Source organism: Caloenas nicobarica, chromosome 4 (genome assembly GCF_036013445.1).
Source record: "Caloenas nicobarica isolate bCalNic1 chromosome 4, bCalNic1.hap1, whole genome shotgun sequence".
Taxonomy (NCBI): Eukaryota; Metazoa; Chordata; class Aves; order Columbiformes; family Columbidae; genus Caloenas; species Caloenas nicobarica.
The window spans coordinates 30,008,258-30,296,615 of record NC_088248.1 but is presented as its reverse complement, the minus strand read 5'-3'; the positions used below and the strand labels follow the sequence as shown (position 1 = coordinate 30,296,615).

At 42.2% G+C, this 288,358-nt stretch overlaps 1 protein-coding gene across 2 annotated transcripts; it reads left to right on the top strand.

Annotated features, from left to right (window-relative positions):
- The first annotated feature begins 51,126 nt into the window (after positions 1-51,126).
- Positions 51,127-271,695, top strand: ADGRL3 (adhesion G protein-coupled receptor L3). 2 transcript variants are annotated; one of them, XM_065634785.1, is made up of 21 exons: positions 51,127-51,290; positions 87,559-87,772; positions 128,953-129,062; positions 157,133-157,933; positions 175,808-175,888; positions 197,717-198,022; positions 200,643-200,746; positions 207,199-207,384; positions 210,896-210,934; positions 219,847-220,030; positions 220,793-220,915; positions 222,258-222,466; positions 223,154-223,330; positions 230,034-230,243; positions 230,748-230,968; positions 236,313-236,379; positions 237,700-237,791; positions 248,846-249,014; positions 250,643-250,768; positions 252,499-252,595; positions 269,594-271,695. In XM_065634785.1, the coding sequence occupies exons 1-21, from the start codon at positions 51,236-51,238 to the stop codon at positions 270,403-270,405; spliced, it is 4,383 nt and encodes a 1,460-aa protein (XP_065490857.1). In that variant the 5' UTR covers positions 51,127-51,235; the 3' UTR covers positions 270,406-271,695. The 2 variants fall into 2 exon arrangements, with proteins under 2 accessions (XP_065490857.1, XP_065490858.1); XM_065634786.1 differs by lacking the exon at positions 210,896-210,934.
- The last annotated feature ends 16,663 nt before the right edge of the window (positions 271,696-288,358 follow it).

Genomic DNA, 288,358 nt, shown 5'->3' with positions numbered 1-288,358 from the left:
TCACCACCAAAAAACCCCATAGATTTTGCTGGGCCAACTCAGCAAGAGAATCAAATACAGAAGAAGGTGTCTGTTGAACATCAGATTTTCAAACCAATAGTGAAAGGGGGTATTCTAATTTATTTTAATATTAAGTAAATCTGAGAAGTGGGAACTTCAGGTGATATTTTCGCTCCACTTAAAGCTGTATGTACATTATCAGTTTATGCCCCTAGGACATACATTGCACTCTGTATGTTGAGTTTTTTGGGTTTCACTGGGCACTTGGTCTTGTCTCAGAGCTGGATGTTTAATGACTGGCACTAGTAAAAGCTATTGACCAGTCAGGATGTCAGAGAAGAAGGCTTGGAAGGAGAAAAGGAGGCAGGAAAATCTCAAAAGAATGAAGACAACCAGGTTGGACTGGGCAGGCCATTAGCAACAAAGGGACAAAGGTGGAGAAATCCAGATATGATGCTACTACACTAGCTGCTTTGTTATGTAATAAAAAATGCCCCACCCAGCAGTTGTGGATGGGACCTTCAGCAGAAAAAAACCCAATCTGGGGGAAAGCTGCGATACCTGAGAAGGCTCTTACAGCTGACACCCAGGTATGGTGCTAAAGGGGATCTGCTGTTCCAGCTCCGTCAGCAGTGATGGTCACTGCTCCTGGGAGCCATGAGTGCTCCCAGACACAATGTGGCCTTTGTTCGAAAAGTCAAACTCCTGGTTTTATTGCTTCCTCCTGCACATTCTTATACAATGAGACAGTGTGATTCCTCCACATTTTATAATATGGGCTTCCTTTGCCTGAGTTGGTTTTGTTTTTTGTTTTAATTAAGGAGCTCTTCTGTGTGGCTGCTAAGCAGAATGGTAGGAAAGGATAGGTGAATGCCTTTTTGTATTGCCCAGGCATCAAATACGAATGCTTTGTAATAACAGAAAGGAACAGATGGGGAGCCCTTGTAAATACATTTAGAAGAGGCTGTGGAGGTGATACAGAAGCAGGTTTATTTTTGTGGCTTTGGGAGGGAAGGACAACTATGTGTTTCCCATGCATGCCCCAGGCTGCTGCTCCCATCCCTACCTCCAGGGAGCCTCACCAGCTCTCTGTGCACCTCTAAAACCCAGGCAGCCACAGTCCGCTGATAAGGAAAGGCAAGGCCAGGGGCCAAAAGTTGTTTTACTTCAGAGATGCAGGACAGGAGGGGCTGCCCAGGTGTGGTGAGTTTGGGCCCCCAGCCTGGCCTCCTTACGTGGCAGGAGCCCTTATGGGGCCTAGCTGAGCTTGGGGAGAAGGCATTTAGCTCTTCTACTAGGAGGCTGGGTGCTGGAGGGACATGTTCTGCTTAGCAGTAGCTTTTTGGAGTGCTCCTGCCAGAGGTTGGTGAGAAGCGAGATGTGATGGTGGCACGCAAGGCTATGGTTTTGTGATTGCTACGTTAATCAGCAAAAAGAGAAATGTGCTTTTTCAGGGCTGCTTTTGTGAGGTTTTTCAGGCTTTGTCCCTCAAAAGGGGTTTGAGTGAAACAAACCTGCTGTTTGCACTGTGGCCTGGGTCTGTGTCCATTGGCTGCATTTCTCTTGCAGAGGTGCTCTCTGCTACTCTGCTGTTGCTGCCTCTCCTTTTTGTCTAAAACACAGCTAATGTTTGGGTATACAACCCAAATCTAGGCTGCGCCCAAACTCAAAATGCTCTTAAATGAGAATTAAAATCCCTTAAAATAAGTGTGCCTGTGTGATGGTTGTACTGTTGCTCAGCCAGAGGTGGGAAGGAGAAATGGGGAGCTGAAGACTCTATTGTTTACTGCCTCATATTATTGCTGTTAGAAAGGGTTTATTGTGTTTTGGTTACTCAGGGAAAAGCAGAGGCAGGACTCAAATGGGCTGCAGGTAGTTTTGCAGCTCCAAAGCCCTGCCTTCATTATTATGCAGTGCAAGTGGCTGTTGGCACAAGGACAAATTCAACTGTAAATTATGCGTGATTTACATGAGAAGCTCATTAATTCTGTAACACCGGATTTAGATGGTTTCGTTTGTAAAGGGTGTCATTTTAAATACTACTCCAACGTATTTTCCTTTATCTGCTGACTCAGTATGTGTGCCCAAAGATGATAAACAATGAAGTGTGTATGTGTTTATAAATACAGGCATGCAGACACATGTTAAAAAGTGGTATCAATTAGAAGATACACTTTGTGTTTAGCAACAGTGCCTGCAATACACAAATTGGCTGCTTATTTAATAATCTTGACTGCTTCAATGTTTGCACATCCTAGACCTTGCAGGTTTTGTAATGTGCTGACCAATGCAGAGGTATCGCTGCCTTTTCGTTTTGTTTTTTTGGTATTGAACCTGGATCCTAATGCTTATTTTCAGTCACTTGGGTGCTTGTTTTAAGGGTTTCCCCTTCGCAGGCAAACCTTTGCTCTGGCTTCAGGAGTAGCAAGACTCTGTCCTGCACTAGCAGTCCAGTTTGCTTGCTAGCAAAGCAGTAAGCAGGCAGTGTTTTTGGTGTGTGTTTTTTTTTCTTTTTCCTTATATATTCTTTGTTTTTCCTGATTCTAAGAGAATACCTAGGGGAAAAAATAATCCCTCTGTGGAATTATTTTTTTTTTTAGTTGGAGACTCTGTCCCTTGCTCCAGGGTAGATGCAGCTGGTAGGCACAGAAGAAGTAGCAGCTGTTGTAGCTCATACGTTGAGATAATGTAGCCCATACTTTCATTTAATGGTGCTTTTGCATTAAGCAGCATGACCCTTCTGCATTAGCCGAATGAATTATATGCTTATTTTCAGCTTGTACTTATTGTTTTAATCCAGCATCTGGAGCTGCGTGTTCTCTGATATAGGGCTGATACTGAAATTTGGGTGATGTTGTGTTTTATCATACGTTCATGTGCTGTTCGGGTTTAAGTTGCAGCTTATAATTATTTTAAATGGGCAGTTGCTCTTTAGAAAAATCTTAAGGTTGATGCAACCAATAAATGTGGGACAAGCTGCCAGACTCACCTTTGAAGTCTCTGGCCTAAGGAAACTGTTCCTAGACATCTCATTACTTTCCTTCTCTTATTAGAAACAAATGTGGGCTTCCTACATGTAGATTAAATATGGCTTGAATTAAGAAAGCTGAGGTAGACGGCAGCAAAAGAGGAGAAATTATGCTGTGCTGTGCTGCGGTTTTGTTTATCAGGACATAAGTCTGAATTTATTATTTTTTATGACTTATAAGTTAGCACAAGGAAAGAAAAAGGAATGTGTGGTGGGTTTTTTTGTTTGTTTTTTTGAGTTTTTTTTACAACTATCAATCTACCATCTTTTGCAGCGTTCCATGCGCTTTAAAACAATTTTGCCCCAGGGAAAAGAAAATGTTGTACATCTTAAGTAACCCGACCATCAATGGTCGTTGTTCTTCTGCATGTAGCAGGGTTTTCCTTGCTTTGGGTGAATTTTTTTTTCCATTGCCTGGAGAAAGTGGTTTGGACTTGCAAGGCATGGAGAAATGGAGGAGGAGGGAAATCCTGTAGCTCTCTGCTTGTGAGCAACACACACCAGACCTTCCCTGACCTGTTTTCTTTGGCCCTTAGGCCGAAGTCTTATGCCTTGACCTCTCTGCACAATCTACAAGGAGTGGATAAACATGTTTTTGAAAATAAGAATACTGACAACGTTGGGGGTTTTTTTGTTTGCTTGTTTGTTTGTTTGTTTGTGGGTTTTTGTTTGTTTGTTTTTATTTTTTGTTTGTTTTTGTTTTTCAGCAAAACTTCTTGCATAGAAGCTCCTTATCCAATTTATTAGAGGGAAATTTCTGGGGAGGAAAAAAAAAACCAAGAAAATCATGTCGTTTTTATTTTGTCTTCATAACTTTCTTCTCACAAAAGAACGTTTTGTCGAATGTAACAAGAATTGCCAAGGTGGTGATTGTGCCTTTTTTCCCTGCTCCATCTTGACCTGGGGTTGTATTTGGAAGGAGGTGGGATGAGATGCACGTGGTTATGGAGACAACCACTCTAACTACCATTACAACAGCTGAGCTTGGCAGGAGGGGACACTCTTTAGGTGGTGCCACCCTACACACCCTATGTATTAATATAAGCCACTGACTAAACCTTGTACTGACTCCATCATTATCCTGTAGCATCGAAGGAAGTTTTTCTATAGCACTTGGTTTTTGAAGACACAGCACTCCTGCAGGCATAGTTTGGGTCCTTCTTATACTGTTGGTTTAGCTTGGCTAAACTTTAGGTCTGGAATTGCATTTTGAAATTATTTCATTTTTTTTCTTGGGGAATATACGTGGGTTGGTTTTGTTTGAACTGTCCCAAAGTGTTGTACCCTTAGAGGGCAATTGCAGTGTCAACCAGCTGGTCCCTTGTATGCTGAAGGGCAGGTCTGTGTCTGGTGCAAATCTGTGCACCTATCTTGGAACAAAATTATAGGAGCAGTGCCATCTAAAAATCTCATCCCAGGTGTTTCTGTCACTTTTCAAGCATCATATTTTAACACAATTTTGTTTTCCAGTGTAGAGAAGCCCTCCAGGTGTATTCCCCTTTCCTTTCCTCAAACCCATTGTGCAATATACTGTTTTTGATGGAATATTTTAATTATTTCTACATGTTTATGAAAGCTGTATCTATAGTTAAAAATGAAAACAGACTAGCTAGTGTTCATTTCTTTGTGAGGGTGAAGGTGAGAGCCCCTTTGGTTTTGGTTTTAAACACTGTTCCCATCCTGAAGAATGTACAGCTCTGGGTAGAGGAGATGGTAAAAAGGTGGGAGAAAAGAATAATTGTCCTTATTTGACAAGGACTCTGAGGCAGAAGGGGAAACCAAAGATCTGTAGTTTTGTAAACTTACAAGTCTGCAAACGAATCCCATTTGGAGAAACATAGTGAAACATAGCAGAGTGAAATTTCTTCTTGCTTATCGAAGGGAAAGCTCCAAGGAGGTTTTTTAGATTGTGTTCCTGGTATATAAGAGGCCAGGCCAAGTATTTGCCAAAAATAAAATATGATGCTCTGCCAGCAAACTACTCTCTGTCTGTGTATATATGTACATATATATCTCTTTCTCTCTCTCTGAAAATAAAGTCTTAGCACATTTCTGCACACTTTTCCACATAAGGAAGTTTGGCTTTGGTGTTTGCACGGTGCTATATGTTCAGTAAACATGTATGTAGGTCATTTTGGTCCCAACCAAGGCACTGAAGAAAATCAGCAGTTAATGTTATGCAAAGTGGAATGAGGCGAGCGTGTCACCTGTAATATGACAAGGTATTAACTTCTTAAGTCAGACAAATGAGCTGGACAGGCTGGAGTTTTAATCTGACAATTGACTGTTGTGCCAAATAGATTTCAGCTAAGTGAGGCGAATGTTTATAATTTTGGAGCAGCTTAAATTTTAGATGTTAAGCAAATTGGCATCTCGGTGTAGGCTCTGAAACAGGGAAGCGACTCAGTGTGAGTTTGTGTGTGATTTATTTAAAAAGAGAACGGCTTAGAGACTCCAAATTCCTGCTTGGGGTTGAGCTGATGCTCGGTGTTGGTGTGATGTAGGTTGTGTTGCTCCATCGGCGACTTCATGGGGAAGCAAAAGCTGAAACTCCGAGATGCTCAGATGAAACTAAAGGCGATGAGCCTGTCTCTCTTTGTGGTGCTTTGCTGCTGGCATTGCTGTAATGACATCAGTCGCTTAATGAGTGACACTGCTGTAATAAAGATCTGGAGACTAATGATGTTTGTCCTTGCAATACCAGTTCTTGTACAGTCTTTGGCTGCTGCTAAAACCTCCCTGTTAGGCTCTGCCTGCCCTTTCCATGGTTGAACAAGCGTCAGCTGACTTTGCTGCTTGGGGTTACAATTTATTTTGCTGTCCAAGCGGAAGCCAAACCCAGGTCCACTAGTTTTTCAAGGTTGGAAGAAATCTAGTTTATAACTGTAGGCAGGAGCTCTAAGGTATGATATTAATGCACAAAACCAGTGATTTAAGCAAACAGATAATTGCTCTTAAAAGGTCAGGGAAGAGTTAATGCAGCATGTGATAGATGTCCCACCAGTGATGCTACCTATGGTTCTCTGTGGCTTACTGTGTTCCTCGCCCCATCTTTGAACAGTAGCTGCTGTTGTACCACCTTTTTACTGGGCCCTCTCCTGCATTTCGTGTCTGCTGGTCTGCCCACGCAGGGTGGATTAATGCTTAATTACCGAGTTAATGGGTATCTCGAAGATCATTTCTCTTTGGGGATTTCCCAGTGAATTATGAGCAACTTGTGTTATGACTTCAATGGCACCGGATTTCAAAGAAAGAGAGAACCGAAAACGATTGTGGAGGAAACATACTAGTTCTTAAACCCCTACAAATGGTGTTTCATTCCTTTCTTGCCCCCCATGCTTTTAATTCTTTTAAGGATCCCTAAATAGGAGCTTTTTAAATCAAAGCAGTAAGGTGCAGAAGCGTGGTGCAGAGTTATGAGCCAGATGTTGCTGTTGGGAGCTCAGGTGTGTCGTTCCCTAACACCCGCTTGTCTTTCCTCATGGTGGTTCCCCAAAGACGAGCTGGGGGCTGGACAGAAGCCGAGATCAATCCCCAGCCTCTGGCATCTGTTTGCTGAGGGCTGGAGCCACGTGTTGAGTTGAAGTTGTGCAAATTGAGAAACTGAGACAGAGTGATGCTGGGAGCACACCTGGATCTTGGGAACTTATTGCTCAAGTGACCAGAAACTGGGCTGCTGTCCTTGTGCCAAACCAAAGTCAAAAGCCATGTGGGTTTTGGATTTTTTTTTTTTTTTTTAAGAAAGTGTTAAAGAGTTAGCTGGGTTGGGTGATTGATAACTTGTTGCTCTTGCCTCACTCTTTGTGGTCTCACCTTTGACTTGTTCCCGTTTTAATTGGGATCTGCGCGTTGGTGCCATTCCATGTCCATAGCTTGGTACAGAGAGAAATTAAGAAGCGAAGGAAAAATTATGTTGAACTTTCTTGATTTCTGATCTGGTTTAGAGCATAGAAAGAAAAGCTTTCCGTGTAGAGTGGAGGAGGAGGAGACTAGATGTGGAAGGTAGCCATGCTTTTATATGCATGAGAAACAAGATTTTAACTTTCTTTGCAAAGAAAGAGAGAGGATGGTGGACCAGGCTTGATCCTGGTACATCTGGCCCCAGTGAAGCACTTGCTGGTGATTAGGTCCATCTTGAAATTGGCCTTTTAAGCAAACACATAATTACTAGGGTTTCATACCTACTTTGAATGGCTACCATATGATGTCCTTATACATTGTTTTTCTTGCAGCTCATTTTTCCTTGTTTTATGACTGAGCAGGATTTACACACTCAGTTTTTGTTGATGGTGTCTTACCTGATAGTTTTTGGTATAGAAATGTTAAGGCTGCTTATGGGGCTTGTGAAGATAGAAGAATTATGCTTAAGCCCAGCATTAGTCATGCTAAGCTGTTTGCAGACTAATCTGGTACTAAATCTTGACTTCTTTTGTGAACTAGAGGCCGCCAATTTGGGCTCTTCTGCTTGTGCACTTTGCAATCCAGCTGATGAACCAGTCAAAAATTACGATGTTGCAGGGCTTCCCTCCTCCAGGTCTCCTGCTTTCTTCTCTAAACATGGGCAGGGAGACTAGAAAAACATAGCTGAGCAATAGGAAAATGCAGATCAGCTTCATCCTGGTGCTGGAGCAAGTATCTTTCTACAGGGGAAAACTGAAAAATGTAGAATATGCTACTAAAGTTTGCCTTGGAGATCCTGCATGTCTTTGCAGGAGGTGATAGTGCTCTCCTAGTATACCTGACAGAGGTAGTTGTGAAGAGTTATGTTGCACTTGGATTTCTTTTGATACTGAAACTGCATTAAAAAGGTAATAAATTTTACCAGGCCTGTTTTCTTCTTTAAAGGAGGTTTTATCCGTCTCTTGAGCTTAAGTCTTCTTCAGAGGGAGGGTTGTTTGTACGGAGGGTCATTGGCTTCCTCATCTGCGGAGTCCAGGTGCTGTCACAGTCCTAAAGGGAATTGCTAAATTGTTTTTTCATAGTTATATTATTTTCTCATGAATGTGGTTCTCAGTCTCAATTACCTGGAGCTGAAAACCACTGATGGGGCAAATGATGAGCAAACATTCAGAGCATCTCCTGGTTGATAATGTGGTGAAAGAAGTGGATAGGAGTATTCACTGCTTTTTACCCCTTAGCTATTTTCATGAACCTAACAAAAGGTTGCTTTGATTTTTTTTTTTTCTTTTACCTTTGCTGCTTGTTACTCTTAAGGAGCCATATCAACTACTGAGAATTTGAGTCACAGACCTCAGTTGTGAATTTGCTGCCTTCCCCCTCTCACCCCCTTTTGCTATCTGCAGTCAGCTTACAGATATCCAGCAGAACATGGTACTTCTGGTTATTAAGATCAGGTATTTTTTTAGGTTTTGGCTATTCAGATCAGTTAAAGACATCTCTGCAGCAAGTAAACCAGTCTGATTTATGACCATCTTGGGATATACTTCCCCCCCCCTCCCCCTTTAGTTTTTCTGCAGTGACACGAGATGGAAGAAAAGATCTCTCCAATTTTAAGAGTTAATTATGACAAACATGTGTTTGCATTGGCCATGCACAAGGACAGATGCGACATGGAACTTGGTGGGAAGTGCTTCTGATTACTGGAAGGTGGATGATGCTCGCTCAGCTTCAGAAGAGAGCTCCCCCGATAGATAATGAGCTAGAGGAGAGTATTAGGACTGCCAGCCTATCTGCCTACAAGCCCTCTGGGTAGAGCGGTAAATCACTGGGAAGCACTAGAAAAGGTTATCAAACCAGGTGGTTTTTGTGGTGTATATGGTGTTTGTATATGTGTATATCACACTTTTTTTCTATTTATTTTTATACAAAGCAACATGAGTGACTACCCCCATCAGCAGCCTTGAGTAACTCTTGTCTAGCCAACAGCCAAAAAAAACCCAATTCCCAATTTCCTTGCTGGTTTGAGCCACTGAAAATATGTCAGTCTCCTTTATTTTTCTACCCTGAGGATACATATGTGGAGGAACGGGTATTGCTGTGTGCATGCATGAGGTTGTATGTATGTAGTTGTTGTACAGGTTGATAAAAGTCCCGGAGGGCCTGGAAGGGGATACCTGTGAGTATGCTACTTTAAAATAAAAATAAACAGAAAACCTTTGGTAGCAGAACTTAATGGAGTCAAGGAAAATATTGGATTCTGGGTGCTATTTCTAAGTCTTTTTTATCAGAACGCAAGTGGCATAATCAATATGTAACTCTTTGGCTGTTAACTCTTCAGATTTAGCTGAAATCACATTAAATTGAATAGATTTTATTCCTGGCTCAGGCAGAGAGGGTTATATTTAACTGAACTCTCTGGAAGTCAACTATTTGGGAGCTGCCAGCACTTTGCAAAATGATGATGCCTGTAGCTGTTACCAGACAAATCATGATATCATTTCTTTGTCATTACTGATGCGGGTCCTGCTTCATGATGAACTAAGCACCAGAAGTTCTGGTGATGTGTGTCTTCTTTGCTTTTCCCAGTTCTCCCATGGATTTATGTGCCTGTCTGGCCTCAGGCAAGCCTTGTTATGCCCTTGCTATCCCAGGGTATCTTTACAAGAAAGGATCTCCCAAGCCTTGATTTGAAAATTGCAAAATTTGGGAAGGTCAGGGTCTGGACTGAATTTGCAGCTGTAGGAAGCACCTGTAGTCATGAGTGATAGCTGCAGGAGTGGTTGTATTTGCCACCCCTGCAATATTTTTTTTTTTTTCTTCCCCAAAACCCACCATGCAAACAAGTTCCAAACCAAAACCCCTCTTGTGTTCTGGAGATGCTGTCATGCCAGGCCTCCTAGGTAGCATCTGTTCACACTTCCCACGTATTGTGAAAATTATCCACCTCAAGTATTTAGTCTTCCCAGAAGTCATGCTTTCCTCTCTTCTCCAAGCAAGAAAGCTGGAATCCTCCTTACAAAGCCCACCTGTAGCTTGGCAGACTACCAGCTTAAGGTTGTTTGGGTTGGGTTTGGGTGTTAAGTTTTTTGTGGTGGTTGTTTTGTGGTGTGGTGTGTGGTGTTTTTTTTTTTTTTTTTTTTTTTGATAATGCTCCAATTTTAAATTTTGCATAAAAGTTGTAAATGTTTCTGGAGTTACGAATGATCTCATTTCCCTCTTTCCCCCGTTCCCCAGGAACATTCCTAATACGTTACTCAGTCTATTTCTCTTCCGAATGGGGAGAATTTTAGCCATAAATAAAGCAACACTTGAAACCATAAATAATGTTTAGATAGCTTGTGCTGAGGGTTTCCCAAAGGGAAGAATCTATTTTGTCGTGGCAGTGTATCGTGGGGACGTCTGATGTCGCGTGGAAGCCAATGATGTCACTTCAGAACATGCTGTTACATGCACAGAGTGTCCAAGTCCCTGCAAGCCAGGTTGTGTTTTGGTGTTGTTTTGTTTTTGATGTTTTTGTTGTGTTTGTTTTTTGGGGTTGTTTGTTTGTTTTTTGTTTTGGTTTTTTTTCCCCCAAGGACTCCTGAAAAATTGACTGTTGGGCCAGCGAAGTAAATCACATTGATTAGAGAAGGGGGAGGGGCGGGATGAAAGCCAGCAAATACTCACTGGTGCTAAGAAATTCCACGCTAAAGGCTGAAACTGCAGCTTTGTCTCAGGTCGTGGTGGAACAAAAATGGCAGGAACATATATCAATGACAGATTGCCAACCTTAGCGTTTAATTCCTGGCATTTTGTGGGTTTATAGGATTTACTGACAAAAAGATGAGGGGAAAGGGTTGGGTGGGATATAATTTCCTGCAGTGGCATTCTTGAAGGGAAAAATCCTCAGCCTATCTTTTATTTGAATGTATTGGAAACAGCAGTAACAATTGTAGTTTTTCGTTAGATTAAATACATTTGAGATACAACAATTTTTCTTCTTTAAAAAGTGTCCAAACATTGGAGAGATATACATAATTGAATGCTTTCCTTATTTGAACTTCATTAGGAGACAGTCTGTTTTTAATTCATTTGACATCTCTGAGCTGTGTAGACTCGGGGTCTCTTAAAATGTGCATGTCTACAGAGATGTGAACAACCCCAGTCTGCCTGTTCTGCAAAGATGTATAATAAATGTAATATTTTGAAAGCTTCTGAGAAGCGTGACAGTGAGGATATTAAAAATGAAGCCCTATATTTCACCCAGGTGATTTTTTTTTTTTTAAGATGCTAACTAGCCACTGTATATAAAAATGCTGTGTCCTTCCTCACTTTGCCTTTTTCTTATCTCTATTCCAACACCTGTTGAAATATCCTTCATCCGAAAGTTTTGTTGTGGACCCTCAACAGGGAATGGTTTTAAGTGGTGCAATTAGAAATCCTGCTGAATTTAATCGGGATAATTCTTAATACAACCTGGAGGAAACTATTAAAGCCTTTGTGGGAAAACCCTGAAACAATATTAAAAAAAAAAAAAATTAAAAAGCTTTTTTCCCCCTCTAATTCCTGGAGGAAGGAAGGGATGAAGAGAGGGCTCTTGTTCCCTTTGGGATTATGACCTTTTTGTCTCTTAACTGAGGAAGTAGCTTGGGAAAAGGAGAGCCTTGCTCTGGTGGAGGGTTTGAAGCATTTGCAAGGAAGGTTCTTTGGTATGTAAAAGGTCTCTTGATATTCACAAAGGCGTCAGGTCTGCTTAAGCGTTCATCAGTCCACTGCTGTTTTAATCACTGAGCACGAGTAGGTGGAAGCTGCTTTTAGAAGTTGAGTACCAGAGTATGCAAAGTGCTGGGTTGCAGATTTTTTTTTTTTCCCCTTTTTGCAGCAGCATCTAAGGAAAAGGCAAAAGCCTTGTCTCTTGGCTGTGTATCATCTTAATATGTACTTTGGTGAGTTTGTGAGGTCCCTTGGCATTAGCGAAGGAATATATGAACTTAATAGCTTTTCTTCCTTTTTTTTTTTCCTCTGCTGATGTTGCAATTTTTGCAGACTGTAAACCCTGTGCTAGTAATGGTGGGCTCCTCCTAACCCGTGCAAGTCTGAGACTACAGAATGCCTCTGGGTCCGAGTTTGTCGATACACCTTGTAAACTCCACAGGCGACGCCTCCGGTGGAAATTAAAATAGTCTGCAAGTCCTTTGTTTCGGGTTTTATTGAGCCAACAAACTGCTGTAGCAAAATGATATGTTCTATAATCTCCATGAGTTAGTTGTTCATTTCAGGGCTCATGAAATTTAAAAGCTAGGCTGGCCAGTCGGCAGTGCTTGTAAAGCCTGAGTCTGTCTTCTCAGGTCAAGCAACTTGAAAATCTCTGACAGAGTGTGGATGTCCATTATAATCTTCATGGATCTGCTACGAGAGGGTTTGGGGAGTTTGCAAAATCCTCTGAAAACCCAGAAGCTCATGTAGCCACACATGGCATGCCTCTTTTTTTTTTTTTTTTTTTTTTAAATTCTCTTAGGGTCTTAATGTGCTGAAATCCGTCCTTGTCAGGCTCAGGAGGGCTACAAAGCCCATGGCGAAGGCAAGTGGTGTTTGTCATCCTGCTCTGAGGCTTGATGGCTTTATGTCCATGTGCGACTTCCATCTTCTCTGCTCCGTCTCATTTGGTTTCCTCAGCAAAGACTGATTTATTCTCATCAGACTTCCCTCCTGCAGATTTGAGGGGCTTCAGTCTGGCAAAATGGATCTCCATCCTTGAAGATGTCCCTGCTCATGGTAGGGGGTTGGACTAGATGAGCTTTAAAGGTCCCTTCCAACCCAAACTATTCTATGATTCTATGACAAGAAGTTGAAAGGTCTGTCCTTTTTTTGAATGTGGAGGTAGTAGAGTTTGAGGTATGATTACATCCCTGAATGGCATAAATATCCCAAAATAAATTCTTGTGATACTTTCCAAATAGCGCTTGTATTAAAGTCCGTAAATGTCCTGAAATCCCTTGCTGAGCACTTGTGCTTTCCCCGAAGTGGGTGCTACCCAGGGCAGGGAAATTGAAGCATTTCCAAACTTGATTCTTGTTTGGGATATAATGGTTGCTGTGTTCATTCCGAATAAACATCTGCCTGGGTGAAATCTCTTGCCTGAGGCTTTCATTAGAATTAGCCAGTGAATGCCCTGTTTTGGCCATCGAGGACTGAGTCCAGACCCTCGTGGTGGGATTCTTTTCCTAAAAGAGACTCGCTGACTTCTCTGGCTTGTGTGTGTGCATGGACATGTATGTGCATGCGCACCTCTTAAATTGTAAATGATTGTAAATTGTTACCAGCTTTTAAACTTAAAGGAGAGGGCCAAGAAAACTGAAAGAGGAGAGGAAAAACCCCCTCCTTTTTCAAGTATCGCAGGATCTCTTAAGAAAACAAACAAAAAAAACCAAAAAAACCCCCCACATGCTTGCAGGGCTCATTTGGCATTAACGAAGCATTGACAAATATTTTTGCAGCTGAGTTAGCACTGATGGAGCCGTTAGTTTTGGAAGGACCTGCATGCAGAGCCAAGTGTTGTTTAATTTTGGGTTCCTGGATTGCTGGAGCCTGGGAGAGCATGCAGAGGGCTCTGGCTAAATGGTTGTCTGGTCCTAACACTCTGGGCCAGGCAACGTTTGAAGATAATAGCATGCCTAGACCTCTGGTCTAGCCTAGGATGGCTGTTTGAATGAATCAATAATGAATGGTTGAAAGTAGCTTTTTGTTTCCCTTGATGCTATTGTGGCTGAAGTGTGTGGTGCTCTCCATTAAATGAAAGGCTGAGAACATGCCCAAGAGTGAGAGAGAAGTCCAGGAAAGCAGGTAATTTTTATTTTCCACTGTTGAGAACTGAAGGATAAACCCTGCCCATCCTGCTGTCACCAGCAAGGATTTTGCAGCGGCAGAACTGGTGTGTTAAAGGTCCTGGTCAGCTTGTCATGATCCAGGTCACAGCTTGGTGGCCTTGAAGCCCAGTGCACTCAGGTGTGTGTTATGGGGATGGAGGTGGAAGATTGAAGTTAAGGGTGTAATAATTCCTTCTGAACACTCTTCAGCTGCTTAGTGTGCAACCAGTAATTCGTCCGTGATGGAAGTGTCCATATTGGGCTCAAGTTGCACCAGGGGAGGTTTAGTTTGGATCTTGGGAACAATTTCTTTCTGAAAATGGTTGTTGGGCATTGGAACAGGCTGCCCAAGGCAGTGGCAGAGTCACCATCCCTGGAGGGGTTAAATAGACATGGAGATGAGGGTCTTAGGGACATGGGTTAGAGCCAGGGTTGGGTTAATGGTTGGACTCTGATCCTCTTACTGCCTGCCTTTATTTTAGGTTTTGTTCCCTTTAAACTCTTTTTGAAGAGGACTGCACAGATAGTGTTTCATGGAGTAGATGTTTGGAATTTTTTTCAACAGACATTTATTTTGAGGGAATAATGTAAATGTATGCAAGTAGGATGCTATTGTGCGAGAGACATGATATATTTATATAAAGTATTAGAATGTGGAGGGCTTGATTTATGACATTGCATAATTAATGGCAATAACTCATAAATTACAATATTAAGCTTTCCGGGTGTTTGAGATCCCTGCTTCTCTGTGTCAGCCGGTAGATAGGAGGATGGCAGCTTTTTTTTTTTTTTTTTTAAATATATATATATCTGCTCCTTGTAGACTTTCATACATAATGACGCAGAATCAACGTCAATTCAATGAGGCAAAAGGAAACATTTTTAATTTGCAGGTTTGGAAAACGTGAGGAATAGGGGAATTTCTTTCCCTATCAGTCTGTTCCTACCTCCTTCCTCTTTAGGACACGCATGAGGTGAGGAGGTAGCTGGAATGGCCAGTACAATGTTGATAATGTGTAAATTATTGCCACTGGAAGTAGAAAAGTAGTAGTATAGCAGGGATAGTTGAAGACCACTGGTGATTGGTAAGCCTTTGAACATTACAGTAATGTGTGCTATCTAAATAGATGGTTTGCCTTTGCGAATTATTCCAAGGATGAATCGGTGACATACAATCAGGCAGTGTCAGAAAAGAAAGCATCCACCCTTGAATGGCAAAGCATAATTGTTATAGACACAATTGATAGTGGCAAGTATTGGACTCACACTAATGGTTGCTCAAACTGATTGTCTTTTTTTGTCAGATCTCAGATTTGGTCCAACAGCAGCAAACAACTTCTATCAAAGTGTTAGTTTCTTTATTTCTTTCTCTTCCTTTTTTTTTTTTCTCTCGTCCCCTTCCTGTTCTTTTTTTAGCCATTTGACAATAATTTACTACCTTGCTCAGCTTTTTAGTCAGTTGTCTTCCACTCCGGAAAGCCAGGTTTCTTAAGTGCTCCTATGATGCCAAGTTAATTGCCCGAAAATAAGTGCTTGAGGATGGATCAAGTATTGTCTCATCAGAGTTCAGTGTCCCTGCCAGAGCATGGGAAGGGGGAAGGGAGGCAACACCAAGAAGGTTTGAGGAAAAGAGACGGGGCACAACTGTCCTGCAAATGGCCCTGGCTATGGCGAGGGATGTGACCAAATCCCTGCTGCACCCGTAGGTCACGCTGTGAAAGTGTTATCTGCACATGGGTGGGATTAATGTCCCCTCCCCAAAATGAGGGAGAAGACTGTGTTTTCTGTGGCCCTGGCCGTGTTTCTTTACTAAGGCAAAAGTTAAAGCATCTGCTTACCTTTGCAGGTAAAACTTCTGTTACTGGTGCTCTGTTTTCTCTACCTCTCTAGAGAGCAAGGTGAGGGGAGTCAGTGCTCTTGTCTTTGTGGTGAGGATGATTTCTAGATAAATGAGCAGTCTCGGAGGTATTCCTAAAATGCAAAAACACACACAAGAGTGATCGTACAAGTTAGAAGTGGGGAGCAACAGAGGAAAAGTCACAGCTGGTGCCTGTGAGTCCACCTCACTGCTGGTGTGTAATGCAGTCAGACCCAGCACAAGAGTGGATATACCACAGCGAATCTTGCACTTTTTCCTTCTTTTATTGCCATGGCTAATACACAAAATAAAATGACCAAGATGCATAGCCAAGTGCTGTGATGACACCACGCTTGTTTGAGGTGGTGTGTGTTGTTTGTTGTTTTTTTTAAGATAAAGCACCCAGCCTTTTCCTTTAGGCTTGCAGGGGACTTAGAAGGAGCTGTGGGGTGAGGAGTGAAGCCGAATACCTGACCAACATCAATAACAGCCTCTTCGTGCAGTGCCTAAAAGGCAAGTGGGGTCTTTCTGATTCCCTCACGCCCACTGCCCCGTGCCTCTATGTTGGGCAGGTGCCTGCAGCATCTTGCAAGAGCACAAAGATGTTTGTGGTACCCATCTGTCCAGCCCTGCTTTTCAGCTTGAGTTGTGCTTCCCAGATATGGAAAGAAGAAGGGGGCTCCCATCCCCTCCAAACTTGCCAGCACCACTAGGGGCTTGGTTTATCCTCCTTTATCAAACAGAGCTGGGGCTGCTCCCTGGGATTTAACAAATCCTTTACTATTTCAGATCCCCAGGGTATTGGTAGTGCTCTTGATCCCTCCTGCTCCATTCTCCCTCTGATTGCTTATGCTCGGCTGCCTTGGACTCTGTCCCGGGGGATTTCTAGCCTTTTCTTCTCTTTCTGGGAGCCATCAGGCAGATTTGCCCTAATGGTGCATGTATTTGTGCCAGCCCCCTTGCTTGACCTTGGTGAGTTTTAACACCTTTTCAGCTCATCTTTAATCTGGGAGTGCCTCCCTGCTCCAGAGAAGGAACAGGCTTTTATCCCAGGTTGTGCGTCGTCAGCAGGTTTGTTAACTAAGCTTTATATGTAAAACCTTTAATAAATGTGATGTCAGCGCTTTAGAGAACCGGCCTGACTTTCACATCCCATTGGCAGGGCCTGCAGTCAGAAATACTGTTCTTGCGCTAGCAAATTTGATACAGGTGTTTGAATATATGCATTAGTCACTTTGGAGAGCATGCATATTATTTTAAAACCTTTTCTACCTTTCAGCCCTCATCTCAAGATCAGAAACACTGCAGCCCTTTACTTGATTAGCCAGCACTGAAAGTAAATAATGATAGTTGAAAAGCACTCTGTAAATATTAAATATTGCTTTAATAAGTGCTCTCATCTACATTTGTGCCTTTTGTCAGATGTGCAACCCTCGATTAACGCATCAGCCTTTCTTTACCATTCATCTGTGAATGTTACCCTACTTGTCGCTTGTGTTTTTGATGGACCTGTCACCGCTGGGTCTGCGCAGCTCTTCCATATCTCATTCCAAACAGGTTGGGGCTGGCAATAACCAGGAAGGAGTGTAATGAGCCAGAGAGAGCCCAGCATGCCTGGTGCATGTATGCGGCAGCATCCTAGGTTATAAATCCACATGTATACCTTTGTTGGTGTTCCCGCAATAGTGTCAGTTCAATAACATCCCTTCAGGACAGCAAGATGGATTTTTACATTCATAATGAATGAGATAATTTGATTATTGTTGCTAGCAGCAAAGAGGTCTAGAGGCACTCTGGTTCTCAGCCCCACGAGAAGCAGAAATGATGAAAGAAATGCTGCATTCCTCAGCGTGTATTTGATCCATCAATCACCCCGACAAAGTGTGTGCTCCCGAACCATTAAAGTGTGACATCTTCTCTTCAGACTTTTGAGATTACTGACTTTAAAGCAGCAAGTCAATTAGGAAGCCAAACGTAGGCTGGGAGGAGAGGGAGAGAAGAAAAAACACTGTTAAATACTAACCTGACGTGCTTCAGTTTGTTTGATAGGCTAACAGACTGCTAATATTTAATTTAAAAAACCTGGATGCTGTCCAAAGCAAACTTATGAATAGCATAAGTCATATTAAAGCAAACTTTCATTAAGCACCAGCTTTCTCATAATTAGTTTCAGCAGAAGGATACAGTTTCAGAGAAGCTATGGCATTTCTTTATTTCAGTAACAGAGCTTTCTGCTAAAGGTTATTTCCAGAGGGTTACTCATCGTGTGGTACGATGAAATAAATGGGGGACTGATAAATCTGCAAGAAAACCTAGACCAGGAGTCTAGCTCCTGTTCTCTTCCCAACAGTCTCTTGGGACATGAGCATCGCAGTAATATTTAACCTCTATGGGGACTTGGGAAGTGAAGGGTGTTGGTCTCAGATCTCTGTTGGAGGTCCAGGGCCAGCCGCACTGAAAGGCATGAAGCTTTGTTATTATAGATCTTGACCTGGTGCGGTATTTATACTTCTGCTCTTCCTTTCATAAGCTGCAGTAAGTTAATTGCTGATGAGGGGAGGAACATATACAGAAATATCCAAAGGGAGTTAGAAGCCTAAATTCTCTTGCTCAACTTGACTTCTATTCCTTAAATAGAAACACATATCCAAAAACACAAATTGTATCTAAAATAAGAGAGAGACACAATGATATATAATTAGTGACTTTTTAAATAACGTTATTATTTTAAAGTTTGCACACTTTCCCAGTACTTCCAGCATTTGACATCAGCAATGATGAGGAGCAAGGGAGGTTTTATTACTCTTTGTGTATTTATTTTCAGTGTCTGTGCCTTAGAAGCCATAGCGTGCATGTGTGACAAGTGTTTGTATTTCCTGGGTGAGAGGAATGAGTTGTGGGAGATAAAGGTCATTGGGTGGCATCAAGAAGTGTTGGAGGTGGCCCGAGTCCTGCAGCTGCTCCTCCAGGGTACAGGAGTTCATGTTCTTGACAGCTTCTCCTCCATGGTCTTGAGATTGGCTCTTAATTGGCAAGCTCATTAGCAGACTTGCTAACGGGAGGGAGACTGAGCCAAATTTGTATTCTGTCAGCACTTGCTGTGAGGAGTCAGTAATCAAATAGCTTTTTTTATGGTGTCTCCTTTGGTGCCTACTTCTGGTGGCTTGAGTTTGTAGGCCTGCTATAAACCCCAATAAATCTAACAGCCATTAATAACTGATTGACCAAAGGGATTTATGTAATCATGGGATTACAGATGCTAATTCCTTTCTCCAGGCATGTTTCTGCGTTTTTATCGATCAGAGAACTGGCTGTAAAAACTGATTTAAACTAATGGCAGGGTGGGTTTAGTGCCATTTGGATGCCAAAAGGCTGCTTAGGTTGAGCAGTGCTTGGGCTGGTTTCATAAATACTTGTAGCGGGAGGTGGGAAATGGTTGTGTGTCCTGAGGACAGCTTCTCTGAGAGTTGTAGCCAGTTCACCTAGTAGTTGCCTCGGAGAAGGAGGCTGTACCAGGCTGGAGTAAGTCTATCTCCTTGCAGTCTTTGCATCTGAGAGAGATGTGCTCTGCTGTGTAGATTCTTATTTTTTATTTGAATGTCGATGTTCAGTATGCTGTTCTATCTCATAAGGCATTACGAGTCTGGAGAAAAGGAGGCTGAGGGGAGACCTCACCCTCTACAACTATGTGAAAGGAGGTTGGAGCATGGAGGGTGTTGCTACCTGCTGACTTGGAACTCCAGGTAAAGTGATGAGGCCCAGGCTGATGAAAATGTACACTGGCTCATCAATGCTTTAAGCTGTGGGAAAGCACCTCTAATGAACCATCTTTTTTCCATCTTAAAGTAAACTAAATAAAGCTAAAAAAAAGTTGAATAGAAGGTGTCAGATGGCAGTGGTCGATGGTTGGGGTTTGTCACGTGAAATGTGTTCCCGATTCCCATGGCGGAGGACACCGGTGGTGCCACATGTGTGATGCCTTTGACCGTGCCAAGCTACATCTGAAAAGGTGTCAAACCCCAGTTCTGCACAGCGCTGAGCTCCTATCAGCTCTGTCAGGCAAAATCCTCTGTGAAAGTAGCTGCCGGTAGAAAGACGGACAATACATAGACATCAGACATGAAATGCTTTTTATCTGTGTTTCTGAACTGGATGTTTTTCCCCAAGTTTGTGGGGTTTTTTTGGTTGTTTTTTATTTTTTTTTTTGAAAAGCAGCCGTGACAGCCATATAGTTACTGTGGATATGAAGAAAACCCAAATAAAAAGCAGAAGGGAGCTTGCTGGGTTGCTACCCTCGCTCTCTTGTGTTGCGGTGCACAAGCAGAGCTTTTTGCAGAAGCTTTGGATGCCATTTTCTGCTGCACCCTTCCATCTGACAGCAGGAATGATTTCCCAGGGCAGCAGAAGGCTTTGCCATCTGGCTGCAGGAATGATAGTCCTGTCTTGCTATTTTGGTAGGCTCCAAGAAGTCAGGCCTTCTGAAGAGCTGAGGGTTTCTGGACAAACTATTAATATTTCCATTTCTCTTCCCACCTTGCTCCTAGTCATGTCCTGTTGGCACAGCCGAGGAGGAGCTGCCCTTCCCCAAAAGGAATCTCATTTTGTTTCCTCAACAGCTCCATGTCTTACAGTGCTGCTGGGGCTTAGCTGGGATAAAAAAGAACATCCCAACTTTGTATGTCTCTTAATTATCGTCTTCTTTTTTAATTTAGCAGCAGCTCAGAATTGAGCATTATGACTTAAATGTTGTATCTGGGCTCTCTTTCAGGGGATAGCATGAATGAGCAGCAGACGCTGGATTAATGCCTTGGCCTAATCTCCTTTTATTTGCAAATATCCAGTTCCTTGCAGATGGCTCTGAACAACAAGAAGCATACACTGCCTGCCTCTGGGGAAAATTAGGTTGTTTGTAGCCACTGCTGTCTGCATTATAATCCCCAGTGACAATTTCTTCTTTTGTCACCAGAGCGAGGGTTCGGTGGCACTTTGAAGGCACAGCACGGCAAGGTGGCATTGGAAGGAGCACTGTTTCAGGCTCTAAAGTAGGGCAGTGGAAGGAGAAAGAAAAGGACCTTGTCTCTTTAGAGAACAAGAGGCTGTGGTTTTTCTTCTTGTCATCCTTTCACTAGCCAGGAGAAGCAGCTTGTGTGATAAATAATACCATGTGAGTGTCTCTCCTTGTAGCACGAGATGCCCTCCTGTGGCAGTGGGCTCAAGCCAGGTTGTTGCTTCTCTGTCTCGATGGCTGTCTCCAAGCTTCACTGTGCTCATTTGTGACTTTATCCTGAACTTGTCAGTGCCTGACATGAGAGATCAAATTTGATGTGATGAATTAAGGGCAGTGCTGGGCAATAACTACTCCTGCAAAAGGTGGGGGGTGAAAGCTGCTTATTGGGAGATAATTAATCGTGAAAATCAAATGATCAGATTAATCTTTGTGGCCTGGCTGTGTCTCAAAGACTGCCAACAGAAAAATACAAAGTAAAGAATAGGTGTTGCAGCAGAAGAGATGTGCCTGAAATACCACATGTGAGCAGAGGTACTGGGTGCTAGCATTAAAATTTGTCACTGCTGGCTATGCAGCAAGATTTTCCTGTAGATGTCAACGCCATGTAGTTAGCCCCAAGCAAAATGCTTTTTTGACTTACTATGTAAGAAGGCAGGAAATTGCAGAAGATAATTAGTTACCAAAGATATATCGCCAGGGTACCTGAGCCAGCTTTCTAGATGCTGCCTGGGTAATCTAGGAGCCAGCCTGTTTTTGGTTTTGGGGTGTGTGTGGTTTGTGGTGGTTTTGTGTGGTGTGTGGATTGTTTTTTGTTTGTTGTTTCAGTTCTGTGGGAGCCGGTCCCAGGATCAGCACAGCTCTGGGACCAGCCCAGCTCTGGGACCAGCCCATGGAGTTGAACCCAGAGCAGAAAACTGCAGTGGCTGCAGATGATTTGGGAGGAGATCTGATGTCTTCAGAGTTAGTTAAGTCCCTCAGACCTTCAGTTTGTGACTGCATGCCTGTTGGGGCTGGTAGCTCAATGACAAACGATTGAAGATTACACTTCTCCATCACTTGAGCACCTTTAGAGTTAAGAAAACTGTTCCTGTAGCAGCTTAAATCATATTGGAAGTCTGTGAAGCACAGACGTGCTAGTACTGCAAATTGTAATTATAATTGTAGCATGAGACCTACTTCTGATCAAGTCTGTCATGGCAGCAAGAGCAGTGAAGCTGGGGCAGGACAAGGCTCTCTTGTCACTCTGGCACTTGAATCAGGTCGATTAAACATACTGCAGGTATGTCGACGTGCTGGTTGCACCTTTGACAGAAATATGAATGTGCCTTGAGGCTCCCACATTTTTGCAAGTATGTGGTTTATCTTATTTAAAGCCTAGAAATCTAAACAAGTTGTGTACATCTTTTTTCCCCTTTACAAGCTGACAAAATCAGCCCAAAATATGGGCCCTGTATTAAATCCTCTACCATCAGTGGATGCTCCATCAGCTATGGGTAGCGGCAGCGTGACTCAGGAGAGAAAATGGCTTTCTCCTAATAGTGTTTTCAATTTAGCCTTTGCTCCATTTTCCTCTTTTTTCCTTTGTTGTTAGAAACTTTTGTTCTGTAATTGTATCAAAATTTGAAAATGTTTTTTTGGGTGCAATCTGTAGGAGGGAAGCTGGGCTGCCCTCATATACATGTACCCCTCCAGCTAGATGGGCTGAATCATCTGATTGGTCTGTGCTGGGCCCTCTGGCTTTTATAGGGCAGGAAGGCTGCTTTGTTAAATAACAAATTAAATTAAATTTGCTGTTTGCAGATGGCCATTAAGAGATGTCCAGGGTTCATGCCATGACATTTTGGTCTATCGTAACTGCTTCGTCATGCCACTGTTTTCCAATCTTCTCATCTTTTCATGGCAGCCCACTTGGTGGTGGCTCTGCCCAGGTGTAGCATCTCTGGCCGACTTGAGGATTCTTCTGAAAGAAGTGTGGGTTTTGCTATGTTGAACTCAGCTCAGCTTCATTTAACCCACTTTTAAAAGTATTGTGAACCTGTCCCTTTCCTCACACATCTCCAGCACTTACTCTGTCTCACTGAATTCAGGATGTTAGAGGAAGTTTTGCAGGTGAAGGTCTTTTGGAAGGAGGTTTGATTTTTTTTCGGTTGGCTATGGGGCATTTTGTAGATTTTATGCAGTGAAGGTTGAATCTCCAGGAAGAAGGTTCAGTGTAGCATGAAGAGGCATCAAGAGGAGCAAACTACCAGTGTCTAATAATACCAAGGCTGATAAATCTGTAGTCTGGTACAACAGATCAAGGCAGTGCTGCCTGCTCTAAGAATAATGCCATCTCCAAAGCATGTGGAGGAAGATTAACTGTTTTTCCAGCAACCTGCTGCCATCTGTACAAACCATTTCCTAAAATACACTGGTAAATGCCTGTGGGACTAGCCGCGAGCCTGGTTGTGTTTGCAAACTGGTACCTGAGTCGTTGGTCCTGTCTGCAGGGTTGGGAATGGGCAGCCTGGGTGGAGGGACAGCAATGGGAGCAGGGCAGGTCCGAGTGCATGTGTGGGTGATGCTGACTCTTTGGAAGCAGTGGGAAAGGAGAGATGGCAAGCGCCAGAAAATTGTGAGGTTTTTGAATCCTGGCTCAGCAGAGATGCCTCCCAGAGCATCAGTGTTATTAAGCAGAGATTGGCCACCTTCGAGCAGTGCGGTGGTGGTGTTATTAAATGATCTCTGTAGAGATGAGAAGCTGTTATTTCTGCAAATTCACTTTGAGCCAGATCCCGCGGTCTTTGCTTGCATTCAGCAACTTGGTTTTCTCAGTCCTGTGGGTTTCCCTGAGAGCGATTGTGTGCTAAACCCTGCTCAGCTTGAATATTGGTGGAATAGTCTGGTCTTATAACTCCAAGTGTTATATTAAAATTCTGTAATTAAAAGGGGGAGAGGGATCTTCAAAGCATTCTCCTTTTCATAGCACTGTCTTGCTAAAAAAAATGTAACTTTCTGAGAGAAGCCTTTGTGCTGAAGTGTGCATCTCCACAGAAGGAAAAACAAATACTGAGTCTGACACAAGCTCCATTCTTCCTTGAGGCCTGTGAGATAGCAGCATAAAACGTGACATTTAACATCAGCCTTTTCTAAAGGCTTCCCGATAATTGTGAAAAGATCCTGTTGTTCAGACCAGTCATTTTTCACAGCTCTTCTGCAAAACCTCTGGAGAGGGAAGATCGGGAGCAAGAAACCCGCCCTCTGGTCTGGGAAACACTGCATGAAGAGGTCAGTTTAGCATTTTTGTTACTTCAAAATTGATAAGGTTTCAGCTGCTTTGCTTGTATTTCTTTCTTTTTTTTTTCTTTTTTTCTAGAAACTGGTGAGTTCATGACCATGAATTCAAAGCTTGCCATACTTTAAATGAGTCAGGCATGTAAAGAGCCCATTCCTGCAAAGTGATCCATTATTCTGATGACCTCTCCTCATGGGAAGGCAGGGTTAGTCACTTGAGTTTATTTGGTGTCCTGCTGTCAGCTGTCACTTGTTTTATACGGAAATTGTGAGCTCTGTGAGGTAGAAAGTGTCATTCTGGCTGCTTGAAGTTATACCACCCAGGGCAGCGGGGCTCTGAGCCAGGGCTGAGGTCTTCATTGGTCTGAAATTATTCCAGGGAAAACATTTTGCTTTGCAACTGGAAGGCCCAAACAATAAAAAAACCTTTTGAATCATGATAAGCCAGTTCTCATTTGATGGTCCCAAATTCTTTTCTGAAAGATCAGGGAGTCTATTTGAGGTCTATAACTAAACTTTTGAATATGCTCTCTGTTAGAAAAGTAAACTTGAATGAAACATACAAGTTGTAGTGGCTTAAGTGGTGAAAAGCGTGAGTATGTCAGGACAAGGCCTTATCAAAAATGAGTTGCAGAGGTGCAAGCAGAACATGGGTTCCCAAATCCCTGCTGCTTGCTCTGTCCCACTGTCTGTGACATTTCTTGTCATGAAGCAGGGTAAGTTTTACCTCCATCAGGATGTGACAAGAAGCTTGATTTGGGCTAAAGTTTTCTTGGAGAGTACGAGGCTTGTGTGTGCTCACAGGGTTGGGATCGAGTGCCCTCTCTCTTCCCGTGAGCACACTGGATTGCTGCTCGGAATGCTTTGCCTGAATGTCAGCTTTCGGGTTCAAACTGTGCAAAATCATCCATTTCCATCTGGCTTTGAGTTAAAGTCATAAATAGTTCTTTGGCACCGTGAGAGAAAAGTGAGGGGATTATCTCAATTCACAGCCTGCTTTGGGATGGTGCTGACACCTCCCTGAACTTTTCTTGGGGGGCTTGAGCTGAATTTCAGATTTGTGGTGAAACCTGAATGTGGGTCAGCACAGTGCTGCCTCAGAGACAGCAACAAAAACCTTTGCTCGGTGCTATTTATAATCTTTTAATTTGTATTCTGGCCTGCTGAGCTCTCCGGGGGGCTGAAATAATGGTGACCGTAACTCGGCCCCTGAGAATGAACCCGTTCCAGCAGGGCCGCTCTCTTCTCTGGCTATTGAGTCCAAATTAAACAATCCCATTGACCTGTCTTTCCCCCTCTCAGAGCGGCCTTATAACATGGCACAAACACAGGCAGTGCTTTTTACAACCCATGCGGCACAAGTCGGGAGAAATTGCTTTTAGTTGTGCTTCCCCCGGAAGGTTCCCAAAGCCCAGGGTCCGGCAAGTGCTGACCTTGCTCCACAGGTCTCACTCCAGTTTCATTGAAATCCCTCAGATCTTGGCAACCTACATGTTGTGAGGGGCGTAAAAATGGAGCTGAAATTCTGGCAGGTAATCTGAATGAGGAATAAAATAAAAGGAAGGTGCCTGTGGAGTAAGGAGAGCTGTAGTCAAGTGTGTTACTTAGTGCCGGTGATTTCTGCTGTTGCTTGTCACAAGTCCTTTAACTTTTGTCATGTTTCCATCTTCAAAACCATCGTGTGCCTTGCTGGCTTGTTTTATAATATGTAATTGATAGACAGTTATTTGCCTTGCATTTCGTATTTAGCTGTTACAGGATTTTAAAAGCTAGGAAAGACTGTCGGATCATCCATTTTAACCTCCAGCATGTCACTTTTTTTTTTTCCCCACAAGGTGCTTCTCTCTGGATCCTGATAGCCTGAGTCTTAGGTAGTCTTAAGTATTGCTGTTATCCCTGCTCTTGCTTGTACTCAATATGTTGTTGTAACTCTTAAATATCTCTAGATAAAACCATGTCAGGCCTCTTTTCCTTCTTCTCCCCTTAGCACAGCCTCCAGCAGTGCAGCAGCAGTGCTGGGGTCTTGCTTCTCTGACCATCATCCCTGAACTTCTTACAAATGATCTCCACACAGATGTTTTGCGATTTTTTTGTTTGGTTGGTTTGGTTTGGTTTTTTTTGTTGGTTGGTTGTTTTTTTTATTCTCCTGTCATCTTTGGTGTTGATCCTTCAGTGCTGTAATTGAGGTGCTTTGTCCACAACTTGCTCAGGGCTGCTTTTGGCCCTGTCGCAGCAAACTGGACTTGCAGCAAAATGTCAACTTTTTAGATGAATAGGACGTTGGGCAGCATTGTGTGCCTGCTCTGGGTATGCATTTTTTTTATCTCACAAGTGACTTTGAAATAAGATAGTATATTGATTTTTTTTTTTCAATTTTTTTTTTATTTCTCTTAAGGTGCATGGTTGTTATTTAGAACTTTTTTTTTATATAGTGAATCTATGACATTTTTATAAAGCACTTTTATTAGTAGCAATACACACAGGCTGCAGCTGACTGGCCAGATAGGTAAGAGCTTTCTGCTTCTCATCCAAGGAACCAAAGTACATTCAAGCTGGGGTAGGAAGCAGAGTTGTAGAGCAGGGAAAGGGACTGATTTAGGATTTTGCACCACTCTGAGTGCAGTTCTTGATTCAGAAATTTAAGGTGTGCTTTCTCGTGAAGCTTGTACCTGCAGCTAGATACTTGATTCATGGGCAAATTACTGTGAGGTGCTCTGTGCTGATACATCATGGTCTGCAGGCACATATTTGCTGTTGTCCTGCAGTGAATGTGAAATAATTTGAGAACTTATTTCACTGGAATAACTATGTCCTGCTTGCCATGAAATTAAACATGTGCACAGATTTTCTAGGGAATGTGATTCAAGATAACATGTTTCAGAATATGGAAGAGACCGTGACTGGGGGAAAGGGGTTTTGCCTTTGTACACAGAAGCAGTGTCTGCTCACCAGTGAAAACAAATATTCAGAATTGCCTCATCCAGCGATTTCCTTGGCAAATTCTCAGTATTTGGTATCTTTCTTGAAATCTCAGATCCATCTGTTTCATTACAGTGTGAGAATGGCAGATTCAGGCTTGGTCTCTGAACCAAGAAAAAGATCAGTCAGCTCTCTGGTAAGGGGGAACATCTCCTTTTCTCCTCTACCCCTGAAAAAAACTGAAAGGTAAAGAACAATCCAATGTGTGTGTGTGTATATACATATTTATTTTACCCTTTAAAAACTAATTCCCAGTTTTTGAGGCAAAGAACAGTTAATATTTAAGAGAAATAGTCTGAAAAATAGAAGCAACTCAGGTGCATTAGAGAATAGCACTGTGGAGAAAGATTGGAGAGTGAAGGTAGCATAGGCTGCATTTGTCCCTGTATTTCTTTTTTTTATTTTGGCCCAGGATCAGGCATGGAGATGCCAGTTCCTGGAACTTTAGTATTGCAAATGCTTTTTGTTCCTGTCCCGTGTTGGTGCTTCTCTGTGCTGCTATACGTTACAAGCAGGTGAGTGGAGGTCTTGCAGCAGGTGAAAAAAGATAAGGAATTAAATTGGTCTTGTATTTGTTACTCAGTTGTTACTGCTTAGGTGCAATATATGTTGAGTTCCTTTAATCCTGTGTTAAAGTAATAGAAGCTTAAAAAAAAAAAAGTAATGTGTGAGTACACGCACACTCTTTACTGTTGGTCAGTAAGCCCCGGGGAGAGGAGTTTCATCATCTGCTGGCTGAGAGTTTAAAACCACCAAATCCCTCCCCTGTGGAGATAAAGCCTTTGTGAATAGTTCATTATCAAAGTCTCTGTTTTGCTCTGAAGTTCTTCTTTCCTTCAGAGGAGCACCTATTTCACAAGCCTTTTGTGTTGATGACCTTGGGAGGATCCCGGTGTGTTTGTGGCTGTGCTGGCTGGCAGTTGGGAAGGGAGAGAAGGGTCTCTGTGCGTGCTGGTGCTCTGTGTGTCACTAACTATCCCCTCCGCCTGTCCAAGGGAGGTGACATGTTATTTCCTACCTCTGTGCTAAGCAAGAGCATCACTGTGCTGGGCAAGGGCATGGTAGCTTTCACTTGGCTGCCGTATTTGCCTCCTTGCTGGCAGCTAGGATTTGTGTCCTGGGGGGGATAAACATGGCCTTTTGCACAGTTTTTTTTAAAAAAAAAAAAGATATTCATGTGGTGCCTGGCAGTTCACTTTCAGCCAGTGCTTTGATGTGTATTTTCAGAGCGGCTGTGACACTGTGGATGAGGGATGGCAACTAACCTGAATTTTGGTGGAAAAATCAGGCAGGCAGTTTCACTGTGTGTTAGAAGAAATAGATGATATACTGGAAAATGATGCTGTGAGGTTCTCAAGACAAAACTATTCTTTCCCTGAGTGTTAGCATGGTTTCTAGTTGTTTTCCCCCTCTGCTGTAAATGATGTAAATGTAATGGATAATTCTCCTTTCTCCCATGTTTCTGACTGGATGTCTGAGATTTCACCATTACAGTCAAGCCAGTGCTGAGGTGATGGTGGAGTGGGCCTCCCCTCAGCTTTGCAGCGGTTGTAGTTGGATGAAGCTGACTTCATTTTGTATCTCTGCTCCTCCAAACACTGTGACAAGTTTTGGGCTTCGTGCCTGTTTGTGAGCTGAATTCTCAATTGAACCTCCATCTTCAGCTCATGAGACTGCAGATTAATATGGCCGATGGCTGCTCCCCTCTGGAAAGTGTTGCTTACAGGATGCAAACTCCAAAAGCAAGTTTACTGTTTGAAAAAAATTGCAAAATGATCAAGTATTCCAATTTTAGTTTTGATTTCTAAAAACCACATGGGCATTTAATGCTCTCCCTGATCCAAAGGAAACAAACTCCAGGTTGAAGCAAAGGACATCTTATGAGAGCTCTGTGTGAAACACTATTGGAAAGTGAATAGCTTCTGTAGTGGGTTTTGTTTTCTTATTATAGCGTGCACATCCATGGTCCCTCTTTTTGGAAGAGGGAGCATTTTTGTTTTGCTTATTCAAGTGTTCCAAACTTCCCCTTTCTCTGAATGCAGAGAAAAAAAGCTTCTCTCTGCTCTAGCAGAGCTTTTTGCTGTGCATCTCTGTGACATCCAGCCTGGTCCAGTGTTGTACACGGGTGTGCAAACCTGTACAGAGCCTGCCTTGCTATGCAGAGGGTTTCCATTAATCTCCTGCTGCTGTCACCTTTTGGTTGTGCTCTGCCTTTGTAGGTTTTGCTTAATGTTTGGTATTTCAGGCCGAGAACAGTGCCTTTTAATCAGGCTGCAAATCACTTGATACTTTTTGAGAACTGTGTAATAGCGATTTGCTGTCAGCGTCTCAAAGCTGCAAAGAAAGTTAAAATAAATTCTTAACAGAACAAAGGGTGATCACCTTTTGATGAATCAACTCCAGGCAGTTAACATAGTAACTATAATGTCTGCAGACATCTGTCCTCTCCCTTTTGCCAGCTCTCCATATGGCACAGAGTTTGTAGGCTGAGAGCAAGAAGGAAATGTGAAATGTGTTGCTTTCTTTCCCGGGGCCATTCCCCACCCAGCCGCCACCATGAACAAAACCTGGAATTGTCACCTGTGTGCCCAGAATAAAGTGGTGCTTCTTCATAACCCCTTCAGAGCCCAGAAGGTACCTGTTGTCACAGCAGCATCCAGTGCTCTGCGAAAGATAAAACCACTTGTGAGCACAACTTCGTCACAAGTAAGATTTTTATTAGCCGTGGAGGGGAATGTGTGCATTTTGGAGGACAGTTAGGGTCTTTGGGGTATGGAGATCGTCAGAGAAGGCACTAGGCATATTTATTGATGTATTTTCCCTGTAATTCAAAGCTCAGGCAGCCAGATAGCCTAAAGACTGATACAAGATACACTGTGCCTCAAACCCACTGCATCTTAGGGGAAAAACAAACAAAAAACCCAAACAAACAAAGCCAAACCAAAAACAAACAAAAAAGCCCCCTGCAAAAAAACCACAACCAGCCAAAAAACCCACAAAAACAAACAAATCCAAAATCCCACCAGTTTTGAAAGTAGCTTTTATTTTAAATTCCTTTGTTCTTGGTACACAGCGGGAAGAAAGTTTAAAAACAATCTAAAACCAGCCAGAAAATAATATAGGTAGTTGATAGGTAGGAGAGAGAAGGAGAAGAGAATGCATAAGTAAATAAATAAAATCTTGCCTTTTTTTTTTTTTTTAAATTTTTAACCACTACCATAAAAGAGAAGTTGTCTGTTGTTCTTCTGTTGCTTGGATGGCTGATGAAAAAAGTTTCTTGGGGTGATGGCAAAAACTAGTCAGAACATGTTTCCATTCGTGTTACTCACTTGCTGTTGCAACAAATATGAGAGCTTTTCTGACTGTGACTTTCCTCTCTCATTTCATTAGATGCTGGGCAGCAAACAGATTGCCAGATCCTTTGATAAATGGTTCCTGCATAACGTGGTCATAAGGATTTTGTGAGCTCTTGAGGACTGGGGGCTGGGATACAAACATCTGCTGCTTTGTGAATTGGCTTCATCACCCTCTTGTGGCAGCCAGTTACTTGGCTTGAGTGGGACAGGGGGAATTTTTTCAAGATGTTTTGATTCATTGCTTTTTAGTATTGCTACATCACTTCTGATCTCATCTGGGTGAACATCAGTGCCCAGGTGACCTGAATATCCTTGTTTGTTGTGACTGAGCCCATTCTCCATTGATTTGGAGGTGACATACGTGGGATGTGCGGACACGAGGTATCTGTAGTTGGTCCTGCATTGGCAAGCCTGAATTATTGGTTTCCTTTGCACCGCTGGGATAAGAAGATTGGACTTGTGCTGAGTTCTGTAGAAGCGAAGAGGCTTCTCGCTAGCATGCAATGTGTTCCCCCTTTTGAGGTCGTAAAATTGCTTGTTAAATTAGTGCCAACTAGTAGCTAAACGGGTGGTGGAGGTTTAGTAGGCAACCCTGCGTTTGTGGCCCTAAACAATGTGTTGATTTTATATTGACTTTTACAGTATCAGCAGGTGAATACTTTCTTTTCGTAAGGAAGTTAAAGCACTGAGGGGGAAGAAGCAGGGGAGCACAGGAGTAGAAGTAAGGACAAGGAAAGGGAAATAAATGATTTCCAGCTGTGTCGTAACTGTACTTTCTGACCAAACTTTCTGTATGTCCAAATGTCTGGAGTCCTTCCAATATGTCATTGAATAGATCAGCAGTGTTATAGGTCAAAATCCAGAAGATTGCTTTATTCAGCTAGGAGGGGGGAGTATTTGAATCATGAGACTTGGAGTACAGCTCAGTGCAGAGAGGGGATAAAATAAATTGGGGGAGCCATTAACAACAACGATTAAAAATTATCATAGTGGTACAATAATTGGTACCACATCAGAGTGAGAAGTCCTCCAAGCCAGTTGTATTAAGTGTTCGTTTCTGAGAGGCTGACGAAGATTTATGGCTTCTTTTCTATAAGTCCCATTTAGTCTCTGTAGCGCTACATCTTTTACTGATGCACATAAGAAACGGTTACTGTTAATGGCTGAGGCATTTCTGTGGAGGTTATGTTTAAAATCTGATTATTTTGGGGGAGAGGGATAAATGTTGTAGACCTTGGGCTACTTTTTGCAAAGGATATGTTGTTGTTAGAGTATTTCTGTAGGTATTGATTGACTTAGATGCAGCCTGACTTCTCCTGGTGAACGATGGCAGCCGTTTTCTCAGTGTGCTTTGTGTCACAGTGGGGCACTTGTGGGCTCCTCGATGGCTTTGAGGCACTTGTTAGATAACGAGTCTTCAGCACCTCAAATCCTGGGGTCAGTTTTGGGCCCCTCATGACAAGAAAGACCTTGAGGTGCTGGAGCGAGTTCAGAGAAAGAAACAGAGCTGGTGAAGGGGCAGAACACAAGTGTGATGGGGAGCGGCTGAGGGACCTGGGGGGCTCAGCCTGGAGAAAAGGAGGCTGAGGGGAGACCTCGCTCTCTGCAACTGCCTGAAAGGAGGTTGGAGTGAAGGGGACTCAGTCTCTTCTTCCAAGTAACAGGTGATGGGATGAGAGGAAGTGGCCTCCAGTTGCACCAGGGGAGGTTTAGATTGGATTTTAGGGAGAATTTCTTCCCAGAAAGGGTCGTTGAGTCTGAGCCAGGAGCAGGAGGAATGTCTGCTGGGGGGGCCATGGAAGTGAGGCCTTGGGGTTGGCAGCTGCAGTGGCTGGGCAGGGCCTCCCTGAGAGGCACCTCGGCAGGGCCTTTGCAGCTCCTTCCCGCCCTTATTGCTTCTGGAAAAAGCCCCAAATTTCGACTTGTCAAGGAAATTCCTTTGGAGGCTGCTGAGGTGATGTTGGAAGTGTCCTCCTGGCAGCAGCCCCCAGTGAGGATGTGTTCTGCTGTAGCAAACCATGAGTAAGTAACGTAGCCCTTCATGTCCCAGACCTTTTTTTAAAAAAAAAAATTACAAATAAAAATGATACAATTTTGTATGCAAAATTGTGTATATGTACAATATATATGTTTGCAACTTGCATATATTTTTCAGAAGGAGAAGTACGCTTTATCTGTCAGTACTTGCTGCCACTGTGGTCTTTGAACTTGTAATCTCCCTAAACATCTCTTGACCTTCATAGCTGTCTGGCTGGTATTTATTGTTTTAGCGATGTGTTTATCCCCCAGCTCTTTTCTGATCCTGCCCTGATTTTCACCCTGAGACTAGGGGAGCAGAGGAGAGGGAGGGGAAGTTAAGTGCATCCCCAGAAGCCTTTCACCTGGCTGGGAAGGAAGAGGGGGACGTGGGAGTCTCCAGCGGTTGACAGGCTTTTTTATCTCTAGATGCAAGTTAAAATAAGCCCGTGAATTAATGTTACTTGTACTTTGTCCCTGCAGAGTGATGTGGTTTGTCTGCACTCCCCTGCTCTCAGCAGAAGCAGTTGTCCAAGTCAGGTAGAGCCTGTCACTAACCCATCCAGGTATCCTCCCTGCCTTGCCTGAGGTTGTCATAACTGAGTGTTCAGCCTGATAAATCTGCAGCAAAATAATTTAAAACAAACAAACAACAACATAGTATTTTGACAAATGTGTAATGCAGAACATGCCACTAAGAACTTTTCTAACTATTTAAATGTGGCTTTGGGTTTTTAGGAAGTATTAATTAGGAGTTTCAGTCTCCGCTTTTCTGTTTTGCAAGATGACAGAAGTGTTTCAGGACGTGAATAAAACAGTGTGGAAGTATGGCTGTACAGAATCAATAGGTTCACACTGCTGCTCCTTTGGTTAGTGGCTTACCAATATTAGCCCTGAACAGTATTGATCTTGTTTTTGCACTTCTGCTACAGGATAGCTTTGCTTTGCACCACAGAGATAAAAGTTGCTTGTTTTCTGTTTGCAGTGATTTTCATGCAGGCTGCCTTTGGAATTGCCAGTGTTACGAAGACGAGCTCTGACTTTGCTGGTTATCTCTGCAATCATTTCTGTTCTGCCTCCAATAACCACACTGTGGTGTTCCTGATTATTCTTCTTGCCCTTTCATTTAAGGTGTGAAAACCTTCCCAAGTGCTGTTTGGTTAAGAAGACAGAGGAACATGTTTTAGCGTCTGGGTCTTGATGTATTTCCCAGGAACTTTACCAATTTAAATAACAGCAGTGAGCTATAGAGATGAAGTATAGTCCTGTAAGCGTGGACTGCAGGTGTACTCCATGAAACTCTGTGTGACAGTGGCTTCATTAGATAGGGTGAGCCAGTCTGACTGATAGTTTCACCTAAACTGGATAAAATCCTGCTGCTGGCTGGGAGATCAGCATTCAGAACAGAATCAAAGGTGCTGGCTGTTTCTGCAAGGAAAAATAGTGTAATGCTGCCAAGAGGAAGGCACAAGGAAGTCCTGTGAATCAAAAGTACTATGTCAACTAATTCAGGATTCACCCTTCTTTTTTTTTTTTTTTTAAAAAAAAAAGCCCATCCCAAAGTAGAAGCTATAATTCTAATTATTCCTGACATGAGCTTTTTAGGTCTATAGTGTTTGCTCTGACAATGCTGCCATGCATGGTAGGGAAGGCTCTGATGCTGCCTCTCTGCTACCAGTCATTTGTAAATGAGAATATCAAGACTCAGATCAGGACAGAAAAATGTATGTAGATTTTGCAATGAAGGAGGATGGTGTAGAAGGGACTTGAGCTTTTGCTGAAGGAAGTGTAACAGAAATATGATGGGGATCCAGGTCATGGAGAGCCTGCCAGCACCAGCCTTCATCTGCAGAAGGATAGTGTTTCCTCCTGGTTCTCCTCTTGGCTCACAGGAGGCTGCCCAGTGGTCTGACAGTTTTATGCAACAATAATCTGATTTGTCACATTGCACACACCTTCTCCATTGAGTAAATAGAAAATTACTTTAAATTATTGTCAGCTGGGGGGGGGGAGAATCTGGGGAGTCCTATTTTATCCAGCAAATTGACTTTATTTTCTCAAAATCATGTATCAGCCAGAATGTTTCAATGCAACTGAAATATTTTCTGTTAAGAGCACCTTAGTTTCTGAGGATGAAATGCTGTGAAATGAAACATTAAACTGAATAATAGGAAAAGCTAAGTTCAAAAATATTCAAGTAGGTGTTTTGATTATTTTCAGGAAAACATAAAATTCAGGAAAAAAAGTCCTTTGCTCTGATCTGAGCCCCACATCAGTGGTTTTAATTCCTAATGCTTGATGCTAAACTGTTCCTGGTGATCGCATCCAGTTTGACAAATGCTATTTCTGTTTTATTCTATAGTGAGACAGCCCTGGCTAGGATCTTGCTCTGTGGGCTTATGTATGATACACCTCTGAATTATACTGGCTGCATTTACACTGAAACTACTACCCACTACTGATCTTCCAGACAGTTGGGGAGGAAGCTGCATCCTGTAGTCTGAAGGGAATGAAGAAAGATTTCAAGGCCTTGGGATGGTTGGTGAAAGAGTCTGGGGAGCAAGTTACTTTCTCTTCCCTCCTTCTATTTTTGAATGATGACTTGGGATGGAATAGAAGGATCCAGTCCATAAATGCTTGGCTACAAGACTGGTGCTACCGACAGGGCTTTGGGTTCTTTGATAATGGCTGGTTTTATAAGACACCAGTCCAGACAGTGATAAGTGGGAAAGGTTTATCTCACAGAGGCAAAAGGATGCTTGGGCAGGAATTAGCAGGGCTCATTTGGAGAGCTTTAAACTAGATTTGAAGGGGAACAGGGTTGTAGCTGGGCTTGCACGAGTGGGGCAGTGCTCTAGTATTGATGAAGACCGGGAGGCCCCCCATCTCCCTAGGGTGAAATCGGTGTGCTCAGCTCGCTCCCTGAAATGCCTGTACACCAATGCGCGCAGTATGGGGAATAAGCAGGAGTTAGAAACCTGTGTTCAGTCAGGAGATTATGATCTGGTGGCAATTACAGAGACATGGTGGGACAGCTCACAGGACTGGAATGTGGTCATGGATGGCTGTGTCCTTCTCAGGAAAGACAGGCCAGCCAGGTGAGGTGGTGGAGTTGCTCTTTACATGAGAGAGCAACTACAATGTATTGAGCACTATCCAGGGGTAGATGAAGAGTGAGTTGAGAGTCTGTGGGTGAGAATTAAGGGACAGGCTGGCAGGGGTGATACTGTTGTGGGTGTCTATTACAGGCCACCAGATCAGAGTGAGGATGTTGATGAGGCCTTCTACAGGCAGCTGAGCGTGGCCTCACAGTCACAGGCTCTGGTTGTTGTGGTGGATTTTAACTACCCTGATGTTTGCTGGAAGGACTGCTCAGCCAGCCAGCCACAGTCCAGGAGGTTCCTCCAGTGCATTGATGACAACTTCCTGATGCAAATGGTGGTGGAGCAGACTAGGAGAGGAGCACTACTGGATCTCATTCTCACTAACAAGGAGGGTCTGGTTGAAGCAGTAAAGGTGGGGGGCTGCCTTGGTTGCAGCGACCATGAGATGGTGGAGTTCAGGATCTCAAGTAGCAGGAACAGAATACCGAGCAGAATCACAACCCTGGACTTCAGTAGGGCCACCTTTTGGCCTTTTCAAGCAATTGCTAGGGGAAATCCCATGGGACAGGGTACTTGAAGGCAAAGGCGCCCAAGATAGTTGGTTAGCATTCAGGGACTGCTTCTACCAAGCTCAAGATCAGTGCATCCCAACAGGTAGGAAGTCAAGGAAGGGAGCCACTAGGCCTGCTTAGTTATACAAGGAACTGCTGGATAAGCTCAAGTGGAAGAGGAGAGTCTACAGATCATGGAAGGAGGGGCTGGCCACTTGGGAAGAATATAAGGCTGTTGTCAGAGGATGTAGGGAGGCAACTAGGAAAGCTAAGGCCTCCTTAGAATTAAACCTGGCGAGAGGGGTCAAGGACAACAGAAAGAGCTTCTTCAAATACATGGCAGATAAAACTAACACTAGAGGCAATGTAGGCCCACTGATGAACGGGGTGGGTGCCCTGGTGACAAAAGATACAGAGAAGGCAGAGTTACTGAATGCCTTCTTTGTCTCTGTCTACACTGCCGGAGGCTGTCCTGAGGAGCCCTGTGCCCCTGAGGCCTCAGAGGAAGTCAGGACAATAAAGGAGTCTGCCTTTGATGAGGACTGGGTTAGGGACCAGTTAAGCAATCTGGACATCCATAAATCCATGGGTCCAGATGGGATGCACCTGCGGGTGCTGAGGGAGCTGGCTGAAGTCATTGCTAGGCCACTCTCTATCATCTTTGCCAAGTCTTGGGAAACGGGAGAGGTGCCTGAGGACTGGAGGAAAGCAAATGTCACTCCGGTCTTCAAAAAGGGCAAGAAGGAGGACCCGGGCAACTATAGACCGGTCAGCCTCATCTCCATCCCTGGAAAAGTGATGGAACAACTTATCCTTGGTGCCATCTCAAGGGCATTTCAAGGATAAGAGGGCCATTAAGGGCAGTCAACATGGCTTCACCAAGGGGAAGTCGTGCTTGACCAACCTCATAGCCTTTTATGAGGACATAACCAGGTGGATAGATGATGGTAAAGCAGTGGATGTGGTCTATCTTGATTTCAGTAAAGCATTTGGCACAGTCCCCCAAGCATCCTTGCTGCTAAACTGAGGAAGTGTGGACTGGATGATCGGGTAGTGAGGTGGTCTGGGAACTGGCTGAAGGAGAGAAGCCAGAGAGTCGTGGTCAATGGGGCGGAGTCTGGTTGGAGGCCTGTATGTATAGTGGAGTGCCTCAAGGGTCGGTACTGGCACCAGTACTATTCAATGTATTCATCAGTGACTTGGATGAGGGACTAGAGTGCACTGTCAGCAAGTTCACTGATGACATCAAGCTGGGAGGGGTGGCTGACAGGCCAGAAGGCTGTGCTGCCATCCAGCGAGATCTGGACAGGCTAGAGAGTTGGGCGGGGAAAAATTTAATGAAATATAACAAGGGAAAATGTAGAGTCTTGCATCTGGGCAGGAACAACCCCAGGTTCCAGTATAGGTTTGGGAATGACTTATTAGAGAGCAGTGTAGGGGAAAGGGACCTGGGGGTCCTGGTGGACAGCAGGATGACCATAAGCCAGCACTGTGCCCTTGTGGCCAAGAAGGCCAATGGCATCATGGGGTGTATTAGAAGGGGGGTGGTTAGTAGGTCAAGAGAGGTTCTCCTCCCCCCGTACTCTGCCCTGGTGAGGCCGCATCTGGAATATTGTGTCCAGTTCTGGGCCCTTCAGTTCAAGAAGGACAGGGAACTGCTGGAGAGAGTCCAGCACAGAGCCACAAAGATGATTAAGCATCTCCCTTATGAGGAAAGGCTGAGGGAGCTGGGTCTCTTTAGCTTGGAGAAGAGGAGGCTGAGGGGTGACCTCATCAATGTTTATAAATATATAAAGGGTGGGTGTCACGAGGATGAAGCCAGGCTCTTCTAAGTGACAACCAATGATAGGACAAGGGGTAATGGGTACAAACTGTAATACAGGAGGTTCCACTTAAATATGAGCAGAAACTTCTCAGTGAGTGTGACAGACACTGGAACAGGCTGCCCAGGGGAGTTGTGGATTCTCCTTCTCTGGAGACATTCAAAACCTGCCTGGACACCTTCCTGTGTAACCTCATCTGGGTGTTCCTGCTCTGGTGGGGGGATTGGACTAGATGGTCTTTTGAGGTCCCTTCCAATCCCTAACATTCTGTGATATGTTTTGGGTAAGGACTATGTTAAATTGCCTTTTTTTAAAATTGCTTTATTTAATTGATGGCCATTTTGGATCAACAGAGGTGGGGGTCTTGGCCTGTCTTTTAGCTGAAAGAGTTTTCTTTCCATTTAGACCTGGCCTTTTTGGGGTCTTTTTACTTTGGAAGTGAAAGTTATTTAAATGTAAGCAGTGGATGAAAGGATCTTAATGTTACATTTTTAGCCATCGGTTGGCTCTGTTTATGTCTGATAGATTTCCCGTCGCAGACGATCTATGTTCTCGCTTGCTCGGATCCACACTGATGCCAAGTGCTAAACAATGGCACTATATGTCTTTCTGTACAATTTGCCAATTTTGGTTACTTTTGAAGCCTGGTCTTCCTGCTTTGCCCTTGTGAATCTCCCTTACAGGGAGAACAAAATGAACAAAGGAGTGATTAGCAAAATGTTTAGGGCTGATTTCTCTTTGTCATTTATCCCCTTGTTTTATGAACTAGAGTGCTTACTCGTCTTACGGTAAAATAAGTCAAAGTAAAGATGTAGTAAAAAGTCATCGTTTGTTGTTTACTGTGAATGGCTTTTCAGATAATGGAATGAAATACTAGACTGCAAATCGACTTCCAGCTATGACCTTAAATAACAAAGGTTTTCCTTGCTGCTTGCTAGGCTTAGGAGGATGTTTTTAACAATTTGGTTGTGCTCCATCCTACAGAAATTCGTGGAATTTTGCCAGTAACCTCTAACTAGAGCAGTGCTTTCGAAACCCTGTCCTGCAGAGGATGGGAACCATGAGCTTCCTTTCGCAGGGAACATTTCAGGAGATACCAAAATCCTTCCCCTACATTCATCTTGCACATCAAACGTAGTTATATTTTGGTATTTATAGAGTCCCTTGCAAAATATCACAAGAGGCAGGCCCCTACATCAAATTAATTATCTTGCCTTCTAGTTGCCAGAGGTGCTTAATTTCTTCTTCAGAATTGAATGTGATTTCTGCAAGTAAGTGTTTCTCCTCGACTGTTAAGACATCTTTTTCTAGGTGGAAGCACTGCATGAGAGGTAAAATCGAAAGTAGACTTCCATAGTTCTCTCTATATATATCTATATAAATCACCACAAATAAAGGTGTTACTGCAAATTTTGCAGCTATTATACTTAAGGTATATGGAGACTGTTTACTGTTTCCTTAGAAGTAATAAAAGCTGAGTAATTAGGTTAGTTGCAGAGTCTCAGTGGTACAGCCATCCCATTTCAGTCTGACGGTATCTGATTTTGCCAGATGCCTGTGACCGAGTTACACATTTACATTGTTCTCTTGCTTGTACTTGCGTGTACTTTAAAATATTACAGAAGTTCATTGCCTCAGTTTGGCAAACTACAAATGAGAGCATTGTTGCTGATTACAGTTGCTCTAGTCCTGCAGTAATTTGTCTAAAAATTAATTTCAATCCCATAATGTCAGAAGGAGTCAAGTCGGAGTAGGTTTACTTGAGGAAACTCTGAGAAAGTTTCAGTGTGGGTTTATGTGTGTGGTTTTTTTTTTTATTTATTATCTTTTTAATTTATTTTTTCCCCTCTCTTCCTTACATGACATTTTCTGAGACTGTAGATAACCTGTGGAAAGAACTGCCTTCATTTTTCCTGTGGCACTTTCAGTGGCTGATGCTGCGTCCTAGGCTATTAAGAAATGTGTTTAATTTGAGGCTTACTGAGCCAGGCATATCTTGTAAATTGACATATTTCAAGCCAGGTGTATTTTTCTCTTTTGGCTGTTTGCTACTGATTCTCAGCTATGAGGCATGAAAATAGGGTAAGTGACTTGCATTCCTTACTCAGCTGCTCAAGACAATTCCCCTCTTCAAAAGCATGTTTGTCCTGATTGTCCTTGCACTTAATTTCTGCAAGAAAGCAGTCAAGGAATTAATTAATTTTAGCCTTTCACCCACCCAAATGTTTTATTGTTTGGCGGAAACTTTATAGTACACTTTAAAAAGCAGACATGCTTACTGGAGTTAGTAGCTTTTCTTTTGCAAAAAGCAAATATGTTGCTTCAAAAAGTACATATTCCACGAACACTTGGATTCAGAGCTGTAAGAAGATGATTTATTTTCATTCTTGGTGTGAATGCTTAAGGTTGACCACCTGTGTTGACAAATAAGACAAGTTTCTTAATTACTAATACTCATTTTTGCGAGTACTCACAAAATACAAATTATAGCTAAGATTTCTCCAAAGCAGCGAGGTCAGGAATTTTTAATAAATTTTACTTCTGTCCAGGCTGTTTCTTAATTTGCATCATTTGGTTGAATAATGTAACCCTCCTAATACTTTCCAAGCCACTTAGACTCAGCTAATCACTTACACTTACCTTCAGCATAAACCTCATTGATTTTTATTTCTCATTGAAAACATCAGTAGTAGCAAATATCCTATTGGCTCTTAGTCTATTAGAAATAAAATTATATTAAATGTCTTGTGGGGTGTGAAGAGGTTAATTCAAGGAGAGTTGTCCGAGAAAGTCATCCTGATGTATAACATGAATCTATTTTACATTTCAACAACGTCACCCACCAGCCAAAAATAGCAATGATCATTAAAACCCAATTTGCTGCTAAACATTCATAAACATTTAATACATCATAACAGATCTGAAAGACAATTAAACTTAACCTTTTCCTGGATAACTTTCTTCTAAAAATGTGTTATTCACCTGGCTCTTGCCATTAATCTTATTTGCCAGTGATTTTTGTTTTATTTGACAGTGTGCATGTGCTTACAAAGTTGTATGTATAGGTGATCTGTCATTGTTCCTCCACATCTTTCAAGAGCAGTACATTTTAAGTGGGAAAAGCAATTAACCTTGGTCATACTGCCTGTTAATTTCCTAATCAGCACAAAAAGTGAAGGAAATTACATTTTCTTAGTGCAAAACAAATAATATCTGTTGCTATCCCCTTGAGAAGGGAACAGTAAGCAAAAGCTAAAGAGGCCTTTTCCTGCCTGGAAGAGGAAAGGAAGAAAATTAGAGGTGGGCTGAAGGAGACAGAGAAGTGGAAGAGAGAGAGAGAGTGGATAAATGAATACTGAAAGTATTTTAAAGGCTCATTCAGAGGTGTTTAGGAGTATTCCTACTTTTGAACACTCCTTGAATTTTCTGTAATTCCCTTTGGCTAATTTTCTCCTCTGAGGCTGTCCCTTCCTCAGGTTAAAGCAAGACGCGATGCAGAATGCATGCCATCACTATTAGAGTATTGGTAAGACACTTGAATAAATGGGGCTGGTATGTGTGAAAGAGGGGATGCCTCAAAATACGAGCTCTGCCAATGCAGCAAAGGGAAGTTAAAATTTTGCTGACCCTGGAGACAAGCTTATCTCCATTTGCAGTGCACACACTGCACATGTATTATTTGTCACAGAAGAATTGCTAAAGGCTCTGTGACATGCAAATAAGCGTTACGAGAGTATTGTCAAACCCGGGCTTTCAGCATCATGAATCATTCACAGAAAAAATTATGAGATTTGATTAAAAGTCATGCAAATTTTAAATCAAGTAAATATGTTGCGTTATGTTTATTTACCACCAGTTTACTGAACCTCTGAGCTGCTTTTGGGTCCTATATTTCAGCTTTTCTCTGTGAACAGAAATTTACTTGAAAGCTGAAATCCTCATTATTGCAAGAAGCTGCCACATACTGAGAGTTTTGCAATGAAATCACGACTGTTGGCAATACTGTGAGGAGTGCTTGCCTGGGTATTGTTTCCCCTCTGTAAAGCAGATGTACTACAAACTAAGATATTTGAGAAGGATGACATTATGTACGTATAAGATCCTTCTTGAAAATTTATTAACACCTCTACCAAAGTGTGCAGAACATGCTTGTAATAATTGCTTTATACAACCCTGATACTGGGTTTTTTTCAGGTGGTCAGAAGTTTATGATGCTGTGCAGCTTGTGCAAAGAGCTGCCTAGCTTTTTCCCAAGATGTACAGAGGGTGTTGGGGTGGTGGAAGGGCTGACTTGCTTCTTGTGAGCTGCTTGGGCAGGCAGCATTTCACTAGCGAGAGTCCCAAGTTTTTGCTAATCAGTTTTTGGAAAGCCTGATCCTGGGGCAGGAGTGCAATACAAATATTTGCATATTTTACCACATCCTCAGATGATACCCTGCACCTTTGGAAAGTTTTTGCATGTGTTGTCATATATTTGCATACATGCAGGGACCTTGTGAATGATGTACCTTCCTCTTTTAAATCTGTAATGAAGTACGTTGCTGAGGAGAGCTGGCAGGTGCTTAAAGAAAGGCTGGGCCATTCCATAGCTGTGATATTCATGTGTACAATTCAGTATAATCTTTATAAGCCTCTGGACTATGTTTCCAAGACTTTCTTTTCCTCTTTGTTGTTCCTCATCCTGCCATGTGAAGTCACAAGATGTGTGAATAGCTTCAGTTTTAGTTTGGTTATGATTGCTGAAATTCTTTGATCCTGGATTGAATGGGAAAACCAAGAGGTAGCCAATAGCTTCCACCTACCAAATTCAACCGGTCTGTGCTTGGGTGTGTTCTTATCAAAGGCTTGATTAATCTGAGATGAATTAACTCAGTTAACACTTGTGAGTTATTTTGCAGTGAATCCTGTAGTGTATCTAAAGAGTTCTTTTGTCACTTCGAGTTATAGCCAAAACAGGTGGTGCTTGAGGCTTGGTTTGAGTCGACTGCAGTTCCTCGCTGCGTAAGTCACACTGCAGTGATATTTGAGAATCTAGACAGTGTTGCTGTTGTTGCTTGCTTTTCAGGTTTTTAAAATGACTTCTCAGAGTGCTACGTAAGAGAGAAAGGAGGTGTAAAGGGCAGAATGGTCTTAAGTTTTCAAACAATATGGGTAAAATGAATTTTAGTACAGGATTGTGCAACTAGGGGCAAAGGTGCAAGTGCTCGTTTTAAATTTAGCTTGAAAATATCTTGGAGTTTTTTGCGCTTGGGACTGAGAAGCTTCCTTCAAGTTGACAGCCCCAGCAGAGACGTGAGAGAAGGGGAGACACAGGCAGGAGCAGGTAGAAGCACAAGTTGGTGAGTCTACTCACCCTAGGAAGGCTCCGCTTGGTCTCTGACAGTGCATCACATTGAGCAAAGTTAAAACCTGAAATGAAGAGCCAAAAGCCATGGCTGCCATTTGGTATTTTGAGAAACAAAAGCCTGTTTTCCTGAACTCTGTGAGAACTCTGACTTTATGAACATTTTGCAGTACAGGATGAACCTTTTCTTGGGCTACATGCAGACACAGATAAAAGTTTACACACAATTCAAAGCGTATGGGTTTCGGAAACTTTTTCCTGACTTTTTAAAAAGTGTTTATGGAAAAATCTAATAAACAACCACAGCCCTGTCGTGGTAACTTCAGTGAGTGTCTAGGAGTGAAAGTACATGTGGTTCTGTTGAAATGCCAGGAGTGCAGCCTCCTGCTGCCCTGTTCCCTGGTCTTTATGCCCTCAGTAAGGTCTGTGTGACCTTTTGCATGGCAGGTTGTCTTTGTGCCACTGCAAAGTGACCATGGAGCCGTATCCTGAGTACCTGACAGGGAAAAGGGTTTGAAATAGGGTAAAGGTGGAAAGGGCTGGGAGGGACAAAACTTTACTTTTGTAGCAGCGGAGAAAATAAGTAAATAAATGTGTTGTGTGGGCAACTTTTGACCAGAAGGGTTGCAGCAATACTGTTGTTTAGCTCTTCATAATGGGAGTGGAAATACAGGTAATTCTTTTACTTATTTTCTAACTTTAGCTTGCAGTTAATTAATTTATTTTTGCAGAGACTACATTTTTTTCCCCTTTCTTGCTGGGTTTATTTCTCATCACTCTCTTAGTGAAATTCTGAATATTGTCTGGAATAAATTGTCTCAAGTAGCAGATGCTGAGAATGGGTAATTGTATTTGTGGTTCCAGCTACGCCTATCAGCTTCAAGGAGTTCATTACTTCCAAACTTTTTTTTTTAGTTGCCTTTGGCTTTCTCCTGTTACGTCTGTACCACTTTGAGTTGGATTTTTGGGAACTGCCAGCATGCAAATCAGGTTTGGGTGATGCTTGGCAGCAGATAAGAGCATGAGGGTGTCATGGGCAGCCCTATGGGCAAAGAAAGATCGGTGAGCAGAAGAATGTTCTTGTAAATCAGTGCAGGCTGCATCATCTTCATGGTTCAAGTCCAAACCCCTTAAGGTCAAGTGTAGCCCTTAAATTTTTCACAGTGATGGTGTATTACCTTCTTGCGTAAATAAATGTTAATGCTCGGCACTGAACAGTTCACAGATGCATGCTCTAGTTTCTCTCTTTTCGGCTCTGTTTTACCTGGCGATAATCCAAAGGTGAAGTGAATTTTGTTTTGCAGGCCTCTTTTTTTGCATCTCATAATGCTGCTTGAAAGCGTTGTGTGACCACTAAGACAAAGGGTCGTTCCACGCCTTTCCTATCTGGCTGTTCCCTTGCAGATATCCAGTGCACAAACATGCTGTGATTACTTGATTACATGACATAGAAAACCACCTGGGTTAGAATGTGTTTGGTTAATATAGTGGTGCCCCGTGTTGTTAAACAACTTCCGCATTTCTCCAGACACATCGTGGATTTGTTAGCATTTTTGACTAGATGATGCTCTTCCAGTAGGATAAAATGTTTGTTTGTGGTTATGGAAGTTACAAGACATGAGTTCCTAAAATTGGTGTTTGGACTTGGCAAAGAACAGGTGAATCCTTTTGCTCCTTCAGCCCCAGTCCAAGAGATGACAGAAAAATCCTTGAATACCATTGTGCAGGAAATATATAGATGGATTAAAAAAATTGTAAAGGCCACTGTGTAAATACTTTATCAACAATTAACCCTGCCCACAATTAACGCTGCCCGCCAGGCGCTGGGAGAGGCAACCAGCTGTGACGCGGGTGAGTATCACCTACACTGTGCTGCAGCGGCAGGTGTGGTAGCTCGTGCAGCAGGGCGCAGAGACTATCACTCCTCGCTTGTTAGACCCTCTCACCTACTGCCAGTGTCCCTGACTGTTGCCGACCATGGTCTCCTCCAGGAAGAGGGCTTGCCTAAAGAAGACTCTGTCGACTCAGACAGAGCTACTGCCTCAAACCGTGGCTGTCCAGGTGTCCGGCTGCAGGGAGTGCCAGAGCCTGCTGCTGCCGGGGGAGGGAGGCAGCATTCAGCCTGCGTGAGGTGCGAGCAGGTGCAAGATCTGCTCGTCATGGTTGCAAAACTTAAGGAGGAGATTGAGACACTGAGGTCCATCAGGGAGTGTGAAAGGGAGATCGACTGGTGGAGTAACTCCCTGGCGTGCCAGGCAGAAAGGCCCCAAGGGGGAACCCCCCAAAAGGTGATGGACCCCCCGCCCTGTCGGGCAGAGAGGGAAGATCTGAGAGAGCCCCTGCCCTGTCGCTGTGAGGCAGAAGTAGGGGGCCAAACAGCTGAGGAGGGTTGGAAGCAAGTTCCAGTTAGGCGTCGCGGGCAGCCCCCCTCCCTACCTGCTTTGCTTCCCCGGGTGCCCCTCCGTAATAGGTTTGAGGCCCTGGATATTGAAGAAGATGTAGGTGGGGACGTGGTGCAAGGGCCACCTACGAGGTCACATAGGAAGAGGCGATCGACTCCACGCCTCAAGACTGCCTCCGATAAAAAAGAAAGAAGCGTAATTGTGGTAGGCAATTCCCTTCTGAGAGGGACGGAGGGCCCGATATGCAGAGCTGACCCTCAGCATCGGGAAGTTTGTAGCCTACCTGGAGCTCGGATCAGGGACATCGCCAGGGCGCTCCCCAAACTGGTGTGCCCAACGGACTACTACCCACTGCTGATCTTCCAGACAGGTGGGGAGGAAGCGGCATCCCGTAGTCTGAGGGAAATGAAGAAGACTTCAAGGCCTTGGGACGAATGGTGAAAGAGTCTGGGGCTCAAGTTATCTTCTCTTCCCTCCTTCCATTTTCGGGTGATGATGTGGGATGGAATAGAAAAATTAAGTACGTAAATGATTGGCTTCGGGACTGGTGTACAGGCAGGGCTTTGGGTTCTTTGATAACAGCTGGTTTTATAAGACACCAGTCTGGTCAGTGATACGTGGGAAAGGTTTATCCCACAGGGGTAAAAGGATGCTGGGACAGGAATTAAGCAGGGCCATTTGGAGGGCTTTAAACTAGATTTGAAGGGGGATGGGGTTGTAGCTGGGCTTGCATCAGTGGGGCAGCACGCTGGAATCCATAAAGACCAGGAGGCCCCTCAGGCCCCTAGGGTGAAATCGGTGTACTCGGCTCGCTCCCTGAAATGCCTGTACACCAATGCGCGCAGCATGGGGAATAAGCAGGAGGAGTTAGAAACCTGCGTTCGGTCAGGAGATTATGATCTGGTGGCAATTACAGAGACATGGTGGGACAGCTCACATGACTGGAATGTGGTCATGGGTGGCTGTGTCCTTTTCAGGAAAGACAGGCCAGCCAAGCGTGGTGGTGGAGTTGCTCTTTATGTGAGAGAGCAACTACACTATATAGAGTACTGTCCAGGTGCGGTTGAGGAGCGAGTTGAGAGTCTGTGGGTGAGAATTAAGGGGCAGGCTGGCAGGGGTGACACTGTTGTGGGTGTCTATTACAGGCCACCAGATCAGAGTGAGGAAGTTGATGAGGCCTTCTACGGGCAGCTGAGCGTGGCCTCACAGTCACAGGCTCTGGTTGTTATGGGGGATTTTAACTACCCTGATGTTTGCTGGAAGGACTATTCAGCCAGCCAGCCACAATCTAGGAGGTTCCTCCAGTGCACTGATGACAACTTCCTGATGCAAATGGTGGAGGAGCCGACTAGGAGAGGTGCGCTGCTGGATCTCGTCCTCGCTAACAAGGAGGGTCTGGTTGAAGCAGTAAAGGTGGGGGGCTGCCTTGGTTGCAGTGACCATGAGATGGTGGAGTTCAGAATCTCCTGTGGTGGGAGCAGAATACCGAGCAGAATTGCAACCCTGGACTTCAGCAGGGCCGACTTTGGCCTGTTCAAACAATTGCTGGAGGAAATGCCGTGGGCAAGGCTGCTTGAAGGTAAAGGGGCCCAAGATAGTTGGTTAACATTCAGGGACTGCTTCTACCAAGCTCAAGATCAGAGCATCCCCACACGTAGGAAGTCAAGGAAGGGAGCCAGGAGACCTGCGTGGTTAAACAGGGAACTGCTGGGCAAACTCAAGTGGAAGAGGAGGGTTTACAAGTCATGGAAGGAGGGGCTGGCCACTTGGGAAGAATATAAGGCTGTTGTCAGAGGATGTAGGGAGGCAACTAGGAAAGCTAAGGCCTCCTTAGAATTAAACCTGGCGAGAGGGGTCAAGGACAACAGAAAGAGCTTCTTCAAATACATGGCAGATAAAACTAACACCAGAGGCAATGTAGGCCCACTGATGAACGGGGTGGGTGCCCTGGTGACAGAAGATACAGAGAAGGCAGAATTACTGAATGCCTTCTTTGTCTCTGTCTACTCTGCCGGAGGCTGTCCTGAGGAGCCCCGTACCCCTGAGGCCCCAGAGGAAGGCAGGGCAATGGAGGAGTTTGCCTCAGTTGATGAGGACTGGGTTAGGGACCAGTTAAGCAATCTGGACATCCATAAATCCATGGGTCCAGATGGGATGCACCCGCGGGTGCTGAGGGAGCTGGCTGAAGTCATTGCTAGGCCACTCTCTATCATCTTTGCCAAGTCTTGGGAAACGGGAGAGGTGCCTGAGGACTGGAGGAAAGCAAATGTCACTCCGGTCTTCAAAAAGGGCAAGAAGGAAGACCCGGGTAACTATAGACCGGTCAGCCTCACCTCCATCCCTGGGAAAGTGATGGAACACCTTATCCTTGGTGCCATCTCAAGGCATATCAAGGATAAGAGGGTCATCAGGGACAGTCAACACGGCTTCACCAAGGGGAAGTCGTGTTTGACCAACCTCATAGCCTTTTATGAAGACGTAACAAGGTGGATTGACGATGGCAGAGCAGTGGATGTGGTCTACCTTGACTTCAGCAAAGCATTTGACACTGTCTCCCACAGCAGCCTCACGGCAAAACTGAGGAAGTGTGGAATGGATGATCGAGTAGTGAGGTGGACTGCAAACTGGCTGAAGGAGAGAAGCCAGAGAGTCGTGGTCAATGGGGCGGAGTCTGGTTGGAGGCCTGTATCTAGTGGAGTGCCTCAGGGGTCAGTTCTGGGACCAATACTATTCAATATATTAATCAATGACTTGGATGAGTGAATTGAGTGTATTGTCAGCAAGCTTGCTGATGACACCAAGCTGGGAGGAGTGGCTGACATGCCAGAAGGCTGTGCTGCCATCCAGCGAGATCTGGACAGGCTGGAGAGTTGGGCGGGGAAAAATTTAATGAAATATAACAAGGGAAAATGTAGAGTCTTGCATCTGGGCAGGAACAACCCCAGGTTCCAGTATAGGTTTGGGAATGACTTATTAGAGAGCAGTGTAGGGGAAAGGGACCTGGGGGTCCTGGTGGACAGCAGGATGACCATGAGCCAGCACTGTGCCCTTGTGGCCAGGAAGGCCAATGGCATCGTGGGGTGTATTAGAAGGGGGGTGGTTAGTAGGTCAAGAGAGGTTCTCCTTCCCCTCTACTCTGCCCTGGTGAGACCTCATCTGGAATATTGTGTCCAGTTCTGGGCCCTTCAGTTCAAGAAGGACAGGGAACTGCTGGAGAGAGTCCAGCACAGAGCCACAAAGATGATTAAGGGAGTGGAGCATCTCCCTTATGAGGAAAGGCTGAGGGAGCTGGGTCTCTTTAGCTTGGAGAAGAGAAGGCTGAGGGGTGACCTCATCAATGTTTATAAATATATAAAGGGTGGGTGTCACGAGGATGGAGCCAGGCTCTTCTCGGTGACAACCAACAGTAAGACAAGGGGTAATGGGTTCAAGCCTGAACACAAGAGGTTCCACTTAAATTTGAGAAGAAACTTCTTCTCAGTGAGGGTGACGGAACACTGGAACAGGCTGCCCAGGGGCGTTGTGGATTCTCCTTCTCTGGAGATATTCAAAACCCGCCTGGACACCTTCCTGTGTAACCTCACCTAGGTGTTCCTGCCCTGGCAGGGGGATTGGACTAGATGATCTTTCGAGGTCCCTTCCAGTCCCTAACATTCTGTGATTCTGTAACCCTTCTCTGGGATAGGTAGCATAATTATGTGTGACTTTGTGAGTTTACACTCAAAAACCTTTTATTCCACCATAATGTTATCTCTTCCGAACAGATTTAGATTGTCCAGAACCTGATTCAGCTTAAATAAAAAAAAAATCAGAAAACCTCCAGTCTTTGCTGCCTGGCTGAGCTTTTGCTTTAGGGAAGTTTACCTGAGCTTGGATAACTTTCCCAGTCTCTCTGTACCCTTTTCAAATTTTGTGGTATAAAAAGCCTCTCACTTTTAAAACTTTATAGAAGAGAAAGCTGTAGAAAAAAGTATGCATAAATAACAGCCAGAGGTGTAGCCTGATGCAGCCTCCTAAAATATAAATGGCAAACTTGATTGCTATTTAGAATGTATGATTTAAAATATTCATGAGTCTTGTCCCTATTTGGAAACCAAGCTTTAAATTTTATCAGTGACCATTCTGTTTAGTCCCAGCTCGAGCAAAGTTTTAATTTCTGGGATGTCTATAAAGAAAACCACTTGACTGAATATTGACCTTGGGCTTTTTAGTCACCCCAGCTACGGAACTGAGAAAAAGCTTTGGAAAGTAAATGCTGTATTTGAATGAACAAATCACAGGGATAGACTGGGGAGGAGAGAAGAGTGGGAAAATAATATCTTGGCAGTGCAAGCAGATATATTTATCAGAAAAAAATGCAGCTTGCTTATAGACTTTGGTTCTGAACAATGCGGGGTTTGATTTTGTTGATCAGCAAAGATAGCAGGCAAAACAAAGGCCACTTTGTTGTGCGGGAGTTTCAGCAATATACCCGCATCGCAATGGCATGCGGTGGAGTTTTTCGTATAGCTCTTTGGCTCCAACTGGGTTTTGAGTAAAAACAAAAGTTGGCAAAAACAGCTGCTTTGCTCAGAGAAGAATAACGTCTGTTGATCAGAGATTTTTGGAGAGATTTTTAATTAGAGCAGTGCTGTGAAGGCTGCAGAGTCTAGAGAGTTCAAAACAGATATGCAGAGTACTTTTCAATTCCTCATATTTTATCATCATTTCAAAGTCAGCGGGGAGCTCAGTCTCAAACTGATGCCATGGTTTAACTCTGTATAGTTGTGTGTTTTCCTGCCAAGTTTGAGTCACTGTGGCAATTTAGCCCCTTCTTGAGAGATTAAAATGATGGGAAGCTGGAATCCTTTCTCCAGTTAAGTGAGCGAAGGTTTCTGTTGAAGCATGGATCCTGATTTCCCTGTACTTTCTTGTAAGCATGTGGGATGGAGAAGACCACTGTTATTTTTTTATCCTGCAATGAATGGAGCTTTTCTAGGAGCAAGTGACTTCACTCCTGGGCAGTCACTGGAGAAAGTAGCTATAGGGTAAGGGGGACTTGGGGGCCCTATTTGGGTTCAAAACCTGCTCCAGATTTGGCAATTAAAAGCCATATAGGAGACATGTATGGGGCCAGCATGGAGCCTAAGCAGCACTTAAACCTATTGCAGCTCTGGAATTTCTCTTGGCTTGTGATGTATAGACACCCAAACATTTTCGGGAGCCTGGTTTAGAAGTCCGATGTACCTAGGATGCCATCCAACACATATGGACTTGTTTTTTCTAGTCAGCCTTGGGCCTGTGGACTCCCTGGACCTGTGGGCATCGTTGTTCACAACTTAAGCTCTGTTTTGAGAGAGGAAGTGGAGCATTAGTGATGCACAAACTGGCTTTCTGAAAAGAACGGATTTAAATTCCTGTTGTGTGTGGGAATGTACGTACAACTGAAGGGCTGGGGGGAAGACATGTTTGCCTTTACAGCTGTTGGCAGCAAAGAAACACAGCAAGACTTGATTGAAAACACCCCTCTTACTGTTTTACTAACTGCTTTTTTTTCTCCTTTCTTGTTTGTAGGTCTCAGATTCTGGATACTGGCTGTGGGATTTTTTAATTATTTTTATTATTATTTTTGATTGGCTTTTCCCCCCCTTTTTGGATGTGAATCGAAGGCCAACAGTTCAAGTGTCAGAACCAAGCGCAGGAGGACGCTCACCTTGTTTTGTCGGAAGCCTCATTTGCTGGGATATTTTCAAGGCTTCCTTCACAGTCATGTGGTCATCACAGCTGCTGTTCTTCACAATGCTCTTAACACCAGTAGCCCATGGTGAGTGAGAATATGGCAAAGATTTTGCCTACATTTTTTACCTAATGGTGTTTTTTTTCCAGGATGTTGATAATCTCTCCACACTTCCACCCCAGGTCTTTGAATTCCCAGACTATATTGTAACTTGTTCACTCCTAAAACAAAGAACTCTGGTCACATAAAGATTTGTTATTGAGTTTAGCTGTTATATTAAGGCAGACTTTTTTTCCTCATGCCCAAACATATTCTGTTGTCCGTGTGTCACTGGGGTTGTCTCTCCCAGCTTCTGCATGGAAATGAATTTTCCTTTTGTGAATACTGCTCAGTAAGGGGCTGCGTGTCCCCCTAAGCAGAAATATTTGGTCTTTTCATTAGCCAGGAAATCGTTAAGTGAAATCCAATGCAGTTAATTCTTGAGAGTTAGATTTTTAAAGCCTGGGTTTGTGTAGTGTGTATGTGGTGTGTTTGGTGTTGTGTGTGTGTGTGTTGGATTTTTTTGTTGTTTGGTGGTGGTTTTTTTTGTTTGTTTTTGGTTTTTTGTTTTTTTTAATATGAAACCCAAATGTAGGTGCCGGAAGTAAGTTGCAAAACTTCCTAAGTGCTGAATGGTTCAGGAACTCCTGTTCGCAGTGATGGTTGATAAATGCTCAGAGCAGCGGTTGAGAAAATCTGACTGCCTGATTTTCCTGGTGCCTAAATGGAAGTTGAGCTCCACCAAAGATTTCGTTTTAATTACAGGTCAGCGGGAACGTGCTGGTAAATAACATGATTCCTTGTTGTTTAGGCTGTGGGTCCCTACTTTTAAAATCTTCATCAGACTTTTTGTGCTTCATACGCGCTCTGTATGTGCGAAAACACTAGAGCGGAATTTTATAGCGAAGAAGTAGGTTAAAAAAATGGAATATGTGTAATTGGCTGAACATAGCTATTTATAGCACAACCTGTCTGCTCGTATCACTTATAACACCTTTGGGCACAAAGGTTATCTGTATTATCATTCTTCAAGAGAAACTCCTTGATGACTTGAAAATTAGAATGAATATTTAAACTGAGCCAACCAAGTGGGGTGGAATGAAAGAGCTGTTAGGAAAGGTGCTCTTGGTTCTTCTCCAGGAAAATTAAATGGTAAATGTTTTTAAAATCTTTATAATTCAACAACCTTAACAGTTAAAGCAATTAACAATTTGAATGTGCATCTGGCAGTTCTGGTTTTAACTCTCAATGCCACTATAGCTAGAAAATCCTACCTGATAGTCACAGTAAATGAAAATGTCACAAATGTCCTGGGAGTTGTGTTATGCTACAGATGAGCAAACAGAGATGCAGAAACTGGGTGCCTGGAAGTATTTCTACCCTCTGTGTTTTTCTACAAGTGAAGTATACAGGGTGGCTGCTGTGGTTTTTGTAGTTTTGGATGTTTAACAAGGCTCAAGAAGCATTTGAGTCCCTGTGTCATGGGCTGGAATGGCTTCTGGCCTGCAAGTGATGGCCAGAGTTGCTACAAACTGCTTTTAAAAACTGACTTCGCTATGTCTCGTTACCTTTTGGAGTTTCCTGACATAGTCTCATCATCTGTAGTGGTAGTTACATTAGAGATGGATTTCTAATCCAGTGATCTCATAAATTTGTTTTGTGTTGTGGTTTTTTTTGTTGTTGTTGGTTTTCGTTTTTGTTTTGTTTTTTTTTAAGGTGCTCTTTTTTAGTTATCTCATTTCTGAGTATATATTGTGTGTTTTGAGTTGTGATATCAAAGAGTGTATGACTTCGGTGAGCTGCAAGGTGAAAAGTAATCTTCCAGGATACTGCCCTGGCACAATGTCATCTTGTCGATAAGCTGTAGAAATAATGAAAAAGGAAAAAGTCATGAATCTTTGGAGGTTCCTGGGGATGACGTTAATCTGCTGTATCCAAAATGCACAGGCACTGTGTTGGCTAGTTTTGCTCAAGCTGCCCTGAAACATAGCTCGCAAAAAAATGAAACTATGTGAAATACTTAGAGATCATAGCAGATTTGGGTAGTGGATGATTCCTATGCTGTTGCTCTTCACTTGAATGTGCAAGCTGAAAGTGATCTTCCAAACAACACAACTCAGAGCAGTGTGGAACCCCCAGAAAGCTTTCCCGTCTTCTGAGCTCTAGCAAATCCATCTGTTGGATACAACTGAACCTGTTTTACAAATTAGAGAATTAGCTGCAGTAAAAAGCAAACAATACCATGGACAAAAATAAGAAAAAAAAATAAAAGAAATCAGAACTGCATGCTGTTGAGAGCAGGATAGGAAGGGTATTGAAATGTGATCACTGCGGGGTGAAATCTTGCATGTCTCCAAATAAGTAACTTATTTTAGGTTTTGGAAGAGTGCTGAAGGCATGTTGTATGCAAAGATCTTTATCATCCCATCAGATGGTTTTATTATTATTTATTCAAATTTATTTTTTTAAGGATTGTATTGTGTGCAGAATTTCCTGATGTGCAGCCAAGAATCTTTTTTTATTTTGTTATTCTAATGCTTTAACAGTCTAATACAAAATAGGACAACCAGTTATTATTACTCAGATTAAAGCAATAATCCAAATTGCCCAGTTTCTGTTGGAGATCGTTACCAATGCAATAAAATCAACAGGCAGGGTGATCTGCCTGTTGCCTCTGATGCTGCGCTCTTGCCGTGCAGTTGTGTCGTCATAATGAGCCATCAGCATCCGTGTTTCTGCTTGGGCAAAGCATGGTGTCGATGGTGGGGGTTGCTTCTTCCTGGATCGTGCAGCTGCTTGGGGTAATTTTTAATATGTTTTAACCCTGTATTTGTTAACAGGCTGCAGACTGTTCCCTCCTGATGATCCACGAGGTTAGTCATTGCTGTGATGACTTAAGTTTCTTCACCTTTTTCTCCATATACAATTTGATTTTTGGGGTAGTACCACACACTTGTTCAAAGCTAAGAATGTAACTTAAACCAGGCTGAAATTACAGAACAAACAATAGGTATCTGACATTAGAGTAGTTTTTACTATTACAGCTAGGATGGGCTAGATCCTAGAGCAAGTTGCAGGTGCAGCAAAAGTTTATTAAATACATTTGGGACAGAGCTAGGTTTAAGCTCAAATAAGTTCTAGTTCTGACACAGCCTGACAAGTTTTGGAGCCTGGTATTGTTTGGAAGCTTAAGGCATAATGCTGACACTTGACAACACCAAACTGGCAGGGCTGGAGTTGCTGCTGGCCCAACTCTGCATTTCCAAAAAAATATCTGAGTTGACTCCAAGAATTTGTTGATGTAGATTTGCAGCATAGCTGTAAAGTGACCTTTCTGCATTTAGGGACAGATGCCATCTTGTCTCTCTGTACGATGGGGCTGAACTAATTTATTATTTGCAGAGGAGCAAATGAAATTTGAAGTCCTCTCAAGTCATTGCAGCTGCAAGGAAGAGAAACCGTGTCTGCTCTCCTGCTCTGACCCTCCATGCTTCTCTCCTGTCTTCCAATGTTTCAGGGCGAGAGCCATGGCGAGGGAGGGCAGCGTCTTCACGAGGGGATGGCGAAGGTCAGGCTGATCTCTCCAGGCATTAGCAGGTCCAGATGCCAAGCCAGTTTCTGTGGGAACAGCGGAAATATTTATTGCTGAACAGTATGGGTAGTTGCCTGGCGACAATGATTCTGTTAAAGCAAGCCGCATTATCTTTCTTGGGGGAATATATGAAGCTAGCAAGCAGGTCCTTGGTGACAGAGTGCTGTTTAATGTGAGCTGAACATTTGCCTTGCTGCTATTTTAATACAGTGGAAATACTGTCACTGCTTAAAATACATCCTGTGTTTCTTTTCTACTTGTACAAGTGTTATGTTAGCTAGTGAATAGTGGATAATAGCCTTTTACTACAATACTCTTTATATAGTCAAAATGAAATACAAGAAATGTGTTTTATTAGTTGTGAAATAGCCAAGTTGTCTTCCAGGCTTCTGCCTAACTTCATTGTTTTAAAAGATTAATCATCCTTGAAATATGTATAACATTTGCTATTCTTGGCAATTCGTATTACCTGCAGCCACCTTTTCAATAGTGGAACAAGTGACTGAGAAAGGCTTTTCCTGATAAAAGGGGGTGGCTGTTCTGTGTATATACTACAGTGCTTTGTTTAGCAGCACTGTACTGAAATGGGGAGTATTAAGTTCCCTGTCTGATGACTGATTAGTCTATAAGCTGATAGAGGGTGAAATTCAACCTTGCAAAGGCTCTACATACCATTTAATTCTTCCTTAAGCCATTAAGCAGTGCAGAGATTTGTGTGCTCATGTCTAAATTTCACACTAAAGGAGGAGATATTTGAGGGATTTTCTGATATTTTTTTGTTCTTCAGTGTTTGGCAATGTCTCTGCTCATAGCATCTTGTACTATTTTCACTTGCTATTTGCACCAAAGCACATTTTCCACTGGATGCGCAACTCTCTGCCATCAGCACCGTTTGAGTCGTGATGGAGCTATAGGATTTAACTACAGAAGCAGGCTGGTGACTAGGGCCTGAATTAACATATATAAGTTATCCTTCCCTATAGGCTTCTGCTATGGCATAGAGTGGCAGGGCATGTGTGTTTCTTTCTGGACTCCAGCAGTAGAAAATCTGCTTGCTCTTGCAGCGATAGGATGGGGGAGCTGTGTTATCCTGCAGACCTGTAACCTCTGATGCTGGTTTCGTTTGTAGCTATTTCTTGACTGATCTCTAGTGACCAACTCTGGGTGCTCTGAGGGCGGTTTTTTTGCGTTAATTAAGCCCTAAGATATGACAGCATGTGAATTACAGTGTAGTAATTCACGCCCCAGCACATTCCAGCACAAAGATGAAGGCCAAATGGCCTCTGTGCAGCTAAGTGTGAATTACTGAACCATAATTTAATTCCAATTATATTTTGCTGTGATTATAAAAGTGGTTTTGTTAGTGAACTTGTTTAAGAAAAGTTACTTTTGGAAAAAAAAAATTGAAAAGTACAAGATCTTGTCAAAAAGAGGGGTAAGTAACATCCTGCAGATGTTTCTGGCTAGCAAGCTAGCCATGTCCCTGACTAGTCCCTGTCATAGCTGAGTGCAGGGTAAATAAGCAATAGCTATTAAAAGTGGGCTCTTCCTGAGGAACCTACTCTCTGAATCAGTTTTACTTGTACTCTCAGCAACTTCTAGCTGATCAGGACATCGATGGGGCCAGGGCTGTTTTATTTCTGGTGGATAGTTGGGTTTTAGCAGCCCAATGAAAACCGTGATAAACCACATAAGTAGTAAGTATCTGTGATATCATTAGTATGGTTTGGCTTTATATGTAAATTAAAAAAAAAAAAAAAAAAAACCAAACCAAAAAACCCCCCAAAAACAACAACAACAAAACCCCAAAAAACCAAACCCACACCACAAAACACCAAACAAAAACCCCACAACTCCAAACAAACAAAAAACCCTTTCTGACTTCTCCAAATGAATATGTTAGAATAAGCTTGGTGTGCCCATCCTTCCCATGCAGCTGTAACACATCATTTCTGGATGTGAATACACCCACAGATGGGATATCACTCCTGTTCTTCTCAGTAACATTGGCTAAGCTTAAACCATTGGAGCTAGAAAGCAAAAAAATAAATAGAAGTTAGTTTGAAGGGTTGTTTGGCCCTAGTTCTCCCATCCATGTAAGCAGGGCATGTTGAAGTATTTTAAAATGAGCAGAGTGAGCGTGAGGGAATGAATTATGGCCATCTTTGTTCTCTCACCACATCCTCATTTGCTGCTAACTTGCTCCTGCAAGATCTGGGCAAATGTGCTGCTTTCTTCTGTCAGGAAGAATACCCTTGGCCCAGCCCAAACAGCGAGCATTTCATTGCAAATGAAACTGCCGATTCTCTAGAAGAAATCTCTAATATCCATTTTATCAACTCCGCAGTCATGTTAAATTAATCCTAGAGCCATCTGATGTTTATTACCCCATGGAACATTCGCTGTTTTTCAGTTGGTTCCTTCAGTGATTGTGATTTCTTCAATTGGTTATGTTTTTCATTAATGTGGTTTTATTTGAATTTGGAGAGATTTCCTACTGCTGAATGAGCAACTCATCTTGGAAAGATGCTCTGGGAAGAACTGAAAAGCATGTTGGAGAGTCCAGAAGCTTTTCCTCACTTGGAATTTCCCTGATTTCCAGGAAATTGTTTGGTGGTGGGTAGAACCCTCCAAATATCTGTCCTGGTGCCTGGCAGGACCATCTCTGTTCCCTTATTGTTTCAAGCCGGGGGATGCTCAATGGGTTTTCAGCCACCGCCCCACAGATTATATGGTCTGCCCATCACAGAGAGCATAGGATTGGGCTGCTGGGTTTTAATTACAGTGTGGTATTGAATGCATACCTTAAACTCAGGGAATTGAAGTTAGAGCAACATCTACTGTTATATATTTCCTTATGCTTTGCTGTGCTGGGCTGCTTTCTGCAGTGGCTCCTAGTGTTGGTGTCTTGCTACAGATCCTGAGGTGTGACTTTGTTTGATGCAAGATTCACAATGCTAAGAATCCTCCTAAGTCAGTCTGTAGATTAGGGTGGTTGGACAGAGGAAGAAGTGAGAGCTAGAAATATGTAATTTGGGTATCATCATTCTTTCCTGTGCTGTAGTCTGTAGACACTCTGGTTCCTGAGGGCCTTTAGAAGCTCAGTCCAAGTGCTGGTTGTTCTTAAATCTCTAGAACATAGAGCCATAAATAAATGGTATTTTAATACTGAGCTTTTAGGGTCTGATTGAAATCCCATGCAAGTTGGTGATTACATGCAAATGCACTTTGAATCTGGTCTGCTCAGCCTGGAGGGGTTATTTTGGGGAAAGCTGGAGTTTAACGTGGGAGACATGATACCCTGGGCTTGTGTTTGCAGAATTTTCTCTCCAGTCTTGGTGCTCTCAGTGAGGCTGTTCCCCAAGCATTGTGCTTGGTCCATATTCTCTTGGGACCAGGTTCCTTTCAGGCTCTTCTAGGAAGAACTAGCAGTCATCAGTGCTGCTGATTTAATAAGGATTGTTTTTTCTATGCAGCTCTTGTTGCTGAAGATCTGTTTCCAATTTTTAATTTGCAGTGTTTTGTTTCTATTAACTGAGATGCTGGAGGCTGTGGTAAGGGTTGATTTAGCATCAAGAGAGCAGATGACAAAAAATGGAAAAATAGCTTTGGTATGTCAATCTTGTGTAATACTCCTCTCTCTAAGGGGACGGAGGAGGGGGGCTTGGCTCCTTTGGAGTTCAAGGTGCAGATGAAGAAACCCACAAGGCAGTGAAAGCCAGGCTAGTGCTCGCGGCAACAACCACATCTCCAAATCCATCCTTCCCCTGAGGAGCCTCTGCTCCTCTGCCAGAGGGGAGCGTTCGACATTCCCCCTTATTCCTCCACTTTGCAAGATAGATTCACGGCCAAGCGCTGTTTATCACTTAAACCAATATTTTGCTAGTATTACTGCTCACTTGCATGCGTATGTGATTTATAGGCATTCCTCCTTAAAACATGCCACTCGTAATAGTTGTAGGAAAATCCAGGTCACTGAATTTCTTATATGTGTATTTTTTATATATATATATATATACACACACATACATGGATGTGTGTGTGCTTTATATATGAATTTTCACACTCTATGTATAAATAAACCTATAGAGAGCTCGTCTATCAAAACTTGGCATAATGCAGGGAAACTTTTAATATGCCTTCATTTCCCTGATGTGACTTGAAATCTGGCCTGTCATTGCAATTTGTAATCTTATAGGCATATGCAATTAAAAATCTTACTATCAGATATTACTCTGGGGGAATTCTGAGGACTAAGAAATTTAATAATGTTTAGTTGTTTAATTTAATTGGGGGGAAAAAATAAATAATTTGGCCTGTTGATCAGATGCCAAATACATAATGAATTTCTGTCATCAGCAGACACCTTAGAGTCTCCGAGCTCCGCTGACAAAAGTGCTTGGAAGTCATGTGTTACAGCATCAGACAGCCATAAAAAAAATAAAATTAAGTACTTGCTTACCTTTATGCATGTGTCTGACAAACAGGTTCAGACGTAAACTTCCCAGGAAAGGCAGAATCATTCTATTTTGATGCTTGGCTTGATGCGGATTCACATTTTGTCCTGTGTGCTGGCTGTTCCCCAGTCACCTATATAATATCTGAGCTCTTTCTGCCGTTCTCTCCCTAAGGGCATGGAATTGTGGTCTATCTTCGCTAACCAGCCAGCAGTTCTTGCAAAGCATAATAACTTAATTATTTAGGGCCTGTGCTGATTAGCTTTACATCTTGAGGCTGCGTGGACTCTCAGCTGTGGAACATCTGGTGCCAACCGTGTTTCTCAGGACCCTTGCACAAATACAGCCTCTTTCTTTTGGGTTGTAAATATATGACAGATGTGACACTCTCCAGCTCTGGGCGGGGGGTGCACTGGCATGTTGAATTTCATAATCCCTTATGGGCCAGTTGGCAAAATGCAATCAGGAATAACTCTTGAGGAGGGCTGGCGTATCTAATGTCACTCTGGAATGCTTTTTTGGGGAGAAGCTTGAAGAAGGACAAGCTGAGGGCACAGAAAAGTTGATACAATGAGATGGAGTCAGTCTGGCACTTAGGAAAATGCAGTGCATTAAAAAGGAGAAACTCTGAAGTAATGGCAGCTGCAAGGTACAAACCTCTGAGAGTGCATCAAGACTCACAACCAGTTTAGGTGACAAGACCATTGTAATACGCTTCACTGCAGATTGTGATTACTGATGGTTTACACTGGAATATGGCAATCTGAATATTTTACGGAGCTGCCAAATGTTCCTTAGTTTTTATAAATGCCTTCAGTTATACAGTAATAATGCTTAAACTGCTACAGCATTATGTGTGAAGCCAAATGCACGTGTAAGATGTATAGTAGCCAGATATATTGCCTGGGAAGTAATAGAAATGCTAGTTAAAGCTGTGGGGAAAGAGCTAGTTAGAGCTGGAAAGTAATAGTAATGCTGGTTAGAGCTGTGGGGCAGTGTTACAGCAAAAGTATTTGTTCTTTTTGGCAAAGCCAAGAATGTTTGTTTATAAAGTTGAATACATGGCTTTGAGGATATGGAAAAAAAAAAATTTATTTTGATGCAGAGTTTGCTGTCATGTCTCAGGTGAGTTGCAAATTCTACAGCTTTAAGTGTGTCATATTATCTCCTGATCAAACTTCTTGTCCAAAATACATTTTCTGGGGTGATCCACCTTGCCCTCTGTGGGCCAGAAGAGGTGATGCCAGACCTGACTGTTTAAATTGAGCTGTGCAAAATTAAGATTACGTATGCAGACACTACAAGTTTCTCCACTCTTGAGGGGAGAGGTTGATCAAGTTTTGCTTTTATTAGATTATAGAGTTCAGTGCAAAGTTTAGAAGAAAATCATGCAAAGAAAGCAAATGAAGAGTGAAAGCAATGTACTTCATGCTGGCAAAATGATGCTATAGTATAGTAGAGTGAAGGGCTTTTCTCCTTATAAAGATCCTTAAATACCTTACAAACACAATAGTCAACGTTATTTTTCTCTCCCTTACCTTCATTCCCTTCCTGTTTCCCAAACGAGGAGCAGAGACACCCCACACTCCCCTTAAAATACCAAACTTTGCATATCATCGTGTTGGTGGCGAATTGCGACTGTTCCTCAGAGACTGTCTCCAGGGTAACTTTGTTTGCAAAGTCCTCAAGAGGATGCTGCTCTTTAGACTTGGTTCTGGGAAACAAAGCTGCTTTTTTGCTTTATGTCCTCAAACACATTGCATTATAACACTTCGAAGATGTCCGAGTGCTCACTTGAACCCAACAGAATGCACAAGACCATCATGCCAGAGTAGAGCAGGATGAAATAGGTGTCAACAGGATGTTTTGCTAGCAAATGTGTCCGCTTAGGGATTAAAATAGACGTTCAGTGAACCAAGAATTTGCTTGAATGCAGAGGTATCTTGTTTAAAAGCACACTCTTTGTTTCAGGAGCTGCACTGTTTGGAACAATTCCTCTCTTCGTATTGCTCCTCCTGAGTATTAATTGAGGGCCATTTAACTGATTGACTCCCTTTCAAGTAGAGAGCTGTAGTAAATAATTTATTACTTGACTAGGAGGTTATGTGATGGCTGAGATTATTGATGTGGCACATGTAGTCTGTCCCTTTAGCAGGAAGAAAGAAACATAAGAAAACATTTTACTTAACTTTTCTCCTGCAACTTCAGTGCAGATTGTACATTGATACTGGGAAACTTTTCCTCACATACCTGTGTGCAATGCAAAAAGAGACCTGAGAAGGTAGAAAACTTGCACCTCTAGGAAATAGGCTGATGAGATTTGTGGTGGTCTTTGGGGGAGACACGAGTTAAATAAGCCTCATTGTTCTGAAAAGATATAATAGCTTGTTTCATGGGCAAGGGCAGTAAAGACTGAGTTCTCATTTTGGATTCTTTCCTCCACTGGAGAAGCTGGTTGGGGTCTGTCTGCACTGCCAGCCCACTCAACTTTTGCAGAAATTTATTTTTTCTCTGTCCTTTTTGCTAGACTGGATTCCAAATATACAACAGGCTAAAATTGGTTAGGGGGGATAGTGCCAAGCAGATGTGGTCTTTATAACATGGTGTGTGAGCTCAGTGTCCGTAGAGAATGAGCCAAAACAAGAAGAACAAGAAAAGGGGAAAAAACCAAACCACCAACACCACAAAACACCAACAAGTCATTTTATGGAATTAGCTGCTGATTGCACGTGATCTGTGATGATGCTGCTGAAATGAAACCCTGTAGGATGCTATTGCAGGCAGGGCCTCATTTTCACAAAGTTTCTGGACCTGACACCAGTTTCCTTAACTTGACACCTCTTTGTTCAAACAGAATATCAAAATGGCACTTAAATTACACTGTGAGTGAAGAGCTTAATAATAATCATGCGGTGTAATGTGTTTAAATTAAAGCATAGTGTTGTTTCAGTCTGGGATTTCAGATTTAACTTTCAAATGCTTTTCATCTCCGTATTGCAAATTCGACAGATGCAGTTTGTTGGTAGTAGGTTGTAAAGACTATTTTCCTTTTTCTGACCTAAAGGAAACAGAGTTTATTTGCATTTGGGTGGGAGTTTGCAGCACAGTGAATTGGCAGTAAACTGATACTTCAGGTCTTGTGTTTTTCAAAAAACAATTCCTCCCAGTTTGTTGGTGGGGTGTGGTGGTTTTTTTGTTTGGATTTTTTTTAACCTATAATACATTTATACAAGACACTTTTTTTTTTCTTCTTCTTCTAGACATATCCCATTTTCTGTTCAGGAGCTCATATGGAAATTTTCACAGACTAATTGGCAACAACAAAATCTTGTAAAATAGAATAATGTTACTTGAGACTGCTTTTGTATTCTTTTTTTATCATAACGTGAATGCTTTAAATTTCATGTGTGTAGAAGGTAGCGACATTGGTTTGCAGTGCAGACACCCAACATGCTATGTGTGTTATGGATATGCTTGGTACTACTATTATACTATTTGTATCCTGTGCTGTTTTTATTTTAATTCTGCTGCCAATCTAAGCTTAGATCTGCAAAGGCAATGATGAAAAGTTGGGAAATGTCATGGGGTCCTTCGTGTGGGACCCTTCTTGGTCACTGGGTACCTGCTCCTTGGGTGATCCCCAGGTAGGGGAGAAAGCAAAGAAAAACAAGCATAAAACTCTGGTGCCCTGCCAATCTTTCCCCCTTTTTCTCCTGTGCTCAGGGGGCTTATTTGTTTGTTGATTCATTTATTTATTCACAAATTTTCAACCTCTGTGGGGAAGGAATTTTGATTATGTCCAATAAAATTGTCTAGGAAAAAATTATTTTAAGTAAATTCTGCCATTACTGGCTCTAGTTAGTTATTTGCCTAATTTTGGACCAGCTAGTTTAATAGCAAGCAGAATCATCAGCAGAAAGTGTACGCGCTGAAAACCTTGCAAAAATGCAAGATGAAACTCTTGACGTTAAAGACATTCTATAAAAATTCTGGAAACTTTCACAGAGGGAATAGGAATGATTCAATAATTCACTTGACTTTTTTTTTTTTTAAAGACTTCCTATTTTGAGGTTTGACATTTTTCCTATTGCAGCATGATTTTTTTTCCCATCAGAGCCAGCTGTTGGCTGAGTTTTGGTGGAGACATATTCAATATGTGCTTGTTAAGAGAAGTCTGGATCATTGTGAGGGCTCCTGGAAAGGTCTTATGCTTCATTTGCCCTCGCTGGATGGAGAAAAACAGACCCACATGAAAAATGTGATTTTTGTATTTGCTGGCTAGGCCAGAAATTGGAGTAATATAAAAAGAAAAATAGTTTTGGTTGGGTTGTATTTAAAATCATTTGGGGGTGAGGGTGTCAATTTTCTAACTAAGGGAAAACTTCTAACCAGGAGGAAACCTCTTGACTCAAACCAGCTTGGCCTAAGCTATATTTCATCATGAGTCCAAATGAAATGTTTTATCGTTCCCCTTTAGATTTTTTAAAATAATGTTTTAGTCTAACATTCTCCTAGATTATTTCAAAATAAACCTCCAGAAGGCGTTTGGCGATTTTTAGAACTATTTTTTGGTGATTACACTATTTAAATGAAAGAAAAATTACTGTGTTAGGCAGAAAAAACCCTCATCTCCTGCATTACTGAATGTTGGCACTGTTGTCTTGTATCTTGGGATCTTTTGCAGCATACTTTGTGATATTTAGTGTTTTTCCTAAAAGATCTACTGTGTAGAAATAAGTGATTACCTTAGGCATTCAGTCGTTCTTTAAAAACAACTCTGTTGCAGATTATCTCTTTTTTAATGTATTATTTCCTACAAATTCTACTATACAACCTGGCTGCAAAGCAGGTTTGTTTCAATATATATCTGAATGCAGAACTGTGTTGCTCTTCCTGGCTTTCTCAGTCTTAAAAAATATCAGTATCCTCTAAAGTGGATTCCCAAACAGTGGTACAGTGTGGTGCAATCGGAAGACTCAGGGAGAAATTCAAGCTTTTGATGCCAACCAGCTTGTAAGAAAAAAAGATATGAAAGCACCTGTACATGAGCACTGAGGAGAGATGCTAGAAAAGTAAAGGAGTGCAGCACGGGTGTATTTGTCAACATAGATGTGTCTAGAAGTCTATTATTAATTAGAAAATGTTCCACTACAAATTATGAAAATTAGCAGGAGACTGATTTCAGTTACTCTTGTTCGCTCTCATTAACACTTCAGCATAATGCACGCTTCAGTCAAAGAATGGAACCTTTTTTGTGCCTTTTGAGTGCCTCAAAAAAGGCCTTGATTTATACTCTACTTTTCAGCCTAATTAAAGTTGATGATTAAAACATGCAGGTCCCTTAAGATGACTCTGCTAAAGTGAAGATTTTTTTTTTTTAATAAGCTGAATAATGTTTAATGTTCAGGGTAAAACTGTCTGAAAATGGAATTACAGCATCTCATTATGTTTTGTATTTAAACTTAAGTAATTAACATCAACACCACCACTGATTGTGGATGTTACTGTGGAAGATTATACACAGTTACTGAAATCATCATGTATGAATGACTGTTTGGAAAAGCACAGCCTTAAGCATAAGCAGGTTTGGTATTTTAAGGGGGGGGCAGAAGAAGCTAAAATATTGGGATAAAGGAGTCTGAGCATGTGCTGATCACCCTGCTCCTTGGTCGCATTATTTTTAGTATTTTTTGAGGCTGCACAGGGGGTTCTCCCCGTGTGCAGCATCTTGCGAGATCCATGTGTCCTGTGGCAGGGAGTATTTTAAAATGCTGCACAAGCACTCCTGCTTTTTATGTGCTGTTGTATTACTTGAGATGAAGGGCTCTGTTAGGCTGTCACACTTACAGTGTATGATTTGGCCTGATTTGATTTTGGTCAGTGATTTAGGCAAGTTACATCACATGGTTTCTGGATTCAAGAGACTAGCAGGGCTCAGTCTTGTGATGCTATAAAGCCTCCTTTGCCAGAAGCAGAGTAATCTTTTTGCTGGATGGCTTATACGGGAGCTCTGGGCAGCTCGAGCCTCCCAAGATCAAACTCTGAGGACTGCAGCCATTATTCCAAACTTTCAAGGCATTGCTCTGGGTCACATTATCTACTTGCGATGGAGGAAGCGGGTATAGTTTGTGCTTGGGGAAGCAGTGGCAAACATTAACTCTGCTAGCATTTTATAAAATCTGATGCAAATGGTCTCTTGCAAGAAATGTATGCACAAAGAGAGGCAATGACAAAATCTGTGTGGTGGACTGTTAGCCTGGTGTCCCCAGCTTCTCCAGGGATATGGCAGGGTCTGTATTTAACCTGATCAGCAAGAGTGGTGCTTTAGTGTTGTCAAATTATGCCAAGAATTCACAGGGGAATGAAACCTTAACCTTTTTCACCGTGTTACATGGAGGTGTTAGAAGGATTTTAAATAATGAGACCTGCTGAAAATGATTCTCTCATATAAACAGAATATAAATGCTGTAAGTGCATGGCTGGTCTAATCCTGAGACTGCTTTAGCTTGTCTGTCTGCTGGGCTGGGAACTGTGTCCAGCCAGTATTTTCTGTAGCTCTGGGATGCATGCTGTGTCCAGGCTGTACTTACAAAGATATCACTCCAAAACAGGGTGACTGTGTTCAGTTGACTTACAGAATATTGCACTTGGCCCATTCTAAGCTACATTGAGTGGCACCGAACCAAAATCCCCCAAAGGAAACCTGGAAAGATGATCTGGAGAGCAACTGCTCTCCTGGGTCTTATCTCCTACAAATGCCTCCGGGCTCAGCTGGTGTCCCTCCAAAGGGCTCTGTCACCCTTTGGGTTTGCCGGAAAAACTGTCCCCATGGCACAGTTCTCACTGTCTTCCGCATCGGCACACCTGGGTTTAGACATGCAGGTGAATTTGCTAATGGTTTTTTTATAAAATTTCAGGTCATTATTTTAATAGCTGGCACTGTTCTGTGATGTGGCTGGGGAGGAGGACAGAGCAGGTGATACCATCAAAAGAATGGAAACACTGATATGAGAAGATTTTTTGTAGAAATGTAACCTGTGTGTTTTCACGCTTCGCGTCCTCAAAAAATAAAAGGTTTTAGCCCTCTATGTTTAATAGGTTGCAGTGCAATGTAGATGTGGGTATCAAATGAAACAGACTCTCTAATTTTACTTACTCCAATTATTGTCCTTGAAACAAATTATGTTTTCAGTCTCATTTATATCTAAAAGGAAATTGTAATCCCTTGTACATTTATCTAAAGTGTAATAGCCTTTTGTTTCTGCTACTCATCCTTCCTTAAGGGGAAAGCAGATATTAATTCTGCTTAGATTTTTGCATTTCTGTAGAGTTTGGTACTTGTTTGTGAGCAAGTGCTGGATTAGCTCAAGGCTCTTGACTTTGTTGTTTGGCATTTTCGGACACATAGACACTGTTTGAGCAGGTGTAACCAGCAGTATGTTTGGGAAGTGTTGGGAATCCTGGATTACTGGGAAACAGCTTCTGAAATGGGGAGTTTATTCTGGCATTGTGGTTTAGAGCTTGTGTTGTGTTGGCAGCAGAACATTCCTAGCTGAAGAAGCAAGGATCTGATGAGGGGTTGCTTGCTTTTCCTGTTTTGAAGAAGGCTAGTGATTTAATTTTCCTTTCACTGTTCTTATACATGACAAATAATTTAGTTGTTTGGCTTCCTTATTGGAGGAAATCTCTGCTTTAGAAAAACAAGATCTGTTTTTTACATTTTATTCTCATAATAAAAGGAATGTGAAAGGAATTTCACCGAGTCAGTGAAAAATAGCTCTATTACAATAGCTACTGTAGGTGAATCTTAAAATTTATTTTTTAATGAAGTCATGAAAGGCATTGGCAATATTAACAGTGTGCTTAGGTCTGTTTCTCTCTTTTTTTAAATTAAAAATAAATCTTCTGGTTCCATTTGTGTTAATACACTTAGTAAATAATTGGGTAGAGAAAGAGCTGCAGGAGGAGCGAGGCTTGGAGTTAACAACCAAAAGGGGAATGCAGTGGATTTTAGTTGTACTCTTTTGCCCAAAGATTTTTTTTTTTTTTGTCTTGTAAATGTTAGAAGCTCATGGTCCTTGAAACAGATCCACAGACTCAAGGTCACTGTAAACTCTTTGTGCCAGGAGTTAAATGTGCCGTGGATGCTCTGAGACTGCCTTGACATTTGGAGTGAGACATACAAGGATGCTCTACATGTTCACAACACTTGTGTCTTCTCATCAATCTCTTCACTGGTTTTCTTGTTCTTCCTGCATTTCGGTCAAGATTCTTATTTCCTCCTGCTTCTTAAGTCACTGAATCATTTCTTTCTGCTTCCTTTCTTACTCCCTTCTTCTTTCCAGCTGCCTCTTGTGCCCCAAAAAAAAGAAATAATTATTTTTTCTCTCTTTCTGCTCTGCCATCAGTCTCTTCTGTTGTCTCCAGGGTGACCTCTTGCCCTCTCATGCTTGAACTGTTATTCTTTGTCTCGATGTGTCAAAAATTAAGTTCTCTTGGGCATAGAGTGTGTCATCCATGTCATCTTTATTTGCTTAGGAAGGTGCCACAGACGTTTACGGCACTGCGGGTGTAGTGATGGTAACGGGGAAAGAGAACAGTGGAGTGGCTGAATGCTGCCTTTGCTGAAACTTGGTCCTTTTTTAGTTTTGATGGAGGGAAATACTGAAGGTCATTTAAAAAAAATTGTGAAACTCTGTTCCTTGCATCCTTGCCTAGCAAGATCTGTTCCTGTTATCTCACTGGCAGGATGCTGGAGTGGATATTAATGTCAAGAGTTTTGAGATAAATGACAGCCACGTTAATTGGGTAGGCATTGGGGCTCGACTTGAGAACCTAACGTTTTTATAGGTGTGCTTGGGGCAACCTTGGGGAGTGTGTTGAAAAGTTACTGGGCTCTGGTATCAGCTGCGAGGTACGTTAATGTGACCACAGGATTGCTCTGTCTGTATGGCTTGAATTGCCGGAGAGGGAGGTTGGGGAAGCTGCACATGTAGCCTGGAAGGAGATGGACTCTGCATATATCAGTTTTTTTCAGCTGTACCTGCACAGTATGAGCTGCTGCTGATCAGACACACACCTCCTGCTCAGGTGGGGATTTTTTGGGAGGTTTAAGGGAGCTACAGCCAGATCCAGAGAAGTATTTAGGCATTTCAGCTCTCATTGAAATCAGTGGGAAGTTAGAAAATAAATAAGATGTCAGAACTATTAGTACTTTTGTGGATATCTGTGTTTGGCATTGAGCAGAGCAAAAACTTCACAAGTTCCCAGCTTTGAACTGTGCGTGGGTTTGGGTTTTCCTGGAAGGCTCCTGATGCAGCAGAGGTGGTGATACAGATGTCTTGTCCCGGCTCAGCAGGTGACAGGGATGGGGGGCTCTGCCTTGGAGAGCAAGAACACAGACGCTTTGCATCGACTATCTCTTGAAGAAACTGTGGCATTTGGGTGCTCGGGAATCTGTTGAACAGAAACACTCTTTCTGATGGCAAAGAATTCACCTGCTTTGACTAAGTTATTGTAATGTAATGTCACCTTCCTGGTGACAAGAATAGTGTTATATTTATATTTATAGAAACACCTGCTAGTAAATTAAAGCTAAGAAAGGTGGTTATTCTTCCTCTGTGTTGGAGAAAACACGGCTTACAAAATTTTTTCTACGTGGATAATTAGTTACACTCATGCAGCTCCGAAAAATGCCATCAAATTGCACAACAACTGTGGTTTAATTTGCTCAAAGAACTTCTATTACTTACAATTATATGCCAAAAAAAAGACATATCCTGGGCTCATTTTCACGTTTCAGGCTTGGTATTTTTGGGACTGGCAGTGAGGGAGGCATTGTTGTTCTCTATTTTCATTTTTGTGAAAGAACCTGGAAAACCTGCAGTCCTTGTCTGTATATGCTGCACACACTAAATATGGGAGTTACAGAGACAAGAAGGAAAATCAGCGCCAGCCCTGCTGTGCCTTTGTTTTGTTTTGTTTTTGTTAACCAAGCTGCTTGTCAGAGTTGAATCACGCTTGCAGACTTCTGCAAATCAGTAAAGAACTGAAATTGCAGCTGGCTCTGGAGACGTGCAGGTTTTTGGAGATAAATGACATGAAAGGGACATTCATGGCCTATCTGATTTTCCACAAGTGGCAGCATACTCATTTTAGCTAACATTTGTGCTTCAGATGATTTTATGTGCCAAGTAGGTCTTGAATAGTTTGTAATCTGGTGGTGTTTGGTTTTTGTTGTTTTGTTGTTGTTGTTTGTGGGGGTTTTTTAAATTTTCTGGTGTTGATGAGGTAACAGGTCGCTGTTAATAAACATGGGAGTTTTGGATTGTTCTGCCCTATGTGAGTGCTCAACAGCTGAGACCTGCTGGAGTTGGCCGTTACAACTTCTGTTACACCATTACAACTTAGCAATTAGGTGACATCCTGGTGAAGGAAGAAATTATTGAACTATTTGGGGTGAAAAAGTTCTTCAGGTAAGGGAACAGAATCTGCAAGAACCTCCTGGGAGCTCTGTCTTTTCTCCATATGGCCCTGATGGAGAGTTACCAGGTAGATGCTCACATTTTAGATTTTCCCAGTTGAGTCAGAGCTTGACAGGAGCTGGAAGGGAAGATTTCTTCTTTCTTTTTTTTTTTTTTTTAATGTCTCGAATGTCAGAAGCAAGGGATGAAAATGGCAGTTGTAATTTTAGCTCAGAGGAAAAGGGTTCTGATGGTTTTGCTACTATAACTGCTTTGCCTGAGTATGGATTTGTGTTGTGTTGCAGTTGTTGTCAAACAGGTTACTTTCACCAGAAACAAACAAACAAAAATAAGAGATGTGTCCTCCTGTGCCACAGCTAGCTCCTAAAATATAAGGTTTGCATCAAGATTTTGCTGTGGGCAATGGAATTTTATTTGTGGTGTTCTCTAAGAAATTGCAATTTATGATAAGCATAATTGTTTTTCTTATACTGTCTTGTATCTCTCATATTAAATATTTGTTAGAGAAGGTTTGTTCCATAAAATCCTCACCCTCAAGGAACTCAGCAGAGTGTCACTGTGATGGTGCAGTCTCCCTGTCTGCTGACAAGTGCCAGAGGAAAAAAGACTTTTTTGATGGTGCTGAAATGGCCAAGACTTTGAGAGGGAAAGAAAGGAAGATTTTTCCCATCCTGACTGGAATGTTACTCTCTCAAGTTTTGTGCTTTTTTTTGTGTGTGTGTGTGGTAAGAAAAATTATGAAATAGAGTGAAGTGGTAGCAAGCTGAAATAGTAGCAAACTTCTGTTAGAACATTGTGTTGTCTGTCATAGAACATACTTGTGCTATATTGGGTAACGTGCAAATTATTATCTTGTGGGAAGGATACGTGGCAGGCTTTGGAGGATGCATGCTCTATTTCTTTCCAAAAAGCTGCTGTCCTCAAAACTGGTGCAGCCTGAACTTTCCCTGCTTGTTTTGAAGTCAACTCTTGCAGTAGAGTAAAAACAAACTGACTCTTATTTAGAAAGAGAATTTTAAAAGCTGTCTTTAAGTGATGCATTTTTTTTTTTAATCCAGAAATAGGATGACAGGCGTGGGAGGTAGCAATACAGGTGCTCCACTTCTCACTTCAGTGGAAACGTGGCAGTTTTTGATCATCGTTCCTGCATCTTTCAAACCCTGTTGTAAAATAGTGAGCAGACAGTAATAGAAGGAAGAAAGAAGAAACTTTTTTTATTATTTGGGTCTAGATATTCCGTTGCATGTACATCATATGATTTCAGCAACTTCTGCTAAGCAAAGTAACTCTTCTGAGGTTTCTTTGGCTTTATTTCCTTACTGCAGTGAAGCCTTTTTAGTCTAATAATTAATTATTTCATCAGTTTTCTTCCTCTTGTGGTTCTTTGTTGGCTGTGTTACTTAAGGACCTCGTCAGCTCCTTGCAGAAATAGCCCACAGATGCTTGCATCTGTCTGTATTTCACTACAGCTCTTCATTTTCACTGTATTATATATTTTAATATAAATATTTAAAACACTTATAAAATGGCATTATAAATGCATGCCACTTGGTAAGCTTTTTTTCCTCTTTTAGTAGGTGACTCTTAAATGGCAGTGTGCTGTGTAAAGTAATATCTTGTTAGTTTTATGCACCCTATAGATTTGATTAAAATGTGGTAGAAAAGTGCCTTTGGTATATATGAGGGAACAAGGACAAACCTTTCATGAATCATCGTGTGGATCTCACGTGAAGTTTGCTGGGAGAAGCTGTAAAAGCTGAGTGATGTGTATTAATAAAACCCTGCTAGAGATCATGGGAAAGTGTTTTATTATATTCCAGAAATATTGTATATTTTTTTCATAGTGATTTAAAATGGCAAGAAGAAGATGAAGTCTTGAAATTTGACTGTTAAAATGTAACTTTGCCATGAGCTTACAGAAGGACTGGTAGCACAATTTTTCTTACCCACCGCCAGAGCTGTTTGACAGCTGCACCGTCTGCCTGGGTGTAGGACAGGCTGGATTTGATCAATATTTATTTTATAATTAATGCCTAAGATGCTGGCCCAGGAAGAAGGGACTTACAGGTCGGTTCCTGCAGAGTTGAAAGCAGGGGGTGGCCTGGAAAATGTGGTCGGGTTTTGTTGTGTTTTGTTTTGGTTTTTTTTGGTGACAGGAAAGCAGAGCATGGTCCTGCTCTTGCATGGACTGGTTCTTCTTTTGTGGTGGCTTTTAGTGCTAGAGGCAAGTAAAGTGTGTTGGGTTCCTGCTGAATGTTTCCCTTAATGACTTTTAGGTTTAGTTGGAGGATTAGCATGTGAGATCTGTTGTACCTTGCTGCTGCTGCCTCCCTTCAGTGCTGTCACTGAACTCAACGGGAGTTTGAACACAGAGTTCAGGGAAAGCGGTGTTAAGCCAGTGGAAGCTTTGCAAATCTATTCTTTAGGAAATAACTTTTTACACTGATGTAATGATATTTAATAGAGCAATCAGGTGCAGGAGAGAAGAGGATAACACATGTAGTTCATGAGGTTTTCTCTGTGCAAGAGTTGGGTAGAATCTGATTTAATGTTAGTTAACTCTGGTTTCCCCCTCTTCCTCACTATTAGACTCTTTTTTGTTTTGTTTTGTTTTGTTTTGGTTTGGTTTTTTTTGTTTTGTTTTTGTTTTGTTTTGTTAGGGGGCAAGAGCAGTGACTTTTCTTCCCCTAACATTTCCAGCTGCCTTGACACCTACGCTGAGGATCCTGCTTTTGCACAGGCATTCGATATAACCACCACTGAGATGCTCGGGCTCATTTCCGCTTGTCAAGAAGCCCCCTGAGATGGCTGAGTGGGAACAAAGTGCTTGATGTAGACAGTGAGACAGGAGTAGTGCTTTGTCCCTCAATCCATGGATGGCAGGCAGAAGAAAGCAAAATGCACTTTGTGTGGGAGCTGAGCCCAGCTAAGTGTGTAAAATAGCCTTGACTGGGGACTGTGTTTGTCTTAAGCCTCTAGTTAAGGTCCTTCTGTTGCTCTGTCAATAAATATGCTGGGAATAAGCGAAGAAAACAAGGTCAATATCCAGAGAAATTGAAAACACTGAACAATGCCCAGGTGCTGGCATTTGTTTTGAGCAGGTAAAATAAGGCATAACCTGGAAAACTGGAGCAGTCAGTGTAGTTACAAGTAGCTATTTTCTAATTTCTTTTAGACCTTGCTTCTCTCTGTCCTGCTAGTGTGTTGATGATAGATGACTGCAGGATCATTGAACAACCCTGAGTGCTGCTGCAAATGGAGCTGCTGTTGAAATTTGCCACTGTATTTTCTGACTTGTTGGACTTTTTTCTTTATTATTCCTTCTCTTTCTTTGCTTTGCCTGCTTCCCTCTGTCTTGCCTACCAGTTTCTTTTGGTTTGAGAGCTGCATGGGCATCTCAGAGAAAGTGTTGAAAGCCAGTACTGATCACTTAAGGCATTCTCAACAGCTCTTAAGGGGTGGAAAAAAAGATCTTGGGACTTTTTCTGTCTAGTTCTTGTGACCACTAAGTCATCTACTGACTCTCTTTGCACATGTGCACACACATCTATATGCCAACTCTTTTTGCATGGTGTGTTGCTGGGGTACTGTTTGCGGGGCTCCCAGCATGGCGGGGAAGGTGTCTGCAGAACAGGAGCATCTGAGGGTCTGGTCTCTCCATTAGTAGCTTTTTAGGTGAAGATTTGGGTAAACCAGACTTACTAATGCAAAGAATATTGTACCGTTACGTTTGTTTCCTCTTGCATGCCCTTCTCAGTGCTTTGTATTTCTCGTATCCCTTTATCCCTTTGTTTCAGAAGAAATCTCCATAGCAACCTCCGTGGTACGGGAAGAGGCAGCCTGTGAACATGGCCAGGGTGCGTGCTTAGTTGCAGCTCTACCTTTGCTAATTCTGTTCCTGAAGTAACTGTAGGGTTTGTGGTATTACCTAGAAGTACAGTGATGCCAATGAGATCTGCAATAGGCAAGAATTACAGCAGTACTGGTTGGAAGGGACCTCTGAAGATCTGTAGTCCAGCTTTCCCGCTCATAGCAGGACTGTTGCCAACAGTACATCAACACGAGAGTGTGATTAAAAGGAGAAGAGAAAACCGCTATCACCATCAAACTAAATGAAAGAGCTGTGTGCAGGATCTCAAAACACATGACAAAACTTTCATTCTGAACAGAAATCGCTTGGAGGAGAAGGGCGATAGACATAAGTCTGTGCACAGACCTACCTGGAGGATAAAGATAAGAAAACAACTGTAAAATTTGCTTCCCAACTGGTGTGAGAACAAGTGACTCCAAGATATGACTGAGAAGCTGTTGCTGGGAATGCTGCCCAAGGCTGCCCAGGGTTTGTTGGTGTCCTTACACTGGACAGATCAATAGCCGCTGCTTTTGCCCACAGCCAAGATGTGGGAGAAAGCAGAGGTAACTCCATTAAATAGTTGACAACTCTGGCTCCAGCATGCAATTTCTGGCAACAGTAAAGAGTTCTTAGCAGTGAAACCACCTGATGCACACAGAGGAGAATGAAGACCCCGTGAAGAGCTGAAAATCTGATGCAGAAGCAGCCATGGGCTGCAGGGGACAGACCTATTTGTGTCTGCGCAGTGCTCAAGAAGGTTGCCAAACATTTGGCTGCCGTATTTGCAGCTACACTGAGTCAACAGCCCGTTGGTTTTGCTCTGGGTTGCCAAGCCAGCTGCTGTGTAATCCCAGCCACGCTGATCTGTGGAAAATACAATATGACCAAGCCTCGGTGAGAAACAGCGTGATCACTCCAGTGGCTTGCAGGCAAATGCAAGCGTGTTGGGATAACAAGCCCCTGCAAGAGGAAAGGTTTCTGCCTGGAGGTCCATGCAGCTGATGTACAGCAATATCACTTGTGGTGGGGCTCTGGTGTAATTCTGGGACAACACTGGAGAGTACCCTGGAGCAGGAGGACAGAGCACATATCTGGGCCCTGTCTGGCATTTGAATGTAATACAAGGGTGCAACTGAAAGAGATGAATGTCTACAGGGCGAGGTGAGGATAAAAATAAAAAGAAGCCTCCTCTCTTGGCCTTGTCTCCTACTCCTTCCATCCACAATTCCTTTGTGGTTTCGGAAGCACAAGGCACTGCTAATGCTGCTGCAGGAATCATTGTGCATCCCTTCAAGCTGTCCTGGCCAGCTAATGTTTTTGCTTGGGCTGAAAGGAAACCTTTCCTGGAGGTTCTATTTATTTTGCATAGCTACTTTAAGTTGCATTTAGAGAAATAGAGAAATATCTTTGCAAGGTGTTTGTGTTGTCTGGAAGATATTTCAATGAAGAAGTGCTGGCTGGTGTTTAAAAGGGGAGAGAGAGAAATATTGTTTGACTGTAACTTTCCAGTTCTGGTGTGCCTTACAAATTGCTTTGTTCATTTTGAATCTGGGTGAATATCACATTTGATTAAAACAACCACTGCAAACTTCTGCCCATGGCTTTCAAGCTAAGTGAAGTTGTGGCACCTCATTATTTAATTCTACTAATAAAGAGTGTTGTTTTAGTTTTATTGTGTCCTTTTGTAGCACAAGATACATAGAAAGAAACTCTCAGTGTTTACTAGATTCACTGTGCTTAGTGTGCATGTGTTTAACAGGGACAGTGTAAACATATTCACAAAAATAGGAATTGCTGTCCAACTTGGGGTCCTTCACTTAGAAATGGGACAACGAATGAAAAAAATCTGCTTCAAGTTGGCACAACAGTGTGTGTTACAGCCAGGTTTTTAAGAGATTATCTCCCACTTTTAGATGGATTATTTAATTCTAGTCAGTTCAGTGAATTCAACTTTTTCGCTTCACCTCACTTAACTCTGTGTGCAGAGAGGCCTAAGCAATTGATATGACTTTTGCTTTTTGCCGCTGTTGTTTTCTCAGGCGTGGTTTTGATTACTGTTGTCTCTGTTGCAGTTTTGTTCTTCTCCAAAAAGGGGTCAAGACGCTCCTATGTACGTATTCATTTGTCCTCATATACATCATTTAACAAAAAAAACAACCAAACAAAAAACACAACAAAAACCCCCGAACAAACAAACCAAACCAAAACCCAACAACAAACAAAAACAAACAAACAAACAAAACCCACAGGAGAAGCTGAGAGAGAAGCAGAGGTTCCCCCGTCGCAGAACTTTCTCTCCAAGGGGCAGAGTTCTCATCCGTCTCTTAATATGCATTAGAAGCAGAAAAGCAATATATTACTTTGGATTTAGTGTGGAAGTAGCTGGTTTTGCAACTACAGGAGAGTCATCTCACTGAGCACCTGAAGAACTGGTTGATGCTTGCAGTGCTGCATCTCTGCCACTTCTGTGCTCAGCTTTTGGCATAAAGCCCGACTTGCCTGAGGCGTGATACTGTCCCGGTGAGACACACGTGCTGTTGCGTGCAAATCTGTAAGTTAATAATGCAGGATTTTTTTCACCAAAGTAACGAAGCTGAGACTCTTTTACACAACCCCCTTATTCTGTCTGTAGCAGTAAACAAGCATTTTGGGTTTGATTTGTGTGACAATATTATGATGTGCCCATCTCCTTGATGGGTTCTCTGCAGCCAGTTGTCTTCTCCCTGCCCGGTGCTATTAGTATTCGGATCCAAGCGAGCAGTTTGATTCTCTTTCTCCTGAGCAACTGCAGGAGTCAATCACTGCTCCCTGATGTGAATAGTAATGAAGGTAGTGAAATTGTTCCTTGATTCCCAGCAAAAGAGCCCAAGAGGGTGCTTTGATATGAGAGAAACCCTGCCCAGAGAGAGATCTGCAAGGTTTGAGAGTCATGATTTGGAGGAACGCTGGCAGCCTAAGTGTTTTGGCAATAACGAAGAATGAAAGATAAGCAGGCAGGCCTGCTGGATAATTTTACATTAATAATGATGACTTATAAATGCCACTGCAAGACAAGTGACTCCACTGTGGAGTCAGACTGTCATTAAAATATCTGGCTCTGTAGAGGGGCTACGCTGGTGGTAAATAGGTTATTGACTTTCAGCTCCTATTTTGACTAAAACTCCATATAGGGTGTAAGCACTCCAGCAAATCCCAGTGCCACAGGTGGTAATGTATTCTGTAAATCAATACTATATTAGTAATAAAAATGACCAAAGCATGCATCCGTCAAGGATTCATAATAGAAATTTGTTTAGATTATATACCATGTGTATTGATTGCTGCTGTTTAAAGATGAGGTATGTCTTTCAAGCAGAGTGCTTATATATGTAGCTGCCTACATTTAAAATCCATTTATTTTTAATATGAAGATGAACTTAAATAACATAAGGAACTATGTATGAATAGAAGTCAGTATTTTATATTGTAAAACACTATGGGAATGTAAGTATGTGAAGAAGCCACAAGTAGATGTCTGACATTGCTGAAACTTAAATATTAGACCTGAACAAAAGAATATGCAATATACGTGGCAGTTGTTCTTTGCAGCTCCAGCCTTCAAGGTAGCTGAAGTTTTTCTTGGCTTTGATTTGCTACTGTACGGTGTGCACCTCAAGGGCTTTACACCAAAAGACCAGCTAACAGGCTTTGCAGCATTATAACAATTTATTAGATAACCATATTGAAATGCTGGATTAAAACAAAACCACACACACACACAAAAAACCTCAAAGCAGACAAACCTACTAAAAAGATAGTGCTGTACCTAAACACATCCATCTTCCTAAACTTAATCTGGCTTTACTGGTCCAGGGTCTAGTTTGTCTTATGTGATGCAGAGGCACCTTCCGTAACGATGGATGGTTGAGAAAACAATTTGTGTGCCATTGCTACAGTCTTTACGTCTCACCGCAGCAAATAAAAACTGTTTTAGATTACACAGATTATAGCTCATTATGAAAACAAAGCAAGCCTCTGACTGAAATCACATCTGTTGGCTTGCATTAAGTAATTCCCTTCTTCCTCCTTGCTGTCTTTTATTCCTAAGAATTTAAAGAAGCTGTCCTGGAACATTTTTGTCCATTCATGACCATTAGATAAAGGCAAAATACAAACCATCTTTGCATGGATGAGCGCAGCAGGTATCTTCTGCATAAAAGTTGACAATTTTTTTTGCTAAGATAATAAATTCAATGGGTTCCATGTTGCCAAATGTTTCTCTCTCTTCCTGTTTTCTTTCTCCCAGATCTTCATAGATCTTTAAAATACAAAGAAACTCTTATGATCAACAAGCCAGACTGTTGGCACAACAGAGATCTCACCCAGTAATTTGTGAATCAGGCTCCCGTATCGTCTGAGCTGTGACATATCTTCCAGAAAAGTACCCAGTCAGGATTTAGGGACTTCAGCTGATAACAAATACATCATATACCTAAGTAAACTGTTCCACGGTAAATTACTCACACTGTTAAAAATATGTACCTTATTTTTAGCCTGAATTTATCTAGCTTCAGCTTCCAGTTCTTGCATCTTGCTTGCCTTTTTCTGCTAGATTGAAGAGCTCCCTGTTGTAAGAAATATCTTCTTTCTGTAGATACCTGCAGACTACAGTGGTGTTTTAAATAGTTAGGCTAAGCAGCTTTGGTGTCTCACTTGTAAAACTGGTTTTCCAGACTCTGCTTGATTTTTATTTTAAAAATCTTCTTAAGCTCTTTTGCAATCTCCTTCAAACTTTCTGACAATCTTTTTGAAGTACAGATACCACAACATGCGTGTTCCAGTAATGGACTCATTTATACCATATGCAGGGCAATTTCATCTTCCCACTTGTGCTTGTTATTCACCTCCTAATAGTCGCAGAGCTCGTGTTTGCCCTTTGAGGCAGCGGGTAGTGTTCAAATCCTTATCAGTCATAAGAACGGGCTTGTTTTGGAGGATGTGGTCTCACATAATGAGTGCTTTTTGTATTCCTCCTGGGCTTGGATTTGTCTGTGCTCAAGCAGGGGCTGCTCAGATGGCAGATAGATCAATCTGCAAAACCGACAAGGTTTCTGTCATTTACTTAACATTTCATAATTTTTTTATGCCAACTGCAAATTTAGCAAGCTTGGAGTTTATTTTCTTTCAGATTGTCAAGAAGCGTGTTGAATGATACTGGACTGATGAGGTTCTTGCTAAACTTCCAGAAATGGTTCTGCTGGGATGACAATTCTACCTTTACATTCACTTTTTGAGAAATTCATGCATTTTTTTCTGTGTACAATTGTAGTTATGCTCTGGTTTTATACCCTTGATTTCGTTGGTGGGTTTTTGTAGATTGGTTGGTTGGTTGTGGTTGGTTGGTTTGTTTGTTTTCCTAGCAGCAATGTCCCAGTGCCCCAGATTGAGTTAAAAACCAGCAAGGAGTTCCCAGGAGGGTTGTGGATTTTTCCTAAACTCCTAGATAGACGTTATCTAATTCTGCAGAATGAAAAACATTGGACTGTTGGCTATTGTATCTTTTCTAATATCTGATAGAACAATAAGCACCTTTTTCTCCCTGCGAATTATGAATACATCAGTTTGCTTCTTTCCAAATACGTATTGGAGTTAGTTACTGGATATTTGTAGGGGGGTGATTTTGTGTTTGATAACTGGTCATCTTTGACCCATATACCCCACTTCTTAAAAAAATACTGCTGCTCCTTTAAAGCTTTTGCACGCATTGGGGTTTTTTTACTCTTATGGTCCACAGTTTTTTCATTTATACTTTGAGATTTTCTTGCTGCATATTTGTGTTTCCAAACTGTAATTTGTACTTGTTAACTATATTTCTGCCTTTGTCTTCTTTTTTTCTAAGTGGGGGTAGACTGTTTAACAAAAGAAGCTTCTTTTCATGATTGCGGAGTTGGGGATTTTGTCGTCTGGAAGTGGATTTCTCAGTTTACTGTCCACATTTTTAAGTTTCAATCTTTATTTCTGTTTAATTTTGTGTGAAACATTTTCATCTACGAGGAGCTATCTTGGTTAAAAGCCCCTGGTATATATGTTACCAGTCAGGACCTGAATCTTATTTTACTTTCCGAGTTAAATTGTTCATAGGCATCTGTTTGGTTTTGTGTGTTGGTTGTTTGTTTGTTTTGGTATGAGTTGTTTGGGGGGTTTTTGGGTCTTGTTTTGGTGTTAATATTTTGAGTTTGCCTGTGTGGTAGGACCACCACCCAAAACCAATAAGGGCAAATACTGCAGTACATCAAAAACTACTTTATTTTTTTAGAGAGGACGGGCTCAACAACAGACTTGTTCAGTCACCTTTGGTATTTCACCCAGGTAATTTCTCCCAGCCCCTGCAAAAACCAGTTTTTTAACCCTGGAAAGTTTACAAGGCACTTTATTACAGTATTGTAGAAGAACTGTAAAGAGAAAAATCTGGTATCTTTTATCAAGATTTTCTGTTGTGCTCCAAAAGCAGCAATAGAAAGCTTTCCCTCAATATAAACAGCAAACACAAGAGGATGGAAATACACAATAATTTTGTTCTTAGGAAAGTCAGAGAATTCTTGATGTGAAGTATAAATAACTGGAAGAACAATGCTTGAAACAGGTACAGAAGGAAATAAGTACAGGAAAAAGTGCTTGAAATGGATCCTTTGGTAGATAAAAGTCTGTTTCTATTGGGAGGGGAAGAAAAAACCCTGTTCCATCCATCGTAGCTGTTTGCAGAATATTTTCCCTGTTTAACTAGTACCGGGTTTTTTTTTTACCGAGTACATAATCTCTGTGATTATTTATACTTGTTATTACTGCCTTTCAAAATGTTTTTTTTAAGACTATTGCTAACCACTTTTGAAGAATTAAACAGTAACTTGTATCCTGGTGTCCTCTGGTTACTTTAAACTGAACTTGTGGGGCGCAGAGGGCAGGATTTGGGGTATGTATTGCTGATAAAAATGCTGTAAGGTGAAGCATTGTCTGGAGCTAATGTAATTCCTTAGTTCTAACATTTTGCTGTTTTCCACTGAGATGGGGTATCTGCAGGCAAAAAAAAAAAGTGATTTCCCTGAAAATCTGGTTTTACTTGGAATATATTTCCACCTGGAGCAAGCATGCACATTTCAATACATTTCATATATTTAATATGCCTGTTGTGATTTATTTTGGGGGGAAGTAAATAAGGTCAGGCACTGTTCAGATCACTGTCCAGACCTTGCTGATAAGCACCCACTGGTTTCTAGAAAAATCAGTGAGGTATGCCGAGTAAGGTACCCCAAATTTCATTTTACCTTTTGGAGAAATATGCTTTCCATTTTGCCCGTTACATATATATCATGCATTTTGTAGACATATATTTGTGCATATAAAAAATATAAATATCATAGACTGCAATTCTGGGAGGAGGGGTGATCTTAAAGCAGTCTCAGGCTTCTTTATAAAACTTTCAGAGAGTTATGGTGAGTGGAAAGAACAAATTCACTGTTATTTATGGCAGAGACTCAAAGGAGCTGCGATGTCTAAAACACCAAGAAAAAACACAGTTATGGCTAAACTGCAGATCGTTAAATAAATATTACTTCCTGAAGAAGGCTAGTCTTCAAGGCCTGGGTAATTTCTTGTAGGACTAAGTCTAAAGGAGTCATTCTTAGCCTTTGGTGATGTAACGCAATTGGTTTAAATGATAAATATATGAGGCCTCAATTTTTTTATAGGGATATTTGAATGACAGGCTCTAATACTGAAGGCACAAAACCTTCTCTTTTGCCTACCTGCCCTTTTCTCTGGACGGTTGTTCAAATTTCAACACAGTTCTCCTTTCCATGCAATCCAAACTTAAAAAGAGATTTACTGCTCTGGTAAACAAGTTCATAAACGGCACAAGGTAATCCTCACTCTGCTGTTCATAATTTCTTTAATAATGCAGATATTTCTACAAAAGCTTTAATGTTCCCCTTCAGAGGCTATTCAGGGAACTGTAAATCAAAATTAAACTTTGAGGAGGTGTTACTGGGTAGGAATCTATTACTTGTAGTCACTCTACTCTTTAGCACAGTTAAGACATACCTTAAAAAGCTCTGCTGGTAACAAGGAAAGTTATTCCAGATTTGCATTATTTGAGCAAAGGTAAGCATTTAAGATCATGTTTTAAATGGAAACAATAATAAATTGTAATACTAAATGGAGCTATGATTTAATATGAAATCCAAAAATGGTAAACAGATTCTTTTTCCTTAAAGTTCTTAGGCTGAAGCCTCAATACTACTTTAATCTGTCTCTATGAGCATATCAGCTATGGTGGTTTATAAAAGTTTTTATCTGAGATGAAAAAATTAACCTTACTAATGGCTAACATAAAAAGTTACAATGGAGTAATTTAAAGTGGCATGAATTTTGTTATTACTCAACTTCAACTCGCTTCACGTTAATTTTTTGCTGCATTAAATTTGAGACTTCAAGGTTGTTCAGCAATGTCAAAGTCAAAGCTTCCCTGGGATTTTTTGGAGACAGTTGTGTCTTATCTAACAACAGTGACTTTGAGTTGGGTAAGTAAGAAATGACATGTTTTTCTTTATTGAAGGCCCTGGTACGATTTGTGGAATGCGGATTTGTTAGAAGGATCAGTCCTTGTGGCACAGAACCTAACACTTCACTGAGAACAGAAACATCTTGATGTTACAGATCAGGATCTGAACCTCTGATGTTAGGCTGGACAGCAAGTTTAGCATAAGGGTTGGATATACATTGTATGCGCTGAGTGCTTGCAAGTGAATTCACGTGAAGGAAGCCTATGAATTCAAACATATCCAAGTATCTTCTTGTGCGTGCCTTTTGTTACAAATGGGATGAACCACTGCAAGGGAAAAGATACTTGGGAATAGCTTTTTCTCGTGATGGGGCCTAAATATTAATGTACTTGCATTCAACCTTCCCCTTGGAGACAGCATTTCATTTGTCGTCTGTTCTCAACTTGTTACTTCTACTTTAATTAAATTGATGTAAGTGACATTTAACTTAGGCTGGGACTGTGCTTCTGACTTCCAATTTGAAGGTAGGTTGTCATGTATTTTGGAAAAGCACGTTAAATTCAGCCTTTCTTCAAAAAATCTTTTGCTTCCTCTCTGTGACCTTAGCTAACCTTTTGTGAGCTGATTCAACTCCACAGCCCAGCAGAAACCTCTCTTCTGTGTGTTTTCCCCCACCCTGCAACTGGTTTAGTTTCTTAGTGGGCTGCTGAGTCATTCTCTTTTATCCAGGAGTTGGTTTGTGGTTGGCCATTTGCTGTGTAATAGGGACCGCTGCTTCTGGTGTAGGTGCCCAAAGGAAAGTGGCAAATTGTTCTTGATATCTTGTATAAAATAAGAAAGCCCAAGATAGCTTGGGGATGTGGTTCACATTGGGAAACCTGGGCTGAAGCCGCATTCTTCCCTTTCCGAGGATTACATCTAGGTCTTGTTTTCCTTTCCTTAGCAGATTTTGGAGTGCTTAATAATTTCCCCATTTTTCTAGATGAGACAGCAGTCACCTGAGGCATAGAGAGGACCACCAGCAATATCTAGCTCCAGCGTCATGATGCAGATGGAGGATTTTTAAAGTTTGTCCAAACTAGACTAATATTTGTGAGCAATGAAAATATCGAGGAATTGTAAATTGGAGAAATATTTTCTGTCGCTGTCTTTATCCCGAGTTTTTGTTTGCTACTAGGAGTGTTCTTGAGATCAGAGGCCAGGTGTAACATGGATTAAGGAAAAGGGAGATAGGGAAGAAGCCCTGAGCTGTGTTTGCACATTGCAAATGAATGCAGTAATGAGACTTTATATCTTAAATAGGAGAAGTGAGGCCTTGATTTAGAAAAGCACTTAACTGTGTGCTTGTCTTCAGGGAGTGAGAGACTCATAAGGCCTATCGACTTGAAAAGCATTTCAGCCCTGTGCCCATTCCTGAGTAGGCTTTGGAATAAGAGGGGGTTTTTAGTATTTTCTGATTTTTTTTTTTTTTTTCCTGCAGCACCAAGGTGAACCGTGGGAATATTAAGTACTGTGAACTCATAAATGCAGAAGCATTGCTCCAAATTAGTAGGAAACCTCTTCCACTAGCATGTTGGGTTTACCGTTGGGGAACAGTAAGTCAGGTATCTAGCTGGGCAGACCAAATCCTGTGCAGAGCATGTAAAAATATTTTTCTCTACGCTTCCAGCTTTTGTTTTGCTGCCCGTAAATGTACGCTGAGATTTCACTCTGAAAATTCTGATCCAGAACATTGTTTTGCTGGGAAACTTGCTTATAAAACCTAATTTAAAACATCATCCCACACTTAAAAGTAAGTCTACTACCATCATGCCTCTAAACATAAGAGAGCTCAACAAGGCTCCAGCAGCCAAGAGGACGCATAATTTCAAGGCTATTTCAGCATTTGATTAAGCACACAGTGATAACTACAAGCCCATGCACTGCAGGCATGACAAGAGGCAATTATGTTCAGAGGTCAAAAGCAAGGGGGAGAAAAAGCACCAGATTTTGATGACTTACTTAATTTTCTAGCTCCTGAAATTAGCAGAGACAAAGAAGTTCTAAATTGCCGTTTCACGCTCCAGTTTTGCCCTGCAGAAGCTTAGGAGGATGGGTTTCCACCAAATGGCTCTGTTAGAAGAACTCCAGCTGGCACAGGTTGAAATGTTAAAAAGAGCATTTTTCAAAATCTTTTTAAGTTCTGCTGTCTGTATTTAGATTGATGGCTGCACGTTGGATCCTGGAAAAAGGCACCTGTTTTCCAAAGTAGTGAGCAGCCACCAGCTTCTCTTGACTTCAAGCCAACAATGAGGTCACTTATTTCGGAGATTAAATAAGGAGCTCAGTGAGAGACCGTGAAGATAGGGAGCTGCTCGAAGGAGGGAGAAGTGTATTAATGAATTAACACAATCGTGCTGTGTATTTCACAGATGGGCTTCGGCATATCTTATTTCACAGCAAAAAGATGCTTTGCTCCTCACAGGAAAACCAGTAAAAATGTTTAAGAAAGATTATCGTATAGGGTCACAACATCAAGAAATGCACTTATAAGGAGATAAACAGCCGACCTCTAATCTCCCTTTGGAGTATCTATTGCAGATATCAGGGCGGAAAAAAAACATGCAGGTGGAGCATGGCAGGGTGGAAAACATGCACCATTGCTTTCTCCTATTGTATTGTACTACAATATTCAGTTATTTGTCATTTCTGATCCAAACACAGTTTGTCCAGGGTGTTGCATTTCTCTTAAACCATATATCCAGAAAATAATTGTTGGCTCTGCGATATCACAGTGAGGTGTCTGTAGGTGGACGCTGCCCTTTAAAATGTGAATTTCAGCAAACAGAAAACCACTAATAGAAATGTTTACTCCTGTCCAGATGTTCTTTAATAGAAAGTTATTTTGGGGGAGGGTTGTTTGGTTTGGGTTTTTTTGGAGGTACCAGGGACTGACATACATGCAATTTTAGTAGATCAATGCCGTAAAGTCTCATGTGCAGGAAAGATGCCCAAGATACAAGAAATGTGCTTTCACACCTGGTACAGAAACACGTTTAACAGCTTTTTCTTAACCTCTGTATTTCCATATTAACTGTGAAATCCTCCCCCAGAAACCTGAAGTAACGCATCATCATTGGTGATAGATTAGGATGCCATCTTTGCCCTCAGATAAACTTCTCTTTTAATGAAACCATATTGCTAGTAGCGGCTCCTGTTGTCTTACTTCCAGCAAAACATGATAGTTAAGATCAGCTGCATATTTGAGGATTGCCATTTGACAAATACACCAGGTTTGTATGAGTGAATTCCTAGTTATGTGATTTTAAAGCAGGGTTTTCCTCAGCCATCATGTTTAATGTCTGCTTTCTTTGACAACATAAATAGTTACTGCAAAACCTGCATAGGAATTAACAGCAAAAATAGAATTTCTGAAGTATGTGGGTCCAGAGATGTGAGTTTTGTTTTCTGTAGTGGGAACTGTAAGATGTAAAGTAGCATTGGCAAGTGTCTTTGCAGTTAGTCAGCAGTAGCCTCTTGGAGAAAAGGATCCAAATTGCCCAAGAATGAGGCCATACTGTAGCCCCAAAAAGCTCCTTTTGACTGTATACCTCATTTTACAATTTTCTTGGCATTTAATCAGAGTCCTCCAGTTACGGGGTAGGAGGAGGGCACTTGGCCTTGGTGTTCTGCCAAAAGCTGCCAGAAACCTTCAATTAAATGTTGTCTCTGCCTTCTCATCCCATCCTTCCTCTGCTCACCTTGTCATTCATTAGTGACGTGAACAAGGTTTTGCTTCTTGAGGGTTTGTGCTTGTTCTCCTGTACCAGGAGGAAGAATTTTACTGCATTACCCAAATGTACAGTACAATGGGAGCTCAAGGGAAACTGTTTCTCCCATCACAGGGATGTGGCGCATCATACATGATCCAAACCCTGAAGCTACGCTAATTGGAGAACCTATTATTCAAGAATAAATGTGTGTCTGTCTCGGGAGTTTGGCAATTAAACCACAACTCTGGCACATCAGTAAGAATCTGATATTAGAGTAAGCCCTGCAAATTTACAGAAATGGGAATGTTTCTCTATCCAAGGCAAGACAACAGCACCTTGTAAGGGATTTTTCGTTTGGGGGAGGGCATTTTGGTGTTTTTGTAATGGGATCAGTGGGGAAAGTGAGTTGTTTGCAGATATGTGGTATCAGATGGGCCCTGGATCTCTTAGAAGGTTAAACCTTTTGTGACCATCATATAGATATAGGATTAGTGTTTCTATGTTGAGTTTTGTGATTGGAACTTGTATAAAATGAAGTCTGTGGTGTGGGCGAGCTTTCCTTTTCATGGAATAAGGAAGGGAAAGGTTTGGCTTTTGTTTCAGCTCGTGGCTGGTGCGCTCGGCTGGAAAACAAGTATTTGTTTCCTAGTTTCACCATGGATTTCCCATGGGATCTTCTAGATGCTGCAGAACCCTTCTGCGGCTGAAAGGAGAATGACAATGCGTAGCTACTTCTCATGGGTATTTGGGGGATTAATTCATTCACGTTTGTCAAGCTGTTGTAGATCTTTGGATCAAAGAGGTTGTAGAGATGGAAAATATTATTGCTTGTTGTCATGCAAGTTTGTTTACTAATACTTTAGGGCTTTGTTTTCAAAGCATCTCAAAGCGTGTTTCTTTTTTTCTTTTGCAAACTGTAGCCTGGATTTCTTTTAAAACAGGTAAGATATCTGAGGGCTCTTCTTTAAATTAGTTTCCTGGGTGCGTGCCAGTATTGAACATCCAGGCAGATCTGATGCAAAACTGAGACTGAACTTTTATCACCCAGTTTCACATATATTGGCCTTTCCATGGAAAATAATAGCATGGAAGGGCCCAAAATTCAGGATGATTGCCAGAATCCCCAGGCCAGCCTCTGGCATGCTGTGGGCTACAGCGAAAGCTGTGAGGCACATGTTTTCTAAGGGCCAGGAGCTATGCAGATGTTTTTACATCTGCAGCAGGACAGATACAATCTCAGTGAGCCGGTGGATTGCTCGTCATCAGAAAATTTCCCCCAGTTGATAGGGTACAACACAGTCCTATAATTTTATGTATCAAAGCCAAGTAGCTTTTTACCTGGTAAGCAGAAATAATAACAGCGTAGTCACTATTTACCCCTTTCAATAGGGGATTTCTAAAGGCCTGGATAAAAGGGATCGCTGGCTTATTTTTGAGATGAGAAAATCAAGTCACTGAGAAGTGACTTCCCCAGGCAGCCAGCAGGTCAGGGATTGGACCCTGCTTCTGGAAACGGCCTCTTGATACCGAAACCATCCAGAGCATATGGCTAAAACCTGCTGCTAAATGTCATTCTGCTTTTAATCCCAGCCTGAGCGCAGAAGGTAAATGTTTGCCGTGTTTCTGTGTTAATCCTTGCAGCTTTCAGCCGTGCCCCGGTGCCCATGGCTGTGGTCCGACGGGAGCTGTCCTGTGAGAGTTACCCCATCGAGCTGCGCTGCCCGGGAACAGATGTCATCATGATCGAAAGTGCCAACTATGGGAGGACCGACGACAAAATCTGTGACTCTGATCCTGCTCAGATGGAAAATATCCGCTGTTATCTGCCAGATGCCTATAAGATTATGACTCAAAGGTACAGTGTTTAATATTCTTTGTTTGCTGGCTGCTGTTTTGTTTTAATCCACCGTGTACACACCAGTTTCTGTGTATGTTTGCATGAGAAAATGCAGGTACTTAGTCTGCGTGTATGTGCACAGAATTACAGCTATCGTAGCTAAACCGTGGGTTTAAGAGAGCTGGGTTAGCATCGCACAATATAAATAACATTTGCTGTAAGTACTGCTAATCAGCCATCTTGATACCTGCTGTGTCTCAGTTTTACCTCTGAAATACCTAAATATCAAGGCTCTTAATGAACATATAAGCAAAGCCTTTATTAAATGCACCTTTCCTCTCTTTTCCTCTGTGTTCATACAGGTGGCCAGTAATCTCCTTTAAACAATGAATTTTTTGTCCCTTTTTTTTTTGTGATTTTTTTTTCATTTTTCAAACTACAGACTAAAATCTCCATTATTCATTGTGGTGCCAGGCTTAGTTTAAGAGGGCAGGGATCTGAATTTCCAGTCAAGGACTCCCATTCACATTGGTTTTGCAGAAGACTTGCTGAACTTCTGTATAATAACCGTTGCTCTTCAGTGTGACTACTGTATCTGGAAATGGTAACTGAGGTATGTGTCATGATGTAGACAGACTCCTGTATTGCAGAGCCAGGGCCTAATAGTTTATTCCAACCTAGAGATATTCTGGCTGTGGAAATCCTTTAACTGTTGATGAATTTTTCAGGGTGTTTTCTGTGTTTTGGGAAGGATTTGGAAGTCACAGCTCTTGACATATAATCACATTCAGTATGTTTCTCCTAATAACTACATGTTGAATAATTATGCAGTACATTTGACTGTTAACTAAACAGTAATAGGAATTAGTATTTCAGGATATTAATAACAGCATTGACAAAGGCAAAGTGTTGGTAATTGAAGTCATGGCAACGGCATTTACATGGTGACCTGATGGCTAGCTTTGCAAGGTTTAATGGAATATCTCCCTATTGTTTGCTGTAAGACATTTTGCACTAAAAATGGAGTTGCGTGAGCAACAGGAAAGCAAGCATGGGTTTCATCTATATTTGACATGCTAATGGATATTTTTAAGCTTTCTTTGGAATGTGCTTATTGCTGTCTATGGATCCCATAAGCCCATTTAAGTTGAACCTCCTTGCATAGCTGGTTGAAGTCCCATTTGCAGAATAGTGACAGGTATGTTTTCAAGACAAGCAGCAAGAGTAACAACATGCCATCAGCCAGTCCCTTGGATTTTTGGCATGGTTTTAGTGGAATTACTCTAATACTCCTGTTCAGGTTATTAGTGGCTTCGAGGAGAAACCCTTAATTCTCTGCATATTGGCGGAACAAAACCATGTCATCCCCCTTGTGGGCCGTTACAAAGTATTAGTATTTTTAGATATATATGTTGTTGCATTCTCCAGGCACCAGCTTCCTTGCCAAACGTCAAGCTCTGCAATCTTCTGCTTGGTCCTCAAGCCTGCAATAAATGTTTTGTCCCTTGGGTCAGGGAGGGTATGGAATCATCATCATCATCCCATGAGGGAAAAGCAAATTCTTGCTGGCTGAATATTAATATCTGTGGAGCCTTGCTTGATGCTGTTTATCAGTGAAGGGTGGTGGCTCTTTCCATTTAAGCCACTTGATGGTCAGTTGTCTTGAAGAAGCATGCAATCATGTTATTAATCGGCTACTTCAGAGGTTCTTGAAAATAAATAAAACTTGGTTTGAGGTTAAAAGGCAGCTTAAAAAGAGGGAAAATGCTCTACTTTGCATTTTCATGTCATTCTCATTTCTTTTTTAATCTCAATTAGTTCAAAGAGTTGAAACAATTTAAAAATAAACCCATTAAAATGAAATATGCTCTTAAGATGCAAGCCAGCCTGCCAGCTCACAGCTGAGAGAACACCTTATAGCTGAGGCTCTGAAAAAAAGCAGTTTAAAAGGAAAATCCTGACAGTTGTGCCACTACCTATGTTTTTTTCACCTGAAAGCCTCTACCTGCAGAATTAATCAATTCAGCAGGATTTGGGTAGTTTTGCAGATGAAGGCAGGTTTTCATACAATGACCTCATCTGTAAACGCTGCAGGATGGGGAAGCAACTACTGCAAGTTAAAAACCCTCGTGGCAGCGTCACCCGCGTGGTAATCCAAGCCGTCTGTGTAAGGAAAAGAAAAATGATATGCTTATTATGCATTGATTAATTATTGCTTTCATAAATACACAGTCCCCTTGTAGGTTTTCTAATAAGTTTTCTAACAAGTTTTTAATCAGCAGCAGACTTAAGCACGTTATGGGCAGGAAAAAAGTGTGTGTGAGAGAAACAGAGATGCTAGTATGTGAGCCCAGGCATGAGTGAGTAGATTTATGGTAGATATTAGTGATTGCTCCCCTCTCAAAAAAAAAAAAAAAAAGAGCTAGTGCATTCCTTTCTTCTGTATGTTTATTTAAATTAATTTTGCAGATGAATATGTGGGGTTATTTTGAAAGGGAAAGGCATAAATCTGGTGGTGTGTTTGTGGAACCCCCTGAGCAGAGGCAAGGCAAGGAGTTTTTACTGCAAGCATTGCCCTGAAAAATCTCTCAGATCTTCAGAGTATTGCTCTAAGAAAGTTTAAACAGCTTGTATGGAGCTATTTTATAGGAAATTAAAGTTCTGTGGCCTATTTTGTTTTTTAACTTGCCAACTCTTCCTTCCAGCAGCAGCAGCTGCCCATAAAAGCTCAGAAAGTTTGCTTTACGGACTGAAGTATTTCTGATATGGTCAGAGAAAAATGTATTTGCATAGCATGTTTGCTTTGGAGAAGTGTCTTTTCGAGGGCTGTAACAAACAATTAAATTCTAACCATGCCCATTGTAAACTGTGTGCATTGTACCACAGGAGGCTTCGCAATGTCCTCCCTTGAGCAATGTACCACAGAATTAACATATCATCCCCTCAAACAGCCGGGGTTCTCTGTGAACAATTGGGAAGGGCAGCCTCCTATTCCCATAACAGTTGCTTTTGTTTTTATAGTCTTAAAACTGCCATTTAGTCTATTAAAAAAACACCCTAAAGGAAAAAAAATACTGCTTTCAGTGTGCTCTCTTGAATTTCCTTGGATGCTTTCCACCAAGGAAGCAGCACAGAAAGACAAAAGTCTGTGTGTTATTAATACTTTTTGTGTGCTGGTAGGTTCACCACAAGTCAGCGGAGCTCATCACTTGCTAAAAGTGCCGCATAAATTTAAAACTGTGACCCAGGCAAGGGAATTAAACATTGAGTTGCCTCCTCCTTGATCCAGACAAGTAAGCCAACACATGGTGCGCTTTAGGCACATGCACAAGTGTTTTGCAGCACGAAGACCTGCCCTGTGTACTTTTCCGGGTTTAAGCCAATGGAAGGAAGAAAGTTTTGCACTTAAGTTTGCAGAACTTTGTGCTGTTGATACCACGTTTGTGTTTTACTTAGTCATTCAAAGCGGCCTGTTTTATTGAGCTCTTAATCCTTTAACCATGAATGTTGAAATGAGGGGGGAAGTCAAGCCAGCCAAGCTGCTATGCAGATACACATCCACGAAACAATTGCATTTTTTGCCCTCAAGGCAAGATTAAGGCTTTCCTTTGGCTTTCCAGGTATATCAGGAGTCAAGGGAATCTTCTCTACCCCAACCACTGCTGCTCTTAAGCTGGAAGAAGGGAATAAAGAGGTAAAACCAGCAGGCGAAACAGAAGAAATGTTCACAGGTCTCAGCAGCTGTTCCCAAAATCCATTCTGCATTTTTGAATTTTGCAAAAGTAAAAAATACGGCGAGTTCTTGCTGGGGGTAACTCTCTTGTATCTCTTAGATTTCCATTTATTTTCGTCAGAGAGCCTGGCAGGGGGGCAGGCACAATTCCCCAGAGGAGAAAGAAATGCTCTGAACCAGCTTGCCTTACACTGCAAAAATTTTTCATCTTCTGAGAGGCTGCATTTTGTTAATGTTGTTGGTTGATGACCTGAAAAATGCAGGAGCCCGAAACGAGGGCCATTATTATTGTAATAATATTGCATCTCATGGTACGCTGTTACTGATGCTATCAGCACCTGTGATTTTCAAGACTCTTCCCAAACGCCAGTGATCCGTCACTTTGGGAAATAAAGAGGCAGGGTTATCTGTATTTTACAGATAGGATAATGCACCTTAATCATTCATAATGCGGCCGCTGGTTTTGATCATACCAATTTGGGGATTTTTCTCGTAGAGTCTGTTATATTAAGTAGTTAGTTCTGGTGAGCGTGGGGAAGATGCACAGAGCTGCAGACCCGGAGGCTCTGCAGTGACAAGGATGTTGGTATGACTTGAATGAGTAAGACTTAAGCTGAATTGCAGCCTGATTGTGTCAGGCTGTACAGAATTAATGGCATATTTCTCAGAAAACAGCCCCCTGCTTCGATGTTGTCATCACCTCTGACTCAGATATAATACCGACTGCCCCATTTGATAGAAACCCCTTCCGCCTTCCCCTGCATCCTGAGTACATTTTGTGAAGACTGCCAAGATACGACTCATTTTTTTCTAAATTTGTTATTGCGCAGATGGTGTGGGAAGTGTGCTTCTGAAGAACCGAGATGTTGCAATGGGAAGCTAGGTTTTTCTGGGAAGCATGAGTCTGGTGCTTTGAGATTGCTGTGTGAAAAGCATCGGTATGGAAAAATGCTCATGTTTCAGTTATATAGTAGTTTCTGTAACCATTAGAAATGAACTGGGAATACTGAAGCTCACGTTCCTTGGATTCTGATTTTAAAGGCTAGAAAACAAAGCTTGCCACTTGGTTAAACAATCTGTTTTATCACCATGCAGAAAGACATTTTAAAATGAAGTCTACTAATCTCATCTGCACCATGACCCTGGGACAAGGGCACATACACCCTTAGTAAGAGTTAAAAAAAAAAAAAAAAATCCAGCAATTGCTAGAGAAGCAGTGTGCACCAGGCTGTTGAATCACTCGAAAAAAAGTCGCTACTTCCCAACTTGTACAGTCTTAATTTATTCTACCTCTGCCTTTCCTGCAAATGCTGTCAGAGCCAAGCACAGGAGTAAATTCCGAAGGTGGCAGCCCCCTGGAATTGCCCTGGTACCCCAGTAAATCAGGGCTTGTCAGCCCCAGCATCTCAGCTGATTGCAGCTGCCATGGTAACAGATGAGGAGGAGGCTGTAGTTTCTGAAGGTAATTAGGTTCCAAACCTCAGAAGGCTCTGTAGATCAAAAAAATCATGCTCTAGGCTTCCCCACGTACCAATTGGTAGCCATGGCCAGCTATAAACACCCAGCTTGAAAATAAAGAAATAAATAGACAATTGCATTATGCCAGGGTTGCTGTTAGTGTGCAGTTATCATTGGAGAAAATCCAGGCTGGAGCTGAGAAAGTAAGGTGCAGCTGCCATGGCCAAAGGGAGAGGCCTCCTTGAGGTGTGAAAGCTGGAGGAATTCACCATTGCTGTTTTCTAAGACTGTTTCGGTTTGCCACCCATTTTGTTTCATTTTGGTTTGGTGATTTTTTTGGGTTTTTTTCCTCCCCCTCACTGTCCTTAACTGACAAAGACATGAGATAATCTCTTGGATAAATCATGGCCTCAGAAGTGCTGAACACATCATGTACTGAAAACTATGCAGGGAAAAATGCAGGTTTATTACTCCATCCATTACTTTGCTAGTGAGAAGTGGCCTGGCAGGGGGCAGGGACTGGCCGCCCTTGGCATCCTGCTACCTGGAGCTTCTGCCAGTGGGCGAAGTCCTATGTGAAACATGCTCCTGTCATCTTTTGGTTGTTTTGTGGGATATTTTTTTTTGTTTTGTGGTTTGGTTTGGGTTTTGTTTGTTTGTTTGTTTGGGTTTTTTTGGTTGGTTTTTTTTTTTTCTTTTCCTGAACGTTTGAGTCTTGTTGAGAGCAGCAGCTACTAATTCATACCTGGGGAGGAAATGTTGAGCGAAGATGGAGATGTTGCTGACAGGGATGTCTGCTGGTGGAAATGTGTTCTGCATTTATTACCATGTTGCAGGAGGTGGGTGCAAGCACCTGGAAATCCTTCCTGCAACTGCGAGGAGGGCAATGAGGGAAGATGCAGCTTGAGGCCCTCTGCCGTTGAAAACCATTATCTGAGATGGCCAAGGAGCAAAGTTTAAAGCCAGGCATCTGCTTGTACTGCCCGTGGCGCCTCCTGTCCGTTGCCTGAATCGTAAAAGCAATGCATATCAAAATGCTGCTGCTCAGCCTTCTTCCATCTTTGCTCTGCCTGAATGTGGCAGCCTTGCAGGGCTTGGTCTTTTTGTCATGAGGTTTAAGTTAATTTAGAGCATTGCATGACAGTGTATTCAGGCTAAGTGGACTTACACTGTCTTAAGATAACAAAGAAATTATTTGGTTTGAATGAAAAGATACATGCCAAGCTGCTTCTGTGTTTAGTCTTCTGGCTAGAAATAATGGCCAAAGGGCTGCGAGGTTTGATGACTTTGAAGTAATGCATCTATATCGGTTTCTTTTGCTTTTTTCTTTCTTCTTGTACAAAAGAGCTCAGTTAGTCTATGCCTGAGGTCAAAATTGGGTTTATACATGGGGGATTGTCTATCCTCCAGGATATTTCAAAGCTTTCATTCAGCACATTTTTGACTGCATCGTTTGTGGAGTCTTTGGAGCTTGAACTCTGTATTCTCTTCCAAAATGTGTAAAACCAGTGTTGGCTTCTGTGTGTGCCTGGGAAGCCTGTGCTTCTCCGCAGGGCTTTGCATTTTGTGTGATTGCTCTGCTGATACCAAATGCCTATGAAGCTGCAGCGTGTTGCAGGTGCTGCCTGATGATGGTGAGACCCAAACAGGCTTTTAGGCAGAAATCATTCACTACCCAGTGAATGACCCCAATGCAGGTGATGTTCGTTCCTGGATCATCAGTTCAACACGGTCCTTAAATTCAAGTCGCAATTTGGTTAGTGGGATGAACTGAAGTTTATTTCAAGCTCTTTGGGGAAAAGAGTGAACGAATGGCTTTTATCAGAAGCAGTGACCCAAGAAAAGGTTTTGCTGCCGGTATGATTCAGGAGCGGGATTATATGTATCCAGTAAGCAGCATGCGTGAGAGATGCTGGGCTGCGTCTGTGATGTAAAGGAAGGACAGGATCTGGGATTTATGCTTAGAGCCATCTTCTATGCATTATGCATAAGATAATACATTGGTGTCGGTTATATACAGTAGAAGACTTAATTCAGCTGGAGTCCTGCTGACATCGTAAACTGGGAGACAATGAGTAGTTTATGGGCAGTAGTAGAGCCTCCGGACTGAATTACGGCCGCGGCATTCGGTTTGTTACCTAGAGTTGCGGTTCGTAGTAAGCAGTATTTTATCTGCTTTTACCCAGAGTAGGGCCAGTGACAAAGAAGAGAAAACTTTATTGCAGAGATGTGGTGAAGAATGGGAGATTGAGTTACGGGCAAGGGAAGTGGAGAAAACCGTGAAATTAATGGGGGGATTTAGACCCGGACCTGGCATCCCTTGGTGGGAGGTACAAGGACGTTCTCTGCCACCCCCATATCTTTTTTCATCCTGGTCCTTCACAGTCAGAGCTGGGCTTTTTCACCCTAATGCCCAAGATTTTTGATATTCTTTCTAGATTTCCTTTGTTAGCATTAACTGCTATTGCTGCGTATTCTTGCTGTCCATATAAATGGCCAGATTCTTTCTGAATCTCATCAAGTCACTGGTCTTGATGACTTCCAGGAGCCCTCAGTCTAGTAGGATAATAGCTTATTGTGTGAAAAAAGATTGCTTTTTGTCAGGTTTTAATTTCATTGCCATCCCTCAGACTGTGAAGACAGAGGCATCCAAGCCACTTTTTCCATTTCCTTTCATTAGCTTGTATGCATTTATCACGTTGCTTCTAATTTATCTGCTCTCTGAAGGAGAAAGTTATGGTCTTTCAAATATTTCTTCTTATGGGAGTTGTTTTGGCGGCTTTTTTAACAAGTGTGTGAAGGTTGTCCTTGTTTTTTTGTCTTTGAATACCCTTAATTTGAAACAAGATGAGCTGTACCATACACAGTGTTCAAGTTCAGGCTGCATCATCTACCTGTAGAAAGGCAAGATTTTTTTTATTGCCATTTGCACTCTTTTTTTAATCTTCCCCCCACCACCTCCTCAGTGAAGCCTACTGAAAAGCTGAAGGTTTTCTTTATTTTAAGGAAACCAAAAGGACAGAGGAGGGAGAAGAAAATTTTTTGTGAGAAATTCGAGACTTTGAAGCCTTTTTTTTTTTTTTTTTTTTTTTGGAAATCCTACTTCCTCTCTTCTTTGCGTTGAATTATGCACAATGTCCCATTCGACTCAAGAGTATTACAGACCACACAAATGTAATTACATCCTTCCCCCAAATTCCTGTTCTGTTCCTGATAAATTATTAGCTGTCTTGGTCACTTGGAAAAGATTGTTCCACTTAAATGATTACAGCAGCACCCAGCTAGCGCTCATGGAGAGCAAAGTTTAGTCCTCGATGCTAATACTAGCAAATATGTGGAGTAAAATATAAAAGCAACTATTATTAGGTTAATTTTGGAAAAAATAGTGCTTGTTGCAGGTGTCTGGGGTCTGAATCACACCCGTCAGAGCACTGTGGTCTTGTCAGGGATGTTGGTGCTCAAATTGGTACCTGGAATGATTTTTCCCGTGGATAATGGAGAATTACCTGTACAAAAGCAGATGAGTAATCTTCAATCTTGATGTTTTGGGGAAAGCAGGGGAGAAATCTTTAGGATCCCTCTAAAATCTGCCTGTGGCTGAGGCGCTTCTTGGCACCCTTTTGAATTACTGGCAAGGTTGCAGACAGCTGAACAGGCATCTGATATCTGAGGCACCTTAAAAAAACAAACACCCCCCCCCCCCTAACAAACAAACAAAAAAACCACCACAACAACAAACCCAAACCCCTAACTATACATAGACACACAGAACACAGGTCACCTTCAGTGTAGTGGATTAGACTGAGCTCTGAAAAATCCATTTCAGTTGATGAGTTGTACTTGTAGCTGGATGTAGAGAGTTGATGCCTGTCGTGTCAGTGCTCGTGCAACAGCAATTTTTCGTCAGGAGGCTTTGAGTGAGAGTAGAAACCTCTTATTGCTGAAGTATGCTTCAGGAGGACCCGAAGTAAATGTCTTTATGCCTTAACAGCTGAAATTTGAAGGGTTTAAAACACTTAAAAGCATCCTTTGTGGATGGGAGCCTGACTCCCACTGGCATGAGTCCTGGGTTGCAGGTGTCCAGAAATTTCTTTGGAAAATGGAAGTTCACTAGTAAGGGGCTTCTAGTGCCTTTTAAATTTTGCTCATGATCTAATTTGTATCTTGAATATAGCAATTTTGGAAACAGCTTGCCTGACATCAAGCTCTGTGTTTTTAAACTCGGATGGTTTAATAAGATTAGCTTGCTGAAGTTCTGGTAGTCTTCAGTGAAAGTTTATTCAAATTAAGACTCAGAGAAGTAGCCTCAAGCATAACATAGGAATGAGGTGATGCCAAAAATCGAGGCTCCGAGAGGCTCTGTCGTCTCACCCTTCAGTAAGAGCAGAAACCTTTAGCTGCCAAATGAATGCACTAAAGGGGAAAAAAAAGCATAATTAAGAGATGAAAAACAAATACCCCTTTTTCAGCTGTCATCTTTGGAGGTGCACACAGATATGCACATGTAGAAACTGATAACATAGTTCAAAAACTTTGAGACTTTAGGATATGTGTTAAAATATGCGGGAACTGGGTACTTTCTTACTTGTCTGCTTGAATTATCAGGAATAATTCACAAAGCAGAGCATGGCCGCTGAAATAAATGAATAAATGAGTGAGTTTGAGGAGTACTTCTGCCAAAACTGTGTTTTCTGGGCTCTTCTGTGTAAAAGAATTAATTCATGTTTTTTAATCATGTTAGTTTTTTCCAGTGTCTCATTTCAGCAGCTGAAAATCTCTACAGTGAATTTAATTTCCTCTGTGTTGGTATGGGAAATGCTGATTGTGTAACCTCTTGTGACCCAAGGTTACATCTTAATCCACTTCCTTCCAGGGAGACACCCTCAAGTTTGGCAAGTACTGTGCGATTTTTTCCAAGGTGTACCATATTGATAACATGTATGTGAAATTAGGGCCCTTCTGATTTGAATTCTGAGCATGTCGGGCATTTTTTTTTCTTCTTCTATGAAGAAGAAAATTCTCCACAGAGTTTCCATGCATAATTTTATTCCACTATTTTGGAGGTGGTGAAAAAGGGCAAGCTGGTCCTCTGCTGAAGTTGGTTGCTGTGTGATGTAGCCTGGGTGTCTCTGTATGGATAAAGCTCTTGCAGTAATAGTTAATTTGCTTTCTGTAGGTTGGCAGAAGTGTACAAAATTTAGTTTGGTTACATTAAGTATTTCTTCTATGCTTTTTTTGCCTTCCAGATGGCTATTGCCAAAATAGACCATCTCTACAGTATGATGTTTTAAATCTATGTATTTCTTTAATGTGCAACATTTGGCATGTTTGTATATACATCTAGGATGACTGCATATATGTAAAGAGAGACGTACATATGAGAAAATACAGCAACATGTGCACAAAAAATAGCAAATGACAGCCTTTTCTATAGAGGAAATTTCACAATTCATGCCTTTCGCATACACAAAGGGTAGAACTGATTTAGTCAGGAGGGAAAGCAGAAGCAACTCACTGCTGCTTCAGAGGAGAATTAAAACCAGTATCAATATCCAGAAAATCCTAAAGGTGTTGCAAGCATACTAGCAAATCCACATTGTTTTGCATTGTACGTCTTCCAGTGATTTGTCAGTCATTTGTTTTTCTTCCAAACCGCAAAGCAAGCAAGAAAGTTGCTCTGCTCTGGATGTCGTCTAAGCCCATGCTGCTCCACCATGCGTAATGCTGAAAAATTACCGTCTTAATATCCCACACAGGTGTCGTGACTGTCAGCTTGGCACCTCCAGACTTTTATGGCTCCTCATCAACGACCTGACACCGTGACCATATATCCCGCTCTTGCCCGTGGTGTGCAAGACCACGGTGCGCAAATGGGTCCAAGGGAGCTAGCTCCACAGTCTGCCCGATAATTTAACCTTTGACTTCCAACTGTGTAAATTTTCCCATCTTATCCAAGCTCTTCATTATGATCTTATTACCATCTCGTTATTTGATGGTGGAGAAAGCTGTAACTCTTTCTTGATACTTCCTGTTTTCTCCTGGCTTTACACGTGCTGGATTTTTTTTCTTAGGAGCTTCTCAGTGTCCTTTTTTCTCCCAGATGATCATCGTGTTTTCTCTGTGATGGTGAAACCTGTTGTTTCATTGTTCTAAGTAATCCTTCTATTTTTTTTCACATGGTTTCAGGGACTTTTATTAGACTCTGTGGAAGTTTAGGTCCTGATCTGCTCCCATTGAGCAGCACTTTGCTGCCTGCAGCCCCGATTTGCAAGAGCAGAGGATCTGCTGTGCTCAATCTAGCCTTTGCGTGGCTGCAACAGCAAATGCTTTTGGCAGGAAAGGGCAGTTTCTCTTTTCTGTGGCTTCTTAAAATCAACGTTAAAAGAAGCGAATGGGTAGGACATCTTTGCATCCAGGTTTGGTACTGAACAGGTAAGCTGTATCTTGGTGGGTATGTCACGTAACTGGAGAAGGAGAGTGGATTTTCTTGACTTTGTACAGTCAAGGAATTGGCTTTTTTCATCATGTAGTAAATTCATTAGTCATGTACAGGGAGGAGGTTGATTCATGACTGTTAACAATATTGAATTGATGAACGTAGCTTCTTGAAATTTAGTGGCCAAAATTAAGGCCTTCTCCAGGCATTAATAGATTAGACCGCTTAAAACAATTTAATTCTTTATCCTGCGCAAATGGGATAGGATATTTCTAGAGTGATGAGTGTATTGCTTTCGACATATTTTAGTACACGTGACTTAAGCTTTGTGATTCCTTACTAATTGCCTAGTGGCATGGAGTGGTGGAAGATAGGAAGGACCTTGGCTGAGGCTTAAGAATTTTTCATTTTGGGGACTTTGTAAAAACAAACAACCCCCCCCCCAAAAAAAACCCAAACCAAAACAAAACAAAAAAAACCCCTCAGTCTGTTTTGAGCTAGTGCTCTCTTTTGTGTGCTTCACATAAACTCTATTAGCATCTGTTTGTAAAGGAATTAGAGGAGCAAAAAGAGAGGCTATTAATAGCACAGTCCATCTGCATTAAAGCACAGTATTATGCATATGTACTGCTCTTTTTATTACTGTAGTATGCAGATCAACTGCTGTCCCATTGTGGTAGGCTCTGCATATACATAATTCCCCACCTGGAGACCTGAAAACATCAGAGTATTTTTGGGGACTGATCATGTCACACAGTCAGATCATCTCCACTGGAAATGACTGTGCTGTAAGTGGCTCGTCCCCAAGTACTATCTTACCCAGAGAGAGACGGAAATAATTAAGACGACATGAATTATGTACAACAGACTTGAATAAAGAGTGACAGAAGGGCTGGCTTTGACAGCTGGATGTTAAATGAAATTTGTTTCATGTTGTTATAGATGCATAGACTGTTTTTAAATGTATAATTTATTTAGATTTATTTAAGGGGTAGAGGAAAGAAACAAGAAATCCCTGATGCAGAGAATTGAAATAATGAGTTGTTATACACACATAAATAGTCATTACAAAGTATTTTATGGGTCTATTTTTGCTGTATTTAAAAGGGCATTTTAAGGCTCCTTGAGCCTGCATTTTCCACACACGCCAATACACGCTGCATTTTACCCAGCAGTTCTTACTGCGTGCTTAATTGAGTTAATAGCAGAACAATGCGAATACTCTGGACCGCATCAGCTCGGCTCTGGGGAGAAAATGAATTTTTCATCTTCTCCAAAGGAGAATTTATCCTGAACATCTCTATCTCAAGCTGCCTTTTATTACTCATACCTTTAAGGAGGCCAAAGCTGTAGGTACAGGAAAGCTTTCTACTCTAAGCTGCCAGAGATTTAACTGTGAAATCGAAACATCTATAATGAAGCACAAAGTACTTAAGTTATATTTTATAATGGTGAGGGGAAATGGAGTGGGGGAAAAGGGCCATTTTGGGAGGCGGGAGGAGTGCCTTCAGCTTGTTGGCTGGGGTAGAATTGTGGTGTAATTTTCCTTCAGGGCAAATTCTTGCCTTCTTTCTGATCCTTGCTGTCACTGACTTAGGTTTTACCAGATATAGTATTACATTTTTATTCTCTATTCTCTTTTTTTGGCCTCCTAAAATTGCTCTTGAACACCCTTGGGCCAAGTGCCAGCAGTTTCTGTTGTCCTAACCAGCTGCCTTGTGCTTTTGCTTTTCTCAGGGTGAACACCTTCTGGGATTTTTAAGGCTTATATATTGTTTTTTTAGGCTTTTGTATTGGTTTGAGGTAGAGAGATCTCTCTCTTTTTCTGCCTGTCCCTGGCATTTACTTCCTGTAAGTTGTTGGGAATGAACTGCTGTCCCTGATCCTTGTCGTTGCAGATGTATTTGATGCCTTTGCTGCTGACAGCAGGATTGTGTCTGCATCTCTGGGTGATTAGCTAATTATCTCTGTGACACCCACAGTAATATGCTCAGGAATTTGTCATTCCAGTTCTGAAACTCATAAAATGTGAGGTTTGCTCACAGGTATTTTGTGGCACTTATGGAGAACTCAAAACTGAGCCTCTCTCTTTCCTGTTTTTTGTATATAGTCCCAAAGCTGCCTCCAAGTTGTTCTTCTACAATAAAATGGAGCTGGTGTGCTCATCCCGATTCCACCCAGAACCAGGCAATGTGTGCATTGGTGGGATAATTCTTATTCTATAGTGTCCTAAAATGGAAAGCGTGTACCTACTTAAGTCAAGAATTAAGCTGTAATAATGATGTTTTGTTGATATGTACCTCTCTTGCCTGTATAGGTGACAGAGAAATGAGAATTTCAGCTGAGTTGTATGGTGAAAGCCTCTGGCGTTTCTAGTGTTCATACAATTCTGTCTCTTGTTTGCTTTCTTGGAAAGAACCTTAAGAGAGGAGGCGTCCCCTCAGTTGATGTCTGTGCAGTGGATTCTGTTTTCTGAAACAAGCAGCGATGCCATTCAAGCCAGTCTTCCCTGTGATTAAAAAGTTAATTACCTGTTTGTGGTTCTAGATCTAGATAGAGAGGATTGATTGAATTGCGAATGCAGCGTGAGGATTATTCTTTAGTCCTTGTTTGCACTGGGGTTTTGACCCTATGGAGTGGCAAGGATTGAATAAAGTAAGGACAGAGCAATTCCTCCTCTGCAAGCCACTTTAATGTGTGCTTTGGATCAATAGAAAGAATAAAATGCTTGCCAACACGGAAATTCTGGGAATTATGTCTTGGGGAGGCTGATGCTGTAGATACTAGAGGAATGTATTTGTCTCTTGGCTCTCCAGAAGCCAAAAGGTGGTGTGATTCAACTAACATGATTAAAAAAAAAAGTACCAGCAGTTCCCATTCAGATTCCTGAAAATGCCTTTTGTGTGCTGAATCAATGTTAGATGAGTGTTGTGAGCAGGGAGAGCTTCCCTGGATAGCTGTTTGCAGCTATTACTGCCAGTAATCTTCCATTTCTGGTCAATTTTCTGCTTACAGGTTGTTTGATGTGGAAATGGGTGCTATATATTAGTTTTAGCATGAATTTATATGGGACAGGTTACTTGTGAACAGTAAGTAAAATTCTGTTTCCGAGAAATATTAGAAAACTTGGTGTTTGTGACATTTTTGTGTATTAAAATACATGATAATGTCAATAGATGCCAAAAAGCACATTGGATGATCCTTAAAGCTTACTTAGTATGTTTTCCATTACCATTAAAAAGGTAATGGGGAAGAATGGCAGTGTGTCTATTAGGAGATTCCTAATTTTGAGTGTTGCAGCCTTTATATTATTTAGTGACTACCTTTCTGTGCATCAGATGGCTCTTTTGCTTGACAAGTACTTTTGCCTCTTAAAGAAATTTTGATTGATAAAAGCCTCTGAGGTATTGAATGCACTTTTGGGGGAGATGAGATGTGCCCGGTGAAGGACTGGATGATCTTTTACAGAGCTGGATGGTTTGGTTTTGTTGGTTTGGGGATTTTTTTGAGTGGGCTAGTGGGGTTGGTTGTAGGGATATTTTTTTCTCATGTTACCTGCTACCTGTGCTGTATAGTAGCAAATTGAATTTAGAGGATGGTGAGAGAGCAAGGCAGGCAAATTTCATCAGTGTTAAATGGAGTAATGGGCAAGGATGGAAGTCTGCATGATGACTGAGAGATTTCTATGAAAATATCTTGGAAAGGAGCCTGGAGAGTTTATCTGAGGAATAAGAGGGGGAAAACTACTGCATGAAGGCCCACTGATACTGATGCGAACCTTGGTGTGGATCATCAGGCATCTAACTTGGCAATACTCTGTGTCCTCTGGGGCACAGAACAAAACTGAGCCTGTCCCTTCCTTCCATCACATCCCAAATTGGATTGTGCCCATGGGGGAGATGTAATTTAATTATCTCTGAGAAACTCAGCGCTGCTGAGACACTGGAGCGGCTGCAGGAGCATCCCCATGACTTCACCATGCATTTGTTATCCCGGCCCGCGTTCCTGTCATGCCTCCCGCTTTCCGCTTGATAAGAGCCTCTGCCTTTCCATTTGGTCGATTAAGTGCTGCAAATTCTGTGATGAGGGGCAACGCATTAATTTCTCGAGTGCCTCTGTGTCTTATCGTGGAGCCGCTTCCATGTTGTTAACAGTATTTGATTCATACTGAAGGAGAATTGATGACCTGAATCCTCCTCACATAAGACCTTCATTGTTAACATCTCTTGTTCTCAGTCATCCCCACCTTTTTTTTTTAATACCTTCCCATTGAATTTATCAAGTATGCTTTTGGCAATCAAAGACTAGAAAATCACTTTCATTCTTGAGGAAGATATTCTGTGTCATTTTCTAGAGATGAGGAGCTCCTAATTCTCTGCAGAGAAGCTAAAGAATCAGGGGCTGTAGCTTAGCACCATCTCCCAGGTCATATTAAGAGAGGATTGCAGCCAAGGTGACAACAGACTGTTCTGGGTTTAAAAAAAAAAAAAAAAAGCTCAAGGAGCCGTGGGTAAAATAACCTTTCTCGTTGCATCAGTGTTCAATACCAAAATGCAGATAGTCAGCTCTGGCACGTGGTAAACTGCTCGAGGAAGACGCTATGGAATGCCTGACTTTGAAACCATAGAAGTATTGTGGATTTAAAAGAATAAGTAATATCAATGGAGTTGATAGATGAAAGAAAAAAAGCAACTAAAACTGGTCAGACTGCATCAACCTGAGCTCAAGTAACCCGCTGCTTCATGGAAGGCAGGTTTCAGGTGAGGGTTTTTGGTACCTGGAGTCACTGGCTCTATGTGAACAGGCGCCTCTCACTATCAGGGATTAATTCTGACTCTGCTCTTGCTTTACTACAACAAGTTCATGTTACTGCCCCTGTTTATGTACTGGGATGAGCAGGCTTAGGAAAACACAGGGGTGATGCAGGATGCAGTTAGCTGTGGGATGGACCCCCACTTTAAAGTTGTGTGTTCAAGAGGTGTCCTGAAGATAGGCTTGTTAGATGTTTTTTAAATGAGAGTGAATATGTGAATAATCTAACCAAAACTGACTACCTTTTTTTTTTTTCTGTGTGCTTCTAGTGATGATACATAAGATTCTCAGGTGTTTGGGGGGAATTGGAGCTTTGTCCAACCTCTGCTCCAGGCAAAGCACAGTAGCATGGTTTTGGGCTCTGTTTTGACAAGTGAAAGCAGTAAAGCTTATCATTTTGGAAAGCAGATTTGGTGGGCAAAGCAGTGAGACTGATGATTTTGCTGTCTGCCAAACTCTTTGGAGATGGGCTCGTTCACCCAACAGGAGCTGAGCACTTTGGAGCATCTGCTTCAGGAAACATGACGGTCATTTATATACCCTGGTGCTGGATATTTCAGATTTACATGAACAAGATGCACACAGTTGCCATTTATAGGAAAGGGGACTGAAAAAAATAATTGTATAAACTTAATTGAAAACATCTATCTGCTGGTCACTAGTTCAAGGGCTAAGATGATTAGTGATGCTAACACAATTACACTAGTAAAAGAGGGGAAAAAATAAATGAGAAGGAAAAAAATATACTACTACTTCCCTTTCTAATTTAAATATTTTCATTTATCCTTTGCTTGGCTGCTGTAACCTGACAGCTTTTACTCCATGGAAGCTGTTGTCTTTGTAACCCCAGGAACAGTTGAGATTGTCTCTCGAGTTGTTTCTCTCCCAGAGAAGCAGGAGAAACCCTTTGTAATGAATTACCAGTCATCCTATATGCTTCACTCTGGTTTTGTCCTGCTCCTTTTTTTTTCCCCCTCTGAATAGTTCAGCCCCTAACCAGGAATTTCTCTGACAGTAATCACCTCGCATCCATCTACCTGTTCCATCCGATAGGTAATACAGTCAAATAGCTTGACCATTGGGAAGTGGTCAAAAATTGCATTTGGTGGTTTGCCAGACGGGATTTTTTAGTGTGGTCTGTTTGGGTTTGCCAGGGTGATTTTTAGCACATTTGCTTTCCTTCTCATTAGCCAGTTTTGGCTTATGGAAAAGTGTTACTGAAATTGCTTTGAGACACTAATTGTGTTCAAGTTGAGGGAAAAAAAAAAACAACATAGAAGATCCCAAATGGTCTTCCAGATGCGCTTACTATGACAGTGATCTTGAACTAGCATTTACCTTTTCATTTCTGTAATGTTTAAAATGAAAATAAATGGATGTTGAAGTTTTTTCAGTTAGTGCTTTCACCCTGGGTTTTTTTCTGATAGTCATAACAGGTAGCATATACTTTCTCCATTAAGTTTGATTTGTTGTTGTTAGGGTTTTCAGATATTTCTTGCTAAATGCTGCTGAAGTTGCTGTGGAGCTCTCTGCAGAATATCGTAGAATCCAGGCTCTTATCCAGCCGATGGCACTGGCTCGATTTAATTCCTCCGTGTAGCTCATTTATCTTTTATTTACTGTTTTCAGGATATCAGAGCTAATTACTCTGAGTGCTAGGGAGGAAGTTGGTTTGGATGTGAGCTAAAGAGTGCTTAAAATGCAAGTGAGGAAAATTTTCCCATCTTTCATTGTCCACGTGCAATACTGCCGCTGGCACGGGTCTCTTACTTCAAAGGATTCTTGCAAACTCCAAGTCAGAACACAACTGTTCCCTGTTTTCTGTATTTGCCGTGTGTTGTATATACGTATGTCTTTTCCTCCCATGGAAGTCAGAAAGCCAAACTGTCAGGTATGTTTTGTTATGAAAGAACCACTTATTGTAGCAGTGAATTGTCTTTGCTGAATTAGTTTTCACTCCAAGGTGGCTTTCAATGCAACTTTACAGCCGTGATGGTTTGGGCCAGCAGCCAGCACCGAAGGGTTTTGTGTTTGTATTTCTTTATTTCGGTGCCAAAGGAGGATTAGCTTGTGCTGAAAGGGAGAGAGAGGTGAGCCTGAAATGCTTGACCTGGTCTTTACTAGGCATTTGCTCATTATTTCCTTTTGAGCATTCAAGTCCTTCTTCACACACACGGGCAAGAACAGGTTAAAAACCATGTAGACCTGCCAAAGCTTTACAAATCTCTTTACCAGCTTTATTAAACTAAGCTGAAAGACCCCCTGTTACTTTTTTTTTTTTTTAAACTACTTTTTTTTTTCCGTTATACCCTCCCACCCCCATATGATTTGGGGATTTTCTTTCCAACCCGCAAATGTGTAAAACCCTGCTTGGTGCAGGAGACACGTTTTTGTAGTTCATTAGTTTTGCCTTTCCAGCCCTGAATTGTCAGTCTCCCCCGTTCCGCAATGCATTCAGAGCTTTGTGGGGTTGCTCGTGACCGTGTTTGGGTGAGCGCTGCAAATTTTCTGTAACGTATCTAGTAATTTGCTTGAATGTAGCATGAGCTGGAAGATGGAAACGAGCCTTTGATCTCTGACATTGTGATACCAGCAGGAGAGAAAATCAAAAACACTTCAGAGTCAAGATGTGCTAAATTAGTTGGAAAGTAAATTGACAGAGAATTGGCTACAAATACATGCTATAAAATCGCAAACCCTTTGAGTAAAGTATGGGTATTTTCCAGCAGTGGAAAGTAGTTTGCCCTAAAGCTTTTGTCTAAGAAAACTTGCTAGGAATAGCAAGAGCAGAGGATTAACGTTTCTGTTCTATATCCAAGAACTTCTTTGGGGATACCACGGCGTTATCTTAAGAAGATGAAAGTTAATACAACGACAAGAAGCTCTTCACATCTTATTTGGTATTCTTAGATATTAATTTAAGGCTGCATTTCCTATTAATAGCCTCTCAGGCTGCCGTTTGTGCTAAAAAACTCCGTGCCTCTAGTTTTGTCAGTGGGTTTGGTTTCCTAATTCCCTTCCCTGAGCTGCATACTAAATGTAATGTGGTTCATTTAACAAACAAAATATTGCAGACTATTGCCACTGTCAAATAGGCCAGCGCAGTAAGACCTTGCAGTCTTTGTGGTATTTTGATGATAATACACAAAGTATAATCAAGAAGATACACTGATCAAACAAAAACAAAACCACCACCACAACAACAAAACAAAACACACACAAAAACCCACACACCCCCAACTGAAAAAAAACCCCTGAAGTGTTTCTGTCCATCACCTATCAGTGGGGTGAGAATCCACTTTGGAGCAACATGTGCCCTATAATCAATTAATTCCTCTATGCAATGGTTTTTCTTGAAGTTTCTGCAATAGCCATTTTACAAGCGTGCGTGGAAAACCTTTTGAATTGCTTCCTTGAAGTCTTCTGCCAAGGTTGGATGTTCAAATCCCTCTCCAGAACGCAGCTCTCTGGACAGAGACGATGCATGGTCTAAAGAACTCGTGTGCAGATTGCTTCTGTACAAAACCTGACAGCGTCTTTTTGAGAGCAGTGGGGTGATGGTGAAATCCCAAATGTGTTGCGACAGGGAAATGCAGAACAAAATGGGATCGTTTAAATTTAGGCTGAGAAGCCAGAGCGCATCAAGGAGCAGCTCAGACCCCTGGCAGATGCGCTGGGCATGGAGGAGAGCAGCCAGGGATGGAAACGGAACAAAAATCAGGAGTTAAATCACTTTATCGAGGTGTTGCCCACAGAGGAGTAGGTAGGACATGGCCGTTCTCTGCAAATGCATGTGTGGTAGCACTTTGTATGCACGGTCGCTCCACAGTCTGCATGTGTTTATGTTGGGGTTTTTTTCCAAAGATTCCTCTGGTTTTGATAAGATCTGACTCAATTATCAAACTATGGACTTCCTTCCTTAAACCCCCATGTGCCTGGATTTCCCAGTAGTCTGCCTGGAACACAAATACCTGGGTAATTTAAACAGGTGGCCAGCATAATTACTATGGTTGTTAATGATAAATAGCAGGCTCAGCTTGCAAACCCCAAGAATATCTTATTTGTTTGCCTACCTGCAATGGATTGTCTTCTGTGCGGAATACAGATGAACCTGCTATATCAGGACAGAAAAAGGAAATTATTTCAATTAATCCACTCTAACCCTGGAAGCACTTGCAAGGTCTTTGCGGGATCAGACCCATCGTTTGCTCCTGGGCTGTAGCCACATTAATTATATCCCAGTTTTGCAGGGAGGAGAGAAGCCCAGGAGCAGGTTTCTGAAGTTTCCAGTATTAGTGATTTTGGTTTCACTTTTAGCAAACTATACGTTTTCTTCTTAGTTTCTAGCTGATGAAGGTATATGCAATATTTGTCCATTTTGATTTCTAAAACAATATCTTTACACTTCAGCTGTTTAAAAATGCCTTTTTTTAAAGAGATTTATGCTCAAAAATATCAGTCCCTCCTTTTTACATAATTTGGTTTTTTTCTTAAATCGATGTCATAAGGGCATTACCTCCTGAATGTTTACGGATCTGCATTTGGTGGTTACTACTCAGTAACTGGTGTAGGTTCTTCACAAGGAAAACATGATTTGAGTGAATCTTGTTTCCTTTTCAGCCATTTCATAAAAAAACCCCACAAACTTATGTCACAATACTGAAATAATGAGTCACTATCTGTGCTGTCTATAATCCCAGACACTTCTTCCCTTTCCCTGTATTTCTTAGGTGTAATATGTAAAATGATGAAGAACTGAAGAATTATTATTGTGATGAGGAAATATCCCAGCAAAAATAGTATGATAAACAAACATCACCACCTCACTGTTAATTTGGAATTAGGGCATGCATCTTTTCCCACTAAAAATTGCATATATTGGGTCAATTTGTATGGTTTGCTACCCACAAAAAATATGCAGAACCGAGTAGCGGAAAAGGCATTTATGTAAATCTGTCTTCCCTTTTTAAACATAAAAACTATGAAGCTTGGATTTTAATGTAGAGTTTGTTTCTTTATGAAACCCTCCTTCAATGTATGACAGACATTGAAAAAATATTAATTTTCACTGATAATTAATCTGAGTTTATCACATCATAGTACTAATCTTAGCAAGTATATGCTTTTGTGTATTTGAGACCAATCCTTCAAATATGCTTGCAGTTTCCTTTTGTGTTTATTAAACTCCTTTAAGGACACAAATCTCTCTTTTTGTTTTTTTTTTTTTTTGAGATTATGCATCTGAACGGTTGGCCTAATATAGGTGAAGAGGTATAATAAAAGACCTTGCCTTGCTTTATATCCTTGATACCCTTACAGTTGATGATATCATTGCTACTATAAACTTGGCACTGGCATTACACAGCTTTGCTTCAAGATGACGAGTTGACAGAGGGAGGAATTTGGTTACAACTGCATTTTTAAAGTATGCCAGGAAAAAAACCAAACAAGCAAACAAAGAAAAAAAACAGGTGTCCATGATTATTTTTGGTTTTTAGGGAAGGGCATTTCTTTCTTTAATCTTTGAAAGTTTGTTTTCCAGTAGATCTTTTTGGCTGCCTTTTGGGGAGCTTGGAGTTGTAAGCCTTCCTTCAAAAGAAACATAGCAAAGAAAAAATATAACATAGTGTAGCATGCAAATGCTGTGTGTTCATGTTAAACCTGCATATATCACAGAAAACATGTCTTATGGGGAAATTTAATGTGAAAAATTTTAGACAGTTAAATCACAAGCATTTGTTGATACTGCATTTGATATATTGCCCATTTCAGTAGCCTCCTTGTGGCAGTGAATATTGTCATTATTTTGAAACTTTCCTACTAATTGGTGATGGTATTAATTGCTATTTGTTAGTTAGAGCTGCTGAGCACTGAGGAACGTCGGTGTGGACTTTTCGATGGCGTTGCTAATCCCACCTAGAGTAACTTGAATTATTAATACGGTGTAGGAGAGCAGCGTGCAGATGCCTTTGGACAGTCGCTTTTGGTCGTTTCCAAGCAAGCTGCCTTTACAGCCTGCCAGAATTTGGACCAATTTTGTTGGATGTGTTTTGCAACGGCAGAAAATTTTTGGCATGTGGTATTGTAGAGGCTGGTTGCAGTCAGTGCTGTCTAAACACACGAGATTTCCCATCAATTACATTGTTCAAACTTTGACAGACTCTGCCGGTCTTTGAGTAAATGCTTCCCGGTTTTTCATTTTGACAGCCAAAGAAGAGGGAAATGAGAACTATTTTGGACGGAGCATCTGATACGGGGAGTGTGATGAAGCTTTCTTAGCTGACTTTTTCTGCAGTTAAGAAATGTATGATAGATTTTGGTGGCGGTACAGTCCTTTCAGATGCTTTCCATCAGATATTGTGTTTTCTTTTAGTTCAACTGAAAATCTGATTTCCTTTTTAAAAATTATTTATATTTTTGTTAATAGGTGGTGCATTAGAGGTCATTTTCACTTTTTAACCAAAGAAGTAATTTTTAGATTGAACAAAAATGAAGAGAAATGTCATATTAGCATATCCCTATACATATTGCTCTGTATGGGTATGTACAGAATTAAATTCTGTTATTAGGAATGTGATTTTATACAGATGTGATTAAGATCTGGACATAGTGGTTGAAACCTTGTCCCTATTAGAAACATTAACTGTCTACCAGTAGGTAATGGTGGTTTTAGTAAGTCATTGAGGCAACAGGAAAAATAATTAGGGAAAATAAACCTGATTTATTTTATCAAGACTATTCTTTGTTAGTCCTTAAAATAAAGATTATTTTCATGGGCTCACTGCATAGTTAAGTGAGCACTGAAGAGAGGAGTCAGAACTCATTTATCATACGAGTTCATCACCACTTTGAGTGCTGCTGTTCTGTGTTTTTATGTGAACAAAACAGTTAAACATGGGTAAATTAATGAGACTGGAGTTACTTTGAAATGATTATGCCCCAAGAGCATTTTTTTTTTAGACTTACTTGAGCAGCATTTTGTCTCTTTTGGATGAAAACCTAGACCTGGGTCTAACAAAGTGCACTTTAACACACACTCGTGGTTCTGACTTTTCCTTTCCATTTTGCTCCATTTTCAGCATCTCCCCCTCCACCCCTCCTTTGCTTAAAAAAGAAATGTTTTCTTTGGGTTTACTTGAAGTTCAGGAATTTGGGTTGTGTGCAAGGGAATTCTGTTTTAATCTCTTAACTACCCTCGAACAAGGAAGGAGCCTGTTCTTTCAAGTTATTGCAGGGGAAGCTTTAGTGAGGATAAAAGGGATTTATTGTTTTAAAATTACTGAGAAAAAGCTGCTGTATTGCTCTTTCCACCTTTCCTTATCCAAGGTGGGTTTAGGAGGAGCCTTCACTCCGTCTTTGGGCCTGTGGGTCTACATTGTGTCTTCGTGGAGGGTGTTGGTCTCTTCTCCTGAGTAAGAGTTACAAGTGACAGGACAGGAGGAAACGGGCTCAAGTTGTGCCGGGGAGGTTTAGGTTGGATATTGGGAACAATTTCTTCCTGGAAAAGGTTGTCAGGGTTTGGAACGGGCTGCCCAGGACAGTGGTGGAGTCGCCATCCCTGGAGGGGTTGAATAGACACAGGTCTCAGGGACATGGGTTAGTGCCAGGGTTGGGGTAATGGTTGGACTCTGATCCCGAGTGTATTTTCCAACCAAAATGATTCTGTGATTTTTGCTGCCCTGCGAGGGGGCAAGGAAGATGAGGGAGTGGAGGGGGAGGGGCTGCTAAATCCTTTTTGGAACCTGCTTAATGGCTCAGTTGACGGCAGGATCTTGTGATACACAAAGGGGTTAATTAATGATCTGCACACACAGAGCTGCAGCACTGAAATAGGATTTTCTGCTCCTGATTGTCTACAGTCTTGTGTTCTGTTTATTTTTTTTAATTAAAAGAAGGACAGCATTTCTCTCCCACTTCCTGCAAGCTTCTGTCACACTGAAAGTATGTGTGAAAGCAGCCGCAGTCAGTAATTTAGCAACGCGGACGCACACTCGTGACAATATTGGGCAATGCCACAAGTGTGATTTGTAATAGTAAAGAGCTTGAGGATGAACCTGAATGCACAGCACATTTTTAAATCTAAGCAGCCTCCAGGCTTCGAATCAGATTTATTTTAGCAAACTCTGCTCAGCTTTGAAGAAGTTTAGATACAACTGGGTTCCAGTTCACCCCATCTGTGTGGGGATGCTAAAGGGAACTGATTGAAGATGGTCTCAAAATGGAATAATTCAAGTCTTTTAAAGGGCTATTAGGGTTACCTCTGACCATCTTAGCATCAAGCCAGTGATGGCCAGAAATGAGTTGTCATGCCATTTGCGTTGCTGATCGGCAGAGGAATAAAAGATCAAATGGAAATTACAGTCCATCTGGAAAGGATTTATTATCACCCAGGATGAGCTGGAGTCAACAAGGGATTTTATTAATTCAATTAATAAAACCTTTTCTCACTTCCTGCTGAAAAAATCAAGATTAGATGAGATGGCTGAAAAATAAGGTGTTGGTGATGGGATTAGAGAGGTTCCTGCAATTCTTCAGGCATTTGCTTTGAATTAGACACCACTTGAGCTTGCTTTTGGAGAACTATTACCTTCCCTCCCCCCTTAGTTTCAGGCTATAGTGGGAGACTTTTTCTTTTTTTTTTTTTTTTTCCCCTAATCGGGCCTGGCCTGTGCGCTTAATTTAGACTATGTAGAGGCCACTTTCTGTACTTTCTATTTCTAGCAGTGTGTTGGAGTGTTTGCCTCCATGTGCCCTCATCAGCTGCTTTCCTTAAATTAGAGCCCTGCTTCCCCCAGGGCGTGACCTTCCCAGTGGATGCCCAAGTCTTGGACCTGACTGGCTCTACTCACACCAGTCCTACCCATAGGATAAAGACCCACATACTGGGAGTTTTTTACACGCTCGAAGATTTGCCTTTTTTTTTTTTTTTAAATTTTTTATTTTTTTTTTAATTTTCATTTTGAACTATCACCATATCAGCCGGCACACACCAAACTATCTGGGAGTTGCATTAAGAAGTAGGTTTTAAGCGAAAGCTTTTATTTATTCCATTTGTAATTAAGTGATTTGTTGCAAAATCATACATATCTCTTCCCTCTTTCTTTAGCTGGTGACGAGCTCATCCTTTCAGCTTCATCTCAGGCTCTCCAATCACTCCTCCCTTACTGGATCAGGTTTCCTTCCTTTTTTCTCACACCTTGTGGGGATTTTTATTCGTGGGTTTGATGTGACTTTATTTCTTAAACCCCTCCTTTTGTTCCTCCTAGCAGCACCTATTTCCACAGCTTCTTTGCAAAGAAACTGGGTTGTCTTTGTCTCCTTTGCCCAGCATCTTCCTGTCAAGTCAAAGCTCCTGATTTTTGCCTGGCTGCTGACCCTAGCACGATTTTTGCTCTGTTAATTATTTGTGGGTAATTAGCTGGTTCTTCCTTCTCCTTGCAGTTCCTTTCCTTTATACATCTCGCGTGTTCCCCCATCGATCACTTTGTGCCAGACTGGCAGGAGGAGTTGGCACCTCCCGCTTTCCCCCCCTCCTCCCAGGGATCTGACTTTGGGACTGTTCCTTTATTACTGCCGGAAGGACTTGACACCTCTTTTTGTGCCATTTGTGCTCTGTGGAGCTGGCCCCATCCCTCGCACACCTCGTTCTGCGCTCAGCGCATCTTCCTGCCCAGCCACCGACGTGGTCCTGTCCTTCCCCGCTAACTCCATTGAGCCACACTTAGGTGGTCTTCAGCCTCTCTGCTCTTTCACGTATTATTGCCCGTCACGCATTTCCTGCTCTAGTTCTCTATTAAATCTTTTAATAAATGTTATTCTGGTTCAGATATGGCTGGGGAAAAATGCATTTAAGCTTCAGGGCAAATTTGAAGCCCTCCAAAAGAAAGGACTTCCATTATGAGAAGAATGATTTGGAAGGTGATCGTGCTGGTGGGAACAAGGAGGTTAAAATGACTTTGGAAATCTCAGCCAGTTGTCCAAGATTGTCACCACTGGCCCCCCACCTGACGATCTCTGTTGCCATTTTGATAATCAAAAATCTTTTACTCTAGGATTGTGGAAGAGCTCCATTCATTGAAGAGCCCTGGCATTGCCACTGCCTTCCCACACCTTTATCCCACCCCTTTATCCCACCCCTTCTGCAATCCTTAGCCAAGCCTGAGCTCTGCTTAGCGATATTACCGTAATGGGGCTGAGGCTTAGTTAAGCTCTCGTGATCTTGTGTGCTGGTTGTTTTGAGAGGAGAGAAGGAAAGATGGTTTAGGTGCATTTAGAGACGTCTTAATTCTTAGGAGCTGCAGTTTGGATCTTTGGAGATGTGCTGCAAGCCCAGCATCTCATAAGTCAATGTTAATGTGCTCTTTTTGCCCCCTTATCCACAAATCCCTGCAGTAAGCAAACCGATTTGCTTGCTTTTAGGTTGGTCAGGGCCCACACCCTGCACACAGTCGGTGTGATCAGCCTTGACTCTTCAGTGCTATCTGAAGCTAATTAGAAATCTCCTCTTATGGCCAGGTTTTCCTTTTGGAATGTTAATTAATTTTCCAGACCTCTGTTATGTGGAAGAATGGGACCAAGACAAGGAAGATCTGGCTTCTTTTCCAGCTCTGATACACTCCTGGATTCCCATCCTCCCGGCTGCGCACATCAGCCCTGCGATAGCTGGGATGGGGACATGAGCCAGCCCTGGGACAAAATCCTGCCACCTTCCTCCCCAACGTGTGATATTCTGTGTGTGTGTGTGTCTCCCACCTTTATTTTGCATTCTCTTGTGATATCTAATTGATTCTTTATGAGGCCTTTGTGCCCCATTTCTTCATGTGTAAAACATGTCAGTGCTGTTTGGCAGCAAGTCCTTGGGGTCAGGAGACCGACTCTGGGCTCACGTCCCCTCTCTCAGTGTCCAAATTTCCCCTGGGCAGGCTGTGACCCCTCTGCCCACGCAGCTGGGCTGTTTTCCGGGGTTTTGGGTTGTGCAAAGAACAAAATGCCTGAAGCTTCTGTGTATACCGGAGCATGTTGTGTTGTTTCTATCCTTCCACCTGCAAAGCAGAGATAACTGCTCTTAACCCATCTGTATCAGAAGACTGTTGAGAGATTTAATTTGCTGCTGTCTGCAGGGCTTTGAAGGTGTAAGGTATGTCTGAAATCTTTTTAAAGGCTTTGGTTGGCTTTGCTGAGTTTTGCTCTCTTTCCCATACAGTAATTACTGTGCAGCATACGCAGTACACGTGCAGATATGGAATAGTTAAGAATTTTTGTGTGTCTGTAGAAAAGACGTCCCATTAAAACAAAACAACACATCAAAGTGAATTAAGCCCTTTTGAAATAATCTTTCTTACTGTATGTGCTTTAGGACCAGCTGAACCCTCTGAAAAGCCAAGGCAGGGAGAGGGGGAGGGAGAAAGACACTTATTTATGTGGAGCCGGTCCCTCTGTTGGACTTTGTACAGCCAGAAACTGGAAGAAAAGCTTCCCCAGCGTGTCCAAGTTTTGGTGAAAGGCTCCTTTGGGTGCGGAAGTGAGCGCTGTGGCCCCTTCCAGCCTGGAGGAACAGTTAATGAGTGTTCCTCTGTTCTGCGCTGCTGGAACGAGACACATCCCTCTTTCTAGGTCACTAAGTTAATCAAGTCAAGGATTTCTGTCCATTGTCCTTCTTATCAGTCACAGCTGCATTTGCATTAGGAAGCTTTCTGTTTCTTTAAGCCTCATTCATGTACTGATTAAATCCCTGTCCAAGTCTGCAGAAGCAAATGTCTAATGTATTATATAGCCACCTCCTGACCCAAGGAAAAACAACATACAGTAGAATATGCTTAAAAGCAGATGAAAGGAAAAAAAAATTATTGCTTTGATTTATCTGATCCTCAGTGATAAAGGCAAAATAAATAGGTGGAAGCTTATTTTTCTGGATGCTGGGTGGCGTCAATATCGGTGCATACCCAAACAAACAATATAAGGTGGGCAATGAAATTGCTTGGATGTTTGAGTAAACATTGCTGTAGCATCTCATCATCACCAGCAGTAGCCGTTGCAACATATTAGATAATAAATTAGCCTTGGCAGCACATTTCCAATTCACAAGGATGACTGAAGGATAAACTGGAGACAAAAATTCAAAACCAGTTACTGTTGTAACCGGTTGCAGTACTTGCTTTTCAAAAGATCCCAGTTTGCTTGTGGTTTCCACACTGATTCATAGTCTGATTTTTTGGGGGCATAATCTAAAATGTCCATCCTCCTGATGATGAGTAAAGGTCTGGACAAAATAGTAATATTTCCTTGTCCTCTTGTGACTGCTGCAGCCTTCTCCCATCACATGGGCAGCACCTTGTTGCTTTTTTCCTCTGTATCTCCTGAGTTACTGGGAGATGTTGACCTTAATCTTCTGCCAGTGCCAGCTGTTGCTTTTAACAGTGGAGGAAAAATGGCTTTGGACATCTCATACCCTTTTCTGTGGCCACTTGGCCTTTTTCCAAAGCTTCTTTGACAATGTTGGGGCATACCTTTTGGTGAGAAACCAAAAGGCAAGATTATACTTTCGTAAATTGTCCAGAAAACTGTCTTTTTCTGTTGAACAAGAATATTTGCTTTTCAAATCAATTTCAATGAGAACACATAAAATACATTTTAAATTGGAAAACTTCTTCCTAAATGGCAATATGAATTGACATGGTCCCACATGGCTTTTTTCTTTGATAGTTCAGCATTTTCCACGGGAAAACAGTCCATCAAAAATATTTCACCATGACGATTATTTGGATGCAGCTGAATAAAACCAACAGGCAATAGCTCTGAATTCATCAGGGATTGGGGTAGCTCCCTGGGATCTTTGTTGACAGAGACCTGCTAAGGATCCAGCTCACTAAATATACAAGATAAAACTATCTCAAACCTCCAGCATACTTTGGAGCAAATGATAGGCAAGCTGCAGATTACTTGAGTGATTTAATTAGCCTTATCGTTTGTCCATGCTAGCTCATGGTTTCTAGAACTGCACTTGGATTAAACTTCTTTGATTAAACAGATGAGTTGACAAGACAAATGTTCCTTGCAGCCCTCTGAAGCAGGTACAAAATGAACCTTTTCCCGATTCACCTTTCATTCCTACTTTCTCTCCCACCCACAGCAGGTGGATTTAGGATGAATCAATAGGGACCTCCTTGTTGGAAGTGGTTAGATAATGAGAAATCTGGTTAGATTTGTGAGTGTACAGCTATAATAAAGTAACGTAGTGATGTCAGACCACCAATGCTGCTGAACAAGTGTGCCATATGGCCTGTTATTACTTTTTCCTCCTCAAATTTATAGGTGAAGGTTCACCAAATAGGAGTAAAGACTCTTCATTTTGCTCTGAGCGCTCGTCTGTGATTTCACTTGATGTAAAAAATTCCAGGTGAACAGCCTAAATGACTTTAACTCCCACTTTTTTTTTAGATGGAACCAGGTTTTAACACTTACATCATCAGAAGAAAAGTGCTGACCATTTATCCCATTCAGGAATGTCCCCTTTAAAAGGGAATATATATACTTAAAGCAGCTTAGGACCCAATTTCTCCGCACTGGGCATCCCAGTACACCTTGGCACAAAGGTAATTGCTGGGGCAAAACCAGGGTGGGTTGAATTCCCTGCAGCATTCCTGTGCTGAGGGACTGGGTTAACTGCCAAAATCGATACCACTATTCCAGTGTACAAACAGAGACTTGCCAGGGTGAATTTCTTTCCTTGGAAATGAAGGTAGGTATGGATTTACTCACTTGGTTGATAGCCCTCTTAATGTTACTCATGTGAGCAACTGTTCTTGGCAGGGGTGTAATAGAGTCTACACTCATGGCCTGGAGAAATTTATTACATATTTTCTGCAGAGCTATCCACTGCTTTCCAGTGGAAACTGCCTTGTGTTTGTCTCAGGTCATCCCACATTGCTGCAGCTCACCAGAAAAATGGCAATAACTCAACTGCTTCGGTCCAGGCTCTTCTCTCCCTGTTGTTTTGTGGCATGACTGATGTTATTTGGCTGTTTTTGAAGCTGGTGGTTAAGAGGGCAGGAGATGGGAATGTACATCGGCTTTTCATGTGTTAATACCTTTAGAGGAGTGGCATGGGAGCACTTCAACATGGAGCAAAGGGAGAGTAGGGAGGAAGGAGGAGTGGGGAAAGCAGGAGAGAGCAAGGTCAAAATGCCACTGGCAGCTTTTGGCAGCCTCTTCAGAAGTGAAAAGACTGAAACAGATCTTGAAAATACTCTCTGGGTATCCCTGTATGGTAGAAGATGCTGCAAGTTCCTAGAGCAGCAGCCTGATGTTTGCTTCTTTGCCATTTCCATTTCATTTTTGCTGATGAAGAGACGACATCTATTGTCTCCTCTACAAATGGCAGTTACTCATGTGCTGTGGTGGTGCTGTAGGGGTCTCCGAGCTGTCTTCCCAAAGCCTCTGCTGGCACTAAATCATCTGTGCAAATATCTACATTCCAGCAAAAGAGAAAGGGATGAGGCTGGATGTGATTCAAGATCTCAAGGTATGATTATTTGCATCCCAGAGTGAACAGATCTCACTGAGGTTAATGGGAGTTAGTCGTATGATGTAGAGAGACCCAGGGCTTTGCTGTGGTGGGCACGTTGTGCTGTGTAAAGGACAGTATGTGGTGGCACATCCATACTCTAGTTTGAAATCGTCTGTGTAAGCCCCAAGGGACACGTGGAGGTCGCAGTTACGAGTGCTTAGATGGAAGGGAAAGAAAAATGGTAACATCCTGGGGTGAAAAGGGTGGTCCAAGGGCATTTTAGCCCACTTTTCTTTATCTGCTCTATCTCTAGCATCGTTTGGAGTAAACTAAAGTTGTGGGTTTAAATTGGTGTAGTTTACGCCTACTTGGAGACGTATTGGTGTTCTAACGTGTTTTATTCCATTTTATGAGTCAATTAGGAGCAGGTAGAAGCTAAAGTGATTCTGTCACTCCTAACCAGGGGGGTTTCTATCAGGTTAACTGAATTAGCTTAATTAAATCAAACACTACTGCATTCCTGAACAGTCTCCCCAAAAGGCGCCTGTGCTCGCGTGGATGCATACGCAAACATCTGCCACCACGTGCAAGGAAACAACCTCCTATATACCAACCTGCAGCCCTGTCTGGGCATTGCTGGTTGCCAATTACTCCAATATCACATCTAATGGAGAGTTGTAAATCTTCCTATAAATTCAACTTGCTGCTTGGGCAGCTCTGCTGACAGACCCGTAAACAATTTCTATGCAGAGCGCGATTTTTTTTTTTTTTTTTTTTTCCCCTAGTTTAGGAACGGAGCCACTTAGATTAGAACTCAGCGTTTTAGTGAGAAATGTCTAAACCGTTTACATAACCTATTTACATATGAATACAAACATTACAGGCTTTATATTAACAGCCCTTGTTGTTGCTCATTACTATGCATAGAAAAAGACATCAGCATTTCTAGTAGCATCTACAAAATTATAAATATGTGATCGAGTAATTACTGATTTGGAAATCCAAATTATATTAAAATGATTGTAGCATCTGTGTCTCCAAAAACCTCTCCATTTGTCAATTCTAATCTTTTATTGCTTAGGCAATAAACATGAGTCTGGTGTCTATTTACACAGCTCTTCATGAATCCCACCTCCCACAACCCCTCCTTAAAATTCAAATAGAAAATGGAGGAAGGAGATATTTGATATCAAAGTGTGTAAAATTGGTCCACAGCTGTTTCTCTCACCTTTTCCTTTACCCCGCTCCTTAAAAAATATGAGAACTCTTGGGATTCTGAAGCAACTGATTTATCTGAAGCACCCAGGAGTTGCCAGGAGGATCATGCTGGAGCTGGCGAGATTTTTTTGTCCTCACGCTCTTAGCAGTAGTAAAAACTTTAGCCTAATGGTGCTTTACATCCAGAGGAGACTCTGTAGATCTCAGCAGGTTTGGATAGCATGAGAAGATGCTGCCCAAGGGAATTTATTCATGATCATCAAATGTCATTACTTGTAGCATAATCTTGCTTCCAGGTTTTTCAGACCTGGATGGGAATTCTATTTGAGGGAAGTCAATAGGAGATGATTTGCCTGAAAATAATGCACTTCGTAGATAAGCATATAGATATATGTAAGCTGAGCAGGGATTGACTGTGTCAATCAAGAAGATCTCTGAGAACAGGTGCATATCTTTCACCTTGCCTGATGTTGGGGAACAAGTGCTTTTTCTGAAGGGGTACAGCTATGATTTGCTCTGGCACCCCAATTTTAGCTGAGCTGTCCATAATTCCCCCTTTGCCTTTAATTACAGCACAGGTGTGGGGGTTTTGGTAGGTTTTTTTGGTATGTGGTTTGGTTTTTGGTTTTTTTCTTCCTAGGAACAGGTAGCTCTTTTGCTTCTTGTGGTGAAGTGAATAGTTGATGCCTTCTTCCTGGCAGGGCTGAAATATTCATGACCCAGCCCATGATGTTGAGAGCAGACAATATTGCCCAGGTCCAGTAGGTCTCAGAAGATAACAGGGCAGGTATCAGAGGTTACAGCCCTCTGCACCTCGGTGGCAGCTACAGAGCAAACTCGATCCCCTCAAGGAGCATTAATACATAAAAATATCCTGTTGTTTTCTTTTTCCTAAAATGCAACAGAGAGGAATGTCAAAGTGGGAGCCACACTCTCTCGGGAAACCCCCCTGCCAAATTTGAAAGCTTCACGTGGCTGCAGCAGTGCAGCTCCTTCTCATAAAATGGAGAATTTTATTTGCTTTTATTAAGTAACAGAAGCTTAATTAAGTTTCTCCTGAATGTAATAAAAGCGATACAGCCGAATGTAGGTCAGTCCCAAGTAATTGTTTTACCGCTTTAGCAGCTGTTTAACTGATGCTCAAGTGTTAAATAAGAATGCCAGCAATTTTTTAAAATTTTTTTTAAGGGGGCTAAGTGGTCTCTTTCTCAGGGGACCATGAGGTTAACCTTGCCTCTTTGAACCTAATTAATCAACCAGTGCTAGCTGTGGAATGCTCTTTAATTGCTCACTTGTGCAGTCATTTGTTTTGTTTAACCTGCGATGGATTATACTCGTGTTATAAAGGTCCTCGCTTCTGTTGCAGAACAACTCCAGCCATGCAAGACTGGGCTCCTGTCTGTTCCTGATCCCTCAGCGACATGGCAGGAAGAAAGGGAAGCACAACTCTCTCCATTTTTGCATTTTGCTGGGTCCCCCCATCATTATCTGTGTGCTTCCCAGGGCTGTGTGCTTGGCAAAGGGAATATCATTAGGTGTTAATATAACCCAAGAATTTTCCATATATCTCACTCGTTTTCTTTCATTAAATGTGAAACTTTAGAGACAGAAACTTTAATGATTTTTCGGTGTGTGTGTGTAATAGCATATGCTCCACTGGGACCCCTCTGGCATCCCACGTCTCCCAACAGCTGTCAGGCAGCTTGGATTCTTTTCCAAACTCCAAAAATATTTCCTCCTCTTTTCGAGGATGGAATTTCGCCCCTCAGTCAGAGGGTCTGTGAGGTGCAATGACAGGATTCGGTGACAAAGTTAAGGCTGCCAAAACATTCAGGGCAGAAATAAGATCTTTTATACCAACTGAGGGAGGGGAAACCAGAGTTCTGAATTTCCAGGCTATAACACGACTCTACTTTTGCTTCCAGCCCCGATGAATTGTTTTGAGACAGCATGTTTCTTGTAATGCTTGCCATTAACATTCAGAAGAAATCTAGACCATTTTAACATGTTTCAAAAAGGGATGTTAAAATTTATCTTCCTTTTTATTAGATCCACTGCAGCGAGGCACCCAGTGGCTCTAGAAATGTAAGTAATGAAAGGCAGAGAACAAATGCGAACTACGGAAATAATTTATGGAGACATCTGATTAATTTATCCTGCATCTTTACCCTTTTATCTATCTCCCTGGACTTCGGCTAGGATGTCTGAGCAGCATCAGTGACCTTATTTTAAAGTTGACTTGCCCGCAACATGCTTCGTGCTCTGGAATGTGGATTTCCCCACATCAGGTTCCCATGCAATCCTGGGCAGGTGGCTTTTTTTCCACAGAGCCCTCTGGGTTAAATTACCAAGGCGGTTAGGTACTCCGTGACACAGCCTTCTGTTTGAAAAACGCTTAATAGCCAGCGACTTCGCTGCTTTCCATGAGAAGTGAGGAGTCCCATGCTGGTCAAACAGCTGGGCTCGTTTGTAGCTCTGCCAAGAAGAACTGGGCTCTTTGGAAAAATTCAGCTCTGGTGGAGCTCCCTTTCTCCTTCTGGAAAACTTGGGCTGTGGTTTTAGCTTCCTCCTAGGAAGTTTTCTTACGTACAGTGAGTTTAATTCTCTGAGTACAGTTATGCAAGCGCTGTAGTATGAAATAGCCAATACTCCATTAATAAAATTATTTTCCACACCTTCACAAAGAAGACTGTTTTGCAGAAACCCTGTTACTCTGTTCGTACCGCTCGTTGTCCCACAGATATTCAGAGGCCGCTTTCCTATCAGATTTTTGTCTCAGGATAGAGCCCTTTAAGCCAAATCCGTGTGTATTTTAACCATATATTTAAAGGGCAGATAATGTAACAAGCAAACAGTGTCTCTTTCAGGATGGTGACCAGAGAGGATATGACCATTAATATAGCTAAGATTAGGCTTCCCCCCCGCCTTGCCATTTGCTTCTGTATATGCTTTGGCTGGACAAGTCTGGGCTGGGAAGCACATGACAGTTTTGTGACGCTGTTCTCTTGAGCTTAGAATCAAAGTGCAGGCTGCCTTTAGTCAAGCTTTGGGCTGAAGATCAAAGAGGCAGAGTTGGCTATGTTGGAATTAAAAAAAGAAAAAAAAAATCCCCTTTGAATACCAAAAGCATACTTAGTTCATTTAAGGACTATTTTTTGAAAAAGTTGGGTTTGTTGCTGGTTATTATTCATATTGCTTTAATGCCTGAGCCACATACAGGGACCAAGGCTCCTTTGTGCAAGGTGTGCTGTACAAACTCTGGTGTTGTTAACAGGTGTTGTACTAATAGCATATGACCCTTATAGGCTGTTTGTTTTACTCTAGTATTATCTTTTTTTGTCTGAAATGATTTAACCATGATGCTAAAGGCGTAACCTGTCACATGTTGATCCTACGGCTTGGTCGGGAAGCTTCCCCTCAAGAGGCTGAAGACTCTTTGCTTCTTTAACTCAAATCTATGGACCTTTAGTTAAAAATCACCTCGGTATCTTGCCACGTCAAATTGGAGATGGAGTGCAGTACAAATGATTTGGGCCCAAAACCTTTCTTTAACCCTATTTGCAGAGGTTGAAAGGCTGAGACATTAAACCTACCAGTTCATGAATACAGATTATTTTATCCCCTTTAGAGGCAGTATTCTCTAATTTCAGTTTTCCCTTTGTAGGAATTAGTCACTGGCTGGGATGGGGGCATTAGGTGGTGATAGTAAGTGATGGCATTGTGGTTGTTACTTTATAATTTTTAAAGTTTCTACATGTTCATGTTCAGACTTGCTTTTTGGCTCGGCAGCAGTTTCACACCTCCCAGTGCTACAGGGCTGCAGTGCCATGGGATGGGTAGGGAACGGTGGACTTGGGCTCTGAACGTGCTTCAGAGATGTTGGAGAAAAAAAAAGAAAAAGCTTTGGCCACTTGCTCTGGCTATCCCAGCTCTGGGAAACTGCACTGAAGAAGGAAAAATGGGCTTTAACTCGCATTGACTTTGCATTAAAACAGCAATGAAGACCAAGTGATGTGGAGTGCCAGCTGAAATTCAGCCCAGACCTCCTCTAGCCTTTCATTTGACCTCCTAACCCAAATTAAAAGCGAGATTGTTTTCTGTTCACAGTTATTTTAACCAGTGTTAACTCTGGCTAAACTGCCCAGCATTTTATAGTTTGGTTTGTTTTAGGTGTTTACTCTCCTCTCCAGATATCCTGTCAGGGTTTTGTAAAGTGGATTTTTATTAGGGTGCTCCAGAAGTTTACGGAGTTGGATGAAGCAGAGTACCTGTAAAAGGGCAGATGTAGTTCTTTAAAAGGTGAGTTTTACAGCCTTAACACTTGGTTTGGTTTTCAGCCCTACAGACGGACATCCAACAAAAAACATCACCCTACATTGGCCTTGCTCGTGCCCCCAGCTCCTCATGGCCAGAGCGACACTGTGACTGCTTTACGCTTGTATGGTTTTCCGTGCTGACCCAAACCTCTGGTCCAAGTACTCCAGATGGCTTGGACAAATTGTCGTTTTGTCATTTTTATACCAACGATGTGTGTTTCTTTCACCAATATTTTGGCTCTCCTCCTCACTGTGTTTAATCACAAAGGGATGGGACGGAAAGAAATCCAAGGAAATTATAAAAAATAAAACAGCGTGGACACGGGGTGGAAAAAGCTTTAGTGGCTTGAGGGGACCATCCTTTGGAGGATGATGACGAGCCACTGCGTCCTCACTGCTGGGTCCAGACCTTGGCTTCAAGTAGATCCACCATGTGCCCCAAATTGCCATTAAATTTGTTAAATCTCATGAACTTGCTGTTAAACACTTCTCGTTAAAGTTTAAGAGCCTTATCAGTGAGTTGAAACAGCATAATTATTTTTCCTTTTTTTTTTTTTCCTTTTTCCCCTTATGTGAAAACTGCTATTTAAATTATTTCCAGGACCTGTTTTCCATCTTGCTCCACAATATATCGGGGGAGTCCCCTCGGTGACCTTCACAGCTCAGATTTGGTTTGGCTCAGCAGGGTTTTTCTGCTGTACAGCTGCCTTGGGTTTTGGTGTGGTTTCAGTGGTTTGTTTTTCTTCAGTTTTGCTTTGCTCAATATAAAATAATAACCAGTGGAATGAAATGAGTTGAGATTATAGAAAGAGGACTCTTATTTTTTTTTTTCTTTTTCCCTATCAAACATCATAAGATTTTACAGTAACTACGGCAGTTTTAAATGTGTCTCGTTGGTTTATCTCCTCAAAGGTGCTTGGTGAGGCTGCAATTAGGATGTTCCGTGCCTCGTCGTATATTGGTTTGATCACATAAGAAGCGCCCAGTCTGACAGCTCCTGGCAGCTGGATAGTCAATTAAAACCCGTCAATAAAACAACAAAACGCAGTGTGTAGTGGGACTCGTCTGTGCTAGCATTAAACAGAATCACACAGATAATTATATCGCAGCAGAGGTTGGAAAGCCAGCTTCTCTGTGCTCCGAAAGATCAATAAAAAGGCCCATTCATAATGAAGAAAATGTTAGAGAAACTGGATTTTCATCTCCCTGTCATTAGATCCTTTTCTTTTAAGGTTTCATGAATTCTGTTGAGGAATTCTTTGTTTCTGCAAGCTAAACAGGCAGAGGATTTAGCTTTGCTTTTGTGCAGCGCATTATTGGAAGCAAATGCGGTGAACCAAAAGCTTTTCTCAGGGCTTGCGGTTCTGTTCTCCCCTCTCCACCCTCTGCTGCCTTTTTTTTTTTTTTTTGTCTTTCTTCCCTCCCCTTATTTGCAAGCCATCATGTTAGTTCCACGTAGGAGTGAAATTTCTCTTTGCTTCCTATTCGCTTTCTCCAGGGCATTAGTGTGGTTTTTTTTTTTTTTTTCTCTTGGCCCTTCCTAAAGGCTTGATTTGGAAATATTGCATATTGATAGGGGAGAACACACTCCTGCCTGACTTATTCGCTGTGACAGCCCTGTTCTTAAAGCACTCACCCAGAGAGGAGATTTTTTGTGTTCGCAAGAAGGAAAAGGATTTCTTGCAGCGTTGCCATGAAGGATAATGAATTAAGTCTGTCTCTTACTGTAAAACCAGTAGAAAACTATAATAGACCTTGGGAAAGAGGCTTGAGTATTGATGTCTGGCCTATATTTGCCTGTTGAGGCACATGGTTTTTTGGTTGCTCTTTGGTTGTATATTGCCCCAGACATTTCTAGCCTGATGCTCTTGACATATCTGTGCTATTAAAATTTCTGGAAATGCCTGAAATAAACACCACCTGCCAAACTTTTTTTTTTTTCCTTTCTTTCTCTTTTGGTAAATATATCAACAATGTCAGCATTGGTAAAAAATCAAAGGTGTCAGAGCAGGAATAAGAAGCTGTTTATTTCTTAAAGTGTTTCTGCCTTGCTATCACAAGATGACCTTGTCACTTAAATATCACAAAAGTGTTTCCAGGGAGAAGGAATGGAAGTTTGCTGAAGGGAAATGAAGATTTTGTGTTTTGGTTTGGGTTTTTTTTTCTAAGTCTTAACTGAGAGTTGCAAGCAGAGTTGAGCCCGGCAGCTGGTTCTGAACTCAAAGGCTTCCTTCAGTCCCACTTGTATAAATGCAAAACAAATACCACATGAATTATTATTGTCTCATTAAAATTCTTAAAAGTCATTTTCCACTGGAACTGGGAGAAGTTCTGCAAAAGTAACCCCTATTTTCTGTTACATTGTATGTGTTACACTGGATTGACACCTCTCTTCTAGAATAAATATTTTTACACATCTGAAAGACAAAACAGGCACCTTGATAAGTGGGAATAAATGTATCTGGAAAGAAGACATAAAGAACCTTTTTGTTCTCTTTTGTTTTTCCTTGTGACTGGGATAATTTACACTTTTTCCCAGGAGGGAATTTTTGTCTCCAAAACATATACATGAATAATGTGAACTTCTGTTCATGGATGCTTAAAGGTTGCTGAATTCCTTGGACTGATTTTTAGGAGGGTTTTGTGTATTCTCTTTTCCTGAACATACAGGAATGCATGTTGCCATCAGTCTCAAGTTGGGGTAAAAATGCAGATTTGGGCTTATGCTTTGATTTCTCATCTCTAGGTTGCTCTTGGGAGGCATCTGCAAGGTGGATGTGGGACTCTGGCATTTTCCTGGAGCACGCTTTGTACCAAGGCAAGCGTTTCCAGAGGAGCCCAGGCCCTGGCAAATGAAAAATAAACCAACCCAAGCCAACAAGATGACTATAAATTCCTTGTCAGATTTCATGATAAATGGCATTAAGGGCAACTAAAATCACTTAGGGGGCCTCCTTTAACTCTTCAGTGTCTCCAGAACGTTTGCTTTAAAATGTTGTACAAACTAATAAAATGGAAGCTGCTTTTTTTAATAGGCATAAAGTTGTCTATCCGGTCTCCCAAATTCACAGGTTCTTCCCACAGTTCTCTTTTACTCATCTCCCTTTCTGTGTCACTCCTTGTGTGTCACTTACTGTCACCTGGGCCTTTAATCTGTCTAGAAAGCAAAATGACAAAACCGAATAGACCGAGATGCTCTTGCAAAAGTGGCAAAAAGTATGAGCAAAAGCACAGCAACCAGAGATTTAATGATGAGTGGTTTTTACCTCTTCCTCCCCTTAAAGTTTTCCTAGGTTGATGTCTGACAGTAATAGTTGGTTGAACAGGTATTAGGGGTTTTTGGTCTGAGGTTTTTAGTCCAAATTGCCTTCATCCTTTAAGTGTGCTGGAACAGGAACCTGCATTTTCCACCATGGGGTGATAAAAGGAAACATGAAATGCCAAGTGCCAGACACAGTTTTGCTGCCCAGATACGTGGGAGAGAGCAGGGCTTGGGCTTTTTTTTGGTTTTGTGGTTGTGGAGGTTTTTTGTATGAGACATTGACACTGCATAGTATTTGAGTTTTCTTTTGGGATTTTTTAATTTTGTTTTGTCGTTTTCCCCCTGAAGCGGGGCCTGAGAGGGCTTCAGGACTTGCTAGAGTTGAGGGGAGAAGCCCAAGGGTGAGGACAACAAAGTTATCCTTTTTGTTAATAAAATTCTTTTTCAGTGTATATGATAAAACTAGTCACTTGCTGTGATAACTGTCATTTTTCAATTAGAAAACACGAGAATGTCCCAGCCCTCTGGATTATCTGTTATCCAGCAAAACAGCCTGATGAGCAAGCGTATCAGCTTTTATTAATCTTTTCATAAAATTAAAGAAATCATGGTGCTTAAGGCAGTTGCTAATGAATCAATTTTAATTTATGGGCTCAAATAAAATCCTCATTAAGGCTGACAAACCATAGCCTTAGGTAAACACAAAGCATTTCCAGTGCAGAGCTAAATGAGTTCTGTGCTGGATGTCCTGGCTTCTGGCAGAGAAGCAGGAGGGTCAGGGGTCTCAGGGAGAGCAAACGGAGTGGTCTCACCCTCAGGAGGTCTCTTTCTGGCATGCCAAAGCATAAAAATCAAGGCTTTTGCAAAAAAACCCCAACACATTGTCTTAGGAGATGCATCAATTCTGGGCAGAATGATCGAATAAAACGGAGCTGTTGATGAGTGCAAGCCTGTTGGCTGTCTATGAAAAACTACTATTTTGGTTTTTAGACAGCTTATGTGGTGATTTTTTTTTTTTCTCCCTGCTCAAACGTTGCTGTTTCTAGTCTTTGCATTAAACAGCATTATTCAAGATGACTGGTTTTGTGAGAACACTTTATAAATATTTTGTAAAACACATTTGATATGCCTGCTATAAAATATACGATTATTTTTGCTGTGAGTGTTGTTGGTTTAGTCTTTGGCATTTCGTTCGGTGGCGATGCTGGTATTTAAGGATCGCTGTGATGGAATTTATTTCAAGAACTAGAGCATCACACAGCTGTAATTTTTTTTTTTTTTAAACATGCTCCTTGTTGTTTTTTTTTTTTTTTAAGAACTATCTCCTGATGCTGTACGAAGTGTCTGGAGGGGAAGGCTGTGCCACCATGCCTCTTCTCATTTGGCAATAAGCTGTCTTCCTGCCTAGATTCCTTTCTGACTCTTTTTTTTTTTTTTTTTTTTTCCTTGCTTTGCAGATGCAGTAATCGGACCCAGTGTGCGGTTGTTGCTGGCCCCGATGTGTTTCCAGACCCCTGCCCTGGGACGTACAAGTACCTGGAAGTGCAGTACGAATGTGTCCCTTACAGTATGTATTGTGATATATTTTCATTTTTGTCTTTAATAGAGATCTGTTTTATCGTGGAGACCAGGCCAGCCTTGAGCTTGTTGCCTGAGGGCAAGTAAATGCTCAGGACAAACCATGTGTGTCCTCTGAGGCTGAGCTGATAAAATATGAAAGATTGTCCTCTGTTCAAGGTTTCTGCTTAGTTTAAACGTATCCTAGTAGTGCCTCCTGTTTTCCTTGTTGTACAGTGGGACAGTGACATATCACGTTTTGGAAAACACTTGGGAAGCCCCATAAGTGCCAGCAGCCCAGAAGAATGAAGCATTATTGCTAGCTTATAATTTCTCTTTTCACAGTTTTTATGCTTGTAATTGTATAGCAGTGCACCTCGGACCAACCTACATCTGTGTAATTGGTGTCATTGGATAAGTGCCTTAAATACAGTCTTGTATTGCTGAGGAGGTAGAAAGCTAATGTTTTGGGAAATTTGATGTTTGATGCTGGAAAATACTGATTTATAAGCTTCTAAAGATAAGACGACAAATTACAGGCAAGCCATTTACACTGAATTTTGGGGGGTAGGAAGACAGTCATCTGGGATCGCAGCAGTATGCGCCGAATGGGAAATGTCAGGGTTACAAAAATTTAAGTGTACCTCAGAATTTGCTTTCTGTAGAAGCTGAATTTGTTAGATACAGTCCTACAGTCAAAAACGTCTTACCTCAAAAGAAATAACAACACTTCTGTTAAGAGTGCACTTTTTATTAGTGGTCATAAGGAGCTGAGTGGTGAATAACAGCACTATTTCTAGGTTTTAGGTGTGAGTGGGCCAAAACCCAAAGCTCACAGCACACCTCTCAAAATAATAAAGCAGGTACAGTAAGGGGCCATGTTCGAACCACAGAGTTGTATTGAGAGAGCAGCAGGAGGCTTAAATTTGCTGAAACCCCGGGATTTGGCCCAAGGGCTCAGAGCATCTTCTTCCTCACCTTGAGCACAGGTGGCAGGAGAGCAAAGGTGGCCGAGAAGTGACAGGGATGTGACAACTCACAGCCTCTCAGGTGAGGGATGAGGAAGGCTCGGCATCTCCAGATTTGATTTTTCTGAACAAAAATGTGAAGCTTCTAAATGTGCTGATGGAATTCTGTTTGTTTTTTTTTTTTTTAATGGAGTGAGCCATTAAACCCATGGAAAAAGTGACATCAGGAGCTTAGGGTCTGCCCTGGCAAGCTCGTACCAAATTACTAGTTTGGAGTTATTTCACTCTAAATGAAGTCTTTCATTTTACAAATGATGCTGTGGATGGGGAGGGTGAGGTGGGGGATCAGTTTCTACTTATCGTAGCAGGTTGTATTTCCTTGTGATTTGTGTGAGGTTTGACGTTCCCTCCTGAGACTGGGCTGGTAAAGCAACAGTCATTACCTGGTACCCCTTGGTAGCCTTTGTTGTATCAAAAACAAAGAGGAATAGCGGTGCCTTGTGAGCAAGGTAATATGTGAATGTTCTGCCCTGAGGTGTTAATCGGCCCTGCGCACAAGATGTAAAATAACTCTTGTGAGAGGTTGCTGAGCACCAAACATAAAGTAGGGATTGAATATGTTTTAATGACCTGAACACAGAGAAGAAAGCAACAATGACAAGAAGCCGCGCTGCCTTTGCAATTAAGTTAATGGCTTTGATGGCTGTTTGCTCCGTTTGTTTATGAATCGAATGTAGTGCCTCTGCGAGCAGAGTTTGGGGGGCGGGGGGCAGAACGAAAGGGGAGCACGTGCTGAAGGAGGATCCCCTCTCCCAGGCTTCTTCTGCAGCCTTGCATTGCCATCTCCCGTACAGCCATCTCCTCAAGAAACACGGCGATTGCGTAGCACAGAAATTCCTATTTTCACTGGTACTTGTATGCACTTCCAGCTTGCTCCGTCTGTTTGGATGGGTTACTCCTTATGGCTTCAAATTATTCCTTACGGATGGAGAGGGACACATGCGTGTGTGTGTCTCAAGAGAACAGTGTTTAGGAGTCATCTCTAGCAGATGTTCTTAGGCCTGGCCTTAGGCACTTATGCTCAATATAGTGCTAGTGTATCCTCTCATTCGGAGAAAAAGTATGGAAAATTTAAAACTTCATTGCATACCCTGTTCCTTGTGTGATTTATTGATTTATTTATTTTTTAACTCTTCCACTACTAACTTGTGTCATGTCCAAGAGGAAAGAGCAGGAGAGGGAAAAACAAACCTCTTCTAACTCCAGTAGCTCACATATTTTAAAAACTCCTTTATATTTTCCTTCCCACTACATTTCTGTGTGCTCACTAGGGATGCCCTGACAAGGAGAGTTTGGTGAGGCTGCGGTTACTCTCGACATATGGGGAAGCCAACAGATAACTAAATAGATAGCCCGATCCTCTCCTCATTTTCCTGATCCTGCCGTCAGTTTATCTGGTGGCAGATGCTGTCTACAAAAATGGACAGTCATTACAAGGACCTCTGTGCTTTTTTTGTTGCCCTCTGACAATGAAAAGCAGGTGATTTCAAAGATACCAGGCCTAATTTGACAGGCTTCAGTGGCATCAGTTGTCCTGTTTTTCTGGTATCACCCAATTAATTTTGTCATTCTTTAAACCAGGGCTTGGTGTGTAGTATTCATTTCTCTCAGGCCTTTTTTAAATACTACCCCTTTTCTTTGGAAATTATTCCTCCACAGAACTTATTACTCCAATTTCTTTAAATTGCTTTTCCTTTTCATTGTGACTAAGAGAGCTTTTCCGTCTACTGCTGCAGACCTGCAGTTTGCCACCTCTAGAGTTTGTAGACGCACGTCGTGTTGTGGAGAGATGTCAGAAGCTGCATTTTAGGCTGTGTATAAGTAGGAGGAACTGCACTTTGTGTGGGTCCTTCTGATCCCCAACTCTGTTTTTGATGTTCCCCTCTCTCCTGGCAGGGCAGTGATAAATGGGTAATGGGAACAGCGTTGTGGAGGTGGCTTTAGGAAGCTGGGTCTAACACTCCCATTGCAGAAACACTCTGATATCTTCTGGTGTTTGTGCGGACTTGTTGTCATGGCACCAATACATTTAGGAGTATAATTTTTCGTATTTCATCTTTGTTATGTGCTAAGGGACTTCCATTTTTTGCAGAAAGCAGACGAGTGGTTTATGAAACACCATACATGATACTGGTGACAAGCAAGAGAGTCCTGTTAGGCAAGATTTTGGATCTTATCAAAATCTGGATTTTATTTCTACTTGGAACAAGGTGTGAGCTGGTATTTTGGAGGGCTTTTTCTGTTCACTTACCCCTGGAGACAACCATTCACACTCCTGAGGATCCAGCATGTTGTTGGAAAGGGGATTTAGCTACCCTGAGTCAAATTTACCTTCAGGTTTTCCTGAGCTCTCTGTTCCCTTACATTCTCAGCTCTGGAGTCCCCAGAAAAGCTTGTGCGATGATGTCCTTCAAAACCAGTCTGGTTTTTGATAGAGACTTGGAAAATGTAAGGTACAGAGCAGGGCAAAATGGAAAAAAAAAAAAAAAAAAAAAGGTGATGGCTCATGGAGGATGAGCCCATTGCTGCATTCACAGGGCAGCCGTCAAGTCTTCCACCAGCTTTTAATATTGGAGAGATCTGTTTGAAGGGCTGCTTGCTTCAAGGGAAAAAAATATTTGTGGCTTTTCAGGAAGGATGAATCATTCTTCTGGGTGAATAAATGTTACAAAGGCACCAAATTTCTTTGGTGCTTACATAGGTTTTCCTACTTCTTTGATACCAATAAGGGAAAGGAAAACAATGCTCAAGCATGGTTCATCTTTTCTTCTCTTAAGACTTTTGTTCTTTTTATCATGGAAGCTGAAATCACATTTCCTAATTGCTGTATTGATGGAAGGAAAGGTCATATTCCTTTTATTGCTGACAGAAGAGTAGATGGGCTCTCATATCAATAAAAGTGAGGGACGGTAAGTGTGATATGGGAACAGAATTCAATAAAGTTTTATTGTATCACAAGTGGACTGAAGTGCATTTTAAAACATTAAATGAAGGCTCAGGATATCTGCTCTACTGGACCTTAGGGCCACTGAATAGACAGATAATTGAATAATGACATTTTTAAGAGAATGCAAGCGCTAGAAAGCAAACTGATATTTTCATTTCTCCAGGATTGCTGGTGGAAAGGGAAAGAGCAAGGAGAAGCTGGGAGAAAATTGCAATCTGAAAACAATTTAATGAGACCACTTTTGCCTAAGATTACAGTTCTTAATTATTTCTAAAGTGCTGTAAGACCTTTATGTGGCCTCCAGGCTTTCTGTGTGCATTTTCTTGCCGCCTTTCCTCTCAGTAGAGAAACAGCGTTTGTCCATCGACAACAGGGCCCCGTTTTCTTAAATAAATGGAGTTAAGGCTTCTCCAGTTTTCTTTAAACCTGGCTGTTGGTCAGCAATGAGTGAATTCCCCCCCCAAGCCAGGCATCCTTTGTTTTGTTTAGTTAAATGCATGATTGGGGGAGGCGGGGGGGCTAGGAACAATAATTAAAAAACAAACAAAAAAACCCCTCAAACCTAACTACCCATTATGATTATTTCTGAGCAAACAATCATTACTTTGTATCCTGCTGACAAATTGCCTTTCTTCCAAGGTGTACAATTTCACGGACTTGGTGGCCAAAAAAAACCCTTTTTTGTATTTGCTGGAATTCGCAGCTTTGCTTGGCGGTTCTTTGTGGAGGCAGAAACAAAGGATATGTTGCTGCCCGTATTGGGTTCCTTTCACTTTTTATTTGTGGGTAGAGTGCATGTCTACAGTAGCCACTTGGAAAGCACCCATAATTAAAATAACCTGGTATTATAGGGCTTTGCAAACCTAGAGGCTGAATTAGATCTGAAATGTTGGGGGAGTTGGAATCTTTTGTCACCTGGGCACCTTGGAACTTGTCAGCTGATCACGGGGTGTTTTATTGCACATTTGCTGTCAAAGTTGAGAAGAACATAATTTGATGGACATGTATTAATACCACTTAGAAAAATAACTTGGTAGCGTACCAGCTGAACAGGTTGTTATGGAAGAGTCATTGCAGTGAGTCAGTGTAACTTCAGTCATGTGAATGTTTGAGAGTCACTCCTCTGCCCATCAGATTTTAAAATTGCACTGCTAATTAATCAGGGAAGTGAGGTAAGCCTTCAAATGAGATCTGACATTTGAGCTGGACACCTCCAGGCTTCATAGTTGTTGAAGATCTTGCACTCCAGCACAGTGAAAACCCAAGCGCATGCCCAACACCCCTGTATGCTCTTTTTTCTTCATCCTACTATGAGAATTTAATTACCTCCAGACTTTTTATTTTTCAGACCAAAGAAAAATACGGGGTTTTTTGCAACATGACCAAATGGCTTTTTTTAAGTGAACGAACTCGTTTGGTGATGGAGTAGGAGCAGAGTAGCTGGCAGTGGGCTCTGCTGACAGGCGTCTGATCAGCACTGCGTGTTGAGCGACACACAGGACAAATTAGACAACCGCTGTCTGAATGCCAGGTCTTTGGGTGAGCAAAGTGTCTCTTTATTGACTGATTTTTTTGGAGGCAAATTCAGACCTTCCTTTTCCATTAGTTTCGGAAACACTGAGCATCATTTGGAGACGCAGGTGAGAGAAACAGCAGGAATGGTGCGACTCTTCTGGTGTGAAAGTTTGGGTATTCTGGTGATAGATGTAATTACGGAGTTTTTTCTCTTCCAGTTAAAACTTAAGTAGGTAGAAAGTTAAATGAGTGCCGGTGACAAGTTTGCAATAGTAAAATTCACTAACAGACTGAAGGGGATGTGGGGGAGCATGGAAAGCATGACAGTAGTTTATTGTTAATTATTGGGATTTTAAGCAAGTACAGCTAGGAGAAGGTTTCTTTCTGTAGAGAGTATAAAAAGGTTTCTGTGGTAGAGCAAGAGGCAAAATTCACATCTCTATCCCCACCATCACCTCGCGCTTGCAAAGCTTGCCTTGCAGAAACCCAGACTTTAAATAAGTTAGGCTTTACCATAGATAGGTTATATGTTCTTCATGTGTGATGTTTTTCTCAATGTAGAGCCTGTCAGTTCTCTGTAACTGATTTATTGTGGAAGCTCAAGGTGGAAAACTCTGAGTAGTGTAACTTTTCTCATTTTATAAAGATGATGAATATATGGGCCTAACTTAATTCCTTGTGTGACTTTGTGGCACCATTTATTCCTTTCCAGTCTTGCTCCACAGCAGCTGAATTTTTAGTGAGAAAGTATATACTGCTTTGGGTTTAGCCAATTAAACTAGCATTTGCGTAAAATCTTTAAATCTGTTGTCCGAACGCCTTCAGTCTTTGAGTCTGAAACAAAGGTCATTAAATCACAGGGAAACTTTGTTTCACTGTCAGCACTGAGGCTATCTCAAGTCTTTACTTTTTTTCCAGAAATTCGTCTTTGTTATACCTGTTTCTAGCATAGTAAATAACTGATACTGTCTCAACTCAGATGGAAACTGGAACTGAAGCTGAGCAGGAATAATGAAATTCTGGTGAATTTCATTACTACTAATCATCCAAACATTTTTCTAATGTGTGGAACAGATTTCTGTTTGATTTACAAAGGTCTTGACAACATGTAGCAACCCGGATGCTGCAAACAGGGCTGTCTGGAGCACCAACAGGAAGAAACCGCTGGTTTTAAGTCATTTGTACCAAGCCATATTTTTCATCTATTTCCAACAGGTCTACCAGTAGATATTTGCCACCGATTTGCTGTCTAAACATGACCCAGTTGTCTCTGAACAATTCTGTTGTCATTAAGGGGAATATATTTTCTTTCTCTCTTTAATAACCTATTGTCTAAATTGCCCTATTATGCCAAGCACCCTCTGGAGACATGGATATGGATTTCATATATTTTATAACATCTTCATGGAGATAACGTTTATATTTCCAGATTTTATTCTTATCCTTTCGTCTCTCTCCATAAGTACTGCAAGGGTTTCTTTCATTGGTGCAAGCAGTGTAAGGAGATTAAGATCATCCTTGCCAGGTGCTATTATAAATCCACAAAAGAAATGAAATACATTTATTGGTTTTTATTCTGGCCAATGGGGAGAACAGAATAGCTGTATCCAGTGGTTAAGTTGAGGATTGAAGATCATTTCTTCTAGCACACAAGGGAAGCGGGGGGAGGGGGAAATTTGAGTGTATTAAGGCAAATCCCTTTAGTGTGTGAAATGTGAAAACATATCTTTCCAGATCTAAAAATACAACTTAGTTGAGTTTCTTTATATTAAAAGAGCTCCCAGGAAGAGAGCCAAATGGGTCTGAATGTATTATTTTTTACTCATTTCCTCCAGTTTCCTTGCTAACAACATTTCCAGTTGACTTTTAAGAACGATATAGGCTGGCATGAAACCGCAGTAGTTGTACATACCTCAAACTCTGGCAAAGGAGGCAGAAACATAGACTGAGCAGCATTTGATTTTGGTTAGGTTCGGACTCTGCTTCCAAGAGGAATTAAATAGGAGGAAGATTTGTGGGAGGCTAAGGCAAAAGGGGCCCTCCCCAGGGCATCATTTTGCAAGGGAAGAAATAAAAAACAACTTGCGTCTACAGGTTTCCTTTCCCAAACCTCGTCAAAAAAAAAATGATGTGGTAGTTGATGGTTAGGCTATGCAAAAATGTTATTCAAGGTTTTCTGAGGTGTGTCTGGCTATTATTGGGGTAGCGACAACCAATTCAGATTAGAAAAGATTCGTTCCACTTGGTTTCCCAGACGAATGTAGTGCTGAGGGTCTAAAGTAATCTCCTCCTCCAAAGTCTTTTTCCTTCCATGGGCAACTTAAATATGTCTACCTTAGTTTTTTAAAAAACACCTTAATCTCATTTCTCTTTAATTTCTCTGTTCCACTCTACAGGCCCACATAAAAGGATTTACATGGACTATTTATCCCCTCCAGTATCAAAAGCAAATTCCCTTCTAGATCTCAGTTTTCACTGATAATCCTCTGAGATGTGTAATTTTAATTTACCTTGCAGATGACATCTACCTGGTTTCTCTCTCTGCTGCTGTGAAGGTATAATTCAGCAGCACGTCATTAACTCTGGGTTTTTTTTTCTCTCCTGGGTGTGTTGGGTGTTGTCGGTTGTTTTTCCTTTGCTGGAAAGCACAATATAGTTCAGCAGAGGTTGGGGCTGCACATCCCGGTGTAATCCAGCTGAGCCCGGCCTTTGTCCTTTCGGTTTAAAAATTAATATTCGCACATTGTTCAGTTTAAGCTTTTGCAAAGTTTTCAGGACCACACAGACGCACCTGAAAGCTTCCAGAACCTCAGATGTTCAGACCTGCAAAATAATGGTTCCGCAGAACAGAACGGGTGCTGTTGCCCTCAGTGGGGTTTTGAAAACACGCCTGTTATATTTAGGTGCCCTAATGAAAGCTGAGCTCCCCTGGAAATCTGTATAATGTCTGTACATGAAACACTCTGGAGTTATTCCACCTATGTTACTATTTAAAGCAACAAATTGTGCATTTAAGTGCTATTCTGAACACAACCTTAAAAGATGGTTCCATGTTTCTGCAGCAAAACTGAAGGGTTGGAGGGAATGTAAAGTCCACATAGCAAATGCAGACTTGGGTTTCAAAATTTCACCCTAAGGAAAAGACAAATTCCAGAAACAATGCACAGGAGATGTTGGAGGTATTTTTTATGGGTAAGATTTGGCATGAAACATTGAAATTATAAGATAAATTACTTTGATTTTCTAGCTTCGAAAGGAAAGGCTAGTGGTTCTCTTAGGTGTAAAATTACAACAGATCACTCCTGGTGGTCTTGTCCTTATCTTAGGCTGAAATGAATCCTGCTTCAAGTAGGTTTGCATTTGGATCTTGTCGCTGCTTTGGGTAATTCTACTTGGGTTGGCAGCACCTGGAAAAGGACAGACTATTAGTCCGTACTCAGTATAAAGCTGGAAAAAAATACAGAGACATCATCTGTTGAAATGTAGTGGGGAGAATAAGGTGGTATCTGAGTACTCTGTAGGTTTGACACGTTCAACAAATTAACAAGTCGGCCTTTGTCCATTTAAAGACTCACTCAGAAGAGCAAATGTGTGCCATGTACATTTGCAACCAAGTCAATAATTAAATATGTTCCAGATGACTTGGGGCTGGGGGGGATAATATTAATTATCAAGTGACAAATCTACATGCTGTTGCTGGTGCTTTGAAAACAAAAAGTCAGTATTTCAAACAGAATACATTAAAAATATATACTGGTTCAATTGTCATGTTTAAGTTAAATTAATCTTTGAAGTTTTGGAGTGTTTTTTCTTGCGTGGTTTTGGTTTTTTGTTTTGTTTTGGTTTTTTTTGAAAAGGTATAACCATTGTCTTTGAGTACATGCTTTTGATGAGAGCACATGAAATACTTGGGAGTTATCTTGTTGAGGGAATTTGAATGCACAGAGAGAAACCGGGCAGCCTTAAAATCAGAGTAGCCTCAGTTATTAAACAGGGTGAGTCTGGGACTTCAGATTTGTGAGTGGTGAAATTCATGGTGCAGTGATGGTAATAGGGAGAGACATTTCCAGTGTGAAGGAAAAGCATTTCTTTCTCACAGAGGACTGCTCTGTCCTCCCATCTCAGAGACAAGATGAAATGGCTGTCAAAGTCTCAAACCAGTTTTAGAGTACACAAGACATTCACATTTTTCTTTGATACAGGAAAAAATATGCTCTGCATATACCTGCATTTTAATAGCTCTGTTGACGCATTCAGCTGCTCTTCACAGTTGTCCAAACATCCAGCAATTTGCTTATTAACTGTTTGAGGGAAACGGTGCCAAAGTCTTAACTTATTTTTTGCAATGGGAAGATGCTGATGCTTTGTAGTGACTCGATAAATGGGGCTTCCAGAGCACCATTTGTGTGCCCGGGGATGGTTGCCCATCGTTGGCTGTAACATATGGCAAGGAAAGCTCCAACTAATTGCTTTGCAACACTTCTTCATCCACACGTTGATATTCACGTCGAAATGGGTTTTTGCAGTCAAACTCAGCCCAAATCTTATCAATTATGAATGGCTGCAACAGATGGTATGTATCATTGTTTTTAAGAATGAGAAATGAGAATTGCGAATGAGAAGCACATGTTGCTCAGCAGCTTTAGTTGCCACTTCTGAGACAGGAACCAACTCCTTGACCCCTTCTTCCTCTCCACTTGTTGGATAACATCCTATTTTAATAACCCAAAAATGGACACTGTGAAATACGACATGATGGAAAACTGTGAGCAAACATCTATTCCGGAGTAAGGGGATCCTGCTCTTTCTCAGCTTGGTGGGAGCTGCACCTGTCTGGGCAAGGGTGAAATTGGGGTTTGCAGCACAAGTATCGGGCAACCTTTCCCAAGGTGCCTTGAGCCAGGGAAGTTCTGCAGAACTTCTTACTCGAAGTTTCAAGAAGTTGGTGCGAGAGGCCGGCTGGTAACCTAAGACCAAGGTGTATCGTGTTGACATTGATGGGCGCTTTGGCGGGTACCTGGCTTTGCAGAAAATACCACCTATTCCTTCAGTAAGCCAATTTTCCTTGCAATCTACAGCTGTTGCCTTGCTTTATTTGAAAAATCAAAGCATTTCTCTAAATACAGCAGGTGAAAGGTGGTCGTGGAATAAAAGTGTGGCTGTCGTCGATCTGGTCTGGGTGAAGATGTCCCCCCTCGTGGCAGAGGGTTGGACTAGATGAACTTGGAATGTCCCTTCCAATGCACAGTGTTCTGTGATTTGATGATTGTTGCAGATCAATCCAGCCGACAGCAATATTGTAATTCATTTGCATTTAGGTTTGCAGCCCAGCAGTCCTCAGAAACTGGGCTGGCCATCTCAGAAACTACATTCTCTGAGCGTCTGCCTGTTTTCCATACAGACACAGAATTCTGTGCACACGCCTTATCTGGAAACAAACTGTGTAAGCATCTGCACGATGGGTGCTTAATTTGGTGGAGAAGAGGCTGTTAAAAATCTTCATCACTTTTACAAAATACGCTGCAAAAACGTTCGCTGGCTGTCGTGCAAAATATATCATTAAGGCACGTATTGCTAGAACAAATGAGCCAAAGGTATTTTGTGATAATAGTCATTCAAAAATAACATCACAATCATTTGCTCACTTTCTGATTTATAAAATTGCTACGGTGTCTGGGCTGAAACTGGGAGTAGAAAGCATGTACATTCTTCCTCTGGCCTTTTAAAATTCACACTTAAAATCCAGAACATAGCAAAATATTCTTTTTTGTGTCTTTAAAACCAATCATATTAGTTATTCCCCTGCCGAATTTAGTGCTTATTCAAATACACTATCTGCTCTCCTTGAAAAGAAATTCTGGCTCAATTTCTTTAGCGCAAAGCCCTTCCTTAGTGCCTAGATAACACAGTGTTATCTTATTCTGTAATGCTTCACCATACAAAATCTAAAACCCAAGGAAGCACGCCAAGAGACACTGGGCAAAAAGCCCTTCTGTAAAGTTTCAGCTTCCTTCTCTTAACAGTGCAGCATTTATCCCAAAAATAAATAAAACAAAGCTCTAGAGTTAGCCAAGAAGTTTCTAAAGTACTACTTTTGGTATTTATTTTAATGGGGAGAAAAAAATCCATTTTATTTCCCTTTTGTCAGACAAAATGACAGGAATGCTGTGGTGCTGTTTACTAACAAACTCCTTGTATCTTCGTCAGATCTGGATGTGAAGGGTTTCCAAAGTAAAAGCCTTTTTAGTATTTTTTGGGGGATATTTGATTCTCTGTGGGTCCTTCCTGATCCTCTGCGGGAGTCATGCAGGGCCTAAAGGACTTAATTTCTCCAGATTTGGGGGTGAGTAGAGGCAGACTTAGATTTGGACCTCCTGACACCCAAATCTTGGTGCTTGAAGGTGCACAAGAGATGCATCTTCCTCCTCCTTCTCTCCACCTGCAACCATCCTCCTCACAATGTTCTCGGTTTTATTGAAAATTTACCTTTTCCCCCTTCCAGTCTCTTTCCACTTCATTTCTCAGATTATCACTTACTCTGTCCTAAATATACTTGCATCCTCTTGTATCCAAATGCTGTTCCTTGCTGTTAACCTTGCACTTCGGAAGCAGATCCTGGGAGAGTATCGGCTGTTAGAGCATCAGATTAATCGGTCAACTTGGACTTTTTTTAAGAAGTTTATTTTATCATGCCAGCAGAGAGTCCCAAAAGACTGCTTGCTCCCAGGGATTTAGAATTATCTTAATGCTTTTGTGGTACCGACGGTGGGTTTTCCTTTGGTCAGTCAATAAGGTCAAGAGCTGAGTGTGTCTGGTTTCTGTTTGCCTGATGTCCAAGAGGTAGCCAATTAAATTTTCCAGTATCAAACATGAATTGAGTGGTAATGTCAGCTCTTGTACAAATGGCTATTAGATTACATAACGTATAAGTGGCTAAAGACGATTCATAGCAATAATGTGACCCAGTTTTGTGTTATGGCCTTTAAAAGATAATTGGGGGGTTGATTTCCTTGCCAGCTGCGTGGTAGTTAATGATCAGTGCAAAAGCCCCAAACTGAGACCAACTTCTGTTCTAAATACAGCCCGCTGTGCTGAATTTGAGAAGTTCCCACAATTAATTGTGTAACAGATCTAAAAATATGGGGAAATACGCTTTTATTGGAGACAAACGGCATATATTCAGTGTAAAACTATACTTAACCTACAAAGAAAAAATATGCAGAAATGATGTACTTGCTTCTAAAATGCACATAATTGCCTTGACCTACAGCTATAAGGCTCCTGGTTAACGCTGGCCATAAATGAATGCACTAGCACAATTTTTAAACCTATGGAATTAGCAATAGAAGCCAAAATTGTTACTTCCTCTTCAGACTGACATTTTTAGTGCAACCATTAGTTTTAAAAACATCAGGTGAGCTCTTTATCCGAGTGGTTTGTCCAGTATCGCATTTTAAAAAATTCGTTACTGGAAACAGTTGCACATGTAATAAACATCAGTTTGAAAATTCAGTTTACTGCATAAAGAATTTGGGCACATGGTTTTTCATAAAATAAGTCAATTAGAGATTTCTTTTCACAGCCTGCAGGTTTTCTTTTAGCAAAATAGCAATGATTTTCTGGGGTCTATAAAAGCATAGGCGTTAAAGCTCTAACGAACAATATGCTACAGAAAATGTGGAATTGGAGGTACCTAAGAGAGAAAGAACGTTTCAGGGTTTTTCCTTTGATTTGGGGTTTTATTATGTGCATGGCTTTTTAGTTCAATTTAAAAAAATGAATATGCAAATACCTCTTGTTCTAAAACATTTTATTTGGAAAAAAAACCAAAACAAAAACCCAAACAAACACACACAAACAAACAAAAAAACCCCCCACATAAATTCTTTCACAAGTTAATTAAAATGAAGCGGCATCCCGATGTCTCTCTTCACCAACTGCCACAGCAGAGACGTTTCAGTGGTGATATGCAACAGCTTCATAAAATGCATGGCAAACTGGGGGATGCTTTGGACAACATGTGAAGAAAACTCCGGCTGTACTCACTTGTCTATCAAGTTAGGAAAGAACAGGGATATGTGGGCCTGAATTTTGGAGTGGTGGATGCTCTCATCAGGCCATTTGGGCATGTTTTTGCCTGCCTTGAAATGGGGATGGAGCAGAAGACAATTTCAGCACCATTGCTTAAACCTTGAAGCCATCTTCCTAGCTTAAATCCAGGCAAAATTCAGGTTTTTTTCTTGGGGAGATGCCTGATCTATCATGCTTGTGCAGAGGCAAAGCTTCCTTAGTAGTCCAGGACCTACTGGAAAAGCTTTTCCAGTTTCATGGTGTGCCAGGCCTCAAACCTAATTGATGTGGACTTAAAAAAATTGGACACCAAGGAATTTCTGGCAATATAAATACTCCATTTTGTGTACCTGCAAAACTAGAAGGTCCAAATGATTTGGGCTGGGTGCACAGAAAAGCAGTTAAGTCTTTTTAAAAACCCAGTGGTGTCTCTATAAGGTTTGGTCTGCGGGAGATGATTAATGCAGCCTGGTTTGGTGGTTCTTCCATTTCGTGTGAAGCCATCATTATTTAGAATTTTTGGGCACACTTTCTGGTTTTATCCAGAAGAGCTAATCCTTGACTGTTTTGCTGCTAATGGAGCAACAGTTACAAATCCTGTGTTTATTTACTTGGAGTGGAATTTTACCAAATGTATTGATGTTAGGATTTCATTGTCTTTACGCAAATTGAGCAGATAAAGTAATAAAAAGCATATTGATTGCGGGCGCGTGCATCTCTGATGGTAAGCATAGAAGATGTAAGCCGTTCCAAATTTCTCACAGTAGATTGCTTTTAAAGAGTTGGAATGACATCAGCTGAAAGACAGCGAAATGGAGTAACCAGATAGGATCTGATTGCCATTTGTCTGTGTCCCATCATTTCTTTCACTTCTTTTTGGGTTCCCTGCAAAACATTGAGCTCGCCGATACTGATGATTCCCACTTCAAGGGATGCTCATGTGGGAGTGGGGGAAAAAGCCTTTCAAAAAAACAACCAAACAACAACAAAGCCACAAAACAAACAAACAAAAACTTTGAAGCGCTTTAAATTATTTTCTTTATAAAATAAGATTTTTCTCTTTTCCCTTGAAACATGCACTGAAAACTGCTGAATGGCGATTCTCGCATTTTCTATGTGTAAACTATTCTGTACAAGAGACCTCATGTGTAACAGTGTTGACAATCTAATCAGGAATGCTTTGTGGACCTGCAAAGTCATGGCTGAATAAAACATTTTAACAGGGAAGCAAAGCTGTAATTGCTGCAGAAGGTCATGATTCCAAATGCTGTGTTGACTGGGTGTGACTGGGATGAATCCTGATGGTCCAGAGGGAAACCCAGTTATGCCCTAACCTGTTGGCTGCTGTTCTCCCTTTCCAGTTTTCCTCTTGCGAAACATACTCATTATGTGGCAAAAGGTTGGAAGACAGCAGAAATTCTGATTGCAGTCAACAAGCTCAGCATTCTGCATGCTCAGGTCCCTGGTGTGATGCTGTTGTGTACAGCCCTGCCATTTCCCGCTATCGATTCAGTGAGCAGGAGCCTTCCCTGACCTGCTCTATAAATAACAGTCCACGTCGCATGCAAAGCCCAAAGTCCCCTTCAGATTTATTAACAAAGCAAGCAACAAAAAAATAGCATGCTGAGCCGCTCCAAGGGCTGCTCCCCAAGGAGAGCACTGCTCAGAGCTGGAGTCCTCTCTCCTCTCCATTTATCTGCAGCAGCATGATGTGCTTTGCAGAGCTACTTAACCCTTGCCAGGAAGGAACTATATCTCAAGAAGATTTGGTGTTTGCTTTTCCCTTGGCCCTCATAGCATGCATACACTAAATCATAGAATAGTTTGTGTTGGAAGGGACCTTCCAAGCTCATCCAGTCCAACCCCCTGCCATGAGCAGGGACATCTTAACCCAGATTAGGTTGCTCAGAGCCCCGTCCAGCCTGGCCTGGGATGTCTCCAGGGATGGGGCATCCACCACCTCTCTGGGCAACCTGGGCCAGTATTTTACTGGACTAAGAAATTTAAAAAATTTCTTCCTTATGTTTAGTCTTACAGCCTAAGAGCATTCTGCTGTGTAGACATCAGGAATGACAGAGAAGGAGCATCTGTGAGAGCACCATACACCATTGTGTTCTGTTGTTAGAGACAGAAAGGACAGTGGCACCCTCAGACCACTTACCAAAGGCTCTGTTGTTGCAGTCGATCCTGTATAGTTTCCCTGTGTTTGGGAACAGTATCACCGTTCCCATCCCCAGCTGCCACAGACCTCCCTCACAGTGGATCACCAGTGGTGACCATGATGGTGGAGGTGAAGGCTGTCACCTCCTTAGCCATCCCTGCCTCTGGGGTGGGCACTGTGAGCAGGTTCATACAGAAACAGCTGTCCTGACAATGGGGTGCTGTGGTGAGCTGCTCCAGAGCCTTTGCCAGCATCATGGTGGCTTGGAGTGTGTCCAGAAGGCAATTGGCACTTTGTGCAGAGCACAGGCTGTGGCCTTTCCTCTTGGGAAGTGACTTGTGTGAAAAGGGAGCAGCTGTGTCATGCACCAGCTTTAATCTCTTGGTGGTTTTCCAAAGTGCAGCCTATTCTGGGATTTTAACCTGGTGTAATGGCTGAGCCCAGCTCTCAGAGGAAGAGAAACAAGGGTTTGGCAAGCTGAGGAGGGTAAAGGAGCATTTCTCACCAACTTTTCTTCCTCCTGCTGTTTGAGGGATCCAATCGTAGAGTCAGATCTGTGGGGAGACTGTCGCTGGGAAGCAACAGGCCAGCACCTGAGGTCAGTGTTGTGAGGTAACAAAGCTTTGTTCCTCAGAGCAGAACTCCCTGTGACCAGGCACGCCCCATGCTCGCCCAGACTTTGGTGACAGCAGCTGATAGGCGTCCAGGCAGCGAGACTGAGAGAAAAGACCTCTGAGTGTGTTGAGAAGACATAATGACCTGAATGACAGCAGCCAAATCCTCTCCCCAAGCAAACGTGATTCACAGGAGTTCACAACATGGAAGCTGCAGGACTAGAGGAACAGAAAAGCGGTCTCTTAGATCTGCTCGGTGCTCCTCAAAAGGGAGGCCGCCATGCTGTGATTCTCCAACCAGCCTTACAAAGACCCAGGCAAGGTGTCCTTGCCAGTCTGCGTGCTGGAAGGGTGCTGACAGCTGTGTTTGCTGTCGTCATCCCTCAAGGAAATTGTCCGTCTTCGCTCCTCACGCTTGCAGGTTTTCATAATTGATTTTGAACTATGGTTGAAGCACTGGAATCCAGATTTGGCACCGTTTCCCAGCTCTGCCACAGCTTCCTCAGGCAACCTTGGGTGAAGCAGGTAATATTTTCCTGCCGCTGTTCCCAGATAAGAACTCATCAATCTTTAATTTTGTTTGTTTAGCTTTGAGAGAACAGTCTTTTCTCACATTAGCAGTGGACCACTGGCTATTTCTGCTCCGTCCCTGGGGTATTGCTGTAGGATAAGGACCATCAAAATGAACAGGACATTTCCTCACATGGTATCTTTGCCATTGTGCAATCACATCCACAGTGGAAATGCTGTCGTTGGCTTGTTAATCTGCAGTTTTGACCAAGTTTTGGATCCCAGTGTGCAGAGCAGTCTCATTTGAAAAAGCAGCTTTGCAGCATCTATGAGGCTAGCGTTTAAAATAGGATTAAGAGGAACAAGACCAGGTATGTCCATGAGAAAGCCAGCTTTCTTTATGGCAAAACCCAATGTTTTAGGTATTTTTACATTTCATCTGGTTGTTTATATTATTTTTCTAACTTTGAGCGAGTGTAAATAAAATGCTTTTTACTTCTGAAGGTCTTTACTTAAGAGAATCAGCATGATAAGTTGGGAATATGTATATAGTTTTTAAATTAGCATTTTTTCCCCTGCACGAGAGTCGTGAAGTGACTTCATCTCTTTTCTGTAGGATAATATTAAAATACCTATTTAGGTGGTTGGGTTTTTTTGTAACTTTTACGCATAGTTACACAGGCTCCACTCCCCAAAAAAATGCTTAGAGAGGATAAGAGGAGATTTTAACATGCTCTTGCTGTTTGGATGCTTTTTTCTGGCTCCCATCGTCTTTCAGGAAGGAATGATCCATGTTTAGCAAATGGAGGTTTATTGTGGGACATCCAGATGCCTGAAGAGCTCTGACGTACTGGACTTGTCATCTCAGTTTTTCATGGAACATATTTCTCCTGTCCTTGTGTTCATGCACTGCTGTGCATATGTCAAACACAGTTTCATTTCGCTTAATTCACTACAGATTGTGCCGCAAGCACCTGGTCCAGTTATCCTCTGACTTTGTTGCGTGACTTGGAGAAAACTGTAAAATCTCTGTGGTTTTTTTTTTCTTCTTTTTTTTTCCCTTTTTCCAACCTGAAAACTAGATTAATAATATTCCTGGAGAGTTTCTGAGCTGAGAATTGCTGTAAACTAATGGACAGTGGATTAAACACCTGGCCAGCTGTGCCAGGTCACCGATCCTCGCTCTGCTGGGGCTTCAAGGCGTTAGCATTTGTGTTTGCTGTAAAATGAAGATATTACTTGCTTGAGTGCAGTTTGGGGGGGGTAGCTGTGTAGTACCTACTCTTGGCATTGAGCAGGGAGTCCAGAAGCCGTCAGGCAAAGGTGTATTTTGCAAACTGGCAGAGAGATCCACTACAAGAGCTGGAGGCCAGAAAGCAGGTTGCTTCCAGCTTGCATTTCTTGCCTGTTGGCTGGGACGAGAACAATGCCGTGGTCTTGCCCAAAAGGTTCCATTAAAACCTGGGCATCTGCTGGGGTTATGAACTGCTGGGCAGCTTGGCTCAGCAGCAGGGGTTCCTGTAAATCAGATCTGTCTTTACCTATAGATTTCGCAGCTGTCACAGGGAATGTTGTCTTTGCTGCACAGCTGTGGGGGCGGCAGAAACACTGGCTGGAGGAGATGATCATGTAAGGAGAGCACGAGAAAGCGTGGGTTGCTTTGGGCTCTTCCGGATGGGCTTTCATGCCAGAGGGATGTGGGGATTTTTGCGGGGATAGGAATGGCTTTTCTTCATTGCAATGTGTCCTGAAATGCCACATGAAGCGGCATTTCTGTGCTAGTTTTGCGTTCCTTTCCCATGGTGCATCTCAAGCGCATGTGTTGAAATCATGACTCAAAAAAACGGTCTGGATGCTGGAGCCAACAGTGAGATCCTTTGCGGGGAGCTTGGGGTCATCAAAACCCATGTGCATGCCGAAGGTCAGGATGGCCTGGCTTCTGCTTCCTCCTCCTTCTCCCATGTCAGCTGTGTCTCCAGCCATCTGCCTTTTTGCCTGTCCCCGTTTGTGTGTGACAACCTGAACAGGCAGCAGCAGCTGCTGGGAGCCCTGGGCACCCCCTCCTTTTGCTTTCAGAGAAGGGCAGGCTCTCAGCCAAAGTTACACAATGCTTCCATCCTTTCTCTGTGTTTCGGGCCACACACACAATCTGCTGTTATTAAGAACGTTGGTGTTGGACCAAGTTATGGGCCTTGTCTTTCTGAAACTGCTGAGTACCTGCCCTCTTGAAATCAGAGCCCTTTAAGGAAGTGTTTTAAAAATAGGTTGGTCTTATGCTAATTTTCACTAACGATCCGAGGGCTGGAACAGCTCTGCTGTGAGTACAGGCTGAGAGAGTTGGGGTTGTTCAGCCGGGAGTAGAGAAGGCTCCAGGGAGACCTTATTGTGGCCTTTCTGTGCTTAAGATGAGCCTGTAAAAAAGATGGGGACAGACTTTTTAGCCTGGCCTGTTGTGATACAACAAGAGGTGATGGTTTTAAACTAAAAGAGGAAAAATTCAGGGTGGACGTGAGGAAGAAATTTTTGACCCTGAGGGTGGTGAGACACTGGCTCAGGCTGCCCAGAGAGGTGGTGGATGCCCCATCCCTGGAGACATCCCAGGCCAGGCTGGACAGCAACCTGATGTGGATGAAGAGGTCCCTGCTCATGGCAGGGGTTGGACTGGATGAGCTTGGAAGGTCCCTTCAACCTAAACTATTCTATGATTCTGTGATTCTAATGTCTTTAGAGCCCACCTCAGTCAATCTAGGTAGAGCCATCATGGGGACTTTCTTCTTGCTTCTTCTATTGTGCACATTAGCTCATTGGGAACATGGTAATGCACTGAAAGTTTAAATTTTTGTTGTAAAATATCATGCCACACAAACTCCTTCTAGCCAGCCTTAGGTCACCTAATTGTGCTTATTTTTGGTCTAGCTCTTCTCAAAAGCCCAGCTCCTATGCTTCCCACCAACTCCCCATGGACCTCTCAGGGTCCCTCTTAGCCCTCTTTCCTGTTTTCAGATTACTAAAAGTTGGACTGAAAACTGAACGTGCCCTTAATTCTTTTTCCACTTTGAAGGTAGCAAGAAAAATAAGTGTTGGTATACATAAAGGCTAAGCCTTAGCAAAGCAGACAGATGTATTGAATTACCTCATAGCTAAAAGAAGTGTGTTTCATTGTAACATAATTTTTTTTTACCTTAGCAAGATTTTTTTTTTTAAAGTTATTGATGCCATGTTGAAAATGCTGCCTTGGCCATGAAATAGAGAGAGGGCACCACACACTGACCACTCCAATAATGTGCACCAGTAACTACTGTGCAAAAGCTCAAGGATCCTGATTTTTGACTATAATTTATTAGAAGTTAAGCTGTAGCAAAAGCACAGAAAAGATTTCTCTGAGCCTTCATAAATTCATGTGCTTTAAATTAGAAATAAAATAGTCCCTGTTTTATTAATGGCAAAAATGGTAGGTCATACTCATGGCTAATATTCACTGCAAATAGTACCAAATTTCTACGTATTCACCGCATATATTTTATTGCTGTAACTTGTGGCTCTCCCAGGCAGGATAATATTTTTACTCCGCTGAATATACCTGTGCAAGTTAAAGGTCTCACATGTATTCTTTTAAAGTGACAGTTCATTCCAGCTAGGTCCTTGCTTAATATCAGTACTTATTCATTAAAAAATAAGTATGAAATGTAATGTCATCCTTCTTAGTCCCAGGTTTGAACAGCAAGGAGCCATATCCTAAAACCTATAAAGTGTTTTCTATTCATATTTGGGCTCAAATCGCTTCTTCAGAGCTTTTTGGGAGCATGCCTCAAAGCGCAATCTCTGCCAGTGCCTTTGTGTTGCACATGTGAGTGTACGTGTGTGTGACACACACTTGAGATAATTATTTAAATCTTAAGACGTTGGAAGTCAGTCCTCTGCATACGAGTGCGCATATGTGCACACACACACAGCGCTCTTGGGCTAATTACTTAAACCTAAAAATGCTAAAAGTCACGCCTTGATTCTATTTTTTTCCCCCTTCTTTTTTTTCTTTTTTTAAATAGCAGATGTTGTTAAAATGTACACCAGATTGTAAAGTCTTGTTCCAAAGGATGGATTCCTGTCTCTGCTTGCTCTCCAAAGGGCTTGTGGTCAAATCCCACCTCTCCAGCTGTTTTCAGGTGTCCCCTGACTTGGAGCAGAGAAAACAAGTGTGCCAGTTTATTGTTTGGTTTTGTGGAAATATGATTTTAATAGGCATTTTCTCCAGCATCCAGTTGGAGACACTTAAGAACAAGAGGCAGTTGATGCAAACCCCGTCCTTCTGGGTTTCTCAGTACCTAACAAGAGGTGGTGTTTTACCTACCGAAGTGTTATTAAAGGAAACCCAACCATGACAGCCGGTGTCAGTGATGTGCCTTGCAATCCAATGAGAAATATGGTAGATACTCCAAGCCGTGAGATAACTGCCAAGGCTTATTGCAAAGAGCTTTGCGAAAAAATGCTTTCTCTGAAGAGCGTCAGATTTCACTCACTTCTCACAGCACAGACATGCCTTGGCAATCACAATTAGCCTCATTTGGGCCTGTGGAATCCATTATTTTATAGCTTGTCTCCTAGCTGGCAGGATGACAAACAGTTTATACCTCTTTGGAGAGAAATCTGACCGAAAGACACAGAGCTTTAATTCAGCGTTCTCCCACCTAAGCCGTTTTCCCTTCCCCTTTGTTGCTCAAGGCAAAGACACCTCATGTTGGCCTTGGTGGCTCTGTCAGGCTCTTGACATCTCAAATTTATCTCACGCCTGGATGAGGACAAATCTTTAATGAACTTCAGGCTTTTGTTCCTTTTCAAGTCAGGCAAGGAGGGTTTATGATTCATCTGGCAAGGAAGATATAAGGAGCTATATGCAAATACTAATTAATTAGCTACATTTGCCTAGTTGCCAAGTGATCTTCCCGTGCGTTCGACATCCCAGGAGGAGGAAGAAGTGGGGTGGTTATCCGGGTCTGTTTGATCACAGAATGGTTTGTGTTGGAAGGGACCTTCCAAGCTCATCCAGTCCAACCCCCTGCCATGAGCAGGGACATCTTAACCCAGATCAGGTTGCTCAGAGCCCCGTCCAGCCTGGCCTGGGATGTCTCTAGGGATGGGGCATCCACCACCTCTCTGGGCAACCTGGGCCAGTGTCTCACCACCCTCAGGGTCAAAAATTTCCTTTTTTTTCTTTTTTTTTTTACTATAGGAGAGTGATGTCCAGGTGGCTGATTCTGCTATAATTTAATGGCAGCTCACTCGTCTGCTGTTGTGCTGGAAACAATAAGAGGCCACTTGCCAATGAAAGTTTGGCTGAATGACTTGTAGCCATAACTGAATTTCACACAGCACTTGTATGGTCTTTTCACACCTCCCCCCCCCGCCGCTTCCGCTATCTCATCTTGCTGCTTCTTTTTAATTGCCAAATTTAAAAGGAAAATCCTGGTGCACAACAAGAGAGCTACAGCAAATTAAGAAGTTTTTTCTGGGTTTTTTTATAAAGGGGTGACAACAGGCGGTGTGTGACTGGCCGTAGGGTGACAGTCATCTATATGTATCATATAACAATACCTGCTGCTTCTTTTAATTTATTTTTCTTTTCCAATGCAGTATATTTCAGGACTCATTAAACCTTAACTGAATTACCTTTACTCAAGCAAAAAAATATTTACCTCTTGGATAATATATTTAGAAGAGCAGCACCATCACGTTTGGTATCTGCTGAAGCTGATGAAGCATCTGTGACTTCAAGGCAGCCAGTTGCTGTGACTGCCACCTAGAATAATAACGAAAGGGGCAAAGAAAGAATAGAAATTATTCAGGGAATTTAGGGAAATCCAAATGTTTGCAAAATCATTGATCTGTGCTCTGCACAACAGCGTCAGCTGTTGCAGGGCCAGGCGTGTAGCAGGGTTGTTTTGTTTTTTCTATTCCCCCTTTAACAAAATATTTAAAGGAATTTTTTTTTTTCCTGCGCTTTGGTATCTAAAATGAGGAAATGAAATCATAATACTTAAGCTCCCAGAAAATTTGCCTCAAGGGGCCAGTGCCATGGAAAATAATTTATTTCTTGGGTTTGAAGGAGAGTCCATGTGAGGGCTCGGAGCTCTGGTGCCTGTCACTCATTTTACAGAAGGCTAACAAAAAGATGGCTTTCTCCCAAAAAAAGTCTGAAATTTGATCTATAACACACAAGGCAATTTTTCAGGAAACAGTAACTTTTTTCATCTCGTGGAAACCTCTAGTGGACAAGAGTTAATGTATATTAATGGTTTCCTGGGTCCTGATGGCTGTAAGTTACACTGACGGGTGTTTTAACGTTAGTAATCCTTAGTATTATTTTAGCGAACATCTATAAAATTTAGTTATTATGTATTAAAAAGCAGACTGAAAGCACTGACATTTATGGAAGCTCAAATTAATGGTTTGAAAGGTTTCACAAATTTATCAGATGAATAGAAATCTAAGGAAAAAAAAATCCACTTAGGAAACACGACAGCTTTGATTTCTACAAATCTATAGATACCATATTTAAGGATGTAATTTAGGTTGTGGTTTGTGAAAGTGTTTATGGATTATTGACATTTCTAATCTTCGTAATTCACAGAGAAATTAATTAGGAGGGGATAATTTTGGGAACGTGTTACGTGAAGCCATTGTAACACAGGGTACTTGTAGAGTACCTTCGTTTGCTGAAGCCTGGGTATTATATGAAAAATGTAATTTTGAAACAGAGCAAGTGAGATTATTCCTCCCTGTTATTAAATAAAGGATTAGCACTTCATTTGCTGTAAAAGGCAAGCATTTCTCCTGTGCAATAAACTAAGATTTTTTTTTTTCACAGCGTTACGGAGAGGAAAATAATGTGTGCGCACAGGTACACAGAGTCAAGAAGAGTGAAGTGCTCTGTTTACCGAAACCTTAAATTTTATCGGAAATATAAATAATGGTACAAGCAAAGTGGGCCCCACCATTGCAATCAGTTAAACCTAAACAAGCTTTAAAACTTAGCTTGCAGTGTAGTTTTGGTCTAGGGGAGAACTGGCAACAGAGAGGCTCAAAGTTGTGTGTGATTCTTTCATGATAGAAATCAGTAGCTGTGAGAGAGCTAATTGCTAAGAATAATTTCTTCATTCATCTGGCTGGAGAACATAAGTCTGAGCCCTTTGTATTCAAGTTGCTCTTGGACTGCAAAGCCAGGTGAGGTTAATGGGGTCTGTTCACCATTTATAATAAACGCGTGTATGTGCTTGTTATTGGTACCTGTGACAACGTCCTTGGTAAAGCAGTGGAAGGGCATAAAGCTCAATTTACTTATTGTACCTTTCCAAAGGAAGCTGATACCGTTCCAGCTCTGAAAAGGAGGGGGAATGATTTCTGGAAAACCTGTCATGTTGAGGGCAAAATAAAAAAATCTAAATTTAAAATCATAGTAAAATAGTATGAGGTGGCAAAAACGGAAAGGCAGCAACAAAATGTATTGAATTTGCAAAATAATCTTGGAACACCTAATTCTTCCATTCTCTCTGCTTGCTCCTGAGCCAAGACCCAAAGGGGCCTCCCATGTTGTGTGTTAAAAATTCTCACATTAAAAACTTGTAAAACAAGTGGTTGGCTGGGGCTAATGGCACTGGAGCTACGCTCTGGCTGGGATGGCTTGATGCAGACGTTGGGGACAGAAATGGATCCCCATGTCTTCTGTAACGAGGACAGTTGCAATGAAGGGCCTGAGCCCAAAGGCCACGATATTGCCGTTGTTCTTCCTTTGCCTAGAGGCAGAATGTCATCCGACCTTCTGCTGGCTCCAGCAGAAGCTTCTCTATTCCTGCTTTACAGTATTGCACAGTTTGAGTACATTACAAAAGCTTTTGCTCGTTTGGATATGCGAATTACTACCTTCTGCATTGCCAGTATACCATCAGCCAGAAGAATCGGTGTGAAGCCACACATCTGGGGATCTGTCCTCTTGCTTTTGCCAGGGATATTTAATCTTTTTCTGAACACCTTATTTAACTGTGGCCAGCCACAGCCTGGGATGGGGAGACTTGTCGCTGTGCGGGTGTCTCCGGGTGCTGGATCCGGTGCCTTTTCATCTTGAGGGCAAAACCAGGTCCTTGCGCTGAAATGTGTCGTCTCTGTTCTAGTGAAAACGTTTGTCTTTAACCTCAACCTGTTAGAAGGTAGGAAGGAACCTGAATCAAAGCCCAGGTAAAAAGTAAAATTTTTTTTAAAAATTGGAAACATTCACTATGGGAGCTGCAAAAAGTGCAGCTCCACGTATCCAGCCAATGCATTTGCAGCCTTACCCTGCAATCATTCTTCTGTTAAATCTGCACTTTCCCATCCAGATGAATGAGACTTTTGAACATGAAGGGGTTTGCAGTCCCAGTGCCGGGGGACGGTCGTTTGGCAAGTGTCTGGGGCTGGAAGGGGCCGCAGTGAACTCCGGGCAAGGAAAACCAAAGCATGCATGCATACCTTTGCATTCCTGTCTTGCTTCTCTGAACAGAGATCTCTGAGCTGTCAAAACCATAACCATTTTGCTGGCAAGTCCTCGCTTCTCTCTTGGTGATATTTTATGGGACCTGTCTTCTCCTACAGCTTCGGGCAAGAGGCCCCACAGAACTAGCAAAGCCGCAGGCTGGGTGTGCCGAAGGTGTTTGGGGCACTGGAAGGAGAAGGGGTCAGTGCCTTGACTGCGGAGTGCATTGGGACAAGGGTCCCCAAAGCCTATGGCAGGAGGTCATTAGCTACAAAAACAGGTCCTGAGTGATTACCAATTAATAAGTGCATTGCGTTGATTTCTCGCTGCAAGGGGCTTTGTCCAAAGGGATGCAGTGTTATTATGCTTGGTGAATAATTCACAGAAAAATATCCAGTGAGTTGTGGGGTTGGGCTTTTTAAATAGCACTTAGATGTTTGTAACTCGTTAACACTGAAAATCTTCAGGCTCGCATAAATAGTACAAGTATTACAATATTTTAAAAGTTTTTTTCCACGTCCTACTTGTTTCTCCGAGACATAGGACAGGACTTCGTGAACATCCGCCGATGTGCTTCATTTGACACTCCTAAGTTCTCTATTCATGTCACAAGGGACTATTCTCCTGCTTAAAGCAGGAATCTCTGTCTTACAGGATTTGGGCAAAATATGTGAAGATATTTGTTTTATAGGAGCTTTTATTCTATACATAAATCTAGATCAGTCATATTTCAGTGTATGGGTATTTCATTTTACTCTATGAAACTAGTCCAAGGCTGCTGCTGCTGAGGTATATCTGAAGTGTTGGTTTTGTTGGTGTGTTTTTTCTTTCTCCTTAAAGATTTTTGTAAAGTTAAAATTTATCTGTATTTTGTTCAGCTTGTCTGTGTATTATCCAGTGTATATCAGAGGAAGAGTTTTTTATATATATATGTAAAATGTTCACATACTATAGTAGTAACTGAAGTAAATTAATAAAGCTTCTTTTTCATATGAAAGAGGTAAAGAAAAGTACCTGGCCAATACAGTACCATTAATCTATTCTCTTTTCTCCTTTCTCTCTTTACCTCTCTCTCTACAATAGAAGTGGAACAAAAAGGTAATTAAATACCTTTCGAATTATATATATATTACTTATGTATAGGCTAAGTTATTTAACAGTTTAATGTTTTAGTTGAAATACTTTGTCATTAATTCTCACTACTTTTTTGTTAAAGCTTATGTAGTATCTCTGCTGCTCAACTTCACCAGATAACTCATTTTTTCTGAAGTTTTTACCAATGCCACTTTTTTCATTACATTTCTGTTCAAAGGTTTAGGTAACTCACTCTTCTTCTGCCCCAAAGATTTTGGCAAGCGTACATACATATGTACGTGCATAAGTATATCTAATTATGCCATAAAAGCCTCTTGGAAACGACACCCCTTTATCAGCAACTCAGGGTGGTTACTCAGACTCCAGTAAGCAATAGACTTTTACACCAGCTGCTAAATCTGATTTTCCTCCTGTCTTGCTCTCCAGAGGATATTTCCAATTCCTGCATTTTCACAAATAATCGGAGTGTGAGCCCTGGGATCAGCGGTGGGTGCTGGAACACCTCTTTGCCGCTGCCCATCCCACGCTCATGGTCATTGTGCTCTCCACCGAGATGGACCCGGCAAATAAATGACACTATTCCCAGCTCAGGAGGGCCGAGCGAGCGGGTTTTGCCCCGCAGCATCCCTCCGTTTGCCATCCAGCCGGCCGGGCCCTTGGCACTGGCATTCCTGGGCACATCCCGGCCCCTCTCGGTCACCTCAAAGTCTGAGCAGCAAAGCTCCCTGGTTAGTCCCACCACTCCTCTGTGCTGCTCTGATGTAACAATTGAAGGTATATGGTTTCAAGTTTGAATTTACTACTATATTTAACAGGACATTTTTTTTAACTGATTAAAATCTATACCTTGGGTTCCTCTCCAGTGAACTTGATTCTTTTCCTTCTTTCCTTCCTTCCTTCCTTCCTTCTTTCCTTCCTTCCTTTTCCTTTCAGCATCCATACGTCATTTGTTGTTAATTGTGTGGACTGCATGTTCTGTGTGTCCTGTAGCAGCTTCAAAAGCCTCATTTCTAGTTATACTACAAGTCTGTAGATGGATGTTCCCCCCCCCCAGCTCCCTTTGCTTTAAACACTCTTCGGAGTTGCTGAGGGATTCGCCTCTGCTTTGCTATTGGTACCTTTTAAATATTTAATATCACTTGGGCTGTAAGGTTGGGAATTTCTTTCTCTTATTTCCATTTCTAGGCCACTCTTCTGTGGGCTGTTCAAATAAATATGTGGATCAATTCCCCAGGAGTTTACCCCTTCACCTAGTAGGTACAGATACACTGCAAAATATAATCTGGAAATACAAACCCAGAAATCCTTTGGGGGCACATATTCATTGCAGAGTTTTCAAAGGCGAGTGGTCCAAGTAAGTACACCTGTAAAAATAGATTTGAAAAGCAATAAGAAAATGAGTCGCAGTTGATAGAAAAAAGCAGAAAAAAAAAAATACATCAATTTGGTGGGGCAGATCTTGTTCTAGAGATGAGGCCGGGGGAAGGCTGGTCTCCACAACAAGGCGTCGCTCGTGGATTTCCTCTGGCCTCAAATGTCTTCTATTGCAGAACTAGAAACTGTTGAGGTCTTTGGGCCAACCACTCCTAGACTGCCATTAACTTCGTGCTTTCTTTTTAAATTCTTTTCTCCTCCGACAGTTTTTCTTTGCCCTGGATTGCTGAAAGGAGTATACCAGAGCGAACATTTATTTGAATCAGACCACCAATCGGGTGCTTGGTGCAAGGACCCTCTGCAGGCATCTGACAAGATTTACTACATGCCCTGGACGCCGTACCGGACAGACACGCTGACGGAATACTCTTCCAAGGATGATTTCATTGCCGGGAGGCCAACCACCACCTACAAACTCCCACACCGGGTGGACGGCACAGGCTTCGTGGTGTACGATGGGGCATTGTTCTTCAACAAGGAGCGCACCAGGAACATAGTCAAGTTTGACTTGCGGACCAGGATAAAAAGTGGGGAGGCCATCATCGCGAATGCAAACTACCACGACACTTCTCCCTACCGCTGGGGAGGCAAATCTGATATTGACCTGGCTGTGGATGAGAACGGGCTGTGGGTAATCTATGCAACAGAACAAAATAATGGCAAAATAGTCATTAGCCAGTTAAACCCTTACACATTAAGGATTGAAGGGACATGGGATACTGCCTATGACAAGAGGTCAGCTTCGAACGCCTTCATGATCTGTGGGATTTTATATGTGGTGAAGTCTGTGTATGAAGATGATGACAATGAAGCCACAGGGAATAAAATAGACTACATCTATAACACTGACCAAAGCAAGGATAGCATGGTGGATGTGCCCTTTCCAAACTCCTACCAGTACATTGCTGCTGTGGATTATAATCCCCGGGACAACCTCCTGTACGTATGGAACAACTATCATGTTGTGAAGTATTCCTTGGACTTTGGACCGCTGGACAGCAGAGCAGGTAAGGGGTTTAATACCGAGCCAAAATCTGAGTTGGGCTTTCCGTTTTTCTTGCAAATAGGGTGTAAAATTGAAGTCTGTTCCTGTCTTACTGAAATGCCTTTGTAAACTAAGACCTAAGGAATACTTTTTTTTCATATCTTAGTTTGAAACAAAATAGAGAAGAGACTGTGCTACATATAACTAACCTGAAACAGTCTCCAAATGTCCACGCTCTTGTTTCCTTTACAGAGACAGCAACATTCTTTTATCCTTAATTTAATTTTCCTCTATACTTCTGATCATCTTCCCTTCTACAGGATTTTTGGTGATGTGCGCAAGTTTACCCACTTCTTCATTGTTTTGCAAGTGTGATGTTCTCAATTGCCATTTGATTAGCAACATGTCTGAGCCTGGATTGTGGTCAAACTCATTTGATGGTGCAGGAATTTCCAAATGGCGTTTGCTCAACCATTTTCAAATTATTACTGCTGTACATGATATAGTCATAGTTATCGGGTGTTTCCTGTGGTGAACGGTGTGCTTCATAAAGGCTGCAAAAGTAAGAAGAAAGGCAGAATTAATAAAATTTGGATAGTAAGATATGTGATTAGTAACGTGGTTGTTTCCAAAACATTGGTTTTTGTTAATAAGAAAGACTTGGAAGCAGATGAGCGGGTTCAGGGCTTCAGATTGCAAAAGAGAAAAGATTTTTTTGCTGAGCTTTTTTTTTTTTCTTTCTCTTCCTGTGTGCAGCCTGTTATCCATCTAAAAAAAAGTCCTGAAAGAAACTGAGGATATGAAAATCTGGGGAGGGCTGGAATAAAAGTAGTAAAATGGCAGTCAATTTCCCACTTTTATACAAAAATGTAAGGAAAAGGAGAAGGAAATCTTGAAGAGGCAGAGGACATTTTCAATGATGTTGACCTCTGCAAGATCTCAGATGAGCAGAAAATGAAGTAATACTTTTCATTCTCCCGACTTAATGATGAGCGTGTACTTTTGGAGCCGTGGAGGGAAGCAGAGCAATTTGTAAGTTATTGGTTATCCCCAAGGAGTGAAAATCAGTTGCATCCCTTCTATTGCACAGGGTTTTTCTCTGCTTTTCAGTGAATCATTTCCAGGTATCACAGTGGATTCTCTGCTTCCGCTTTTTCACATGGTGACCATTGGCATCTTTAATTTAAAAAAGCCATAATCAGTGAAAAAAACCAAATGTAGTACTTTTGTATTTTAAAAAAAAACCAGTTCAAGCTGGTGAGACTGGGAGAGCAGTTGAGAACCTTGCAGAGGGCTCCGTTACAACACGGGAAGCAGTGAAGACACAGAATATTTTTATTTGGTTATTTAGTTATTTATTTTTTACAAAGAGTGGATCGTGGATGTGTTTTTCCCCTCTTCCCAAATCACCAGTGTTTTTCAGTTTAGAGCAAGGAGACATTACCTTAGGCTTACAGTTTGAGTAGCAAAATACGTAAATAATATCTGCTTAATTAGAAAATAAAAGAAAGATTGTAAAATTGATGGATCAAACAAATTGGTTGTTAAAAAACAATTAAGGGTGGAATTTAAGGAGCAGAGCTGTTAAAAACCAAAAATTGCTCTTAACAAGGAAGTGATATATTTAGGTACCTAAATAGCCAGTAACATATTTGAAATCTCTGGTATGCTACATTCTAAGGCTATCTAAAATTAGAAAACAAAAACAAAAACCAAAAAAAACCCCACACCAGGTGCTGGAGGCTCCAGTTCACTTAGTCAAACAGTTTCAGTCTTTTCCCAAACCACCCAGGGAAAATAGGAGGAAGCAGGAGTCTTTTAGCTTATAGGAAAAGCAAGGTTCATATCATCTTGTTCTTCATAGCGATTAAACATTTTCTGGAGTTTTAATTAAAGGTGTGTTTGTACACGTAGGTGTGGTACATATTTGAGATCCCCACTGTCCCAGAGCTTCTCTCACCCACTGTTTGAAAAAATGGGCTTTTACTCCTTGGTGTAAATGAGTGGCAAATCCTGGAGTTTCTGCGCTCAGCTGGAGGTACCAGGGAAGGCAAAATACACTGAAGTGAGGCACAAAGCTCCGTTCTGCTGATCCAGAAGTAATTGAATTAAAACCAATTGTTCATTTTTCTCAAAAATGGGAAAAGCTGTCTTTTTAAGGATTTGCCCCACTCAGTGATTTTTTTGCTTTTGTCAGGGGTTGTTTCTGGTTGTCCCAACAGCAGTTTTGAAAGCAAACACTCCTCAGTGCCTGCAAATCCCAGGAAGCCAGTCATTAATTTCTGCCTTCAAGCAGTGAACTTGAAGACACCAAAAGCCTTTGAAGCATTTTTTTTTTTGCTTTGAGCTGTTTGGCCTCTGAATGAGTTTTTTGGAGGATGCTTCTCCATAAACGCTCCTGCGTTTTGGGGTTATTTTCTTTGTAGCTGATTTTGAGTTTGCTAATTTGAAGTGATAGCTCTGCAGCTCTAGCAGTGTTTTTCCATCCATCGAATGCAGAGTAGCATTCAGGTTGTTGTTTTGTATATGCGCCTCGCCAGGCGTGTGCAGAGAGGTAAACCAAAGGCTGCAGAATTTTCCGCAACCTAATCAATGTTTAATATTCACCAGAGTTCCCCGTTTTAATCATCACCCACTTGTGATACAGTCTGCGTAAACAAATTCAAGCAAATATCAACAAATCCTCTTCTCCAAAAAGGCAAAGTGCTCCCATCCCGCTTCCCGGGGCTGTGCCACATACAAACACATCGCCTGGCTTTGCTTCTCGGTGTCTCCCCGGGCGGTCATGGCTCCTGTTTAATAGGTGTATGAAATTAATAAATAAATATGCCTAATACCTAAGGAGGACAGTTAATATGATGCAGGGACTTCTAATTGTGCTGCAGTGGCTTCCAGATATTGCATATTAACTCCATGGACTGCCAGGCGGGTAATGAAATGTGATATGAAGCTTCCATCCATATCCGTAATGTTTTAAAAACCTCAGAGGGTGCATGTCAAACTTTTATCCTCTGCATTGGCGTTAAGTATTGCAGGGTGATCTCCTGACATGAGATTGCAACCATTTTATTCAGTAAGGGTAGTTGGGTTTTTTATTCCTAAAGCAGTTTTACAATGCAGATAAGGTGAACTCTCTGTCCTTATAATATGCTAATTAAGTGCATTTGTGTCTTGGGTAAAAGATCTGGCAGTATGGTGATGAATAAGAACTTTAAACACATATGACACCTCGTTAAAATGTAATTTTCGCATCATAAATTTGAGGCCTTGCCTTTGACAGCTGAGTAATGTGGATAGCGGGCAGAGGATCTTGAACGTTTCAAAGTTGCTAACAGGGATCTGGAAGGGGTGTCCAGCGCCGTTTTTAGGGAGCTGCTGAGTGTTTAATTGTGGCTTCTCCTGCACTGTTTTGTTTTTTGGGTTTTTTTTGTTTGGTTGGGTTTTTTAATCCAGTTGCTTCCCTCGTATCCAGGAGCATCCCCGACTCACTCCCATTCCTCTTGGTTGCTTGCAGTGACAGCTGCTGGTTGCACAGCGTTGCTGGAGGTTTTTGGAGAGATCACCACTTGCTTTCAGCAGCCTCTGCTAAGTGCATATCATAGCTTTTATCCTCTAATATTTGTCCATATATGCCTGTCCCATTTATTCTATAGATATTTCGGTCCCTTTCTGCTCTTTAAGACAGAAAGACATGTCTAAGCTTGGAGGTTAAGAAAGCAGCACAGAGACTCCTCATCTTTTATAGCAAAGCTGGCGATTCAACCTATATTTGTTGGCTAGCTGGTACCTTGAGCTCAGCAGGATGGGAGGATATTTCAACTGCTTGGGATCCAGAATTGCATTTGTTCCCCATTTTAGGGCCTGATCTGTCTCTTCGTTTTTATCCTGTTTTCAATTTGCCATCTTTATAAAGTAATGTCTTATTAAAAAATTAGAGCATCATACCACTGGACACGGTTCTGAAATTAGGGATTTCTGCTTTTTTTGTCAGGAAAGCTGGAGTTTGAGCTCTTTTCTCTACCTTCTCACAAAAAAAAAAAAAAAAACCAACCCAAACAAAACCTTAAAAAGTGCAAGATTCCTCAGCTTTTAAGAGCTCCCTTTATGGAGCACTTCATAAATATTAATACTGTTTGGTTAGCACAGCAGGAGTATCTTCAGTGCCTCTCCAGTACAAATAAATACACGGTTGCTCCCTCCTAAATAAAAATGTGCTTCTCTCGGTAGGATGGTGGAGCTGAGTGTATCCTCTTTGGACATGGGTTGTCACCATCGCAAACCAAAGGGAAACCTGCTGTAAAACCTGTGTACCATAAAGCTCCAGCCAGTATCCATGGGGCCGATGGAGGCTTTGAAGATTTTGAAAATGAGCAGCTTTTATTCCTACTCCCCACTGAAAATACCCCCATCGTGGCAGTTCATGGGTCTGGGTCGCTCTCGTCGCTTGTCTGCTGCTGATAGTGTTTGTTCTGGAAATGAATACTGTAATATTTTTAGCAGCATTTATTAAGACTTGTCTACTGAAGTCTAGTTCAGCGTTGCTAATTAACTTCTTCAATGCTGCCAGCACTCTGCAGTTCTTCCGTGACAGCTTTTTTAAAAATTTTTTTAACCAAGAAAGCCAAGAAGGCACATGTGGATGCCCTGCAATATTCTACTTTAGAGTCAAAGCAAGCAGAAGACGCATTGAATGCTCTTCTTACTTGATAGTCAGGTTAAAAAGGAGTGAAAAACTCTTTAGGAATAAGCTACAAAATTCTTGAACCTGTACAGGAAGCTTTACAGCATTTGAAGATCTCCACGTTTTGGGAGAAATGGGACCAACTGTGAAGGGCTGTGAAATGCTGGGTGGGGATGCTGTCAGCAGCCTGACAGGGGAAGATCAGTAAATCTCAGAAAAAAAGAGATAACAGACACTTTGAAGTACACCTTGAAATGTGTTTTGGTGTTAGTAACCATTTTAAATCAAGAGACTTCGGTTGTGAAGAAAACAAGAATAAAAGTGTCCGTTTCCTTCAGCTGAGTTTGCCACATGTGGATGGGTAAAGGTTGATATAAGGACAAGGTTTCTGGGTCAAAATCCCAAAGTTTTTGGAGAGTTTCAGCTCAGCCACTATTCAGACAAATCCTCTGAAGTTGGTGGGACTCTGGCCTAGGGGCTTCAGGAGTGAATCCACAGTGATTTTTTTGTTGGCCCTGGAAGGAATTGTACTTTGCCAGCGAGAGGCTTTTCAGCCTCCTGATTTGTATATAAAGCATCCAAAAAGGATACATAAATTTATATTGAAAGCTGGAACAAATAGTGAATATCCATATGAATTTGAGTCACAATATCTACCCTACATTATTATGTTGAAAAGATTTTTTTTGCAAGAATGTGCTCACGACTGGGAGGTCAAAGCAGATGAGGAAGGCTTAGGTGAAAGAGATGTACCCATTAAAACAACATAGGAATTGTTCACTGTAATGTGATTTCTTCAGTGTAACAGGATTTTTGCTTGATTAAAATGTGCTGAGAGGAAACTGGACTTCAGGCAAATTTCATTGAAACACGGGATTCTTCCCGGAAAGGGTTGTCGGGCACTGGAACAGGCTGCCCAGGGCAGTGGTGAAGTCACCATCCCTGGAGGGATTGAACATACGCAGAGATGAGGTTCTCAGGGACATGGGTTAGTGCCAGGAATGTGTTAATGGTTGGACTCAATGATCTTGAGGGTCTCTTCCAACCAAAATGTTTCTGTTCTATGAATTCTATCCTAAAGTATCAGGAGGAGCAAGGAATGCCAGCACCCAAAAACCAAGCCAAGGTGCAAAATGCTCTGGGAAGTTTCTGGTCAATTAGTATAGTTTAGGGTGCAGATTAATCCAACGTTGAGATGGAAGAGGAGCTTCTGCCTGGTGCCTTGTTTGTAAATATAAGCTTTATCTTTGCGGATAAGCAACAAAAGCCACCTCCTGAGCTCGGCGGGAGCTAAATGAAGCTTTTGGGTAGCCTAAAACTGCATAGTCAGAACGTGGTGTGTTGTGTGAGGCTGCTGGGATGTGTTCTTTTCATATAAATGAGTTTAAATTGACTCTGGTATGAAGAGTAGAACAGAGAATTAAATTAGATTAATAGATTTTTTTAAAGACCAGAAGGGACCATTAGCTCATTTAGTCTGACCTCTGTAATGCATTCGATCGGATTTCATCCACTTCCTCTTGTACGGAGCCTAATGACTTGACTTTAACTCAAGTGTAGCTTCCAGAAAGGCACCCAGGCGATCCCTGCCTCGCTCCCCGGGCTGCTTTTCTCGAGTGGATATTCTCTCCCAGTGTCAAAGAGGTAAAATAATATTTGCATTATAAATATTTCTGTTGTACTGCCCAGCCAGCAAGTCCTTCTCGTGTCTTTTTTTGGTCGTGTTTTTTTTTTTTTCTTTTAGAAAGTCAAAAACATGCTTCTTGAATTGCACGCTTTGCACCTTGCTCAAACGGCACTCGGGAGGTTGCCTACTGTGAGAATTACTGGTAGATATTTATTTTTTAAAGATGTTAGAAACTTCTTAGATGGAGTGGGAAATTCCTGAATAGATGGTGAAAGCAAATAATTCACTAGCAATAAGAAAATATTCTTTCTGGGCACTAAAACCAAGAAAGCCTTCTACTTTCAGGTGTGTACTTTATAATGAGTGTCACTAAATGCGTCTGTAAACTTTGGTTTTTAATTAGAAGAAATTACCAGTCTGCAGAGCTTGCTTTCTTAATGCCGCTTCCATTTTTATTTGAACCAGAGTGGTAGGGAGTGACATTTAAAGCTCGGAGTTTGTCATCAAGTTCTAATTGTCTTGTTGATGAGAACATCTGGCCATGGGAAAGGGCAAAAACTCGTTCCAGCAGTTTTTCCATAATAGGTTTTCTGATTGTTGGGTTGTTTTGTTTTGTTTGCCTTTTGTTTCCCTGCTTCTTTTTAAATGAGTCTGTATTTACACCAAGTAAAAGATGATGAAAGGAAGTGAACTGTAGAGGATCGAAGAAGCACTTTGGTAAATAACCATTAATTGTATTAAAAATGTTATTACAGCAGATTTTTCTTGTCAAAGCATGGTGGCAAATTCTGGTAGGAAGAGATTGTCATTCTCTTAATATGCAAATAGAAATTGGCTGCACTTAAAAGTGTCTTAATTCAAATTTAAATACTATGCTGTCAGAATGTATTTTTTTCCTTCTGACACTGTGTTTTGTGATATTTTGGATAAAAAATATTATTTTTATTATTATTATTTAGAAACCTGTAAGAAAGTCCTTTGGATGTTTCCATACCAGATGCTGATGTTACCCTGTCCCCTCAGTGTCTTTATAAACTTCAGCTATCGTGATTCTAGAGATCTGTGCTGGACCTGGCTGTATGTCACTCTTCTACTCCAAGAGATTGATCATTGCTTTAATTTTTTTATTTTTATTATTGCATATTTAACAATAAAACTGAGTGATGTTCTATTCCCAACTGAATCTCCAAGGAGTGCAACTGTTTCTCATTATAAAGTGTGGAGGGGAAAGTAATTAAATTTTAATTATTTTTCCCTTTTGCCCAAATATCTTCACGCCATGCAAATTAAATAAAATTATTTAACCATGACAAGCACTTCTGCCAATTAATCCCTGAGAAGTGAAGCTGGAAAATGTATGCCACACGCATGCAAGCACTCGCACTCAGATGCCTGGAAACAAGAAACCCAAAGGAGTCTTAAGGCAAGCAGGAGTTAAACCAGCCTAACAAAGCCAGGAGTAGGAGCTTAAGCACTAGTGACATCCACCCGTAAGCTGGTCTGAGCTCTTCGCAGCTTCCCATTTGATATTCTGAAGAATCTTTTTCCCTTCTGGCTTAATAGCTACAGATTAATTGAAGTTCAAGAACTCAGTATTTCTAGTAGCCTTTATACTGAAATTTAAGATGGGTAATTTAACTTTGAATTGATTTTTTTTTTCCTTCGATTTGAGCTTTTAGTATGTGCATATTTTTATCTCAGCTGTGCTTGGGTTTCCTGTATTAAAGGCAAGATTACCAAGAGATATTCATTACATAAATGTATTTATTAACAACATAAAGATAGTTGTACCGAATGCCTGAAAACTGAATCCAGTTACTAGAAAATAAATTTTTTCTGGCAATTTCAAAGCATTTTCCCCTCCCACAGAATCCTCTAGGCAAGACTAAGGCTTTGGCTTAGTCAGACAGCCAATACTAAGCTTAAAGCAAAAGGAAAAAGGCTTAAACCAAACCAAAACAGTACAGCAAGAATGGGCAGGTTTCCTGCATTAGGCCATTTTCTTACAGTTTGCAGTGAAGCAAAGACTCAAAAGAATGGTTGTTGTTGTTGTTATTGTATAATGTCCCATTGTAATAAAATCAAAATATTTTGAGGGAACTTGTCTTTTTTTGGCAGGATGGTATCAAAACAAGCCTCTTGGATGCTGCCATTGTCATTAGTAATGGTAAATGCTGTTATATTATTGTTTAAATGTTACATGAAATGTTAATATGCAACATTGTAGTATTACCTAAGAGGGAAAAAAAACCAGTTCTGTGAAACTGAGAGGTTCGGTCCCTTTAGAGTCAGCGTTGTTTGAAAGTCACCATCTTTGAGAATTTTCCGCTTTTTGTTCCAGGTCATAACCAAAATAGCTCCTCACATGTCACAGTTCCCTTGGGAAGGCAGGTTGTTCTGCCCGATGCTGGTCTGGACCCGCAGCCCCCAGAGCAGTGTAAAAATCTAGTGCTGATTCAAGCCCCGTGCCCTGGGCTCCTGGCATTTTTAGACCAAGCAGAGAAACTGTGATTTTAGCTACTTAGAGTGGGTCTAATGAGGAGTATTCCCTGTTTTTTCTAGCTGGCCCTATAGCTATTTTGTGCCTGTGTTATTCTCTGCCCTCTTCCATAGCTCATAACTAACAAAAGTTGGAAAATCTCAGCATTCCTTCCTGGACTGACCAGGGAGAATATTAAGTTTTCTGATGGCTGGGTAGGAACATCAATCACCTGCCCTGCGTTTTGCTTCGGGGGAAAAGGAGCAAGTACGCCAAGCGAATTAGCGGGTGATTTATTTATTTGCAATTCTGGGATGGAATGTTTTATCTTCATAAATCTCATGTTAGGATAGGTATTGTGACTATGCCCAGTGGTGATATGTTTGTATAAAAATCAACGCCTTAACTGTGCACAGGGAGCAAACCTTTGAATTTTGCCCTGGCTGCATTTGATAAGCAAAATTTAACTAAGATTGTTCCGTGTTTAATTATACACCAAGACGAAGCTGTGTGTTTTGTCTGTATTGCTAGTTGCAGGGGCCTGGATTCAGCTCCAGGCTTGGCGATTAGCAGGGAACCAGTCAGGTGCCAGATTTTGTGATGGTTGGGTGCATCGTGCTAACAACAACCCAGCAGAGATGTGCATGAGGTGGTTGAAAATGTCGAATGCCAGGAGCGGAGACGTGACGGAGAGGTGGCCAGCAGAGCTCGCAGCGAATAGGACCTTTTTTAGTTTGCTGCAGAGCTAAGCATAGATGACTTTTGTTAAAAGTTACCTTTGGTGCCTTTCTAGGGCATCTCTCTGCATGAGAGGCAGGGACAGATCCAGGCCCTTCATCTTCCTGAGCTGGGCTGAATTTCGTTTGGAATTTCCTGCTTTCCTAGGAACACAGGTTGGCTTTTCCACTTGATGTCATGGGGTCCTCCTTCTCCAATCACAATGTCTCCTGAATGTTTGGATGCTCTTTGTGTTCTAGCTAAGTCCGTATTTTGCATCCTCAGCCAGTTGTGATATTTTCTCATTTCATTGCACCCCATAATAAGCTTATCGCCTGCTCTTTTCTGTGTGTGTTAATGCTGTTTTGATAGTATTTTAAATTGAATTCTGGACCTTTGTTCTGAAACTGGGAGATGTGGACCAGATCCAAGAGGGTTTGCTGACATCCAAGTGTGTCTGCGCAGTTGCTACCTGACTGTCCTTTGGCTATATATACCCATCAGTCCTGGCGTTCCCAGTGCTTTCATTTGTCTATGACAATTTTTATAGCTAAAATTTGAGTGGTAGGACTGCTGACCACAGAAGACTTTAGTGCCTTCATCTTGGAGACCTCCTCAATAGGTGGTCATTATAGATGAGGTCGATGAAATTTTGGTAGATAATCATTACATTCTCCTTTGTCCCTGTGCCCATTGAAAATATAAGATGCATCAGTTCACTGAATCATGTTATTTTAGTTTAGAAAAGCATCTGAATGGGCCAAATTTTATAGACAGGATTGAAGACCCTCACCAGCTTCCATCAGAGGATAACACCAGGTACCTGCTTGTCTTCCCATCTCTCCCTTTTTGCCCAGCCAAAGACCATGAACTTCCAGCCATTTGCAGCATCTAAAGATTTGGCTGTTTGTCTTGAAACTTCTTTATCGTCTCTGCAACCCCGGGGCATGTTGGTCCACACTTGTTCTAATTGCCAGTTTAATCAAAACTCGACATGCTGTTTCAAATACGATTTCTCTAGCTGAACAACTCAAGCTGTCACGGTGTTTCTGCGCCATGGGTCTGGTGTACGCCAGGAACAGCGTACGGAAATGTATGGCTCTAATTCCTGGTGCCGTGAATCCCAGCAAACCTGAACTTTAATGATGTTCCTGGTCCCAACTTCTTGTTAGTGCTAGGACAGAGCCCATCAATGCTTATCCACTCCAAAGTCCATCAGCCTGAGCACTGGCAGATTGGGGGTTTGGGACCACACTCTGCTTGCTTTATTTTCTCAATACCCTCCAAAAATTACATGTCTTCATGGAAATGGACTCTACATTTTGGTCTCTGAAGTTAAACTTCAGGGCTGATGGTGGTGTTGAGCTCAGGGATGGTTTTTCCAGAGCCTCAGCCTCTGTGATCGCAGGATTTTCATGTCTTCTTCCATTTGTAAGTGGGAAGAGAAGCTTTAAAACACAGTTCCTGAAGATCTGAGGCACAGCGAGGAAAGCCTAAATCCATAATATTTATTATTTCTTGTTGCTTTTGCCTTAAAACTCCTTCAGAATTTTGGGGGTGACAGTGAAAGGTCTTCCCAGCACCAGCTTTCGAGCAATGTCATTTCAAACACCTGACAAACGGAGGCTGGTTTGTATTTTTTGTTTTCTGCTTGTCCTGGGAGCTCTCAACTTGTTCCAGTCATTTGTAACCTTTGCAGAAAGTGGAGGGATCTGCCCTCAATCTGCAGCACAGATTTTTGTTGCTCTCCCCTTTTTTCTTGCAATTGCTCCCTTCTTTTGGTCTCAGCCCTTCATAAAATCTCCTAGTGGTTTTAAACCTCTGCTTATTCTGAGCAGAAAGCCGCCTTTGTGTCAAGTAACACGCAGTTTTGCAGTCTGGCCTTGCATCTGTAGGAAACTAATTGGAGATTTTGCGCTGGCTCCTAGCAAAGGAAAAACTTTCAGAGGACTTGCTCCCTGAACGCAGTGGTATGGGATGGAATGCCAGGGTCTCCAACCTGCTGAAAAGGTGAGCAAGTCTTATTCTTTTTGTAGATGCATAAGGGTTTATCTCTTTTTTTTTTTTTTTTTCCTTTTTATTTAGGGACTTTTACCTCCTTATTTACTGTCCTTTGCTTCTGTTTGATTTGCCTGGAAATAACAGCAGCGTAATTCCTCAAATCCAGTAACTCGAGAAGGAAACCCCGTCTCTAATTAAGTCATCACGGGAGGAAAGGATAATGAAAGCTTGAACTTCTGCACAAAGGAGTCACCTGTAAAAAAGGACCTTAAACTCCCTTTGAAATGGTCGACTGGCACCAAGAGCAGCCCAGCCACCTTTCTCTGTGCCACAGAAAGGAGGTGGACTTTAGGCTGAGACTTGCCTGGAGTTCAGCTGGTTAGCTTAAGGACTGATGGTTGCCTTTAGAAAGCTGAGTTTATGCTGCTCGGAAGATATCACTGCCACCATGGGGTCACAACTGCTTCCACATCAGAAATTTTTTGTCTCTTTTTAAAAAATTCTAGAAAGTCATATTCTATGATTCTGTGATTCTTATTTTTTTAAATTTGTGACTCTCACATCATTCACACACCTAGTCAGAAATACTGGCATTTCTTCTTCCTTGCTTGTGTTGCAAGAAAACGAAGGTAGAGCTTTGTGTCACTGAGGGAGGCCAGAGAATCCAAGCTGGAATTTGTCAGTTCTTTGATCAAAAGATCATTTAAGAAACCCAAATGCAAGGTTAAGGTTGGCCCGTTAGAAGAAGTTTAGGTGGTAATCAGGGCTAGTGTATGGATATGTAAATCTCTATGTTAATTTAAGTAACTAAGGGCTTGTAGCTGTAAAGGAAAAAAAAAATAATTCTCCTGGACTGAGGTGTTGGGTAACTGTGTTTCAGAGGTGATGGAATATGTGACTAAGGACAACTTATTTTTTTTTAATTTTCAATCAAAACTGTCATCCAAAGACCTATAGTAACATTGTGAGAACTGAGGTAAGAATAATCCAGAGACGGATTTTCTCTCTTGTCCCCCTTCTCTGAGATGACGCTGAAAATGTGGATTCTTTAAGAGTCTTTTGATTGTGAGAGAAACACGCAAACAGCGAGGAAGTCTGTCAGAGTTGGATCGATTTGCCCAAACAGCTCAGTTTTTCGGCTGACAGCATTTTAGTGCTCAGGGGGCAGTTGTCCAAATCTCTCTACAGGCAGCCATGTCCTTCATGCTGAGACAAACCTTCTATTATCTCAAAAAGAAAGAAAGAACAAAAGAAAAAAGGTAAAGTGGCTTAGATTACCATTCTCTTAGTTCATGGAGAAAATACCCACCCTCATTTAGTTCCTTCACCAAATAACGTAGGTTAATCTCATTTACGGCTCCACCCCTGCAAGATGGAGTTGAGGATGCATGTCAGGAGCTGGAGACGCAGACCTGTGCCCTGAAATAATTTCTTGGAGGCTTGCAATCACAAATTCCTTTAGAGAGACTTGCCCGATGTAGAAGGTGAGTGGAGGTGAGGTCTCACCTGCTCAGGAGGTGGCACAAGAGCAGGAGGTAAAGGCAGGACCAGGGAGGTATGATGTGGAGATGGAGACCGTGCAGAGAAATACAGGCTGGGAAATAAAGGCAGAATTGGAGCAGACATCTGCTATAAGCTGTCAGGAATGGAGGAAAGTGAGCGTGACAAATTCTTGGACCACATCTCACAATATTTGAAACTACAAGACACTTCAATTACCATCTCCGGGCTGGTGACTTACAGATCTACCTGTCTGCTTCACCCGTGTCTCCTACCATGTAACCCAGCATCTTGGCTGCCTTCTCCAATAGCCCTCCTGGATGCTTTGCCACTGAAATTTAATCTCAATGTGGCATCTTTCTTATTGGCCCCTTTTAAGTACAGAAAGGTACAATAAGGTCTCCCTGGAGCTTCTCTTCTCCAGGCTGAACATCCTCAACTCTCTCAGCCTGTCCTCAAAGGTGTTCCACCCCTCTGATTATCTTGGTGGCCCTCTGACAGCTTCAAAAGCAACATATAGCCAGACAACATATAGAGGGGCAACGTAATAACTTTGCTCCTGTCAAGAGCTGTGTAGGAGAAAAACCATTTGCTTGTAACACTGGCTTTGCATCGATGGCTTTGGTAACCTCCATCCATTTGCAGCAAGAGAGCAGAGATAATGTAGTCGGAGAGTGGCCTTCGGAAAAGAGGATTTTCTTGTATTCGTACACGGCTTGGAGGGAAGCAGAGGGAAATAACCCTGGGAGGGAGAGAAAAAGAGGGAGCAGCTGATTTCCTGCTACCCTGAGGAGTTAAAAGGGCAATGAAAGATGAAAGAGAGATGTGCAGATTAAAGAGAGAGACTCCATAAAAGTCCATGAATAAACGAAGCCGTGGACAGAATCGGTGCTAACGCTGACATGTCTGAGCCAGGGAATGGATTTATAAAAGCTTGATTTTAAAAAGAAAGCTTTTAATGCAAAATGGAAAAGGATGGGCAGTGAGGAAATGATGTTTTTTAAAGATAGTCATTGATGAAAGGCAGAAAAAAAGCTGCCAGGAGAAGTCTGAATATATGCTGAGTAATAGGTCTGAAGTAAATTTGTTTAATGGCATGGGAGAAGAGTTTGTTACCAGCTTTTTAATTTCTCTTTCCATATGTTTTTAAATATGCCTATGTATTATGGAGTTCAAAAAGACTCATGAGTGGAGAAAAAAGGACAAGAAACAAATGTACTAATTTTGGAAATTAAAGAGGCTGAGAGTGATGATCCTGGAAATTGCAACCTAACAAAATGGAATGTAGTTTCAGTTAGATAATAAATTAGATTTTTTTTTTAAAATCCTGTAAACAGTTAGGAGATTACAGAAATATAGCCAAAATATAGTGGTTTTTACAGATAGGATCATTCCAGATAAACTGGATTGCTTTTAAAAATTGAATTTTTCAGTTGCACGGAAAAAAGGGCCACAGCATGCAAAGTATAATTCTTCTGTAAAGATATTAGTAAAACCGTCAGTATGTTTTCTGAGAGTTTTCTTTAGAATATATATTCAGCATACCTAGTGTTTGCCCATCCCATTGTTATTTAAAAAAAATAAGTCGAAACACTGAAATTAAGTCTCAGGAATCGATGTGTGGTTTCACAGTTACTAACTTAACTCGTTAGTGATCCAAGCAAGTGGGTAAACAGAAGGAGGGAGCCAGTCCCAGGCATTGCCAGAGCTTTAGGAGGCAAGTCAAAAGATGTTTAGGAGGTCTCTTACCAGATGTTTTTAAAATGTGGTCAGTTTTGGTATTCTTTCTCTTTGCTTTCAGGGGTTTGAATCTTTCAGGTTTATGTTTTCTGCTCAGGTTTTCTCCGTAACTGTCCATGGTAAAATGTCGGGGAGAAAATGAGGAGGGCTGCACTGTTAGATGCTACAAGAGGATATGTTTCCAAAAAGGATCAAGGGAAAATGTTTTTAATATATAATGATGAGACTGCTTTGTTGCTGCTTTCCTTGGTTAGTCCATGCATTCGCAGATTTTTTTCTGTAATTTTATAGTGGCATCTGTAGATAACTACATAACTTAGGGCAGATTTTTGAAGACATGCAGATGTTTATTTTCTTTCTGTAAGCATCCAGATTCCTTAAAAAAAAATCAAAAATCCCTTAGGCCAAGCTATTATGTTTCCTGCAGTCCTTGCAAAACATAATCTTTGCTCTGGTAAGTTATTGGCTTTTTCAGATGTGTTGCATCTTTTATGTGTCAGGCCTAAAAATCATGGCAAGCCACGCACAATTTCTAATCCACAAGTGTCCCCTGTGTTTACTCTGCCCAAGAAAGGCCACGTCACCAGGTAGAGTTTCAAGGTCATATCTATATTTTGCTCCCAAAATTGCTGCTACCAAACATGTCCCTTTTGCCCTTCTCTGAACTCGCTCCAGCACCTCAAGGTCTTTCTTGGCCTGAGGGGCCCAAAACTGACCCCAGGATTCGAGGTTTGGCCTCACCAGGGCCCAGTCCAGGGGATGGTCATTGCCCTGGGCATGCTGGCCACACCAGTGCTAGTACAAACCAGGATGCTGGTGGCCTTTTTGGCCACCTGGGCACACGCTAGCTCATGTTCAAAGCAGACAAGGGCTGACCCAGCGTTGTCCTCCAGCATCAACCTGCTGGCAGCTGGACCTCGCCAGCAAGAGAAATAAGGGAAACAGAGCTGTAGTGATTAGATACAAAATTGGAAACTTCATCATAGGTTGCTTTGATGATTACGTTTGATTGCTGTTTGCTTTTTTACCTGGGAGATGTCTATGGGAACACCAGATGGTTCTGGTCGGAGTGGGATTTGGAGAAGGCCATGCAAGCTGTTCTGATACGAGGCCTGCCCAACTTTCCGTCAGCAACAGAGACATCTTGACCTTTGGTATTTTGTCAGAAGGAGGCTTTTTGCCCTTTTTTTAAAAAACCTTTTTAAAATAACCAAAATGACTAGAAAAAACAGCTGAAGGTTGGAGTGATTTGGAGAAGGAGATGTTGAGTGTTTCTGCTGTCTCTTTTTTCCTTTAAGGCTTTCACATTCCCTGTTTTCAAGTACTTTTTCTGCAGTAGATGGAACTGGAGAGGGGAGATTGTCTCAATCCTAGAAACAGGTCTCAATCCTAAAGCTGGGGCTTGAAGTAAGCACCCAAAATGGCAAAATTCACACGAAAAGGGACTGGGAGTTGGCGTTGCTTGGCAAAACTTGTCCTGTCAGTCTTTGTGACTTGCCTTTTGAGCTGCACCAGTTATATCAGCCTCAAAATCTTGCATAGATCCATTGGGTAAAACTGGGGATTTTAATGCAGTCAGTGGCAAAACTTGTAATGCTGTAAGGCCAGAAAATGAAGCACAACAATTGTTTGCATTGCTTTTTTATAGAGAGAATATAAAAACCCCAAATTTGATTTATCAGCATTGTGAGAAGCATACAGGACTCTAGTTGTCTGTTTGTTGGAAACAGTGTATTTTGCATCAGCAGCAAGTAGATAAAAGCTTTCAGTGAATTGTTTCATTTATCACAGGAGAGCATTTGATGCTGCTGCTTCCTCCATATTAGGTAAAAGCTTTTATAAAACATTCATAAACTTCCGTAGTTATTACTGAATTGTAATGAATGTCTAAACAAACTCACAGATGTTTTGTGGTCTTTTATATACTGTGCCTGGATCTTTACTCCAGCCTAGCCCTTTAAACCTGCAGAATCATTCTTTTTTTGTATTTGGGATCACTCGATCCCAAGAAGATGAAGTGATAAAATAAGCTTTTTTTTTAAAAAAAAAAGCGTGCTAGCAGTGAGTGTCTGCCCGTTTCTGCTGCAGAACAGAGCAGCTATTAAATGATGGCTTGTGCTCACTAATGACATCAAATGGATTTATAACATGTAAACGAGAAGGGGAAAGCAGGGTAACTCGTCGTTAGCTATGGGTTTGCCTGAAGCAGATTTCCCATGTTAAAGCACTTAAAAGCAAATACAGAATTTATGATGTGTCGGTAGATTTTAAACGTGAATAATGTCCAGTTGTTGTAATGGCTAATAATGCAAATTACCTGAGTCAGCCTCAGCATAGAGTGGTAAATATATCCTGCCCATTCAGACACACTTCTTTCTTTTCCCCCCCGCCCCTTTCCCATTAATATTTTATCCCCCTAAAGAGATGTTTTGAACATATTATGTGCACCAGCATACCGTGGTCATGGTATTTCTAGATGTCATTACGGAGAAGCCCGAAGACTGTACCACTGCCTGCAACGCTCGCTTGGAAATTGCTTGGAGCAACAACAGCAAGTGTCAACAGGGAGCCATATTAATTATTTGGAATGTGCCTCATAAGAGGAATCAACCTCTTTTACTGCAGCACAAATATTACTTGAAACGGGAAGGTTACTCTAGCTGTTATCGTAATCTATGTGTCATTAACTTTCTGTGCTTAGGAAAAGAGATTAACAGCCCTGTAAATTGTTACAGTAAATAGATGAATTACAACAACATGTTTTTATTATAAATAAAAGTTTCTCCATAGAGTTACTCCAAATTACTGGAGAAGAACTGGGTCTTTAGTAAGTGGGAAAACTGCACAGCGGTGTTGGGAACCAAAAAGCTTCCACTCAGGTGAAAGCAATGCTGAGCTCCACAAACTGGTATCTGGTATGACTAAAGTTCAGCGTAGTGCCTCTGTGTGCATGGAAAAAGCAAAAGAAATAGGAGTGTGTTCAACTTCTCTTCAGGTGTGTCCACAAAATGGAAGTTCACTGTGAAAAGTGCACAATGGAACAAAATACTTGCCAACCTGTTTTGAATCCAGTGCTGTAAAAATGCTGTATGTTTAACGATAGCCCTGAGGGATCTCTGTAGGAAACACTAAACCACTTATTTGTCCACAGGGCAGGCTCACCATGGACAGGTTTCCTACATGGCCCCACCGATCCACCTTGATTCGGACCTGGAGAGACCATCGTCCAAGGGTGAGTGATGAAGGCTCCGTGCACATGCGTTGCAGACCAGCTGTAGGCATGAGCGTGGATTGTTCGTTTGTACATAGAGCTTCTGCAGCCAAGTTACCTGAGATAGGTGCCTCTGTCAAATGGTGCAAGTGAAGCGATAGAAATGTGGGCACTTGATTTCTCAGCCCTGTTTGGGGGATCCCTCCCCTGGTTGTGTTGGGATGAACCCCCAGTTTGTGCCCCTTAGGACCAGAGCAAGCATCCATACCGGTGCAGACTTCTACACCTCGCTTTGGTCCTTCTAATTAGGTTGTAAGTATTCGAATCGGATTTCAAAATTACCTCCTCGGAATGGATCATAGCAATGTCTTTAAGTTAAAACCAAACAGGAATCTGGAGGGATTTCTTGCTCAGCTCCAGAAATGCGTATGAACACCAAACAAGGAATGTTGTGGAAGAAGAGAATGAGAGGAAAAGTGGTAGATTCCCCATCCCTGGAGACATCCCAGGCCAGGCTGGATGGGTCTCTGAACAACCTGATCTGGATGAAGATGTCCCTGCTCATGGCAGGGGCTTGGACTGGATGAGCCTGGAAGGTCACTTCCAACCCAATTTTATGATTCTATAGAAAGAGGACAGCTAAATCGTGGTAGCAGGGAAATGCATCGTAGCTTAGGTTTGGTGTTTTTCCTTTCTCATCTCCTCCAAAGGGTGCTACAGCTGCAGGAAGGGTTCAGGGTTGACTTTGGCAGTGATTTTCACCAATCTGCCCCAGCCATGAGTACATTTGTGTGCACCTGTATAATCTCTAAGTGCTCGCAACTGAAAAATACATGTTAATGCAAGATTAATCTGGATAGGCACACTATCATTATGTCATATGAAGAAAACTGTCATTTAGATTTCATGTCGTTATCCATCTCTCATATTCCGGGAGGCAGAGGAACCTTTGTGTCGGTGCGTTGCAGCTGCAACGGCAAGTGTATCCCTGCTCCTCAAAATCTCCCAAGGACTTTGTGGGCTAAAGGAAAATGTACTGTTAAAGCTCTCGGCTTGAAAGGCTCCATAATTTTGAGCAAGCTTTTCCATCAGCATCCAGGTGGCTGGATCTGTAACTCGATCCAGTAAATATTTGCTGGATTTTTTCTCCTGTAAGTGTAATGTGCGTTTTCTTAGCTGATGCCGTAACAAAAACTGAGGGGTTGATTCTTGCTGCACAGAAGCAGCCACAGCACAGTTATTCCGTGGTTGTTCCTCTTGCATCTCTGCAAGGTGGAACCATGTGCTGGGTCAAGTTTGGGCCCGATTCACAATCCTCTCTCCAAATCTGGTCTTATGAGTTGGGCCGATCACATGCAGTCTCATGGTAGTCCACAACCTCCATTCAGCTTCAGGTGAATTACCGTGCGATTCAGCACGTTTGGGATTGTTAGCTGCTTCTAAGTCAGTTGAAAACCTCCAGTTTTGCAGTAAAATTTGCCACCTAGATCAGTATTACCATGGTCAACATAAACCACTGCTGCTTTTGGCTGTTGCCTTGATGCTCTTGGTTTCCCTTCCGTATTCCCCCTCGTACCGAGCTGGTGCTGGTCAATGTTGCACTTAGAGTAGCAAAAAGAAGATGACACGTTACGATTTTAATAATAATGAATGGAAATAGGGCCAGGGTAGGGATATAAAAACATCTTCCCTTCCTATATTAAAAAACCGATACAGATTTAGTGCTGCTTTGGCTCTATGCAGTTCTATGCTGGCAGATTTATTTGTAACTGCCTTTTCCTTCTCCTTTTTAAAAATTGTATTGCTGGTGACATTTACACACATTGTTTATGCATTGCAGGGCATTTTTACCTGCCTTTCAGAGTCCTGATACTGGTAGTGAATAGAGCATAAACTCCAGTAGTTTACTGGTACATTAGTGTCATCATACATTACAGGGTAATTACTATGAGCCACTGCTCTGGATAGTAACACGGTAATGACACTGTAAATCACTTAATAGAAATCAGGCCATGAATCGGCATTTTTTATCAAGACACTTTTATTCCTCACCCCTTTTTTAATTTGAGGGTGTTTGAAAATTCGTTCCACATATGAAGCACTCAACTATTATTTTTACACCTCCACTCAGTCTAACGACCCAGATGCAATGATGTGATTTTTACAGAACCGTTTACTCCATCCGTTTGCAGAATAATTCCAAGGGTAGCTGAGACCTCAAGGGCTGATCTCATAGACTGAGGATCAAACCTATGTTCTAAAAATGAATGGCTGGTTACTGCAAGGAGTTCCACAGATGAGGATGATACTGATACTCTGTCTTAGAAAAGAGATTTTATGGAATTATCATATATAGCAACAAGTATAGAGTTTGGAGTCAAATTCTGCCAGGTGCTAAGCCACAGCAAATTAAACCCACTGGATCCACACACTAAAACTATTTATGAAGCTTTATAGGAGTAGATTTTAGTGTCTATATGTGGAATTACATTAAACATGAAATATATACCTGGCATTTAAAGCTGGGCAGCCTGAGCTCTGTACCTCTGGTACAAGTTTTGCACGTTTTGCAAACGTTTCCTGCAAAGTTGAAGTTCTCTTGGAGATCATTACGCTTGAAGTCAGTGTGTTTCCAAAATGTAGATTAGTAAGCAAAACTAGTTACTGGTCCCCAGTTCTAGAAATAAATAGCAAATAAAGGAGGGTGTGAGAGGTTTTCTTTGGAGATCAGCATGAACTTTGATTTAAAGATGCCTTGAAATGTGATTTTTGTAGGCTGTTTGAAGCTACCATAGGACCTGATAAGCTCAGAACGGACATAGACGTCCACCCAGGAGATTGTTTTGACAGCGGGTTTCATTTTCCACTGTACCGAGTTTAGCCATTCGTCGTCAGCGGTGGAAGATTTCACCTACCTGACAGCTGCAACAGCTGGAAAGCAGAGACAGCACCCTCAAGCAGCACTAATCCACACTGAATGGGGAAAAAAAAGAAGCTGTAGAACCAGTTCAAAGTGGGAAATAAGAGCCATCCAGCACGAAACCCTGCTCAAACTTCTTTGGGTTTTGTTTGTTTGTTTTGGTTTTTTCCTTATTCCTTCCCCTTTTCCGCCAGACTATTTTTTGGCTACACTTCTCTTTCTGAAATATTTATAGGGCAAATAACTGTTTTAAATGAACAGATGGGGGAGACGTAAGACAAGCTGTTAAATTAATAAACATGTGTGGTGCTTTATCCGTGAGAGAGCCCATTTTGGCATTTCTTCTGGATGATTTGTATGGCCTATCACCATTGCACCTGGTGCAGGGACAAGAAATAGCCACTTAATAACCAAACAATGTGCAAAGTCCTTCCATTATAACTTCATTATGTCAGATATAATCATCTATAACTAGATGTCAAGTCCATAATTTATGTCCGGCTCCTCTGTGAAATAGTGGCCGTATGAATGAATGTCCCCATTAATGGGAAGGAGCTTTTTCCTCTAACTTTTCCCCTCTTGGTACACGGTCCATTTTGTCATCTGGTATTAATTCCAAATCATTTTGGGGATGCAGAAAAAAACCTGCCTGGTATATTTATATTTTTGTAGCGGGAGAAGATGGCAAATCACATTTCAGGTCCGCTGCTTTCCTAAGCCGTATGCCTGTTTAAAAGGGAATTGGACTGGTCTGCAGCCCTTTGATTGAGATAATTTGACTTGATAATTGGCCTTGATTTTACCCGTCCGGAGATGTGAAAGAGGCGTACGATGTGTGATAACAGTTCTGACGGGAGCGCTTCAATGCTGGAAAGTCTTTATGTGCCTCCACTTGCGTCGTTTGCCGTATGTGGCATCTTCCATGGTTGGACTCGATCTTGAGGGTCTCTGCCAACCAAAATGATTCTATGATTCTGTGATTCTATGATTCTCTGGTGTTATGTTGTACGGTGCCTATCTATAGAAGTGCTCCTTGACGTACGTGATGAAGTATGTCATCGTCACCTGAAACGACGGATGAAAAATTATCCAGTTAACACCATTTCTAATAGTACATGACTTCTTAGTGTCTGATGATAGAGTTTCCCATTGCCAGTACAGAATTGTTTTAAGACTAGCCAGTGGATGGTTATGTTTGCCTAACAAAATATTAATGTTTCCTAGACTTGTGACTTGGTTTTCTGAGTGGTATGTATGCTAAAATATTAATAGTGGTGGAATATCATATTACATCTATAGCATCTTCTCCTGGAAAAGATTTTTTTGTTGTTTTTTTTCATTTTCTGTGGTTGTTATTTTACAGCTCTTAATGTCACAGCACTTGACTCTTGGAATCATCTTGGGTTGAATCAGAAATTGTTGGAAATGTGAGATTTCCACCCCAAAGTCAGTGGTCTGATGCCTTCTAAAACATTGAGTTTAGAGCCCGCTTTGGCTCTTGAATTTCCTTAAAACAGATTGTTGAATTTTGATGCTCCCCTTTGTTTGTTGTTTTTTTAAAGAGGAATCTTGGTGGTGTGATATTATCCATTCAGAGGGAGATTTATGCCCATGAATTGGATACCCTGCTCTTGAAAGGCACTTTTGGAAATCCCAGCCTTAATAAATGCACACTAAATACTGATTAACAGATAAACATTATGGAGTCCCGTTGCTAAGATTGTAACTTGGCTCCCTCGTAAGAGACCTCATAATTTAAGTCTTTCAGCCAAGTAAATTTGGCTTGATATGTGCAATATTTGCTCAGAAGACAAGGACTGCTATCCTCTAGCTCCAAATGATTTGTTATTGCCTTCACATTGGCTCAGTGTCGTTTATTCTCCTTGAAAACTTGCAAGGAGCAGTATTTAAAAGATCTCGATTGCTTTTGGGAAGAGGTATTAAGGTCAGTTAAATATAATTTTAAGGGTCAGAGGGCCAGCATGCATGAGGGTGCAAGCCAGACCATAGGGCTGTTGGCCAAGGAGCTTTCAGGGATGGAGAGGACCAGCTAAACTTGGGGCAAGGAGAAGACTTTGCCCTCAGCTAGCTGAGGATGCTGCTCTTTTTGCAGATACGGTTTTGGAGAAAATTGCTGGTGCTTGCTTCGTTTAAAAATGGCCACAATGATGGATGCGATCATGGCAGTCTCCCCTTTAGATTTTCTCTAAGTCCAGGTTTCATCTTTTATTTTATGAAGGATTTTGCTTTGCACAGATGTGTGCGCGTGCATGGATGTATTATGCCCACAAATTGAGTAGTAAACATGCAGCAAAAATAATACTGTTACTGAATAAACAATTACGTTTCGTTTTCTGGAATAAAAGGGAATATGTGCCCATAAATCTTCTTTTAAAAATACCTGCTTGGAGAGTAAAAAGAAGATGAGGTTCCTAAATTCATGCAGTGGAATCCTGTGTGCCCCTGAAGTGTAACAACCTTATTCATATTTTATTGTGTTTCTAGATCAAGCTGCATTATTATGGGCTGCATTCCCCCGACACTATAGCTGTTGCTAAGGAAAAGGTACATTATGTTAATATTTTGTGATCATAACTATGCAAACTGGGTTCTGTACATTGACGAATTTAAGGGGCGGGGGGAAGTGAAGTTAATGCACCATTTTGATTAGAGCCTCCACAGGTCATAGCTCACATTTTGAGGCAAAAGCTTGAATTTGAGACGGATTCGCACAGAAAATATGAGAAAACCAAACAATTGAAAGAATTTGTTTAATGAACTTTAAAATGGCTCAGCAGTCGGGATATGGACCCAGCACTGGAATCTTGCAGAAGCAAACTGAATGCTTTTACCAGGCACATTCAGTGAAGAATTTCTCAGCCTTCTCATGCCTTAATGTGTTTTGATCCTGTAAACTGAGCATTCACCCCTAGTTCCTATTTCCTTGGCCATTTCCAGTGCTGGTGTCTATGATGTGATTTAGGTACCTTTTGATTCAGTTAATGTTAGGTTGATTCACTAAGAGCCTACGAGCAAGTAGAACCCAGCACGAGTAGTAAAGTAAAATGGCAACAAATAGCAAATTTAGCATATGGAATCAAAGAAAAGGCTGGAGTCACAAGCAAGACACTGATGTCCATGCTGATTATTTCTTAAAAAATACTATCTATACAGACTGTATTGATGAGGATTATAAAAATGTTTACCAAACAAGGAAAATAAACAAGGAAGGCTCTTGGCATCCCTCCCAAAGGAATGTTCTGAACCAAGCTTCCCCTTTCCAAAGTGTTTTCCTGTTAATACAGCTGCCAAGGCATGAAGCAGTCGGGGAGAGGGAGGATGGGGTGGCTGGGAGCTCAGCACGGTTCTGCCGTGATCAGCACAGTCACTTTTTCTCCCTTTTTGCTCAAACCTTGCACGATGGATTCTTTGACCCTTCACTTTTGGGAAAGTTAATATTACATTTTCCTGGGAAAGGCTGTCATAATTCATGTTCTACCTCATTGAGCTGCACCTGATCGTGAAATCTATCGAGAAGCCCAGGCGCCTGGCCTGGGAAGTGTCACTCGCTCCAGCAAATTAAATATGGTGTGAGACGAGATGAAAGGGTGTTTTACACTGGAGGGATGTGTTATAAAGAGGAAGAAGAAAGAGTGATGAGCTCCCAGGGTGGGGTTAGTGGGAGAGGTACATGAGGGTAAAGGCAGGAGCATGGTTTAGGCAGAGAGGATGCAAGCTTGTGGGATTTAGAGGCAAGGAAAGCAAGATGGCAAGGAAAAAATGGGGTTGTAAAGAATGCTTTTATTATAACGTATAGAGAGGTTTACAGTCCTTTAGCTTTGGACAGGTGAGGCTTTAACCCCCTCCAGCAACTATGTGTGGACTAACCACATTTATATTCCATTTTATATCCCCAGGCATGTGTTCCTACCTGCTTGCTTCTCCCCAGCTTTTGCACCGCGTTGCTGCGGTTTAACAGCAAAAATCCAGAGATTTCCTTGAGCATCGTTAACCGCTCCTGACATCCCCTCTTGGCATTAACATGGAGCTCGAGCCCAATGTCTAGAGCAGCACGGCATCCTCATCCATTTCTTAAATCTGTTGAAGTCTCCTTGTCAGAGCTGCCACCAAAATCTTCAGCTCCTGGCCCTTTCTGATTGGCATAGCTGTGTCACCGGCTCCCCAGGCCACGGGCAGGGATCTTCATAGTCCTTGGCCCCCCCATGATCCACTTTAAAATGTATGTGCCCCATCATAGCCTAAAGGTTGTGCTCATCTTTAAAGCATACTGCTCCTCCGCATTTTGTTTGGTTAAATACTGCAGCTTGGTGTAGATATTCATATATGAGCTGACAGGGTTGACACTGTATTTTGCCATCATTTGTTTAATTAGCTGGAGCTCTTTAGGGAGAAGTTTATGAAATGGCATACTCCCACAGTCTAAGTTAAATCTGTTCTTCCTTTTTTTTTTTTTTCTTTTGATGAAGGGCTCGAAATGCAAAGCATTCAAAAAGGTACAAATGAATGGAAGGCAACAAAAACCCTTGTGGTAATGGGCAGTGCCTCAGTAACAAACTTGCCCAAATACAGAATGGAAATTACGATGGGTGAAATGACCTACATTGAAATTTGCAATCCGTTGCTAGTGAAATTAGCACATTCCTTCTGTTTTGTTTGCAGAGACAATTACAAATTAGATCCAGAAAACACACTCCCAGAGGTGTGGTTTGGGGTTTTAAGAAAATGCCGACATGGGAACGTGGAAAGCATGTTAGTGAAAAGCATTTTAGCCCCATTTGTAGTCTGTGGTGCTGGCTCGAAGCTACAAGTCTTGCAAAAATTGAGTAGAAGTGGAAAAGAAGAAAAACGTGGGAGGAAAGACAACACAGGAGAAAACAAAGAGCTGCGCGAACAGCCAATTAGTACAGATTGCATTCAGCAGCAGTGTTAGTCAGTAGCAGGGACAGAGGAATGGAGCAAGGGAGGTTCTCCCACCCCCCCCAAACTGCATCTTTGAACATTTCCAAACGTGAAGGTTGGTTTTTTTGAGGTGATTTTCCTGTCCAAAATGCTTTCTCAGTCCCGGGGCCCGGAGGTTGATGCAGGATGAAGAAAGGTTGTAGCCACAAGTTTGAGAAAATGGGATTTTACTCTGGGTGCTTGGCCAGTGGTTCTTGTGAAGGGGCTGAGCTGTAGTTTCTGGCAGCATTTGAAGTATCTCCTGATTTCGAGGATGGTAGGATGGGGCAAGACAAAGCATTAATAAGGAATTCAAATTCTTCCTATGAGGGTGATTATGAACAGGCTGCCCAGAGTGGTAGTGGATGCCCCATCCCTGGAAACATCCCAGGCCAGGCTGGACAGAGCTTTGAGCAACCTGATCTGGATGAAGATGTCCCTGCTCATTGCAGGGGGGTGGATTAGATGAGCTTTCAGGTCCCTTCCCACCCAACACATTCTATGATTCTCTGGTGTTCTGCAAGCACCTCAGCTTCCAAGTTATTATTTGGATATGTCACAAAACCAGCCCGTTCCCCAAAATCCTCACTCCACAGAGGACCCCAGTATATAAACCAGCATCTCTCGGACTCCTACGCCAAAGAGATGTAAGTAACAAGCAGCTTTTATTGACTGTAATTGCACTTGAATTAACTGCCTGTGTAGTTGGTGGCTCCTGCAGCCTCAACATCCCTCCTGCAGCCCTGGAAACCTCCTTGCTTTGCCTCTCAATACTTCCTATGCCAGGAAACTTAGGAGGGCACAGCTCTCTTGGCATCGCTCTAAAATAACTTGGCAAGTAAGCTCCGGAGGTTTAAACTCTTGCCCCAGCTGGGCTACATAATGATCTAGCTACCTACACTCTTTGATCTTCCCTTTGTTCTCTGATTTTCACAGAGTTATTGTTTGTTCACACACCGTAAAAAAACGGGAAAAAAAAAATATATATATTATTTTTAAATGAGGCTTGGAAATGATTTGTAAATTTGCAGGCAGGGCTAGGTTGCAGCCAGGGCTCTGCTCTCAGTGTCCTCAGGGTGGTAGTGCCTGGCCAGGCACAGCATACAGAGAATTTACTGCTTAAATCTTTAAATAAGCTAATATTGATGAAATAGCTGTGAGTTTTCTGTAGACCACTTTTCCAAAGGAAAGGTAATTCACATAGTTACAGCCACAGCCCCAAGCACGGGGGAACTGCAGCGTTGTTATTGAGGCTGCGTCCCTCAACGCTGCTTTTGTCCTTTTATTTCTTTTCTCTGGGTTTGTTCCCAACGCCGCTGTTATGCAAAGCATGGCATTACAGGACAAGCTAATCACATAGTGGGATTTAAGCTGCAGCAGAAGGAAGCATGATACATGATCCATTTAAAATGATGAGTATAGCTAAAAGTTGCAGAATTTGAGAGTGCACAGACCGTAATATATCGCAGGGCATCCATCCTTAGAAGGATGGGTTCAGATCTGTGGAGCTTTTCAGCCTTCATCTATGAAATCACTTTAGGGCTTGGGTTTCTCATTTGACTTTCTACTCTGATTGTGACCGTGTTTGAATAATGTCAGAGCGGAAGCTGGTTGTATTGGACTTAATTTTGTCCACAGGAAGATGTTAATTGCCTTGAAAAATGATGTAATTCCCAAGCAGAAGGAGATGGGCTTCTCTTCAAGTCAGACCTGGGCTCTGGCATCTTGGTTTTTAATACACTGGGCTGAAAAGTAGCAGGAAATGGTGGAAATTGCAAGGTGGAAGTGGATTTAAATGGCAATAATCTTTAACCTTGCTGCAGGGAACGAGCTGTAAATGCTGCTCTCTCTCGGCTCTTGCCCTGGCGTAGATTGTTGCTCTGCTTTGCTTTGATGGTAGTTCACCTTATCTTTAAGTGGACAAAGGTAAAAAATTACAGGGAAAAGACAGTTATATAGCACTGTGGAAAAAAAAATAAAGAAGACACCTCATGTGCTGCTCATCCAACAACCACACTCTGGGTTGGAGCCTCCTCACCGCTACGCTTTTACCTTAAAAACCAAAGCAGGAGTCTCAGCCTTGTGAAGAAATATTAAAAACAAACAAACAAACCCACAAAAACCAAAACCAACAACAACAAAAAAACACACGCTGAAAAAAAACCCCACGAAAATACAAACAAACAAAAAAACCCCACAAAACAAAAGAAACGTTGCTCACATTTTCTGGTTGCCATGGTTTTTGGGGACTGTGGTATTCACTGCATGCTGGAGATCGAATACAGACATAGCTAATTTCACCTGGAAGAAATGCTGGGATTTTATCTTCTTTTTTAAGTGAAGATTTTGTCTGTTTGTTCTCAACCTGCAGTTCTTGGGCCTTAAAATTTGCCATTAACTAAAAAAAGACAACTGTTTTGTAGCTGCACGCACATTTTATGAAGATTTTTCTCTTAGTCTACAAAGTGTTTTGGGGGGAAAAAAATAGATAACTGGGATCCAGGAGAGACTGTGCAAGTCAGAACAGCCTCTGGAGACAGCAATAGGGATAACAAATTCATTTCAATTTTAGTTTTGCTGAATCTTCCTATTCTCTGCTAAAAGACACATTTTCTTTTGCCTTTGACACCTCTAACCATTTGCTGCCCTAGTAGCAATGAAGGGTAAAAATATCCTGATGATAATTCGGTGGTGTTTCACACTAACTATGCACAGACATAAAAAAATGACTAGATGAGGTACAGAAAATCGGTCTGTACATCCGTAAAAATCGTGGATTTTCTGCCTCTCCTGATTTCCCATTGTCCATAGTCATTAACAGAGAGGAAAATGGATGAATTAGCGCTCAGATCTAGCCAGCTGTTCTGCCAGCTTCCCCAAGCTGTACATGCTGAGGCTGCTGAGGATATTTTCACTTGCAAAGAAATTTACAAAATAAAGTTTCTGTTATCTCTTCCCTTCCTATGTAGTCTCCTGAGGCCGGGGAGCCCACTGCTAGATTTTGTGTTTGCCCAAAGCCCGGCTCGGATCGCGTGGCTGCCTTCCAACCAAGATTTTCTACCAAAAAGTGCCTTTTGCAGGGATCCTTCTGCTGCTTCTCCAAATGCTTCCCAGAGCTTCAGCTGCCAACTTCTCGTGTTTGGGGGGTAATTTTTCCGATTGGACCTGCGCTGAGCTCTGCTTGCTAACAGAGCACATGCAAAAATAAGTCTCTAGGTTAACAACAGGAGACTTTTGAACTCAGAAGAGCACTGGGAAAGCCTTGAGCCCACCGTGACTGCGTAATAATTTGGGATACAGAGAGGAAGGCTGCGCAGGTTATTATATTTGTACAGTGGATGGCTTTCCTGGGAAAGGGACTTCTTAAGCTGTTCCTTTTCTCCCTTTCTGCTGCTCGATACTGCTGATTACAAGGGGTTCTCTTTGTATTATTACAGCTATTAGCTATTTAGGCACTAGAGATAGCTCACAAAGCCGAAAATGGAACTTATTTCTGATTAAAATTTAATTGCTCCCAAGCTTCCACTAGTTACTCACATTAAGTTTCACACCATCAGAAAGCGCTCATCAACCAGCGTCGGATTTAACAGGAATTTGGCAGATGTTAGTGAAGTACTGGAGGAAATCCAAACCACAAGATCTGTGGCATATCATATGGTTGAAAATTTGTTGGCAGCTGAAAGGAAAAAAAAAAAATCACATGCAAACCTGGAAATAGCAAGAACTGGACACGAATCTTTTCTAAACAAACAGGCAAAAGGTTGGATTTTCACCTCCAATGTCTGGAAGACCAGCACGGGTCAAGAGTGTTGGGTGTCTTGGTGAGGGGTGAAAGCAGCAAATTTTATATTATTGGCTTTTAGAGTGGTTTATGTGAGGAACATTGGTATCTCCATGGAAATCTTAAAAAAAAACCAAAAAACCAGTCTGTTCTGAGACAATTTAGCGAATCAGCTATGTTTTATAAAACTGAGGCTTTCATCACATATTTTCTCTGTTGTTGAGGACATTTATTCAGAAAGAGGATCCTTGTAATTTATTTCTGTTACATATTCCCTGCCTGTGGCGTTGTCACCTTCGGCACTTCTTCTGTCACCAGGAGCTGCTCCTGGTGCAAAGAGAGGACAAGCACGAGTAGCTAGCAAGGTGGGAGAAAGCTCCATCCATTTTTTCATAAGTATTATTAAATATATTTTTTTAAATGTGCCTTATATCAATGTGTCAGTGCGTGGTGTTATGGTAGCACAGAAGCGAGGTGAGGCTCTTCTCAGACAAACAGGAGCTGAATTAAAATCTTAGGATGGCACAAGTCCTTTTCAGATAAATGCTTAGTTGCCTGTAAAAAGAAATGTGCCACGCTTCATGATTTAGTGTCTGTCATGTTTTAATGCATGCAAGTATCTTGCCAGTGGTTGTAGCAGGAGCTTGTCTGGCAAAAAGTAAATCTCACCTTAAGCCTTTTTCAATTGAAACACTGTTTGGGGGAGTTTGCACAAAACGTTAAGTCTGATTCACCTCACGTTGGGACTGAGCTGATGGGCAGGGAGATAGAGTAGGACCTGCCTTGTGCTATTGCAGAATTTGATCCTTTATATATGATTTCATTTGTTCTTCAGTATATAGCCAAATGCGTTTCATATGCTCTGGTCCTCTGTAATCCCACCTGGGCTTGGCAGATCTCTGTTGCTTGGGAGAGATGCTGGATCCCTGTGTTAATCCTGACTCATCTTTTGGGTTTGAGCTGCCTTTTCTTCATCTTCTGGGGAGTTTGGGAGCCAGTAAGGGTTTAAAAGTTTGGGTCTGTGGCTGGGAAATGAGTTCAGTCCATGCTAGGCTCTTAAGCATTGTCTTAAATAACCTTAAGCCTAGGCTTAACAGCTGTATTGAATTGGGGACTATATGCTGCTGTGCTCTGCACTATGAGGTTACCCAATTTAGGATGTGGTAGTTTTTTTCTTTATGTAACGTCTCATATTATTACTCATAATTATACAGTTTTTGTAGAAAAAAGGCAAATTAAAATACTTTTTAAAGTATTGATCGTTGCAGTTCCCGATACAAAAGCCATCAGCGCTCCATTTCACGTAGTATTTTATGAAGATTTATAGAGTTATCTTGTGCAAAGCAATTCAGAAATACATAGAAATACTGTTTCCAGCAGCAAAACTTGTTCGAAAGCTGATAAGAAAGGAGATTTTCTTTTTTTTTCTTTTTCTTTTTTTTTTTTTTGAGCACCAAAGGTGCGATGTCATTATAGCAGTCGGTGCTCGGCAAGGTACAGTCAGGATTTTGGAGTTAACTGGGGCCTTACTCTTTTAGGGTTTTGTTAGACCTGGCCTGACACATACAGCTTCATGAGGTTGGACTCAGGAGCCAGTGCTGAGCCTGTGCTAGAGGAGGATGAAACTCGAAGGGAAAATAAGACTGAGACCCCTGAATAACCCGATTCTCCAAAGGGCTGAGCACAAGGCACTGCTTTTTTAGGGCAAGGGGAAATACTGCTTTCTTAGTACTTTTAAAAATCAGGCCACCTGTTCAGAGACTTAACACTGGGACTTATGAAAGTCTTGACTTGAATGTTGTGTTTGCTTTTTTATTTTTTCCTATGGGGAAAAGAACAAACTGCAAAAATTAAGGGAAAGGGTAGCCTGTCCCCGCATTGCGTCTGCCGCAGCTCACCTAACCTGGGCCACCAAGGGCGGTGCGGAATTAATACATATTTCAAAGAGAAACCTGAGGATGCCCTGCAAGAAGAAAGGTTTAAACACGGCTTTGTTGTGCTCACGGCTTGCTGCGTGGCAGGGAGGGATGGATGACATGGGTAATTGTGCTGACATGGCTGTTATATTGTCAGGAATCAGCTGGAAAGTTGTGTTTGATGACGTGTATTCTGGCCTAAGAAGGTTGCTCTTGGCTTCAAGATGGGCTAAGAGAGGACTGAGTGTCTCATAATTTACTTTTCTGCTACTATGCTCAGTTACTGTTGGCAAAAACAGGTCTTTACCTACAGTTCTGATAGAGCACACCTAACTTCAAGAAGCTCAAATCACGAACATTTTTATGGGTATCAATTTTGGTTTTCATTTGTCTTTAAAAAGGTCACTTTTCTAGGATACCATTCATATTGAGACAGATGTTTTGAGTGCAAATCTTCTATCGTGTCCTTTTTCATCTACTGTTCGATCAGATGCAGTTAGGTCTAATTGTAATTTGGTTTGTGGAGGAAGAAGAATATGTACAAATAAATGCACACAAACACAGCTAGTTCATCTGGCAGTTCTGAGGGTGGGGAAATGAATGTTGTTTCCACCCTGCAATCAGACTTTAGCTCTACCCCGCTGGTTATGGCTCTCCAGAGGTGGAGAAAAGTGGTAATTCAGCAAATATTACCGCTGGGATGTAGCACATCAGCCAGAAAGGCAGCTTTTTTTCCTCCCCTTCCTATACCCTGCCACGTTGGGTTCTGCAGGAGGAAAGATGTGCCCTTCCTGCATGGATGTGCCTCAGAAAAGCAATTTATAAACCCCCTTGGCATTTTCTTCTGCCCGATAGGATGACCCTAAGTAGTATAATGACATCCTGCATCCCAAGCTAATCCTTAAAATCAATTACAAATGAGAGCTGAAGGCACCACCCCACGCTAAGTTGTGGCCACTGAAGCTTTGTGGCTGGGGAGGTGGTCAGATGTCCACAGAGGTATCCAAAATTGTTGGTGTTGGGAGTATCCTTGAATATTGATATTAATTGGAAGAGGAAGGAATTGTGAAGCCATGTCGGTCCTTGTCTTCATGCTCTTTTTACACCCTCTGCATCCTCTTTCTTTGCTCCCCAGCGCTGTCCCATCTCATTCAAGGCATTCTCAGGCTGGCCTGGGTTGGTTCTGCCATGGTTTTTCATTTAGATGAGCACCCCAGGGCGGACTTGCCTTGGCTTGACAAAAAGGGACACATAATTTTCTGTTACATTGTTCTCCTAGCCCTGCACGCTTCAGCTGGCAAACAGATTGTCCAACCTCCTTGAACGCTCTTTGCTCAGAGTATAAGAGAGGAAAGAGATCTACTATCTGCTTTTAGATTCAGCTCCTTCCTTATGTGTTTTATTCAGTTTTCTTTGCACAACACTTAAGATTTCCTTTCAATTAGACCATATGCAGCTGAAGTTGCTCTGGCAGATTTGTTACCCAGTGAGTGCTTGCTCATGTGGATGGAGAGCTGATTTTTCTCCTTATTTCCACCCCTTTCCATCAGGGGTGGTGAATAATAGCTCGTCTTGGGGACAAACATCTCCATCCCCAACAGAACAGGCTGAAAGTCCTTTTTTGGGTCAGCATGCACCCAAGTGGTGGCTCGTAGTGAGCGGAACATGCTGCTCTTGGAGATGCTCCTGAGTTCAGTAAGGAACACACATTGTTATTACTGCAGATGAAATCTCAACTGGGAAGAATCACTCACATTGCCGTCCCCAGAGCCGGAAATGTTGCTGAAATAAAGTCATGTCTCCCTTAGTTCCAACACGTCACCTTGTTGAAGCCGGGTTGACCAGGTGTCTGGGTCTCCAGAAGGTTGCTGGTCACTCTGCTCTGGACAGGAGCTGGAGACAGTGATGTTTTAACGGAATCAGTGTCGCTGCTTTAGCTCAAATATGAAGTTTAATAAGGGAAAATAACAGCTTAATTTGGAAAGGCATCTTGTAGGCTGGGGAGACTGACCTTGTAGGAGCAACTGCTGCCAAGAGGATTAGGGAATTGTACTCAGAAATGTTCTATGGATGTGCTGATCTTGGCATGGACAATGGGAAGAGTGGTCCCTTTGGCCTGAGAGCTTCAGATGAGGAAATTCCTTGAGGAATACTGTGAATCGAGAGAAGGGTTTACTCTTTTGCATTAACCGGTCATTTACTCACACAATAACGCAGGAGGATCAAAGTCTTCCCCGTCCTCCTCTTGTTTTACTGGATTTCCTATTTATCCGTGGAAAGGCTTAAGCCTTTCCCAGCACCTGCTGAACACCTCAAGGAGAGGTAAGCAAACAGTTCAGATTCTTGCAGTTAATTTTGTGCCCCAGAGAGTCAGGCTCCTGCTTTTAAAAAAAAAAAAAAAAAAAGTCTAAATTTTATTTGGAGATTTAAACATGTATTGACTTGCTTAGTGCTGACCATGAGGATCCATCACAGGTGACCTCCATCCTCCCCTCCCATTTCGAGCTTGACCACATACTTGAAAGTCTGTTATTCATTTCCAAATGAGTTTGGTGATATGCTCTGGGTTTTTTTAGTATTCCTGGCCTGACAGATTTCCGCTCATTATAAATGATTCTGTCTGCTTCAGTCGCATGCTTTTTCTCATCTACATTTAAGATAATGGAAGAAGAGTTGCTTTTGATGACACAAGCGAGCTAGATTTTGGGTTAGCGTTATTATACAGTGAGAGTTCTGGCTGGATAATGTAAAATATGTAGGGATTTTGAGGTTTTTAGTACCTGTAAAGCACTGCAATGACTGGAAAAACTAATATGCTGCTTCCTTGTAAATTGATGAGACTTCTTGCTGCATGCATGCAATGTGAAAGCCTCCAGGCTAATCACATTCCAGGTCCCAGCACATGCACTAAATGGCCTGGTGGAAAATATTTACAAAACAAAAACATTTCAACGTATTTGACGCTGAAGAGAGGGGAAAAATAATATTTGCTGTAGACTGGAGCATTTTTTCTACGTTACCTGGGAGAGCTGTAAAACGAGGTTTAGATTGCGTGCAGCTCTTTAGCCCTGCATTGTGCCAACAGTTTTATCCTGTACTTACAATAATATCTGTTGGTATATAAGGCTCTCTGCTGTGTTTCAGAACCTGATACAAATGGCTTGATGATTTTTTTTCCCTGTTTTTTCACTATGCTTTTGCATCTTGCAGACATGTGAAGATACATTCACATTCAGCTAGACAGTAGCTATATTTTTAAGATAACGTGCATTGTACCAGGTCAGACTTTCATCTCTCCTTTCCTTTTTCTTCACATGTTGAGTATAATTTGTTTTTCCGTAAGGGAGGCAGGTTCTTTTGTTCAAAGTAATAAATTTATGCTTTGCAGTGACATCAGGTACTTAATTTTATAGATGTATCTATTATATTATATAGAAGACTGCACACCTTAAAAATCTCTAAAGGATATGATTTCCTTTTTTCATTTCTATGTCATCCCATCTGCTTTTCTTTATCATTTTCCAACTTCTTTGGATTTTGCTGATGCTGGTGGGGATCCACAACGCCTTTGTTGGTAACCCAACAAAGTTGGGTTGATGCAGTTGGTAACTGCATCAAGTGCAGTTTAGGCTTCCAGACCAAGAGTACATTATGGAAAATCCCTAAGGTTTTTCCACCTTGGGTTTATGTATTGTCATTTTATCATCAACCTAGTGTTCTCCCGCAACAAAAAAAATAACCTCCTGGGATGCAGATGTGGGATGCTTGCACCAGATGGGAAGTGGTACCAAGTTACCTGCGTCCCAAAGTACTGGAGGCTGGTATGAAAATGGGAGATCCTTGAAAGTGTTACCCACTAAAACACCTTCTATATTGCACAGTTTGTTTATTTGCTATAAATCCTGTTCTCTGAAGCAAATGTGTTTTTCATAGTACTAATGGCTTTCTCATTGTTAAAGCCCTCCACAGAACATCAGATATCTATAAAACACATTTAAATGCTGGTCCTGTAGTTAAGCATTATTTAGGCAGATCCCAGCACCGACATGAATACGGCTATTAGAATTGAGCTTTACAAAATATTGACGTTTCTACAGCAGTAGTAAAGAGTTTTGGAAAGGAGCTAAACAGTAGTTTATGGTTTGTCAGAGAAACTGCTTTATTTCTTAAAGTAGCTGAATATTGATATTCTCACAATGGAGTTTTGTCAGCTGCTTAGGATTGGCTTTTATGAAAGATTTCTTTTTTTTTTTTTCTGTTTAGCATGGGCCTGTTCCCTCCCTTCCATCTATCACTCCAGGGGCAGAAAGCAAACCACTGGTGATAATGAAGTCCAAGCTAAAATGGGTTAGAGACAGAGGAATATAAGTAGCCCTAACTCCACCTTTAATATTTTTATGGTTTATTCCCTTTCCTCTCTTTAATTTCAGCTGACCAGATGAAAGTTGGTACTTTCTGCCATCCGGCGGTTCCAGTGCGTTGTCTCCTTGGGTTCGGCAGCCCTGTGCCCTTTTGCTTGAGATAACAGCATCACACAATCACGTTGTAAATATTAATACAGAGCTCACAGGAGTGTAGCTTGGAAGTCGCGAATCACTGAGAATCAAAAAGTCTAATCTGTCCTTTTGAAAGCTGTCCAATTTGGTTTTTCTATTTACGGCGTTTGAACCATTTCACAAATTGGAAAGCAACTGTCCAGCCGTTTCACGGGCAGATTATGATATGTTTAAAAGAGGCCAAGGTATTTATCTGAATGCAATTGGCCATCTTGCTGACTAACATCTGTATTGGAGATATTACACACGCAGATGAACAGAGACTATTTGAAGGTGATAGTTTTCTCCTATTAAAGTTGTGTTTGCAGCTTGCAACCGAACGAACATTTCAGAGAGCGGTTTAAGCCAACTGCCTTTGGCTCTTGGAAGGTCTTGATTGGGTAGGTCAGAAAACACTGGGGCGTAAATAGTCTTTTTATGACTCCTGCAACCACATCTGACAGTATTTTGGAGAACTGGAGAGATTCGAAGCTAGATTGCCTAAAAACAGCTCTTGAACTGAACTCTCAAACCTATTAGATTAGTCCATTTATAATAAATCTTGATCTACTGTCTATTAGATCAGCTCTTGTGTAATCTTTTCCTGTTTACCAGGCCGATGGGCTGTAACCCTCTGCCAATACCAGTTAAAACGTTGTGAGATGCCTCTGAAGTTACATGCTTTAAGCAGGATCCAGTAATTTCTTAGAGAAGGAAAAAGAAAAAAAAACAGCTTATTTTACTCAAACGACAACTGAAATGGGGACCTGACCCTAAGAGCTGTTGGGAGCCAGAGAAGGCATTAAGCACTCACACACGTGCATACATGAAAACCCTACAAAAGCATAGAAGTTGATATTTCACAAAAACACACCCAGGCTGCTGTTTGGGTTCTTATTTTTTCAGGCAAAGCCTAGAAGTTTGCAATAATAGTTTGAACATTTTTAACAAAACGACCTTTCTGTAGCAATCCGGAATGCCTAATGAACACTTGATCATTGTCAGAAATGTCAAATTTTGATTCAAAAGGGCTCTGATAGGCATATCTTTTGCCTGTTGGACATATTATGTGTCCTGTGTGGTGGCTGTTTGGAATGTATTAATTGTCTTGCTGAGAGTTGTGGTGCATTGAGAAAGGAAGAGTTGCAGCAAGTTCCCTGGACTTGAGCCTGTTGTGATGGTTTTGCACCTTTCAGCTCTCGTTCTTTGTCATTTAGGTTGATGTTAAATGCTCAAACTGAGATTCAGAGGTGAAAAAAGCATGTTAAGTGATTTTCCAGGCCACACGTGGCCAACCATGTTGATGGATCCCTGCTCGTGTGGCATGACACCAGGTTTGCAAGGCTTTACCTAGGAGCTCCTTGACATCAGTCGTCCTTTTCTGCCACTTTACAGAGAGTTGGTGAAAAGCCACCCCCCAAAAAAAGCCAGAGAAAATGGGAAGATACCTATTTTCAAATAATAATTATTTCTTTCTAGAGAGTTTCAGAAAATATTCTGAAATGCCTTTGAAAATGCCCGTAGGAAACTAATTCCCATGGCATGCGTTTAAGTGACAGGGAAGCGAAAAATAGCTGTGATATAATCCTCTAACTGTATTAGGTTTGGGGTTTTTTTGTGCTGCTGCTTTCAGGATGTGCCTAAACCTTCTTATTTGCTATGTAAATACAGCTTGCACCATCTTTCATTAGAGTAAGAAGAAATTATAAAAAGGGATGCTGTAAGCCAAGGATGTATTTGCCAGGTATGAATAGGGCAAAACTAATTACTGAGTACACTGGGTCATATTCTGCATATATATTCTGAATCTAGTTGAAGATGTCCCTGCTCATGGCAGAGGGTTGGACTAGATGAGCTTTGAAGGTCCCTTCCAACCCAAAATATTCTATTATTCTATGAATACTTAGGTGCCAAAAGGAAAAAAAAAATTAGAGAAAAGGTAGCTTGGTAGCAATCACAAGTAGTCTCCCTTGCAATCAAAGCTGTTTTAACAAAAAAACATTTATTTTTCCTGTGAGAAAATCTTTCCTATGATTTTCCTTCCACCAAGGAAAATTCCCCTCCAGGGGAATGAGCTCTTGGTAAAGGTTGGGAAATAAAAGAAAGAAGGAACAAGCCTAGGAGTAAAAACTGGGTCTTACCCCAAAGCTTTCTTTAAACTCTGGATATGGCAACACATGGTGAAAATAAGCAGTAAAAGTAAAATAATCAAGATTATATTCTACATTTTTAGTTGTAATAGTGTTGATGGTTTTCAAAGGTTACTGCGAGCAAAGATTTTGTTATCTGAAAAATCCTTCTATTAAAGCAATGCTGTAATGCTGCTTTTCCCCAAGTTAAAATTTCACAGTTTATTGGCAGCCTGAGTTAATCTGGAGGTTTGATCTCTGTCTTGGGCTGTATGATTGAGGTAATTTTGCACAAGTTGCAGTCTCTTCATGGTTTTTGCTTGGATTTGAGAATCATTTATATGTAAATGATCCTGATCTCTTGTGCTTTCCCTTCTTACCAATTAATTTGGGTTTCAAGCACATAGTTGTGCGAGCAAAATGGACCAGCGGGGCTGGTGAAACTGGGTGCTGGTGGCATGTGGTCACGTTTGCTGGAGCCCATTACCGGATCAACTCGTTGAATAATTTCAGATCAGTGTCCTGGTGCTTGGGTGGTTTAGTGCCTTTTGCACTATTGCTCATCTTTTTGGAGGCTGTGGGAGAAGATAATCCAGTTTTTTGATGGACAGTAGAGCTGGGATTTTTAAATGGAATGTTTTCTTGAACAAAAATACTGATCCTTCAGAAAATTATGTCTATGATGCTGCTGGGCTTTGAAGTTTGAGGAGAGGATGTCTCAGATTTGGGGTTAAATTACCCAAAACCAGAGCAAGCAGGTGCTTCAACTGCCACTTTATTTATTATACTGGGGCAGGAGAATTGTTCAAATTACCTAAATCACAAAAAACCCCAGATTTCTTCATAACCAGTACATGTCAGGGTGATGGAGGAGCAATGAGAGGCAGTCTGCCTCAGTTTCCCTACCTGAGATTTCAGGTCAAGCCATAAAGAAATACGCATGAACTTCTGATCTAAGCAGATACCTTGCTCTGTAATAAATAAGAGCCAAAAGAAGGTGAACTTCCCTCAGTATTCACCCGATGTAGTACTTCGCACAGCTATTGCAGGATGTAGGATGGGACAACACGTTTCTAAACCAGGTTCCCCACCTCTTGCTGCTCAGCTGCCCATCAAAGGTTTTAAATGAAAGAGCCTATTGAGGGTGAAGCTCTGGAGGATTCAGCCGGGCTGGTGGGGCTTGCTCTGGAGAATAGCCCTGGGTTCATCCCTCTGTTTGGGACATGGATTTGTGGTGTGGCTTTTTTAATTACACCATGGAAAAGGTTTTTCTGTTCAAACCAGCTGGTCTTCAGCAAGACTGAAAAATGAAAAGGACTTTTGTGTGAGGTGTTCCCTAAAAGATGGAAAATAAGATTTTTTACATTAAAATGCCAGGAAGAAAAATGGGGAGGGCATAAAGTGCTGCTTTATTTTCATCAGATGCTAGTGCTTTTGGAAAAGCCTTTGTGCTCCAGCGATCATGACCCCCCTGGGTGCTTCTCTCACTGCCTGCTCCAGCTTCTCCCAGTGAGGTGGCTGTAGCTCCATCCGCACCTTCCTGGGGGCCTAGGCTTGAATCCTTTTTCCCTTTTTTCTCTCTAACCAGCTCTTTGTGCCTTTATTTCAGGAGTATCGACATCGGGAGCGTTGGCCCCAGGGAGCACCCCCAGCAGCACCACGCCGCGGGCAACCACCAGCAGCACTGGCCGCCCCACCACCACCTCAGCTTTGGGCAGGAGGAACAGGAGCACCAGCACGCCATCCCCCATGGCTGACGTCCCCGAGGAGATGACCACGCACCTCCTGCCCGCCTCGTCCCAGCTGCCGCCGGCCGGTGCGGAGAGCTGCGACTCTGTGGAAGCCCGGGAGATTCTGTGGTCTCGGACCCGGCAGGGCCAGGTGGCAAAACAGCCGTGTCCTGTGGGCTCCATAGGTGAGTTGAGGGAGCATCATAGAATCATTTTGGTTGGAAGCGATCCTCAAGGTCATCGAGTCCAACCATTAACCCAAGCTTCGCACTAACCCATGTCCCTAAGAATCTCATCTCCGCGTCTCTTGCTCTCTCTCTGGTATTTACCTTCACTCTTGTCCCTCCATCCTTCCCACTGTTCTCTCCCATGTTCTCTCTTTTCGTTTCCATCACACTCTTGACACAGACCTGACCCACTGAGAATGTTCCAGAACACAATGATACAAACCCCGGTGTGACCTTTAGGCTCTATTACAATGTGAAAATTGACTATGCGACAGAATCCCAGAATCATTTTGGTTGGAAAACACGTTTAAGATCATTGAGTCCAACCATAACCCACCCCTGGCACTGCCCCATGTCCCTTAGGACCTCATGCGGAAACCCCTCCAGGGATGGTGACTCCACCACTGCCCTGGGCAGCCTGTTCCAATGCCCGACAGCCCTTTCCAGGAATAAATTGTTCCCAATATCCAATCTAAACTTCCCCTGGCACAACTAGACACTGTTTCCTTTCCTCCTATCGCTTGTTACTTGGGAGAAGAAACCAGCACTCTCCATGCTACAATCTCCTTTCAGGTAGTTGTAGAGAGGGAGGAGGTCTCCCCTCAGCCTCCTTTTCTCCAGACTAAACAGCCCCAGGTCCCTCGGCCACTGCGAGGTGTCTCTGTTTGCCCATGGGCCACATTGCAAGCGTGTAGCCAGGTTGCCCACGGGCCCCTGTGGCATCAGGGCATCCATCAGTGGAGTTGGCCAGGGCCAGAGCTTCAATATACTGACCACGTCGTGCAGGTTTTTCAGCATCCTGAGCTCTGGCCAAAGGAGGGCACGAGCTTAATTAGCTTGTGGGGTTGAGCTTGGCGTGTTGTAAGAGCTTCTGCCTCCCTAAGTGATGTACAGTGTGCCTGTTATCCCTGGTTTTGCCTGGTTTTGTAGCCTCTGGGCTCATGGTCTGATGTGTTGATGACTGAGGCTTTGCTTGTTTGGAGAAAAAAGAAAATCAACAGAACTTAGATGCTGATGAAGCTCCATGCAGTGCCGTTTGCATTTCAAAGGCTGTGGCCAGCATTTCCCAGCACAGATATTCCCAGATCACACTCCCGGACCAGCCTGAGTGATTTTTTCAAACTGCAGCCAGCATCCAGTGCAATCGGCAGGGAAGGGGGGAGCACTGGATGGAACGGGGGAAAACAAAGCCAAATCTTTCAAAATGGTTTGTTATTTATTGGATTTTATTCCTTCTCCTCTTCCCCCACTAGTTGTTTTCTTCCAAAAGGTTGCTTTTGGAAATTTACTGTCCAAATTAAAACACGATAGAATAAATAATGGGATTTGGCATATGGTTTAGTTTGCTGTATTTTAACGAACACAGTTTTCCACAAGTATTTATTTTTCAAACTGGTCTTGTTGTCCAGCCCTGAGAAGCAACTTGCCAAGAAGAAATCAGAAGGGAGAGGAAATTGCCTGAAAATAAGGGCTGGAGGGATCTGGCTTGCAGAGGAGACTCGATTAATTCTCCACTCCGTTGCCCTGGAGAGCCATTCGCACCCGTGTATATGAATGACTCTCTTGAATTTGGTGATGTCAGACTGATAAAATATACATTAAAATACAAGTGGCATGGAAAGACATCAGTGGTGAAAACAGGTAGAGAGCATTTTTGCTGTCTTTCCGATCCCTGCTTGGTAGAATGAGTGCAAAAAGTATCATGTGGTTCCAGAGAGGGGAAACGATGGTCTGAACTGAAGCTGTGAAAAAGGAAAGAAAAGATAAAAAAGGGAAATGAAGGCTGGAGGCAGGGAGCCCTTTTCGAAGCACAAGAGCTAAGGACTGGATGAAAATAGCTAAGGAAAGAAAAAAAATGTTGTTGACAGGGGATGGCAATAAGCCTTTGCCATCTCTAATGTGAGTGGTTCATGTGATTTGTTAAAAGCTGTGGTATATTAGCAGTGGGCCTCTTCTAGTTCCTTTTGAAGGCACAAGCAAACTCCCTGGGTTTAATCGGCGCTGCCGTCAGGCCTGGCCTATAACTCACTCCTCTGCTGCAAAGTCTGGCTCTGCAGGGCAGAGTGCTTTATAGAATGCAGAGTCTTTAATCTACACAACTTTCTTGCTTTTTTAAAGATCTTTAGCTGCACTGTTTCAGATGCATTTCTCTTTGGAAAAGCCTGAGGCACTTTGCTGTCTTTTGTGGCTGGCATCTGGGCTGGCCTTGCCCAACAAAACTCTTGATGGTTGGGACTTTACGTCTTGGCATTTGTAGTGTTGAAACTTTTGCGTGTTTCCAACTAAATGGTTGATTAATGATTACTCGGAGCAGTAAAATCTTCATAAAGCAGCAAGGAAGTTGAGCCGCAGGGTCTGCACCTCACGGGTCTTTTATGTCTTAAGACTCCTAAGCATGAAGGTGATGGGAGATTGGGACAGTGGGATGACGTGGAAGTGTTCTGCCAAGGTTCCGAGCACTAATAAGTTCCCAGGCTTTGTGTGAGGTGTCTGTCATTGTGAAATTTAGCTAGTGAGATGGAGTCCCAGGGGCAAAATGCATCCGATAACACTGAATGCAGTGACTTTCCTCTTCCAGGTGTGGCAACTTTCCGGTGTCTTGCGCCAGATGGGATCTGGGAGCCCCAAGGACCTGATCTCAGCAATTGCTCTTCTCCCTGGATCAACCACATCACTCAGAAGGTAAAACGTTTCTTACACGTAGATCATGCCAAGTCTGTGCACTGACCTTCCTCCGCTCCCCTGTGTTTTTCACACCAGGGGACCCAAAGTGACCCACGATCACACATAAAGCATGAGCTGTGCATAGGAGCCAGGAATTGTAAGGAGAAGGCGAGACTCTCAAAATCTGATGGAAATTAAGGCACAGAGGGTTAGGGAAAGGCAAAGGGCAAGGACTGGAGAGTGGAATTAAACTAGAGTGAACAACAGGTCTTGTTTTTAGCAAGAAAAGGAGGAAGAGGTGTGTGGACATATTGAAAATAGTGACTCATAGCAAAAGGAAAGTTTCCCTTTCCTGTATCCCCAAGGATTTTCTCAGGCCAGGTAAGCAGAGGATAAACCCCTAAGTTGAGAATCTTTACCAAAGAAAGGCAGGCTCAGTATGGAATGTTTACATTGTGTTTCTGGCTTTCTGTTCTTAACTTCTGCGCAGATCATAAAAGGACTGATGGAATAGCAAGCAATGCCGCAATAATGCGTATCTTTTGACTCTCGAGTCCCTTGATGAATGTTTTGTAGGACTTCATCATTTATCAGCGTTAAAAGTGTGTTAACATGTGACAATATAAGTTCAAGACAAGCGGAGCTTATTTGGTAGCAATATGTTGAATGTTTTTGTTATTAATGCCCAGTGGTGCTTTCAGCTGATTTCATTACAAACAGAGACCAGATGCCTGTTTACGCCACAGAGCCTGTGGGCTGAATCCTTATTACAGCGATTTGTGGGGATTTATCCGCCACTTTAGCTGGATATGAGTTCCGGTGTTGTGGGCCGGCTGTCCTGCTGCTCATCAGTGAACAGGATGGGGTGACCCTACAGCCAAGACTGTTTGTCCTTCTCCTCCCCGTCTCCTGTCTTAACCGAGGGTCAACAACCTGCAAATCGCTCGTATATACATCCTCGATAACCCCTATCCCACTTCATCTATGTTTATCACCATCCCTCCCCAAAGGCAGAGGAAAATATAATTAACATGGGGCTGCTGTGACACGACAAAGCCTGTGGTCTCTCTGTCCCACATGGGAAGGTGAGCAGCTCTCCTGCCATCCGCTGCGGCTAGCTGATTAATAAAATCTGCCTTTGCTGCCGTTAGCAGCTGTGTTGCTCTTGTTTTATGACCCACGTACTTATGCTGGAGGGGTTAATATTACTTACTCCAGCCATAATTCACCCAGGCAGCTAGGAGACCTCTCACTGCTCGGTGAAGATGACTAGGCCATTAGCCATTAGCCGAGGAAATAATAGCCTGCGCTGATGAAATCTCCATCAAGGTTAGACTTATTTTATTTGAAGCCCCAGCTAGCATTTGCGTAACAAATGAGACCCATTTAATTTGTTAGGTGCTTTCAAAGCAGGCTAAAATTGAAGAGCCAGGTTTTCACAAATACCCAGGAGATCACGATTGGGACTGGATTTTTTAAATTATTATTATTTTTCTGGAGGAATTTAGTTCTGTTCAGCTTTGGGAACCTTCTACCAGTCAGTGGAAAGACTAGAGGGATCTGCTAAATATCTCTTGATTTCAGCTTTTGATTCCTGAGTGGGAAGGAGGGTGATGGGTATCCTGTAGGGATTTCGTCAAGCCAATGAGGATGGTAGGGAAATGCTGTGCTTGTTTTCATGTCTCTCTAGTGAAGTAGGGATTATTTGCGCACGTCTTTTCTTTCTCCTGCTGTGCTCAGACCACACATGGGGTGTTTGCCTGCTTGCATCATAGAATGGGGGTTTTACAACCCTCTATTAGCTTCCATTAGAGTTATTGTGCTTGATGGAAGATGAGAACAAATGTCCGCTTCAGCAATTCGTTGGCCTCTTGACATTTACTTTAACTTTATTGTTGGTGCCTACCATGCCCTTGTAACATAGCAGGAGAATAAACTTACCAGCGCAATTGAATTATGCACTGCTACCTGGGTTATTTCTGGAGTCAAGCAGTAAAAGGAAGCAAAAAGGTCAGCTTTGGATACATTGCATCGTCCAGATCGTGAGGTTATACATTCCCCCTCAGCCTGTTTGTTTTACCTCTTTCTTTCATCGTTACCAGCCTTTGCACAGTGTGTGACTTGCCTGAAAATATCTTTTCAGTTGTGGGTCCTTCCTGGGAGGAGAAGGCACCGCTACACTCAGCTTCTCACCCCTGATGGAGAAGAGGCCTTTTTTTGCAGCAGAACAGAAAGCATTGTGTCTCTCCTGAACGCATGAAGAGCCTCAAACCTGTAAATCTAAAGCGACCCATGTTCCTATTATAGAATCATAGAATAGTTTGGGTTGAAGGGACCTTCCAAGCTCATCCAGTCCAACCCCCTGCCATGAGCAGGAACATCTTCACCCAGATCAGGTTGCTCAGGGCCCTGTTCAGCCTGGCCTGGGATGTCTCCAGGGATGGGGCATCCACCACCTCTCTGGGCAACCTGGGCCAGTGTCTCACCACCCTCAGGGTCAAAAATTTCTTCCTGTCCAGCCGGAATCTCCCCTCTTTTAGTTTAAAACCATCACTCCTTGTCCTATTGCAACAGGCCCTGCTAAAAAGCCTGTCTCCATTCATATTGTCCTCCCCAAGATGACATAGTCACAAAGACCACACAAACCTTGGGGTTCAAAGTACCTTCTCCAGGTCTCGTAGATCTGCTAGGATGTGTACGGCATAGAGGTGGGATTTTTGAAGGACCTAACCACATTATCTTGTCCCAATGACACCATCATGTACTGGATGCAGCAGGTGCTATGGTTGGTGGATTATTAAACAGACCTTAAATGCAGTTTACATTGTTTAAATACCATCATTTCAAAAAATGGCATCACCTCCATGGCCTTTCCAGCTGACTCGTCCATCTGTATGTCACTGGTTTTAAAAATGCTGCTTCAGTCTTTCATACCATCTTTTTTATATCAGTCAGCCTTAGGCTGCAGGAAAATATTTTTGCCTTTACAGCCACTGGTGTTTCCACATGTTTGTCCCCTTCCCAGCCTCTTTCTTATTTCTTTGGAATTTTCTTCCATAAATCCTTCTTTTCTACCATTTCCCTCATTTTTATTCCACTGCCCTCTTCCACAGTTGGTTCCCTCGCAGGAAGGTAGGGCTGGAACAGCGAGCGGTGCTGCAGGAGGGTTGTCATTTTAGAGAAAATCACCTAAAACCACCAGAAATCAGATTTAGTTTGAACAGAATGTATTCTTCTATCCCAGAACGCTTTTTGATTTTTAAATTAGTTTGTTTCATAATCAAGATGGAAAATGAAAAAAAATTAGTCTCAAGTCAAAAAGACATATATTATTTTCAATTACCCTTATTGTTCTTGAGCCTTCTAGCTGCAAGCTCTGTTACTTGCACATTTTTTCCCTGAGTTCTTCCTTGCCTCTCAATGACTGCCTGACCCTTGAAGAACTCCAAGGATTGTTCCTTTATGACTATGTCAGTGTTTGGGCTCAAGAACATTATATATTTTGGAACAAATACCTCATGAGGAGCTCGTCTTCCCCACAGCAATAATAAGAGAAAGCCATAGAGAGGTGCTTTGTAGAAGGAAATAAGTTAGTAATGCATCTTCTTGGGCAGCGGTGAGCAGCATTATGTAGAATTAATTTTAAAAAAATAGTTCAGTCCTGTTTTTCTAAGAGTCCAGACGTATATCTGAGACCTGGAATATTCAGCCAGCATTTGGGACCAATAACAGAAGTTGGATTTGGTGGGACAGCATAGGAGACACTTCAATTTCAGCAGAAAATGCTCAAAAGAATTGGTAAAATAAGCATTAACATGTCATATGGCCATCATTTTGGGTGCCCCTGGCATTATGCACACAGGCAGGATGGAAAATGTGTCTCAACGCTGTTGTAGTGACTTGGAGGTGCATTTTCTGGGTGATCAATGAAGGGATTTGGAAAGTAGCTTCATCGACCAGACACGGCATCCCAAGGAAATGGCACGTCTCTGCGTTTTCAGGAAATTTGGTTGCGTGAAATTAATTTGGGTGAATCTTTCTATGTCCTGGGAGTTCATAGGTTTTGAGCTTTAATGTGCCTTTTCTTGGACGTTTCTTCAGTCGTTGCCTATTTTGGGGCGTGTGTTTGGTCGCACTAGAGTTGCTCAGATTTGCAATTTGCTCCAAGTATGTCAGCCTGCATTGATGTGTGAGCCAAGAGAAAATGTACCCATCAGATGTTGGGCAGCACTTTTTTGTTTTCTAATGTCTTTCTAAAAAACCTCTTGCATCCCTGCAGTTTTCCTGAAAGGCTGACAGAAACACCCTGTATCATAGTACATGTTGAGCTCTAGCAGGAAAATTTGTGTGGTTTTTTGGGTTGTTTTTTTTTTTTTTTTAATGTAAAGGGATTTGATGCAGTCATTCTATAAAGTTCTGGGGGCCAAGGGAAGAGGTGAAAATTCAGGCTCCGTGCTGACACGTGGTTTTCTTCATCTGCTCAGGCAAGCAGGATCTGGTTTCTGTGGCTTTAGCCTCGAGTGTAACAAGGAAGAAATAATTCCATCTTTGAATATATATTATCATTGCTCTAATGGGAAGAACAACACATTATCTCCTTTATTTATCTTATCTACATCATCATACGCTTTAATTCTCTGAAGATGAGCACATGAGCATCTTCAGTTAGATTTCATTAAATCAGATGGGCTGTTGCTGTCAAATTGATGGAAGTAAGTTATTCATTTATAACTCAGCTAATTGATTTACAGAGAGGTAGAAGCTCGGCCTGCAATCTTTCCCTGGGATCTTGCTTTTATAATAAGCACCAGAAATTGAGAGAACAAGAGAAATACCTGGTTTCTAACTGTTGGTAGATAAAACAATTGGAAGTTTCATATGAAGAACCCTGCAGAGTTGGTCGTTGAGCCTTCCAGAGAAGTGGGAGCTTCATTTAAATGTCATCCTGTGTAACTTCTCCTTATCCCTGGCAAATTCCCCGTAGATCTGTGTTCGAGATCACAGAGCAGTATATAACGGAAAAAAAAAAAAAAAAAAGGAGGTGGGACCAGCTGCCCTGTCCCCAGTCCCTGTGGTTCAGGAGAGGAAGGGAGCACCAGGTGGAGAGAGCAAAAGAGAGCAAGAAAGGGGGGAAAAACACAGGAGAGAGAGAATTTCCCAGATAATTACACAGTGAATTTCACTACAGGTGATTCATGAGTTTTATGACTCAACTAGACAATAAAAGTCTTCTAATAGGTTCAGCCAAACAGCTTGCTTGGTTTTCCCTTCCAGCAGACCTCTGCTTGAAACCTTAAGCCTTTTGCTCCAGAGTTAATGTGCTTTTATGTGCTGAGAATCACCAGCCTCATTACAGAAGTGGTGTGGTGAGGAGCACATCTCCTGTGTGCAAATGCAGTGTTAAATTAGCACCTGATTATTAAACCCACATGATGGTAATGGTGAACTTTTTTCTCTTGTTCATCTGGGTTATGTCATCTGGTTTTGTTCCTTTCACGAGGAACTTTTGTTTTTTTGCACAGGAGTGGGAACAAAAATCATCTCTTCAACTATGAAATAGTCTTCTGGAATCGGAAACTGCTCTTTCTTGACAGGAGAGACTATTTACATGGTTTTTTTCCAAGTGGTATAGATAAGGCAACAGGACAAGCTAGCTGAAGCCCTCCCTAGCATGGGCAGAGAAGCAGCTGCCCCTGAATTCCAGCAGTGCCCTACAAGAAGAGGATCAGAAATGGTTGTGTTGAAGCCACTATGGTGACCCTAGGTGGCAAAAACCCACTTGCCTTTAAACTCTATCCAAACGCTGTACATGATCAAATTATGAAAGCCCTTGTCAAAGTTTCCTTCTTGGGAACTTTTCTTCGTCTTTTTCTCCTCCTTTTTCTTCATCTTCATCTTCTTTGTCGTCGTCTTCTCCTTCTCTTCTTTGTCGTCTTCATCTTCTTCTTCTTCATCTTCTTCATCTTCTTTATCTTATACTTCTTGTCTTCTTCTTTGTCTTCTTCATATTCTCTTCTTCGTCTTTTCATCTTCTCATTTTCATCTTCTTGTTTTTGTCTTCTTCATCTTCTTTGTCATCTTCTTCTTTGTCTTCTTCCTCATTGTCTTCTCCTTCCCTTTCTCCTTGCTTTTCCCTTTCTCCTTGCCTTTCCCTTTCTCCTTCCCCTTCCCTTTCTCCTTCCCCTTCCCTTTCTCCTTCCCCTTCCCTTTCTCCTTCCCTTTCTCCTTCTCGTTCTCCTTCTCCTCCTTCCCCTTCCCCTTCCCCTTCCCCTTCTCCTTCTCCTTCTCCTTCTCCTCCTTCCCCTTCTCCTTCTCCTTCCCCTTCCCCTTCTCCTTCTCCTTCTCCTTCTTTCTCCTCTTTCTCTCCTTGTGGGCAGTTGACTCATTTAATGCTGTGGAGGTGGAAGGGACTGGAATAATGTCACACCAACAGCCAGGGACAACCTTTTCCCCTGCTTTCTCAATTGCAGATGAGATCGGGGGAAATGGCTGCCAACATTGCCCGGGAGCTTGCAGAGCACACAAAAAACCACATGTATGCTGGAGATATCACATACTCAGTGTCTGCCATGATCCAGCTGGTCAACTTGCTCGATGTGCAGCTCCGAAACCTGACGCCGGGTGGGAAGGACAGCGCTGCCCGCAGCTTAAATAAGGTAAAAACCAAGGAGCTGGGAAGGGTTTGGCTCTCCCTGGAGAGCTGTTAAAAATGTCTTTCTGAATGGTTACCATTTGAGAGCAGTGATTCTTTCTTAGTAGACAAGAGTACCTGGCAGTTTTTCGTTTACAGTGTGTTTTATTCTGCTGAGAAAAGAAACAGCTGTAAATGCCAACTGTACTGTTGGTTTTGGGAAATGTATACCTGTAGATGTGTAGATATATGAACTCCAGGTACTTCGTTGTGGTCTCAGCTCTCACAGCTCTATATGAGAATAACTCCAGTGACGCCACGGCAATTATTTTGGATTCGTGCCAGCGTGACTGAAACCAGAATTTTGCCCAGTGTTTCCAGTGCTGAATCTGTCTGTGAAATGCCATGTAATATGATCCAGAAAATGTGAATATTTAAAGCACCAAGAGACAGTCTGAATTTTGATTTTTTTTTTTTTATATTGTAACATTGCAAGATACTGGATGTGGAGGTCAAATGGGAGCTTATATGTGTGAATATTAAAAAAAAGCAGACAGAGCCATTTATGTACACTGGAGATATATTATCAAAGGCACATAAGGTGCCAGCATACTTAACGCTTAAGGTGTTCAGGATGGTTTAGTATTAGAGGGTGTTTTCAGTGATGATCTGTGACTTAGCCCAGAAGCACCCTTCTGCATGATGACACTGTAGTTTCTGTGCCCCCCATTTGAATTATTAGTTCCTTTTGTAATTTGCAGAATTAAGTGGAATTGCTACATACTAAAGGTGCGAGAAGTTGCCAGTCATGGGAGGAAATCCTGGCTGTAGAGTCTGTAAGAATCCAGTTAAAGTTGAGGTTTTCTTTGGTCCAAGGCCCCTTTCATCACTGAATTTCACCTTAACATAGGGGCTAGGACTTGTACAGGATTCAGATGGTGAATTGTGCAGGTCTGGTTGTCAGAACAAGGAGCAGCTGAACTCTGTGGCTACAAGCACATGGTTCTGTTGGCCATCCAGTTCAAATAAAACCCCAAATTTTATTCTCAGCTGCTCTGACAGCCCTGTAAGTAAGAACAGAACTTGGTCCCAAGGTTGTAGAGGGAATAAATGATCCTAGCTAAGCCTGAAATTTCTTGTTTGTCTTCTGAAGAGAAATACATGACGCTGTGTTTTTCTTGTAAGTTATTATTGTAGACTTAACTCTGGTTTAAATGCAAAGGGCTTCTGGGTTGTTTAAGATTACAGGGAATTGAAGTCCTGCATCTCATGTGCTTTGCATGTGCCGTGAATTGGGTTTATCTTGATGCTTTTAATTAGCGCTGCTTCCAGCTATTTTATAACAACATAGATAATAATGGTATTAACTGTTACATCAGCATAACATTATTTGTTATAATCACGCCACAGTTCTTTGTTTGAAATGATGGTGATGCCTGATGATGTCAGGTAAAACCAGCAATTAATGTCACCTACTAATGGGTTTCACGCTTTCTCTTCTGAACACACCCTAGTCACACCCAAGTTTTTGTCACTTCAGCTTTGCCAGCACATATTTTTCATCTTTTTTATATCCCACCTCCTGATATTCGTCTTGATGATGTGAAATGGAGCTGTATCATGGGCACGATTTTCCTCCCCCTGTGCCACCAGCTTTGCACAAGCAGGTCCTCCTGCAAATCAATTCCACTCCACATTAAAATTCCGTACTGCGTGGAGTCCTGCAAAACAGCGATGCGAGTCAGTGATCCAAATGACAGGCTTGGTAATTTACTTGCTCTCATTCCCCACTTAATTCTTTAGAAGAGCGACCGCTCTGTGTTCGTTGAAGAAGGCATGAATTCAGCTTGGAAGTAGTACTGGGCAAACAAAAAGCAGTGGAGTTACTGCTCCATTTTCCCCTTCACTGATCAAGAGTTTTCAAAAAAAAAAATCATTTGTAGAGAGTTTTGTTTAGTCAGAAATAAAGAATAAAGTAAGCACTAGCCATTAAATATTCTTTTAATCATTAAAGCAATCTGGGGATCTGACAGTAATCACCTGTGCTGTTTTGTACTTTTTTTTAACAAGCTGATGCACAATAAATTGAAGTAAACTGGCATGATCAGAATTTTTAAAAGCCATCATCTGTCAGGTACCACTTTCCTGTCACTAAAAGCTTTATGCTTTCCACTGGATCAGGCTTAATTAGGGTAATAATTGTTGTATTGCAGACTGGCGAGACCCCCGAGTGGATAGCTCTGTAATTTTCAGCAAGGCTTTCTTTGATCTCCGTTTGTTTCTCTAAAGTCTTCACACTGGCCAAGTTTACCCAGAGGAAGATTTCTACTGTTACAAATTGATGAATTAGAAATTGAAATTAGGCATTCTGCAATACCTGGGTGTATTTTGTTTATTTCAGAGCCTCAAAACTCTCAGGGACAAAATTAGCTGTATTGATGGGATTGCAGTGCTGTGAGTTGGGAGCACAAGTTACCCTGAATTTTCACTGATGTGCCATTTCCAACCCAGGCACATCAGCAAAAGCAAACATGGCAAAGCCAGCAGCCAGGTTTTTGCAGAGTTTAGTTTGCAGCAATGCAGACAGCCTGCAAAATCCTGGGGAGGTAAATCGGCACCTGCTTGAATTTCATGGCATGAATATCAGGCAGGAGGCACGCGAGTGCATATCCAAGCACAGCGCAAAATACGGCTCCTACGGAAAAGGTGAGATCCTTTGTGGAAAAATTATTTAGCATATAAAGCGTTTAGGCCCAGGAATCACAAAGGAAAGCACAACTCGGTAGGAGAGAGGCGTGGAAAAATCATTCCTGAAGAAGCAGTTTAATTCAGAGGGGAGATAAATTCATGGTTATGTCCTCCTCAGCAGCCCGTTACGCTATCGGGAGCCCCGGGCAATACTCTCCCCTGCGGTGCGATGTGTTATCGCTCTCGCCATGTGCTAAGCCTGGCTTTAAGCAAGCTCACAGCACTGGAGCTGAAGCGCTGTAGGTTTTGCCTTGAGCCAAAGACCCCAGTGGGAGTATCAAGACAGGTCCCTGCAGCTCCATCCTGTATCACAATGCCATCCTGCTCCTTGCTCCCTGGAATTAATCCCGCTCGTTCAAGGCTTGGTTCTAGCACACCGTGCTGTCTGACTGCAGAGCTCACGCTCATCTTAGGTAAATAACCATCAGCCCTGTCCTTTCAAGCCTTGTTTGAGGTGGAATACCGTGTGTTATCTCCAAACCATAAGGAAAATGCCATCTTGTGAGCATCTCCACTTCTGTGCCTGCTCCCATCTAACAGCTACTCTTGCAAAGTTGCCAGTCTGTGCTTTATTTCACTGAAAAAGGTCTAACCCCTCTTTCCGGAGCCTTCTACCACTGCCTAACTTGCATGCTGCCTTTGCTTTGGTTGGTTTGCAGGAGCTGGTTAAAAGAGAATTGAGGGTTTTAGCATAAGGCATTTTTTCTTCAATTCTTTTTTTTTTCCTTGTTCTGTCACTAACTTGTTTTTTCTATTCCGTCTTTAATCTGCTGTCTTTATGGACTCAGCTTCAGAAAAGGGAGCGCTCTTGCAGGGCCTATGTCCAGGTATTTCTTGTGTTTTTAATAAACGTGTCCAGTTGTTTGACTGAATGATTGTGAAGTGGGTCTTGTCTCTGTGAATAATCTGATTATTCCCATCTTTGTGGCAGCAGGTTCTAAGGTTAAGGTTACAGGATAGTAGTTTCATTCTTCATCTCTTCCCACCTGCTTGGTTGCTTGTGGACTTGACAAAAATTTCGGGCAAAAACTCTGAACCAGAAAATGGGAAAAACTGCAGGAAAGATCTGATGAGACCCATCGGCATAAGCAGGACAGTCTGGACGCATGCAAAACAACGCAAAACTCCTGCTCGTGAAGGTGTCTCCAAACCAGCTGGGTTTCACTTACGGCATGTCACTCATATAATTCCTGCCTGCTTTTTTTTTCTGTCTTCACCGCTTACACTTGCAAATTTAGAAACAAATTTCATGAGGAAATAGGCTTATATTGTGTTTTACGTGAACAAAGTCAAGCCCCAACGCTTTGGAAAGACCTGCTTGTAGGCTTTTTAAGCGTGAGGCGTCAGGTTATGTTATTTATCCTGTCACCTTGCCTTAGAGCATTTGCTCCAGTGACTTGGATATAAAGCTGTTTGTATGCGATGGGTGAGTTAATGCTGCTTTAAGAAATGTGAAAGTTTTACCTGCTAATTTCTATCTCATGCTTATTGACTTTGATGTTGTACTTATGGGTGGTTGGTTGTTATTTATATGTGTATGTATAATACACAGAGGTGTAAAAATGGGGGGCTGTCTATACCTGAATTTTCCTGCAAAATCCAACTGCCTATAGTGGGTATTGACTTTATTTTGTGAGCACATATTTCGTTTCATGTGTGGGATTAGACAGTTTAGATTTCTTGGGCATTCAGTTTACCCTTAATTTCAAGGACTTCCTCCCTTTCACTTGGAAAGGCGACTGGGGTATTGAAACATTAATCATGCGCTGACCTCTTTAATAGACAAAAAACGATGAAAGCTCATTGCCTGAGCTGTTTAGTATAAATATGGACAAAGCTGGTGAATATATTGAAGAGGACAGTTCCGTAATGGAGGGCTTGAAGAATGAATGAGATGACCTAATTGAACTTTTCCAGCTCTGCTCTGTGTATTATATGGAGGTAAAATAATGTAGCTAGACATATTTTTGTACAGTATGTTTCCATTTGGAAAATCATGTAGCTGAAGTCATAAAAAAAGTCTTGTGAGGGAGCGTTTGCCTGTAATAGCAATTAAATGTCACTACAGATATATCCTTTACCAGGCAGTGAAATGTCTGGGCTGGCTAAGGCAGTTTAGCAGAGATTTTTCAGGAAATCTTAAATGGGGAAGTCCTGGACCTTGTGAAATCAATGGGAGATGAGAAGTCACCGGAAAGTACGCCATTGATAGCAGAGAAAATAGAGTTTTCAACCTTGCTGACATGATCCCATTGTCACGAAGAGCATCTGTGGCTGAATTTGGCACACAGGGCTGGAAATGTACCTTCAGCCCTGCATTCCCTAGCCCAAAATGAATGAATAATGCAAATAAATATTTAAACAGATCTGGCAATTTTGTGAGTTATTCAAAGATGAGACTGTGGGAATTCCATATCAGATTATCATTTCATCTCTCTGGGTAACTCTATAATTAAAACAAATATTGATTTAGTTTGTGCAATGTCACAATATTTGTTGAGTTAAAAGCTCAGGGATTCTATTTACCAGAGGCAGAGTTTACAAATGGTACTCCTTTAGTTCCAGATGTGGTAAATTATCCTTTTTGTCTCAAAAATCCAACAAGAACCAACCCAACAGGTGGTGATCTAAATACGTGTTAGTATAACAACTGGACAATCATTGGGGTATTTTTCACTCACAATATTTAGGAAACTGCCGCACAGGCTTTAATTCTTGATGCTAAGAGTCAACTAGACTGAGCTGAGCAAGGTGAATGTCTGAGACGGATGGAGTGAGTGGCTTGGGAAAGATGCTCCATTGGTTAAGGAGAGGTTTAGATTGGATCTTGGGAACAATTTCTTCCCAGAAGGGATTGTCAGGTATTGGAACAGGCTGCCCAGGGCAGTGGTGGAGTCACCATCCCTGGAGGGGTTGAACAGACACGGAGATGAGGTTCTTAGGGACACGGATTAGTGGCAGGGCTGGGTTGATGGTTGGACTCGATGATCCTGAGGGTCTCTTACAACCGAAATGATTCTGTGATCCTTCAGACTGCCCTGTAAATCAGTTTGCCCTGTTTCATAATTCTGGGTTTGTCTGAACAGTAAATGATGAAGATTATGGAGGTGTGTGAAGATCACCAGAGTTTCTAGGTACAGGTGTCCTTGGAGCCACCAATGAAGCCCGTTCCAGATAGCAGACAGTAGGGGGAGGTTGCAGTTGAAATTGTCTTTCTGGTTCTGAAAGTTTTCTGAATGCTTCGTGCTTGGAATGTGGGTTGTTAGAATTGCTGTACTAAGCGAAAAATGAAAGGCTTTCCTCAGAGGATTCAAGGCATTACGTTTAGAGCTGAGTAGAATGAGACGTGTTGTGGTTTTTTTTTTCTTTGCCAACCTAGTAGCTCTCAGCAGATAAAAGGTGCGTCTGGGACTTCGCCAGTAATATTTAAAGTAAATTAATTCTGTTTGTCCCACTTCTTTCTTGCTTGCATGGCTGGTCCCAACACCCTTGAGGACTAAACGAAAGAAACTCGCGGCTCCAAGAGGGAGTGTAAATTGAATTACGCTGCTGTTTACTTGTGTCCTTGTTGTGCCTGCAACAAGAAAGACTCTCACCCCATTTATATAGAAAGGGGCAAATTAATGAGGATTTTTGAGTTCTGTGTTTGGTCACTTAATTGGCTGCATGACAAAGAACTCTGCGGTGCATGTCAAACAACTTTCAGGGTCGTCTAATAATTTGCTCAATTCCTGATGCTATTCTGCATGGCCTGTCAGGAGTAAATTGGCTACCAGTGTGCATCCAGTGTTGTATATTAACTATAGCTTCAGGGAGTACTTTTAGCAGCTTTTTCAAGAGATCGAGATGTTTGCCCATCAGCATCAAAGCGCCCCAAACTTTCCTTTAATATAATTAAAAGGACAGCTGAAAGAAGCGTGACTTGCAGCGGGGTTCTGGGGTTTGGTAACCTCTTTGTTAAAACTCGTTGAATTTAATATACTTCACAGCTTGAGAAGACCACACTTGGTTTGTGTCAGCAAGAGCAAAACCAGAAATCACTACCCAGCATGTTTCTGCCACGGTGAGCCCATTGTTAGGGGAGAGGAGGATCAAAGTGGCAGCCTTGGCTTTGTTGCCAGACTCCAAATTCTTCATAGAAATATTTCTGTATCTACAGCTGAGCTACACCTATGGTAATGCATCCACATGTAATGTAGCAATACTGAAAAAAATCACATTTTCTGTGTTGCTATGTGCTTAGTGTTGGGCCGTCGGGGGACAGGAGGTCTCACAAAGTTCCCTTGAAGGCTGTGAATGCTCTCTAAAAAGCATTTATTGTTTGCAAGCCCTTTTTCTTTCTAGCGACAGCTTTGCTCGCTTCCCACGTGTAATTATTCTAGTGGTTGCTCATATAGTCTCAAATCCCGAACAGTAGGGCAGGAAATACAGATGATTCATAAATGCGGTTCTCAGCTTATTCTGCAGGGAAGATCTCATTAGGTGAAACAGATCATATGTTATTTCCTTCTTCCCAATCAATTCCTTTTATTTAAGTCCTATAGATGCCTTCTGACCTTAAAATATTCTTCATCGGATACTAAGCAAAGCAAAACCGTAACCTGTAATTTGTAACCTTCTTTTATTTCTCAGATCTCCTATTTTTTTGCGTGCTCCCATTAGGAGATTATTGGTACTTCAAGGCCAAGGTTGCAAACCTTGCATACCTAGTACAAGACCATTAATTCCACAGTTAAGCATTTTGAAGATGGCCTAATTTTAATAAAGGTCAGTGGCTTTATTCTCTACTGCAGTGGGTTCTCAGCATCTCTGAAATTCAGGTCGTTTCTGAGTCGGTGCAGTTCCCATAGCCCCAGCTGAAGTCTGGTACTAGACATAAGTTGGTGCTTCTGGGTTAGTTTTAAAGGCAGAAGTGAGATGAGCAATAGATGTTGTAATTATTTTTTTTTAACCACTCATTGCAGTTAGCTAGTTTCAATCTAAATATGTCTTTGTCCATTTTAGTGAATATTAGAATTGTTTTGTGATGATATTATTGCTTTGTAAAAAGCCTTAGACTAGGCTTCCCTGTAAGAAATTGTCTCCAGTGTGCTTACTTAGACTTTGACAAGAGGCAAATTTTAATTTGGAATTAAAAGAATAAATGACAAGGTGAAAAACTATCCAAGAGTGAAGAGCCTTGTCAGACAGATTGGAAGGCACTTCTCAGCTAAGAAACAGGATTTAATGCCATCATTTAGCCAAAATGACATTTTCCTTGTTTAGGAAGCTGAAGAAATAAGATGTGCATCTGTTTTTGCTCCAAGTCTCACAGAGCAGATGACTGTTCCAGTTTGATTGGTGACCCCTGTGTAAGGGGATCGAGGTGCCGTTCATTGTCCACTATAAAAAGACGTTATTTCCTTTTTGATGTAATAACCTTGCCAGAGCAGCTCCTTGAATGCCCACATCCATGATTTCATCCCATTCTCTTCTCCAAAAAGCCTGTTCTGGCTGCACCAGGTACACTCGGAGTCGACGGCAGTTTCTCTAGTACTGGTACTTCTGGCCAGAGGCAAGAATCGTATGACTTCCAGCAGAATTTGCCATCAATGGCATCGATTGTGCCTTTAACTCAATTAGTTTGGAGGCTTGCAAATATTGATGGCTTAAGAAGAGGGTTTGTTTTAGCATTCCGTGTGAATACAGAATAAAAACAGCTGTTCTCAAGCAAGGAAGTAGGTAAGCTTTTTTAAAGTACTGTTGCTTTCCAGTAGGAAAAAGGAAAAAAGAGGGTAACATTGCGATGATTGAACCATATCCACATTTCAGTGCATCTACTCTCTGACAGGTTTTTAATTTTCACTGCGCACTGGGGACCTGAAAGGCTTCTTGTGCTTTTTTTTCCTCCACTCATTTGCTGTAAAACCTCAAACCTTAAAAAGTAGGCTAGCAATACCCAGAACCTCAGATCACAAGCGCTGCTTCTTTCACACACCAGCCATAGTTTTAGTCTAAGGATGCAAACCACAGCTTTGCTGCTGTCGCTCCTCCTATCCTAATTTTGGAAAGCACCTTGCATCAAATATTCCCATGAGATCAAGGAAGACAAGCGTTAGCAGTATGAGATGGGGCTTTGAAAGATAGATTTTACATCACAGCATCTGCTTTTGTCAGGGAGCAGCGCCTTGACTGTTGGTACGGTGAGAGGTAAATTAAGTGGCTGCAGTATCACTGGATATAGACTCCCTCCTAGGTTTCAACTGTGTGTCACATAGCCAGATAGTCTCACCAGACATTTCTAGAGGGAGAGAAGAGAAAAATAAATGAACAAGTAAAATTCATTTTTATGGAAATCAATGGGATATGTACAATCAGCCTTTTAGTAATATATAATTACTGTAAGGCTCCTAATTAGTTGCCTTTTGACAGTGCATCTTTTACTACCAATTTGTGTCTGAGAAGGAAGGTTTACATTTTGTTTCTGTTTTATAATCTTGGGACAAAATCAAGAAGCCATGAGCATATGCCTGTATTTGGGAAAAAATTCTCCCTCTGCAATTTATCAGCATTTATTTACATTGAGTGCACAACCTGTGGAGCTGTATAACTGCATAACGAAGGAGGTCACTATCATGGAATTTGTCTTCTGTGCTCAGTGCATTCTTGCCTTTCTTTTGATGTCCAACTGTAGCCACTGCTGGAGAGAGTATATTTGACTCAGCAGACCTTTCATCTGACCTTTTCATGTGTGTTGAGTCCTTCAGGGACAGGATTAATTAATTTAGGCACCTAGATGGGGATGATACTTGCTGCAGCTACTTCCATTTTTAGTGGGGAGAGAAACTAGAGAGTGTCTGGGTGCCTACCTTGGCTGCGTGTTAAATTCTTGAAGTGAGGTGGGATGAAACTAGGTCAGACCTTTCCTAGCTCATTCTGAGAGTCCCTAGCTTTAGCAGGATCACCAGGGGTCTCAGGTAAAACCAAGCCCACCATCAGTTCACTGATCTCATGCCCTCTTAACCTTCCTTCTGCTGGTCATGGAGATGTTTTACTGGGAGATTGGCACTGCTGCTTCTGTGGAGCTTCAGCAGACCGCAAAGCCACCAGAGCAGGTGCCAAACCCACCTAAACCGTGACAGCTCAGCTTAAATGTAAAGACACAGTCTGCTCCTTGTCTCGTGTTCCTGCCTTCCCGCAGTTCCCTGCCCAGCTTTTCCCAGTTGGCATCTCCATCTCGAGAGATGTGTTTGCTTTAACAGCTGTTTTGTTTCGTTTAAACACCTACCTCAGCTCCTGTCCAAAACGCAAACATTTCATTAGCACCTCATCTCCTTGGCTTCAGCCCGCGGCACTCAGCTGTAATGAAGTGCCGCGCTCCGAAATATAATGCGGGAGCGCTTGATTAATGCACTGAGGCAGGTGAGGGAAGTGACCCTCTGGGAAAAGCTATGGGCTAAATTCATCTCGGATGTCATACCAACAAAGATAGTCTACCAGCTTTGCTCCTATCTGTGCTAGAGACCTGACCCAAAGTCCTTGGCAATGTTTCTGGAGGTTTTGCATCAAGCCCCGCATCCAAAGTGACATCAAGCGGTTGGTTTTAGGTGAGTCATGTCCAGAGGGTGCTCACCATGGGGTGGGGAGCACACGTTGTGCTGGAGGCAGCACATTAGGACTATTTGGTGTTCCCCATCAAACCTTGCATGCACAAACATTTTAAAAAAAAAAAAAACAAACTGGGGAAAAATCTTTGCAGCAGATATTTCACTGTAACGCAAATATTTCAGCATCTGTTTCATGTTTTGACAAACAGACGTTACCTTTCCATCCAGAGCCAGAAGCTGGATCTGCCACAAAGTTTCTTTCCAATGTTCAGATATTGATAAAAGTATTCAGGATATTGTTTTAGCTGAGATTTAAAGACACCATTAGCAGCTGAGCTAAACAGAAGTAAGGCAAAATTGTAGTCTGCCTGATAGAATTCAATGGGGAGAAAAATCCTCATTTTATTTGCAAGAAAACACCATGTTGAGTAGAACCTGCACAGCAAAATAGTCAAGTTTTTTGGTCACTGGGAAAGAATAACACCATTTTGCCTGTGAAGAGATAAACTACAAAAGCAAACTGAAGAATTTTATTAAGAGCTACAGGGATCAGGCTTCCAGATTTTAAAACACAAAAACCCCACACACTTAAATGCTATGCGTTTTGAGTATTTCTTCTTGGCTATTAAAGCTAACCAGCTTTTCGTGTGCACATGCTAAATGTGTTAAGATGATTTTTAGACTATTTAGGAAAATCAGTTTAATAATCAGTTGAAGAAATTGATTTATGGGTAATAAGTTCCACTTAGCAGCAAATGAGAAAGGGATTCCAGTCCTGGATCGTAAAGACTTGACAGCAAAAAGACTTTTGCAGAGGAGAAGATTTTCAGTCATTTCAGTTTGCTTTGGTAGTTGAAGTGTCGGTTGCTCCAGAATTTAGGAAAGCAAACTGCAAGGCTCAAAAGAAATGTGTGTTAATCAAGGGACCGGGGCAGTAGCTGCCAGGGAGGGGAAATCAATAGTTTGGGTTGAAGGGCCCTTCCAAGCTCATCCAGTCCAACCCCCACCATGAGCAGGGACATCTTCACCCAGATCAGGTTGCTCAGAGCCCTGTCCAGCCTGACCTGGGATGTCTCCAGGGATGGGGCAACCACCACCTCTCTGGGCAACCTGGGCCAGTGTCTCACCACCCTCAGGGTCAAAAATTTCCTCCTCATGTCCAGCCTGAATGTCCCCTCTTTTAGTTTAAACCTATCATCCCTTGTCCTTTTGTAACATATCTTCTTTTTACACATCACATTGTACAAATGGGTTTAGAAACACTCTCAGGAGTGTGAGTTTTTTTGTTCCTCATCTCCTATGTACAGTTGGTTCTACCAACTGATGCGGATGGTCTCATTAAAAACATGTTAACTGGAATGTAGTTGAGTCAGCTCTGGTTAGTAACTAAGCAGGGGGTTTAAGTTGAGGGAAACCTTCAGGTTTAGGTAGGCCCTACTGCTGTAATTTAACAATTTTGAGGCCAGAACGGGTTCCAGGTGATCCTGGATGCGCATCCAGATGAACCCATGGGAAGTTCTCCATGGGAGAGCTCTTTGTGCGCCGCAGCCTGGAGCAGTAGGTGCCCGGCAGGAGGGACCGGAGTTGTTACCGCAGAGCTGACTCCTTCCTGAATGGAGCCGTTTAAAATGGAGTGTTTTCGCTACATCTTGACGGGTACCTGCTGCTTCTCCAAATGAACTAACTCTGTGTATTCATGGCCTGAGGTTATGTGGTGGGAAACATTTAGCCCTTGTAGATGCTAAATTGGGTGCCCCAGCCCTAACTCCTGAATTCTAGTCCTGCAGGTAGCAGCAACCTGCTTCACTGATGGGTGTTGACATTTGTTTTCCTGCATGGTTCCTCAACAATTTCCTCATCTCCCCACACCTACCTTTAGTTCCTTCTTACTCCAAGCCCAGAGCTGCAGATCACAGAAGCAGAAAAATGCTATTCCCAGCCTGCATTTAGAAGAAACTCAATATTTCCAATATCTGAGAGGATAAATGATGCTTAGCTCCATTGCAGGCTGCCCTGATGGGTGGGGAAATGAGATGCTGTCCTGTCCATGTAACTGATGTGTGTGGTGGAGGGGACCGAGCATGTGTCACAGGTCTCGATGGTGCTTGAGGTTCTCCAAGAGCCCTTTCTCACTCTCTCCCTCTCCCTTGCAGGCCATGGTGGAGACGGTGAACAACCTCCTGCAGCCACAGGCTCTGAACGCCTGGCGGGACCTGAACGCGAGCGAACAGCAACGCGCAGCCACCAAATTACTGGACACGGTGGAGGACAGTGCCTTTGTGCTGGCCGATAATCTGCTGAAGACAGACATTGTCCGGGAAAACACCGACAATATCCGTAAGGATCAGATCCCGTAACTCCCCAGGGCAGCCAGAGGGAAAGGCTGGGAAACCTGGATTTAATCTTGGCCCCTAGAAAAGCAAGTTATTAGATATGTTTTGGTCTTTTGTCCAAAAGACTTAGAAGTCTTTCAGAAAGAGCCTGAAGGAATAAGGCAGCTCTCTACCCTTGAAATCATATAGAAAACAAGCACCTAACCTGCCTTGATTAGTTTTAGCTTTGAAGGCAAAACCTGCACTAGAGCAATGAGAGCACCGCTTCACAGGGAGATTGTTCATTGCAATGCGAATGTGTTTAATTTCATACAAATTTGTGTCTTAATTTGGCTGATTGTTGATTTTAATTAAAAAACAAGCATGATGGAAAGCACCAGCACTCCCACTGTGCATATGTAAAATGAGAACAACTTTCTATTTCTATGAATACAGATCCCGAGCACTGGTAACATTTACAGAAAGTACCATTTGCCAGTGGTAAAGGACTAGAGTTTTCAGATTTTCATTTTAAAGTTCTTGTTTACAAGAACTGGTTGTCTTTTGTCATCCACAGAGAGTAGAATTTTTTTTAAATTACTAAATTTATAACTTCTTCAGGGCAAAGTTTAAAAAAAAAATAAGAGCCCAGAGTCTAGTATGAAACATTATAAGTTGATTCCTCTGCTCTCAAATGATCTGGAACACCATTTTGTAGCTTTGAAGTATCGTGTTGAAGATTATTTCAGCAGAGATTTTTCTTAGTGTCAGTCTCTCTTGCAAACAGAGCTGGAAGTTGCGAGACTGAGCACAGATGGGAACCTGGAGGATCTGAAGTTTCCCCAGAATATGGGCCACGGGAGCTCCATTCAGCTGTCAGCAAACACCTTGAAACAAAATGGTCGAAATGGTAGGTCCACCACCTCCAGCCTCACGAATCAGTTGTCTTTTAGGTGTTATTTTATGTTTAACCAGTTGTAAGAACAGTATTAGTGTTCATATTTAAACAGTAGCTCAGTTGCTCATGACCTTGACTGCAAGCTAAATTGGCTGAAGGGGAATATATTGTATTGCGAAGTGACTCACAGCCTTCAAAAGTATTACGTGCTGGTAAAAATGCATCAGATCCCAAAGTGGTGTGGCTTCTGAGCCCAGCTTTTAACTGCTGTTGTCTGCAGTAGGAATCTTCAGATGGGATAAGAGGCTTGTTTGAGTAAACCGCTTCACAGTGGGGCACCATACAAATATCTGAAATGCAAAGGGACAAGAAACAAAAGGAGGAAATATTAGTAATGTGTCAACAGGGCAGAAAAAGGTTGATTAACTGTTATGAGTTTAAATCTTCAGTGCCTTTCTCTCTGAAGCTTATGAACCTCCTGATACAGCATAAAGACGATGTTCTATGTCAACAGGCTTCATGCTGCCAAGCTATTTATTTCCAGCCCAGGAATTTGAGCAGATGTGGTTGTTGATGTCTACAGCTCTGCCGTAGCCCAACTTCAAACTGACGGGCTTTCTACTAACAGGCCTGACATGTTCCTATTTCTGAGTTCCTTTAAAATTTAACCTGGCAAAACAGAGAGTGATAGAACAGGATTACATTGCATTAAAACTGCTCAAATTTCTGACAGCTGTAAAGAGAAAAGTTTGGTCTGGTGGTTCAGAAAGAGAGTTTTGCCCTTGACTTCCTCGATGGTGTTTGGTACCTTTGCATGTAGGATTGAAGAGAGTGATTCCTATAGAAACAAAAAAAAAACCCTCTCCACAGCTAATACATATATAAAGGCAAACTAATCATGTTCAATTCTTATTTATAGCCTGTGAAATAATGTGCAAAACAGAAGGCGAACTGGATGGTTTCAGTTAAAAAACAGTTGGCTGGTAGCCTGTATTTTCTGCAGGCTTCCTAATGGTGGGGATTTTTGAGGAAGAGGGGATATCTGACTGGCAAATTAAGAAAATAAGTACATATTTTTAACATAATTTCTGTTTTGCTCTTCTTTTGAGACTGGAATTGTGTTGCAAAGTTTGGGATTCTTTCCCCCAGATTTGCCCCCACTCTTTTTCTGAGGTGCTCTTAATTTATTAATGGAGGTTGCACTGGATTGGCAGGAGAAGATGTGTTTTTGTATGCCACATCTGGATCCTTTCGCACTTTCTCAGAGAAGTTTTAAAGGTGATTCAGAGATTTCTCATCTAGAGCAATACCCGATGCGTTCACCTGGATATCCAACCTCTTACTGCTCTTGTAGGTGAAATCAGGGTGGCGTTCGTGCTGTACAACAACCTGGGCACCTATCTCTCCACGGAGAATGCCAGCATGAAGTTGGGAACAGAAGCAATGTCGACTAATCACTCCGTCATTGTCAACTCCCCGGTCATCACGGCAGCAATAAACAAAGAATTCAGCAATAAGGTTTACCTGGCTGATCCTGTGGTGTTTACGGTCAAGCACATCAAGGTGAGTGAGTTCGAAAAGCACTTTTTTTTTTTTCAGTTTCTAAAACAAAGTGACACAAAAGTTGGCTGATGTGAGGCCCTCAGCAGTCCTTGATTAGATTTTGAATTATAAATGTGTTCTTTTGCACTTGGTATTATTTATGGAGAGCGTCTTTTTCGCATTGCATTAATAAAAGTAAAGAGAGAATCTCTGTTGAGCTGATGCCCATCGCTCAGTTCCTGACACACGTCATTCTGTAATTAAAAACTACCAATATATTAGAATAGACCATAATGTTATTTTATCATGGTGGCAGGGGATATTAGAGGAAAGTGGAATTACAGTGAAAGAGGACAGCTAGTCTTCCTGTTAGCCAAGCACAGTCATTGCAAAAGTTGATTGCTTAAAGCAATTAATTTATCTGCTCTGCAATGCAAATGAAGCAATCTGGGTTTGAAGAGGTGGATTTAGTCTATGGCTGAAATTAATCAAGAACAAAGAAGTAAGTTTGCATTAGTAAAGAGAGCAGTAACAATCTAACTTTCCCTGGTATTGGCAAGTAATACTTCATGCATAAACTACTGCTGATTGTTTATCTAAAATTAAAGGTTGAGAGTTACCAAGTGCCTCTGGAAAAAAAAAATAGCACGTTTAGGAATTGCTGAAACCCTATCATTTTTATTGCATTTATTCATTTCTTCTCTGCAGCAGTCAGAAGAAAATTTCAATCCCAACTGTTCATTCTGGAGCTATACAAAGCGTACGATGACGGGGTATTGGTCCACCCAGGGCTGCCGCCTCCTGACAACAAACAAGACGCACACCACGTGCTCCTGCAATCACCTCACCAACTTTGCTGTCTTGATGGCACACGTGGAAGTTAAGGTAGGCGTTGCAACACTGGTTTGTTACTGCAAATGGGAACCGAGGAGGGAAATTGCTGGGTGACAGTAACTCTGTAATGATCGAAGCCATCGAGTCTCAATGTTCCTTCTACTTTGTGGTGAACCAGGAGATAGTCACACCAATGCAAAGCTTATGTTGAGCTTCTGGCATCAGGAGCTCTGAGTTGAGGGCGACGAGTGAGCAAAATTAGCTGTTACCACATCTTTTGCTTACTGGTGCAGAACATAAGGCCACGAAGTTGGTGAAGGATTTGGAGAGGAAGCTGTATGAGGAGCAGCTAAAGTCGTCGGGTTTGTTCAGCCTGGAGAAGAGGAGACTGAGGGGGGACCTTGTGGTGACTACAGCTTCCTCACAAGGGGAGGAAGGGCAGGCTCTGATCTTTTCTCTGTAGTGACCAATGACAGAACCTGAGGGAATGGCAGGAAGATGTGCCAGGGGAGGTTCAGGTTGGACATTAGGTAAAAGTTCTTCACCCAGAGGGTGGTGAAGCACTGAAACAGGCTCCTCAGGCCGGTGTCACAGCCCCAAACCTGACAATGTTCAAGAAGCAACTGGACATCTGCCCAAGGCCAGTACATGACCAGCCAGTTCCCTTGCCTGCATTCTGGCTTCCCCCATGCCTATTCCCACTGGAGCAAAAGAAGTTAACTTCTGAAAGTAGACATTCCTCATGGTAGCTTGGGGAGTGAAGTGCACATTTGGGATTTTTTAATCAAGATCTGGAGAATGGCTGGATGGTCCTCCATTTCCTGAGCTGCCTTTGGGTAAGAACAGCCTCAGCTGCTGTAGAAAGAAGAGTCTTCTGATGGCCAGAAGACTTCGGGCTTCTGATTTTCTGTGTTGCAGTGTATCCGTTTCATGTGCCTGGCACTGCAGCAGAACTCCCAGCTCTGAACTACAGATCTGGTCTCCTCTGTGCAGGCAGAACATTGCAGAGCTACTTCCATGGCTGCATAACCACAAAAGCTGTTATGGCATCAAATGACCTTTTCTTAAATAGTTTTCCAGCATCACTCTTTTGTGTATTTTTGTTTCACTTGATAATCTGAAGAGGAATGTGAAGAGCCACAATGAAAATATATGTTAAAGCACCGTCATGCATGACCAAAGCTCTGCAAAGAAAGAAATGAGAGCCTGGCAGCTCGTTTGCAACAACAGCTGAGTCCAGCAGGAGAGATGCGCTGCTACTGCAGGATGACTTATCTGTTGGTCTCTTCTCCCAAGTAGCAAGTGATAGGATGAGAGGAAATAGCCTGAAGTTGCACCAGGGGAGGTTTAGATTGGATATTGGAAGCAATTTCTTCCTGGAAAGGGTTGCCAGGCATTGGAACAGGCTGCCCAGGGCAGTGGTGGAATCGCTGTCCCTGGAGTGGTTTAAGACACGTGGAGATGAGGTTCTGAGGGAAATGGTTTAGTGGTGGACTTGGCAGTGTTGGGTTAACAGTTTTGGCAACAGTAACAGTTTTTTCCTGTAATTGAGATTTGTAGTTGACTGACTTTGGTTTGTTGGACTTTGGGATCCATAGGGAGCATCCTTTGCTGTAATGAGTATCTGCAGCAGCCTGCCTAATGAGACCGAACACCACGTGTCACAGGGAGCAGACGTTGGAGTCCTGCTCCTCCATCAGAAGCCAGCCCCAATTTGACAAGTGCCACTTCTGGCCCCAAACAATCTCCTTCCCTGGTCACACCACAAAAGAGCGTGTACTCAGGAGGAGACCTCGGTGGCTACTCAGCGAGCTACAGGCTGGGATTTAATTTTTAGTAGAGCATATGCGGCAAGGCGGAGCTGCAAGGTGGTGCCGTTGAGGAGGTGATTGATGGCCCTCTGGCTCTCTAGCGTGAAACGGCAATATATCTTTGTCCGAAGGGGCAGAAAATGACATTGGTTGACCATGGTGGCAGGCATTTATTTGTGTGCTTCAAGAACAGAAGTTGCTGGGATCAATTTCCAGTCTTAATAGGACAGTACCTGATGAAGAGGAGGAGATTTTAATTAATTTGAAGATGCTTTCTACCTCTTGAAATTAGCTGGGCCAGAGTTTTTTATTCACCCGTGTATTTCAGTGGGGTAAACAGAGGACAGCAGGAACGTAGAGACCTGGGAGCTGATGCATCCTCCTGGCCAGGGTTGACCTTACGGACCCACAGCTTTCATTGCCCTTTCAGACAATTTAACGTGGAAAATGAGAACCTTGCTTTGGAGAGAGATTTTAAGACCTGGAAACAAATGGCTGTTTTCGTCAGCTAAGAAATGCATTTGGCCTGTGTTATGAGTTTATTACACTCTTATAGATACTTTGTTAAATTATGAGGTATGTTTAGTATAGATGAGATCTATGTTAAATATCTATCTGTTGTTTGTGTGGGTAAGGTATTCACTATGACCCTTTAATGCTATAAAAACATAGTGGTTCCCATGCTATGGGACAAAGCTCATTGTTAAATCAGCCATTCTACCTATGTAATAGCTGCAAAATTATTCAAAATTTGCAAGCTGTTTTTCATATAAACTTGCACTTTACATCATAATAATTATAGCAGATGCATCGTAAATGTACCATGGGAAAAATATGCAGCCAGAAAACAAGTTCAGTGCTAGTGGGAAAATGCAATTAAAAAAACTCACCCAAAACAGACCGATCAAAAGTAACTCAGGGTAGATAAATACCACTTTTCAGTGTGTAGTGGATGCCAGAGCTTATTCTTCTTTTAAAAACAGATAAATAAAACAAGAGAGAAAGGGCAGGGGGAAAGGAAAGGTGTTTTAACTGTAGCAGTTAATCGGAAGCTTTCAGGTGTTATTCTATACCACATGCACGTAACACCATGCTAATTATTTGGGGAAGAGAAGCGTAAGGCAAGCTGAGGAGAGAAAGGAATAAAAATATATTGTCTAAATGGAATTCAGTGGTCCATTGCCTAAAGCAATACAGTCATTTGGGATATAAAGAGCAAGCTTAAGTTACCACAGTGCTGGTTTAGCCAGGTATTAGCACTTGTGAGATTGAGCAGCAGCAAATGGAAGCAGAAGTGAGTGCAGGATTGCAAAAACACACTCACTGCAGAATTAAATCACTGAAAGCGCTATAGGATGGATTTTGCAAGGCGAATCATTTCGTAGCATCAAAGGGGTTAATTCGCAAAAAAAAAAAAAAAAAAAAATCTCAATTTTTTTTGTTTTGTGAGGGACCCAAACCTGACCCCAGGATTCGAGATTTGGCCTCACCAGTGTCGAGTCCAGGGGATGGTCACTGCCCTGGGCCTGCTGGCCACACCAGTGCTGGTACAAGCCAGGATGCTGGCAACCTTTTTGGCTACCTGGGTGTGCCCAGGCTCATGTTCAGCCGTTTGTGGAAGTTTATGGGAAAGGATTCTGCTAGGAGGCCTTCATGTTGCTGAGGACAGCAGAGGAGGAGGAGATGGGCTGTATGGCCCACACAGGGCTTTAAGTGGGAATCAAGTTCTCGTTATTGCTGGGTTAGGTCCTGATGGTGCCCATTTGCTTCTCAAGTTGCCCTTTGCACATAGCCACGAAGCATCATAGCAAGGTCGTAGCAGTAATCCTCTCTCGACACCAGGGAAAAAGGGCAGAGACAGCTACAAATCCACAGAGCAGCATCAGCAAGATGCGAGAGTTCAGACCTGTCCCACTTGGGTCCCTGCCCAGCCCAGCACACGCTGCCAGCTCCCACGGGCCACCGAGCAGTCGTATCTGAGCAAGTCTGTGACACCATGGTTTTATTTACTGCGTGCTTATTCTTCCACCCCCAAACATATTACTCTTTCTGTTCCTGGAGGGACAGATTAGGCAAAGGAATGTGTCCTTTGCCACTGGCAGCTCGCTTTGGCTGCTGTTTTCTTCTACCGATGTTTTTAATAACACAGGAAATGGCTGTTCATCTCAGGGAGAGCCATTCTGTCATAAGCTGCCATTCCCTGGGATTTGTTTTTATTAGCTCAGCACTGGCGTGCTGGTGCTGCCAGAGCTGCTCATTGATTTCCCAGCCCAGAGAGTATCTTGGCTGCCTGCTCACCCTGCTGTGGTTGCTACCAGAGGTCCTCCAGCTCCTCCTGCACAGTTTTCTTCTCCTCAGCCCCACTGAAGCAAGCCTGGGAATTCTTTCGCTGAGCTTTTAGGTCGCAATAGGAAATGTACTTCCTTTAGAAACCTTTTCATTGACGTAGATTATTTTATTTCTTGCAATTGCTCAATAAGTTGTTCCTGTGCTGAAAATAATCCAAAGGTCAACTTAGCTATAAAGTTAGCCAGCCTAGCTTTAGCGGTAACAAAACTCAGTGATTTTCTTGCTGGGCCATGTAGCACCGGTCTTAGAATCATCGAATCATTTAGGTTGGAAGAGACCGTCAAGATCATTGAGTCCAGCCATTAACCCAACACTGGCACTAACCAAGGAGTGATGAGCACAATTCCTCCTTTTCCCATATTATTCTGTTTTGTGGCACAAGTTTCGGTCTCCAGCAAAAGGCAAAAATTCCGTTTTGTTGGTCTTGCTGGTGTAAAAGATCTGGCTGTGCCTGGCACTTGAAACTGGGCATCCCGAACAGGATCAAACACACCCAGCGTTCAAAGTCCAGCTCACTTCTCTTGGACTTTACTAGCAAAGCTACAAATTCATTTTTTTTTTCCCCTGAGGTGTTTTTAAATTGCTATTGTTCTCAGTTTATTGCTATTATTCCTTTTTGTTTGTTCTTTTGTGAGTTTGTAGAGTTTGCAGAAGGAGGTTGTAATTATAGAGAGGTTGTTTTTATGGTTGTTTCCCAGCACTCCAGGGATGGGTGTTATGTACATAAAATCAGCATTATCATTACAATTAATACTAAAAAGAAGAGTGGTAAGAGTGATGATAAGAATAATACAGCAATGGAGTTTGTGTTGCTTGCTAAGCATAGTGAGCTTCCTGCGCTGGACCATGAACCTCTTCAGGAGCAAAACCAGTCCAAATTCCTACGTTGCATCTTAAATTCAGCAGAGTGATGGTTTCATGATAGAGATACGGGAGCTGAGACCTGTGGGCTTCATCTCACGTAGGCGAAGAAGCCCTCGGACAGCCTTCTCTGTGCCAGGGTGACTTTGTCTTGGGGTAGATGCATCTGAGCCGTTGGCTGCTTCTGGATGGGCTGGATGCTCCTGGATGGGATGGATGCATCTGGAGGTTTTGGACTTGCAACCCCTCGTGCCTTAAATATTGGAAATACTCAGGAAGAGCTGCGTGAGCCTTTGAAGAAAGGAGCCCTCGCTTCTCCCTGGAGACACAACTTCCAGCACAGAAGAGATGGAGGGGAAGGTCGCTCCCCATCTTTCATTATTGTTTGATGCCTATCCCTCATCCCTATAAAGCCGAAGAGCTGAAAGGTTTGAGTTGTTTCTCATGGGTGCTGACACAGCAGAGTGTATGTCAGGAAAAGACCTGACATTTGATGTGGCTTTATCATTGGCAGGCAGGCAAAGAAAATGGATAAATTAATCACCTTTTCCCTCCGTCTGTCATAGGCTTTTTTCCTCCACGGGGAGGAAAATGTTTCCAGTCTTGGCTTTTTGAAGTGTGACACTCTTGCATTTGCCAGCCTATGGAATGCCTAAGTCATCGAAATGCCAAGGGTGGAGGGGAATGGCAATACTATTTATAACACAGCCACAAAGCTGGGTTTCAGGCCTCTCTGGTCTCTTTGAAAGGTGCCCAGAGATTTCCAGCCAATCTTTCCATTTCATGACTCACCCTATATTTCTCATTTCTTATTTACATTTTACTCAGTCATGATATCTCTGATTTCCCTGCATCTGGTGGAAACCTGTGGAGTTACAGGCAAGTTTGATGGCCTGAAGAAGGTGGTCAAAAATTTGTCACTGAGTTGCCTAACTTTGCCACTGCAGTGGCCACATTTGCGTGGCTTTTGAGATAAAACTTCATTACAAGTTCATCACAGGGGCTCGCTCGCTTTCCAGTGAGTGAATTTAAAAGGAAATTCACATTAATAAGTCTGTCTTTTTTTTTTTTTTTTTTTTTTTCTGGGTAGCATTCCAGGGATCAGTCTGACTTTCCTAGAGTTTTAAAATAAAGCTCTGGTGTTTGAAAAAGAAAAATCAAATTTCGTTTTTCCTTCCCTGGTGACAAAAAAAAAAAAAAAAAGACAAGACATTTAAGCAATCTCTTTCTGTCCAAAACCTCCAAGCTCATAAAACTCTGTGGACATTTAAAGGGGTGGTTTTTTTCACTGTTGTAATAGACCTGTGGTTGTCACCTCCAAGAGGTTGTTAGCATGGAACATTTTTACACCTGAATCGTGGTGTTCAATGGTTCTTTATACTGCATGTCGGCTCTGTCGCTGTGTTTGCAAAAGACTTGCTATGACATCTCGGTGTTTTCAACAACAGCATCATTGTTTCTAGGACAGTTTGGGGTCTGAGTCTGATCAGGGCACGTGCGGGTTTTCAGATGCTTTGGAATCTATTTCAGGTTGTAGCTTCCATGATGCAGGCTTCAAATCTACGTCCATTTACTCTTTAATACCCTGTATTTGCTACTGTTCCCTTGTGCCACAGCTTGGTGAGTGGGTACAAGGATTTGAGAAAGGGTCTTAGACAACCTCACTGTGTCTGGGATGGATTAGAAATCATGCAGCACGTGACTGATTTGTTTTATTTTGGTTTTGTCTCCAGCACAGTGATGCAGTCCATGACCTGCTCCTGGACTTTATCACGTGGGTTGGCATCCTGCTCTCCCTGGTCTGCCTCCTGATCTGCATCTTCACCTTCTGCTTCTTCCGGGGGCTGCAGAGCGACCGCAACACCATCCACAAGAACTTGTGCATCAGCCTCTTTGTAGCCGAACTCCTCTTCCTCATCGGCATCAACAGGACCGACCAGCCGGTAAGAGGCAAAAAACACTTTCTGCTTCCATCACAGGCTCTCACCTCAGTGAGATGTTTGCCCATGCAGTGAGATGGATTCCAGCGTTGCCATAATTCCACACCTGAGTCCTCGCAGGATTGGGCCCCTGGTTGAAAACTGGGAGTCAAATGCTGGTGCCTGCTGTGATTTCAGAGGCTGTATGTGTGTGGTTTGTAAATAATGTGTATATGTTTAGTAAGCAAGTTGTAAAAAGGTGTTTATATATTTTTTTATGTTTGTTTGCCAGATTGTGTACATACCTGCCTTTGTATCTTTGAATATAATTTATATATGCAGAGATGTGTCTATTTCGGAATAGTTCACACACGTTTTCCAAGCACAAAAAAAGTTCTTTCTCTGGAGAAGGGAAGACAAGAACTCCCTCATTCTCATTAAACCTCCCACTAAGGGTAATCCTGACTCTGTTGCGTTAATTCAGCACAATACAAACACCTTCCGTCGTTCTTCTACATCCACCTGCAGATTGCCTGTGCTGTCTTTGCTGCCCTCCTGCACTTCTTCTTCCTGGCGGCTTTCACCTGGATGTTCCTGGAGGGCGTGCAGCTCTACATCATGCTGGTGGAGGTTTTCGAGAGCGAACACTCCCGGAGGAAATATTTCTATTTGGTCGGCTACGGCATGCCAGCGCTGATCGTGGCCGTGTCGGCGGCAGTGGATTACCGGAGCTACGGCACGGACAAAGTGTGAGTGGATCTTGGCACAGCTCGGACCCAGGCGGGAGCAATGGGAGAGGGGAGGAGGAAGGGAAGAGAAGAAATTTTTGACACTGAGGATGGTAAAACCCTGGCCCAGGTTGCCCAGAGCGGTGGTGGATGCCCCATCCCTGGAGACATCCCAGGCCAGGCTGGATGGGGCTCTGAGCGACCTGATCTGGGTGAGGATGTCCCTGCTCATGGCAGGGGTTGGACTGGATGAGCTGTGAAGGTCCTTTCCAACACAAACTGTTCTGTGATTCTAAGAGCTTAGACACCAAGCAGGCTTGTGTAGTCATAGCTTAGCCAGGAGGCAAACCTTGCCTTATCTGTGCATATCCAACACCATCCGTGATGATACAGGACGAATTCCCCTCTATGAAATGATTCGCAAAGGTATTTTCTTGGGGAAATCCCTCAAGGAAATTTTATCACATCATTGCTTGCCATCAACTGTCCCAAGTCCCAGTTTGGTTCTGTATCAGCAAGGTCAATCTTCTTCTCTGCCCAAAGAGTATTTCTCATTTGGATGATGAACCACTGCTTTCTTCTTCCTTTTTAAGTGTTCTATGACATTAACAGAGCCTGCAAGCAAAATAGGCGGTGACTGTGGAGTGCATTCGACTCTCTGCAAATAAGAATGGCTACACCATTTATCATTACAAATATTCTGAACTGGTTTCAACATAGCTGAAGCTGGTATCAAAGCATAATTCAGATGATTGTGCAACACTGTCTAATGGAAAACAAAGAGAAAATCGAGCCTTTGATTTTCTTTGCCAGATTTGTTACAGTAGCACTAACAAAGTGTTTTTATTGACTTTTTTTTTCTTTCCCTTGTCAGGCTGCCTTCTCCCTGTCATTTTAACCGGGCGAAGGGCTCAGCCTGAACGCATACGTAGCTATGAGCTGGTGGTGTTTTTAAAGCTCTTTTTTAACATAGGTTGGATCAGGCCATGGCAGCAGTTGATATTCTGTTAAATCCAACTGCAAAATTTTTGCCTCAAAAACTTATTAGCTTATATGCCCCTGATTCTGTGCCAGTAAACTCTCCTTCCCCACAGGATAAAGTAGTATTTTTAGTGATTAAACATGTGTATATAATATTTTGCAAATAAATATTTACAGAGATTTGCAGAGCTGAAAACATTTATAATCTCCAATTCCAGAGTGCACAATTTTATCACGTTCTCGTAGTGGAAAATAAAAACCACACAATATGTTTTATAGAACTATCATGCTCCATCTGGTTGATGGATGATGATGTATTTTTCTGTGTAATATTATTAGAAGAGTAGAACTGATTAGAATTTGTAGTGAACTATATGCCAGGCATACATAATTTGATTGCAAGAAGTTGCTCAGTTTTGCCGGCTTTTGTAAAACATCCTCTGGAATATATTACTTGCCTCCCTCCATTATTTATTGCATTTGTTTAAGCAGGACTTATGGGGCTGTTAGTGTTATTTGTTTTTTGCCTGGCATTTGCTGCCACCATTCATACATCTCAGGATGATTTGCTTCGACACCCAATGGAGGGTTTCTGGATTTCTTTCTCCTTTCTAAATCCAACCCTCCTGTAGCACATGCCCAGATCACACAGTGGTTGTTCCTTTCTATTTGTTTGTGGGTTTGTTTGTTTCTTTGGTTTGTTTTTGTTGGGTTGTTTGCGTTGTTTTTGTTTTGGTTTTTTTTCTTGTCACTTGGTGTTTGTGATTTTCTGAAGCATCCCATGTTCTTGTATTAATATTGGTATTTTGGAGTAGCTGCCCAGTAAATATACTCTCTTACCCTTAATTATTCCAAGGTTTGGCACTAATCCTTTTAATATTTTTTTTGTTTAAGAGCAGTTCAAACTACCCATATTAGGAGATTTAGGGCTAAATAATTAGCTTTTATAACCAAGCAGCATCATCCCATTCAGGCCAGCTGGAACTATTCACGTGAGTGAGCTGAGCCGTGTTTGGCTCTTTCCCCCTGATAAATCAGAAATGGTGTGTCTCGCCTCAGTTTCATTGTAATTCCTAAAGTAAAGATGCAAACCAGGAAGCCCCACAGCAGACAGTGGGGTCCTCCAACATTGCTGAAGATGATTCTGGTGACACTCACGTGAACTTCCAAGTGATCATTTCTTAAGGGATAGGTCTGCTGAGTCTTAAATGGCCACAGCTCAAAAGCAGCTATATTTCGAATGGCTCAGGGTATTTTATAGGATGTACTCGTAGGTATATTCTTCCACTGGTGATCCAATTCATCATGCAGGAATCTATTTTTTTCCCCCCTCTCTTTCCCCTTTTTGCTATGCTTTAAAGCAGAATATCCACGGTAAGCAATCCAGCTGTCAGAAAGCAAAATGCAAGCTTGCTGTGCGTACGCAGCCTGTGAGTCCATCCGCCGGCCACTGACATTTTATGCATGTTAATCTCACTCAGAAAATAGCTTCTCTAATTATGTGGTCTGTCTTGGGTGGCTCTGTTGAACTTGTTTAATTTTCAGTCTTTGGAGGAAGGCATGTGAACGATGCAGACACTGGAACTTATATTGCAGGTCTTGTGCATACATATTTATGGCACCCAAACAAGGAGGTTGTAGATACATACCTATTAAAAAACCCAAACAAACAAAAAACAAACCAAAAAAACCCACAACAAAACAAAAACCAACCAAACAAAAGAATCAAAACAAAAAAAACCCACTGAGCTCTCCTGAACACGACGATATGTTTAGGGCTCTTCAAATTTTATGGTCCAATGGCAGCTAATGATTGTTTATTCGTTATATTTCATGCACACCAAGTGATAGTTTAGTATTTGATTTCTGTTCATGCAGAAAATAGAGCAAACTCTTTGTAGTCTTTACAACTTGGGAAGAGCTTTAGGTGAATATAGTGGCTTGTCACTGTGCCAAAGGAGGAAATTAAAAAGGAAAGGAAAGCACTGGTAGGAGCACTGAATTCTTTTGGAAGAAACTGTGGGGTTTGGAGCAACATTGCTCACATCCACGGACTTTGGGATTATCCACTCAGCTGGTTTGATAAACGGCAGCAGAGTCTCGACTCGTAATGCAGCCCAAGATTAGCAACTTTGGGAAACAAGTCGCCTGATTGCTTCCTTGTTTCCAGGAGCTCATTTATACAGCTCGTTGCACATGTGGGGTTTTTTTTTGGTCTTTTAAGGAGCAAAAAAGCTCAGTGTGGGACTTGTCTGATTAGCAATTTACAGCACCACAATGGAATTGGCGGGGTGCTCATGTTTGATGTTTTTGGTGTTTGTTTGCATTTTTAATGAGGTATGACTTGAACGGGTTCAAAGTTGCATCTTTTCCTGATGACCACAAAAAAAAAGAAGACTTTTTAAAATCCCTGTGCGGATTAGAGCTAGTCCCGCAGCTTCCTGTATAGTTGCCCAAGAACAAGTGTCATACAGGATTTCATAGAAAGGTGATTTTTCTATTCAAACAAACAAACAAACAAAATTACATCATTAAGGCGTGTAGAGAGGTGGAAAAAAAAGAGAGGGCTTATGTCTTTCCCCTTCCCTGCGCTTTCCAAGAGCCGGCTTGGTAGTCTTGTGAAGGAAAACCAAGGAGCTTGCCAATTAAAATACACTGTGTGGCGGAGGCTGGGGGGTTTGTTGGATGTTAAACTGGCCAAAAACCCCAAAAAGTTCAAAATGTTTTCATTAAAAAAAAAAACCACAAAACAAAAAAACCCAAGTCATTTTCCACACACTAGCACTTTTTATTATCAGTAGAAAAAAGTTGTGTGGCTGCCTATTCCCTGATTTATATGTGACAGCTGAAGCACAAGTACCGGTTATATTTTTTTTCCTAGGAGACGGAGTAGGTATAAAGTCTGAAATACCATGTAATGTAATGTGTGAGCTGCTGCCGTCTGGACGTCTTTCTTCAGGAGGACTTTTTCCAAGGACTTCATTATCCTCGAAACCTCTATTCCTCTGTCAAATCTGGTGGCAATTCAGATGTTATTATGGATGAAACGCAGATGTCATGGTCACATAAAACCTTTTCTATAGGAAATCAGGCTCTGCTAGTTTCTAGTCACTTGTGTTGGTCCATTACCAGCTGCATCTAAGTCACCTTCATCTTCAGCAGCTATGAGGGGGACCAGATCTCCCCACAATCTCCCCGAAAACCTCTCGGTTTGCCACTCGCATGAAGATTTTGATGCTGTCGCATGAATATTTGGGATGAAGAGTGACAGAGGCAGTTCAGGAGTAATGGTCACAGAAGCAACGGTCTTTTGATCGGTGACAAATAGCAGTACAACCGTAAATATCGGTACAGCTTCCAGACTGCCAAGACCTGAAAGAACATTCAGCACGTCTGCTAGAGCCGTCATTTATGAGAATTTGTATCTCTTCCACCATGATAAATGCATGTATGCAGTTCCAGTCGCTTACCTAATCATGCAATTCCATCAGATGTTTAGTGTAAGAGTGGTTTTATGCTTTCTCAGTCCTCTGCATATAAACAGAGCTGTGATTTGCAAGCATTGCAAACACAAGAAGATATTATTATTTTGAACATTGTGTGAAACTTTCTTAGAATTTATATTTGTGTGTCTTGTGACCAGTCACTTCCCATTTTATCTTCCTGTTGCCTGGAATGAACTAGAAATGGAAATGTAATTTCCCAGGGGCCTTAAAAAATGTGGGGAGTATTAAATGCAGTCGAAATTAAGCGATTAATAATTTAGTTTTAGGCCATGAATCAACTTCATGCGATAGCGCAGACCACATGCAACCCTCGAAACGTTAGTGGAAACAAAACACTCCAGAGGTTCAGGGAAGTAAAACACTCAAAAGGGGAAGTTGCTAAACCTAATTAAACTCTCAGCCTTCTGATATCAAAATCCTGCTTCCTATTTGCACCAAATTTGCTCCAATCTGCTTACTGGAAAGATGTCATTTTGCTTGACATTAGACAGACAGCTTGCATTGCATCAGAGCTGGAAAGAGGAGCTTAAAGCGAAGAAGTGGCTCCATGGATGTCCATCGGACCTCTTCCTTAAAAAAAAAACAAAACAAAATACAGTTTTAAGTTTTTTTTTTTCCGATGGATGCAGCAAGCTTTAGCAACTAGGCCATGTGTCATTTTCCCCCTGCTCCCTCCAGAGGTAATTATCTTCCTCTATCAAGAGTACTGTCAGAAATTGGGCACATAATTCACCATTTAAATGAACAAGCAATGTAATATTTCCTGTCTCTCACCAGCGTGTTTTGCAGCTCACATTCTTCTCTGCCGCTTGCAACTCTTGATGTATGTCCCGGGCGCAGTCCTTGAATTGCCTCCTCTCCTCTGTGTTTCATTACAGATGTTGGCTCCGACTTGACACCTACTTCATTTGGAGCTTTATAGGACCGGCGACCTTGATAATTATGGTAAGAACTCCTAATTAACTACTTCATCTCTCGGGTCAAGAAATAAAACTTTTTGCTGTCCCTTTCCACTTTCTCTTGGATTTACACAGATTAATTTGAGAAAGGCATGTTCGTCTTTGACCCCACCTGGCACAAGTAATTAGACCCTCGTTATCAGTGGCTCTTGGCATTGCGAAGTCCTCGATGAGAACATGCACTTGCAGAGTTTGGTTTGTGCTGTTGGACATTGAGACATGTCAAACTGATTGTGATGCCACTCGCTTTTGAACTTCAGAGCGAAGCTTCGCATCCATGGTGCAAAAAAAAAGGAAAATCTGGGCTGGGGGGAATAAAATAAACTGGACGAGAGATTTGATGGGGGTTTTTGCTCTCCAGCAGCTCATGTGTTAGCACATTGCCAGTGGATCAGCTCACACAGCAACAAGGTAGAGAACCCGACTTCAAAGCAGCTGGGGTTTTCTCGTGCTTTAATCGCTACAATATGGCTTAAATAAACCATCCTTTGTTTGGAATAGGCTACAGTTTGGCTAAGGCAGCAAACCAGGCACCTCCACTTCAATGCAGACATTGTCCTGGCTTCTCCTGGAACCATCCACATCGGAAAGGGGGCCTTGCCACCAGCTATAACTATGTTTTGTTTTGTTTTTTCCCCTTAATCAATGCATTCATAAAAAGATATCTTCCCTTTTTGATTATGTCTCAAAGCCTGGCCTGGGCTTTTGGAGAACTGCTTTCCAGGAACTGCCAGCCTTGTTAAGACTGAGGCGTTGAAGTACCATCTTCTCTTTTACAGAACAAATCAAACTCCTGTTTCCTTTTTATTTTTCAGCTTTGCATTGTGCTAAGCATCTTCAGCAGTTGTGATTTCCCTGCCCAGCTCTCCCATGACACTGTATTTAAAAGATATATTTACAGAAAAAGGTGCTTTTTTTGCTTCCTTACAATGGGGCCAGCTGAGCAAGATGTTTGGCCTTACTTGTTATGATGGTATTGCTCTCAGACACAGAAAAGCCATTACAGCAAATGTTTTTAATTTTCCGTAATGTCATTTGTAGCGCTACAGTCTCTGTTGGAACCAGGCCTGTGTCAGTAACATACATGGGGCCATGGCTTCAGTGACGCTGTGGCATTGCCACTCCCGCCGTCTGCCAGCCAGCTCACCTTGTAAAACGTTTGGCAACTTTCTGCGATTTGACTGCTATAAGACCGTAGCAAGAGCTGATTTCCTACAGCAACTCATCTGTTACAGAGGAGAAGCTGACTCTCCCCATCATATTTTGACATGTCATGTAACCTTTTTTTTTCCCCCCCGCATTGCAGCTGAATGTCATCTTTCTGGGGATTGCACTCTATAAAATGTTCCATCATACTGCCATACTGAAACCCGAATCTGGATGTCTTGACAATATCAAGTAAGTGGTTGTCTTTTTTTTAATTTTCTTCATCAGTGTCTGTTTATTTGAGCACCTCTGGCTTTAATTGCTCACTGCAAAAATACAAGTGGGATTTCAGGTGCAGCGCATAATAAGATGGGGAGCCTGCTAATTAATAAAACCATCTCATGAAGTTCAGGAGGAGGAAATTGTTGGGAGTCAGCAGTCTAGTGGAAGTTGCTTCTCCTTTCTGTTCCATGGTGCAAGGGGGCCTTGTACTGGGACTGGTGCCCGGACAAATGCAGGGGACCTCAGTGAGGTCAGGGACCTGCAGGACGCTCGTTGGCCCTGTCCATTCCTGCCTGGGTTGCTGTAAGATGAAATCAGAGGAGCAGTCTCTCCTGGATGTCCAGGACCGATCCCAATGTGATAGTCTTTCATTCAGTCTTGGATGAGGAGTTACAGGAATGGTACATTTAATAGCACTTATTAAGATGACTACTCATCACGCATTCGTCCTATGGGATTACTCGCTGAGAACAGTCTTCTTAAGGTTACCCACACAAAATCTGTCTAGAAAGCCTTGCAGTACGACATTTAAATTAAAAACTGGGGGAAAAAAACCACCGAAGCCCATATAATTAAAGCAGAGATAATCATTGCCTACCGAATAATCTTGCTTGTGCTAATCTCTAGTATCTTTGTTTAACATGCCAGCAATTTATACAACCAGTTGTGTCAATTATAATGTCATTGTAAAATATTTTATAGGTTCTTTGGCAGATGAGTGCCTATTCCTGATTTGACTTCATTAAAATGTTTTGAAAACACAAGCAATTCAAATACTTTTAAAGTATGTTGCTGATATCCTTCCAAACACGTTGCTTCATTACAGATGATTTTCTTATGCTTGATAAAATAAGAGAAACATAATATAAACTTGGGAAGACCCCAAACTCACTTTCTGAAGTTTGTCAAAACAATTTCAGAAGGAACTTGATTGTAATTTATGCATACCTGAGCAGGATGAAGTTAAGTCTCTAAATCAAAGGCATGTGTTGTCTCAATATCGGATCTGCTTGAGTTAGGAGAAGGCACAGATTTTTAACAGAGAAGGGAAGTCAACCTTGGAAAGAGCTTTCCCAGGGATGCGAGGGCTTGCAATCTCTGGGAATCTTTTAGGTAAGATCATACTCTTCTTTTAGGTAAGATTGTAGTCTTCTTCTAGGTGAGATCATGCTCTTCTTCTGAAGTCCTCAGCTCTAACTCAGTTGCAAAATGTGGATGTGGCACAAGCAGCTCTGGGATAAAAAGCCACAGGCTATGTTATTCCAGAGTTGACCAAGAAGATCCTTGCTGAGGTGGCTCTCAGCATGGTCCCAGGGCCTTGCATCTCGTCTTATTGGCTCAATAAAACGACCCAAACCGAGGGCCCCTTGCTGCCATCTGCGTGTGACAGCTTTATGGAGCTGAATGGGAGTTTGTTCTCCCAGTTCATTTCCTAGCACTGCTCTGTGTTAGGCTGTGGTGAAGCTCTCGCAACATAAATCCTGAGCCTGTTCAACAACAGCAAAATACTCAATTCCCTATGGCAATGTAAAAATAAAGGCCATAAAGTATTTTAATAGGCTGTTAATAAACGCCCCTGCAATCTGGTGCTTGCCTATGTCACTTTAAAGGTTAGAAATACATTGTGAAGTATAGAAAAGAGAGAGCCAAATAACTCCACTTAAATTAATGAACTTGATAAGGGATCAGGTGTCACCTGGGATACCTTTAATTACTGCACCAACAGTAAAGCCATTCAAACGGCATTGCCTGAACCAGATGCTGTGCGGCTGCAAGATTTGTAGGCACTGCGCAAAGTTGTAAAAATAAACTTCCTGAACCTTCAGGAACAGTCCCTGTATTATTGTGCCAGCATGGAAGAGTCTGATATTCCCATGGTGGAACACTGGGTACCTAGGGGTTACCCAGCAAGAGATTTGATGAGCAGAGAGCTGGTTTACGTTCTACCTACGTTAACTTTGCTGGCTCAGTCTGGCACTTTGGAGAGAGATAAATCTGTGGCTGTTGTTGGGTGACCACATCTGTAGGTTGTTCCCCCTGTGCCAAGAGCATCCTACCTTTTGGCATGTTGGTCTTGAGCCAAATTTCGCGGGTTGTGCCCGCCAAGGCAGAGAGGTTCGTGCTCTGGTCCCGATTTTTAAGCTCGTGTACATGGGATATGTTGTTCAGAGCTGCGAGAGTTTCTGTGCTAGGAGAGCAGAACAGCTCCCATTTCACAACAGGTACCATCGCCGGGAGCAGCATGCTTTTACCTACAACCTTTTGAAAAAAATCAGTTTGATTTATTTCTTCAACACATGTAAACAGAAATTTTAAGGGTTCACCCAGGTGGGGACAGGGATCTGAGCAATCTGATCTGGGTGAAGATGTCCCTGCTGGGTGAAGATGTCCCTGCTCATGGCAGGGAGTTGGACTACATGACCTTTGAAGGTCCCTTCAACCCAAACTATTCTGTGATTCTGTGATCTTTCAAGCCAGGGACTTCGCCAGCTTTTTGGTGCTGTGTCACTTGCATCTTTAGCCTGTGAGGTGCGGGCGACGGGCATGTTAGTGCTGGTATTGATGTGCTCTGGGTAGCAGATGGCTCCTCATGAGGATATGTTACCAGCTGGAATACTTCAGAGCAGCCGCGAGGCTGTTTTACCAGAGGTTGCTGCCATGTGGGGTGATTTCTGGAGTCAAGGAGATCAAAGTCTCTCTCCTTCGCACTTTTCCATTGTGCCGAGTAGATGTTGGATGTGTGAAATGTCTCAGACTGTCAGAGATAGGAGTGCGCTGACTATTTTTTATACTCACATTCCTGCAGAAAGCCTTATGTGACAAAGGAAAATTGATCAATGCGTGAATTAGCCGAGCGTGGTTCTCCAGTTTGCCATCCATCATGTCCTTTCCGGGTGGTCGGGCACATCCCGTGGCTGCTCACGGTCCTCACACACCAGGTTTTCATCTGCCCCGTGCCAGATGCTGCAGCACGACGAACCTTCTGCACTTTTGCGGAGGCTTTAACGCTCTTTCTCTGGGAAAAAAACATGGGGTTTTGGATGAACCCTGTCTCCCAACAACTTTTTGTTGTGTAGTTGTGCGGTGTTTGTTCTGCAGCTGTTTAAATGCTGCTCGTTCAAGTCGTCGTGGTGTTAGTAAAGGGAAAAAAGATGGAGACAGACTTTTTAGCAGGGCCTTTTGCGGCAGGACAAGAGGTGATGGTTTTACACTGAAGGAGGAGAGATTCAGGCTGGACGAGAAGAAGAAATTTTTGACCCTGAGGGTGATGAGACCCTGGCCTGGGTTGCCCAGAGAGGTGGTGGATGCCCCATCCCTGGAGACATCCCAGGCCAGGTTGGTTTGGCCTCTGAGCAACCCAATCTGGGTGAAGATGTCCCTGCCCATGGCCAGGGATAAGCTCTAAAGGTCCCTTCCAACCCAGACCATTCTGTGATGGTAAATCCAGGTGCACTCTTGACCATATCTACTGAAACTGGGGTCTTTGCCATAGCTGCCAAACATGGTTGCAGACCCAGTAGCAAGAAGGCAGGAAGTGGAGGACTTTGTTGGTTTGCGTCTCTCTTTGTCCCATTTTGTCACCTTACTGTTTTAGCCGGGGTGTATCTTGGCCACCTGGATGCTCTTTAGAAAGTAAAACTCATGGAGACCTTTTCAAAGCAGAGCCTGTCAGGCTGTAGTCCTGGATTTGCTGGAAAGGCTCAGCCAGTGCAATAGAAACCCACCTGAAAATCATCCTGGAAATTTAATTTTCTTTCTTGCAGACAGAAACTTAGCTGGGAGCTTCTGTTGTTGCTAAAGAGGCACTATTAATTAGGGGCCCTGAAATAGTTTAATCCTGGCATTAATCAGTGTGGTTTTGTTGCAGCTTTCTTCCCTCTTGTGAAAACCTGTTCCCATCCCTTCTTCTGCAACAATAGGATACGCAGTGTTTCCAAAACCTGAAATTTATAAGTATTATATTTATTCTAAACATGCAGGAGAGAATGTTTTTTAGGTATTGTAGCCAGAATCACAAGAACACACACTGAAATCCCATTAAGGGGGATGATACAGAAGTGTCCTACATTGCAGCTCTGAGAAATCAATCCCCAAATGACTAAAACAAGCCCCCTCAGCTTGCTGGCCACTGTGGGAGCTCCAAATGGTCTGAGGCTAAAGGCGCACAGCCCAGATTTAATGGATAAAATTTTAAAAATGAATTTTCTACTCAGTTTCTGACTTGCAGAAAGCTGATTTGTCTCATCTGACTTGGATGATTATTTTCTCTCTCCTGAATTTGTCACGCAGTGAAAAGCCCCATTTCTCATCCAGTAATTCTCCTCAGAAGAAATTACAGCCAGACATAGGCTTACAGACAGGAAAACAAGCTGGGGTGTGGGGAAATACCCATTTCTGTGTGTCCAGGAGAGCAGGGAAAAGCAGGTTAACCTCAGCCACTGTTTGGTGTGAAAATGCTGGTTATTCAGAGAGAAAGGCACTGATGCCGCATGTCTGAAGTGGGTGTTTGGTGGCTGGCAGGGCACCCTTTTGCAGAACATTGCGGGATTTTTGGAAGCACAGAGCTCTGTTGATGTTGCTTGAATTTTACAGCAAGCCTTACATCAATAGAGCTTTTTTTTCTCTATTAGATTAAACAAAACTTGCACCCTACTCCTTTTTTTTTTCCTTCCATACAAGTCTCTTGCTCACAGGTTTATGGAGATAAATCTGAGAATGTGCAACTCAAAAGCTAAAATTAGGAGCCAAAAGCAAAGCCTCAACGTTGATTATTACTATATAAAACCTCACAAAGCCAAATCCAGGCTCTTTTAGGGAGGCTGGCCCAGGCTGGGGGCACAAAACTAAGAAGGCTGTTTTGAAAATGTGCCTCCCCTACAAACCGTTGCCATATCCTGCTCTCCCCATATGTTTTATGGGTGTAAGTGATTATCTGCTCATTTTCTTGCTTCAACGTATGTATTTTATTTAAAGAGACATGACTAATGCCAGCTCCCAGATTAGCTTGTTGTTTCAGTCGTGTGGGTTTTCTTAAGTCGTAAAAAACTCCTCAGATTTAGGTAGAAAATTGAAAACAAAGGTTAAACAGAACTTCCAGAAATCATCTGCAGAAATGTTTAAGTGAAATCCTTGATTTAACACAGCAGTATTTTGCTGGCAGGAACAGAGGTTTACCAGTCTCCTTTTATTTACTCAGCTGATGGAAATGCAGAAAAAGTAAACATCCTGAGTTTAGTGCAGTGAAGAATGAGTTAGATTTTTGAAAATGCAATATTTCTTCCGCTTCAGTAAGAAGAACTGACTTTACCGATGCAGAACAATACTTTTAGTGGGTATCATTTTACTAAGGCAGATTAATTCATCCTTTTTTCTAGCCATTTTAAAAACAAGTGAAATTAGGGAGGCAGTAGGATAATTTCATATTTTTCTATTGGGATTTAGTCAACTCATCCATCAGTTTCGAGATATTTTTTGTTTAATCATAAAACACTGCAACTTGGAAATAGTTTGTGATGCCAAAGGGCCTGGAACTGAATCACTCGGAGTGGGCACAAAATGAAGTGTTTGCAAGCTTTCCACTAAGAAGAGATACCTCACATTTGTATTTTGCCTGGATGTGGAGCTTGTGGGCGCCTTGGAGGCAGAAAACCTGAATATATTAAAAAAAAAAAATCAATCAATGGTTATTGATTTGAGAGAGTGTCCTGGAAGATATTAAATACCTCAAGTCTTTCTGTGAACCCATAAATCATTATTATTGTTTCAAAAGGCCATACATTTTAAGTCTTTTGTCAGCAAGCCTTGCTGGTGCTATTTGTGTAATACAAATGTGTCTAAAGGCTTCACTGAATCCACATGGTGTGGAAACAATCAGATATGTGGTTACACATTAGTGTGGTTGGAATAATCGTGGCGTGCCTCTGCGAAGTGAGAAGGAAGGAAATGAACAGGGTAAGCGATTCTGAGGGTAATTAATTACTTGCAGAAAATGAGATGAGTTTAACAGAATTGCTCTTTCCAATTGCAATAATTAAGAACAAATCTCAGAAAATGGGCCGTGACTTCCCCGGCCAAGTTAAGGGGGAAAGGGATGATGCTTTGCCCTTGACAGAAAAAATCAGATGTAGGTCACCCTGAATCTTGGGCTTGGGCATCATCAAGGGAGTTTTGACCTCATTTGTCTGGGTAACATTTTCAGAGCTCCTGGTGCAACTTAGAATCTGTAGAAAATCTTCCTTACGGGAGGAGACAGGACCCCCTGACTTTTCCAGATCTCCAAGGGATGGAAAGCCAGGGCTTGCTTGCTGAGAGGCCACCTGAGCCCCAAGATGGTCACAAAGGTCTTCAGGGGACTGGCCACCCCCTCTCCAAGAGGCCACAGGAGCCCAAAAAGCCAAGACTTGGAGATGATGCCTTGGAAAACCATGGGACGAACACCAGCAGACTAAGTAAGGCCATCGGGAAGACTTCTGGCTTTGTGCCACTGACACTGTAACCCTGTCATGAAACGCCAAAGCAAAAATCCTTTAAGCACCTTTTTATTGCTCGCCATCGATTTTTATTGCCATGAAGACACTCTTGCCCTAATTAGCGATGAACCCATTTGCTTTACCAGGGGCGTGCTGGACTTTCCAACTCCTTCCTGGAGTTTTGCAGCAGTTCGATAAATCAATTTTTTCTAATCCCTGAAATTTAAAAAAAAGAAGGGGCAGGGGGGAAGAAAATAAAACAAACATCCCTACTGCCTCATACTGGCAACACAATAACACACTCTATTTTGTGTCTCTCGTCTGCACGAAATGTATGTCTCCCTGCTTTATTTGTTCCCTGTTAAAATAAATTCCATGCATCTTTCCATCTGTTTTTATTTGGGTTTCATCACCTGTAACAGCTACTAGTGGTCCTGTGTACTCACTTGGCCTTTTTTGCTCACTAGCCAAACCATGATATTTTGGGGCCTGAGTTCATGTGCTTACTGAGCCCAGGCCTTTTCCTGATACCAGAGATATGGCAAAATACTTCGGGTTGTCAAAATAGTGATAAATTAGAGTTAGGTAAAGTTAAAACCATAAAGGACTGAATACTATGATAACACCTGAAGTCGATTAGTTATGCAGGGGTTTCTTAAAGGCCCAATTTTACTCTAAATGTGGCTCAAAAATCTACACCCTGTTAAATATCAAAAAACCCCCAACTTTTCAAAATGTAAGAAGACTAAACATTATTCTTTTTAAATGAGAGCTGAATAACTGCTTTGTGATAATAGGCTTTCTTTGTTCAGCAGCATTTTAAGGACCAATCTGTGCATGAAGGTAAATTCTTGCCTTTTCCTGCTGCTGCAAAAAAAATGAAGCCTATAGCAATCCAGGTGTTGCAAATCTTCATACACAGAAGTGGTTTGCACCATGAAATATTAAGTTGCAGATTGTCTGTGCCCCTGTGTTAGGTTGTCAGTGTATATTCTGGCAATTCGGTCACCTTGTGTCAAAAAGGTATATATGTATAAAATATACGTTGGTATATACATATAATATATGTTGGGGTTTTAAAAAGATAGCATGAAAGGGATTTTGGAGCTTCTATCTTTTTTGTAGGTCAAAAGTAACTTAGGATGTATTGGTTTTGAAATTTCTTAAGCATCTAAACAATCATATAAGTAGCTAATTTTAGCAACTTTTTAAGAAAAGTGTTGGTCTGGAAGTACCACAGGAGTATAGAAGGTAATATGAACAATCGTTTTTCATCACTGAAGGAAAAAGTACTTTGAGAAATGGAAAGATGCATAACTTAAATAAGATTTTGAAGGAGCTGTACATGATGTGTAATTAACCTTAGGAAGTCTTTGCCCCAAGGTAAAGTCAGGGCTTTTTTTAAGATTAAAAAATTAATTAGGTATTTATACGGATTGGTCAACCACCCACTATCCATCATTGGGGTTGCAAAGAAATGCAAGGGAGGTAAGATTTTGCAGATTAAACCACTAAACATCAACTTTTAAACTTTAGTTTTTAAAGGTGAAGCACCCCTAAGGCATCTCTGCAGTCAGCAGAGAAAGGTATTTCTTCAGGGGAGGATGAAGCTTCACCTGACTCAACTTACCTGTTCTTGTAGGTAATTCCTTGCTGCCAGGAATAGGAAGAAGTTATCCAAATCAGTGACAGAGAAAGCATTTCACATCTAAGCGGCTCAGGCTTGTCTTCCCATGATTTCTGCTTTGACTATTATTTGCTTGTACCACTAGTGAATATAATCTTAGTTTTCCAGTTAGAAGCTCTGTTCTCCTAGGAGCTAAGGCTGTTCCAAGGCTTTTTTCTTGTCTAAGTATTGCAGATAATGACACAGTATTACTGCAGCATTGATAGGTTTCACAGACTTTACCGGGAAAAAAAGAAAAAAAAAATCTGGAGTAATTTTTGTCAGGCACAAATTGTTGCTAACACAAGAGTTAAGCTTCTTACAATACTTGAGTTGGTAAATGAAAAGGAATGGTTTGTATTTCATGAGGGGTATAAGAGACTTAAATCCTACAGGGTTTTTAAGAAATTGGTGTGTTGGGGAGTTAAATGTTCTTTGAAAAATCTCACTTTTTGAGGCACTTGCTTGCTTTGGGCAGTGGGTCCTGGGTGCATCCATGTCCAAATGGAGTTGGAAATAGGGTACAAATTGCTCAGGTCTTTTTGTTGGTTCTCTCCTGACCTGCTCTGAAGTATTACGCTCAAGCACAAAGGTAATTCGAATTTATTGACTTCATGTTTTGTCTGTACAAAGATGAAACAAGAGCCTTCAGCTGCCTTGAAGACAAGCTATTGCAGATTGCTGAAATGCTTTGCGAGGGTCTGAATAGCAGCAACAGAGTAAAAAATGTCCCTAATTCTTTTTTGATGGGGGCGCTTTGGCCAACGTCATGCTGGAATGGGTTGGAGATGGGAGGGGGACAAGCAAAAAGCGATTTTCTCACTGTCATTCTATTTCTAATGTTGGCGTTCTTGTCTTTATGTCTATGCATTCTTTAGCTATGAGGATAACAGACCCTTCATCAAGTAAGAATGACCTGAATGGCTGATAAATTTCATTTATCAGTGTTGGTCCCGTGAACCAGCTGTCAGATCAATATTGGGAAAAAAAAATCATTAAAGCTTCTGTCATTCGCATTTGAGGCAGAAGAGCAAACTGTGCAGGAAAACGGTCGGGCGTACAGCTAACATGCAGAGTAAATGTGCTGCAGATGAATCGCCAACCAGTTGTCACCCTATTGGCTTTATATTTGATTGGACATGATTTGAATTCAAACTGAACATTCTCAGTTTAGCAGTGCGTAGTACAGACTTGTTACACCAGTAGCAGCCCTCGCTGTGAGTGCTTTGTGGTAACGCAAATACAAAAGCAAAATTTCAGAAAGGTGCACTGGTGGTAAAATCCTTGTGATTCCCATTCTGGTTAATTGGAGCAAATCTGCATTCAGTGCACTGGAGTCTGGCTCCTTGCTTGGTACCTAATTGTCTTTAATTTTAAATCTCTGATTTCCAGTTACACCAAAACATGATGGCTTGAGTTCTTGATTGCTATAAAATTGCACTATATTTAAAAAAAAAAAAAAAAAAAGTGAAAAACCAACAGCAAGTCTGTACAAAGAGCAAAATAAAAACCACAACTGTGAAGAAAGCCCAAAATGCCTAGAAATCACGTGCCTTAGGGCATCCATGCCTCTTCTCCAGCAACCAAAAAGCAAAGCGCAGTAGCACAAAACAGAAGCAAATGAACTTTCCAGTCAATTTTCAGTTTGTTCTTCTGGTGAAGAGTCCTTGGTGTTCATTCTTGCAGCATCATTACCATGTTCTCTTTCATCGTTTGGTTCCTTTTTTTTTCTTTTGGTCCTGCACACCTCTGCAGCCAAAGGCTCTTTAATCGGTTTCAAGAATCAGCTGTGCTTTGGAGTGGAATATTTTTCTGATACTCTCCAAATCACTTTTAAAAGTCTTTGTAAACATGGGAAACTTAATCGTGGAGAAGAAGAGAAGGAGGAGGGCAAAAAGTGTTTTCCGCTTAATTTGTTATTCTTTTTTTTTGTTTTTTGTTTTTTGTTTTTTTAATTGGCATGCAATTAAGATGATAACGTGCTTTCATTGATGGTGGAATCTCAGGGAGAAAAATATACCAAGCAGCTAAAGCTGTAAATTTTATCTAGCGGCTACTTTTCCTAAGGATTTTGAGAGTGCATTTCCAATTTGCATCACGCTAAATATTTATTAGCAGGATTGACTGGAAATGCTTCAGAGGAGCTGTTCTGGTCTGCTACATACATAACAGTGATTTTTAAAGAACTGCCTAACTAAATGGTTACCCTAGGGAGCTCATCTGGTCGTGTGGTTAAATAATACGTATTTTATAAACTTCAGTGGAAGACATAATGCTGTGTTCTCATTCTAATACCTAAAAAAAAAAAAGTGGTGTGTGAGCACCTCTAGGTGTACATGTATTTCCCCTCATCACGTAAGCATCCTCGCGCACAGCCGATCTGGCAAGCTTGCCCATCTGCTTGTATTAGTAGTTGATAGTCTGGCTTACACGTGTATGGGAGACGAGCTAAAATGCAGCAATTAATGTGTCTTTGCTTTAGGCATAAAGCAGCTAATCCAGCTGGCCCCGGTGAAACCAGTGGGCACTAAAAAGTGACATTTAGAGTCATCGTTTTGGTTATTTTCTTTTCCTGCCATTTGCAGAAATCGCATCTATGTGTCATTTACATACACGCTGCTTTTACATAAAAAAAAGAAGCATTGTGGTTACAAGTACACTTTGGTGATGGTAAATTCCCATGCTCATAACATTTCCATTTCCGTGTATTTCCTCAAGCTTGAAGATTTGCAAACTGCATCCAACTTGAAGACAAATATCCCATTTTGATACAGTCTTTTTGCTGAAACCACAGGCAAATCCTTCCCTCCTTGTAGACGTGTGCCACCTTTTGTAGATGAAAAAACAATCCTTTTATTTCTTTTATTTCTTTTTGTTTCCCCTAACAGGTCCTGGGTTATAGGTGCAATAGCCCTACTCTGCCTATTAGGACTGACCTGGGCATTCGGACTCATGTATATTAATGAAAGCACAGTCATCATGGCCTATCTCTTCACCATATTCAATTCTCTGCAGGGAATGTTTATATTCATTTTCCATTGTGTCCTCCAGAAAAAGGTAAGACATTCTGTTCCTAGCAACAAAATTGGTGACAAAGAGCCTCTGACAATCAGTAATAAATATTGTTAAGAACCATTTTGTTCTCCACTGAAATTCAGAGCTCTCCAAGTCTGTGTATGTCAGTTGATAATTTTTGATGCACATCTTGGTTTTAAAGGGCAGTCTTTTTATCCAATATAAACATTGGGAAGAGTTTATACATAGATACATCTGGGTCCCAGTTTCTTGGTGTTTCCCACATTTTCCTATACAGGGAAGGGAGATCTGACCTGTGAAAACAAGCAAAACTTATCGTAGCAAGTGAGCTGTGCATGCAATGCCTCTGGTCGCTCCTGATTTATGGAGAATGCAGCTGGTACCTTGCTGTGGGGTGGAATTATTTGAGAGGAGGGAAAAAAAAAAATCCTTTCTTTTCCTTTCTGTCATGGACTGGAAAATCAGCAAAAAGCTGCAGAGAGGCAAGCAGTGGGTGGCTAATTAAAGCAATTCAATTATTTTCTCTCAGCAAAGGATTGATTAGGCACTTGAGCATATTGGGCACTTGTGGTATTGCGTTCGTCTCAAGCGCTGAAGAAAGAGCCTAATAAAAAAGCTGTAATTTCCTATTTAAACACTTGTTTCACAGAGTTTTGAAATGCTTCTAGACAGTCTGGCAAAATTTCACAGCTTACTGCTGGTGGTTTGGACATGCCTGGGGTTTTTGGGGGATTTTTTTGTCAATGAGCAGCGTGACCTGCTTTTGGCTTTTCAGGACAGTCTGCTCATTTTCAGTCTTGTCCCATCTGGTTTCTGGGTTATCGTTGCCCATTAAAACATTGCAACTGAAGCGAAGGAGCTGGCATGGCTTTACTCCAGGTGAGGAGTCAGCCTGGTTGGACTGTGATGCTCATTTAAAACACAACCGGCTTGTGCTGTGGGAAATCAGGATCCTGCCACCCCTGGGAATATAATCTCTAGGGCTACTGGCTCTCCAGTTCCCTGAAATTTGAATTTGATTGCAATAAGTAATTGGGGGGAAAAAATCAATAGGTCTTATATGTTTCTTTTGGAATTTTTCTTCTTAGTGACATGCCAGGAGAGGTTTTTTTAGTACCTTGATGCGCCATGATGCTACTTTATTTCAAATCAATGAGGGTATTAATTTTCAGTCATAAATACTGTACCTGTAGTTTCTCCCATGCTCCTTTGATGTGCCTCAAAGGAAGCTACAGCCCACCGGTGTCAACAACAAGGAGCTTTGCTGCATAAAAGCAAGTCCCTTATGGTAAATGGTGAGGTCGTGTTGAGATCAAGGTGGAACACACTTCTCCACGTACTGCAACAGCTGTGGGTTTAATCATAGAGTCAGAATCATTTTGGTTGGAAGAGAGACCCTCAAGATCATAGAGTCCAGCCGTTAACCCAACCCTGGCACTAACCCATGTCCCTGAGAACCTCATCTGTGTGCCTTTTAAACTCCTCCAGGGATGGTGACTCCACCACTGCCTTGGGCAGCCTGTTCCAGTGCCCGACAACCCCTTCTGAGTTGTCCACCTAGGCAAAATTGCAGGCTGTGTTGAGTGTGGGAAGGCAGTGGGTTGGAGGAGGAGCTGCCTGCTAACCACCATTGCTCTTTCTTTGGCCAGGTACGTAAAGAGTATGGAAAATGCCTGCGCACGCATTGCTGTAGTGGGAAAAGTACAGAGAGCTCTATTGGCTCAGGAAAAACCTCGGGGTCACGGACTCCTGGAAGATATTCCACAGGCTCACAGGTAACCCACGCTTCTTGTCCATGCTCGAGGCTTTGCACCGCCACGGCAATGTCGGGAGGGAAACCCCTCTCAGCGCCTAAGGAGCTGCCTTAGAGCTCTCCCTGGTGCGCCCCCAGAGATTTCCATGCCTCCCAGACCCAAATCCAACATGGTGGCTTCCCTCAGGATGTGATGGCAATTGGCGCCCCTCCAAGAACCTTCTAAATAAATGCAGTGAAAATAAAAACTCCAAATCTGCCTTCTAGAGGCAGGGGGTGCTCACAACCTGAGCTGTCCTGCCTGCTCTCCATGGGAATCAGGAGCTGGGAGCATTTTCTCAGCTATGCTACATCCCTGTACATCCTTTAATCACAAGTTGAAGGTGGTTGTCACCGCTATTGCAATGTACAGGAATGATGCTATGACAACCAAGTATTTTTCTTGCTAAAAAAAGACTGCAAGAATGTTCCAATAGACTTCCAAGTGAAAGGGCTTGATTTCTGGCCTTCAGCGGTTTGATCAATCCCTCGCCTCATTCGATTTGCCTCATTTTATAGATCTCTTAGGAGAATCCATTAGGGTCATATTATCTTACTCAATTACTGGATTTGTTTTGCTGTGGTCACCTAAAAATCCAGGTTGGTGCAGTTTACACACTTAGCAGTTTCAAAGCGAACTTGTGCATACAGATTTATGGACAGCCAGTTCATATGAAATGGAGAAGCTTACTTCATCAATAGAAACCAAACACAAATTTATTCGGTATTACTAATGGAAGTAATTACACATGACAGTTCCACTATTAAATTATGAAAGACATGCAGTGAGTAACAGCTTATAACCTCCCAGGAAAATGTAATTTGCGATGTATGTCTTGGAGCCAATTATTATTTATTTCCAACAGTTTCCAAGATGTCACCCAAAAGCTTCACTTTGGCATTTATACAGGTCTGGATGTTACCCAGGGCAAATAACAGCAATAGATTAGGGAACCATCAAATCCCACAGTAATCAATAATGTCCAAAACTCACTATATCCAGCAACCATATAGGCAGCTGATTTGAAAGCCTGTGGTGTTATTAATACAGAACTCAGGTTTGAGGTACCTAGGCAAATTATTTTGCCTGCACAAGTTTGTCCTTGGAAGGATGGAAGTGCCAGGAGAAACCTCACACAGGTTTTGGAGAGTGGATGGAGCTCCATCTGATCCCTGGCTTTTGAATAGGTAAGGTGGAACACTCAGAAGATCCTTTTTTTTTCTGATTTAGGAAACAGAATAATTACTTTACAGTGGACCATGTCAGAGAAATACAATAGATTAAATGTCCAGGTGAAAAAACAATTGCTGTAAAAGTGCATGGGCCTCATGTCACATTGTGCTTCCATTTATCATTCATTTGTGGGCATTTATTTGGTTCCGTTAGTTGGTGCTATATTGGTAAAGCCGTAGCTTGCACAGGTCTGGGTTTTTCTCGTATATGATTTCTATTGCTCTTTTTAATTAAGATGTCAGCAACTGTATTATGCCTTCCTCATTTGAGATAGGTGTTTGTGTTCTGAGGTTCGGCGGGCAGGGTCTGGTATGTACAAGCTGTGTTATAGCGAAACAGCAAGCGCTTGCTTACAGCTGGCTTGGAAACAAGTCTCGTCCTGAGCCAGACGTGCTAGTCGGCATCTTTAGTGAGGCAGAAAGAAAAATATCTTCAGCTGCTGAAAATTCATTACCTGCTGTGGTTCCATCCCTCTTCAGAGCCGGATTCGTAGGATGTGGAATGACACAGTTCGAAAGCAGTCCGAGTCTTCCTTTATTACCGGAGATATAAACAGTTCAGCTTCACTCAACAGAGGTAATTATAAACTTATTTTTTCATATCTCTAACTCTTGCGATGGTTTTAAGAAGTTGGAAATGTGTTGCCCCTTCTCAGCCCAAATGGCACTGGACCCTATTTTCCCGCAGCAGTAACTGGGAGGAGGTTTTGCACTGATTGTTACTTTTTTTTTCTTTTATTTATTTTTATACATGCATTTTCAAGAATTGTCATTTCTAGGAAGGAGTTAGGAAGAGCAAAAAAAAACAGCAAAAATGAACAGCAGAACATAGACATTAAGAAAAACTGTGTGCTTGGAACAAAACTGGCTGCGTTGATGTTCATATACCTAGTTTGAAGAACTGACTGATGTGAACTTTAGAGACGTCTGCAGAGGAAAGGCTATCGGAAACATCTGTGCCAAACAAAATGTGGTGCCTGGCACGGGAGTAAAGCTGAACAGCTTTTTTCTAAAAGTCTTTTTTCAGGGAGTTACAGGAAAATGACAGTAAGGGAATGCCAGAAAAAGAGCCTCGGAGACTGGTTTCTTTCTCCTTCAAGACGATTATTTTACGGCTTAGCCCTGAGCAAGTGGATGCCAAAATCCGGTTTGTGTATGTGCACAGTTGATGCTGGAATTAAGACAGGGTAGAACTGGGACTACTGGGCCCAGCGGGTCTCTCTTGATGGTGAAAATTCCCACTGATTTTAGGGCAAGTTTTGCCTGAGGATAGGCTTAAAGGATTTGGGCTGCCCTGTTAATAATATCAGCTACTGAGTGCTGGGGACCAAGGGGCATACAATTCAGTTCTCTGAATGTTATCTGCAATATATCGCCCAAATCAGCACAAAGGGGAAGGCACTGCGGTTAACATGGAGATATTATTTTCTCTCTTGCTGTGCTCCGACGGTTTTTGTGCCAGGATATTTTCCCCTTTGCGCTGCAGATTTGTTGATCAAGATGGTTCTAAGACGCTGTTACCACAAATACCTGATTTATCCACACGCGTTGCCCTCGCACCTCTCTCTGTCTTCACGTCAAAGACCGGAGAGCTGCAGCCAGGCTGCTCCGGGGCTAATTTAGAGGGGGATCGGTTGTTGCACAAAGGTTACAGCAAGAACCACTGTTTCCTTCGGCCATCCATCACTCCGTCTCGGTGGCAAATCAAAATGTGGTATGCATGAAACATTCTCTCCTTTAGTTAGTGCAGAAGTTGATTTGCTCACCCGTTGCAGCTGAGGCAGAAGACAGACATCTCTCCTTTTTCGGTTTAGGCTTTTTTTTTTTTTTTTTGGTGCAAAGAAAAAGAGTATGACTGTGAATTGGGAAAGCTGTGAAGAGGTTTCAAGTGGGCAATCTTCATCGCAGTGTGGCGAGAGCCTGTCACTAGATGTGCCTGTTATTTAAAGGTCAGTTGGGAAATGAACTGCCAGGGGAGGCATCTTCAAAGCAGATTTCATCCAGCTTTTTTGCCTTGTATAACATCGGAGGAGATGAATCACCCGAAGGGCCTGGATCTCTCCTCTGACTACAGAAACAGCCTGATAACTGTTTTGGAAAGGAAGGTGGGACACTTAAGTGACTGGAATAAGTTGTGCATCCTCCCTCTTTTTCACACTGGCAGGCATGTTTGGGTTTTTTTGTTTTTGTTTTGGGGTTTTTTAAAATTTTTCTTTTTTTTTTAAATTTTCCAGTAGACAGAAGGATCTGCAACATAGAGGAGGAAATATTTCTTTTGGAGTTAGCATCTCCAAAGCAGCGGATGGTTAGTTCTGCTAGGAAAATAACTCTGACATCAACAGGAATCCCAACTGCATGAGGCCCCAGATATTTCACACGTTATCCTGTTTATTCCAGCTGAAAAGAAAGGGTTAGGCTTTGCCTAGAGCCTAAGTTGTTTTTTCAGTCTCTCCAGAGAGAGTTGCAGCCTGAACAGACTGGCGAGGCAATGTGGTTTTCACACTTCTTGTCATCCTCTTAGTATTTTAATACATATGTCAAACTTTAAAAGGGCCGTTTCATTAATATTTTATTTACAAGTATGCAACAGACGCTCAGAGGAGTCAAGTGCAAACCTTGAGTTGGATGATTAGTAGCCTTCCTGCCCAACATTGATACAACAGGCTTGTGTACCTGTTTCTCTCCAGCCTCCCCAGCCTAGACATCTTTTATATGAAAGTATTCGTATTATCCCACATTAAACACTCTTTGTGTGCTGGTATTTTTCCCAGAGTATTCAGGCAGCGACTCCCTTTCTAAACCAGGGAGAAAATGATCCTTTTCCCCAGAATCTCCCCATCCTTCTCTACCATCCCATTTTCTTCCTCCATGAAGCTCCTGGGCATCACTCTGGAATATGGTGTCTGTGTTAGTGCATCCCTCTTTTAGACGTGTAACTGTATTCAGAATTAGCAGACATAGCATTGCTTATGCCTTTTTTCAGCTCCAGATTATCTTTTATTTACCTCCCCTCCCCACAAAGTAATTGGCCGTAACATTTTTTTTAATCTGGGTTATCATACCAGGAGTTTCAAGCATAACCCCAAACTCGCCTGACATAGTATGTTGAGTAATGAAAACGAATACTCACTCTTGACTCCTAACACATACACAACCATTTCAGATATCTCCAGAAGGAGAACGGATGAAGTGCTGAAAAACTGGTCCAAAAGGGACGCATATAGGATGATCTGTTTGATATGGTAATTACCGTCTCTCTTTGGATCTGAGACAACTGGGAAAGGAAAAAAAATCATGGTGAACTCTGTGATGCTTTGTTACCCTTCAGGTTTTCAAGTTAGGGGGTTGATATATACATATATTTTTTTTTTTCCAGAGGAAAAATGGACGTTCTCTCTTAAAGAGAGTTCCTTATTTTGGTTAGGCTCAAGAGCAGCAGAGACAAAGACGAGTTTGTTGCTGTTATGAGCCAGTGCTTGTCATAGGAAAATGCACTGACGTGTCCAGGGCTGGGCAGGGGTCTCATCACAGCCACTATGACCTGTTGATGCCATCAGGACCCTGCAGTCTGGTGCAGGATTGGAGCCCAGGACTTCTGGCAGCTTTTATGGTGACTCTTAAATCTGAATTCATCCCCGTGACCCCAAGGGTCTGTTCAGGAGGGAGCACGTGCTTACCCCATCATATAGGCATTGAGAAGCCCTGAGATTTTCTTGGTTTTGAAAGGAATCACAGGATGGCTGGATTTGGAAGGTACGTCTGGAGATCATCTAGTCCAATCCCCAGGTATTATTCCTGGCTAGGAAAACCATATTCTCTCCCTGTTTCTTCCCATGCTGAAATGGGAAGTGGAAATCAAGGTATTGTTTATCCCTGTCCTTTGCTTTTTCTCCCCAAATGCTTAAGTGTCATTCAATGTTTCAGCTTCTAAGTAGCACTCCAGAATAAATACTTGATTTCCTTTTGCTTTACTATTTTTCCCCTGTGTTTTTCTATCCACCACAAAGACTTAATCTGAAACATACACAGGAAAAAAGGAACTTATTACTACTGTTTTCAGAGATAATCAGTTTAATGTCAAATTCATGTGGATTTCTTCATAATGAACTGAACAAATTGAGCTCAAATTCAAACAGTGGGAATCTGAGTCAGAGAGGAAAATTAAAATGAAGAACATTAATATCCTGATTTCTAACCCAACCGAGACCTGATTGTTTCCTAAATGAAATCTCCCATCAAATTCCTCCCACCCACCCAAAAATATAATTAAGCTGTGATTTCCAGGCTGAAATCATCTCCACGCTGTTAACTCAGCAGGGACGACTGTGTGTGTTGCAGGGAGGGTGGGTGATGTTTTAAGTTATCTTCAGGTGGCCATATTAGCCTGCATTTTTAAGAAGCAGTTATGCAGAAAACAAAATAGAAGGGGAAATTCTGCCCTTGGTAGGAGACCATCGCTCCAGAAGACGAGAGGTGTGGGAAAAGAGAGACAGGCAGAAGACAGCGGGGTGGGGCGGGGCGGGGCAGGAAGAGAGAGAAAGAAGAAAGAAAAGGAAAGAGTAAAATGGAAAAAGGAAAATCAAGATTACCCTGGGCTTATCACAACTCATTTGCAATGCTGACCCTTTGTTGCCTGTGCCCAGAGACAGCAGAAAGCGGGCGGAAATTTGGACCGTGGAAACGCTCCTATCGTGTGTCAATCTTTCTCAAGATGCTCGTTTGCTCCTTGATGGATTGCTGTGACCGCCGGATTTCTGCTGAATTTATGTTGCGTATAAAGCAAATAGCATGCAGGCAAGCTCTGGGAGAGGTGGGAACACCTCAGCTCATCTCGGTAGGATATTCAGAGGGCGCCATCAACTGATCCCTCACCGTCTGCCTAAATGCTTCAAACCTACTCTGAGTAGCACCTGTGGTTCTTCTTGTGGCTCAGAGATATTAGAGAATAAATACTTTTCTCTGTTTTCTTCCTGTTTGTTTCTTTTTGCAGTTGGCAGCAGACAGTGCCCCCGTTTCTCCTGCGAAGTTTTCATCTCACATCTTTAAGAGCAATGGGTTTACAGTCTGGGGTTTTTTTTCTTTTCCAGTTGTGGCTGTATGAATGTACATGTTGTCAGGCAGAGTTAGTGGTGGACCTGTGTGATTTCTAAATGCGTTTTCAAGTTTGCCAGATTGCTTCTTTTTTTCTGTTTATTCTTGTTGTGGCACTCGGGTAGGCAGGTTCAGCGCCACAGACTCCCAGGATGTCCAAGGTGCCTGCAGTTGCTTTCCTGGTTCACAAATGCACCTACAGATAGAGGAAACTCATCAAAATATTCCTGAATATGAAAGAACTTTGTTTTGTTGTTGTTGTTGGGGTTTTTTTGAGCAAAAATAATTTGGCTAAAGAAAAGCATCAGTCTCCCACAGACACTTTATTCTCTGAGTACCATCGCTGCGCGATGTGTAGAGCAAGAGGTGAGTCTGGCTCAATCTGAGGTCCCCCAGGAGATGCTTTAGATGCTTTGTGCTCTGTTTCCAGTCATAATCAGGGTTTATTGGAGGTAAATGCAGGGAACTTCGCAAGGATGAGCCTGGTGTGGCCCTGCTAGGGGCAACAGTCCCTCTGACCATTCAGAGACCATCATCTGCAGATGTGTATATTTCATTTCTTCATTGTCCTTGCTTTAAATCTAAGGCACGGCACTTTTCCCCAGGGTTTCTCACTTCTCCCTTTTTTGCAAAGTGCTGAGAGGTGTCTGTGCTTAATTAAAATTTCAGTTTCTATTCCTTTTCGGTCCTGGCTGTTCCTTTACCTCCCCATCTCGCCACCACTGGCGTTTTCTTGGTGAAGCTCTCTGGTTTCGTCCCCTGTGCCCCTCTGCTGCTTCTCTTCCCTCTTGTAACCCTTACAGACCACACACATCGTCTCCTGAGAGCCCCTGATCCCACAGATACCCCAGGTGGATCCCCTTGTGATGTTTGTGTTTGGATTATTCGGATGGAGAAGTCCACGTGCAGTTGCAGCGAGTCAGCCGGGAGGGATTGCTGTTTGCAAGACAGAAATCTCCATGGCCCTCTTAAGGGCCTGGTGGTTTGGCTAAATGTCAACATCTGGCCTCAAAATTAACAATCCTAATAATTACATATGAAGTAGGGAGAAATTCCAGGTATTTTTTGTTTGTAAAGGAAACTCAGCATCCTTTTGGACTAGCAAATTGCCTCTGCTCTCCCTTTTTTCACTCCTCTCTTTTTTTTTTTTTTTTTTTTTTTTCAATCAGCCATACATTTTATGCCAGGAAAATTCTGATTTTCTTCATCGAGGATTAAAACTTTGGGAATTGAACTCCTATTTCCGCCTAAGTGCAAAATCAACGCCACTGTCAGTTGCCTTCTCGTTTATTTTGCCTCTGTGCTGCCTGGGACTAAGCAAGCTGAGATTTGTTGCGGTGATTTCAGTGAGTGACGTGGCGTTTTTCCTTTGGGAGATATTATGAGCCGGCTTTGATTTTTGGATTGACAGCCATATAATTGGAAGTTCAGTCATTAGGTGGATCAGATTTAAAGAGGAAAAGTAAGGGCAAGGCAATTTCTGAAATCAGAGCAGACTTTGGGGAGTATTAGATCCAGCTGAGTATTGCTGCAGAGCAATCTTAATATAATGACTGGGAAGGTGGAAGGAAGAAAGTGTGGCTGCTTGTACAGAATTCGATAAGTGTGGTCCCATTTCCACCCATCTTGGGTAACAGCTCAGGGCTAATGAGAAATAAGCTTAAACAGGAGCAATTGGGGATAATGCACGTTTGTATAGTCAAGGTACGGAGAGGTATAAACCCTTGGAATGGGTCAAAGAGGTAAAAAATGTCCTGTCCTGGGGCAACATTTCCATTCCAGGTAGTTGAGAAGGCATTGATGAGCGGGGAATTATTTATAAATAGTATATGTTTATAAACACACTAGCAGTATATATTGAACATGGCCTCTAGATTATAATCCAATTTGTAATCTGAAAAATATTGCGGAAGAAAAGAAGGGTAAAAAAGGGACAAAGAAATAATATCCCACCCCTGTCTCGGCATAAAAACACAGAATGTTTCATTTGGCAGAAGATGGCCCAGAGCTTAACAACCTCATTTGCTGAAACTCCATTTCGCTGCAGTCAGTATTAATAGCATCTCAATGAATAGATTAGATGCTGCAAGTGACAACAAACCTATTTGAGAGAAATTTAATAGGGAGGTTTATTCAAGTTTATTAGCTGAATCCTGTCGGCTATTATAAGAACACAGCTCCATAAATCTAAACAGCAGAGCGTTTGTTGGAGGGAACCAGGAAAAATATTGAAAATACCTGTTGTCCTCCAGCAAATATGTATTATTTCACTTTTCATAATTGCATCAGCTGTTGGAATAAATTGCAAGAGAGCACGTGGAAGACCAGGATTCTTTAAATACTCAAAAACTTTGCCTGTAATGCAGAAAAGGACGCTACTGAACGCCGATAAGGAAAGTCACAAAGAAGATGAGAGCTTTGACTTGTGCAAACCTACTTGGAATCTATTTGCTTTCCCCGGGAGTAAAGTGAAATAAGTAAGTTAATGCTAAGTGATATACAGACACAGTGGTACATGCTTTTCTTTCTGTCTTGGGAAAACAAACCCAAAAAAAGCCCAAGAAAAACTACATTTTTGAACCGCTGGGTCAGAGGGAATGAAACATTTTGTTATGACTCAAGATGTGCTTTTTCTAAGCTATTTATTTCTGTTTCTACCCTAATGAAACAGTGACATCATTTGGAAAAGTCACAGCCAGCTTTCAGACAAACCATTTTTTGGAACAAAAATCGAAAACTGATTTTTGTATGGACACTTTTGAAGCATTTTGTTGATTCACTAGTTCATCCGATGCAATTTGTCAACTGGTTTGTTCTCCTTTTTTAGCAAAACTGCTGTTGAGTAGACCATACAGATGATTCACGTCAGCTTAAATGCCTTTGTGGGGCTTTGTCAGCCAGCTGCCCACAAAAACTTATTTGAATTTTTGTTCCTGAATGATACAATCTAGAGTCTGGCCACACGTGCTCGTCATCATCGTTTTCAGCCTTTGCTTTCAGCAAGTGCGTAAATCATACTTGCATTTGACATGGTGCAGTTTTCCCCTACAGTCGTAACACCAAGCTCTTCCAAAACATTATTTCTACATTCAGTGTTATTCTGCATCAAGGACGTCAATTTCTGTCTTAGAAAGGGAAGAAAAAGGTACCGTTTAGTTGTGTAGTCGTTAAAATGATACCTACTTTCACAGGCACACAATGGAGATAAACGCAGTGGTCTGAATCCTCTGTATGGTTGCAGTGACAGTAAAAACTGTGGGATTTTCCTTTTCTTTGTCCCAATTGGCTTCTCTTAGCAGATTTTCTCAGTTTGCAAGTCAAAAGCACAACCCTCCAAATCTCCCCCTGCTCCCTGAGCACAGGATGTGCCTTCTCTTAGACTGTTAAACACCTTTTAAATCCTTTAACAAAGGCTGGATCTTCAGTCCTTGGATCATGAGGGTCCCCGATGCTACGAGAGGGACACAAACATCTGCGAGTTACCCAGCAGTTTCCAGCATCAGGAAACCTCAAAACAAGCACTGGCATTGCCCAAAACCTTATTTTGAATGTCATTTTGGATATCAGAGCTGGCCTGGCAGCTTTGGGTTGTACTGGACTTTAGTCAAATATCAGGGGAAACAAGGAGACTTGGGGCTGTAGTTGTACCTGTGTAATTGTAGGGAATGTTTTTTCAAAGGTGACTATCCCACTGTTAAATATGTTTGCTGGTTGTGATCATCTCATCCCACTGAACAAGGAGATGCTCAGCTGAACATGTGGGTTTGAAGCCCCATCTTTTTTCCCAACCCCATGTTCATGATCCCACACGTACACAGCATGATAAGGGTTTGGAAAGAAGGTTGCATTTGCTTTCGGTAGGGTATCTTCAACTAGCAGAACTGAAGGCATTTCAGCACAGCTGAGTTGAAGGCTATCACCCAAAATAAAGCAAATAATGAGTAGTGGCTGTGTGCTGGGCTCAGGTGCTTCAGAAGATGGCAGAGGAAGGATTTGCATAGGGAGCATTATCGCCGAAATATAGGGAAGTGAGAATGACGCAGGACTGCATGACTTGCTGGAAGAAATCGATGTCATGCCACAGATGACGAAAGCGCACAGGGCTGCAGAATAAACCTCTTTCCTTTCCATCGTGATATTTCGTGTGTGCCGCTTCCATCCTGTACTTTCTTTATTAAGTTTCTGCTGGCTGTTTATTACCAAGGCCATTTTCATGCAAAACAGGTTCATAATTTGGTAGTCCACCTGCTCCTTCTGCTCGTCCTTCATCTGCAGACCTAATCCACTCTCCATAACAGCCCCGTTGGTTGCTATAGCAATGATAAAATGTTATGAAAAAGGCAGGATGATACTTAAATGTATGGCTGGTGCTACCTTTTTTTCTCTCCCTCCTGGGAAGGAGAAACCCAATAATGGGAATTTGTTTGGTGTATTATTGTTTTATCTGGAGCCTGAATGCCATCTTTTTCTCTCAGCATCCTTTGAGGAGCACTAAAGCAGCCCGGGAGAAACAAGACCCTAAATTAGCAAATACAAGGTGTATGTCATTTTGGTTTTAAGATGACAAAGGTTACATTTACTGTGACCTGCAGAGAAGGTGAAGTTTGTCATGGCCAGCCCGCCATGTTGGGAACGTGCTGCAGAGTGCTTGGACGCAGCTGGGTTTTTGAAAGTATTGAAAAGTAGCTGAAAATGATAGCATTTTTTTTTTTTCAGATCTGCATCAGGAGAATTACTCAGCACTGCCATCAAAAGTGGCATTTTGATCAGCAAACTGAAAAAATTCTAACACCCACAGAAATCAAGGGAGAGGAAGGCAGAGGATGCTGTATTTTTGCATACAGGAATGGGTGGCTGTTTTGTTATACCAAGCCTCCTCTATACACCCCAGAGAGAAAAAATGACTTACTCTATATTTGCAGCTTTTTGCCAAGTTTCTAGTCAGTCATACATTTAGAAGTTGGTTTGTGGAGCCAGAAAGAGACGGGTTTGTGTGAATTCAGCTCGCCGCAGAGCCCACCGCCCTGGTGAATGCAGGTGAATGAAGCGTTATATGCTGACACAGATCTGTCCCTTCTCACACAGCAAGAGCATCCCTCCATGCAGAAAAGCTTGACCTGCCTGGCTGTGGCAGGATCAGCTTGTTCCTGCATGACAGGGCTTGGTAGACAAGATGAGAGTGGGGATATCTTGAGTAAGATGTTCTTTCTAGCAGTTACCATTTAAAGATGCCTCAAGCAAAAGCATTCAGAACCGCGCAGCAGGTATATTCTTCTCCTCCATATCAAATCTCATAGGGACTGAGTTGGAGATTGGGTTAAATCTCAAATGGGAGGATTATATCATATTAACTCTGCCTATTCCTGTTACCTGTACAAAAGTGAGTCCCTTTTTGAATCCCTTATGGCCCAGCATGACTAAAAGATATCGTGAGGAGAGCGTTGGTCTCTTTTCCCACGTAAGAAGTGATACGATGAGAGGAAACAGCCTCAAGGTCTGCCAAGGGAGGTTTAGATTGGATATTGGGAACAATTTCTTCCCGGAAAGGGTTGTCATGCACTTGAGCAGGCTGCTCAGGGCAGTGGTGGAGTCACCATCCCTGGAGGGATTGAACAGATGCAGAGATGTGGCACTTACAGACATGGCTTAGTGGTGGACTTGGCAGTGCTGGGTTAACAGTTGGACTTGTTGATCTTAAAGGTCTTTTCCAACCTAAATGATTCTATGAAAGCAGAAACCATTCTAACGAGCTTAGTATTCACACTGGTATAAAACTAGCATGAGAAGTGTTTCCTACTGGCCCTCATGCCAGATTGACAGAAAATATGTTACCAGAAAGCAAGGATTTACCTATTAGTTACATTCAAGGTTGCTTAGTTAAGCATTCATGTAATGTTCCTTATAATGTTCTTACAGGAGGCAGCTTTATTTCCTTATTTCCAAATACAGCAGCTCATGTTGCTTGCCATCAGCATAGCCAAAAATATCAGGTGAGAGAAGACAAGTTGTTTTTTTTCCCCGCTGCATGTGTTGAGGAGCCTCCCTGGCATGCAGCTCCCTTACAAGTGCTGCCTTCCACTTTGTCCCTGCGCTCCAAAGGCCCATGAAGTGACCCGCTAATGCCATCCGCCTGGGGCTGGGAAGAATAAGGGGGATGAGGGAGATGACGGAGACGAAGGAAACCAGGCTGCTCCCTCCTTTCCCTGCACAGACACAGAGAAACACCATCCTGGGAAATGGAGCCAGGCCTAGCGCCACAGGAGGCAGCTCCAGAGGCCTCCACCTAGCCTTGGCTCTGGCCAGTATTTCCTGTTTTTTAATAATTAGTGGATGTGTGGATTAGTGGCTTTCAGAGAGCTCACCGCTGAGGGGATTTGTACTAGCCAGATGCACTTGGGGCTTATATATCTTCAGCATCCCGGCGAGGTTGGCTGGATTTGGGCTTGGCTTTTTGGATGCTGGTTTGGGTTCAGGCCAGCAGATGTTGGTGACAGCCAGGTAAGCTGAGCCCTCTACAGCCCTGGCCTGGCCAACTCGAGTCACCCCACCAAAAACTCGCTTTCCTAGTGGAAAAAGGTTTTGTTTAGCCCTGAAGGTGTCCTTGGGCATTCCTGCTCTACCGATGAGAGTGAAAATTGCCCTGGGGTCAAATTTTTAATCATTTGTCTCTTTGGATTGCAGAGGAGATTTGAAGCAAGGTCTTAAGAGTTTTTCTGGTTCTGTAGGTCAGCTAAAAGAGGGGTTGGAAGGTTTTGCTTCATGGGTTGATGCCTGCGATAGGAAGACAAGGTGTGGGTCTTGGCGGCCACCTGCCGAGCCGTGATGGTCATGTAAAGCAGAAATCTAAGACTCCAAGGGACAAACCCAAGCAAGAGGACAGCCACTGTCTGGGTGCTGGGAAACGACAGCAAAGAGGACTGGGAATGGGGAAAAAAGTATTTATGGGGCAAACAGAGAGCCTGGAAACGTGTGTTTCCGTGGCCGCTCCCACTCCCAATGGAAACGTCGTCTGGAGCTGCGGTGCTGTAACCTTGAAGGGTGGGTTTGGGTGGGTGCGGATGTGCTTGGCGGTGGCACCAGGCAATATGAAAGAGCCGTAACCAAAGCGGAACTCGCCCTCTTAGATGTGAGACAGTGCCGACAGCCTTCAGAGAGGCTGCCTTTTCCATCCATTCTTTTGAATTCTGCATTTTAGACGTGTTGCAAAGCACCAGTGGAATTGATCCTAGCCTGTAGTGGGAGTTGAATGTGCTGTTTCTGTTAGTCATTATATTTTTTTTTTTTTAATTCATTTGGCACTTTCCAGAGAGTTTTCCTCCCCCCTCATTGTGTAGGCTGCCATCTTCTTTTCTTTCTTTGTAGCAAGCATGTGGGCAGAGCCTCGCTTACACCCCAAGCGACTGAGGAACCACCATAAATGTAGCTTATCTGCTTTCTGATCCATTTTCTTTTGCATTGGTTTGGGTTTGTGCATCGTCAGTAACATCTGTGCTGCTTTAGTGGCATACAGTTTTCCGAGTCTAATTAGCTGGCTGTCGTAATCAGGACTATTTCAACTGTTGTCATTCTGAATGTTCTTTTTTCCCTTTTTTTTAATACCACATTTGCCTGATTGACCTTTTTTGTTTGTTTGTTTGTTTGTTTTTCTCTGTCTTTCTATTGGGCTGCTCCAGGAGCCATGGCTAATCATCTTATAACCAATGCTCTGCTTCGTCCTCATGGCACTAACAACCCTTATAATACATTGCTCGGGGAATCGGCGGTCTATAACAACCCTTCTGTCAGCATGTACAACGCACAAGGTGTGCTGGAGTTTCTCTCTAATTTTTCTAGTGAGAATTCCATTTTCTGTGGCTTGTTTTGGCCCATTTCTTTCTCTTTTTTTTTTTCTTTGTTTTTTTTTCCCCTCCCACACTTTGGGTTTTTTTCTGAACTGGGCACAAAAAAAAGATCCCTTCTCCTTCCTTTTATTTCAGTGCATCTTTCCATTTTCTGAAGGCTTTTTTTCTATGAGCGATCAAGTTTGCTTTGACAGACCCTCATCAGTTCCACTCAAAGCATTCATAGTGGGTTTGATTTGGATTTTTTTTTTCCAACCTCTTCGCTTTTGTATTGTTTTTGTCTCGTGTGTGTATTTTGTCAGATGTATCCATCCCTGTCTTTGTTGTCAGCACATTTCCTTGTTAAACCATTCATTTCAGAAACAGGAACACCCTTGAAGGTAAGTGAAGCTGAAATGGCCTTGGCCACCAAAGCTGCTCTCGTTTTAAATGGCATAGAAAAATGTGGTCAGCAGGGAGGAAAAAAAAAAGGGGGGGGCAAAGTAAAGCAAAACCGCCTTTGATCCATAAGAAAAATGAAAGCTGAAGTGAGGAGCATAGGTCAGCTTCAAAGAGCAGAGCTTAGATATTGTAAGAAATATTTTGCCGCTTGCATTAATGCATTTTCTATGTGCAAAAAAAAAAAAAAAAAGAATAGAACAAGGTGTAGGGAAGCTCTTTCATATTCTCCTTTCGGCAGTGGAAAACAAAGAGGTAAAGTCAGTTGTACCTAAGGGAGGTTTCCAGTGTAGGAATCAGTCTCTTTTTCACCGACATGTTTTTCTGGTTGAGGTGATGGGACCCTGGTTGTCAGCCGATGTTTAAGCCGGACCTTAGGAGGAGCTGGGGGGTGCAGATGGGATTAGAAAAAAATTTTTTTTTGCTTGCTTGAAAGGTGGCTGAACCATTACAGAGTGACGCTGCGTTCAAGCACAAGTTCCCAATGAGGGCATCCCTCCCAGTAAAGGATCTATCAGGAAGGGGAAATAATCATGGCTATAATGCAAGCAGTGAAACCCCTATCATGCTATGTGGCAGTATATTTTTACAATAGATATTGCACTGTATCACTAGGGTATTTTCATTCAAAGCACGTGTGTTTGACCTTTTTGCTCTTCATTAATTTCCTAAACTTTGTGCAATAAATTTGCTTCCACTAACGCTTTTTCAAAAGGGACTACTGTTAAATATGAAACATTCAGAATTTTAAGAACTTCAGCATATCACAAATGTCAAAACGAGCTTTGACATCCAGTATAGTTTCTCGCATGATAATATTGAGATTTGGAGAGCTTTTAAATCAGGTGGCAGCAGGTACTTCTGGGTCAGCATCTGGCTTAAGAGATGTTCAGGTCTGGGTGCCTCAACCAAACCAAAGTGATTTGAGTGGAAATGTGACAGAAAAAGGTTTTACAGGCATTTTAATAATCTTGCATCCTTCTGATTTTTAAGGCTAAATTCTGATAGAGTGACCTGAGCTTAACAGCATTTTATTCCACAAAAATAATGCGATTGATTTGCAAGTGCTATAGCCAGATGGAGCATGGAGAATCCTACCCCGGCTTCATCTGTGGGAGATGACGGAGACCGGTGGGACCAGTATTGATCCGTTTAAGCCACTGGAGCTTAGCCATTGACTTCATGGGGAGCAGAACCCACCCAATTCTTTCCAGGAGGCTGCAAGTTAGTTGCTGACCGTCAAAGTGGTATAGCTATTGCTTTACAAACTGGAAATCACCCCTAGACGATTGAAAAACTGTGAATATTAGAAGATCCCGCAGCAGCAAGGAAGATTAGCAAAGCCAACTTGGCCTGATGGCCTCAGCGGCTCTTTGGGACGTTGGGATGCCGAGCCAGAATAGTGCATTGTAAAAGTCAATGCTGTCGCCATCACCGGGAGCGCCTTGGCCAGGGTAAACATGCGGTGAGGGCATCGCTAGCCAGTGTCATCCAGCTCACTCCCCATTAATTTTTTTTGTACCTTCATCTACCACTCCTGGCATTGACAGGGACAGAATGCTCTAAGAAACATGGGGCCTGAGCTGGTCCACCTGTTCCTTTCCCTCTCCCCGCTTTTGTGTTTTAAAGTACCCTCTTGGCTCAAGCCGAATCATAGAAGCATTTTGGTTAGAAGAGACCCTCAAGATCATCAAGTCCAACCGTTAACCCAACACTGGCACTAAAAGAAGTCCCTGAGAATCTCATCTCTGCATTTGTTAAACCTTTTTTTTAACCCTTCCTTCTCAATCAATAGCTTCATTTAGTGACGCCATTACTTGACCTACCATTCCTCCTACATTTTTGTCACAAAGTCCGTGTAGTGTTTGGTTAAAAAAAAAAAAAAGAGCAGAAAAGCAAAGCTTCTTTACCAAAGTTTGTGAAACTCGGGCAGCCCCGTGATGTGCGAAGTTGCACTCTTACAAAGCACTGTCGCAAAGGACGGATGGCAAAACATTTTTAGGAAGGAAACGGATTTTGGGTTCAACTGCCAGGGGTTATTATAACTTAACAGTAAGTAAAGCAATTCGTTTTAAGCCTTTGGAAGTGACGTTGACAGTGCCTGTCTTTCCAAGCATGACCATTACCAGATTTAGACTTTTCTGAAATTTCCAGGCATTATTTCTGGATTTGTGTTGCACACTGAACATTTTATAATGGCATTGGAAAACATTCTAAATGTGATTATTTTTTTTAATAAAAATGTAGTCTATTGGATATTGCGTGTAAAATGTTTTTTCTGTCTAAAATGTCAATATTTTTAACCTGAAATAAACCATGTAACAAATTCATGTATTCTGGACAGTGGAAATTATTTCGGTTAACTCTCTTTTCTGCATATCATCAATTTGCTTTTTACTCATGTTTCTCCTACTGTCGCTGTATGCTTACTTGTTGTTTTTTCTTTCCTTTTCTTCATGCTGTCGTTTAGAGCCCTACAGAGAGACAAGTATGGGAGTAAAGCTAAACATTGCATATCAAATGTAATTTTTTTTAGTTCACTTTTATTGCATCACATATAGATGACATAGTTAATAAAGGAAATCCATCTCACAGTTTTGAAATCGAAAGAGTATGAATATACATGTGTATATATATGTGTATGCGTGTGTATGTGCGTGTATATATATGTGTGTACATATATATATAGATGAGATCAGATGATGCTTTCTTTGTTTATTTCCCAGTTTTGTGGTGTTATTTACCCAGCATAGTTTCTCATATAACTGTGCGTATGATTTTTTTTTCATATTTTTATTTGCAAGGTCATGGCATTTTTATACAGTGTGTTTCATTGCAGACCCCATTCTGTTTTCCACCTGCGATCCCTCCATTCGATTTCCCTCGGCTCTATGCATTGGCGGCAGGAGGAGCACTCGGTGCCCCAATGCATACGTTCCTCGACGTCACCATCAGACAGATGCTCTCGTCCCCGTCACCCATTACATACGGTCCCTCCACCTTGAAACACTCCCTTTTCATTTCTCCTCCAAGCATCGTGGCTCGGTTGGAAGGCTTCCAACGTGAAAATCGACGGCTTTGCTCTATGTCTGCAATGGCTGGTTGGGTGTTTTTGGCACATTTCCCTCATTTGTTGAGAAACCCAGGATATGGCAGCACCCTTTAAGCTTCAAAAACCTAACAGGTGACCAACACATTTGGGTTATTTCCCTCAAAAAGCAAGAAGAAAGCCTGTGGTAGCTTTTGCCAACCATTGCCATGCAGCAACTATTCCATCGCAGATATAGACCGAATCGTGTATTTTCGGAAGGTACACGTGCCACGTACCAAGCATGGTATGAGCAACACTTCATCACCAGTTGTCAGCTAACGGCTCCTCTCGCCCGCCGCGCCTTGCCCGGAGGTGCTTGCGAGTTTTTGGCAACACCTGAAGCCCTTAGCTGAAAAGTAGATGCATTGTTTCCCACATCCCCACAATTGCGCTCCCCCCCAGAAAAAAGCATGGTGGCTTAACCTGCCTGGTTTTTCTTCTCCCTTGCTCTCGAAGTGCTTCCCCATCCCCACCTGGCCAGTATCAAGTAACTAATTTTGGCCATGCCCTCATGTCGGGAGAGGTAGGGTGTTTAGCTTTGTCCCAAAAATCTCTGGGCCAGGAAGCACTTTGTGCCTCGGCCTTGCTAATCCCTACATCTCACCCTTCAGGCCTTACGCCTTTCCTTACAGCCTGCCCAGCACAAAGGGGAGAGCAGATTTATTTTTTTTTCCCCTAGGAAGGGTACACTCCCAAATGAAGTTGGGTCAAATGGTTAACCCAGGCTGCAAATATTTCTCCCTCAGTTCCAGGGAATTGCCCTTTTTCTCCAGAGCACCTGTAGCCAGGGATATTTGGACCAGCCCAAGCTGGTCTATTACTTTTACTCAGTTCCCCCAGGAATACGTAGAGCCTTAGGAGGTACCAGCCAGGAGACGTTACTCCTTCCTGCCTGCTATTGCCACATCAAGTCACGCACTTGATGGTGTTTTCCTTTTTTGTTTTTTCGGTGGGAAGACCCTAAAGCGGTGAGCTGGAGCTGGACCCTTCTCTTTTGGCCACGACCGCTCTCCTGGCTGCCGAGCCCCAGTGTAGGAAGGGGGTTTGAGTGTGCAAGGTCCCGCGTGAGTGTCCCGTTTGTACAAGTCACCCTCTCTTGTGTGATGTTTTTCAGAGGGGCTTCTGAACAATGCCAGGGATACAAGTGTCACGGATACTCTACCACTGAATGGTAATCACGGCAACAGCTACAGCATTGCCAGCGGCGAGTACCTCAGCAACTGCGTGCAAATCCTTGACCGCGGGTACAACCACACCGAGAACGCCCTGGAGAAAAAGATCCTGAAGGAACTCACCTCCAACTACATCCCTTCCTACCTGAACAACCACGAGCGCTCCAGCGAGCAGAGCCACAACCTGATGAACAAACTCGTCAACAGCATGGGTAGCGGCGGCAGGAGTGAGGACGACGCCATCGTGCTGGACGACGCCACCTCCTTCACCCACGAGGAGAGCCTAGGCTTGGAGCTCATCCACGAGGAGTCGGACGCCCCGCTCCTGCCCCCCCGGGTGTACTCGGCAGACAACCACCAGCCCCACCTCTACGGCCGGCGGCGCATCCCGCAAGACAACAGCGAGAGCTTTTTCCCTTTGCTGACCAACGAGCACACGGACGACCTCCAGTCACCCAACAGGGATTCTCTCTACACCAGTATGCCTGCACTGGCCGGCATGCCCATGACCGAAAGTGTCACTGCCAGCACCCAAACTGACCCCCCGCCGACCAAAAGCGGGGGCGGTGACGCCGACGACGTGTACTACAAAAGCATGCCCAACCTCGGATCCAGGAACCACGTCCATCAGCTACACACTTACTACCAGCTGGGTCGAGGCAGCAGCGATGGTTTCATAGTCCCGCCAAACAAAGAGGGAACCCCCCCAGACACCAGTGTGAAAGGACCCGCTCACTTGGTCACTAGTCTATAGAAGATGCGGCAAAAATTCAGCAAAGAGACAGCAAAAAGCCCCTCCATAACGCTCAGTTTACTGGTCTGAGTTAATCCAAGCAGTGGTAATATCGTGTCTACTCCTAAATCTTCACACTGTTCGAAAGGAAACTCTCGGACTTTTTTTACTGGAATTTTTAGGCTGGCCCAGAGAGGACAGTAACTGCTGCCCCCCCCTTTGTCCCCCATCCTTCCTCCCTTCAGACAGACTTCATTATGTTAATGAAAGAGATAGATAACGGCACACTTCGTGGCCTTCTCAAGTTATGCCGTGTTTGTTTAAAACAATCCTTGATGCTGTGTTACTCTTAATACCAAGGACCTGATTTAAGAGGGAAAACAAAAACACACACACACACACAAAAAGGCAAAAAAAGAACAATAAAAGGCCAAAAATGTGCATTTGAAACTAGTAGCAATGACGCATCTAGGTGGGAGCGCTGCACAAAAACCAAGGTAGCAAAACTCTTTTCTTAGCAATCCGGATCACGTAATGAGTTTCGGTCACTCATGCCTCCCCTTGGCTGTGGGAGCACACAAAATTTAATGAGGTGGAAGGGAATCCTAGAATTCTGTGCTAAAGGTATATTTTACGTTTTGCTGTATTAACGGATGAGAAAAACTAATGGCAGAAAAAGAGAAGCAAACAATTTCTATGTAATGTACAGATACTAGCATTGCACATATAGTCTGCTTTCTGTTCCTCCAGAACTTGCGTCCCTGTTAATGTAGTGGGAAAAAAAAAAAATCGAACTTTTTTCTGTTGTGCTGGTCTTGTAAGTTTGTCTACCAGTAGGAGCAAGGTTTTTCAGAACTCCAACTCCTTTTTTTTTTTTGAAACTTTCTTTTGCCTCTTCCCCTGCCCCTCCCCATCCATCCTCTCCCATCCCAGTAAAAAAGTCTCACTGGGCAAAAAGAAAAAAAAAAAAACATCGCTTTCTACGGACCATTTTTAGAAACACCATCACTGTTTTCCTTTCAACCAAGGGAGTCTTTTTATTTCCTCACTGAGTATCTCTCTTCAGCTGGCATCTTTGCTGAGCCGGGCAGCAGGGTCGCATCCAGAAGCCGAGAGGTTTGGGTTTTGGTTTTTTAATATTGGGGTTTCAGCAGGAGACAACCATTTCCCTGGACGAATGAAGGGCCTTCACGGCTCCATCTGGTCCCTGGTTTAGGCACTTGTACTGCAGCAGTTAAGAAGAAAATCAATTGATGCGTAGTGAGCTAAAAAGTACTTTGCAGTGATTTTTTAAAAAATAAATAAATAAATAAAGTATTCTGTTTGTTATTTTTCTTAGCAGGAAATTTATTTATTTGACAGGATTTTTAAGTAACATAGGCTTTCCAGAGGTAAATTAGCAGCACGGAGTATAATTTCTTCTTTTTTTCTTTTTTTTCTTTTTTTCTTTTTTTCTTCTTTTTTTTTTTAATTTATGATCCATTTTGTATGGTCTAAAGTCAGATGACCTCATTACTAATATTTGTTGTAAAAGTGAAGCTTGTTTGCCAACCAATAAACAGACTGATCACAATTTAGAAGGTAACTGTATGTATGTACTGTACGATTAATCTCTCTTTTTATTTCGTTGTTCCTCTCTTCAGTCCGAGTCCCCGCTCCATTAGGGCATGGGTGAGCGATGTCAAAGGCCTGGGCTGAGCAGTTTAAGCACAGGTTTAATCAGCTGCGGCTGACTAGAGCTGTCAGTCACTCGCGGTTACTTGTTTAGGGGTGAGAATGACAATGGCTGACGGCTTTTGCAGGTGGTTCGAGGTCTGTTTCGTGCCTACTGTACAAACGAGCTGACGACACGCGGATGATTTGAGTATTTCTTGTGTCGTACATTTTAATCATTGTAATGATTTTTTTAAGAATTTTTATTATTATTATTATTATTTTGGTTCTTCTGAGATTAAAAACTGCTGGTAGCATGTCAAAGAGTAAAAACAAGTCCCCGTTAGGCCTCCTCGGTCGTTGTTTGCTGTCTCTTTATTTTCTTTCTCCGGGCGTACGCAAAGCACCATCACCACCCTCAGCCACCTCGCCCTTCCCATCACCGGTGGCCTGTCCACGATAATTTGTAAAAAACTTGTAAAACCCTGGCCCAGGTTGCCCAGAGAGGTGGTGGATGCCCCATCCCTGGAGACATCCCAGGCCAGGCTGGACGGGGCTCTGAGCAACCTGATCTGGGTGAGGATGTCCCTGCTCATGGCAGGGGGTTGGACTGGATGAGCTTGGAAGGTCCCTTCAACCCAAACTATTCTATGATTCTGTGATTCAAATCCCTTGGTAGCAATTGGTATTCATCAACAGGATATAGAAATCCATAAAATAGAATAGAAAGGTTGACAGCAAAACTCTGGACACACTCGGTACCGATTTTTCGCAATGCAACCTGTGCATGCAGGTAGGGTGAGCATTTCAGACCCCCGTGGTCCATGTAGCAGCCCAATAGAGGCTGCCGAGGCTTAAAATACTTAAAAGTAAAAACTCTTTTGTTGTATTAGACTAAAAAAGCCATAGTTTTCCAGGTATATGGTGGCATTAAATTCATGCAGAGGGTGAGATACGCCATAGCAAATATAGTCAGTAGAATGGGAGGCAGGTGATCAGCACAACATTCACCAGGTCGGCAAGAGCAAACCAGTATTGGATTTGCTATGGGATAATTGTGTCCTTCTAAAATATCTTTGACTCCAAATGGTCGTTCTCCCCCAGCCCTTCTGTGCATTTTGGCTTTATGAGTGGACAGGGATTTTTTTTCTCCCCCTCTCCATCCCTTCTTGCTCAAGCCTACCCTTCCTATTAGCACCTTGATTGCAAAAACCCGTTTATTTCCAAGCTGATTATTTCTGTCCCCAGACTCTTCTGGCACCGCAGGATTCGCTCTCGGTGCTTCTTATAGCTTTGGAAACAGCCAACTCACAAAACAGAGGGGAAATAGATATTATTAATTAAGCCAAAAATGCTTTATGACTGTCATTTAGGTGGAAGAGGGAGCAGGGTGGGGTTTAATTGTGCCTTTTTTTTTTTTTTTCCGCTTGGAAACAAGTTCTTACTGTGATTGTGGGCATGGCAAAGGGTTCTGCTTATTGATAAGTAGCTAGGTAGATAAAAGTCAATGTGACAACATAGTGGTGTCTTCGGTGCAGACTGCACCACGTGAAACCCAAGTCAGCGTTAAGTCCTCGGTGCCTAAAATGCTCCCGGGATAGGAGGGAGAGCGACAAAACTTCTAAGGTGTTGCTCATGTTATTAAAAAGCTGTCTCAGGAGAACATAAGAGCACTGGCTTGGTCATCTCTCACACTCTGATCTCCTCCTTACATTGAGAAAGAAAAGTCCTTTATTTTTAGCTACCTGCTGCATTGGACCAGACTCTATGCAAATTCTATTTAATGGATATTTGGGGGTTGAAATAGTCTGCACTCAGGAACATTATATAAATGCCATGTCATCACAGGTGCTCCGGTAATGGTGCTGAGAACGTCCTGTGATGCGAAGCTGAAACCAGATAAAATCGGTGATCAGTGCTCTCAGGGAAGGCGGCAGTGGCCACGTTATCGGCATCATAGGGGTGGTTTTGCTCTTCCAAGGGCTTTGTGAAGGAGTGATGGTCTGTTCAATGCTGCGATATTGAAACTAGCCAGGATAGCAGGGAAATCTTCCACATCCTTTTCCACAGCTTTTTACAGATGCTTACTGTTTATCGTATTTGATACACCAGACAGATGGTGATAGTCTTCTCCATCAGAATGCCAGCAGCAACAAATAAAACCATCCTGACGATTTGCTGTCTTTTTTATTTCTTCATCCTCCACGTATTTCCTTATATTTCTACTCCTTAAACATGCTGTACCCGTGTAAAAATCCAAGCAAAAATCTCAATAAATTAAAAAAAAAAAAAAAAAAGACAGTATACAGAGCAGTTACTATGTGCTGGAAGCAAATGCTTCATATTTTGATGGCATTGTGTAAAAAACCCCGAACGGCAACTTTAAAAGGCACAAGCCTGGCTCCTGCACAACTTCCTCGGCTTCTGCACATGGAAATACTTGTACGGATGACTCTCCAACTGCTGCTTATAATCAACTGCATCTTGCATTACAACTTTGGAAAGGTTATTTCCAGCAGCAGGATGCTTGAAGGGCTAAATTATGGCTATAATAAAACCATTTTCAAGTCTGTTTTCTCCCACTGTTCTCTGAGGCATCTCGTGTGGGGTTTAATTCAGGTGGGTTTTGGGGATAAGCACTGAAAAGCAACTTGTGAGGCAGGTAGAGGCTTTCTGGGCAGCAGCAGCACCTTGGCCCTTGGTTGCACAAAAGCTGCAAGAGAGTGGGAAAAAAACCCCCACACTTTTTCTGGCAAGCCTTCATCCTTTGGATGCAATGTGCCAAAAGCTGTTTCTCAGCTGCCAAAGTTGTACAGGACAAGCCCCTGATTTGAGGCCAGTTTGAGGTTTTGCTGCAGCTCCAGCTGGCTACTGCTTTCTTCGCCTTGAAAAACAGGACAGAAGTTTTATCATTTGCCACCAAGGACCTCAGCAGCCCCATTTTTTAAGAGGTACCTCCCTGATGTAAATAAATAGATGATCTGCTTTCGGTGTAAGTGCCTTGGCATCACTGCCATTCACCCATAGAGATAAAAAAGGCCTTAGTGCTTAAGCTGCTGTTGATAACAGCCAGGAAGAGCGCTTCTAATTAAATAGGTGGGATTATTGAATATTTATTTTTTTTTTTTACCCCAAGACACACTGTGCACCCAGGCATTTTTAGCTGCTGGGGATTTGCTGGCCCTTGGGTGGGTGAGAGATGGGCTGGAATGATTTATGCTTAGAAGATGGCCCTGGGACAACTCTTTAATTCTTCTTCAATGTGTCTAGCCTATCTTAACCTCTCCCTGGCTATTAGTTATGAATAAACCTGCACGTGTTCACTCCAAATAGCTTGTCCCAACCTGCATGTGTAAAGGGAGGATTTTTCCTCCCTGGGGCTGCAATGATTATTATAGAGGCAGCTGTAATGCACTCAGGCTGTGAAGGGCCCTTCAGATAATGTCTGCTAGCAAAACAAAATCAGTTTATTCTGCAGTCATTTCTCCTGACTATTTATTAAGGGAAGAGGAGGACCCAGAAAAAAAAAAAAGCAGTTTGTTCAGATGAGCTCTCTTGGGCTGGTACAAGCTGGTGGTTGCAGCTCAGCTCTGGGCTCTCCTTGCTTGAGCTGAGCTTGAGCAAAGAGGCACCTTGGCATCAACTTCATCTGGAAAGCGGTGGGCAGCAGGTCCTGATGCCATTTAAGAAATAATTGACTCATGGGGACATAAAAAACAGACAAATCTGTACTAGTGGCTCCAGCAAAAAGGGTGGGAGGCGGTCCTTTATGGGATGCTGGCCCGTAAATATGTTCACCTGCTCGGAGTGAGCCTTCCCCTTCAAGGCAAGCCCTGACATCCCATGTTCTGTTTGGAAATGCTCTTTAAAAATCTCTAATTTCTGCTGCTGAGTCCTGCTTTGGGGCTTTACCTGCTCTCCCCTTGTTTTCCACAGAAAGCAGCAGGACGCCCAAGCAGGAGCCGGTCTTCAGGAGAGTCACCATGGAAGACAGTGTCATCTAGTGCCGGCAAGCCAGCCGCAGGGTGAGCCCGCCTCAGCTCCTCTGTGCCTCAGTTTACCCATTCCTCCCCAGCATCGTGCAATGGGAGAGGCCGGAGAAACTCAGCCTCGACCGAAATCATCAGCAAACCCAAGGAGAAAACAGCCTGGCTGAGCTTCCCACTGCCTGGCAGCGCCTGGGGAAGTGCCCTCACCGCCTGGTCAGTTGCTTTTTTGTTTGCCAAGACAAGCAGAACGGGTGAAAAAAAAAGTATTTTTTAATGACAAAGAAGTTTTGTCTGCTCCAATTGTTGGCTTTGCAACTTGAAAATACTTTAAGATGGCTGAGTGTGCTCAACTCCACCTTTCCGTGCTCGCAAGCTGGGCTGTGTAAAGGCAACACCGCTGCATCCAGGTCCATATTGTAAATACAGACCTGGCTGTGCAGAGAGATGACAAGGGAATAAAAACACGGACCAAGAAACAGTCTTTATGCCAGAAGCAACTGAACTTGCCATCAGAGTACTGTTGAGTGAAGCTTCTGAGTAGAGACCAGCAGCAGCTCCACTCGGCAAAAGCATCCGGGGGAAAGCTGTTCAGATTTTATTGTGTAAATAGAGCTATTTTTTGGAGAAAAAAAAAAAAAAAGAAGAGCCTTATTAACTTGAAGATAGCGTTTCTCAATCAGCTCAGCTGGGGATGGATATATGGGAAACCATGATGTCTGCCCACCGGAGGCTGGCGTGGGGTCTCGTAGGCGAAAGATGATGGACACATCTGGCAGAGGACTCAGCAGATGTTTTCTCCTTCGTTCCTGTAAACGGGGTGGACTTGCTCGGCCCATGGTCTCCACTGGTGTAAATAACTCAGCTACGAACTTGGGCTGTTCGGTGCAGGTGTGTGCGGGGCGGGGTGGGATGGGATGGGCAGAAACCACCATATAAGTGCAGTTCCCCTGATGCTTTTAACATTAATTAAAAGAAAAAAAATAAAGAAACTCTGAAGACTTCTTAGTGGTGTTGGGCCAACTGTTTGATGAAGGAGTTCAGTATGCAAACACGTACAAGACCATGTCTGTGTAGCCGTGTCCATGAGAGGTGAAGAGAGGATATACATATCTGTGTTGTGCTCACTTGTATACACCTAATCACTGGAGGGAAATTCGGAAAAAAAAAAAAAAAGGAATTACGAAAAAAGTCTTAGGAAGAAAAAGCTATTTCTGAAAATGACCCAGAATAACTTTCTCTAGACATAGAAGTCTCCCTTCAGCCTGGCATTTTAGAATCATTTTGGTTGGAAGAGACTCTCAGGATCATGGAGTCCAACCATAACCTAAATCTAGCACTAAACCATGTCCCTAAGAGCCTCATCTTTTAGACACCCCCAAGGATGGTGACTCCACCACTGCCCTGGGCAGCCTCATATCCAATCTTTTGCAAGGAAGAAGGGCCATGGTGGAAGTGTCCCCTCCCCATTAAAAAGCCAGATAGCATAAACCAATTATTGCACATATTTAGCATAATTCTGGGAGCAAAGCCCCAAAACCCTTGCAAAGAAATGCCAACGGCAATCCACAGAAATTGCAAGCTGCGATTGCAGGAAAGCAGAAATCCCCTGTTTTTTCACTAGGTAACAGGAAAGCAGAAATCCCCTGGGTTGGGGTCGTTTGCGTTTTTTTCATTAGAGCCCTCAATATTAGTTTCGTTCTCCAGATAACCCCAGCATCCCACACCCTAAACCATTGCCGTTATGTCTAGAAGAGATATTCTTGGAGGCATTTACGGCAACCTTCACTCTCTCTTTGCAACCCTGAAGATGCTGACACCTGGTAACTAATGGTAGTGGTTGTAAAGATGAAGCAGACTGACCCCAAATCCTAATAAAAATGGTGAATCCTGCTGTATTGATAGCACATGGGTTACGCACCAAACTGAGCCAGCAAGGAGGGTGAGGCAGATACTCACCAAACCCTCCGGGACATTTAATTTTTATTTAATCTGGCCCCAAGTCACTGGTAGTTGACGTTTCACCTCCTTTCCATATCTTAACTGGACTTCCTTACTCCTCAGGCATGGAATGAAACTGAATACCTTGTAATTACTGTACTCCTGGTGATGAAGCGGTATGAAAAGCTATCATGGATAGTATTAATAAAATGTACATGATCAAAAAAAAGAACCCAGCATTGTCTGAAATTAATAACGCACCAGATTTTTTTCTCATCCGTGCCTGCCCGTTGCAGGCCTGCCCTTGAGTTTTATATTAAAAATGACTTACTCAAGCAACTTTTATAACTGTATCGGGCATGAAGTTCTGTGCTGTAGGTTTGCATCCCTGTTAGATGTACCGCATGAGGACTTATTTCTCTGTTACGTCTTTCAGGCATGATTTTAGTGACATTTCTATCACGCCGGTGTGACTAAAATGAACTGATGGCTTCATGCTTATGGATTAGTTTGCCTAAGACTTTGAGGCCAGGTAGCTTTATCATGCACTGTAACGCCAGAATTCATCACTGTATTATTTACAAGAGACTGAACTGGCTGCATCTCAATAACTGAAGAGATCTTCACTGTTTTATTTATGTATAAATGTTTACTTAATCAACCACCAATTTTGTTTAGCAGAATTTGTTAGCAAATGGAAATTGTAAACGCTAACATGAGTTCTATTTTAAAATTTATAGGCTTTCATCTATAGCAAAATCCAAGATTTCCAAAGTGTCTTTGTCTCCTGGCAATCAAGAAGCTCTCTTGTATGTGCTTTCTGGTAATTGCAATTAGTTGCTGCAATACTTCACATTAAAAAAAAAAAAAATACAACCCTGATACAGGAGATTTGAGTGGTAGTGTGTCATATTCACCATAAATACTTAGAAGCATCGCTGCAAGTTTGACCCTGGGAAGTTGCTGGGCTACAAGGTGGGTTTAAGGGAATAACACTCCAAGGAGGCTTAATCCCAGGCACAGGTTTGCTTTGGGCCACTTTACCCTCCGACCACGCAACTGCACGGAATAACATGGCTAAAGGGATTTATTACATGAAAGAGAAGACTTGCCTGTTAGGAGCCATTTAGAAATATTTTTAGTGCAGGTACATAAGCGGTGACATGTTAGAGGCATATAAAATAATAAGTAGTGACCAGAGAAGACAAATTGAGGGCTGGAGTTCACCATAGGTAATATAGTATGGGGCACTATGTGGAGAGATGAAGAAATGAAATCTTAAATGTCGTTAAAGGCAAAGCTTCATTACCCAGCACATGATTAATCCATGGACCCCCTGACCCAATACACCAGTAAGATGACATACAATGAGCTTCAGTAAAAGTTAAAAAAAAAAAAGCCTGGCGTCTACAGGTTCGTGTTGCAGGGCCAGAAATAACTGTCTGCTCCCTGAGGAACAGAAGAAACACCCCTCCTGAGTGTTCAGCCATACTTCACGTAATTGTGATTTTTTTTTTTAAGTAAAAAAATTATGATAGTAGTAGGTATGCCTGAGAAATCGCAGTGCATGTCAGCACCGTGGGCTACAGCTGCAAGAACAAGGGGGACGCCTGGGGGATATGCACCTGGTGACCATCGCACCCATCTCCCATATTGCAAATTCACACATTCAGAGTGAGAGGATTTATGGGTTACGGTTTATTTTTTTAAATATGAACCTTCTTAGGTTGGGGTGTGGGGTAAGTGATGCTGTCATGGTCAGGGTGGCTGAGTCTCAGCAAACTCATCTCACCCAGGACTAACACCCTTTCTTGGGGCACAGTCACTTTTCTTGGGCAGCCTGTGACTGCAAGAGGCCTTATGCTGGGTTTTGGTTTGGTTTTTTTACACAGAGTGATACAAAATTAATCAAAACCATTAGTACAAGCTAAAACATCAGCGATGCTTTATGAGCTGTTTATCTGAGATGCAGTTTGTATTTGAACCCACTTTGTGGTTTTCAGGTTTTAGGACAGATGTTAAAACACCATGGGCTGGTTTTGATCTGATGCACCAAACCATCTTCTCATCTAGCTCCTGTCTCTTTTAATTGTGATTTCCATCACCTGTGGGTTTGTTCATTGTTAATTTAGGGCAATTACAAGATGTACCTGACAAGGGCTTAAAGAAAAAAAAGTAACAACGCAAGTGTGTATAAAGATGGCTTTTGCCCAAGGGCAATATTTGCTTAAAGGGCAGGGAGCAGGGGAAGGTTAGGAGCTGCTTTAATCAGCTCTGTGCTTAGCTGGGTGTTAACTCTGGTCCCTAATATTTGGGTGTTGCTTAGAGGCCCCTTAGCAAGCCCAGGAGGACGGTGAGGATGGTTTTCTCCAGGCAGATCAAAGCAGCGAAGCTGATGGTGTCTGCAGGAAATTTATAACTCTTAACTGAATTGGAGACCTGCCTTTGGGAAGGTGCTTCAAGGTTGGCTGCAGTGTTTGAGGAATGAAGAAGCTGTTGGCCCCCTTGGTAAGTCACCCCATGTGCCAACTGCTTCTGCTGATGTGCTGCAGTTTGCATCATGTCTCAGCAATTAGATTTTATTTCCTGCCTTATGCCCTGCTTATCCATGCTACTATCTCTCCTAGATCTTTCTGGATAATGCCTGCTGTGTAGGAAGGTATATAATTGTAGGAAAGGCTGAAAATCTGTCACCGTAATGTCACTGAAACAGTCTCAACTAAAAGGTGTTGCTGCAGGAGTCTGCTTTGTTTTCTCAAGCTTCCCTCCATGCATATGAGCTTTTAGTTGTCATGTTTCAAAATAAAATGAAGGCACATCTGGGTTTTTTAGCTGTAAAGCTAAAAATGAAGCTGTCGTGTGCATGCTTCCTTCTGCTTGGATGCGTTTGCTGGCATCTGCTGCTGTGGGAAGCTGAAGTCACCAACGGCGAGGGCAAATTCAACCTCTCCAGGGTGTGGTGTGTGGTTTTTGGGGGAGGATAAATCAAAATGTGCAACATAAGGGTAGCTGACCCTCACTCTGACACACTCTGCTTAGAGCTTTGCTGCTCAGGGTGCAGCAGCTGCTCAAAAAAAAAAAAAAAAGTCTTAGAAGACCTGATTTTTCCCTGCAAGTTCCTTTACCCTTATATATGCATTATTGTATGGGTTCGCTGGGGTTAAAAGCTCCCGCTAAGCACTGCCCGGGAGGACTGTCGCTGCCCGCTGCTCTGCACCACCACTGAATATTAAAGCGGCTGCTTGAATGCAATGAGGCTGTTATGGCTGAACAGCTTCCCCATGTGCTGGCAGTACAGCTATCCGGCAAAGAAATCAAACGGCATGATGTCACCAGTATTTCTCATCTAAAATTAAATATCTGTCTTAGGTCCCCAGACATCCAGAGACTTTGTATTAGAAATATACACTGAGAGTTCAAAATCTGAGTCATCTCTCATATATTTCACTCAAGCCGAGGGAATAGCAGAGAGAATAGACCTGCAAAAGAGCAATCCTCTATTCCAGCAAGATGAGGGAGGAAAAACTGCTCAGGGAAAATACTAATGGGTTCACAAGCAGAAAATCTTGCCAATGAAATGGTGGCTTTAATATTCTGTACTATTGCAGCAAAGCCACGGTTTGCTGTGGAAAGTGCAGCAGAGAATAAATGGGTCAACTCGTGCTCATTAACAGCAGAGATGGAGCAAGTGGCATTTAAAACAAGTCTGCTCGGAGGGAAAGCAAAATAACAATTTGTTCTGAAGTTGCGAAATGTTTGTTGTCACAATCAGCTTTTCAAGAGTGAGTGGTGGTGCCGCAGGCCGGGCAGGATTAAGCCGAGCTTTGGAGGTGCTGGAGCCCAGGGCTGCATTTCTGCCGCAGCTCTTTGCTGGGTGGCTGGACACACGAGCTGGCGGATGCTTTGCCCTTTTCCAGCGGTGTTTCAGATTGGTTCGTCAGGGACCAAAGTAGGAGATGTGATGCTGGAAATGCTCTGTGCTAAGGGGTAAATTGTGCTCGATTCTGCGTCACCAAATTTGCACATTAGTGGCTGTGCTTGGGCGCAGTGAATGTGTCTGGATCGGGAGTGCAGTTGCTCTAGGGAAAGGATATTTTTTGGTCAAAAAGGGTTTTTAAGATCACTCTTCCTTTTGCCCCCTTAGTGCTGGGCCCTATTTAGTCCCCAGCTCCACAGTGGCTCATCTTCCCTCCCTGATCTTGCACCATGCCATTCATTTACTCCCCACCTAGGCAAGTTCATCTGTTGTGGGCACATCCTCACTCCTAAATAGTTTTCTCCAAGGTGTTCCCTACTCAGGAAAAGGGTTTTCTCCTCTGTTCAGGCTGTTTGGGTGCCAGGAAGAGCTGTGCACTAGGACCCTTTGGACTGTGGTGATGCCACAGGGGATAAAATTCCTTCCCTAGACTATTCGCCGGCTCTGGACTAAAGCCGAGGCTTGAAGCCCAACATACACACTGTCAGGTGTGAAGTATCAGCCCAAGATTTGTGCTGACTCTGTAACGGGACCCAATTCTCTTCCCTAATGCGCAGTTGGCACATTGCGTAAAAATAATTATTGCATATTGTGAAATCTAATTGCATTATTGCACACTGTGTATATGCTCTAATAAAGTCAGCGAGTGCAATAACACCGCTAGTAATGCACCATTCCACCGAAGTTGCTATGGCTGTCGGTTTTACTTTCATTTTTTTCTGATTTACCCTGAAGAACAAGGTTGTCAGGGTGCCTGCAACAGCAGGTGGATGGAGTGGTAAGACATTACAAGGGTTGCAGCTCCTATCCCAGTTGGGAGCATGTTGTGGGGGGGACTACCACCCCACCCCAATACCCAGTGGTGAGATGTTCCCCACCTGCTCAATGCTGTCCTGAGCTGGTTTCAAAACCAGCTGGGCTCTATTGCCCTTGAAAAGGGGCCATATAGCTCATACAGGCTCTTTTTTAGTAGTGGAAGAGACAAGGAGGGACCCCTCAAACACCTCAACATCTCTGAGGGGGTGGGTGCGGAGTTAACAGCCATCGCAATGTGCCCTGAATCCGTCAGCTGAAGAAATTGCCCTGGGAGCTGAGGAGAGACCAGTTGTAGGAGTTGTGAGGATCTTCTGAAGATCCCTTCTGGCGAATGAGCACAGGACTCAGCCACTGGAGAAAAAGAAATGAGAAGTGAAGGTGTCAAATGATGGACTGGGAAAAATTATTGCTTTTTATTTCCTTTCCTAGATGATTCAGATGGTGGAAGATGCTTTCCTGCTGTCCCCACCACAGCCTCTTCAGAGGGAAAGGGCATGAGCCTGCAGCGTTTCAGTGTATTTTTACTTCTTAATGAAATGGGATAACAAAAGTTATCCCTGAACAACACCCAAGCATCCACAGGAGAAAACCAGGTGCTGCTGGAGTCTCCTCAAATGCCCATTTGTCAAAGGTTGTCCAGGGTCCTGGTGCTGCAAGGCCAACAGCCTTTATACCAACGAGGTATAAAAAAGCAATTGTGTCTCCACACCCAGCAACCCTGTGCATTGCTCCATGTCTCGGTTTAGCTTATCCCCTCTGAACAAAATGAATGACGTTTAGTGAAGCTCTTGCTGCCTAAGATATTGCTCTGAAATTACAGGGCAGCCAGGAGAGCGGGAGGTGGATGGAAGTGGGAAAAACATGTGAAAATCTTTTAAAAGAAAGGCTTCATTCTTTGAGAACAACAATAATACCTCTCCACAATACTCAACTGCCTTTAATGCTTTGGTCCCTTTATTCCTTTGGAGAGAGGCGGGGAAAACCAAAACCCAAACAAGGCAAAAACACTCTTTTTTTTTTTTTCCTTATATGCAACACAATTCAAGGGCAGAACACACAAATTTTGATTTTTAAGATCACAGGAAACAAGCTGCCATCATCTTTGCATGCCTGGCATGATCTGCTTCTCAAATGAAAAGCTGGGATAATTATTATTATTTAAAAAACAACAAGGATGACAAAGGCAAAGTGGGAAATGCACTGTAAATGCAGGAAAAAAATTATCCTAGCACTGCCTGCATGTTTGTACATGTATATGTGTACATAAAAAAGGAAAAACCTATGGAGTTATTGAATACAAATGAGACTGGCAAGAAGCGCTTTTTCCCCAAGCTGCCGCATATTCCAGAATCCTGTCACAAAAAAATGTCTTTCCTCTCACCTCTGGCTTTCTCTTGTTGCTTTTGAACCAAAACAAAGTGAAAGGAGATGAAAAGACTGAAGATGAAATGCTAAGTTATTTCCATAGGTAATTTCTGGTGGTGGTTTTTTTTGTTGTGGTGGTGTTGCTTTTAATCATGTGCTGGCACTATGACAAAAGCTACCAGTGTGTGCCCAGAATTATATTTGGTGATTTTGTGTGTGTGTGACTTTTTTGTTTGTTTTTATTTATTTATTTGGTGGTGGTGGTTGTTGTTGTTTTTCGAGCAAGATGGAAGTGCATATGGGCTACCCAGCAAAAACCCTGATTAGTTCTGGATTCATCCCTCCAACAGCACTTTCCAGTTTCTTATTCAGTGAGTTTTGCAAGCAGCTCCTAAAAGAGTGAAGTGCAAGCACACTGGGTTTATTGACTTTTGTTCCATTGCATATTCTACAAGCTTATCTTATTTTGGAGCAGTTTGCCCTAAATAGTGGGGTTTTTTTTGTTTTCACGCATGTTGCAGCTGTGAAGGCAGGCAGGGCTGTGCTGTGGAAGAAATGTTCTGCACAATTTTTTTTTTGGTTGTTTAATATATGAGGAAATGCATCTTCCCCGATCTTTAATCTTTTTTCCCGTCTCTTCTAAGCTTACCAAGAACTAGCACATCCCGATGCTCAGCTAGACAATTGTGCCACAAATACAATTGTACTTTCTTCTGCTTTGACGTATGGTTTTGCAAAGCAAGTGTATGCCCTTGAGGCTTTTATGTGCAAATAGAGGTCTTGGTTGACTGCCCCAAAGCCTAAAATCCCACAAAAAAATCAAAAGAATGGAAGAGCGTCCTTGAAGCAAGATGTGCTGGAGCAATTTCCTTAATGGCAGCTGCAGTTTCCAAGCTTCCTTAGCTATAAGCCCCAAAAAAGGTGGAAAAGGACCCTGCAGGTTTGCAGTCAAGCAACTAGAAGGGACTTGTTTTAAGGACCAGGCTTAAAATATTTGGAACAAAATCAAATGGTGGGGATGAGCTTACCTTCAATAACAAGAAGCCACCTCAATTTCTGCTGGTGTTGATCATGGGAACCCATGTAGTCTCAAATAATTCCAGCATATTCAATTAACAGCTTCAGTCCAGCTGAGTATTACACATGTTCATGCCTTAAAGAATGTGTAACAAAATTTTATAACAATATCTAATAGAGATTAGGCCTAGAAAAGAACTCACTGTAATCCTGTTATATAAGAGCAAGGCTATTTTGCAGCCTATAAATCAAGTGTTCCCCACAATAGAAAGGTCCTTCGTTACCTTATAAGCTAGATAAATGCTCTGAAAAAGCTTAACTATAAGGTTTATGTTATGATAAACAATACACAAATCAAAATTTAATTGCTAGCAGCCTGCCTGTTTGCTTGTGGTCTCTTCCATGACAGAGCATGTGCAAAGCTTTTAGAAACTCCATGCATTAAAAGTGCAATTATGGAAACAATTTCTAATCAATACACGGTTATTAGAATAGCCTGTATGTGGGGGATATTTTATAGCAATTAGAATCCTGACTGTTGTTTCTGAGAGCAAAATTTGCATTTTGTTTTTTTCCCTTTCAGGGTTTCAGTCCCAGCAGTGCCACCTACTGCTGAGATAACGTTGAAAGCAGAATTCATTATTTCCTTGGGGGAAAATGTTCAGAGACCCATTATCTGCAGGTGGAACACAAGCTCATAGGAAAAATAAATGGTTGCGAAGTCTATCTCCCCACCTATATATGGCAGAGATCAAAAGGAGGAAGGGAAGAAGAGAAGCAACCCAAAAATCCCTCATTTTTAATCTTATGTTGCTAAAACCAAGTGTTACCCTGATCACTCCTCCTTCACTCATGACAATTTGTTACTCAGCTGTTTTTTCTACACACAGCTCTCCATTCTGACATCTGGAACCTGTTTACTACCCCTTTTCCATGCAGATTTTATCATTTTAATTTAGTTTTTCCCCAAAGTGACAGGACAAAACAGTAAGACAGGAACAGGAAGAACATCTCTCCTATAGGATAAACTTAAAATAATAATTAAAAAAGGATTGATGAGGGAACTCAACTCTTTTCTGGACTTCTTACAAGAGTGATTCCAGCATCAAACTTCAAAGCATAATTTGCCACAGTCCTTTCAAATCTGCTCATTATGTCCTTGCTAAATGTTTCAACCCAGAATATCTTCAGTTCCTCCATGCCTGTCCTGGTCCATGGGATTAAATCTGGACATTACTAAATTCTGCTGATCGATGAGACAAGTGCCTTCAGCAACCAGTGCTGAGCAGCTGCTTAATTTTTTTTTTTGTGGTGACAGGGAGGCAAATGTCTTTTTGCATTGGCTAGAAAAAGCAGTTTGTGTCATTCCTAGAAGCGTTTTATTGTGGAAACACAGCTTGGAGTCGTTCTTTATGGGCTGGTTGCCAAAACTAAAGCAGAACCAGAAAAACTCGCAAATAATGAGCTGGACTGTCTCTAGCAGGTGTCACTTTGGAATTCATCATTGCTGATAGTCCTCAAATATTGCAGAGAGTAGATCTGAGTGGAAAAAGCAAGTCAAATATTCACATATTCCTTGGTGAGCAACCGCTCTCTTCGCTAATGCACCCGCTCTGATAGGAAGCAGCTTGACAAAAACATCTGCAATTGGAACGACTGGGTAAAGAAAGAATAAATTGCTCTTTTTAACTTAGAGGGGAAAAAAAAGTTAATCCTCCTTGCCACCAGACAAATCAATACAATATCTTGAATTGGAAAAGGATGCTGCATAATTGCAATACAGATCCATGTGAAACCCTGATTCTAGTGTGAGGTATTTAATACTTCCCACCACAATAAAATAAGAGAATTAATGGACTCGGTGGGAAATCTAGATGGCATTTAGCTCTGAATCAGACTATTATTTTCCACTTGGCATTGATAGGAGTCAAAATGAGGCCACAAGCCCAAGACTTTCTCAGCTCCTTGCGAGTGCCAATTCCTTTTATGTTCCCATGATCCCTGCTTGGAGGCTTCCCTTCCTCCAGCGCTCAATCACAGCAGCATCAAACCAAGGGAATAAATTATGAGGCCGCTTCAGGCTAAATGTGGGTAAAAAAAATGCATTTTTCTCTTTTTGAAAATGTGGCTGTTGCACATACATGTAAGATGTAACTGACAGATTATAAAATATATGGTAAAAAGGCCAGTGTTTATTATAGAAAATTTGTTTTACAAATGCATGATTAATCAAAATGCACGCTTAATCGAAATGCACTGCTTGCCCTATAATGGAGGGTTTTATCCTCACTGCGATGATTTTTAAGACGTGTGTGTATTCAGGGTGAATGAAATAGGGACAAGATCTGAATAAATTTTCGCACTTTCTAGGGAAAAAAGCTGGTAAATTTCTACTTTTTTTTTTTTCCCGATATTAAAACAACCTGCAAGAAATGGGGCAGGTGTGGGCAATCTCATGAGTAAAAACAATCTGGCAAACTCTCCAAATCCATCCTAGAGTTTGTTTCCAATGGGAAGATTTATTTGGGAGGTGGAGTGATCCTCAGCCATCTCAGAAACCGCCACCACAGGGTCCTCAGGGGTCCTTGGATGTATCATAAGGGCTGTGTTGCTCTTGCTCTCCAAGTTTGGTGTTACGCTAAAACACATAATACTGTGTGCAGAAGTTGTTGTTGATAAAACATGCATCTGATTAGTCCTCACAATACCTTCAAAATTGAATATTTGTAGTTATTAATATCTCACTTGGAGCCAAATGGCAACCGAGGAGCAGCAATGAGGCTGGGTTTTAAGAGCTCCATCACTGGACTTGATGATCTTAAGGGTCTCTTCCAACCAAAATGAGTCTATGATTCTTTCACACGTTGTCCTGTCACACAAAGATGATGTGTGAGAGCAATGGCACGAGGCAAAAAATGCTGTTGCTGATCACCAGGTGCTGCACGCTTGTTCTGTTGCTATTCTGGATGCTGTCCTTCAAGCAATCTGGCTTCCCTCTTATCCGAAATACCTAAAGGTTGACCTTGCCATACGCAAACTGAGTTGCAGAGTGAATCAACAGCAATGCTCTCTTGCCAGATCCCACTGAGCAAGGATGCTTGGTTCAGTACCCTGGGGGAAAAAGATACCCCACAGCAAAACCAGGTGATAGGCAATAGGAAAACAAAGAGGAATGCTAGTGCTGGAGGTCTTGTCAAAGAAAGGGCTTTGAGTCTTTGCT

Excerpts from the sequence above, each read along its gene's own strand:
- ADGRL3 (XM_065634785.1), top strand. The coding sequence starts at position 51,236 with ATGTGGTCATCACAGCTGCTGTTCTTCACAATGCTCTTAACACCAGTA. Across the intron at positions 220,031-220,792 it reads GGAAAACACCGACAATATCC|AGCTGGAAGTTGCGAGACTG; the intron begins GTAAGGATCAGA and ends TCTTGCAAACAG. Across the intron at positions 230,969-236,312 it reads AGCTACGGCACGGACAAAGT|ATGTTGGCTCCGACTTGACA; the intron begins GTGAGTGGATCT and ends GTTTCATTACAG.